This window comes from Zingiber officinale, chromosome 6A (assembly GCF_018446385.1).
Source record: "Zingiber officinale cultivar Zhangliang chromosome 6A, Zo_v1.1, whole genome shotgun sequence".
NCBI lineage: Eukaryota > Viridiplantae > Streptophyta > Magnoliopsida > Zingiberales > Zingiberaceae > Zingiber > Zingiber officinale.
This window is the reverse complement of record NC_055997.1, coordinates 14,598,316-14,886,673: the sequence shown is the minus strand read 5'-3', so window position 1 is coordinate 14,886,673 and position 288,358 is coordinate 14,598,316. Positions and strand designations below refer to the sequence as shown.

Below are 288,358 nucleotides of genomic sequence, written 5' to 3'. Positions count from 1 at the left end.
ATATTTGTTTATTATTTTGTAGGCATCAAAAGGGGCATGGAGACGATCAAATCAGACCACATTTGGGCTCAAATCAAGGGCTTAACGAGGCGATCAAACCTTGGAGCATTATGGACCGTCCATTGAAGATCAGAGAGATCTGAGCCATCCGTCAAGGATCTGGTCCATCCAAGCTACGAGGAAGCACATCACAGACGTAGATGAAGATCCAAGGGTTTTAATCCAGATCCAAGATTATTCAACCGTTGATCCAACCCAAATCAATCTGGACAGTCCGATCAGATTGGGAGAGGTTTAAAACCTTTGAGAAGCTACAGTGTCTTGTGAGCTCGGCTTCCTCACCATTGTGCTACAGTGTTCGTCTTCTCCGCCGCGATGCTGCGACACCGCAGTTCCCATTCCCACTTCCAGATCCGCGAGCTAGAGTTCTTCATCACCGACGATCACTATGCTACCGGGGTTCATCGTCCGAGATCAGATCGCGAACGAGGGTGTTTTCCAGTCCGTGAGCTCAATTCTGCCTTCCTTCCGTGATCCAGGCAGAGGGTGTTTCCCATGCTCTGCGATTTCATCAGCCACCGGAGCTCAAAGGGCGATCCCAAAAGCATCCGGATTTTATCCCGACTTCACTTCATCTGCTGCATTCGAACCAATTTGATCAGTTGCTCGGATGAAGCAAATTTCCAAAGTTGAGTTACTGATTTCGTGCGTTGTGAGTGTTACCCGATCTGTGAGCTTGAAGGGTGTTTTCCAGAAGTTGTGATGGAGAGGATGCATTAGCCGAAAGCTTGGTTCTTCGCTGTTGGTTGCCGAAGGATGTTTTCCAGAGGCAACTCTATTTTACAGCAGATTGGAGGAGTTTTTGCTACGGATTTGGTTTGTGGAATGTTAGGGTTTAGAATTCTTTATGTTTTCTCTTGGTTTGTTCTCAAACTAGCTCAAATCCTCAGATCTGATTTATTTCTTTGCTATTTCGATTTGTTTGAATCTCTTTTGCAATGCCAATTCTGCTTTCTTGCATGCAATTCTTACTTTGTTGAATTTATGCAATCCAATCCAATGTTCAGCTTCTTTAGATGTTTGCAATTTTGTTTCGATTACTAAGCTTAGCTAACTTCTGCCATCAGATCCTTGATTTAAATTGTTAGATTAGTTTGTAATTCTGTTTCTGTTTTGAATCAAAAGTTAGGATTGACACAAGTTTGTTTAGTTAGGTTTTGGTTATTTACTAGCTTATCTTTGTTCTCTGAATTGGACTTGAGGTCACTGGGATCTGTTGTTTAAGGTGTTGAATGCTTGACTTAAGTTGTGATTGTTACTTCTATTCAACATTCTTTGGTTTGAGCATTTGAGTTTAATTGCTGATCTTGATTATAAATGTGAATGGAATGCTAATTTGGCTTCTACAAGTTTGATTGATGATTAGATCTATTGTTGCTGAATTGTGAATGTTGGAATCTAAATTTAATGGAAACTAACTTGATGAGAAGAAATTGGATCATGTTTAGAAGAGAATAATCCTTCTCTGATCCTATTAGTGATTTTGTTATATGAAGCCAATTTGTTATGTGAATCAAGTGGAATTGCCATACAGACCTCATTGATGTAATAATTTTATTTGAATCAATTCTAGAGTACTCACACATTCACTAGTTATCCTTGAAAAAAAATATGACTTGAGACTCCTTACTACAATGCTTGTCTTAATTTTAATGAGTTTCAATCTTTATTAATTTGGAGCGCCTCGTGACATGCAAAAAGATCCTATCTCTTCATTCCATAAGCTTTATAATCTCTTCACCGTATAATTATATTTTATATTGATCGAAAATCATGAAATTTCAGATGTGGGACTAAACATTAATATTCATAACTTTGGTTAAGTTTTGGTCATTAATTAAAAAATTAATTACTAATTTTATAATTAATATATCTTTAATTGAGTAATATATTTTGAAAAATATTTTATTACTAAACATTAATAACCATAACTTTGGTTTAGTTTTGATCATTAATTAAAAAATTAATTATTAATTTTAAAATTAATATATCTATAATTGAGTAATATTTTTTGAAAAATATTTTATTTGATATTTTTTGAAACATTAACTACCTATAGTTAGGAATGTAAACCCATCCAATTAACCCACTTGTAGGGCCAGATCCTACCACTTCATCCGATAGGCTTTATTATCTCTTGACCGTATAGTTATATTTTACATTAATCAAAAAATCATGAAATTTTAAATGTGGGACTAAATATTAATATCCATAACTTTGGATTAGTTTTGATCATTAATTAAAAAAATTAATGATTGATTTTAAAATTAATTTATCTATAATTGAGTAATATATTTTGAAAAATGTTTTATTTTATATTTTTAAAAAATAACTACCTATGGGAATGTAAACCCTGTCCGGTTAACCCACTTGTAGGTCAAGTGAATTATTGTGAGGATATCAGTCATGAATCTAGAATCTGATCGAAAGGCTCCACACGTGTCTCAGCCCTCCCATGGATGGGATACGATCATATTTAATGGACCGCAATTACAAAGCCGCATCACTGCGGTGGGTGACCCGGGGTTTTTCCTGGATCTAAAGATCCTATCACTTCATTCCATAAGCTTTATGATCTCTTCATCGTATAGTTATATTTTATATTGATCGAAAATCATGAAATTTTAGATATGGGACTAAACATTAATATCCATAACTTTTGTTAAGTTTTAGTCGTTAATTAAAAAATTAATTACTAATTTTAAAATTAATATATCTTTAATTGAGTAATATATTTTGAAAAATATTTTATTTGATATTTTTGAAAATTTAACTACTTATGGGAATGTAAATCCCGTACGGTTGTAACGACTCGACCCTTTGGCCTCTTGAGCGGCCTTTGCGGCGGCCCACTGGCGGCCCCTTATGTCGTCGGCCCATTTGGCGACCTCTAATGTCGTCGACCGACGACCCTTGACCGTGTCGTTACTCAGTAGGACTTTCCACCCCTGGCAGTCGAGTTTTGCCTTCCCCAGGATTCGAACTCTAGACCTCCAGGCTAAGTAGTAGAGTTTATGAATCCTGGTAGCCAAGTGAGACATAAGGGGCCGCCAGTGGGCCGCCGCAAGGGTCGTTCAAGAGGCCAAAGGGTCGGGTCGTTACAATAAAAAGATGTCATTTTATTGTAACGACCAGGCCCTTTGGCCTCTTGGCCAGTCCTTGCGGCAGCCTACTAGCGGCCCTCATGTCGTCGGCCCATTTGGCGACCTCTAATGTCGTCGACCGACGACCCTTTGGCCGTGCCGTTACTCACTAGGACTTTCCACCCTTGGCCAGTGGATTTTTGCCTTCTCCAGGATTCGAACTCTAGACCTCCAGGCTTAAGTACTAGAGTTTATGAATCCTGGTAGCCAAGTAAGCGCCACTCACTTGTCTACCAGGATTCATAAATTCTAGTACTTAAGCCTGGAGGTCTAGAGTTCGAGGAAAGTCCTAGTGAGTAACGGCACGGCCAAAGGGTCATCGGTCGACGATATTAGAGGTCGTCAAATGGGCCAACGATATTAGGAGCCGCCGCAAGGGCCGCCCAAGAGGCCAAAGGGTCAGGTCGTTACAATAAAAAGGCACTGGCGACCTCTAATGTCGTTGACCGATGACCCTTTGGTCGTGTCGTTACTCACTAAAACTTTCTATTGGGACCGAAAAGTAGCTAGAGGGAGGGGGGGCGAATAGCTCTTCACGTGCTAGGTGCTCGTCGTTGCTTGTTTCTTCAGAGATATGCAGCAGAAATACAAGAAACAAAAACACACAACGCTAACAAGGATGGTTTACTTGGTATCCACCTCACAAGAGGTGACTAGTCCAAGGATCCACACCTACTCACACACCCTCCACTAATAAAACACTCCTTTATGGTTACTACCAAAGGCGGAGAAGCCCTACAAGACTCTCAATACAAGAAGAAAGGGAAAGGTAATGAAATACAAGCACAAGCTTACAATGAGTACAAAAGCCCTAACCCTAGCTTCTTCTTCTTGTAGTAGTCACGCCTCTTGACTTAGAAGAACCTCCAAGATCCTTCAAGAACTGGCGTTGAGAGTGGAAGATCGCTGTGGAGAAGCTGCTGTAGATCGGTGATGAAACGTGTGAAGCTCTGCAGAAGGAAACGAACACCTGCGGCTTAAATCGACGCCAACGGTCGGATCCCGATCGATTGGATTGCTCCCAATCGATCGGGGAGGCTTTGGATCGATCCATGGATCGATCCAGAGCGCCTCTGTGCTCTAGGAATTTGCCTGGATCGATCGGCTGATTGATCCAGGGCTTATCGCGCGAAGTCGCAGCTCCCAATCGATCCACTGATCGATTGGGACCTTTGGATCGATCCACTGATCGATCTAGCAGGCTTCTGTGCACTCACGGCTGCCTCCCAATCGATCCACTGATCGATTGGGATGAAGGATTCTCGCGGGGACACCCCAATTGATCGACCGATCGATTGGGCTCCAGCTAATCGATCGGCTGATCGATCCAGCTGCTGGTTTTTGTCCAAAACCAAGTCTCAAAGCCCCCAAACCAACATCCGGTCAATCCATGACCTGTTGATTCATCATGCCTAGCATCCGGTCATCCTTGACCTACTAGAACTCCCTCACCAAGTGTCCGGTCAATCCCTTTGACCCACTTAGACTTTTCTTCATCATGCCAAGTATCCGGTCAATTCCTTTGACCTACTTGGACTTTTCCTCATCATGTCAAGTATCCGGTCAATTCCTTTGACCTACTAGGACTTTCACCAGATATCTGGTCAACCTTGACCCATCTGGATTTCTCCCGTGCCTGGCTTCACTCACCAGGACTTTCACCTGCCTAGATTCACTCACTAGGACTTTCACCTAGCTTCACTCACCAGGACTTTCACCTGCCTAGATTCACTCACTAGGACTTTCACCTAGCTTCACTCACTAGGATTTTCCTCTGCCTGACTTCACTCACCAGGACTTTCACCTAGCTTCACTCACTAGGACTTTCACCTGGCTTCACTCACCAGGACTTTCCTACTGCTTGGCTTCACTCACCAGGACTTTCATTCTTCCTAGCTTCACTTACTAGGATTTCCTCTGCCTAGCTTCCCATTTAGGACTTCCCAGTCAAGTATCCGGTCAACCTTGACCTACTTGACTCTTCTTCAGCCAACCTGATCAGATCCTGATCAGAGGGGAATTGCACCAAGCAATCTTCCCAAATACACAACTGCATTGTCAAACATCGAAACCCAAACCAAGACTCAAGCTTGGTCAACCTTGACCTGAGGGATATTGCACCAACACTTTCCACCCCTGGGAGTGAATTTTTGCCTCCCCCAGGATTCGAACTCTAGACTTCCAGGCTTAAGTACTAGAGTTTATGAATCCTGGTAGCCAAGTGAGTGGCTTTCTTATCAGATCCTATCAGTTCATCCGATAGGCTTTCTTATCTCTTGACCGTATAGTTATATATTACATTAATCAAAGAATCGTGAAATTTTAAATGTGGGACTAAATATTAATATCCATAACTTTGGTTTAGTTTTGATGAAAAATATTTTATTTGATATTTTTAAAAAATAACTACCTATGGGAATGTAAACCCTGTCCAGTTTGAGGATATAAGTCATGAATCTAGAATCTAATCGAAAGGCTCCATACGTGTCTCATCCTCCCTCCCAAGGATGGGATACGATCAGATTTAATGAACCGCAATTACACAACCGCATCGCAACAGTGGGTGACCCGGGGATTTTCCTGGATCAAAAGATCCTATCACTTCATTCCATATGCTCTATGATCTCTTCACCATATAGTTATATTTTATATTGATCGAAAATCATGAAATTTTAGATATGGAACTAAACATTAATATCCATAACTTTGGTTAAGTTTTGGTCGTTAATTAAAAAATTAATTACTAATTTTAAAATTAATATATCTTTAATTGAGTAATATATTTTATATAATATTTTTGAAAAATTAACTGCCCATAGTTAGGAATGTAAATCCCATCCAATTAACCCACTTATAGGGCCAGATCTTATCATTTCATCCGATAGGCTTTCTTATCTATTGACTTTTATATTACAATAATCAAAGAATCTGAAATTTTAAATGTGGGACTAAATATTAATATCCATAACTTTAGTTTAGTTTTCATCGTTAATTAAAAAATTAATGATTAATTTTAAAATTAATTTATCTATAATTGGGTAATATAATTCGAAAAATATTTTATTTGATATTTTTTAAAAATAACTACCTATGGGAATGTAAACCCCGTCCGGTTAACCCACTTGTAGGTCAAGTGAATTACTGTGAAGATATCGACCATGAATCCAAAATCTGGTCAAAAGTGGGAAACGATCAGATTTAATGGATCACAATTACACAGCAGCATCGTTGCATGGGTGACTCGGGGATTTTCCTGGATCCAAAGATCCTATCACTTCATTCCATAAGATTTATGATCTCTTCACCGTATAGTTATATATTATATTGATCAAAAATCATGAAATTTTAGATATAGGACAAAACATTAATATCCATAAATTTGGTTAACTTTTGGTCGTTTATTAAAAAATTAATTACAAATTTTAAAATTAATTACTAATTTTAAAATTAATATATCTTTAATTGAGTAATATATTTTGAAAAATATTTTATTTGAAATTTATATATCTATAATTGAGTAATATATTTTGAAAACAATTTTATTTGAAATTGTCACGCCCCGGAGGAATCCTTGTCCGAAGAAATTTCGGCAGCACCTCCCCTGTACGGCGGACAATCTGAAACTTTCTACATACACAATATACATCAGCCACAGGCGGCTGGAATATACACACAACCACGCAGTTATATATATATCGTCAGCCCACTCGGTTGGAACAAAATATAAAACACAGTAGAAAAACGGTAGAAATCCAAAATACATGACTGCTAGCCGGCTAGGCTTACACAACCAACAACATAACACCCTGGGAAACAAAACCGGAACACAAAGTCAAAATACACACATACCATATACCACGAAAACATAAACAAAACGCGAAGACTGGTCTTCTAATGTGATGAGGGGACCGGCAGTCAGGATACTCCAAGCGACTCCATAAACAACCTGCTACCTGAAAAAGATAGTGTCAACGGGGGTGAGTTCAACAACTCAGCGAATACCAATGGACATGAGTAGTAAGATATATCTAACAGCAACAAACATGGAATACAGCTTCCTAATCATATATATAGGAAATATGCAAAACTGAAAGGTAACTGAGGAAGCTGTACTCACCAGGAACTCCTATCCAGACAAAAGGGTCGTCAAACCGAAAGTGTCAATAATCCTGTATACAGGTCAAAAGTATGCATCCAACCAAAATGCAGCAACCAAATGCAATCATAAGAATATAAATACATCAATGCATATGATGCGTCCTGGTCACCCCTGACGCCAGTCAGTCCTCTCACACACAAAAAGGCGAGACCGAGTGGGTAGGGCTGTGACAACCGTGCACTCTGTCGTCACTGCTCCTGACGAGTGACCGAGTGGACGGGATGCTGTCGGAGTACTCCTGTCCTGTGACCCCAAATCATAAATGGGGGAGCTCAATGCTCTCATCTCCCTGCGACACGAGGAGGTATCTCTTGCCCGAGCCGAACCAGCGGCCAAAAATACCCCACCTGACGACCGTTGACGGCTACACTAAATGCCAGAGCCAAACAGGCGGCTACCAGCACCCGAGTCACCTGACCAACGGAGCCAAACAGCAGAACCGCCACACACCTGTCTGATATACCACTAATCCATGAGTGGTGGTGTGTGCAGTACATGTAACTGGCGATGTGCTCAACTATAGTGGAGCCGACAATCGCGCAGCATGCAATCATGATGCATGACACTAAGCATAGTCATAAACTGATCAGCATAACCATATCCATATATGTATAATATGGGTACCACAGTATTAGTGAGTCAAAATCCACGAATCTAGGGTATACAGATCCTCTATGGTATAACAACCTAGATCCTAAACATATCCTCCTTTCATAACATATGTACCAACAATATACACAGATCAAAGAATCAGAGTCTAGGTACAGGAATCATATATGATATACAAATAGAGGTACACAAGTCAGGTATGGTATAAAAACCTAGGTATCAGATAATCTAGATACACCTGCCAGAAATAAAATCCAGAACCTAGTCCTAACCTCAGTAGAGCATGGTATGTCACTTACTCTAGGAACTAAGCTACTCATGGTAATAAAGTACTCATGGCAATAAGATACTCATGGTAACAAATCACAAGATATAAGTACGGATACATAACAAGCGACAAACCTAACATGCTATGGATATCAAACAGTGACATACCAAAGACAAACATGTTCATTGCTTGCAGCTATAAAGTACTATGCATATCCAAATGACGATATCATAAAAGATAAGTCAAGAGGTACCCGCCTCCAATGTAGATCGAGCTAATCAACCTCTATGTCGAAGTGCTCGTCCCGAATCAACATCTTGCAAATCGCATGATTATAATTTAGCTAATTACATATGCATCAGTTAGCTAAATCTCAACTCAACCTAATTAGGGAAAACCCAAATCAAACCATCCATGAATCCTTTAATCTTTCCAAGACACTCCACATTTTATAATCAATCCAATGATTAAACCAAAGTAAACCTGCTGCACCTTTCCATTCAAACATTCCAAATCAATATCCATAGAACCACAACCAAGAATTCAACTCTAATTCTTGATTAATAACATTTAACTAACAACTTACCTCCTTTAAATCCTCATCTGATGATACGCTGCTGTAGAAGGTTGCTGCCGGAAAAGATGACTTGTACGAACTCTAACAGAAATCCTCGACCCCATAAGAATTGCCACAACTAACAATCTGCAACCCAACACCCCTAGATCAAAATCAACGCTTCCATAACTGAGCATAAAATCAAACCCTCAACCCTTACCTTTCGGTCACATTGCCGGATAAATCTACTTGATCAGAAACTTCCTGTCGGACCAAGGATCAAGTCTAGCACCAATCTTGAAATTAGGTTGGCGATTGAAGGTAGGGATCTGATGGTCAGCGGTGCCAAACCGGGGCTAGGGCACGAAGTATGGGAGATCGGAAGAGGGCTCGGCTGTGCCAGGAGGTGTCGGGCGGTGCTAAGCGGCTACGACACAGGCGCTAGGGCACGACTGTTGTGCTCCCAAATCGCACCAGAAGAAGGCAATCAGTGCCAGCGCTAGAGCACAGGGGAGGCCGGCAGTGAGGATGGGGCGTCGCTGTGAGGATATGGCGTCGCTGGCGATCCGGTGGAGACAAATCTGAACTAGGTCTCCTCTCCTAGATTCGGTGGACAGCCGTGGAAGAAAACAAGATCTGCGTCGGCGGCGCATTGCTCAGCGAAGAAGAAAGGCTGAAGAGAAGATGGTCGGTGGCTCGGTGCAGAGAGGAGAGGAAGAGGAGTGGCGTCGGGAAGATCACAGCGTCGGCAGGGAAGAAGAGGGGCGCGCGGCGTCGAAGAGGAAAGGGTTAGGGCACAGTAACGAGGAAAAGAAATTAAATAAATAAATAAAATTTTTCCTCGTTTAAATGGGGTAACCCAAACAGGCTTTCCCGGGCCCCGTTTTTATCCCCATTAACTCGTCCATACGAGTTCCGAAAAATTCCAGAAAAATTTCCAAAAATTCCGGAAAATTCCCTCATCATTATTCGTCATTTTTCTTCGGTATTTTACATTCTCCCTCACTTATAAAAATTTGGTCCCCAAATTTCGTTATTTACCATCAGCAAATACCAACAACAGGTAACGAGTATAAATGCTGAACGGTAAATAAAATCACATATCTCAAATGAAAAATGGGGTATCGAGCTCGGATAGTATCCTCGAGCTCCCAAATAACCTCCTCGTCCAAATGATACTGTCATCCGACTTTAACCAGTCGGATAGTCTTGTTCCGCAACTAATACTCTTTCCGGTCAAAAATCCGTACCGGAACCTCCTCGTAGGTCACGTCAAGCTGTACGGGAACTGAGATATCTGTCAGCACATGTGTCGGGTCAGGTACGTATCTCCTCATCATAGATACGTGGAACACATCGTACACGCCTACCATACAAGGCTTCAACGGTGGCATTTGGATATCCGAATGCAAACCGTTGTTGTAGGCGAATTCTACCAATGGCAAATGGTCCTCCCAACTGCCTTCAAAATCCAATACACACTACTTCAGCAAGTCCTCTAGAGTCTGAATGGTCCGCTGTGACTATCCATCTGTCTGAGGATGGAAAACCGTACTGAAACAGAGTTGCGTGCCCAAAGCCTGCTACAGACTCTGTCAAAAAAAACGAGACGTGATCCGGGGTCTCTATCCGAATAATAGTCAACGGAACATCACGTGATCTGATGATCTCCCGGCAAAACAGATCTACCAATCGATTCAGGAAATCAGTCTTCCGGATCGCTAACGAGTGCGCGGATTTGGTTAATCGATCAACGATTACCCAAATCGCGTCATGGCCTCGTCGTGTCCTCGACAAACCTACCACAAAGTCCATAGTAATGTGTTCTCATTTCCACTCAGGAAATAGGAATCCGCTAAAATAATCCGACAGGTATCTGGTACTCATATTTCACCTACTAACAAACTAGACATCTCGCTACAAATTTCGCGATGTCTTTCTTCATACCGTTCCACCAATAAGAACGTCTCAAATCTCGGTACATACGATTACCGCCTGGGTGGATCGTAAATCGAGAGCGATGAGCCTCCGGAAGTAACTTCTATAAGACCGGATGAGACTGAAATACGCAAAATCTATCTCGAAAGTGTATAACACCCTCCTCGTCTCGTGTGAACTTGGTCTGCTGCCCGGAAGCTATCTAGCTGCAAATAAAGTGCAAATACTGATCAGCAGCCTAGGGCTCTCGGATCCTCGTCCTGATCGACGACTAAACAGCCATGGTAACAAGAATACCTTGCTCTGTCCATTCTTACTCCTCAAGGCCTAACCCGGAGAAACCTTGAATCAAGTCTGTGACCACAACTCGGTGGCAAGCTAGAGTCCCTCTGGACTTCCTGCTAAGTGCCTCGGCAACCACATTAGCTCTCCCCGGCAATAGCTAATGGTACAATCATAATCCTTCAGGAACTCCATCCATCTCGTCTGTCAGAAACAAAGTTCCTTCTAAATAAACAGATATTTGAGCTAAATAAACAGATATTTGAGACTCTTATGGTCATTAAGAAATCTCAAATGTAACGTCATATAAATAATGTCGCCAAATCTTCATGGCAAAAATAATGGCGACTTGCTCCAGATCATGTACAGGGTAGTTCTTCTCATGTTCCTTCAACCGATGAGAAGCATAGGAGTCTACTCTATCGTGCTGCAATAGAACAGCGCTCAAACCCTGAATAGATGCGTCGGTGTAGAGGACAAATCCGTCCTCTCCAGAAGATAAAATCCAAAAATCGAAGCCGACACTAGTCTCCGCTTCAGCTCCTAGAAGCTGGTCTTGCAATCCTCAGTCCAAGTAAACTTCACGCCTTTCATGGTCACGCGTGAAAGTAGCATAGCTATGCGGAAGAAACCCTCGACGAAAGGTCTATAATATCCTGCGAGTCACAAAAGACTGCGGATCTCCTACACTGATTTCGGCTGTTCCCAACGGTAACAACCTCTATCTCCTGTGGAACCACGGTACACTCCTACTGGTGACCGTGTGTCCCAAACATCATCACAAAAGACAATCCAAATCAGCACTACTGATAATCACATATAGATATTCTCGTCGAATCATCTCTGGATCTATGCAAAGGTGGTGCACGTGACTCACCTCTGATCCGAAATAGATTACCACATCGTCAACAAAGACAATGGAAACCAATCTAAACATTCTAGGAATACCCATATCATCGAGTCCATGATAACATCTAGGCTCTGTAAACCCTAATGATAAAACCAAAATACATAATGTCCGTATCACAGACATTCTTAACCATAAGATCTCTGATAATAAGTCGGAAATCTAATCACCAACAACCTAAATCACCAAGGAATAGATCCCCTAGTGTGAGAGCAACGCTCCATCACACGAAATACCACATATATGGGAGCAACGCTCTACCACAAGAAATCCTCCATATGTGGAAACAACGCTCCACCACAAATAATCAGAAATATGTATCCAAAATAAATATGCGAGCAATGCTCCGCTACTAGCAATCCGTAATATGTGGGAGGAACGCTCCACCACAAACAATCCGTAACATGTGTGGGAGCAACGCTCCATCATAAATAATTCATAAGTGTCCAAGGCACCTAACTATCCAGCTAGAGACTGAACGAGATCTCTCTACCACCAATCACTGTGGGTAGCCTAGGGTATAACAACCCAGTAAGCAAATCAAATCTATAGTCAACTCTATCAATATCGTAGTGGGTCACCCGCTGATAAGAAAATGGGTTGACAAGGTAGTCCAACAAATGACATAATGCAGACACTCCACATCCTGCATTCAATATAAGTAGAATCCTCATGATACTACCAACAATACACCTGGCACACGTGCACACACAACATAGGTATAATCGACATAATCCTCCAATTATTGTACACCAAATATATGCACAACTTAGGTATATTCAGTATAATACCTCCAACATCACATACCGTACACGTGTGCTTAAATCAACGTAGGTATAATCGACAATATACCTCCAATAATACTCACCCCATATATACACATACACCTTGAGTATGATCAACATAATACTTCCAATAAAGTCTAATTGACACAAGTGTATCCACAAATCAAATATAATCAACAAGATACCTCGAATATTACATCGAACACATCTGCATCTAACATAACACCGATTTAATCAACATGATACCTTCCATAATACAATCAGCATAAGCTCAATGATGCAATCGGCCAATCTACCACAGGACTCCTACAACACATAATAATCATATCTACACACCACATAAATATGCATAATCAACATATTTTAAATCCAATCTACCACACAAACCCTACGCCACCTTCTAAGTTATCCTACAAGGTACTTACAATCTAAATTTAAAGTACCCACGGAATAGGATAAATCAATCCTCTAAAGTCTGACCAAACCAACAACGATATACGGCTAATTCAGTCTTTTCCCACGTCAGTAACAGTCATGTACTCCAATGTGCTCATAATATCCAACTAAGCACGAGAAATCAAAAGATTCGAACCTTTAAAAATAGAGTATGATTGTCCTCTACTGATCAAACCAACAAAACTAAATCAATCATCTTCTAACTAATCAAGAATACCTTAATCCTCCACAAGCAACTAAGGTATATCAATATACGACTACCCAAACCAATAAGTGTAAATCAGACTCCTACTGACTGATCTAACAAGAGTAAATCAATATTTACTGATGAAATTAACCAAGATAACATTATATACTACTGGCTAGGTCAACATAAATAGGTAAATACTATCCACTACATAGCTAATAAAGAGGCTGGTATGTGCCTCAATCTGCTAACCAAATAGTAGTAACAGAAACTAAAGCTACTAGGGGTATGATATGTAAAATCACGAAAGCCTATAATCCTTAATCTCTATTAAGGTCAATCAAGATCAGTGGCTAACTCATCACATATAATATATGCTACAACAACCAGACAAGTACTAGTAAAGAGTGCTAATACATGTCATAGACTGTAATAATGAACAGGGCATAAACTAATCAAAAAGGTAGGATAACATATACCAACATACCTCCTATAGCTTGGAGATGTCCTGCTTCTGCCAAGTCCCAAAATCCAAAAAGTCACATCGAGAAGACTAAAACATGAAATCCGAAACACGAGAAATAAAACTCGTAAGCCGATCTCTAATACCAAGTAAATTGGTATCAGATAAATCTCAAAAATCCAGAACACATAGCAAGTATCGTATACCTGCTCTGATACCACTAAATTGTCATGCCCCGGAGGAGTCCTTGTCCGAAGAAATTTCGGCAGCACCTCCCCTGTACGGCGGACAATCTGAAACTTTCTACATACACAATATACATCAGCCACAGGCGGTTGGAATATACACACAACCACGCAGTTATATATATATCGTCAGCCCACTCGGCTGGAACAAAATATAAAACACAGCAGAAAAATGATAGAAATCCAAAATACATGACTGCTAGCCGGCTAGGCTTACACAACCAACAACATAACACCCTGGGAAACAAAACCGGAACATAAAGTCAAAATACACACATACCATATACCACGATAACATAAACAAAACGCGAAGACTGGTCTTCTAATGTGATGTGGGGACCGGCAGTCAGGATACTCCAAGCGACTCCATAAACAACCTGCTACCTGAAAAAGATAGTGTCAACGGGGGTGAGTTCAACAACTCAGCGAATACTAATGGACATGAGTAGTAAGATATATCTAACAGCAACAAACATGGAATACAGCTTCCTAATCATATATATAGGAAATATGCAAAACTGAAAGGTAACTGAGGAAGCTGTACTTACCAGGAACTCCTATCCAGACAAAAGGGTCGTCAAACCGAAAGTGTCAATAATCCTGTATGCAGGTCAAAAGTATGCATCCAACCAAAATGCAGCAACCAAATGCAGTAAACACAATCATAAGAATATAAATACATCAATGCATATGATGCGTCCTGGTCACCCCTGACGCCAGTCAGTCCTCTCACACACAAAAAGGCGAGACCGAGTGGGTAGGGCTGTGACAACCGTGCACTCTGTCGTCACTGCTCCTGACGAGTGACCGAGTGGATGGGATGCTATCAGAGTACTCCTGTCCTGTGACCCCAAATCATAAATGGGGGAGCTCAATGCTCTCATCTCCCGGTACACGATGACGGGGAGGTATCTCTGTCGGCTACCACGCTGAGTCACCTGACCAACGGAGCCAAACAGAGTCCACCGTCTGCCGGCTACTACGCTGCTACACTAAATGCCAACGGAGCCAAACAGAGCGGAACTGACTGCCGGCTACCACGCTGAGTCACCTGACCAACGGAGCCAAACAGCAGAACCGCTACACACCTGCCTGATATACCACTAATCCATGAGTGGTGGTGTGTGCAGTACATGTAACTGACGATGTGCTCAACTATAGTGGAGCCGACAATCGCGCAGCATGCAATCATGATGCATGACACTAAGCATAGTCATAAACTGATCAGCATAACCATATCCATATATGTATAATATGGGTACCACAGTATCAGTGAGTCAAATCCACAAATCTAGGGTATACAGATCCTCTATGGTATAACAACCTAGATCCTAAACATATCCTCCTTCCATAACATATGTACCAACAATATACACAGATCAAAGAATCAGAGTCTAGGTACACGAATCATATATGATATACAAATAGAGGTACACAAGTCAGGTATGGTATAAAAACCTAGGTATCAGATAATCTAGATACACCTGCCAGAAATAAAATCCAGAACCGAGTCCTAACCTCAGTAGAGCATGGTATGTCACTTACTCTAGGAACTAAGGTACTCATGGTAATAAAGTACTCATGGCAATAAGATACTCATGGTAACAAATCACGAGATATAAGCACGGATACATAACAAGCGACAAACCTAACATGCTATGGATATCAAACAGTGACATACCAAAGACAAACATGTTCATTGCTTGCAGCTATAAAGTACTATGCATATCCAAATGACGATATCATAAAAGATAAGTCAAGAGGTACCCGCCTCCAATGTAGATCAAGCTAATCAACCTCTATGTCGAAGTGCTCGTCCCGAATCAACATCCTGCAAATCGCATGATTATAATTTAGCTAATTACATATGCATCAGTTAGCTAAATCTCAACTCAACCTAATTAGGGAAAACCCAAATCAAACCATCCATGAATCCTTTAATCTTTCCAAGACACTCCACATTTTATAATTAATCCAATGATTAAACCAAAGTAAACCTGCTGCACCTTTCCATTCAAACATTCCAAATCAATATCCATAGAACCACAACCAAGAATTCAACTCTAATTCTTAATTAATAACATTTAACTAACAACTTACCTCCTTTAAATCCTCAGCTGATGATACGCTGCTGTAGAAGGTTGCTGCCGGAAAAGATGACTTGTACGAACTCTAACAGAAATCCTCGACCCCATAAGAATTGCCACAACTAACAATCTGCAACCCAACACCCCTAGATCAAAATCAACGCTTCCATAACTGAGCATAAAATCAAACCCTCAACCCTTACCTTTCGGTCACATTGCCGGATAAATCTACTTGATCAGAAACTTCCTGTCGGACCAAGGATCAAGTCTAGCACCAATCTTGAAATTAGGTTGGCGATTGAAGGTAGGGATCTGATGGTCAGCGGTGCCAAACCGGGGCTAGGGCACGAAGTATGGGAGATCGGAAGAGGGCTCGGCTATGCCAGGAGGTGTCGGGCGGTGCTAAGCGGCTACGGCACAGGCGCTAGGGCATGGCTGTTGTGCTCCCAAATCGCACCAAAAGAAGGCAATCAGTGCCGGCGCTAGAGCACAGGGGAGGCCGGCAGTGAGGATGGGGCGTCGCTGTGAGGATATGGCGTCGCTGGCGTTCCGGTGGAGACAAATCTGAACTAGGTCTCCTCTCCTAGATTCGGTGGACAGCCGTGGAAGAAAACAAGATCTGCGTCGGCGGCGCAGTGCTCAGCGAAGAAGAAAGGCTGAAGAGAAGATGGTCGGTGGCTCGGTGCAGAGAGGAGAGGAAGAGGAGTGGCGTCGGGAAGATCACAGCGTCGGCAGGGAAGAAGAGGGGCGCGCGGCGTCGAAGAGGAAAGGGTTAGGGCACAGTAACGAGGAAAAGAAATTAAATAAATAAATAAAATTTTTCCTCGTTTAAATGGGGTAACCCAAACAGGCTTTCCCGGGCCCCGTTTTTATCCCCATTAACTCGTCCATACGAGCTCCGAAAAATTCCAGAAAAATTTCCAAAAATTCCGGAAAATTCCCTCATCATTATTCGTCATTTTTCTTCGGTATTTTACAGAAATTAATATATCTTTACTTGAGTAATATATTTCGAAAAATATTTTATTTGATATTTTGGAAAATTTAACTACCTATAGGAATGTAAAGCCCGTACGATTAACACACTTGTAGGGCTAGATCCTTTCACTTCATTCCATAGGCTTTATGATCTCTTGACCGGATAGTTATATTTTATATTGATCGAAAATCATGAAATTTTTGACGTGGACTAAACATTAATATCCATAACTTTTGTTTAGTTTTAATCATTAATTAAAAAATTAATTATTAATTTTAAAATTAATATATCTATAATTGAGTAATATTTTTTGAAAAATATTTTATTTGATATTTTTTAAAAATTAACTACCTATAGTTAGGAATGTAAACCCCATACAATTAACCCACTTGTAGGGCAAGATCCTATCACTTCATCCGATAGGCTTAATTATCTCTTGACCGTATAGTTATATTTTACATTAATCAAAGAATCGTGAAATTTTAAATGTGGGACTAAATATTAATATCCATAACTTTAGTTTAGTTTTGTTCGTTAATTAAAAAATTAAAGATTAATTTTAAAAATAATTTATCTATAATTGAGTAATATATTTTGAAAAATATTTTATTTGATATTTTTAAAAAATAACTACCTCTGGTAATGTAACCCCCGTCCGATTAACCCACTTATAGGTCAAGTGAATTACTTTGAGGATATCAGTCATGAATCCAGAATCTGATCGAAAGGCTCCACACGTGTCTCAACCCTCCCAAGGATGGGATACGATTAGATTTAATGGACCGCAATTACACAACCGCATCGCTGCGGTGCGTGACCCGATATCGTTGCAGTGGGTGACCCGAGGATTTTCCTGGATCCAAAGATCCTATCACTTCATTCAATAAGCTTTATAATCTCTTCAGCGTATAGTTATATTTTATATTGATTTAAAATCATGAAATTTTAGATATGGGATTAAACATTAATATCCATAACTTTGGTTAAGTTTTGGTCATAAATTAAAAAATTAATTACTAATTTTAAAATTAATATATCTTTAATTGAGTAATATATTTTGAAAAATCTTTTAATTGATATTTTTGAAATATTAACTGCCTAGAGTTAGGAATGTAAACTCATCCAATTAACCCACTTGTAGGGCCAGATCCTATCAGTTCATCCGAGAGGTTTTCTTATCTCTTGATCGTATAGTTATATATTACATTAATCAAAGAATCGTGAAATTTTAAACGTGGGACTAAATATTAATATCCATAACTTTGGATTAGTTTTGTTCGTTAATTAAAAAATTAATGATGCGATGGGTGACCCGGGGATTTTTCTGGATCCAAAGATCCTATCACTTCATTCCATAAACTTTATGATCTCTTCACCATATAGTTATATTTTATATTGATCGAAAATCGTGAAATTTTAGATATGGGACTAAATATTAATATCCATTTTGGTCGTTAATTAAAAAATTAAATTAATTACTAATTTTAAAATTAATATATCTTTAATTGAGTAATATATTTTGTAAAATATTGTATATGATATTTTTGAAAAATTAAATGCCTATAGTTAGGAATGTAAACCCATCCAATTAACCACTTGTAGGGTCAGATCTTATCACTTCATCCGATAGCCTTTCTTATCTCTTAACCGTATAGTTATATATTACATTAATCAAAGAATCGTGAAATTTTAAATGTGGGACTAAATATTAATATCCATAATTTTGGTTAAGTTTTGATCTTTAATTCAAAAATTAATGATTAATTTTAAAATTAATTTATCGATAATTGAGTAATATAATTTGAAAAATATTTTATTTGATATTTTTAAAACATAACTACCTATGGGAATGTAAACCCCGTCCGGTTGACCCACTTGTAGGTCAAGTGAATTAATATAAGGATATCAGTCATGAATCCAGAATCTGATCGAAAGACTCCACACGTGTCTCAACCCTCCCAAGGATGGGATACGATCAGATTTAATGTACAGCAATTACACCGTCGCATTGTTGCAATGGGTGACCCGGGGATTTTCCTGGATCCAAAGATCCTATCACTTCATTCCATAAGCTTTATAATCTCTTCACCGTATAGTTATATTTTATATTGATCGAAAAACATGAAATTTTAGATATGGAACTAAACACTAATATCCATAACTTTGGTTAAGTTTTGGTCGTTAATTAAAAAATTGATTACTAATTTTAAAATTAATATATATTTAATTGAATAATATATTTTGAAAAATATTTTATTTGAAATTAATACATCTTTAATTGAGTAATATATTTTGTAAAATATTTTATTTGAAATTAATATATCTTTAATTGAGTAATATATTTCGAAAAATATTTTATTTGATATTTTTGAAAATTTAATTACCTATGGGAATGTAAAGCCCGTACGGTTAACACACTTGTAAGGCTAGATCCTTTCACTTCATTCCATAGGCATTATGATCTCTTGACCGTATAGTTATATTTTATATTGATCGAAAATCATGAAATTTTAGACGTGGACTAAACATTAATATCCATAACTTTTGTTTAGTTTTTATCGTTAATTAAAAAATTAATTATTAATTTTAAAATTAATATATCTATAATTGAGTAATATTTTTTAAAAATTAACTCCCTATAGTTAGGAATGTAAACCCCATCCAATTAACCCACTTGTAGGGCAAGATCCTATCACTTCAACCGATAGGCTTTATTATCTTCTGACCGTATAGCTATATTTTACATTAATCAAAGAATCGTGAAATTTTAAATGTGGGACTAAATATTAATATCCATAACTTTGGTTAGTTTTGATCGTTAATTAAAAAATTAATGATTTATTTTTAAAATAATTTATCTATAATTGAGTAATCTATTTTGAAAAATATTTTATTTGATATTTTTAAAAAATAACTACCTATGGGAATGTGAACCACGTCCGGTTTACCCACTTATAGGTCAAGTGAATTACTGTGAGGATATTACTGCGGTGGGTGACTCAAGGATATTCATGGATCTAAAGATCCTTTCACTTCATTCCATAAGCTTTATGCTTGTTGAGATCCCATGAATCAATTGAAACTCCAGATTCATACTAGAACCACGATGATTTAATAAAGCCAAGCCTCAAGCCAAGCTAAACTCAAGGGTTCTCTGAGTAAGAACACTTTCATAATCACTTATTCAATGAATGTATGTTATGACTCAACAAAATCTAGATCTAAAGATGAATTTGGATCAGCTTATTTACTCGTTCTCACCTTTCAGTGAGCAAAGAGTTTACTGGGTCTAGGTCCCCTACAATACCTAATTGTCGATATGACAAGAAGTTTTTTGTAAGTTGTAAGTAAGAAAGAAAAATCTTATTACATACAATACAAAGAAATTTGTAAAAATGACTTTCTTTTCCAAAATTGAATTTTTTTGTAGGGGATAGTGTAAAATTAAACAAACAAATTAATATGGGATTAAACATTAATATCCATAACTTTGGTTAAGTTTTGGTCATTAATTAAAAAATTAATTACTAATTTTAAAATTAATATATCTTTAATTGGGTAATATATTTTGAAAAATCTTTTATTTTAAATTAATATATCTTTAATTGAGTAATATATTTTAAAAAATATTTTATTTGATATATTTGAAATATTAACTGCCAAGAGTTAGGAATGTAAACCCCATCCAATTAACCCACTTGTAGGGCCAGATCCTATCAGTTCATCCGAAAGGCTTTCCTCTCTTGACCATATAGTTATATATTACAATAATCAAAGAATCGAGAAATTTTAAATGTGGGACTAAATATTAATATCCATAACTTTGGTTTATTTTGTTCGTTAATTAAAAATTATTAATTAATTTTAAATTTAATTTTTCTATAATTGAGTAATATAATTTGAAAAATATTTTATTTGATTTTTTTAAAAAATAACTACCTATGGGAATGTAAACCACGTCCGGTTAACCCACTTATAGGTCAAGTGAATTACTGTGAGGCTCCACACGTGTCTCAGCCCTCCCAAGGATGGTATACAATCAGATTTAATGGACCGCAATTACACAACCGCATCGCTGCGATAGGAGACCTGGGGATTTTCCTGGATCCAAAGATCCTATCACTTCATTCCACAAGCTTTATGATCTCTTCACCATATAGTTATATTTTATATTGATTGAAAATCATGAAATTTTAGATATGGGACTAAACATTAATATCCATAACTTTGGTGAAGTTTTGGTCGTTAATTAAAAAATTAATTACTAATTTTAAAATTAATATATCTTTAATTGAGTAATATATTTTGAAAAATATTTTATTTGAAATTAATACATCTTTAATTGAGTAATATATTTTGTAAAATATTTTATATGATATTTTTGAAAAATTAACTCCCTATAGTTAGGAATGTAAACCCCATCCAATTAACCCACATGTAGGGCCAGATCTTATCACTACATCCGATAGGCTTTCTTATCTCTTGACCGCATAGTTATATATTACATTAATCAAAGACTCGTGAAATTTTAAATGTGGGACTAAATATTAATATCCATAATTTTGGTTTAGTTTTGATCGTTAATTAAAAAATTAATGATTAATTTTAAAATTAATTTATCTAAAATTGAGTAATATAATTTGAAAAATATTTTATTTGATATTTTTAAAACATAAATACCTATGGGAATGTAAACCCCGTTCGGTTGACCTACTTGTAGGTCAAGTGAATTACTGTAAGGATATCAGTCATGAATTCAGAATCTGATCGAAAGACTCCACACGTGTCTCAGCCCTCCCAAGGATGGGATACGATCAGATTTAATGGACCGCAATTACACAGTCGCATCGTTGCGGTGGGTGACCGGGGGATTTCCTGGATCCAAAGATCCTATCACTTCATTCCATAAGTTTTATGATCTCTTCACCGTATAGTTATATTTTATATTGATTGAAAATCATGAAATTTTAGATATGGAACCAAACACTAATATCCATAACTTTGGTAAAGTTTTGGTCGTTAATTAAAAAATTGATTATTAATTTTAAAATTAATATATATTTAATTGAATAATATATTTTGAAAAATATTTTATTTGAAATTAATACATCTTTAATTGAGTAATATATTTTGTAAAATATTTTATTTGAAATTAATATATCTTTAATCGAGTAATATATTTTGAAAACTATTTTATTTGAAATTAATATATCTTTAATTGAGTAATATATTTCGAAAAATATTTTATTTGATATTTTTGAAAATTTAACTACCTATGGGAATGTAAAGCCCGGTTAACACACTTGTAGGGCTAGATCCTTTCACTTCATTCCATAGGCATTATGATCTCTTGACCGTATAGTTATATTTTATATTGATCGAAAATCATGAAATTTTAGACGTGGACTAAACATTAATATCCATAACTTTTGTTTAGTTTTTATCGTTAATTAAAAAATTAATTATTAAATTTAAAATTAACATATCTATAATTGAGTAATATTTTTTAAAAAATATTTTATTTGATATTTTTTAAAAATTAACTGCCTATAGTTAGGAATGTAAACCCCATCCAATTAACCCACTTGTAGGGCAAGATCCTATCACTTCATCCGATAGGCTTTATTATCTCTTGACCGTATAGCTATGTTTTACATTAATCAAAGGATCGTGAAATTTTAAATATGGGACTAAATATTAATATCCATAACTTTGGTTAGTTTTGATCGTTAATTAAAAAATTAATGATTTATTTTAAAAATAATTTATCTATAATTGAGTAATCTATTTTGAAAAATCTTTTATTTGATATTTTAAAAAAAATAACTACCTATGGGAATGTAAACCCCGTCCGGTTAACCCACTTATAGGTCAAGTGAATTACTATGATGATATTAGTGCGGTGGGTGACCCAGGGATTTTCTTCATTCCATAAGCTTTATGATCTCTTCACCGTATAGTTATATTTTATATTAATCGAAAATCATGTAATTTTAGATATGGGATTAAACATTAATATCCATAACTTTGGTTAAGTTTTGGTCATTAATTAAAAAATTAATTACTAATTTTAAAATTAATATATCTTTAATTGGGTAATATATTTTGAAAAATCTTTTATTTTAAATTAATATATCTTTAATTGAGTAATATATTTTGAAAAATATTTTATTTGATATTTTTGAAATATTAACTGCCTAGAGTTAGGAATGTAAACCCCATCCAATTAACCCACTTGTAGAGCCAGATCCTATCAGTTCATCCGAAAGGCTTTCTTATCTCTTGACCATATAGTTATATATTACATTAATCAAAGATTCGTGAAATTTTAAATGTGGGACTAAATATTAAGATCCATAACTTTGGTTTATTTTTGTTCGTTAATTAAAAAATTAATAATTAATTTTAAATTTATTTCATTTTTTTAAAAAATAACTACCTATGGGAATGTAAATGCCCCGGCCCGGGCGGGCCCCACCCGGACCGAACCAGGAACGGCACCAGAATTACCTATCGGTTTGATGACTAGCTCCACAAACTATCGGAAGTCCTTTCAGCGTGCTTTGTCCTCACTCGCACGCACCCTGGAAAACTTCCCAGGAGGTCACCTATCCTCAGATTTCTCCAAGTCATGCACGCTTAACTTTGAAGTTCTTAAGTTTGGACTTCCGAAAAGGAAGGTGCACCTTGGTGATATGGATAGTACCATCTAACCTTTTAAGTCATATTTAACCAGAATCTCAGAACCGGGGTATTACAATCACCCCCACTTAAAGACACAACGCCCTCGTTGTGTAACCACAAATCACACCACAAACAAATCCCAGAATCTCCCTCGCTAGGTGGTGCCCTGGGTGCTCCTACCACAGGCGCACTCACGGTCGCAAGGTCGCTCTGATACCATCTGTAAATGCCCCGGCCCGGGCGGGCCCCACCCGGACCGAACCAGGAACGGCACCAGAATTACCTATCGGTTTGATGACTAGCTCCACAGACCACCGGAAGTCCTTTCAGCGTGCTTTGTCCTCACTCGCACGCACCCTGGAAACTCACGGTCGCAAGGTCGCTCTGATACCATCTGTAAATGCCCCGGCCCGGGCGGGCCCCACCCGGACCGAACCAGGAACGGCACCAGAATTACCTATCGGTTTGATGACTAGCTCCACAGACCACCGGAAGTCCTTTCAGCGTGCTTTGTCCTCACTCGCACGCACCCTAGAAAACTTCCCAGGAGGTCACCCATCCTCAGATTTCTCCAAGTCAAGCACGCTTAACTTTGGAGTTCTTAAGTTTGGGCTTCCGAAAAGGAGGCTCCACACGTGTCTCAGCCCTCCCAAGGATGGGATACAATCAGATTTAATGGACCGCAATTACATAGCCGCATTGCTACGATGGGAGACCCAGGGATTTTCCTGGATCCAAAGATCCTATCACTTCATTCCATAAGCTTTATGATCTCTTCACCATATAGTTATATTTTATATTGATTGAAAATCATGAAATTTTAGATATGGGACTAAACATTAATATCCATAACTTTGGTTTAGTTTTGATTGTTAATTAAAAAATTAATGATTAATTTTAAAAATAATTTATCTATAATTGAGTAATATATTTTGAAAAATATTTTATTTGATATTTTTAAAAAATAATTACCTATGGGAATGTAAACCCCGTCCGGTTAACCCACTTATAGGTCAAGTGAATTACTGTGAGGATATCAGTCATGAATCCAGATTCTGATCGAAAGGCTCCACACGTGTCTCAGCCCTCCCAAAGATGAGATACGATCAGATTTAATGGACCGTAATTACACGGCCGCATCGCTGCGGTGGGTGACCCGGGGATTTTCCTGGATCCAAAGATCCTATCACTTCATTCCATAAGCTTTATGATCTCTTCACCGTGTAGTTATATTTTATATTGATCAAAAATCATGAAATTTTAGATATGGGATTAAATAATAATATCTATAACTTTGGTTAAGTCTTTGTCGTTAATTAAAAAATTAATTTCTAATTTTAAAATTAATTTATCTTTAATTGAGTAATATAATTTGTAAAATATTTTATATGATATTTTTGAAAAATTAGCTGCCTATAGTTAGGAATGCAAATCCTAAATAATAAATTGGTATCAGATAAACCTCGAAAATCCAAAACGAAGAGCAAGTATCATAACCTTGCTCTGATACCAAAAATATTGTCACGCCCCAAGTAGTCCCTGTCCGAAGAAATTTCTGCAGCATCTCCCCTGTACGGCGGACAATATGAATCTCAGTATACATATATCTATACCTCGGCCACACTCGGCCGGAACAATACACACAAACAGTAAACAATCCACGCAGTTATATTCAACATTTCTACACAGATATAATATGAACAATCCACGCAGTTATATAAAGAAAAGATGATATAGAAATCAACGAAGATATACGTACACATCCTACTCCACTACAACGAAGAAAAATAAAATCCACGAAGTAATGAAAGTATATCCGCAGCGGAAAAACCAAACGTAGTAAACCCAAATGGTCGATATAGAGTCCACAATACAAACCCACAATACAAGTATATAAGATGCAAAAGAAAAATATAATACGACAAAGAAAATCCTCGCGAGAATGGGGCTAGCGACTGGAATACCTCCCGACGGCCTCAACCTGAAAAATAGTAACAACGAGGTGAGTTCAAAGAACTCAGCAGGTAATCCAATAGACATGTATAGCAATATATAACTACCAGCAATATCCTAATGTACAGTACACTAACAGTACAACCTACGGTACAGCCTCCTAACAGTATAACAGATATGCATAGCTGAAATAAACTGTAATAACCAGCAATAGGCATAAAGTACAGTCTATAGCAAAAATAATAAGAAAATGCATAACTGAAATAAACTGTACCTCCTATCAGGATAATAAGGTTGTCAGACCATAAATAACATATCTTTGTATGCATGTCAATCATATGCATCCACCAAAATGCATCAAATAAAATGCAGCATACACATATGACATGGTCACCCCGACGCCAGTCAGAATCTCACACACAATGGTGAGACCGCGTGGGTAGGGCTGTGACACCGTGCACTCTGCCGTCACTACCCCTGAAGAGTGACCCAGTGGACGGGATGCACCGGAGTACACCTATCCTCCAACCTCACTATAGGAGGGAGCGTCATGCTCTCATCTCCCGGTACACAATGACGGGGAGGGACCCCGGTGTGCTACCACGCTGCCTATCACACTACCCATGAGTGGAGCCTCCAGCGGAGCACCACCGGGCAACCTACACACCCTGTGTGTTGTGTGGTGCGGCGGTCAATGTGAGCCGTGGCGAGCTCAACAATAATGGAGTCGTCAATCGCCCAGCATGCAATCATGCGATATGGTGCATGCGGCTATAATATGTCATACCTGAACATATCCTCTATATGTGTAGATGCCAAACTGACAAACACATAAATAACAATGAAAATAAACAGCATAAATCCAAAGACATCACATATAACAATGATGTAAGTATCATGAATCCAAGAGCATGTATCACACATGTAACGCAACTAATACAGTAGAGTAGAGCACTATAGATATGCATCTCTATGAACATATATACACATGGCAAGAGATAAAATATCCAATCCTAAAGTAAAGCAACTAGCAGATGAAGCATGTGATAGGTATCAACTAGCTAAGACCATGGAAGAAATAAATCTACCATCTATCACTAATAATTATATATAAACTATACATATCATAAGACAATATCAAAAGATAAGTCAAAGGGTACCCGCCTCAAATAGAAGGTACAAGTCAATCCAAATCCAAAGTCGAGACACCCGTCTCAAATCAGCGTCCTGCGTCAAACACATATAAATATTTTATTTAGCTAAATCCAAATGAATAGCTAAATAAAATCCCTAATACTAAATTAGGGCAAACCCCTAATCAACACAACCTCAATCTACCTAATTAATCTAATGGTTAATTAGGATTAGTTACCTAATCCTTAATCGCCTATTAGATTAGAAATCCAACGGTTGACTAGGGTTAATTACCCTAACACTAACAATTCCATTAGATTAATTCTACACAAATAAATCTAAACATAATCATTAACCATCTAGTAATCATGTAATCCAAATCATACCTAAATCTACACATCAAGTATCAACTAATGAATATACTAACCGATCATACTAATCACCATCTAAATTAAAAATCTAAACTTAGATTAAATCCAATAGTTGACTAGGATTAATTGCCTTAACCCTAATCATTCCATTAGTTTAATCTAAGCAACCAAATCTAATCACAATCAACCACTACTTATAACCTCTAATTCAAATCTCCATATGATCATCAATTCAATACCTGTCCTGTTGATCCACAACACTAAGTAATGTTGCTGCTAGACAATGTTGATGCTGTTGGAGTGTTGCCGGGACTAGAAAATTCATAGAGCAACCACCTACTAGATTCTCCACTGATCGGATCAAGAAGAAATCAAGCAAGCAGATGCCTGATCAAGAACACCACAGAATAGCACCTCATCATCTACTGGAAACAACCGGATCACACAATAAACCTTCAAGCCTCTGCTCGACAACTCAATTGATCTCATCACCTTCAACCGAAACCTAAACCAACCACAAGAAGATGACCAATCTGATCAGGGCAAGAATCCAGCACAAGAAGAGTCAATTCCAAAAGGAGAACCCTAATCTAGCTAAACCCTTGAATCAACAAGGATCCAGTGATGAATCAAGAGGCAATTCGAGAAGAGGGGCCTTTCGGTTAAGGCTAGCTTACCCACGCCGGCGATCGAGTGATACAAATCCGGACTAGGGCACCTCTCCAAGCTTCGGTAGGCGATTGGTTGGGAGGGCTGAGACACATGTGTAGCGTTTTGATCAGATTTATATTCTCATATTAATTCACTTGACCTACAAGTGGGTGACTCGTGGATTTTTCTGGATCCAAATATCCTATCACTTCATTCCATAAGATTTATGATCTCTTCACCGTATAGTTATATTTTATATTGATCGAAAATCATGAAATTTAAGATATGGGACTAAACATTAATATCCATAACTTTGGTTAAGTTTTGGTCGTTTATTAAAAAATTAATTACTAATTTTAAAATTAATATATCTTTAATTGAGTAATATATTTTGAAAAATATTTTATTTGAAATTAATATATCTTTAATTGAGTAATATATTTTGAAAACTATTTTATTTAAAATTAATATATCTTTAATTGAGTAATATATTTCAAAAAATATTTTATTTGATATTTTTGAAAATTTAACTACCTATGGGAATGTAAAGCCTATACGGTTAACACACTTGTAGGGCTAGATCCTTTCACTTCATTCCATAGCCTTTATGATCTCTTGACCGTATAGTTATATTTTATATTGATCGAAAATCATGAAATTTTAGACGTGGACTAAACATTAATATCCATAACTTTTGTTTAGTTTTGATCGTTAATTAAAAAATTAATTATTAATTTTAAAATTAATATATCTATAATTGAGTAATATTTTTTGAAAAATATTTTATTTGATATTTTTTAAAAATTAACTGCTATAGTTAGGAAAGTAAACCCCATCCAAATAACCCACTTGTAGGGCAAGATCCTATCACTTCATCTGATAGGCTTTCTTATCTCTTGACCGTATAGTTATATTTTACATTAATCAAAGAATCGTGAAATTTTAAATGTGGGACTAAATATTAATATCCATAACTTTGGTTTAGTTTTGATGCTTTCATTTTTCTCTATCATTGTTTAGGAGACTATCTAGTATGATTGATTGATATTGAGGATGATCTTGTTTTATGGATATTGGGAGATCAGGTGTGGTGATATGTTATTTGTTGATGATCTATTGGTGAATATTTGATTTGATGATATACTATTTGGTGCTTAAGGTTGATGACATGGAGTGTGGTATGTCTGTGATATATATGAATTTGTTGATTTGTAGTGTGTGATGAGATCACAGATTTGTCGGAGATCTTATGGTTGAGTGGTGTTTGTTGTATGAATAATATGAGTCCTTGGTGTTACCATTTAGGCATACAGTGCTTTAGATGTTTATATGGACTCGATCTACTTGGTATCATTAGAGTGTTTGGATCAGTTTACATTGTCTCCATTGACGATGTTGTGATCTATTTTCGATCCGAGGTGGATCACATATACTAACTTCGCATGGTTCTAGAGGTGTTTTGACGTGAACATCTATATGTGAAGTTAGTAGTACGTATTGTGATTGTCTTTTACGATTTTTTGGGACACGTTGCGTTTAGTAGAGGATATCGGTGGATCCACAGGAGATAGAGGCTGTTATCAGTTGGGAGTAGTCGTAGTCTATATAGGAGACTCACAGCTTCCTTGATCTGGTTAGATATTATCGGAGATTGGTCGAGGGTTTATCCTTGTTATGTCGTTGATTGGACGGTCTAGGATGGGTATGGAATTTTCCTAGATAGATGTGTACGAGATCAGTTGCAGGAGTTGAAACGAAAAGTTGTTGACCGCACTATCCTAGTTGTGCTTTCTAGTGTAGATGGATTTGTACTCTACACAGGTGTGACATACCTGGGGTTTGGTGCAGTTTCGATGTAGTATGAGTGGAGCAGTCGCATGCCAGTATACTGAATTATCGTGTGGTGGGAATGAGATTATTTAATTTCCATGGGAGATTATATGTGTTTCCGAGTCACTTCTTATCCGAGAGAAGTTACTACAAGAAACACCTCGATTTGGATTTGAGATATATGATGTATAGAGATTGGAGCATTTTTATTGGTGGAACGACATGAAGAAAGACATCGTGGATTTTGTAGCTTAATGTCTAATATGCTAGCAGGTGGAGGCTGAATATCAGAGATTTATAGGATTATCTCCGTTGATTTGGATACTGGAGTGGAGTTGGGAGCATGTTATGACGGATTTTGTGGTGGGATTATCCAGGACATGGAAAGGATATGATGGTTTGGGTAATCATGGTTGTGTGACAACTTTGCTCAATAGCTATCGATTTGTAAGACAGATTCTTTTGGATCGAGTAGTAGGATTATACTGTAGAGAGATTACCAGATCTTATGGTATATCTTTGAGTGTGGTATGGGATGGAGATCAGTGCTTTCACATCATGATTTTGACTGTGGTTACAGCAGACCTTGGATTAGGAGCTGCACTTTAGTATAGATGTTTACTCTCAGACTGATGGATAGTTTGAGCGCCTTATACAGATGTTGGAGGATATGATGATAGTGGATTTTGGATTTCAGAAGTAGTTCATTTATTCTGCGGTTGACTAGATTGCAGGGTAGGAGTAGTGGGAGTAGAGTGAGCTCATAACTCACAGAGTCATCATTATTCACTTGGACGTGGAGCATCACCGTTGGTCATTTGCTCATTATACTTGGAGTGAGTGGTATATGAGTGATGTTACCCTTAGATGAGGATCCCTGAGATGACCAATAAATTTGGGGACCAAATTTTTATTAGTGGGGGAGAATGTAAGATACCGTAAAAATTAAATAATAAATATTATTAGACGAAAAATCTTATTGGATTTTTCCATAATTTTTAGAAATTTTCTGGGAATTTTTCGGAGCTCGTACGGAGGGTTTTGAGGGGATCGATCAGCGGGCGCGGATAAAGCCTGTTTGGGATACCCGTTTAAGTGAGAAAATATTTTCAATTATAAATTCATTTTCTTTTATTTTTTTCCCCAAATCGTCGTTTCCCCCTCTCCTCACCCAAACCTATTTCTTTCTTCCCTCTCTCGATCTCCCCGACTCCTCTCACTATCTCTCTCTCGCGCGCGGATGACTCAACGCCGAGGCCGGAGGAGGCTCGCCACCAGAGCTCAACAGATACCAGCGGGCTCCAGGTCGTCTCCGGTTGAGGGGTTTCTACTTCGACGGATTTTGTGACCAATCGCCGACGATCGGGGCTAGGGCACAGTGAGGAGCCGAATCTAGCATTATTTCCAACTGGTAGACTCTCCCTCTCCTCCCCTCGCGCTGCTCACGAAGCGATCCGCCTCCTTTCTTGTTGGAATTAAACGACGATGCCATCGGGAGGTGATCCAGAGAGGTAAGGCTTCGTTGGATCTGTGTTGATTCAAGGATTTCAGCTAGATTAGGGTTTTTTCTTTCGAGATTGACTCTTCTTGTGCTGGACTTTTCTCCTAATCAGATTGGTTCTCCTCTTCTTGTGGCTAATTGGGGGATTTGGTTGATGATGATGAGGTGTTCTTGAGTTTTCGAGCAGAAGCTAGCAAGATTGTTGCTGGATTAGTGAGCTTCTTGCTTGATTCCTCTACTTGATCCGATTGATTCCAGTGAGGTGATGGAACTGTGATCGTGAGGTGAATCCATCAATGAGGATCTGTTGAAGGTGATCTTGGTTCCTGTGATGTTTCCTTGCCGGCAGCACTCCAACCAGCAGCCTGATCGGTTGTTAATCGAGGTAAAGTGTAGGGTAACGGTTCAATTCCTCAGCCGCGCACTTTTATTTCCAATTTATTTTACTGTTCCTAACTACTACTTAAATATATATCGCTCCATATATGATTAACAAATCGAGCGCAGCTCGGTTGGTTGGGCCGGTTTTGCTTGGGTCCGGGGTGCTGGGTTCGAAACCCAGCTTCTACAACCCCTTTTTTTTTTTTATTTTAGTTTATTTTTAAAACTTATTCTCCTTGGTAAAAATACCAAACGAACTCCAAAAATTGCATAAAAATACTCTAAAAATTTCTAAAAATCTCTAGAATTTTTCTATAGCATTTCTAAATATTTTTGAATTATTTTTGGGGCTCAAAATGAGGAAATTTGGGTCGTTACAATTCCCCATACCTTATAAAAAGTTCGTCCTCGAACTTAGAATAATTCTAGATATCTCTATCTCATACTGTCCTCACGCTTCTAAGTAACTTCCCTCGTGCTTCTGGTTCCAAATAACTTTCACTAATGGTACTCTTTGTTCCTTAGTCTCTTAACTTCTCGGTCCTCTATCATTCATATCGAATCGTACTCATTAGTGGTCCTTGGAAGGCTTATTATAAGGTCTCTGAAGACCAAAGGTGCATTAGTCACACCAAATAGCATGACTACAAATTCATAGTGTCCATTTCTGGTCCTGGAAACTGTTCTGGGTGCATCACTTCCTTTCACTTTCAACTGATGGTTCCCCAAAACGCAGGTCTGTTTTAGAGAACATTATTGCCCTCTTTAGCTGATCCAATAGATCATCCATTCTGGTAAGAGGGTATTTGTCCTTAACTGCTACTTTGCTCAGCGCTCTAAAATCTATGCACATTAGCATGAATCCGTCTTTCTTCTTAACGGACAACTCTGGAGCTCTCCGGGGTGAATGACTAGGCGGATGAAACCCTTGTCAAGTAGCTCCTAAAATTGTTCTTGTAACTCTCTTAGCTCTGCTGGAGACATTCGGTATGGAGCTTTTGAAATTGAACTGATATCAGGAAACAACTCAATTTCAAACTCTACTTCTCTGCTGGAAGATAGTCCAGGTAGCTCTTCTAGAAATACCTCTGGGTATTCACAGACTACCCGAACGTCTTCCTGCTTGGGTGTTTCTTGTTATCATTGTCCTTCTAGTTCTAATTACTTAACTAGGGTTTCTGACTCCCCACTATCTTGTCTTCTATCTTGACTGGCTTGTGTCACGTTTGTTGTGCCTTGATGTTGTTCAGATAGTGCTCACTAATGCCCTGCTGACCAGCTCTTCACCAATTTATGGTCGGTGAGTTTCACTACTCACATTAGGTGTTATTTCTGGTATCAGCATTAGGAGCATCAGTTTGACTCGTTCTTTCACTGTACTTACTAACTCTAGGCAAAGGTGAGCTAGCTTGTTAAATCTTTTAACCGCTTCTTCTACTGGTAGGTCACCTGGTCTAAATTCCATAAACTGCTCATAATGTTTATTGGTGATCCGTTGGCGGAAAAAAACTCTTAGTAAAACTCTATCTCAAAGTCAACCCAGCTCATCTGGTTGACTGCTCTCTTACTCTTAACTCGCTCCCACTACATACAAGCATCTCCAGATAGGCAGAAAGAGGCACACTTAATGGTATCAACCTTCTCGACTTCTGGTCAGTCAAGAAGCTCCATTGTGCTCTCAAATGTCTTGAACCAAGCCTGGGCATCCCAGGGCTCAGTCGTACCTGAGAAGCTTTCTGGTTTCAGCTTCAGCCACTGGATGAGGTATGCTTCTTGTCTTTTAGATGCTGTGACGACTTCCAGGGCAGCTGATGGGACTTCAGTCACCACTGGGGTCTCCACATTAATGGTTGGGGGAGTGGGAGGAGCTGACTTCTGATTGGCCATTAGATTGGCAATCACTTGCTGCTGCTCGCTACTTGTCTCTGAAGTTGAGCAACAACTTCAGAGAGAATAGGCCCAGGGGTTCTGGGCTCTTCGTTCTCCTGAACTTGGTCCTCAGTATAAACGATACGGGGACGTCCTCTTCTTGACATCTAATTATGCAGGGAAAAAAAAACTTGGTATCCTCTCTCTAACCCTTCTAATCATACATATATATGAATAAAGAAAAGGAAAACTAAATCTTCTATCTTACTTAAGCACTTATAAACAAATACTCTATACTGCAATTACTAATAAGGAAAACAGAATAAAGAAAGAATTTAAATACTTTCTTACTTGGAGACGGCAAGGATGATGCTGATGTGTGTGTGATGCTGGAGAATGGAACCTGGCTCTGATACCAACTGTAACGACCACCCTTCTTACTACTACTACTACTCTCTAAGAGTGACCGTTACTTATCTACTACTCTACTTAACCGGTTTATTAAAAAATCTCTAGGAAAACCCTACCGAAAAATTTCGGCAGAGTCTCCCCTGTACCGGTGACCATTTCCCATAATACAAGCATAATATACTCAGCCACAGGCGGCTGGAACATATAATCACTCAACCACGCAGTATAATAACTCAATAAGAAGAATGAAACTACTCTAGCAATAGTAACCAGATAACACTCCAACAATAAAACATAACAAAGTGCGGAATAGACTCAATTACAATCTCAACTTCATCATAGCATTAAGGAGAAAAGAAAAGGAAACTCTAATCAGGTAAGTTTTAACAACTCCATAGCAAACTCTTGATCTCTCCATAGTCCAGCCATCACACACCTTCATCACCACCACCTTGTCGCCTTCCTTTCATACCTTAGCTTTTCCTTTATCTGCAGTAGGAGGAAATGCAGTCTATAAGCATAAAGCTTAGTGAGCGCTATCCACTCACAAAAACTCGATATGCATGTATACAAATAAAAACATGCTAAAACTGAATGCTAACATGTAAAGCTACTCATGCTCATAAATAGTAAAGAAATCAACTAACAAAAAAGCTAACATGTATAGCTACTCATGCTCATAAATAGCAAAGACAGCATACTAACTGATATACTAAACATGTGTAGCTAATCATGCTCATAAACTAATAAAGAAAGCAAACCAACTGAAATGCTACATATAAAGCTAAACATGCTCATCAACTAGCAAATAAATAACATGTAAGAAACTAAACATGTAAAAGCTGCTAGCATAAAAGAAAGCTAAACTTGCTGATCTTTAAAACAAAGTGAAACTTACTTCATTTACTCTAAATTTATTCTTTTATTTCACTTGTTTAAAATTTATACTTTAATACTTGAAAATAATAATCAACTTCTCTTGGGCCCGGCATTGTACCACTTTGCGCGCATTCTTAATAAGAATCGAGGTAGCTAATCCCGAAACTACTAAGATACTTCTAGGCCTTGTGCCTAGGGGCAACTTGGAGCCCATCCCTTGGACCTTGTGTCCGGTACATGCCCTTTAAAAGTAAAATACTTATTATCTTATTTACTACTTCTTTAAATACCTTGGCATTTTAATAGACACCTTGTGTGCCAAAAATCCCTAAAGTCTTGACTTTGGGATCTACTTAAGGCCTCGGCCTTTTCTTTCTTTTCTTTATCTTTCTTATACTTTTCTTTATCTTTCTTATGCATCTATGAATGAAACTAACTATGTAACACATAATCATGCATAGAATACAAAAAAAATTTGCACATACAATACTTATCAAAAATCTGCACTAATGCTTAACAAAAATCTACATACTAGCTTGATAAAAATCTGCATAATAGCTTAACAGAAATCTGCATACTAGCTTAACAAAATCTGCACTTGCTTAATAGAAATTCTGCAAAGCAACTTAACAAAAGAAACATATTCTGGCTAGTACAGATTTTCATCGTCTCTCAAACTTCCTCTCCATAATATGACTAATACACAGCTTATCTGGAATTCACTCAATAAAGATATTATAACTCGTATTCCACTTAAAATTCCAGAATCAGCCAAGCACAGATGTTATCCATATACTTGAATGGAAGTAGCATAACTAAACCTCAAACTCAGATTCAACATAAACAATTTATCTAAACCTCATGCTCAGATTTAATGTAAGCAAATTATCTAAACCTCATGCTCAGATTTAACATAAGCAGATTATCTAAACAGAAACTCCAAAGTGGGGTTGTTTGTGCCCATTTCATAGCTAGAGCTAATACTTATACTTTAACAAAGGGCTGTCCTTGCCCATTAAATAACACTAAAAAGGTCTAAACTTGTTAGAACTTGAAACTCTAGCACTTCCGAAATTCTTTATGGCTAAATCCGAAGGTAAAGTTTCCATCCTTAATTTACATCATCAACATTTGATCATCATCTTTTCAAAATCCAACAATCCCTTAAATCTATGCATTTTCTTCCCATAAATCAATCAATATGATATCTATCTCAATTCATGGTTTCAAGCTTATTATAGAAATCACTATATGCTTAAAAAAAACTTGTTATACTTACAACCTTTTTCTTTTTCAGTTCTAAATCTCTGTTATTTAAACAATGCAAGGAACACAAAGCAGCATATCCTTAAACTGCATCAAATCTGCATGAAAGCTCTAAAACTAGTATAGGATTAATGAGTTGTTCTTGTTCATCATATAGCACAAGAGAAATGGGTTGTTCTAACTAATTAAGGAAGCATAAGAAACTAAATCTGAAACTGAAATCTCATACTTATATAAAGCAATAGAATCCTCAAGAAGTCAACTTGCTGAATTGAAACTTAAAATGCATTACTGGTTGGAATGCCTTTGAAACAGCTGATGATAAACTAGAATTTTATGCTTTCTTAGGGTGTATACTGATCTAGATGCATAAAGCAATCCCAGGTATTAGTTAATTCTAGTTTCTTCATTAACCATCTTATAACCCACACATCAATTCCAATTGTCCAGCAAACTGAAACCAACTCAGAAATCAAACACCCATCACCACTAAAACCTCAAATCCAAATCAAAACTGAAATCTTTTAACCATGCTTCAATAGAGTTGCAAAGGAAACAACAAATCTTGGGGCTATTCTAAAAATCCCTAACAATCAAAGCTTTACAAAACAAAACTGTTCTGAAATAGATTTCATGGCGACACACTTTAATAGAACTACAAAGGAGTAATCAGATCTTCCTTAAGCTTGCTACAATGGGACTACACAGAAACAATCGAATTCCTCCTTAAGTATGCTACAACAGGACACTAATTCTTGCTACTACAGAATTTAAAAGCAAGGAAAACAAAAATGCATGCTTCTAAAACTTCAACAAAATAGAACCCTAACCAAAAAGGGAACAACATGGCAAGGCTACACGGAAAACCCATAATCGTGGCAAGAAACCAAACCAATCGAAAACCAATCGAAGGGAACTTCAAAGCTCGCGGAACTACTCCTACTGCAGGTGAGAAGCAACTCACCTTCGTTTTCTTGGACTTACAACCGAGAAAGAGAGGTTCTAGGGTTTCGGAGAGATGAAGATCCCCGGCGGCTTCTTTGCATCCGCGTGCTCTCCACGGCGAGAAGGTCACGGTTGAGTGAAGACCGGCCGGAAAAAGGCCTAGCTCCGTCGCCTACTCCGCCCGAACAGTGGAGTCGCCGCCGTCGTCGCCGTTCGCGAGAGAGGAGAAAGGGAATTTCGGGAGAAATTTTAGGTTTTAGGAAAAGGATTTAAAACTTATACTCAAGGTTATTTTCGTTTCCAACCATAGCTTAAGAGAAATTTTTCTCCTTCTTTAATAACAAATGATCGCTAGCAGAGTTGGTTGGCTGTGTTCCGCTTAAAACTTTGCTGCGGTCGGAGGTATTCGGGTCGAGCCTCGGCTCGGCCCTTTTTTTCTGCACCCTTTTATTTCTATTATCTATAACTACTACTTAAATTTATTTTGTTCCCTATTTGTTCACAAAACAGCCACGGAATAGCTGGTTAGCCGGTTTTAACCGAAGCCAGAGATCACGGCTTCAATTCCTCAGCCGCGCACTTTTATTTCCAATTTATTTTACTGTTCCTAACTACTACTTAAATATCTATCGCTCCATATATGATTAACAAATCGAGCGCAGCTCGGTTGGTTGGGTCGGTTTTGCTTGGGTCCGGGGTGCTGGGTTCGAAACCCAGCTTCTACAACCTCTTTTTTTTTTTATTTTAGTTTATTTTTAAAATTATTCTCCTTGATAAAAATACCAAACGAACTCCAAAAATTACATAAAAATACTCTAAAAATTTCTAAAAATCTCTAGAATTTTTCTATAGCATTTCTAAATATTTTTGAATTATTTTTGGGGCTCAAAATGAAGAAATTTGGGTCATTACATGTTGATTTTGAGCATCTGTTTGTGTTGGACCAGCTATAAATGGGTGGAGAAGCTCTATTTTTCTCCACGGCAAACTTTGGATTTCTTCATCAAAGGGTGTGAATTTGTTATGGATCAAGGTGAGCTAAGTATGGAGTTTTGGTTGCATTTATGTGATAGATGGATGAATAAAGATTTAAATCATATTATGTTAGGGATAATGAGATGTTTTGGATAATTGGATTTGATTAGTGTATATTGATTTTAGAAGATGATCATAATTAATTTGATTTACTCATGAGTAGGATTGAAGTGGAGGAAATTGTGGATTTAGTTAAACCTAATTGGATTAAGCAATTAGGTTAATTATTTCGATTAGGGTTTTCTCTAATTAGATTGGGGAGTTTATTTAGCTATTTTCTACCTATGTAATTAGCTAAATATATTATGTGATCGCAGGACTTTGATTCGAGGCAAGTGTCTCGACGTGGGATTGGTTTATCTGACACGGTCGACAGAAAAAGACGGGTATTTCTTCCTTGGCCTCTTTATAGTTTCTTTGAAACTTAGTGCATGGTTATTATTGGATGAATTAGGCTGCTTTATCTTATATCATGATCAGTTGCTATTTTTCCTGCATGATACTTATGCTTGACCCTTATGATGATCTATTTAATTCATATACAGTCTCCACTCTTGATATCTACTCTGTTGTGATTACACGTGTAGAGTATGTCTTGTGGAGATTGTTGGGTTGTTAGTATTACCATGCTGATTGGGTATATGATGTAGACTGTACGTAGGTTGGTATGTATGATAGGAGTCATCATGTTGACTATGCATTTGCATGTCATACGTACACACATATTTGTTATGTGCTTTTGGAGGAATTGTGTTGGTTGTAGGTTTGTTGTATATACACGTGTCTGATGTGTTTACTGGAGGATACATGTTGATCGTACCTATGTTCGGTGTACATGTGTCTAGTGGGATTTAGAGATTTTTGGTTGATTATACATGTGTAGTGGGTACATGTGTTTGGTGGGATGTGTGGAGGTATCATGACGATTATACTCATGTTGTGGGGTATTTATGTAGATTTAGAGTTTGCATGGATGATGACGGTGTCTGTATCATGATTATGTATATATATCATGTTCATTATTCATTGCATAATGACGACTATCGTCTCCCTTGTGGTTGAGAGGGTCGTCAGTCTTTTATAGCTGTCCACTCTACCACTGATGGAGAGTGGTAGCTGGGAGTGAAGCTATGTCCTGTCGCGCTTACTCAGCTGCTCAGTGTTGCTACTCTGTCAGCCTCGACCACTCTGGAGTAGTGGATCTTGAGGGTACAGTAATCAGGGGGCTTGAGTTGTGAGTGGTCAGAGACCCTTAGTTATGTAGTTAGATAACTACATAGTATACTGTCGCCTCAGTCGCTTTATAGCGGTTACATGCGTGAGGCTTGTACGGTTTGTCACGGACCCAAGCCTCTCGGCCATACAGGGGTCATGATGTCTGGAGAGGTGGCGGGGTGACCATGGAGCATGCATACACATTTGCATATGATGCGCGGTGTATCGGTGGATATATATTTGCATACATGCCTAGTAGATACTAGTTGCATGTGATTGTGGTTGTTGCACTTGTTTGAGATATGCTTGTTGCATATGGTTGTCATGCTGCATACATGTCATTTATTTTACATGTATATATAGTTGTATTTATATTGCACAGGTGTCATGGGTATGTCTGTTGCAGATCCGGTGAGTTTACTGATCATTGTACCATGTGTCGATTCCAGATTGGGTGTGTATCTGTCATTATATTAGTTGTGGTTTGTACCATTTATGTCAGGTTATTATGTCAGATATGTTTAGGTGCATTGATTATGATAGTATGATCATGTTCTTTATTCCCTACTGAGACTGTATACTTGTGATTTCCATGTTTGTTTATGAACCATGCACTATCTTGTCTATTACCTGCTGAGTTACCTATACTCACCACCGCATGTATACATTTATGTTTTCAGGTAGCAGTTAGATGTTTGGAGTGTTGCTCGGAGTATCCTATCTGCCGGGTCTTACGTCACATCCGATGATCGTTTTGGGTTTTGTATATCTTTTATTTGTATTTGGTGATTGTTATATTTGGTGTGTTGTTGTATTTGTTGTTGTGGTTGTTGTATAAAGCCTAGCCGGCTAGAAGTGTGTTGATTTGTTTTGTATGAGCTTTCGTTATCGTTTTTCCGCTGTGTTAGTTTAATACAGCCGAGTGGGATGTCTATTGTATATATATAACTTAGTGGTGGTGTTTTATTCTTGTTTCAGTAGGGGCACCTTTGGGGGCGTGACAAATTGAGTAATATATTTTGTAAAATATTTTATATGATATTTTTGAAAAATTGACTGCCTATAGTTAGGAATGTAAACGCTATCCAATTAACCCACTTGTAGGGCCAGATCTTATCACTTCATCCGATAGGCTTTCTTATCTCTTGACCGTATAGTTATATATTACAATAATCAATGAATCTGAAATTTTAAATGTGGGACTAAATATTAATATCCATAACTTTTCTTTAGTTTTGATTTGGATTTGTTGGATACTTAGTTTAGTTTAGTATGAATTTATGCATTTGTATTTAGGGAACGAATGCATGATTGGAAATCCAAATTGTCTTAGTGTGTGTGCTGGAATGGTGAATGTAAATTAGAAGTTGGGAATTGTTTTGGGTAGATCCATGTGGCTTCATTTGGTTAATGAATGGAACTAGGATTAAAGGCGTTTGTCTTGTACAGTAATGTAGTTAATTAGTTCCATATGTATTCAATTAAAATTGATACGTTGACACAGGACTTTGATCGGGACGAGCGTCGCGACGAGATTGGCGTTGGATTCAACCTACACTTAGAGGCGGGTACTTCTTGACTTGCTTCTTTAGATATCGATCTTAGTGCATGAGTTAGTTTCATATACGTAGTATTTATCTTGACTCCACTCGTCTTATCTCTTGTGCTTGATACTTTATCCACTCAATCTTTGAGCTACTCGTTTCTGTATCTATACAGTCTCTCGTTGCTATCGATGATATTTAGCATATACTATATTACTAGGTATCAGATACCAGATACCAGATGTCAGACATTAGATATTAGGTATTGGATATATAGACCCCTGATACCATGTTTATATGCTTTGATTATTTACATCATTAGACTTTTTACTCCGTATATCATCATTTACATTTATATATATATATATGAGATGACTGACATTGTTTTGGCATCTTGATTCATATTTCATCATTTTATCTGACTCTTTATTGATCTAAATATCATCATCTCCTGTTAGTTTTTGTCTTGTCCTGTCCTGTCACACTCGGTCACTCATGGGTAGTGGCGGCTGGAGTTGCGGCAGCAGGGACCCCCGTCGCAGACGTAGCTATTCAGCTACTATGCACCTGTCCATCCGGTCACTCGAGAGTAGTGACGGCCTTTGGGTGGTACAGTTTGTCATCGATCCGGTCTCTCGACCATACAGGGGTCGTGGTGCAGAGAGGTGGGCGGGGTGACCATCCGTACATACGCTTTTGTTTATATCTGCTGGTTGTTTTCTTATGCTGGTGTTGTTTATCTATGCTGCCGTTATTAGATTATTCTGCTATCATTTATTTATGCTGTTATGTTTACTTAGGTTGAGATTTATACCTGTGATATGTGTTTAGACACTGACTTACTTACTGTTGACATGTATATACCTCACACGATACCATGTAGTTATGAGCAGTACTGTAGCAGTTTCTGTTATCTCAGACCTTACACTGTTAGCCTAGGATATGGTTTCAGGTATGGTTATGTACTTTGTTTACACAGTAGTATCTGCTATTTATCTTTCCCGAGACTGTATCCTGTTGTACTCTCAGCTATTTATGATACTCATGCACTGTCTACTCTATTACCCGCTGAGTTTTTATACTCACCACCCGCATTGGTAATTTCACCAGGTAGCTGATAGCGATGCTAGTACGCTTGGAGGAGGATCCCGACTGCCGGTCCCACATCACTTCCGAGGACGGTTTTATGATTTTGGTTTTCATGTTATTGTGAGTTGAACCTTTGAATTTAGCGTTGTAATAATTGGGTAGTGGACTTGTTTATTTTGTATTTGGTTGTTTTGTCGAGGAGTCAAGCTGGGCCGGCCCGCGGTGAGTTTTTGTTATTTTATTTTCCAGCCGTGTGGGCTGTATATTATCTGCGTGGTTGTGATATATATTTGTATATGTATTATCTGTGGTGTTGTATACCGGTTCTATTTGTCACTGCTACAGGGGAGGTGCTGTTCGATTTTCGTCGGACAACCTTACTCTCGGGGCGTGACAATTTATTGGTATCAGAGCTACAGGTTTTACGATGTCAGATTCGTACGTTTTGGATTTCTTGTGACTTTATTCCTCGAAGTGATTTTGGGATTTGGGACCAGGCGGCGGCGGAACACCTCCAAGATACAGGCTGTAAGTTTTATATGTACGAACTTATATTGTTTGTAGTACTTATTAGTGGTTTACACCAGGTATGAGACGTGGTCGATCGACAGCCGGTTATCGTCGTGGTCCGGGACGACCACGGAAACAACCCATTGAGGCCGAGGAACCAGAACCAGTGATTCAGGAGGCGGATTCCTCTAGGGATCCAACTGATGTTGAGACAGTTAGTCGGGGACAGACCCATCAGACTCCTAGAGATCAGGGACGTCAGCCTCAAGAGATCCCTTCAGTCATACCTTCTGGTAGAAATCAGGAATTTCAGCCTCAGGGGATTCCCTCCGGGATACCATCAGCATTTCCTACTCCTGCTACTACCAACTGGATGAGGGATAGAGCGCGTATACCATTGTTGGCAAAGTCTGTCAAGGACAGGGTTACTCTATACCAGGGCGGAGCAGATCCTTGGGCTGCTCGAAGCTGGTTGAAGAATTTAGAGAGCACCTTTGGGTACCTGAGTTGCACGGACGAGGAGAAAGTGGAACTGGCAGTGTATCATCTCCGGGATCAGGCAGTCACATGGTGGGACATGCAGAAGACGATCTTTGGAGAGCAGCGCATCACATGGGTGATGTTCCGAGACGCGTTTGAGCGGCAATATTTCCCAGCGACCTTCTGTCTAGCTCGACGTCAGGAATTTCTGAATCTCAAGCAGGGCGACCGGTCAGTGATGGAGTACAATGCTGAATTCTGTAGGTTGGCAGAATTTTGTCCTCACTTAGTGGCACAGGATTATGATCGGATGCAGCAGTTCACCCAGGGTTTAGCAGCATATATTCGGCTCAGGATGTCAGGTTTTCCTGGTAGTTCTTACCGGGAGGTGTTGGATCGAGCATTTTTCATTGAGATGACTCAGCAACAAGTGGCTCAGGAGAAAAGTAATGACAAGCAGCTGTTGCAGAAGAGAGGGAATAAGGGTCAAGACTTGCAAGTTACCTCTGAAGGATCTTCACGGCCACAGAAATCAGGGCGCACCACAGACGGGTCTACTAGTTTCCCTAAGAGAGATTGGAAGAAGGACAGTGGTGGAACTAGGTGTTTCCTGTGCGGTTCGAAAAGTCACCTCAAACCCGATTGTCCGTTGGATCATTCGATATGCTTCTACTGTAAGCTTCCGGGCCATGAGAGTCGGGAATGTTCCTTGAAGGCTCAGTTAGAGACTACTAAAGTTACCTTTCAGAGAGATCTACCCACCCAGCCATGGCAGCAGGGAGGATCTCAAACGAATCAGAGTGCTCCTCGTCAGCAACGACCCCAACCATCTCAGGGACAGATATATCATGTACAGGGTCAGGAACCAGCGACTACACAGGATTCTGCCGCAATATCTTCTCATCAGGCATTTCCTGTACAGCAGGTTTTCCATCCACCTCAGCCCTACTCAGCATTCCAGCAGCAGTTTCAGTCACAGTATCAGCAGCCGATTCCTGCACCTTCAATTCCAGCACAGACCACCCCAGGCATGCCTCAGCTGAGCTCAGAGGAGGGTCGCGTTTATGCTGTTACACGAGAGGAGGCACAGGGAGCTGAGAGATCGGTCTTCCGAGGTATTATTTTACTTTATACGTTTATTATAGGACTATTAATAAATGCTAGTGGAACCCATTTGTTTATCTCTCAAGTATCTTTTCGGGGGGTGTTGCCTACACGCTAGACGTGTTACATAGCAGTATCTTTACCGGTTGGAGAGGAACTTGTTGTACGTCTAGAAGACGGAGGATGTTCTTTGGTTTCGATGGTCCGATATTTGTGTTATAAATTTGGGGACCAAATTTTTATTAGAGGGGGAGAATGTGAGATACGGCAAAATAAAATAACCTATAATGATTACTGAGAATTTTTGGACATTTTTCTGGATTTATTTGGAGGTCGTATGATAATGTTTAAGGGGATAAATTGTTGAGCTTAAGGTGGTAAAGTAAATCATCATTAAAAGAGGGTTAGTTGAGTTGTGAGAACTTAACCTAACCCAAACCCTCCCCTTATTAGCTACAGTACACCCGCCGAGTCCTAAAACGCCGACTCCCCTCTTCTCGGGTCATTTCCTCCCGATCTCGTCGACGGACATAGCTTCGACGCACGGCCGCGTCTGATCGCCGGCTCCTTGTAGCGTGACGAGCCTCCGACTTCCTCGACATCTCCGTAGAGGTCTCACCGACGGTGTCCTTCCTCAAACGCGCCGCTTCGCCAGGGAATCTCCGGTCAGGTGGCGAGATCTGGGTCCTGTGGAGGCGGGAGTCGAGTAGTTTGTTCTAGAGCTCATCGTGGTTGAGGACTTGCGCTCCAAGAGGCTGCGTCGTCCTTCCAAGCCCTAAAGCCGGGTTTGCTGTCGGGTTTTTCTCCGCCGCTTGTGGTGGTTCCGGGCAGTGAGGTAGGTCAAAGTATGGTTTCGATTAGGGTTTTCTCTTAACTATGGTTTCGATTAGGGTTTTCTCTTAACTATGGAGATTAAAATTATATCTATAATTGTGTAATATAATTTGAAAAATATTTTATTTGATATTTTTAAAAAATAACTACCTATGGGAATGTAAACCCCGTCTGGATAACCCACTTGTAGGTCAAGTGAATTACTGTGAGGATATCGGCTATGAATCCAAAATCTCATCGAAAGGCTCCACACGTGTCTCATCCCTGGACTTCCAGGGATGGGATACGATCAGATTTAATGGACCACAATTACACAACCGCATCGCTGCGGTGGGGGACCCGGGGATTTTCCTGGATCCAAAGATCCTATCACTTCATTCCATAAGCTTTATGATCTCTTCACCGTATAGTTATATTTTATATTGATCGAAAATCATGAAATTTTAGATATGGTACTAAACATTAATATCCATAACTTTGGTTAAGTTTTGGTCGTTAATTAAGAAATTAATTACTAATTTTAAAATTAATATATCTTTAATTGAGTAATATACTTTGAAAAATATTTTATTTGATATTTTTGAAATATTAACTGCCTAGAGTTAGGAATGTAAACCCCATCCAATTAACCCACTTGTAGGGCCAAATCCTATTAATTCATCGGATAGGCTTTCTTATCTCTTGACCGTTTAGTTATATATTACATTAATCAAAGAATCGTGAAATTTTAAATGTCCCGCAAAGATGGGTGACCCGGGGATTTTCCTGGATCCAAAGATCCTATCACTTCATTCCATAAGCTTTATGATCTCTTCACCATATAGTTATATTTTATATTGATCGAAAATCATGAAATTTTAGATATGGGACTAAATATTAATATCCATAACTTTGGTGAAGTTTTGGTCATTAATTAAAAAATTAATTACTAATTTTAAAATTAATAAATCTTTAATTGAGTAATATATTTTGAAAAATATTTTATTTGAAATTAATACATCTTTAATTGAGTAATATATTTTGTAAAATATTGTATATGATATTTTTGAAAAATTAACGGCCTATAGTTAAGAATGTAAACCCCATCCAATTAACCCATTTGTAGGGCGAGATCTTATCACTTCATCCGATAGGCTTTCTTATCTCTTGACCGTATAGTTATATATTACATTAATCAAAGAATCGTGAAATTTTAAATGTGGGACTAAATATTAATATCCATAATTTTGGTTTAGTTTTGAATGTTAATTAAAAAATTAATGATTAATTTTAAATTAATTTATCTATAATTGAGTAATATAATTTGAAAAATATTTTATTTGATATTTTTAAAACATAACTACCTATGGGAATGTAAACCCCGTCCGGTTAACCCACTTGTAGGTCAAGTGAATTAATGTGAGGATATCGGCCATGAATCCAAAATCTCATCGAAAGGCTCCACACGTGTCTCAGCCCATCCAGGGATGGGATACGATCAGATTTAATGGACTGCAATTACACAACGGCATCGCTGTGGTGGGTGACCCAGGGATTTTCCTGGATCCAAAGATCCTATCACTTCATTCCATAAGCTTTATGATCTCTACACCATATAGTTATATTTTATATTGATCGAAAATCATGAAATTTTAGATATGGAACTAAACATTAATATCCATAACTTTGGTTAAGTTTTAGTAGTTAATTAAAAAATTAATTACTAATTTTAAAATTAATATATCTTTAATTGAGTATTATAGTTTGAAAAATATTTTATTTGAAATTAATGCATCTTTAATTGAGTAATATATTTTGTAAAATATTTTATATGATATTTTTGAAAAATTAACTGCCTATAATTAGTAATGTAAACCTAGATCTTATCACTTCATCCGATAGGCTTTCTTATCTCTTGACCGTATGGTTATATATTACAATAATCAATGAATCTGAAATTTTAAATGTGAGACTAAATATTAATATCCACAACTTTGGTTTAGTTTTGATAATTAATTAAAAAATTAATGATTAATTTTAAAATTAATTTATCTATAATTGAGTAATATAATTTGAAAAATATTTTATTTGATATTTTTAAAAAATAACTACCTATGGGAATGTAAACCCCGTCCGGATAACCCACTTGTAGGTCAAGTGAATTACTGTGAGGATATCGGCCATGAATCCAAAATCTCATCGAAAGGCTCCACACGTGTCTCACCCATCCAGGGATGGGATACGATCAGATTTAATGGACCGCAATTACACAGTCGCATCGCTGCGGTGGGTGACCCAGGGATTTTCCTAGATCCAAAGATCCTATCACTTCATTCCATAAGCTTTATGATCTCTTCACCGTATAGTTATATTTTATATTGATCGAAAATCATGAATTTTTAGATATGGTACTAAACATTAATATCCATAACTTTGGTAAGTTTTGGTCGTTAATTAAAAAATTAATTACTAATTTTAAAATTAATATATCTTTAATTGAGTAATATGTTTTGAAAAATATTTTATTTGAAATTAATATATCTTTAATTGAGTAATATATTTTAAAATATATTTTATTTGAAATTAATATATCTTTAATTGAGTATATATTTCAAAAAATATTTTATTTGATATTTTTGAAAATTTAACTACCTGTGGGAATATAAACCCCATACGGTTAACACACTTGTAGGGCTAGATCCATTCACTTCATTCCATAGGCTTTATGATCTCTTGACCGTATAGTTATATTTTATATTGATCGAAAATCATGAAATTTTAGACGTTGACTAAACATTAATATCCAAAACTTTTGTTTAGTTTTAATCGTTAATTAAAAAATTAATTATTAATTTTAAAATTAATATATCTATAATTGAGTAATATTTTTTGAAAAATATTTTATTTGATATTTTTGAAAAATTAACTACCTATAGTTAGGAAATGAAAACCCCGTCGCAATTACACAGCGGCATCGCTACGATGGGTGACCCGGGGATTTTCCTGGATCCAAAAATCCTATAACTGTTAGGATCGATGGACACGGCTAGAGAGGGGGGTGTGAATAGCCGCCCCAAATTCTCGCGTTTCTTTCTACAAACTAGGGTTAGCGCAGCGGAAATAACTAAATAGAAACGCAAAAGAAGAAGCAAACCTCAACACGAAGATGTAACGAGGTTCGGAGATGATACTCCTACTCCTCGGCGTGTCCGTAAGGTGGACGAAGCCTATCAATCCGTCGGTGGATGAGTCCCCGGATAACCGGCTAATAAATACTCCTTGTGGGTGGAGAAACCTCGCCACAAACTTTGCAACAGCAATACAGGAGTAGAAAGCAGCAAGAAGCAAAGTACAATACAAATGTATGAAACACCTTCGCTTACTTGCCTTCTCTTCGACTGGATGAAGCAACAACTTCAAGGATCCACCACAACAGCAACAGGAACTGAAGTTGGTCAAGCTTCAAGTAGAATCGAGCTCAGCAAAGCTCAAATCACAGCAGTAGGAACAGAAAGAAACTTGCAGAAGCAAGAGCGAAGAAGAGGAAGAAGAGTCGTCCCTTCACTGTAGAAGCCTCAGCCTCTTATACCTGCATCCACCTGCGAAGAAGAAGCTAGAAACAGAAGACCGTTGGCTCGCAACGGCTAGATTCTGATCGGTCCATGGACCGATCAGGGAACCTCGATCGGTCCATAAACCGATCAGGCTTGATCCCTAAATCGATCGGCGTCCCCGATCGGTCGGTCGTGGACCGATCGAGAACCTCTCGGTCCATAGACCGATCGTGCTTCGTTCCTCACCATCGATCTATGCCGATCGGTCCGCCGACCGATCAGTATGGGTGGATCGGTCCACGCACCGATCCACGGCTTTCTTCTCGCGAGGTTGCGTTGCCTCGATCGGTCTCCGGACCGATCGGTTAATCGATGAGCCATCGATCGATTACGATCGGTCACGGCCGATCAGGGCAACCGCAGTATCACTGGATCGGTCACCAGACCGATCCAAACTTCTCATCCCTAAACCTAAGGCTTCCACACCAACATACAGTCAACCTTGACCTGTTGGTACATCATCCCTAGCATCTGGTCACTCCCTTGACCTGCTAGCACTCCCCGCTAAGTGTCTGGTTAATCCTTTTGACCCACTTAGACTTTTCCCTTGCCCGGCTTCACTCACCAGGACTTGCACCTAGCTTCACTCACTAGGGTTTTCACCTGGCTTCACTCACCAGGATTTCCCGACTGCCTAACATCCCAGTTAGGACTTTCTCACTGCCTGGCTTCACTCACCAGGACTTTCCAACTGCCTAACATCCCAGTTAGGACTTTCCCACTGCCTGGCTTCACTCACCAGGACTTTCTACGTGCCAAGCTACCTGCTTGGACTTTTCCCCGTGCCAAGTCTCCGTACTTGGACTTTTCCAGTGCCAAGTCTCCATACTTGGACTTTTCGCGTGCCAAGCTCCCTGCTTGGACTTTTCCCGAATCAGGTCAACCAGGTTGCACCTACAATCTCCCAAACACCTATTCTTGTCAAACATCAAGAATACAACTCTCTTCTCGTCAAACATCGTCAAACATCAAAACATAGCTCGAGTCAAGTCAACTCGAGTCAGGTCAACCAGGTCAACTTTGACCTAAAGTTGCACCAACAATCTCCCCCTTTTTGATGTTTGACAAAACCCATAATCAAGTTAGGTTAACCTGATAACCTAACTTAGGTTTTCCAACCATCTTCCAATGTCCAATGTTCTTTCCTTGAATATTCTCTGGACATTCTCCCCTTAGGTTAACCCGATAACCTAACTTGGGTTCTCCAATAATTCTCCCCCTTTTTGACACACATCAAAAAGAATTTCAATGTTCTTCCTTGAACATTCCTTGACATTCTTCCCCTAGCTTAGGTTAACCCGATAACCTAACTTGGGTTCTCCAATAATTCTCCAATGAACACTCTCCCCTTTTTGACACACATCAAAAAGAAAAAAGGAGGGTATCAAGGTCAAGAGTTTCTTCCTAATGAAAGTCCCATACCTTTCATTGAAACTCTTAATTTTCCCCTTGATACTAAACTCAACAATCAACTTAGTGATAATCTCATATCACTAATCCTCAAAAGTCTTAAGGAGTAAAAACTCCCCCTAAAAGTCAACTCCCCCTTGACAATTAGGTAAAACTCCCCCTAAAGGTCAACTCCCCCTTTGACCATTGCACCAACAATGTCTTTGAGAGTTCCAAACCTTTAGAAATCCAAAAACACCACTTCCATAACTGAAATTTCAGACAACAGCAAAAAAATCAGAAATTCGGCACGCCCTGATCGGTCCCCAGACCGATCAGCCCTTCACCAGATCGCACTCGTGCTACTGGAACTCACTGGATCGGTCTGCAGACCGATCCTCAATACTCTGGATCGGTCCGCAGACCGATCAGATCTTCCCTGGATCGGTCCCCGGACCGATCCAGCCACTGAAATCAGAACTTCTGATTTCCCCTTCCGGAAGATCAGAAACTCCTAATAAATTCAAGAAAATTCCAAAAATTACAAAACTTTGAGGATACATTCCTCATATCATACACTATCATGGAAAAATAGTTTTCTATGAAAATAACTTCCATTTTTCAATCTTGATACAAAGTTCAAAAACTTTGAAATAGTTTAAGTTTAACTAAACTTTGTATCACAATGTTCAATGACGAATGCTATCACTAGAAAAGCTTCATCAAGGTTTTTCAAATCAATTTTAAAATGATTTTAAACCTTTTAATTTAGGACCACAATCTTAGGGCTATATGTACATGACTTGTACATAAGCTTTCCCTATGATCCCCCAATTTTTGAATTAGGCTCATCTAGGTACAAGAACTATGCACCTTGATCCTAACTCATCATCCTAATATCTCACACACATCTAAGGTGTATCAAACACATCCAAGTCAATTTTGATGTGAGATATGGGTTTAGGTTATCTTAGGCTAAGTTTTCATGCATTTTCTAAAACAACAACTTGATCTCCATATCAAATTGTGTTGTTTATCCTTAGATCAATTTCATTGATTATAAATGCAAGAAATGATGACATGACATAAAATGATATCATAAATGAAAACATGTGCCAATGTCATGATGTCATGGCATAAAGTATGAAACTTGGCATATGGCAAAGCATTATCATGACATTTCAAATGACCATAAAATAAATATGATGTCATGACATGGCATATGGCAAACAATATATGATAAATAGCACATAAAGGTATAGAAAATACCTAATTCTAGCTTTAGTTGCCATTTTTGATAATTTTGATCATTTTGCCATAAATTCTATATTCCTAAGTGTGATAGACCTCAAATCATATACCAAAGATGTTTAGATCACTACGTGCCAACTAGATTGATTCTAGAAAACTCCTCAAATTTGATTGACACATTCTAATCACCTTAGGAATAATTGTTAATTTCATTTTCAAGGCTTGATTACCCCTTGAAAATTCCTCAAATGCCACCTTTTGCTATGAATAGATTAACTATCTATCCAAATAAGGTTGGCACACTCTAATCCATCTAGCGTGATGGAATCACACTCCTACGAACCCAATACCTATTGGAGCTCATTGGGTTCACTAAATATTCACTAGGGATGACTTCCTTAGCAACCCTCCTAATGACCCTCCTAGACTTTAAAGCCTTGGTCATTTGGGACTCATCAAGATCAACTCTAGGGGTGACTCCCCTTGTGACCTTGGTGATGGTCTTCCTAGCCCTAGATTTTGTTCCATAATCGAATGGAACATTGTGATAAGTGGGCTTGACCATTTGGGACTTAGGTTTATGACCCAAACCTTTCTTGTCCTTGGACTTTGGTTTTTGACCCTTAAACCCTAGAGATGACTTCTCCAAGTTCTTAAGAGTCTTTTCCAAAGTATCAAGTCTTGACCTCAAGACTTGATTTTCCTTCTCTAATACCTCAAGTTTTAACTTGTCATTTGTCTTTGAGGTATTCCTAGGCATATGTCTAGATGATTTGGGATTTCTACCTAGGTTATCCTTAACCTTAGATGAGTTGAATCTAGGGTTGGCTTTCCTAGTGTTATCCTTATCTAGGCTCACATGTTTGGCACCTAAGCATGTGTATCGATTTCTATAATTATCATGCTTATCATTATTGTTAACAATTGCAATCAAACTACTAGCATGTGTTCTATTTGAATTGCAAAAATGAGCCTTAGAGATTACCTTAGGGTTTACCTTAGCTCTCCCTATAGACGTGCTCAGTCTCTTGTCCTTGTGAGATTGTCTCCCCCTCGGACATTGACTCCTATAGTGTCCCCTTTGATTGCATTGAAAGCACACCACGTGCTCTTTGCCTTTGCGTATCGGGACTCCGACTTTCTTGACCTTTGGCGCCGGTGGAGTCTTTCTAATCCTCTTTGGACACTTACTCTTGTAGTGCCCAAATTCCCTACACTCAAAGCACATTATGTGTAATTTGCTAGAAACTAAATGGCTTGAGTTACCTAGAAGTGAGGATGGATGAACGCTCTCTCCTTCATCCCTTCCGGAGGTAGAAGCTTCTTCTTGCTCCGAACTTGAAGAAGAACTCTCCTCCTCTTCTTCTTTAGATGTTGAGTGTCCCTCAACTTCTAAATCCACATCTCCATGAAGTGAGCTACTTGGCTCACTTGACTCCTCTTCATGTCTTGAAGTGGAATTCCCCTCATGGAACTTAGCCAAGTTGTTCCACAACTCCTTGGCATTGTTGTATCCACCTATCCTACACAAAACATCATTAGGTAAAGAAAATTCAAAAATCTTCAATACCTCATCGTTGACTAGGGATTGGTGGACTTGTTCCTTGGTCCACTCCTTCTTCTCTAGGGTTTCTCCTTTCTTGTCCGTCGGAGGCTTGAAACCTAATTGGACACAACTCCAATTCTCAAGATTAATCATAAGAAAATATTTCATTCTTACCTTCCAAAACGCGAAGTCGTCGCGATCGTAGAAGGGTGGAATGGTGATGTCGTCTCCGAGTTGATCCATCTCTAGCTTGTGCTCCCTCGGGTGTTAATCCGGTGAAGAGCGACCTCGCTCTGATACCACTTGTTAGGATCGATGGACACGGCTAGAGAGGGGGGTGTGAATAGCCGCCCCAAATTCTCGCGTTTCTTTCTACAAACTAGGGTTAGCGCAGCGGAAATAACTAAATAGAAACGCAAAAGAAGAAGCAAACCTCAACACGAAGATGTAACGAGGTTCGGAGATGATACTCCTACTCCTCGGCGTGTCCGTAAGGTGGACGAAGCCTATCAATCCGTCGGTGGATGAGTCCCCGGATAACCGGCTAATAAATACTCCTTGTGGGTGGAGAAACCTCGCCACAAACTTTGCAACAGCAATACAGGAGTAGAAAGCAGCAAGAAGCAAAGTACAATACAAATGTATGAAACACCTTCGCTTACTTGCCTTCTCTTCGACTGGATGAAGCAGCAGCTTCAAGCGACGCCTACAACAGCAGGAACCCAGCCGAAAGGAAGCTCACGCGAAGCTTCAAGCAGAATCGAGCTCAGCAAACTCAAATCACAGCAGTAGAACTTGCAGCAGCAAGAAGAAGAGCAAGAAGAAGTTTCTTCACAGTAGAAGCCCTCAGCCTCTTATACCTGCATCCACCTGCGAAGAAGAGAAGACAGAAGAACTAGCCGTTGCGTCGCAACGGCTAGATTCCTGATCGGTCCATGGACCGATCAGGGAACCTCTAAGGTCTCAAAAACCGATCAAAGGCTGTCCATTTCCTCGATTGATCATATCCTGATCGGTCCATGACCGATCAGGAATGTCCTGATCGGTCCACAGATCGATCAGGCCTCCCAGACCGATCAGGATATGTCCTGATCGGTCCAGCGGATCGGTTGCTCTTTTGGTTGCCTCCTGATCGGTCTCCAATCAGACATCGATGATTCAGAGCTCGATCGGTCACCGGGCCGATCCAGGGAACCGCATGACTGGATCGGCACCGATCCAAACTTCTCATCCCTAAACCTAAGGCTTCCACACCAACATACAGTCAACCTTGACCTGTTGGTACATCATCCCTAGCATCCGGTCACTCCCTTGACCTGCTAGCACTCCCTGCTAAGTGTCCGGTTAATCCTTTTGACCCACTTAGACTTTTCCCTTGCTTCACTCACCAGGACTTGCACCTAGCTTCACTCACTAGGGTTTTCACCTGGCTTCACTCACCAGGATTTCCCGACTGCCTAACATCCCAGTTAGGACTTTCTCACTGCCTGGCTTCACTCACCAGGACTTTCCAACTGCCTAACATCCCAGTTAGGACTTTCCCACTGCCTGGCTTCACTCACCAGGACTTTCCACGTGCCAAGCTATCTGCTTGGACTTTTCCCCGTGCCAAGTCTCCGTACTTGGACTTTTCCAGTGCCAAGTCTCCATACTTGGACTTTTCGCGTGCCAAGCTCCCTGCTTGGACTTTTCCCGAATCAGGTCAACCAGGTTGCACCTACAATCTCCCAAACACCTATTCTTGTCAAACATCAAGAATACAACTCTCTTCTCGTCAAACATCGTCAAACATCAAAACATAGCTCGAGTCAAGTCAACTCGAGTCAGGTCAACCAGGTCAACCTTGACCTAAAGTTGCACCAACAATAACTTCATTCCATAAGTTTATGATCTCTTCACCGTATAGTTATATTTTATATTGATCGAAAATCATAAAATTTTAGATATGGGATTTAACATTAATATCCATAAATTTGGTTAAGTTTTAGTCGTTAATTAAAAATTTAATTACTAATTTTAAAATTAATATATCTTTAATTGAGTAATATATTTTGAAATATCTTTTATTTGAAATTAATATATCTTTAATTGAGTAATATGTTTTGAAAAATATTTTATATGATATTTTTGAAAAAATTAACTGCCTATAGTTAGAAATGTAAACCCCATCCAATTAACCCACTGGTATCAGTTCATCCGATAGGCTTTATTATCTCTTGATCGTATAGTTATATATTACATTAATCAAAGAATTGTGAAATTTTAAATGTGGGACTAAATATTAATATCCATAACTTTGGTCTAGTTTTGATCGTTAATTAAAAAATTAATTATTAATTAATCTATATTTGAGTAATATAATTTGAAAAATATTGTATTTGATATTTTTTAAAAAATAACTACCTATGGGAATGTAAACCCTGTTCAGTTAACCCACTTGTAGGTTAAGTGAATTATTGTGAGGATATCGGTCATGAATCGCTACGATGGGTGACCCGGGGATTTTCCTAGATCCAAAGATCCTATCACTTCATTCCATAAGTTTATGATCTCTTCACAGTATAAATATATTTTATATTGATCGAAAATCATGAAATTTTAGATATGGGATTTAACATTAATATCCATAACTTTGGTTAAGTTTTGATCGTTAATTAAAAAATTAATTACTAATTTTAAAATTAATATATCTTTAATTGAGTAATATGTTTTGGAAAATATTTTATATGATATTTTTGAAAAATTAACTGCCTATAATTAGAAATGTAAACCCCATCCAATAAACCCACTGGTATTAGTTCATCCGATAGGCTTTATTATCTCTTGATTGTATAGTTATATATTACATTAATCAAAGAATCGTGAAATTTTAAATGTGGGACTAAATATTAATATTCATAACTTTGGTTTAGTTTTGATCGTTAATTAAAAAATTAATTATTAATTTTAAAATTAATTTATCTATAATTGAGTAATATAATTTGAAAAATATTGTATTTGATATTTTTGAAAAATAACTATGGTACGATCAGATTTAATGGACCGTATAAAGATCCTATCACTTTATTCCATAAACTCTATTATCTCTTCACCGTATAGTTATATTTTATATTGATCGAAAATCAAGAAATTTTAGATATGGGACTAAACATTAATATCAATAACTTTGGTTAAGTTTTGGTCGTTAATTAAAAAATTAATTACTAATTTTAAAATTAATATATCTTTAATTGAGTAATATATTTTGAAAAAATATTTTATTTGAAATTAATATATCCTTAATTGAGTAATATATTTTGAAAAATATTTTATTTGCTATTTTAGAAAAATTAACCAACTTGTAGGGCCAGATCATATCAGATAGGCTTTATTATCTCTTGACCATATAGTTATATATTACATTAATCAAAGAATCGTGAAATTTTAAATGTGGGACTAAATGTTAATATCCATAACTTTGGTTTAGTTTTGATCGTTAATTATAAAATTAATGATTAATTTTAAAATTTTCTCAGCCCTCCCAAGGATGGGATACGATCGATGTAATGGACCGCAATTACACAGTCGCGTCTATGGTGGGTGACCCAAGGATTTTCCTGGATCAAAAGATCCTATCACTTCACTCCATAAGCTTTATGATCTCTTCACCTATAGTTATATTTTATAATGATCGAAAATCATGAAATTTCAGATATGGGACTAAACATTAATATCCATAACTTAGGTTAAGTTGTGGTCGTTAATTAAAAAATTAATTACTAATTTTAAAATTAATATATCTTTAATTGAGTAATATATTTTGAAAAATCTTTTATTTGAAATTAATATATCGTTAATTTAGTAATATATTTTGAACAATATTTTATTTGATATTTTTGAAAAATTAACTACCTAGAGTTAGGAATGTAAACCCCATCCAATTAACCCACTTGTAGGGTCAGATCCTATCAGTTCATCCGCTTTATTATCTCTTGACCGTATAGTTATATATTACATTAATCAAAGAATCGTGAAATTTTAAATGTGAGACTAAATATTAATATCCATAACTTTGTTTTAGTTTTGATCGTTAGTTAAAAAATTAATTATTAATTTTAAATTTAATTTATCTATAATTGAGTAATATAATTTGAAAAATATTTTATTTGAAATGTAAACCTCGTCCGGTTAACACACTCGTTGGTCAAGTGAATTACTGTGAGGATATCGGTCATGAATCCAGAATCTGATCGAAAGGCTCCACACGTATCTCAGCCCTCCCAAGGATGGCATACGATTAGATTTAATGGATCGTAATACGACATCGCATAGCTGCAGTGGGTGACCCGAGGATTTTCTTGGATCTAAAGATCCTATCACTTCATTACATAAGCTTTATGATCTCTTCACCGTATAGTTATATTTTATATTGATAGAAAAACATGAAATTTTAGATATGGGACTAAACATTAATATCCATAACTTTGGTTAAGTTTTGGTCGTTAATTAAAAAATTAATTACTAATTTTAAAATTAATATATCTTTAATTGAGTAATATATTTTGTATGATATTTTTGAAAAATTAACTGCTTAGGAATGTAAACCCCGTCCAATTAACCCACTTGTAGGGCCAGATCCTATCACTTCATCCGATAGGCTTTCTTATCTCTTGATCGTATAGTTATATATTACATTAATCAAAGAATATGAAATTTTAAATGTGGGACTAAATATTAATATCCATAACTTTGGTTTAGTTTTGATCATTAATTAAAAAATGAATTATTAATTTTAAATTTAATTTATCTATAATTGAGTAATATAATTTGAAAAATATTTTATTTGATAGTTTTAAAAAATAACTACCTATGGGAATGTAAACCTCGTCCGGTTAACACACTCGTTGGTCAAGTGAATTACTGTGAGGATATCGGTCATGAATCCAGAATCTGATCGAAAGGCTCCACATGTGTCTCAGCCCTCCCAAGGATGGCATACGATTAGATTTAATGGACCGTAATACGACATCGCATAGCTGCAGTGGGTGACCTGAGGATTTTCCTGGATCCAAAAGATCCTATCACTTCATTCCATAAGCTTTATGATCTCTTCACCGTATAGTTATATTTTATATTGATCAAAAATCATGAAATTTTAGATATGAGACTAAACATTAATATCCATAACTTTGGTTTAAGTTTTGGTCGTTAATTAAAAAATTAATTACTAATTTTAAAATTAATATATCTTTAATCAAGTAATATATTTTGAAAAATATTTTATTTGAAATTAATATATCTTTAATCGAGTAATATATTTTGAAAAATATTTTATTTGATATTTTTTAAAATTTAACTACCTATGGCAATGTAAACCCCGTACAATTAACACACTTATAGGGCTAGATCCTTTCACTTCATTCCAAAGGCTTTATGATCTCTTGACCATAACTTATATTTTTTATTGATCGAAAATCATGAAATTTTAGACGTGGGACTAAACTTTAATATCCATAACTTTGGTTTAGTTTTGATCGTTAATTAAAAAATTAATTATTAAGTTTAAAATTAATATATCTATAATTGAGTAATATATTTTTAAAAATATTTTATTTGATATTTTTGAAGAAAAAAATACTACCTATGGGAATGTATACCCCATTCGTTAACCCACTTGTAGGCCAAGTGAATTAATATGAGGAAATCGATCATGAATCCAGAATCTGATCGAAAGGCTAACCTCGCCTTTTCTCCACAATTTTTTAGCTCAAGCATCGCTTATCCCGCCCCAAGGGCGCCTTGCTGCAGAAAAAAGGTGGCTTTTTGCTCTCGGATTCGGAGATTTTTTGAATTTTGTTGGACTCATTGAAGGATGCTGTCACTGACGTGCCCGAGCGTGGATCTTAGTCAGAGTGGCTGCTTGGGACGGCGGCGCGTGCGACCTCTGTGGAGGTCGAGCGCGGCATGCAGCGTAGGTGCTCGGTGCATGGTCTCAACGACCCAAGATGGTATTTTTATGCGTTTGCTTGGTTGATTTCGATGTGGCGACTAAAGTTTTTCTTCACGTTGTAATCATGTTGAGCTTGTAGTAGATGTCCGGAGCGGCGGAGTGCCAACGAGCGTGAAGCCTGCAGTGTCTAGCAGTGGCTCTATCCAAGTTTATTCTTTGCTTGAAGTGGTTTCTGCTGACATAAAGAGGCTAAATGAGAACCTAAAGGTGAGTCTAGCAAATTTAAATTGTCTCAGCCCAACCAGGTATGGGATACGATAAAATTTAATAACTTTGGTTTAGTTTTGATTTTTAATTATAAAATTAATTATTAATTTTAAAATGAATATATCTATAATTGAGTAATATATTTTTAAAAATATTTTATTTGATATTTAAAAAAAATAACTACCTATGGCAATGTAAACCATGGTTATTGCAGTGTGTGACCGAGGAATATTCATGGACCCAAAGATCCTATCACTTCATTCCATAAGCTTTATGATCTCTTAACCGTATAGTTATATTTTATATTGATCGAAAATCATGAAATTTTAGATGTGGGACTAAAAATTAATATCCATAACTTTGGTTTAGTTTTGATCGTTTATTAAAAAATTAATTATTAATTTTAAAATTAATATATCTTTAATTGTGTAATATATTTTGAAAAATATTGTAAACCCCGTTCAATTAATCCACTTTTAGGTCAAGTGAATTACTGTGACGAAATCGGTCATGAATCCAGAATCTGATCGAATGACTCTGATACCAAATAAATTGTCACGCTCCAGGTAGTCCCTGTCCGAAGAAATTTCGGCAGCATCTCCCCTGTACGGCGGACAATATGAATCTCAGTATACATATATCTATACCTCGGCCACACTCGGCCAGAACAACACAGTACAAATAAGAAACAAACCACGCAGTTTATATCAATATTCCACACAGCTCAACATATACTCAATCCACGCAGTTTAATAAGGTAGAACGATATAAAACCAACAAAGATATACGTGCACATCATACTCCACTACAACGAAGAAAACAAATCCACGAAGTAGTGTGAAAATCTGCAGCGGAAAACAAAAGCAGCAAACCCAAAGGTTCGACATAAAGTCCACAATACAAACCCACAATACCAGTATATAAGACGCAAAAGCAGAATAAATCCGACAAAGAAAATCCTCGCGCTAATGGGGCTAGCGACTGGAATATCTCCCGACGGCCTCAACCTGGAAAAAAATGGTAACAACGGGGTGAGTTCAAAGAACTCAGCTGGTAAACCAATAGACATGTACAGCAATATATAACTACCAGTAATGTCCTAAGGTACAGTCTCCTAAACCATAGGATCTATAGTACAGTTTCCTGACAGTACCAATCTATATAGTACAGTCTCCTAAGTATAACAGGTATGCAAGACTAAATAAACTGCAGTAACCAACAATAAGCATGAAATACAATCTACTGCAAGAATATAAGAAGTGCATAACTGAAATAAACTATACTCACCTGCGAGGCTCGGGCGAATGACTGTGAGCATACACAGATAAAAATAGTCAGAGCAAAATCATATAACCTATATGCATGTCAATCATATGCAATCACCAAAATGCATCAATCATAAATAATGTAATCTGTGCATATGATGCAAATGACATGTCCTGGTCACCCCTACTGCCATGCTCAGCCGTCTCACACACAATGGTGAGACCGAGTGGGTAGGGCTGTGACAACCGTGCACTCTGCCGTCACTACCCCTGATGAGTGACCGAGTGGACGGGATGCTGTCGGAGTACACCTATCCTCCTGCCTCAAACATAGTGAGGGAGCGTAACGCTCTCATCTCCCGGTACGCAATGACGGGGAGGGACCCCGGTGTGCTACCACGCTCCTGTCACGCTACCCATGAGCGTCCTAGCGGAGCACTACCGGGCAATCTACCCTACACACCCTGAGTGCTGTGCCACTACCCATGCAGTGAACACGTTGTGTGCGGGTCCATGTAGCCGGCCGACGAGCTCAACAATAATGGAGTCGTCAATCGCCCAGCGTGCAATCATGCAATATGGTGCATGCGGCTACAGTATGTCATACCTGAACATAGCCTCCTCCGTATATGTGTGTGCCCAAAAGGTAAACGCATATATATAACCATGATATAAAACAGCATAAATCCAAAGACCTCACATATAACAAGGATATAAGTATCATGAATCCAAGAGCATGTATCACACATGTACAACAACTATTCAGTAGAGTAGAGCACTATAGATATACATCTCTATGAACATATACACATGGCAAGCGGTAACAGTATCCAATCCTAAAGTAAAGCAACTAGCAGGTGAAGCATGTGATAGGTATCAACTAGCTAAGACCAAGGGAAGAAAATAATCTACTATCTGCCACTAGCAAATATATATAAGCTACACATATCATAAGACATTATCAAAAGATAAGTCAGAGGGTACCCGCCTCAAATAGAAGGTACAAATCACGTAATCCAAGGTCGACGTCGAGACGCCGTCTCGAATCAGAGTCCTGTGTCAATAAATACATTTCCATTTATTTAGCTAGAATACAAACAAATAGCTAAATAAATCCTAAACAGAAATTTAGGGACAAACCCTAACCTATAACCCTCCACCTTTCTAACGGTTAATTAGGAATAATTTCCTAATCCTTAATTACCAATTAGATTAGTTATCTAATACCTAAATTAAATCCAATAGTCGATTAGGGTTACTTGTCTTAACCCTAATCATTCCATTTAGGTTAATCTAAGCGATTAGATCTAATCACAAACAATCACTACTAGAATCCAAACCTAAATAATCAAATCCAACAATGGTCTACATCTAAGATCAAATCTACATCCAACTACTCAACCAATACATAAACCCTAATTCATCCACAACAGGCATAACCATCTAAAATAACCAAACTACATGATGATCTACTACCCAATCAATACATAAACCCTAATTCATCCACAACAGGCATAACCATCTAAAATAACCAAACTACATGATGATCTACTACCCAATCAAAAATCCTACACCATACCTTAACCTCACAGCCCCCTATTGATGCTGGAACAAAGTGTTCTGCTCTATGGAGTAGCTGCCGGAACCAAAGAAACTCCACAACAAGCACAGACCTCACCTTCTGATTGGATCAAGAAGGGTTCAATCAATGGAGATCATGGATCATCCCTCCCAAGGATGGCGGTGGGTGACCCAGGGATTTTCTTGGACCCAAATATTCTATCACTTCATTCCATAAGCTTTATAATCTCTTGACCATATTTATATTTTATATTGATCAAAAATCATGAAATTTTATATGTGGGACTAAACATTAATATCCATCCATAACTTTGGTTTCATTTTGATCGTTAATTAAAAAATTAATTTGTATATAATTGAGTAATATATTTTGAAAAATATTTTATTTTATATTTTTGGAAAAAATAACTGCCTATAGTTAGGAATGTAAACCCATCCGATTAACCCACTTGTAGGCAAAGTGAATTACTGTGAGGAAATCAATCATGAATCCAGAATCTGATCGAAAGGCTCCACACGTGTCTCAGCTCTCCCAAGAATGAGATACGATCAAATTTAATGGATCGCGCAATTACACGGCCGCATCGCTACGGAGGGTGACCGATAGGGTAAGTGCATTATTAAAATAATTCCTAATGTCACATTAATAACAATTTTCCAACAATAATATTTTATCATAATCCGTCTCGCAAAGGCGAGCTCACAACTATGAAAAAAAATATCAACAACAATACAAAATTGGTCTTAAATTTAAAAGACTTCTTTTAAATTATTCTGTGGACTATTGCAGTTAAAACTGAAGAAGATGGTTCTTCCATCAAGCGCCGTGCTAAATGCGCACGATATAATTTATTTATTTATTTATTTATTTTTGAAGATTTATAATTATGTTATAATTATAAATACGATGTTGACGAAAGCCATGATATTAAATATTTATTCGATCGTGAATTACTGTTTAATAAACATTTAAATATTTAATCTGCTGTCAGGAAAATATCAAAAAGGAATCATATTATTTATATGAATAGATACAAGTGATGTGAAGGCAATCATGTTCTTCATGAAGGTCACGGAGGAACTCACCCAATGGCCGGGGATGCATCAAATCGCAACGCGATGATTTTCTCCAAATCACAAAATCAATTTAGGGAAAAGAATTGATTGAAGAAGGAAAAACTCATTGTCATATTAGAATTAGTTAACTTGGCTCTGATACCAAATGATAATCTACAAAATTTAATTCAAGATATAACAAATGAGGAAAAACACGATAGATATAATTAGATGTTAAAAAAAAAATACCTAGAGCAGAAGATGTCGATGAGTTCATCTTTGTTTCTGTGAGAGAAACCTAAACAATAGAGAGGAAAAATAGAGAGGAACTGCTCCTATCACCCGAGTCGACAAAAGTACATGTTCATCTCAATGGGGCGACAATCCACATTTAAAATAAGGGTTAGGAGTAGGGGTCTCTGCAGAAATTAGGAAATAATGGGCCAAGCCTACCCATTATAGCTAAGCCCAATAGCATCCAATTGATTATGCTAGTCCACATAAATTATCTAACATTAATTCCTACGCATATATATATCTATGATTATTGAATTACTAGTGAAACTAAAGCGTCATATAAGGGGCTACCATGTTTCTTGAATTTTTTTTTTATAGGCAAACTATGGGATAGACGGTCTATTTCAAAAATATTCGAATAGTAGGATATGGATACTTGATATTTATATCTTACTATTTTATTAAAAATCTCCCCTCTTTACTAACTAACTTTGGTGAAACCTAAAATTAATTTACGTTACTGTCCTTTTTTCTATTCACACTAAAAATAATTTCAATATTTATTAGTAATTCCACAAGCGAAACAATCAGTGATCTAGAGTTCGAGACTCAGTTACGGCGTATTATTATGAATTTTTCTCATCATTAATTTTCTTTGGTTGTTTTATATAAAAAAATAAAGTTCTCTTTAGTCCCACATCTTAGAATTGATAACACTATGGTAAAAGAAACTTCTATAAATATTTTAAGCCGACGATGTTAAAAAATATACTTTTCTTAGTTTTTTTTACTAAGATAAGTATAATATTAAATTAAAATAATTTTTTTCATAGGGATGCCCATTACAATAGTTTATTGCTGGGGCCCAAATAATTTATATATTATTATATTACACACGCAACGCGTGTGCACGATCACACTAGTATATATAAAAAATCAATATACTTTAATTCAACCATTCCTATAATAGCTAGAGCTGCCAATTTGAGTTAAGCTTGTAAGTTAGCCCGTTCTATCAAATAATTTAGCGGATTGAGTTGAAATTTAATCAACCCAAGTTCGTCGTGGGCTGACCAATCATGCAATTTTACCTGTGACAAGCTTGGATTGACCCATGGATTGAGAAACACATGTAAGTAAAGTTTTATATCAATTTATTATTTTCTTTATTATAATTTTAAAATAAAATAATATTTCTCATCAAATAGGAGTTTTCATTTGTGATCATTTATATTTAAAATATTTGTTTTAGATACATGTAATTGATGAAACTTTTTTGAAATAAAAAGATATGAAGTTTCATTATTATTTTTGTAAATTTTTTTATAAACCCCTGGGTTAGCCAACCACCTGTAACTTGCTTTGAATTGGGTTGGAGATTTTTAAATCTGCCAAAATGATAGATAGGCCCGTCCCATCTCGTCAAATTATTGATCCCTCATGGATTAATCTATCGCACCACGGATTGACTGTCTAACAACTCTAGTCCTAGCCTCAATTATACTTTTTCATGGTCAACACTTTCTCTCTCGAGATGTCTTTATCTAAATCTCATCTACCCTTAGCCTTCTCCTATTTGTAACCACAGGAAAGTTCGTGGTCAACCAGGAGCTAAGTGAAGGAGAATGAGAATCAATCTGTTAGGATTAGCCTTCATGGTGTTGTTAATACTATTTTTAGTATTTGTTTTTAATTGGCATATCCAATTTACTTTGATTAATCTCAAGGATGACTAATTTCTGTCCGAGGAAATTTCCTATCTTTTATTAGAGTAAATAAGAAAATATTCATAGCGAATAGTCTATCAATCTAATATTTTAAAGTTAACTTCTTATTAAAAAAAATTCTAACTGTTAATTCATCAAAACTAAAACTCAATTTTAATCAAAAAAAAAATTGAAAAAACGTCTGTGGTGCAATTTTCCTGATGCGTGTGAAGAAGATAAATATGCTCCCTTTATTTACGCTTTCTCTTTCATTTTTCTTTGCCATCAACTGATATGGAGGAATTGTTAATCTGACATATAATATGTTTTATTCCATCGAATGATACAGAGCAAACAAGGTTAATCTCGTTAACCTCATATATACTATATTTTATTCTTCTCATACATCTTTAGAATGCTTTACATTCATGACAAAAATATTGTGCAAATTTCAAATTTTTTTTAATAAAAATTGAGCAACCAATTGGATTAACATAAAATAGGTATATTATGGAAATTTTCGTAAAAATAAAACGTGATATTGAATTAAAAAAACTATTCAATATTATGTTATATTTAGATATTCACATTTTTTTAATGAAGTTTGGAGATTGAAACTTAGGAGACGTCATTTTGAAGAAAAGGCAAATTATCAAAATTAATTCTAATGGGTTTGAACCGTACCCGAACCCGTTGGATAAAAAAGATCTGATAATGTCGCGACGATGAAAGTATCTGGAAGCTTCCTCCACCCTAGACATCGAGGAACGCGTGTCATTCACAAATCTATTTCGTCTTCATCTCCTTCCTCAATTTGCGACTGTTTGAAGTCTCTCTTCGCCTCGTCCCGATCGTTTTCGGTTCCAGGTACTCCTTGTTCTATACTCTTGCTATCAATTAGGTTTTTGTTTGTGATTTCGTGAGATTTTCTTTTGTGGGTGAAACTCACATATTTGTCTCTTTCGCGTCTGAGATCTATCTGTGTTGTCGAGTTCAATCCTAGAACGATAGAAATTACGCGTATTATGGGAATTATGATCTCGCAAAGGCATCTCGTTGGATACATTCGATTTTGATTCCGCATTCGCGAGTATATGCTAGGGTTTGGTTGTTCGACGATTCATTGAATCCCCGTCGAATAATTCGTTGAATCAGTGTTTTCAATTCCGATCAGGTTTTGTTGTATCCTCCTCCTCGTTGGTTGTTTCTTTTCTTCTCGTTTTGCAAGTTTCGATTTTGCGGCATCATAGATGGCAAGTGAAATTGGGGAGTCGTCGTCTTCATCTAGTGGGGATTCGCAGAACTCTTCCTTCAGCGGAAACAGTGGCAGCAATGATGCAGGCAGCTTTGAATGCAACATCTACTTTGAGCTGGCCCAGGACCCATGTGGTGACCCTCTGCTGTCACCTCTACTGGGCCTGCCTCTACGAATGGCTCCATGTTCACGCTCAATCTTCTGAATGCCCTGTCTGCAAGGCCATCATCAAGGAAGAAAAGCTGGCACCTCTCTATGGCCGAGGGAAGAGTTCCACTGACCCACAGTCGAAAACGTCACCTAGTATGAACATTCCTCACCGCCCAGCTGGGCAGAGGCCCGCAACAGCACTGCCGCCGCCTGACCCAAACAACTTCCACCATGGGAATCCATGGTTCATGGGCGGAGCTCCGATGGCCAGCACTAGGTTTGGTAACTACACATTCTCTGCTGCCATCGGTGGCTTGTTCCCGCATTTTAGCTTTCAAGTTAATGGATTCCCCGCTGCAACTGCAGCTTATGGCCTCGACGCCGGTTTTCATTACGGGTATGGCCATGCATTCCACGGGGGGCATCATGTTCATGGATTTCTCCGGGAAGTTCACAATGGGCAACAAGCTGATGTCTATCTCAAGGCATTGCTATTTCTTGTTAGTGCTCTGGTAATTGCTAGCCTTGTTTGGTTCTAGGCAGTTTGCAATCTGAAGTACTGTCATTGTTTCCGCGTTATCATGATTGCTGCTGTTGTTCTTTATAGGTTGATTGTGAATAGAATCCCATTGAATTGACAAATCACAAGTGCCGTGGGCCTTTGTTAGTTCTTGATTGTTCCTTCTTAGTACGCTTGCTAGTGCTGTGCAACTTTATCTAAGATGTTATTACTTGTGCTCTGGTAAGCTGTAATTGTTATCATACATCGTAGTTTTTCCAAAGCATGAAAGAAAAAGAGAAGCAATACTGACAAGTGTTCAGTTGCAACGGCCTGCAGAGGGGGATGTGAATGTTATTGCAAGTTTCTCATGGCTGTTCTTGCAGTTTGCGGAGGACGCACGAGGAGATGCCGATGCCTGCTGTTCTCACTCGATGGAGAAGAGAGCAGTGAGGCTACGTATGAGCGAGGCCAAGAGAGGAGCAACAGTGGTGAATGCCTTGCGAGGAGAGGAGAGCAACAAGTACACACTAAATTGATTTAAGGAAAAATTTACATTCAGTCCTCATTGACAAAAATAATTTTACATGCACTCCTTTAAAAAAATCTTTATTTTCACTCCTAATCTAATATACTTATTTAATTATCCCTGATATTTTAAATATAAAAAATTTAAAATATATTAAATTAAAATTTATTATATTTTTTATTAAATTGAGTACAATTTCTTTTAATATATTTTTTATTAAATTGAATACAATTTTTTTTTTTACCTCAATTGGATGAGAAATATATTAAATTTTCTTTAAATGATATTTTATCAATGATATTTAATTTGATAAAAAATATAATAATTTTTTTAAAATAATATTAAATTTTAAAAAAATTATATTAAGTAAGAAAAAAAATCATGCTCAATTTAATAAAAAATATACTCAATTCTAATTTAAAATAATAAATTTAATAAAAATTATATTTATTTTTAAACTATTTATAAATAATACTAATTAGATAGAAAATATACAAATTTTCTTTAAATGGTAATACATTTTAAAAAAAATTATATTAAAATAAAATAAAATTATACTCAATTTAATAAAAAATATATTCAATTCTAATCTAAAGTACTATTTTTAAAAAGAATTATATTCATTTTTAAACCTTTTGCACCTAAAAAATATAAGAAATAATTAGATAACAATATTTATATAAGGAAGTTGAAATAAATAAAACTTTACATATAATTTTTTAGAATTGAAGATTTCATACAAAATTAAAATTATGATTTGAAAATTTTCTCTTTAACATTGATTTATAAATTATATTCGATTTCAATTAATAAAATTTCCCTTCCAGATGCCCACGCCTGTGACCGGGTCAGCAGAACAGTACTATATATATATATATATATATATATATTTAATTTTAAAAATTATAAATAAATTTTATTTATTTATTATGTACATTTTCAATCTATTATTTATTAATATCAATATTGATAATTTTTTTTTAAATTCTAATAAATAATAAATTAATTTAATTTTTATTTATTGATAAATATTAAATTAAATTTTAAAAGTTTTTAATAGGATTGACAATTCAATCCTAATTATGGTTGCAATACTCCTTGTGACTTGACATTGATCATTAGGACATGAGGCATAAGCAAATATTAAGCATTCTGAATTCATTTTACAATATTTTGGATGAGGTTATTTATGACAGAGATATATACAAGACCCTCTTAACTGAGGCAGAAAACAGAAATAACTAGAAATGTAAATGAATCAAACGGTTCATGAGTTATTCAAAACTCGTTCAATAAAAAACTCGTTCGAGTTCGTTCATCTTATCAAACCAAACTCGAACTCGATTTCAAGCTCAACAATTTTATCGAGCCGAACTCAAGTTTAAGGATTTCAGCTCGTGAGCTCGCGAACATATTCGTTTATAGACTTGCGAATCAAAAAAACAAACCTTAAACCAAACTAAAAAACAAACTCTAAAACGAATCTTAAAATGAGCTTTAAAATGAGTCAAAAAACGAACTCTAAAACGAATCAAAAACGAACTCTAAACGAGCCTGAGCTCGCTTAACGAGTTAGTTGATAATTGAGCTAATAACGAACCAAGCTCGAACTGTTCGCGAACTTAATAATTCTAAAACGTGCCGAGCTCGAGCCTAATACTATTCGGTTCTGTTCGACTCATTTACATCCCTAGAAATAACATGCTTGATTCACCTGATTTGTTGGCCTTTAGCATTGCACAATCTGTTCTGACTACAATCATCTTCGAGCACATCTGATTCGCTCAATTGTAGGTTTGTCAGGTTCATTTGGTTCGCTTGCTTTCCGTTTGGATCATATAAAAGAACTATTTTCACAATTAACAAAACAACAATGTAAAACCTTATCGAAACTCCATCAATCGAGAAGCACTCACAAACCAAATTATTCCTTTATCACCATCGATTAATGATGAAAGAATTAAAGATAGATTAATACAAATACAAACACATTGATTAATGGATTCTTGACAAAACTCTATCCGCAATCAGATTTTGTAGATAACGTTCTAAAAAGAAAATTCAATAGAAAAAAGATTGAAGTTCCATAACATGACGAGCATGATCGGACAACAAATATAATGGAGAATGGAGAACAACAATCTACATTGCTGAAGAGAACTCGGATTAGCATTCAGAATGAGTAGGAGGTTTAAATTCTGTCAGATAAAAAAATTCTCAGAATTGATATGAGATATTCATCATAATGCCAATCAAAATGAGTATGAAATGCAATTAGAACGAAAAAGAAGAAAGAGACAGGATTTCTTTCAGACAAATGCCTCGATTCGTCCTCATGCATGTTGAATGGAATGGATTAAATCGGACTCGTCATCTATCATTTATCTCATCACCAAGAAATCCAAAGATTGAGAATGAACCGAAAATAGAATGTGAGGTGAAATTAAAACGAAAAAGAAGAAAAGAGACAAGATTTCTTTCAGACAAATGCCTCGATTCGTCCTCATGTTGAATGGAATGGATTAAATCGGACTCGTCATCTATCATTTATCTCATCACCAAGAAATCCAAAAGATCAATCGAAGACAACGAGGGGTGGTGGAGAAGGGAAGGAACATACCGTACTGCAGCGGCGCTAAAATGACTTTTCACCCGCAGCGATGGACATAAGCACATGGGGTTTCGTTATTATTTATAGAGAGAGATAGGGTTAGTGTAACTCTCTGGTTTTACGAAAATGCCCTTTGTTTTTTGTCTATCAATTGGGCCTTGATTTGTACTGCCCAGCCCATTTAGGGCTTTGGCGGAGGTTGCAATGCCGCCAATTTGGCCGGTGAGCTCCAAGCCTCCAACCGGCCGCCATCTGATTAGTCGACTGTGGAACGATTGTTCTCATAGAGATGCTGTGGATCGGCCACCTTTCTTTCGGAGCTATCGATGTTCGCCCGTCGCGTGGGATTGGACTTTTGAGCTCGATTTTAAAGGTATGGTACTTGCATCCGAATCTGTAGGTTTTTTCCCATGCGAAAAATGACATCTTTGGGGGCTGGATCTAGGTTTCGATTCATTTTCTAGGATCATGGTGATCGATACCCCTTTGTTTGTTGATTTATAGCCGGAAGTGAAGCGGAAGGTGATAAGTGTAGATTAGGCATTTGATCCATTTCCTTGCTCTTCATATTTCGTGATAATCGTTAGATTTTGCTCAAGTTGAACAATTTTTCACCTTTTAAGTAATCATGTCGCTGCAATTGTAAACTCATTCGTTTACAATCGATTCGAATTGTTACTGAAATGTAACAGCATAAATCCTCTGTGTCTAGGTGATACAATATGTCGATAACGAATCATTGGTCCATTGCTTCTCCTCCACCACTTCACGCCAAAGTAAAAAATCAATCATCTGTCCGTTTGAGATTCTCGAATGGGCCTGATACGGAAGTTACAACATTTAAGCAGGATTCAAACAGAAGGTTAGCTGATTACTGCAATTATTTACTACATACTGGTGTAATTTCTCTTAAAAATGTTAGATAATGGCATTATTTCATGCTCTGTGATGCAGAACTTGCCTTTTGAGATTCCATTTTTTACTGAGACTTTATGCAGTTTCAACCCCATATGGTTATTGATTTCCTTGGTTTCAGATTTCTTTTCTTTGGTGTTTTTATTAGGATCTGTTTCCACTTGCCTATTCATTTGTTTATAGTCCTGAGAATTTGACATGATATGATGTACATTTTTCATTCCTAATAAAATCAAAGTCTAGAATTATTGATCAATGGAAAACTTTTAAGTAACTGTCGTGCACAATTTGTGGTTTGCCTCAATATTGATGTACATTGCCACTGCTCTGATATTTTCATATCCAAATTTGTCTTCCCTTTTGTTTGATATTCAGTTTGATGTTAAATTCCTATGTCTTTCACAACAGAGTTAAAACCATCTTTGTTGACATTTTTTCTTCAATTTTAATTGAAACTGATCTGCAAAGTGATATTTGTTTGGCATTTGTCTTCTCATTTTGGAAGATCTGGGGACTTGTAAAATGACAACTATATTGTTATTGCTTTATCTGAATACTTACAGCAATAATCTAGTACACATTATATCTTCAACTTCAATATATATTGTTAAAATTTTCTCATGTAGTCATTTCTAGCTTTGTCTTCTATTTTATATGCATGCGAGTTTCATAGATCACCAAAAAATTTCAGTTGAAGTCTTAACTGGTTTATTTTGCAATCTATGTTTTTTTTTTCTCTCATAAAATAACAAGCAGTACTATCTGCGCAGCAAAGAAGCTGCTGCATCTGGTGTTTCATATCTTATATTTCCTCTCCACCAACTTCTAGTTGATTTTCTATGACACTTTGAAAATAAACTACAATCCCTTGTTAAATTTTCTTTAACTGAGGTCCTTTCTTTTGTACCAAGCAGGTGTAAATATTTTGATATGCACAAACAGGTTGTTCCTTACACGGAAGCATGGTCTTGGCAAAAATCAATTGTAGCTAGGAGACAAACTTTAGCAAGGAAAGATGAAGATAATTCTGACATGTTATTAGTCCTTCAGCACCCTCCAGTTTATACACTAGGGACAGGTAGTTCAGAGGAGCACTTGAATTTTGATATACAAGATAGTCCCTATGATGTTTATCGGACTGAGCGTGGTGGGGAGGTCACATATCATGGCCCTGGCCAGGTTTCTCCATGTACTCAGATAATCAGTTTCACATTTTCTGTGTAGCTGTATTGTATACGTATTCCACATTTCTATAAACCTTTGGTTGAAGTAGTAGATTTTTTTGGTTTTCTATAACGCAAACTATTCATAGTGAATTTTTTTCAGTGTGTGTTGTGTTCATTGCGCTCAATTATTTTTGTGCAGTGTCCCTGCCCTAACTTCTTGTTTATGCGAGTCTTAACAACTAATATGCTGTTTTATGTCATAATTCTGATCATATATATGTTTTTATATCTGAGCACTGATTTAACTTCTGCCGTTGAATTGATTATATGAGAAACATTTGGTGGTGTTATTGCTTGCATATATTTTTCTTTATTTGGTAATGATTAGTTTATTTTCTTCCTCCATAGCTGGTTATGTATCCTATCCTCAATTTAAGGCATCACAAAATGGATCTGCACTGGTACCTCCGGTCACTTGAAGAAGTAGTCATCCGGGTCCTATCGTCCACTTTCTCTATAAAGGCCGCAAGACATGAGAGTCTAACTGGAGTTTGGATCGGTATGTCCCTTAGTTTTGTTCTTCTATCATCTCACACTTCCTTGTTTCCATCTATGTCAATGCCTTGCCCATGCTTAGGACAAAGCCATCCCATTCGAAAGCAACATCTATATGCTGTTTCTGGTTCTTATTTAATGCACTTCTACATTTGAATCAATTGTCTGTGCTAAGTTGGACTGAAAACGACAACAGGAAACCAAAAGATTGCTGCGATTGGGATTCGAGCTTCTCAGTGGATAACCTATCATGGCCTTGCGCTGAATGTTACCACAGATTTGACTCCTTTTCAGTTCATTGTCCCCTGCGGCCTACGCGACAGAGGAGTTTGTAGTCTGAAAAATGCGTTGCAGACTTCACCAAACTGGAATGTCGGTGATATGCCATTGATGGACTTGACACATGAATCCCTAATGAAAGAATTCTCTGAAGTTTTCCAACTGTCTCTCGACATCCAGTGTGTTTCTGACAGTGACTATAGTTTATTCAGCAGTGACAGCGAGGATTGTGCTTCAGTTTAACAAGTTATTTCAACTAAAAAGATTGCATCAGAACTGTAAGTTCAGATGATTTGAGGTTCTTTATATTTTATAAGATTTGTGATTTAGATTTAAGATCTATTCAGATAGCATTATATCTGGGTTGTGTCATTGCCACTCTGTTAATTGGCACAAAAAAATAGGAAAAAAAAAACAAAGCAAACTACTAATTGCCTGTCACTCTCAATAAAATGCATCTGATGCAGTCTCCATGGTTTCTGTGCTAGCAAACTTAAACAATGCTTCCACCTTTATATTATTTATTATACATCACAAGCTGTGGATAATTAGGTTTCCTTCCTATAGTGATAATCTCATTCATCTCTCAACAAACACCATATCTTATCTACGTGTAGATTTCTTCGGCTCACTGTTCCCCACTGAATGCATATTTTAATGATACAAGATTTTTGAAACCAGGAATTTGATACTGAAATAGGAAGAACTTACTCCGTTTCATTCATGAAGTTGATCCATTGCTATGTTACTGATTAAGTATTTAATTCTCCAGTTTTATTAAGTGTATGTAGTAATACAGATGGATCAAGGGGAGGAGAAGGCATCTGTCTCCAGCCATATGTCGTCGGCCAGAGCATCATTGCCGCAGTCAGCGTCCTTGCAGAGGAGGGGCAGTGGTGGCGGTTGAGTAAGACTAGTGTGGAACATGTGCCTCCGGTGGCGTATCCTTTGCAGCACGGCATCCTTGTCGAGGGGGCGGCCGCCATGTGGAAGGAGGCAGAGGCTGGTTGTTACATCGCTTCCTAATACCGGCAGCTGTTGTTTCTCCGGTGAGACAGAGGAAGAGGAGGGAGGCTTTGGGGGAAGATTGAAAGCCATGGCTGAAGGCAGAGTGCCCTCTCATAGTCTCAACCAGTAGGATTATATAGACTGAGAAAGAGTCTAATTTGTCTAAAATATTCATAAATACACGCACACAAATAGAACATTGTTTTTTCGGCGTTTTTATTTATAAAAAAAATACCTTATTTCTAAAATCATCAAAAAGGTATTAAAAATAGTATTATTCTCTTTCTATCTCTTCCGCCAATCTCTTAAATTCCCTCCTCATTCTCTATTTTTCAATGTATCCTTTTTTTTTCAAGATTAAAAAAGGCTTGATGTGTTTATATTAGATCCATCGGTGGGTCTGATAAAGTTTATGTATTAAAAAATAGAATGAGATTTAAGAGTTTAACGGGAAGGATAAAAAGGGAATAATATTGATTTTGATAAAATAGTAATTATTTTTTCAGACCTAAATTTATTATTATTGACAAATAGATATTTGATTGTGTGAAGCATAAGATTTATAAAATAAAATAAAATAAAACAATTAAATGGGCTAAAAACTATAAAATATTTTTCATCCCTTGCCTGTAAATAACTTATAAATTTTTATTTACCTCTGTTTGAAGTAAAGTTTGAATTGGTGAATTAACGAATAAAATTTTTAAGTATTTTTTAATTTAATCTGGTGGATAAAAAATTTTCGTACAGTCAAATTAGTTCTCCTCGGATCATTCCAACTAAAAAAACAGTTAACTTTGTATTCTGATTTTATTTTATTTTTATTATTGAAATGTTTAATTTGTCGATCAACATGAACTTATTGCGTCAAACTCACTGTTGGTAGAAAAAAAGTTCAACGACAAGAAAGAAATAAATGGGTAGGCACAAGGAAATAGACTGGCAGTGACTTTATTATATTAATATTCTTTATTTATTATTTGTTATGATAAAGAAAAGAACTAATATTGATGTTGTTGGTTACTTGGTTGACGGCGTAAGTTTTCAATAATTTCTCTGCTCCAATTTTTTAAAATATAAATTATTGATATTAAAAATTTACTTTAACTAGCTTAGATACTTTTTTAAAAAATAATTTTATTATTATCGTTTTGCCTTCACATAATATTTTAATAACTTTTTTGATAGTTTTTCAACATTGATAGTAACGAAAATAGTTTTTTGAAATTGTTTCATACGCCACATCACTGATGATGACGTGGATCCTTTGCCCGGCCCCACCCAGTCAACTCAATCCCGTTTGAATATTCAGCCATCGCGACGCCTTCCCCCCCTCCCCCTCTGTGTTCGCTTGCTCCGCATAAAGTCGCCGGTCGGACTCTTTTCCTCTCATTCTTTCTCGTCTCCGCCGCGCTCGCTAGTCGCCATGCCGCCTCTTCTTGTGCCCTCTTCGGCGGAGACGGAGCCGGAGGCAGAGGCCTCCAGCTATTCCTTCGCCGCGGTCTACGATGGCCCTCCTCTGCCCTACGCCCTGCCCCGCGCCCTCCCCGTCGATGTCGAGCGCATCCCCTTCGCCGCCCTCGCCCCCGTCACCGCTGGCCCCGTTTCGCTCCCCGTAGTCCTCCCGCTCCCCTCCCCGAAGAACCCCACGCCGCTCCTCTCCTCCGCCTCCCCCACCTCCGTCATCGAGAACTATGCCGCCGTCGCGGCCGCCCCGGATTCCGATGCCCTAGGCTCCGACGGATCCCCCGAAATTCTCTCCTCCGAGACCGCCGACGTTTCCGGCACCGTCAGGTTCTCGGAGGAGCTCGGAGGAGCCCACGATCGGCTCTCCACCGAGTCGCCCCTCAGCTCCCCCGCCTCCGCCTTCCGGTCGTGCGCCTCCGAGATCGAGGAAGCCGACGAGTCCTCCGACACGCCGGCTTGGAGGGCGCCGATTGTGACTTTCCAAGAGTCCGGCCAGTCCAATTATTCTACTACGCCAGCAGTTGGGACCACTCCGGTCGCGAACTCGGAGGGTTTGAGGATCAAGAAGGGGGCTTGCTTCAGTTGCTCGAGGGGAAACCGTTTTACGGAGAAAGAGAGTTGCTTGGCTTGCGGTGCCAAGTATTGTGGCAGGTGCGTGTTGACAACCATGGGCATGGGTTCCATGCCTGAGGGAAGGAAGTGCATCTCTTGCATTGGTTATCCGATACTGGAGTCGAACAGAGAGAGACTGGGGAAGAGCTCGCGTTTGCTGAAGAGGCTGCTGAGCGACCTGGAGATTGAACTGCTGATGGAGGCCGAGAAAAACTGCAAGTCAAATCAGTTGAGACCGGAAGATATCCGTGTCAATGGGAAGAGACTCAATCTGGAGGAAATGTTTCTGTTACAGAGCTGTCCGCGCCCTCCTCCTAAGCTTAACCCTGGATACTACTGGTACGACAAGCTTTCTGGCTACTGGGGAAAGGTGAGCTAGAAAACTTACATTAAAGTTGTTCTACGCTTTGTTCTTTGTGTTATATTTGAAAACTCTTCTACAATACGATGGCATCAAATAACCAAAACCATTGGCTTCAGAAAACATGAAGCTTTGCTCCAATCGAACTTACTTGCCTAGGGAGAGATCCAAACACTTTTTTGTTTTTTGTTTTATTTATTCATTTATTTAGAATTTTCAATTCATATGATTTTCAACTAAGTTGATTGCTAGTGCAGATACAATTACATGATAGTATCTATTGTTATAACCAAACTTAGATTGGATGGTTAAGCATTTCTTTTGTGTTGCCTCTTTTTGCTTTGTTTCTGTTGTACTTGTGCCAATAAATTAATTGTTTATGCTAATCAATAGGAAGGACACAAGCCTAATAGCATCATCACAGCACATCTAAATGTTGGGGGGCATCTAGAGAAAAATGCAAGTAAAGGAAACACTGGAATCCAAATAAATGGCCGGGAGATTACAAACGCTGAGATGAAGATGCTTAAGGTACATTATAAATGCTAGTAGTTTTAGTGAAAATTCAGTATAAAGAGATCTGCCTCATCTGTTTTCCAGTGGTCTGGTGTCCCCTGTGCTGGGAATCCTAATTATTGGCTCTCTGCTGATGGAACATACATGGAGGAAGGACAAAAAAAGGTCAAAGGGAAGATTTGGGGAAAGGTAAATGTTGAATTTACCCGTAGCAAAGTGAACTATGTGGAAATTAATTTTCTCATGGTTTCTTATATTGCAGCGCCGTATGAAGCTACTTTGCCCTCTTCTTTCATTGCCATTTCCTAGTCAGAATTCAAAATGTTGTGAAGAGGCAAACAACTTCGTGAAAAGACCTCTTCCTGACAACCTTGATAAGAAAGCAATTCAAAAGCTTTTGTTGATTGGGAGCGATGGATCAGGGGCGACTACTGTTTTCAAGCAGGTATTTACTTGAAACGCTGCAAATTAGAAGAAGAAATCACTTAGGAAAGCCGATAGTTGCTTGTTGTGTTCAATCACATATTATATGATACATATGGCAAATTTGAAGCTGTTTTCCAAAATCTTATTGGTGTGAACACATTATTTATTTGAGAGCATGCCACTGACTTTTTAACATTTTCTGTACCTCCTGCTTCTGAACTTCATTTCAGAGTCTCTTGCTTGAAGGGAACGTTTCTAAAGTAACCCTTTCTTTGAGGTTTCAAGTATGAATTTAGGCTTTTCAAACCTCAAACAATGTCTTGAGTTTCCTCTAATGTAGTAAGATTTTAGCCTTTCTAGCTCAAGTTAAAAACATACATCAACAAAAGTATTAAAAGATGATTTTAGGCAGTAGGCGACCTAATACATAGAGCCTAGACCGTACATGGGCACCTAGGTGAGGGCATATGCTGTTGGTATTAAAATACTATTAAAAATAGGAAAGAGAAGTAAATTAAGTAGAAATAACTAATATTGATGTATATGTAAATTATAACAAGACACTAAATTCAATAGTTTACGACCATAAATCCAAATTGAAAGAAAACATATAACTAGCTTATAATTAGTATCGTGCTACAATATTAAATATAGATAAAAAAAACTAATGTCAAATGGATTAAAAAAACATAGAAAAATTATTATTTTTCTTTAGACCACCATGGAAACTCTAGGTTGCCTAGGTTGTTTAGGCGGATTGGTTGGGCCGCCTAGGCTAATTAAGCACACTGCCTTTGCCGCCTACGCTACTTGGGAAGGTTGTGTGAGCCTGCTAAGTTGCTTAGGAGGATTGTCCAGGCTGCCCAGGTGGTCTGCCTAGGCTGCATTTTAAAAGGATCACCTAATATGGGCCACCTATCTACTAGGCAAAGCGAACTCTTGGCTAAACAACCTAGGCACTCTCGTTACAAAACAATAACATCAACCTCTCTCTTCACATGATATTTATTCTTTAGCTGGTAGATGTTAAGTACAATTTATGAACTTACTACTTTAAAATGGATTTTTATACTAATAGATGATGAGGTTGCTGATATTGGGACTAATTTTGTTTCTTTTAGTAATCATGTTCTAGGACGAAATATTTTCTCTGATGTTTATTTTTAATACTGGCCTCTTGGCATAGTGATGAGTTAGTGCCAATCATTGCCATTGAGACACCCCAAAACTAACCGAAACAACTTTCATTACTTCTGAATGTGATGCTGAGAACTTTAGAACTGTACATATTTAACTCCTTAAAAAATGGTTTCTTGTGTGAGCATCTAATGTTTTGCATAGCTTGAAATGGAAGTTCCATTATTTAAAATCCCACATTAATCAGGCATAACTGTTTTATTGGTTGTTTCAGGCCAAATTGTTTTATGGGCTATCATTCTCGGAGAATGAGTGTCAAGATATTAAAATTATGATACAGACCACCATATACCGAGACCTTGCCTTGTTGCTTGAGTGCCGTGAATGGTTTGAAGAAGATATTTTGACTGGGAGGAGAGGAAACCTGCAATTTGATTCTTCAGGTACAAGACCAATTTTCAATTATTCTGACTTACATTTGCAACCATGCAAAATTGTGTTCATTAACTACTAAATTTTCCACACATGAGTTGTGCAAGTAGCGTATGTTGGTGTCAATTTGATGATGTATAAGTTTATAATGAAGTTACTTGTAATATTGAACGTCCAGGTTATCATACCATCGAAATAATGGCCTTATGATTTTAGGTTCAATAACAAAGGGGTTTCTTTTATCTTTGTATATTTTGTTTCAATTGAAGCATGAGTGCTTACTTTGTATTAGCTGTATATGTAGGCTCGAAGAAAGTGCTAGAAGGGGTGAATAACCCTCATGGCTTTTTCATGTTTTCGTAAAACTTAGAGTTAAAGCAGTGATGCTGATCTAGGCGCCTGGAAGGATCTAGGCGCCTCAAGCTAATTCAGGCGCCTGAAAGGTATTTAGGTGTCTCTGTCACCTCGACGCATGGTTGGTTTGCGCGTGCCTAATCCAGGTGCCTCAAAGGAATTGAGGCGCCTAGGATGGGATAGAGTCGACCAGGAGAGCTTCGCTCAGTGCTAGCCACGTCAACGACCAAGGGGCCTCAAAGGGATTGAGGTGCCTAGACGAGGATAAGGCGCGATGAGCTTGAATCCGATCAGATTCGATTGAGGCACCTTAAAGGCATAGAGGCGCCTGGATGATCCTTTATAAAGGGGTTAGACCAACAGCTTGAATCATCACTTCTACTCACCGCTAACAACTTCAAACGATCAAACGATCTTTGTGCTTCTCCAAACTTCGACTACAACACTAGGACGCTACTCCGACAATGTTTTTAAAGTAAACATTATTTTGATTAACATTTTTAAAGTAAGCAACAATTTCAATGAGTAGAAAGCATTCTCAAAGTAAGAACTTCATTTATTTGGAAAATATTTTTAAGTTCATAAAAATGCTCATCCTTAGCTAAGGTTGTTTAATTTTAAAAAATTCCAAGTTTTTAGAAAAAAATGCTCCCCCTTAGTTAAGGTTTAACCCCTTGAATCATCACTTCTTCTCACTGCTAACAACTTCAAACGATCAAATGATCTCCGCGCTGCTCTGAACTTTGACTACTACACTGGGACACTGCTCTAACAACTACGCTCTACTACAAATCTCGTAAAGTTGTCGGTATAATTTATTTAAGCAAAAGTTATATTTTCATATCCTAGATTTTGTACTTAATCGAATTAATAGTGAATTGCCCAATGAAAGTGATTAACAATTGCGGGTCTTAGAGTAGGAGTCTCAAAGGCTCCGAACCATGTAAAACTAATCATGTTAGCATTATTTTAATTATTGTCTTATTTCTGCTGCTTTAACTCTAAGTTTTACGAAAAACGTGAAAAAGCCACGAACGTTATTCACCCCTCTAACACTTTCTTCGATCATATAATTGGTATCATAGCTAATATCTGTATATATTAGCTAATATAGATGTCAATTAGCAAGCTGTCAATTAACTTAATTACAGTTTTCTAAGATAGATTCTTTCCTAAGATACATTTCTAGTTTTGTATATAAATATGCCTCACTCTTCAATAAAGTGTACTAATTTTTTTATCTCAAGTAATATGGTATTAGAGCATTAGAAATTCGAAATTAGGGTTCCATCTCCGCCTCTTCTACCCCTCACATACAGGCGCTCGCGGCGATACTTCTCGCTGCAACAGTCGCCGCCCTTATCTAACCCTAGTGTCAGCAGAATCACCACCGTAACCTCCAACTCTGTCTTCCTCATCTTCGTCTTCCCACTTCGGCGGTCGCCCAACCTCCCACTGTGGAAGTGTTGCAGCAGATTCCTTTAACGTCACCGGCCATTCTTGGATCGATCTCTGTCACTGATTTGTTTGATCCGTTCTTGGTGAAGATTCTCTATTTGAACGTGAGTAGCACTGACATGCGATTGTAAGTTGCGTCATCCCATGCGCCGAGTAGCCACCATCGCTGCCCTCCTTCAATGCGGTTTCCTTGTTGCCCTGCCCCACTCATGACCATAGTTGTGAAAAATGTGCGCCTAGCTGCGCCTAGGCGTGCCATTTTCGCCTGGGTAGTGACCCAGGCGAAATACTTGAAAGAAGCGCACTTAAGCGTAAGCCTTTTGAGAGGTTAAGGCACGCTTAAAGTGCAATTCCCTCACCTTATTGAAGTGAAAAAAAAAATTTAATGTCAACCCATACCTTTAATTACCCTTTAAATTAATTAGGTTGCATGCATGCCGCATATTTTTCTAGCATGACTCTTCTTCTCCTCTAGAAAATAAATATCAACCTTTAATTAGGTTGCATGCATACTATATATTTTTCATGAGTGACTCTTCCTCTCTCTTAGAAAATGAACATCAACCTTAAATTAGGTTGTATGCATGCAACACATTTTTCATGAGTGACTCTTCCTCTCTCTTAGAAAATGAACATCAACCTTTAATTAGGTTGTATGCATGCAACACGTTTTTCTTGCATGACTCTTCTTCTCCCGTAGTAAATGAACATCAACCTCACTTGCAAACTTATTTCTCTCTACATGGCCCCTAGGGTATAGCCGAGTTGGTTATCACATGGTAGGTTTGCAAAATTGAGCAAGGGTCGAATCTAGGCAAAGATCGAGGAATTACCCTCCCATGTGATGGTTAATTTTGGTTTGCTGATTTACTCTCTCCCAATGGTGTGGGGCAGTCGTGGGAGAGCCGTCAGGGTGACGGATTTCACTTTTTGTAGAATTATTTCTCTCTTCGTGACTCTTTAATATTTGAAGTTTGTTTTTTCTTTAATTTGAAGTTTGATTTTGATTATGAAGATAAACTATTTCAATATTTGAATGTTAGTAAATTTAATATTTACATTATTGTTTAATAGTTTATAGATTATAATTTCGTTAGTGAAATTTGTTGGTAGAAATTTCCTATATATATTGAATTGTATAAATTTATACCCAAAGCGCCTTCAGTAAGACGTGCACCTTACCTTACGCTTAGTGCCTCATACCCCATAGCACCTATGCGTTAAATAACTATGCTTGTGATGGTTTTCCTATTGTCGGAGCCTTCGCTTGCCAACCGTCGATGCCAATATTGGTTCGACCTTCCTTGTCGCTCGCTCTTATAGCTGAGAATAAGCCTTTGATTGTGATAGATGTGGTGCCTATGGTGTCTAAAATCATGTACCATAAGTTAAATGGTTTAAACTATTTGGATTGGAGTTAAGATTGTTCATCTTTATCTATGAAGTATCATAAAGATGGTCATTTGACTGATGATCCTCCTAAAGATGATTCGAAGTAGACATGGCTTCGAGAGGATGCTTGCTTGTTCCTCTAGATTTGGAATTGTATTGATAGTGATGTAAGTATTTTGATCAATCACTGTGAATTTGTTAAAGAATTGATAGATTACGAATTTTTATACTCTGGAAAAGGGAAGGAAATGGGAATCTCTCCTACATGTATGAAGTTTGCAAAGCCTTTTACCATGTGGAAAAACAAGATCAACCTCTAGTCAATTATGTTATGACGTTCAAGAAGATATATGAGGAGCTTAATATGTTTCTGCCCTTTAACCCTGATGTGATGGTTCAACAATGCCAATGAGAGCAGATGGCTTTCATGAGCTTCCTCGTTAGCCTATCTCTCAACTTTGAGTCTGCTAAGTCACAAGTTCTCTATGCTTCTGAGGTCTCCTCTTTACAAGATATATTTAGTCGTGTTCTTCATATAAAAAATATTGCATCTGTTCTGCTTAGTGGTGTTTTGGTAAGTCGCAATATTAATTATGTGCTTGGAAATCAACCAATCACAGTGGAAACAAAGGAGGTACCTTCAGTACTATTCATTTGAGGCACTTCCGAGGCACCTCTAGTTCATTAGAGGCACCTTCAGTAATATTCATCTGAGGCACCTCCGGTCCAATCCGAGGCACCTCTAGCACTGTTCATCCGAAAATGGTTAACTTCCATTGTCCCCACATACTCAGACACAAGACATCAAACACACAGAGTCTAACTTAACTCGGTTGATCACATCAAAATTAACCTGGGGCACTTACAATCTCTCCCTTTTTGATGTGCATCAATCCAAGTTAAGGTAGGGTAAACAAATAATAAATTTAAATTTATCAATTAAGTACAAGACAGAAAATATAGAAAATTGCAATTAAAAACATTAAATATTTTAAACTCCCCCTTCTCCTCTAATTTCTCCCCCTTTGATTATATAAAAAAATAAGGAAAAGATATAGAAAAATAGTAGAAAATTTTGCTAGGGATTGTAATCATATTTGTTAGGAATGTATCTTTTTATCGAAATTATTTTGCAAAGAAAATAATTTTTAACAATTAATCCTCATTTTACCAAAAATAATTTAAGAATTACTTTAATTTTCAAAAAATCTTGAAAATTTTTGTCAAGTCCATACCGAAGCAGATCAGGATAAAAAATTTCACGAAATTCATATTTTTCTTTTAACTAAAATAAATATTTTTTTAATTTTCAAATTTAAATGCTTAAAAATATATTTGGACTTGTAAAAATCTTGCTATTTTTTCTAAACAAAGAAAATATAATGGTTATCTACATAAAAATTAAGTTTTTCAAAAATCAATCTTCGAAAATTTTTATATTAAAAATTCGTTTTCAGTAAATAATTTACAAAGAATTATATATCGAACTAAAATTTTCAAAATTATTTATGCTAACAGATAACATTTTTATCTATCACAAAAAAATATTTAACAAAAAAATCAAACAGATAATATTTATTCAACTTAATTTTCCCAATCCATTAAAAAAAATCAAACATGCATATAAAATTTATTTCTAGCAATTTAAAAAAATCTAATGAGTCAAAATAGATTTAGGTATCTAAAATAAATTCTTACATACGGGATTTATTAAGTATTTTCGTGGAATATCATTTTTGACATGTTTACAATTTGACCCTTGTAATTTTTCAAATACCAATTAAGTCCTCCAAAATGTTTAAAATTCAGAATTTGCATAAACTTTGAATTTGAGCATGTAGAATTCTTTTTTAGCAATTCTATTTGATCTTTTAATTTTTCATTTTCAATTTGAAGTTTATCAAATTATTCTAAAGGACATGCTGTTGTTAACTTAATTTTGAGATCATTGCACATTCTTTTTAAACTTACATACTTGTTCCTTAATTTATATAAACACCTATGCATCATTTTAATGCCATTATATAACTGATCAGGGGGTAGACAACATACCTCACTTATCGTGTCACACTCGTAATTTGATATTTTCCCTTCATTGCTGTTTTACCCTAAAGTAGTTTCTCTTTCATCAATGCTCTCCTCTTGGTAGTCTGCCATTAGTGCGAGTCCAACATACTTTTCATTCTCGGACTTTCAGATGATGATTCACTCCATGTTGCTTTTAGGTTCTTTTGTTTGAACTTTCTTAACCCTTTGTCTTTCTCTTTTTCTTTGTTTTTCAATATGGGGCAGTTGCCTTTGATGTGTCCCCCTTCATTGTAGTTGTAGCATCGTACTTTTCTTTTTCTCAGAAGAAACTTCTTGGTTTGCATCTTATTAAATTTATTAGTTTTAAATTTTTTAAAACTTTCTTACCATGTAAGCTCTTTCATCTTCGTCAGCCAATGATTCTGAATTCGACTCGATCTTCTTAGCTTTGAATGCTAGGTTCTAGGTCGATTTCTCCTCTTTGCTTAGACATGTACATCTCGATTCATGTAATTTAAAAGTAGAAAATAAACTTTCTAACTACTTACCTCGAGATCCTTGGAGATGTAGTTGGAGTCTACTATAGACATCCATTCCGATGTTCTCGGGAATGCATTCAAAACATACCTTAATGAATCCCAATTCTTGTTTCTCCCTTTTCCATTCGGAGGTTCGTCAGTTGATTTAGGAGTAGGTCTCGTCTTGTTAGCTTAGTCTCCGAGGTTCCTTCATGGAGTTCCAGGAACTTCTCCTGGAGTTCTTTGGCGAATTTGTAGGTGCCAATTCGGTTGATTTCTTGAGGCGGCAGTACACTGTGTAGGTGGAATTCCGCTTTCCCGTTGGCTACGAAGTCATTCTGCTCCTTGTTCCAAAGATGCTCTTTCGTTTCTTCTCCATGTTGATCTTTGGGTACTACAAAATCATATTTAATTATTAAAAGTATATTGAAGTCGGTTTTAAAAAATACCTCTATACGGTGCGAATTCACCCTCGAACTTTGATGGATAAATACTTGGTCCGACCATCTTCTTGTTGCTTGAGTCGGCGGTTAGTTCTTTTGAAGCGGTTGGGATCTGATACCAATTGTTGGACCGTCGTGGACTGGCTAGAGGGAGGTGAATGCAATTTAAGTTAGATAATTCTCTTGCTTTCTATTTAGCAAGGACCCTGAAATATTAATTAATCAAAATAATAAATAACATTAAATGAAATAAGAGACCAGAAATTACTTGGTTACAACCTAGATAGTTGTTAATCTAAGGCAAGTGAAAGTGCACTAAATATCTCTTTCGTTGAAGGTGGAGTAGCCTTTTACAAACTTTGGAAGCTCAAAACAGAATGTAGAAATGAAATACAAGTTGAGTTCTTAAACTCCTAGCTCTAAGGTGCTATGTATAGCATTATGGAAAAAGTTATTGTTGGTTGATATGGCTTGGAGGCTCTTCTAAAGGCATTCAGGGTGTCTCCAAGTGGATAAAGTTTTATCCACGTTGCGAAGTCTACGCAACAGCTCTGCTTCATTGGAGGAATCTCCAAGTAGCTGAAGGCGCCTTGGCTACTATTCATCCTAGGCGCCTTCAACACTATTCATTGGAGGCGCCTCCCGTCCGATTCGAGATGCCTTTAGCATTGTTCATCCGAAAATGGTTAACTTTCATTGTTAACCATTTTTCGCTCCGATCGTCCGGAGTTGAGCTCACCCAAACTCAACTCTAACCTTCTCCTTGAATAGGCTTACTCCTCGATTTCTCGTCCCTCGGATGCGCTGTGCGTGTCCTCTTCGCTCCACTGGTGTACTCTTTCGCAGCTCCTCATCCATCGAATGCACTAAGCCCGTTGACTCACTTCACATGTCATCCTTCTCACTTACCACGTTTTCCATTTGACTTCTTGTGTTCCTAAGTCCTTGCACACTCAGACACAGGGCATCAAACACACATGATCTAACTTAACTCGGTTGATCACATCAAAATTAACTCGAGGTACTTACAAATACTCTATCCTAAAATGGTGTGGTAGAATTAGGGCTGCAAACGAATCGAGCCGGCTCGTGAGCTTTTCGAACCGGCTTGAAAAATATTCGATTCGTATTCGAATTTATCGAATTCGAACCGAACTCGAACATGTTCGAACTTTTTTTCGAACCGAACTTGAGCCCAAATTATATTGTTCGAGCCGCTCGCGAGCCCTAATATTTATTAATATAAGTTAAATATATATTAAATAAATAAATTTCGAGCCTTTTGAACTTATTTTCGAGCAATAATTCGAATAGTTCGCAAACATGTTCGAATATTTCGAGCCGAACTCGAACCCGAGCCCTAACTCGAACCGAACTCGAACCAAACATTTTGAATTTTTCGAGTTTCGAATCAAACTCGAACTCGAATATATCTATTTCGAGCCGAATTCGAGCCTTAAATTTTTCTGCATATTCGGCTCGATTCGATTCGTTTACACCCCTAGGTAGAATGTAAAAACAGACATCTTCTTGAAACTGCATGGGCCTTTTTATTTCAAATGGATGTTCCGAAACCTTTTTGGGCTCATATTTTCTCATTAATCGTATGTCATCCTCTATTTTCACAGTGAGATCCCTTACAAAATCATTTTTCCCAATAAGTCTTTTCCTGTTAATCCTAGGATATTTGGTAGCATTTGTTTTATTTGGGATGTTCATCTGCATGTCATTGAATTAGATCCCAAGTCTTTGATGTGTATCTTTCTTGGTTATTCTTATCTTCAGAAAAGTTATAAGTGTTATTATCCTAGTATTAACAAATATCTTATCTTAATTGATGTTACTTTCATGAAAGACGCATCTTATTTCCCGTCCTCACCTACTCATACTCATCAAAGGAAGACACTTTTTCTATTGTAAAATTGATATCTGTTCAATTATTTATTCCAATGATCGCTACTCATCATTGACTTTTACATTAACTTTATATCAAGAATACTTTTCTTTATGGTGATTTTTAGGAGGAGGTGTATATGGAGCAACCTCCAGGAGGAGTCAAGGTGAGTTTATTGTCTTTGAAAATCTTTGTATGGTTTGAAACAGAGTCCTCGTACTTGGTTTGGAAAATTTAGTTAGGTTATTGGAAAATTTGGTATGATGAAAAGCAAGTCTGACCATTTTGTATTCTACAAGCAATCAGGAGCTGGTATTATTCTATTAGTTGTGTATGTGGATAATACAAGCATCTCATCTCTTAAGTCTTTCATTCATAGTCAACTTCACACGAAGGACTTGTGGATGCTAAAATATTTCTTAGGTGTTGAAGTTACGAGGAGTAAAAAATGTATATTTTTATCTCAGAGAAAATATGTCCTCGACCTATTAATTGTGACAGAAAAATTGGGGGCAAAGTCTTATAGTGCTCCAATGACTCAGAACATTTACCTCATAGGAAATGGAGAATTATTTAAACATCCTGACAGATATCGAAGGTTGATTGGGAAGTTAAATTACCTTATCGTTACTCGTTCAAAAATTGCATATTTAGTAAGTATTGTCAGTCGATTTATGCCATCTCTAACAGTTCATCATTGGGCAGCGCTAGAGCAAATTTTGTGTTACTGGAAAGGAACACCCAGACGGGGTATCGTATATGCAAATCATGGACACACTCATATTGAATGTTTTTAAGATGCAGATTGGACAGATTCCAAAATGGATAAAAGATCTACTTCAGGTTATTGTATCTTTGTTGGAGGAAATTTAGTCTCATAGAAGAGTAAGAAGTAAAACGTTGTGTCATGATCCGATGTAGAGTCAGAATATAGGGCTATGTCACTGTCTCTATCTGAGATAATGTAGATATATCAACTCTCGATTGAAATAGGATTTAAAATTTCAGTACCAGCAAAACTGTGGTGTGATAACCAAGTTGCTCTTCATATTGCATCGAATCCTGTGTTTCATAAGCAAACTAAGCACATTGAAATTAATTGTCATTTTGTTCGTGAGAAAATTCAACAAAGCTTGATTTCTACATGATATGTGAGAACTGGAGAACAACTAGGGGGCATCTTCACAAAAGCTTTAAATGTAGTTCGAGTTGATTATCTTTGTAACAAGTTGGGTATGATTAATATCTATGCTCCAACTTGAGGGGGAGTATTGCTTTGTGACCAAAAGGTCACGGGTTCGAATCCTGGAAACAACCTCTTGCAAAAAGCAGGGTAAGGCTGCGTACAATGGATCCTTCCCCGGGACCTCGCATAGCGGGAGCTTCGTGCACCGGGCTGCCCTTTAACTTGAGGGGGAGTATTAGCTATATATATATCTGTATATATTAGCTAACATAGTTGTCAATTAGCAAGCTGTCAATTAGCTTAATTATAGTTTTCTAAGATAGATTCTTTCTTAAGATAGATTTCTAGTTTTGTATATAAATATGTCTCACTTTTCAATAAAGTGTATTAATTCTTTTTATATCAACACTTTGTTTTCACTTGACTTAAACATTATAAAAAACCCAACTGATTGCCAAAATGTGCAAGATAATTGATCCTAGATGCTAACTTCTCTAGAAAGTTGGACTAGTGTGCATAGCCAATTATTGTACTAAACCCAAATGATGAGATATTACCTTTATGATAAATTGAACAAGTAGTCTAGAGTCGTTAAACCTCTATATCCACAATAAGTCCACCGTTTTATCCTGTTGACACATTCTCTTCAGTATACTACTTTTAATCTATATGATTCGAAGTTTTAGTACTAAGTTTATGGAAGAGATAAAACAATCTGATCATTCAATGTGTTGGGCAGGAGATGAAACAGACTTTTCATTGGTTCCACGGTTGAAGTCATTTGCTGATTGGCTCCTGAAGGTTCTTACCTCTGGTAATTTTGAAGCTATTTTCCCAGCTTCTTCTCTAGAGAATGCTACATTAGTGGAAGAATTGTGGAAAAATTCTGCTATTCAAGCTACATACAAGCGTAGAAGTGAACTTCGACTCCTCCCTTCCATTCGGAGTTATTTCTTAGAAAGGGTAACATGCTCCTTGTTCTTTTCTTCCGTTTGCAACTTTGCATTCTTAAATTTCAAGGAATTACATTAAAGTTTCAGCATGGTTCACTTTTATCGATTTAATTGAAGTTTCATATGTATACCTACTATGATCTTCATACAAGTTGATTTTGTGATGTAGGATGAGAGAAAATCTATATAAAATGGCTTGCGTGGCAGATCAATTATCATGGCATATTGACCACGGACATGGACTTCGTATTGCAATTTGCAAGATTGTTATTTAACATTTTAGTTGTTGGCATGCGACGACGTAAGAACTGATTTTTGGTAAAATTAGAAAATCCAATGCGGTAGAAAAAATGTGCTTAAGTTGGCAATCTCATAAAAAGGCTCGCGTGCTTTCATCGGGGATCTCATGGAAAAGCAGATAGAATAAAATAAAGAAATTGTTTTGTTTCCTGAGTATATTTCTTAGATGCATTAAGATTCATGCAAAATAAACTGTCTTGAAGATAGTAAAAATACGGAAAAAAAGAAATAACTTGTCTTTAGACCCTGAACCAGTTTATTTAAACTAAATTCTATTTGCATCATCAGCTTCATCTTGGGTCTTCCCTTCCAATGAACGAGATAACACTGAAAGTTGTTCTCAAATAAATGGATCATCTTGCATCAGATTAGCATTTCCAATAGATAAGATAACACAAAGGACTTGTAGAGGAAACAGATCATTTATCAGTATAAGCTTTTTGATATTATTTCATGATGATTCCTATCTGGGCTTGGGACTGACATTGATTGTTTTGCCTTTCAAATGACCAGTTCCAACTTTCCAACATAGAAGTGCGAGAGGCTTAATAGTATGTTTCTCAGGAAACATGTCAGTAAGATGAATAGCAACTGAGCATTCCCTTTCATTAGTCTACATACTGGAAACTATGGTGAATTTAATAATATGTAATTCCTTCATCGAAACTTGTTACTAAAACTGTTTTTGTTTATTCTTCAGGTCATTGATATATCCAGAGACAATTATGAACCATCTAATGTGGACATTATAAATGCGGATGGAATAAATTCCTCCAATGGAATAGCGTCGACAGAGTTACAATTACCTTGTACTGGAAGTAGTATAGATGATCATGAGCAGCGGCAAACAATCTCAAGGTTGGTTAATGCTATCTTCAGTGATTGTTTTGATGTTGCAAGATTTTGACAATACATGTTCAACTGCTATAGGTGCGACAAAAGCATTTTTCCATGCATATCGGAAATGGGAAAAAAAAAATAGTATCAGATTATATTTTTTCAGATCTTCCAATGGTTGAAGATTATAAGATTTGATTCTACTAATTCCTAAATGTTGTTGAGCCAGCTTGGCTTTGAGTTGGACACAACTACTTAAAATGTTTGGAATTTTGTTTTTTTTTACTTTCCCGGTAGAATGCCGAGGACAGGATCCTTTCTGTCAAGTATCATCGACTAGAATTCTAATGCATGCTTCCAACTCATTTATGGTAGGTATCAGCTCATCCGAGGACCTTACAAAGGTACCGGAGAGAGGAACTGCAAATGGCTGGACATGTTTGAAGATACAAGGATGGTGATTTTCTGCATTGCTCTGACCGACTACGATGAATATTACATAGATACAAGTGGTGCAGTCATCAATAAGATGATAGAGAGCCAAAGGCTCTTTGAGAGCATTGTTAGTAATCCGACCTTTGAAGAGAAAGATTTTCTGCTGATACTTAGCAAATTTGATTTGTTTGACCAGAAGCTAGAGACCACTCCCTTAAGCTTATGTGAATGGTTCAACAACTTCCATCCACTCGTAAGCAGTCACCCACCTAAGCGAAACAACACCAGTTGCGGGTCCAGAGAAGCCACAAAAGCCGAGCAAGCTTTTCACTACGTCGCAAGGGAATTCAAGACATTGTTTCAGTCAATCACCGGGAGGAAACTCTATGTTACACACGCTAACGGATTGGATTCTGATTCTGTCAATGCAGCACTTCAATATGCAAGAGAGATAATTTGCTGGACTGAGGCATGGTCACTCGGTGGTGGCAATGTTGAATCAATGTATAGCACAGAACCAAGCTCCACTTCTCACTCCCTTCTCACAGAGAAGAAGGTGTAAGTATGCATCCCTCTCCTTTCCTTCTTTCTTCTTAGATAAAAAAATTTGCCTGAATGTGTATATCCATTTTTCGAGTGCAAATTTACGGTATTTTAACCATAATCTGTACCACATTAGTTCTTGCTGCTATGCTTACAAAATAAACAGAACCCCAATCATCAATTACACAAACAACACTAGATTAATCCCATCAAGACTAGTTTACATGTACAACATATGCATGCCAAGGGTCCAACTCATCAAATATGTTTTGACTCTTAGCATCATACAGCCCAACCAAAATGCACACAACACACACACACACAAGTCTCTCCCAACTTTAGAAGGATTAGTGATGAATTGCTCGCCTTACAGTTTTCTAGCGGCCCAAAGTCATGTCTAGGTTTGGCATGCTATTGGAGATCATTTCCAGCTTTGGAATTTCTTGAGACTGTTTCAGTAGATTTTCCACCAAAACCTGTTGTGAATGCATTCAGTCTCTGAAAAATGATGAACTCAACACCAATTACGTACTGCTAAAACTTTGCATATGTACCTGATCTCTTCGATTGCCACACAAACTTTTGGTTTTGAAGTAAGCTGGTGACAAGAGATGTTGCCTGATTAATGATTTGCAGGTATAGCCAATTGTAGATCTTAGCATCTTCCTGCACAAAGTTTTTTTGCTTTTATGGTATAATTATTGATTTTCAAATCAGCTTTTTGAGTCATTTTTACTTGGAATATGACTCCGTTTACATTGAAGATATGTATTTTGAAGTAGGATCCATCAAGGTAATTTGAGATTATGATGGTTGAGTGTAGAAAATGCACAAAATACTTAACTAGCTTATTCTGAAATATGTTGATCGATTCATTTATACTCCAAATAGTACTGGGGAACATACATAAAGGACTGACCTTGGAGAGCTGGGCAGCAGTAGTAACTGTGTTGGTGTGGTGAAACTTGAGGAATGATCACAAGAATTAGGGTTAGTGACCCTATAGTAATTATTCATCATGCTCATGTCATTCCCAGCTACTTTATGTTCATTTGGCCCTTCCTCATGATCTGCACTCTTCTGGTTCCACCCCTTCTGATCTTGTCCTGCAACTTTAACCCTAAAATTTTATTTTATTTTATTTTATTTTTAATATAAATCCAAATGCCCTGCAACTACTTTATGTAACACCAGCCTAATAATTCAAACAAAGGCCCAGTGAGGTGACTGCCTCATGGCATCTGCCCCCCCCCCCCCCTTCCTCATTGCCAACAAACACCAAAAGACATATATCACTACACTAATCATCATTCACATCTATATAAAGATTTATCTCAAGAAAAAAGAGAGTAAACTTTTGCATTCAACCACAAAAGTTTGCTAAACAAAAGGAAGGGTTCATTGTAGTTTACATAACAATTTGCATACAATCGACTGTTATCTTGACCTAATGGTGCTAAATAGAAGAGATACGAAGATGCAGTGTCGCAAACTGAATTTGAATGTTCAAAAACCCCAACTAGGGCAAGGTGAAATTTTCTCTACCTGCAGTGTCTCCTCTGTGATCAGTGCTCTTGACTGTTCTATACATCTGAAAACAATAATGCATAAGCAAATAATTAATTTATAAAATAATAATAGTTGCAGGCAAAAGTCTACCATGCAAAGATTACACTGCCACAGATGCCATTTTGTCCTCTGTACTCGTGATCTTTTTGTTAACCCATGCACAACCCTAACCCTAGCTAAGGCAGTAAATTTGCAGGAACTTTATCAATTATCAGTACCTGCAGATGGCTCTTTACATGAGCCAGTGTAAGATCTTTCACATTCATCAGCTCCAAAACTGACTTTGGTGTAGCTCCTGTATTAGTACTCTCGAATCATGTAACTAATTCTTCGATACATGAGTACCAGTTTATTGCCATATGATACATGATAACAACTCACAAGGCTCAATTATTAGTTAGTGCACTCACTCTCATGGCCACCGAGGAGCTCCACCGCTTGAACAAAATGAGCATGGAGGGTGGTGGTCCACCGCATTCTCGGAGCCCTGACACTCCTCCCGCCGTGCCCGGACCTCAAATTGCGCTTAACTCTGTAGATTTGTGATGGATGATCAAGGTGCCCTAGGCTAAGCATGGGCTCACTCCCAACTTCAACTTGGTTTGTGGTTGCGTCGCTTTCATTGTGACGGGGAAAACTTGTGTCGTGTTGAACGAAAACACCCATCGAGGGGGGATTGATGTGGAGTGAGAGATCCGGAAATGAGATGGCTGCCATGGATGGAAGGAATTGAGCAAGAAGAAAGGGTTTGAAGAACAACAAGAGTGATAGATAGCAAAGTGGCAAGGTGTGGAGTGGATGAATAAATAGGGAGAAGGGAGATGAGTCTTGTGTTCTTGGAGAGTGGAAGCTAAAGCTAAATATTTATTTAAAAAAATAAAATCAAAATAAAGGAAATGCTTTTAAGAAGCTAGAGGTACAATATTAACATAAAAGGAAAGAATAAAAATGGAATAGAGAAATAGATGCCAAGAGATTGTGGCTTTAGATGCATTAGGGTTTTTATTAGGGTTGGACTATTATTAGTGGGTACCACATTAAATTTGAGACATAAGTAAAAGGTTAAACTTATCTCTATAATCTAAATTCAGTTCATTTGTTACTATCAAACAACTATTCATGTTGCCATGAATTTAAGTTTGCTACAATGAACTTAAGTTATTAGACAAATATTGTAGAAGAGTTAATATATGTGGCTTACCATCCTTATTCTTATCATTTTGAGAAATTCATTTAGTTTATAAATAATATAGAAGTTTTAAAATTGTTAGACTAAAAAATAATAAATTTGAAGAAGATGAGAATAATACATTAATTGCAGTAATATTTTAGTGGAAGGAAGAATTTATAAAGTGAAAGTGATGGGTAACATATGATCATGAAATTCTCTATTAATCGTATTAACTAGTGAGATTCTCATATTAATTAATCAATCTTTTGTTTGCCTTGCACTACTAGTAAAGTTTATGTACATGATTAGTTGGATTAATCCTTATTTTCTTATGCATAATTATTTTTTTCAAGAGTCAAGAAAACTAGAGGAAGAAGTTCTCGAGGAGTTGAAAATAGTGGAGTTGACTTTTTTTAAAAATAGTTCTCGAGTTATGACATTGAGCCATGCAACCATACGTACTTTAATATTGGTTTCTAGATTATATATTAGCATATATATTTCATAATTATATATTAACCCATCATATTATTTTTCATCATATTATAGACTAAACCTATACATTAACACTTAAAAAAAACTAATCCAAATCATTTGCCTAGTCAATTTTTTGAATGAATCTATACAAAAACAGATAGGAGAGAAACATGGCACTTTAGCCATAGATTGCAGCTTTTACATGCTTTAATTTGCATGGTCAAATGCCATTCTCATGTACTACACCTCCCTTACCCTTCGCCTTTTACTTTTCCCTTGTCCTCTCAACTTTTCCTCTCTCTCTCTCTTTCTTTCTTTTTCTCTTTATCATAAACTTCCTTCTTTCCATCAAAACTCCACAAAATTGTCAACCCAAATCAATCAAATAAAGATTTTTTTTTACATTTTCTCAAATTTAATCCATTCGGAAATTCATTTTTTTTAAAAAAAATCTTAATTATTTTAATTTATTCGATTTTGTTTCTATTTTAAAATTTAAAAATCAACTCATGTTGTTATATATATATATATATTAAAAAATTATTTCTAACTCCAATTTTATTTGTTCAGTTTTTATAAAAAATTAGACCGATTTAATTTGTTCAAAGAATAATTAATTTATTTAATTTTAATTTAATTATTAATCAATTACTCACTCCTTGATCAACATCTAGGATGTTTACATAGTTAATAAAAGTTAAATTAGAAGAGCACTCAGATATTTACAATTGATAGTGTGAGATAATATGGTTGGGTCAATGAACGAACGAGTAGTGTGCCAATAATTGAGCTCAAAAAGCTTGTCGACTTTTTGCACCGCCTTTTTCCCTTTTTCTCCTTCTCCTAATTTGAAGCCCCACTCCTTTTGTTTTCACCCACCTCAATCACCTTGCTTGCTCTATCAAAAGCTTACCACTTTTGTTGAGAAAAAAAAAAAAAAAGGGAGAAGAGGTACAATCCTCCATCCATGATCCTTGAACGATCCATTTGTTTTTATTGTAGGGACGACATTGGTCCCTTTTAAGGTTTGTGGCTCGGCTTGACACGCTCAAGTCATGAACCCAACTTGACCTAGACACGACATGCTCAAGTCATGAACCCAACTTGACTTAGACGCGAACATGATAAATTGGGCTAGGCCAAACTCTAATTGTGGGCCTTGTCATATGATGGTGTCGTGGCCCATGGGCCTAACCTAGCTCAAGCTTGGATTGGGGCATATAGGCGATAGTCTACTCCTAACCTAATTGTGTGAGTCCAACACTCAATGCTAAATTGTCTCAAATTCTCTCCCAATCTTCTTCGCTTGTTCACGACCGTCAACCTAACTTGAACCCGTCGAGTCAATAAGCTTCTCGAGCTCCATTTGTAACATGCCAAATCCTTGTATACTTGCATACATTAAAAACATAGACAAAATTTAACTTGGAACTATATTATCAATACACCTAAACGACATTATCGTATCAAAAAATTAACTAACATTTTTCAGTCATCCTTCGATCGTCGATGGAGATCGTAGAAGAGATTGAATGTAATAAAGAATGATTACCACATTTAACACAAATCCAGAAAATTAGCGAGATAATCCAACAAGAACTCCAAACGTAATCAAGATCTAAAAGAGACGATATTCAGAACTTTGTGATGATAAATATATTGCTGAATTCAACTCTACATCAAACTTGTACCTCCAAAAGAAGACCAAGAATGAATCAATTCAACTTGATGGAACACACACACAGTTGTTCCTTGAGGCAGGAAGAGTTCAGGATGAATTTTCTGCCGATACAATACCCCGAACAGACTTTAGGGTTTGATGATTTATGTTTCGATCGAGCTACAAAAAGAGGTTGCTGGTTGTGCTTCAGTCTCATGTTTCTGGAATCTCGGAAATGGTTGATAATCTGTCATTCTTGAGGAATGCAGAATCCAGAAACTTGGCCACAAATGCCCACAGCTTGTACACATCCTCAAAGTTTGTGAGGAACCCTAGCGAAGCAGTGACAACCTCCACCCGAATGACATTGTTCTTACTTTTGCTCTTGCTCTCATGGCCACCGTTTGCAGGATAACACAAGGCAGGATCAGTTGGAAGTTCGCCATGTAAATGTTTCTGATTGTCCAAGAGCTTTATATGGCTGAGAAATCCAATGCCAAGAGAGAGACCATTTTCCTCAGCTAGCTTTTGAACAATTCCAGGCTTGATCACTGCCCGATTGTGATCCTTCACGTTGAATGCCACGGCCGCACCCCGTTCATACTTAATCTTCGGACCATATATTTGAACAAGAGAATCACCACTTCCTGCCGCTGAATCCGGTAACCGTAACTGCAGTAATGATGTCACTAGCCAGTTGATCAGATACCTTAGTCGCAGTGTTGTTTTGTTGAGGCCCATCGTATTCACATGATCGATGTTTTTGCAAATGATCTCAGGTTCCAATCTGCATGACTCCTGAACACTGCCATCCTCATCGCCTCGAGTAGCATTGTCGTCGTCATCACTACCACCAAGTACACGTCCAGACACTTCGCAAGATTCAAAATTACCATAGCCTATTCCAGCAATTCGGTTGTCCTCCATGCTGAAGGAAACCTTGTGATCCATGCTTGTGATTCGGTCAGTCTCTTGTATGCCCAGGAATTTACTACTAGCAAATCGGTTAGTATTTCCTTCCCTCCTCCCCAACAATCGAAACTCTCCTTCTGTTTCCCTTCTTATGGCACTCTCATTCACCTCGACATGGTTCAGTTTGCCATCCTTAACTTTAGGTTCTTCCTCAATCTCATTCTCATGTTCAGGGACTGCATACTTTGCCCAAATCTCCGACGATCCCCCAGGACCTTCCTCCGTGTGATCTTGCTCCTGTGATACCGACAATAGAGCGGCATCGAAAGACAGCACATGATCATTGATAAGGGGGCTTCTCAATTCCCTGCACCTGAAATTCGGTGACACCTTCTCGATGTTCTTCTTTCTAGCAAACCATGAAGGCGGCAATGGAGACCCTAACTTTCCCTTGTATGATAGCCCCGTATGATCAGTCGCAACTGGACTCTGACCCAAATCGATCCAGAATGAGTTGACGGATGAATCATCTTCGCTAAACACCGGGCTCTTCATCACCTCCCCAACCGAAATGCTCTCGCTCTCCTCAAAGATTGTGCTTGCCCCATCTCGGTCGGAGCTATTGTCGTGGTCCATCTCCGACTCGATGGCATCCCTCACCTGGGCAGATGTAAATGCACCAGAGAATGCAGGTAATTGGGCTCCTTTCAGGGCATCCGACATGGAAGATTCAGCTAGGCCATTGACTGTGTCATCTTCGATTCCATCCAAAGCATCGAGGCCATCAACGGAATCACTCAAATACTGAGGGAACACCGGAACGATCCTCACCATTCCGGTGCCGGTGCTGCCATTCTGGTTTTGCAAGCTCGCCAGCACAGACTTCTTGATCAGGAGGCAGCCAAAGCCGGTGGGATCAAAACCAAACACCCGGTAGAAGGAGGTGATGATGAAGTCCGGCCGGAAAAGGGAGAGGCCGAGAGAATCCATGTCCTTTGGCCCCAGTGCTCCGGCGTCGAGCAGCACATGCCAGCTGTGCTGCTGCGCGAGGGCCATCCATTGGTACGAGTATTTAGCTCCGGTGACTCTGGACTGGGCCGGGAACACGAAGAGCCCCGCCGCAGAGTCCTTCCTCCTACGCCTCTTGCCGGAGATCTGCTTCCTCAGCTCAGTGGAGCAGAGCTTGAGGGTCGGCCACTTGAACGAGGCGCTACGGACCTTGGCTCCTTTCTCCCTCGCGCGCTGCACCATCCAATTCACCGACTGGCTGTCGTGGTCGAACATTGTCAGCAGTTTCTTGTTGGAGCGGAACGGATAGGTTTCGGCAAGCAATCTGAAGGCGGAGCCCCGGCTGAAGGTGAGCACCAGGCCGTATTCGTTGTCAGGGAAGTTGAGGTAGTCCATGATCTTGGTCTTGACGTCGTGCTCCGCCGTGCCTTTCTCGGCGCCGCCGTACAGGGCATGGTTGCTCAGGTTGGCGGTGACCTCGGAGAGGTTGAATGCGGAGGACTCCCAGGCCTGGAAGCTCTGCAGGTAGGAGAACAAGCCGAAGCCGCAGTAGTCGAGGCAGACCCGGGCGCCGGCGTCGGCGAGGTGGCAGTACTCGTCGCGGCGGAGGCCGTCGATGAGGCTGGAGGACTGGTACTTCGGGTACATGGTGACGAACTTGGCGAAGGCCTCGTCCAGGGCGGGGATGGATTCGGCGGAGAGGAAGACTCGCTCGGCGGCGAGGGCGGTGGCGCGGAGGAACTCCTGCTGGGCGCGAAGGCGGGCGAGCGACCGCGAGCGGCTGATGGAACCCTCGTCGGGGTTACCGAACCCGTCGTCGGCGTCCATGACGCGGGACTTGGACAGCGACCCATCCTCCGAGGCCTCCTCCAGGGCCTCCCGGAGCTTGCTCTCCTGCAGCTTCCGGATCGCCGAAGGCCGCCGCGCCCGCCCGCCGCCCTCCGAAACACCGAGGATGAGGGCGGCGCAGTGGGAAATCGGCTTCCATAGAGAGAGATGCATGTATGCTACTCATCCAAGCCGCCGCCCTTCCCTAGAAGACCATCGCACAAACCCTAATTTCAAAAGAGGGCAAACCGTGAGGACAGAGAAAGAACAAAGCTTTCACATTGCAAGCACCGGAACCCTAACAATCTCAGAGATCTCCATTAAAGACGCTCGAAGATAGCAGATCTAGAGATAACAGCGAAAACCCTCCCGAGAAGAAGAAGAAGAAGAAGAAGCACAGATCGAAAACGCCGTCATCTTCTGGCCATCGAACCATCCAAAAACAGAAAGGAAAAAAAAAACTCACACTTCAAATCAAACCCCCTTCTCTCTCTCTCTCTCTCTCTCTCTTCTTAATTTCTCTCTCCGTGTTTGTTCATCTCCACCAAACCTCTCTGCCACAAATTAAAAGCAAGCCACCACTCCCGTCGCCGCCATTACTCCACTGTCAACTCGCATTGATGGTGCGCTGTTCCCCCCACTCAACCAATTTCAGTAAAAAAAAAAACGAGGAGAAGAAGAAAAGAAGAGGGGAAAAGAAATCGAAGGTCAGTGCTTACTGCTTTACAAAACAAGAAGAGGATTCTGATGATTTCCAAAGCTTCTTCCGCATCACTCTCCTCCACCAAACCCTACAATGCCAAATCACTCCGCCAATATTTATCTTCCTTTTCCATCAAAATCCTGCGAAAACAAAAAATCATCTTTTTCATGGAAATTAAACAAATTGATTTTGTAACAAGGAAGAAAGAACACAATAATACAAAATCGGTCATTTGAAGTCAAACATGATCTCGCATGCCATCGAACTGCCAAAAAGCTCAATAATCTAGAACAATGACTGGGATTATAAAAATCAGAAGTGGTTTTTTTGAGGAATCACGTGGAATTCAGCCTGTTCTTGGAGAGCATTCAATTGGAGAAATCGGAGTAGGTAAAGCGAGCATGCATCAAACCAATCAAAAATTAATAATGAAACACTGTTATCAAAATTCTAAATTTTGTTTGCTCATATATATTATATATTATTATTATTATTATTATTATTTTTTTTTTTTTTTTTGCTTCCTTCCTTCCTTTTTTTCTTTTCCCCCGTTGACTAAATTGTCGCTTCCTGTCGAGTAAGACACAGTTTGAGTTTGAAGTTGAGAAGAGCAAAAAGGCAGCGCTGGAAATGAGCGTCTTGTTTCACACAGCAACAAAATTCTTGATTTTAAGGAATAAAAGTATAATTTAATTATTGTCTTTTGCTCACACAGAACCCAACAAAAATTAAAGTAATTGATTCTTCCAATTACATGAGTAGGACACAAAAGAATCTAATCGAATTGATCTTTAGGATATTTAAATTTATTTTATAAGATTATCGAACGGAGTTAAATTTTTGAATACTTAAATTTATTTGATATATTTGATAGGGTAATCTAGCCTAATCGAGTTTAAAACGAATTAAATTTTTAAAATGATTGTTTTGGTTTATTTTTCATAAACGTGAGCTTGTTTAAAACTTGATTTGAGTTTAATTTGTTTAAATATTATCAAGCTCTCAATTCAAGTTTGGTTCGAGCTTGGTTCGAACTTGGTTCATTTAGATATTATCTAACTCTCATGATCCTGTCCGAACCAAGAGTCAGTGGACGCTGGGCACGTGGCGCTCTCTGCTGGATCCTCGAGTGCTCCGGCGAACCTGCAACAAAACCGAGCCGGGAGGGGTGTCCCGGCGACGGTCCTCCGACGCTCAAGTCAGGCGAGCAGACAGTAGATATGAGGCTCCAACATGCGAGAGAGCGTACCTCCAGCGAAGGGTGAGGACCCTTATATAGGGCTGTGAAGAGGCATGTGCATTCATACCGAGGTGCACACGTGTTATGTGTCATACCTTAGTATGGGCTTGTCAGATGGGCTTGCCTGACCCCTTACTGCTACAGTCTGAGCACGTCATTGATGGGACAGTGAGTCCATGCCTTAAGATCCTGCGTATCACCTGCTGTCAGAGGATGTTTCTGTCCTTGTCTCCATGCCGAGCGTCCGACCGGTCGGCGGTTTCCTCACGTCCGACCGGTCGGAGCTTCCTGATCCGCTTGCTCGGGACTGTTTGCAGTGTTTCATTCTTTCGGCTGAGCGGGCCATCCGCTCGGCTCTACTATACTGTTCATCATAAGCGTCGGAACCCCGACTCCCCGCCGGGGTGTATCGCTTCCGCTCGGAAGATTCAACCGGTTATCACCATCATAATCAGCTCGGCCAAGCTTCTGGTTGGCCTTTTACCTTTCGACCTCCACGTGGTGTTGACTCTGCTAAATGGGGTCCCCCATTCTTACCGCCGGATCACTTGCCTCCCCTTCAAGTCTAGTCGAAGGAGGCAGTGAGTCCGACTGACTGGACTGTGTGTCCGAGCGGGCGGTCGTCGCCTTATCGATGCTGCTGACATCCCGTGAGCCGTTCGACCCTCATGCCAAATTTAGCCGCTCGATATTTATAGCCGGTCGGCGCGACTCTCGATCTTTAACGACGGAGCTCGTCGGCGCGGATATTTATAGCCGGTCGGCGCGGCTCTCGATCTTTAACGACGGAGCACGTCGATTTTCCGCTCGGTATTTATAAACGTCGGCTCGTCTCTCGATATTTAACGTCGGAGCTCGACGGCGCGGATATTTATAGCCGGTCGGCGCGGCTCTCGATGTTTAATGACGGTGCTCGTCTCCGCGGATTTATAGACACCGGCTCGTCTCTCGATGTTTAACGTCGATGCTCGACGGTTATTTATAGCCGGTCGGTAGCGGCTCTCGATGTTTAACGACGGTGCTCGTCGATCTTCCGCTCGGATTTTATAGACACCGCTCGTCTCTCGATGTTTAACGTCGGTGCTGGACGGGGCGCGTGTTGGTAGCGGGTGGGGACCGCTCTCGATGTTTAACGACGGTGCTCGTCGATCTTCCGCTCGGGGATTTATAGACGCCGGCTCGTCTCTCGATGTTTAACGTCGGTGCTCGACGGCGCGGTTATTTATAGCCGGTCGGCGCGGCTCTCGATCTTTAACGACGGTGCTCGTCGATCTTCCGCTCGGGGATTTATAGACACCGGCTCGTCTCTCGATGTTTAACGTCGGTGCTCGACGGCGCGGTTATTTATAGCCGGTCGGCGCGGCTCTCGATGTTTAACGACGGTGCTCGTCGATCTTCCGCTCGGGGATTTATAGACGCCGGCTCGTCTCTCGATGTTTAACGTCGGTGCTCGACGGCGCGGTTATTTATAGCCGGTCGACGCGGCTCTCGATGTTTAACGACGGTGCTCGTCGATCTTCCGCTCGGGGATTTATAGACGCCGGCTCGTCTCTCGATGTTTAACGTCGGTGCTCGACGGCGCGGTTATTTATAGCCGGTCGGCGCGGCTCTCGATGTTTAACGACGGTGCTCGTCGATCTTCCGCTCGGGGATTTATAGACGCCGGCTCGTCTCTCGATGTTTAACGTCGGTGCTCGACGGCGCGGTTATTTATAGCCGGTCGGCGCGGCTCTCGATGTTTAACGACGGTGCTCGTCGATCTTCCGCTCGGGGATTTATAGACGCCGGCTCGTCTCTCGATGTTTAACGTCGGTGCTCGACGGCGCGGTTATTTATAGCCGGTCGGCGCGGCTCTCGATGTTTAACGACGGTGCTCGTCGGTCTTCCGCTCGGGGATTTATAGACGCCGGCTCGTCTCTCGATGTTTAACGTCGGTGCTCGACGGCGCGGTTATTTATAGCCGGTCGGCGCGGCTCTCGATGTTTAACGACGGTGCTCGTCGGCCGTTAAGGCTAATTTTAACGCTTCCGTTCGGCGCAGCTTAAAATATACAGCATTAGCGCCATATTACACCACTTTGCTTCCCGCACGTGGCCTTCGATTTTTGTGTCGATGATTGGGTATCGTACGCCCGGCCGAACGGCACGGGGTCTTCGATCGTCGAGCGCTTGGCTTGGATATTATACCTCCGGCCGAACGGCTCGGGGCCTTCATTCGTCGAGCGCTTGGCTCAGATATTATACCTCCGGCCGAACGGCTCGGGGCCTTCGTTCGTCGAGCGCTTGGCTCAGATATTATACCTCCGGCCGAACGGCTCGGGGCCTTCGTTCGTCGAGCGCTTGGCTCGGATATTATACCTCCGGCCGAACGGCTCGGGGTCTCCGAATTTTCGAGCGTGTGGCTCGTTCAATATACCTCCGGCCGAATGGCTCGGGGCCTTCGATCGTTGAACCTTTGGCTCGGATAATTTACCTCCGGCCGAACGGCACGGGGCCTTCAATCGTCGAGCCTTTGGCTCGGTTTATGCACTCCCGGCCGAGCGGCACGTGGTCTTCCCATCGAGCTCTTGGCTCGGTTTATACACTCCCGGCCGAGCGGCACGTGGTCTTCCCATCGAGCTCTTGGCTCGGTTTATACACTCCCGGCCGAGCGGCACGGGAGTTCTTACTTAAACTACCAATCTGAGCAACAGGTAATTGAAAGAACTGACCTATCGATCGGCACGACTATGACCCAATTTCTCAACTCCCGAATACCCGTGGAGTGAGGAGCATACGTTATACTTGTCGAAACTTATTGGCCAGTTGCCTCGCCTGATGAAGACCCCTTTGTCGGACCGATATCGGGGCAGGAGTTGCTCCCACCTGAGGGCCGATTGGACCCTTATTTTACTCCCATTTCTAATGTTTCTCTGGTCAGTCCTCCTGGGTCGCTCGGATATCCGCTCAGCTTGAGCCTTTTGTCTCTGTTGCTCCACGAGCTTAGCTGCTCTTGCCCCCATTAGAGCGTCGAGTTTCTCTTGGGGGAGCATCACGGTGTGAGGTCATCCAGCCTCGTCCATCTATTCCGCTCGGATACAGGCGCGTTCCCACAGACGGCGCCAATTTGATCCTGTCCGAACCAAGAGTCAGTGGACGCTGGGCACGTGGCGCTCTCTGCTGGATCCTCGAGTGCTCCGGCGAACCTGCAACAAAACCGAGCCGGGAGGGGTGTCCCGGCGACGGTCCTCCGACGCTCAAGTCAGGCGAGCAGACAGTAGATATGAGGCTCCAACATGCAAGAGAGCGTACCTCCAGCGAAGGGTGAGGACCCTTATATAGGGCTGTGAAGAGGCATGTGCACTCATACCGAGGTGCACACGTGTTATGTGCCATACCTTAGTATGGGCTTGTCAGATGGGCTTGCCTGACCCCTTACTGCTACAGTCTGAGCACGTCATTGATGGGACAGTGAGTCCATGCCTTAAGATCCTGCGTATCACCTGCTGTCAGAGGATGTTTCTGTCCTTGTCTCCATGCCGAGCGTCCGATCGGTCGGCGGTTTCCTCACGTCCGACCGGTCGGAGCTTCCTGATCCGCTCGGGAGCTTCCTGGTCGCGTGCTCGGGACTGTTCGCAGTGTTTCATTCTTTCGGCCGAGCGGGCCATCCGCTCGGCTCTACTATACTGTTCATCATAAGCGTCGGAACCCCGACTCCCCGCCGGGGTGTTTCGCTTCCGCTCGGAAGATTCAGCCGGTTATCACCATCATAATCAGCTCGGCCAAGCTTCTGGTTGGCCTTTTACCTTTCGACCTCCACGTGGTGTTGACTCTGCTAAATGGGGTCCCCCATTCTTACCGTCGGATCATCTCAAATTAAGTTTGACTTGTTTAGATGTTATCGAACCCTCAATTCAAACTCATTTGATTGTTTCAAAATTTTTACTTATTTGATTGGTTATTGAGTCTAATAATTCAAACTTACTCGTTTATTTATTTAGCATATTGATAAGAGTTTTATTAATAAACATAGTTTACGAACGTTGTTCACGAAAATTAACGAACTGAATATATATGTATTCTACCTTGTTTATTTAGTTTAACGAGTTATTCAAATTTATTTATTTAATTGATATTGTGTATATTAAACCAACATAAATAAACTCTTATTAAGTCAAATACCATACTTATTTATGAATGTTTGATTCATTTACAGTCCTATACAAGAAAATATATATTTTTTATTTTTCTTGATTAGTACCATGTATCAACTTACGACGATTAATCTTAGAGACCATCGAGTGGAATAGAAATTTTTCCCCAGCTATTAAGTAAATCAGAAAACTCTCACGTTCGGCTTATCATCATCTCAACATTGTTAGATCAACCATTTTTTTTTTTCTATTTTTAGTTTTTTAAAAATTAGTTGGTACCGGTTATTTATCTTACCCTACTAATCTTAAGGATAATCTATCCACTCTATAAAATTTTTTTGAACAATACCAGGAATCTCAGATCAAATGCATCCGTTAATTCATCAAAAGTTATTATTTAATTAGAAAACGCTAGTGAGAATAATTTATTTCATATATTGGATTTGGATTCCTTTGAAAATGGTTTATTATGTAAGAAATGTCAAACTAATTTTCAGGAAATTTGAACTGAATTTTTTTAATGTTTCAATTATTTCATATCAATCTCAACCAACTAATTATGCACTTTAAGATCTCTATCAGGATTTGACAGAAGTTGAAAAGGATCTTAAAAGATGATTTAATATTGGATATGATAATTAAAAAAACGCCTTTATTTTAATTATTTTATAATTTGATTATCATCAAGAAAAGAGATTTTATTTTAGAAATATTAAAATAACACTTATTTTATTCTAAAGATATTTTATTTCAGCTATAATTATGCCATACTAAATAAATTATTCTAACTTAATCAAAATTACTATTAACGAAATACTGTTATTTTAAAATATTCATTATCAATTCAATTAAAATTATTTCAGTTTTATCAAAATTGTTTGTTATAATAGTGATTAATAAAAACAATTTTATGATAAAAAAAAATAAGAAAAATTAACTTTTTAAAGGTAACTGCTGAATTCTTAATTTGTGGAATTGACTACTCCATTAATTGAATTCTGAATTTTATAATTAAGACCGAACCAAATAAATCAAAATATTCATGGTTAAAAAACAAAAAAAAATTAACCCAATAAAAATTTAGAAATAAATACATTCGATCGTTTATTTCAATTCAATTAAGACTTTATCCAACACATTTAGAGATATAAAAAAAATCTAATCTAATTACTACTTTACTACTTTTACTTATTATTTCTGATTAAGAAGTTAATAGAATTTGGGAAAGTCGAAAAGAAAAGGACTTTGAAGATTATTGTAAATTTTGTGGGGCTTTATGGTCCACTCGGTGTTAGGAATGTCAATTTCGGTGCATTGAATTGGATTTAGGTTGGATTGAAATTTTTTTTTATAAAAACTCTCAATCCAACTCAAATTTGAATACTATCTGAACCTTAAATCCGAACTTGATCCAAATAATACGATTATAAATATTTTTTAAAATTAATTTTTATATAATTCTTCATTTTTACCTTTATTATACTAACATTGATCATATTAATATACATAAAATCATCTTAATTTTTAAAATAAAATTTGATTTAATCTTAAAAAAACCCACTAAAACTTTAATTCGAGTTCACCTGAATCAACCTGAATTCGACTTGAAGATCTCCAATCCTAAAACCCTCCAACTTGAATACGACCCAAATCTGAAAACTTCCAACCTAAATCATATTTTTATCGGATCAATTCAGGCGAACGAGAAAGAAGTGTACGACTTTTCCGAGGGACGAGAAACCAGAGCAGAAGGTTGCTTGAGAAGGCCGGAAAATGAGTTCGGGTGAATCCCATTCCGGATGACCGAAATCACCTAAGCAAGTCGAACCGGAGCAAGAGCCCAAACCCAAAAGTCAATTGGGAAGTTGACTTGGTCGGGGCACCTGGACCAAGTCCAGGTGCCCGGATCACTTGGGCGCCCCCAAGGAGCCTCCCCCAGCGGGGGTCGTATCACAACGGTCCAAGATCCCGGAACCCTTCCGGGCTCTTGGAACAGAAAGTTTATCAAAACTCAACGTGTCGCAATCCATTGAGACTTGGATAAAATTTTATCCATGTCCAGACGCTTAGAACCCTTCTAGACGCCTTGATCAAGACTATAAATACAGTCTGATCCTAGTAGTTCAAAATCATTTGTACATGAGTTTCTTTAAGTGTTCTACTACTTTGTGTGCTTCCAACGCTTGTAAGAGGTTTCTCTACCTACAACGAAAGGAGAATTTGATCAGTGCTTCAAAGTCTTAGATTAACAACCTTCCCGGTTGTAACCAAGTAAAATCGGTAGCCTCTTTCTTTTTATTAGTTTATCAAATCTTTTTATACAAGTGTCTTATTATTTCAAAAGATCAAGAAATGTTCTATTTTCGTTTTGAAGGGCAATTCACCACCTCTTGTTGTTCGCACGGGTCCTATCAAGTGGTATCAGAGCTAGGCTCACTTCAGAAGGACTAACCGCCATCCAAAGCAAAAGAAATGGCCGAATCTAGCATCTATCCATCAAAATTTGAGGGAGACTTCGCAATGTGGAAGAAGCACATGGAGGTATTCTTTAAAACTGACTTCGAAATTCTCTTAATTATAAAATATGATTTTGTAGCACCTATGGATCAACACAGAGCCGAGAAAGAAGAGTGCACATGGACGAAGAAGGAGAAAGCTGACTTCGTGACTAATCGAAAAGCAGAGTTTCATCTGCTCAGTGTTCTTCCGCCCCAGGAGGTTAGCTGGATCGGAAGCTACGACTTCGCCAAAGATCTCTCTGGGAGAAATTCCTGGAGCTCCACGAAGCTACTTCGAAAGAAAAACTAGCAAAGTGGGCCATCCTCCGAAGCCAACTGACAAACTTCCGGATGAACAAGAGAGAAAAGGTAGCCCAACTCCATGTAAGGATTAAAGACCTGATCACCCAGCTCAACAACTTCGGAGAAAATGTAACAAATCGTGACTCCTTAAGGTACACCATTAACTCTTTTCCAAGAACTCAAGAGTGGTCAGTCTTAGTAGATGCTTACTACATCTCTTGAAAACTTATTTTCAACTTTTGAACTTCACGAGTCTCGCTGTATAGATTCCAAGGAAATAGAGAAATCAAATAATATTACTCTAAAAGTCAAGAAGGATGAATCAAACGCCGACACCTCCTTCGACGATGATGAAACAACATATATGGTAAGGAAATTCAAGAAAATTTTTAAAACTAATAAGTTTAATCAAGTGCAGGCAAAGAAAAGAAGAGCAAGGAAGGTAAGATGCTATAACTGCAATGAAGATGGTGCATCAAGGATGGCTGCCCAAAACTAAAGAAGAAGGACAACAAGAAAGGACCAACCTCAACAAAGCACAAAATCCTGAAGGCGACGTGGGACGAGCCATCATCAGAATCAGATCTGGAGGAGTACGCAGGACTTGCATTGATAGTAAGTCACTAGGAGGAGAGCATAGATAAAGGGGAGGCTCCTTAGAAGAAAGTTGCAATGAGGAGGAAGAAGCAAACTTTAAAACAAATCTGGTAAGTGAGGTATATTTACTACCCCTAACCAGTTATATTCAGACATTAAATCCATGATCAAATCGCTATGTAAGCTAAAAACAAAAAATAATAATTTGAAAAAAAAGGAAAATTTTGAATTAAAAACAATCTTAGCAAATACATTCCGTCTAGAAATGTATGATAAATTAAAAGATGAAAATGAAAAATTAAAAGACCAAATTAAAAAATCAAGAAACTTTGCATATGTTAATCAAAATACCTAACAAAATTATAGAAGTCTAAATTAGTATCTAAAATATCATAAGAGTCAAATTAGAAAAGTGTCACAAAGATATGTACCCAAAAAATTTCTTGTTAGCTAAAAATTTCTTGTTAGCTAGTAGGTAAAAATTTATTTTGGGTCCCTAGATCTAGCTTAGTCTAAAAATGATTATGCATGTTATATGTTTAGAAATATGAATTTCAATTTCAAAATTAAGGTCATATGTTTACTGTCAATATTTATCTTTGAATTTTTTTTATTTTTAGAATGAAAAATTTCTTAATTTTTTAAAACTTTTTCTTCGATTAAAAAAATTATTATTTTATGAAATTTTTGATTAAAAGTTCATGATTTAAAAACTTAAAATAATTTGGATATGTATTTCAATAATTTTTTTTCAGAGAATTATCATTATATTCTGAAAAATGAAAAAAAAAATCATCATGATTTTTTATATTAATAAAACTATTTTTTAAATATTTGTCATAGCTATTTTAAATATTTTTTGAACAATCCTTCTTTTCAAAATTCAAATCCTAATTTTTTTTATAGTGATGGATCCCTTAAAATTCTATTTAAAAAATATTTTTTTTAAAAATTCTTTGATAAATCATAAATTTTTCATGAATTAATTACCAAAAACCTTATTTTTAAAAAAAAATCTTGAGAACTTATCCTTGAAAATTTTAACTTTTCAATTGTTGTGTATTCTGTTCTCAATACTTAGAAAAATTTTAGAAATTTCTAATTTTAAAATTTAACTTACAAAAACTATGGTTCTACACAAAATAAGTTTCTTTTAACGTTAGAAAATTATTTTGTAAAAGTTTTTTTCTACTCTCTTTACCCTTAGAAAAAGTTAGACATTTTTAATGTTGTTTTTCCCCGAAAGGGGAGAATGATAGAGTATACCTCTATATTTTTTTACCCCTAACTCTAACTCGGGTTGATATACATCAAAAAGGAGAGATTGTTAGTACCCCGAGGTAATTTTGATGTGGTCAATCGGATTAGAGTTAGGTCATATTGTGTTTTGATGTCTTGTGTCTGAGTGTGCAGGAGCTTAAGAGCACAGGAAGTCAAGAAAAAGACGTAGCTAGCGAGAAGGAAGACACGGGAGAGGGTCGACGGACTCAGTGTGTCCGAGGGACGAGAAGCTGCAGAAGAGAAGGAAGTGCGCGACTTTTTTGAGGGACGAGAAACCGGAACAGAAGGTTGCTTAAGAAGGCTGGAAAATGGATTCGGATGAGCTCCATTCTGGATGGCCGAAATCACCCAACCAAGTGGAACCGGAGCAAGAGCCCGGACCAAAAAGTCAACCAGGAAGTTGACTTGGTCTGGGCGTCCAGATCACTTAGGCACCACCTGGGCGTCTCGCCCAGCGAGGCCGTATATGTTAGAATGTATAATAAAAGCCTAGCTTTTTGTATAAATATTTATTTTGAAATGAGAATCACATTGGTCAAATGTCTGTATTTAGTTAAATACAGTTGTCCATTTAATTTATATTGTAGATAACATAGTGTGTGGTGTCACACAGAAGATCATGTTATCAGTTCCTTATAAATTATAAATAGTAGCTCACAACCAAGATGGATTGGGACAAACCATTGGAATGGTTGTAGTATAATTTGGTATTAGTTTATCTTGACTATAAAATTACACTAGTACACTATGTGTGTATTGAGCAGGAACATTTGAGGTTGTTCCTTTTATACTGATTACATAAAAGAATAGAACCTCTGTTATTATGGATGTGTGTACTCTTAATCCCGATATAATAACAAACACATATACTTAGTATTTATTTCTTTAATTTATCAAAGGGTGAGATTTATTCGTTAAATCAATAGGCCCGATAAGTTGAGAAATAATATTATTTATATGATGTGTTGTTAATTATAGAAGAAAACTGTGTCATAGTTATCTAGGTTGATAATGTCCCCAGGAGGAGCTCATAAGGATTGTCATGTAAACCCTGCAGGTGGACTTAGTCCGACATGATAATGAAGTTGAGTGGTACTACTCTTGAAGTTAGATATTAATTAAATGAGCTGTTAGTAACTCATTTAATTAATGAACATTTGATATCTTAAACACAGGGAGATTAATACACTCATGATAAAAAGGAGCTCATAATGTAATATGGAATTGGTGCGGTAGTTCAATAATAACTCTTTAGTGGTATGAGTTATTATTGATGAACTTGAATTGAGTGTTCGGGTCGAACACAGGAAGCTCAAGCTCATCAGGAGGCCAAAACCAATTCCTCCTCTCGGTCCCTATTGTAGCCTCTATAAAACCTCGCATTCACTCATTTTGATTTTCCTTCCTACCCAAGTGAGGGGTCGGCCACATCCTTGCTTGGTGCCCAAGCAAGGGGTCGGTCAAGCCTTGCTTGGTGCCTAAGATATGGGTCGGCCAAGCCATGCTTGGTGCCCAAGCATGGGGCCCGCCATAATAGAAGAGAAAAGGAAGTTTTTATTTAAAATAAAATTTTGTTAAAATCTTTCCTTTTATAGCTTTCTACAAAGGATTAAAAGAGATATTTTAATTTTGTTAAAATCTTTCTTTTTTTGTAGATATCTACCATGGTTTAAAAGAAAGATTTTAATTTTGTTAAAATCTTTTCTTTTTTTTAACCAACCATTATAGGAATAAAAGGAAGATTTTGTTTAAAATAAAGTTTTGTTATAATCTTTCTTTTTATAACTATTTACAATGGTTTAAAAGAGAGATTTTAATCTTTCCTTTTTTGTAGTCATCCACAATAGCAAATAAAAGGAAAATTTTATTTAAAACTTTCATTTTTAGCCGCTAGCAAAGATTATAAAAGAGGAGGAGGTGCTCCCTAAACATATAACCTAAGCTCTCTCTCTTTTATTCTCTTGTGTGGCTGCCCCTCTTCTATTGTTTTCTTTCTCTTGAGGTCGGCGGCACCTTGCTTCAACCTTTGTGGCTGGCGGTGCTTGGAGGAGAAGAAGAAAAGGTTCGGGTGCTTTGTCTTGGTAGATCGTCGCCCACACGACGTCCAAGAGGAAGAGAGGAATACAGCATAAGATCAAGAGGTCTTTGTCTACGAAGAAAGGTACAACTAGTTGTTTATTCCACAACAAAACTAGTTTAGTTTTTCTTTGTATGGATCTTGAAATACCAACACAAGAGGCTATCGATTTTTTGCTTCAATTGAGTTCTCTGTAGTTAAACCTAGGGTTTATGGTAAGGAGTTTAAATATTTAATTTCTTTGAAAGGCTTTGTCTAGGAAGTGGTGGATGATCCCAAAACCAAGAAGGTCGAGTGCCTCACCAACGACCTGGAAGTCAATCCTTGAAATAGATATTTAATCAACTTCTATAATATGGTTTAACTACTGAAGAACACATGAGTTGAACTTGAATTAATAATGTTAAGTTTCGTTTGCAATCCAAGTTCAATTTTTGAAGAACACATGGGTTGCTAGGAATAGTTCTGTACTTGTACAAATTTTTGTACAGGAGAAACCGAATGGAATTCCAAGTAGCACCCAACAGTATTGCAATGGTCCGAGCACCTAGAAGGGTTCCGGGCGCCCGAAACAAAATTTTTATCAAAATTCAATGTCGTGATTTGTTGCGACCTAGATAAAATTGTATCCATGTTCAAGCGCTTGGAACCCTTCCAAGCGCCCCGATCAGGACTATAAATACAACTCTGATCCTAATAGTTTAAAATCACTTGTACACGAGTTTTTTAAGTATTCTATTACTTTTTGTGCTTCCAATGCTTGCAAGAGGCTTATCCGCCTACGGCAAAAGGAGAATTTGATTAATGTTTCAAAGTCTTTGATTAACAACCTTCCCGACTGTAACCAAGTAAAATTGGTAGTCTCTTTCTTTTTATTAGTTTATCAATTCTTTTTATACAAGTGTCTTATTATTTCAAAAGATTGAGAAATGTTCTTTTTTTAAAAAAAAGGTAATTCACCCCCTCTTTCCTGTTATACGGGTTCTATCAGCTATTAATCATTTTGTTAATAATTGAAATTATGATTTGATTATAATAATGGATCAAAAATTGACCTTTACTTTTACTTTATTCTATAACTTCACCATGTGATAACTAACTCAGTCAAGCCCTAAAGGCAGCATGGTTCACACCATTGAAAGAGTTAAATGTCGTTCCTAGGTTCTTATTTTTGGATGAACCCTACACTATGATTTATCAGAGAAGAAAACTTAACCAGGAGAAGATAAATATTTCAGTTAACATGTAAGCATATAATTAATTATTATAAGAGATGAGAAAACAAAGTCTAGCTTAGGATATATATGATGCAAAGCAAGTAAGACAACTCAGTAATATATATCCCCACTGGGGTGGAAATTCTTGCCTACTTCAATAATTTTCTCATGCGAGATTCGAAGGTCTTAACTTTTAGAGTTAGTTCATGGAGATAATGTTATTAGGAAATAATTATTATTAGTAAATACTTATTTGTTTCCTAGTTATTAGAGAATAATTATTATTAAAAAAATACTTATTTGTTTCCTAATTATTAGAGAATAATTATTATTAGAAAATATTTATTTGTTTTATAGTATTTTATATATTTTCCTATTTTATGTGTTTTCCTATTTTTCACTTTGTAATGGTATTTATATTCCACATATTATCATTAATATAGTGTATGAATTCTAACGTCAACATAGTATCAGAGCATGTGAGATATTGCAATAATCTTGGCTAAGACCATTCAGGACACGAATAGAGAGCTCATCAAAATCAACTTTGACATTCATGCATAAGCGCAAGAGCATCAATATTTCTTTAATGTCATGCATATAATCAGTGATAGATCTGTTACCCAGTTGAAGGCTGGCAAGATTTTGATGATGAGTCATGATCCTGCCAAGTGAGGGAGGAGCATAGGTTCTCTCCAGCGTCTGTCATGTGTCTCTAGATGAAGTTGATGAAGAAATAAATTGTACAAGGGTAGGAGGTATCGAACCTATAATAACATTAAGGAGAAGTTAATCCTGACGGAGCCAGAGAATATGATCAGGATTCGCCTGAGGGAGCGCAGTATCTATAGGCATTGTCTGCGCAGGGGGCAGGGACGTGAGCCATCAATAAAACTCAGGAAGTCATATTCGAATAGAAGAGATGTGAATTGTAAGCGTCGGGCAGAGTAATTGGAGGTGGTGAGTTTCAACAGTACTTGAGCATTGACATTGAGAACCACAAGGGCTGAAGGTGAATCAGGAGTATTTGTGAAAGATATATGGCGAGTGATGTCGTCGACGACAACCATAATAGAAGGCGGCTGGTGGATATTGTGGAGAAAAGAAAAAAAGATTGTTGTTAAGCTTAGCACTCTGATATCATGTTGATGATAGAATTCATGCACTTTTTAAAGTGTATGAATTCTATCGTCAACAAATGTATCCTGGTCCTCTCGGTGTCATGTTTCTTCTGAAGGTTCTGGCTTGCATACACTACAACAAAAATATTACAAGACAACGGTTAAAAACCGTTGTCGTAGACCCTTTAAAACTGTTGTAATTGGCAGTGTTGTTAAAAGTGGGGGGCTACGACAACGGTTTTAAACCGTTGTCTTTGAATGAAAAGACAACAGTTTTGCAACGATTTTAAACCGTTGTCTTTGAATGAAAAGACAACGGTTTAAAATAGTTGTTATTTAGAGCATTTTTACTGCAGTTACAATCGGTTTGGGGGCTACGACAATGGTTTTTAACCGTTGTCTTTGAGTGTGATAGACAACAATAACAATTTTAAACTGTTGTCTTTTGAATTATTAACTTTTAATACCAATATATCAAATTTCAATTTAAATATATAATAAAGAATCATAATCAAGAAAGAATATTTCCCACATCAATATCATTCAAAATGTTACTTATACAAGAATTAGAATCGCAAAAGAAAAAACATGTCTCATATTCTAATAAAATTTATCTCAATACAAATAAACAAATAAACTCCATTTGCAACTAATGAACAATAGCCAAAAGACTAGAAACTTGTGATGGTGGTTCATGTCATGTAGGATTGCACTTAATTATTGTCAACCCAAATCCCATCACAATCTTCAACTTGTAGGATTTCATTGGAATCCTCTTTCCAGCTTGCTGATTCTTTCATACCAACTTTTTCCAATATTGTTGATCATTAGTTCCATAATAAATCTAGTCTTCCCCGTACCAGCTCCATCAAAAAGTCCAATCTTTCTACCCCTTTGATAAGGCACTAGGAGATCAACAACCTATTGATATTAAAAGAAATACACTATTATATGTATGAAAAAACTTGTTCTGAAAAAATAATAAACACACATATGTTTTTACAACAGTTACCTGAATAAGTACATCATACAAAAGGTATTAGTTGTGAGATGAGTTATTTGAATGTTTGCATGGCTACACAAGTAGAAGTCAAATTCAGTAGGATGGCCTATCTTAGAATCGACAACAGTCCCTGGAATTTCAAGGATGGAAAGCTCCATTGAGAAAACAAGGTTTAAAAAAATATACAAAATAGAATTATCTTGAAAATGATGCATCCATGCTATCAACTAAACTAACTAGGCAATATGTTTCCACTCTTATCAACAAATTAGTGGTCACCGTGATTGTTAGCAAACAGTATAGTGTGATGACGTTTTTGGACCACCACAAAAGTCATTGGAGGTTGATAGTTTGGTTCTAGAGAGGCACAAGCATGAAATACAAATGGAATGTTGAGTAAAAAACACTGAAACAAGAATCGTAGTATAAATTCTTGGAAAATTTACTTTTCTGATCGCATCTAGTTCATATAGTGGAACTTGATAGAATTGACCCTCACTCACTCCATCCTTGAATGTACAACTTGCTATATTAATCTAAACAATCAAGTATTTTTTAAGTTTTCCAAAGATTCATACCTGTAGAATATAATCCGTTGAGGCTTTTATCTAGTAGCCTTTTTGAAGGAAATAAGTAGCTCCCTGGATATTGCATGGCAGATGTTCTACTTAGGCAGGTAATTTGGAAAAGAAAACCTCACAAAGAAGTGCAATCTATAAGCAAAATTTGCTTAGTAAGCGCTATCTAACTCACAAAATCTCCATATGCATGTACATATACTGAAAACTAAAATTGAATGCTCAAAAGGGAAACTACTCATGCTCATCTATTAGTAAAAGAAAGTAAGCTAATCTAAATAACATGCTAACATAAAAGAAAACTCGACTTGCTACTTTTAAAACAAAATGAAACTTATTTCATTTGTTCTAAACTTATTCTTTTATTTCACTTGTTTAAAAACTTCTTCTTTAATACTTTTATACTGATGTAAAACTTACTTTACTTGTTCAAAAACTTATACTTATAATACTTCAAAATAATAATCAACTTCTCTTGGGCCCGGCAACTGTGCTTTTACTTTTGTAACGACCCGACCCATTCGGCTGCCCATTTGGCGACCCATTTGGCGACCCTATGGTCGTCGCCCGTCAACCATCGGCCGAGCCGTTACTACTAGGTTATCTAAACCTAGGGACGACTATGGGAGCCCAACCCAAGGACAACTGAGAGTCCAGCACAGTGCCACTGATAAAAGTAAAATACTTGTTATCTTTTAATACTTCTATATAATGCCTCGGCATTTTCTTTAGCACCTTGTGTGCCAACATCCCTAAAGTCTTGACTTTGGGATCTACTTAAGGCCTTGGCCTTTTTCTTTCTTTTCTTTATCTTTCTTATATTTTTCTTAAACTCTTAAAAAGAATATAGGCATGCTACAACAGAATTAAATCAAAGGAAAGAAAATCTGACTTCTATAAGCATGCTATATCAAAAACAAATCAAAAGAAAGCAAATCTAACTTCTTCAAACATGCTACAACAGATTTAAAACAAAGGAAAACAATTCTGAAATCTTTAGGCATACTAGAACAAAAGTTGTTCAACCTGGTTAGAATGCAAAGGAAAATCGAAACTGCAATGTGGACTTATATAGTTGTTCCTACTCATCGAAGCTACATAAATTTGAAATCTGCCTTCATTAAAAACTAATAAGGAAGGATCTATATCGAAAACTAAACAACTGAAATGCTAACAGCATAAAACAGCTCTACTACATGCTTATTTAGAAGCCTATTCCTACACATGGCAGCAAAGAAGAGAACAACCAAAACTGAGATACTACATGTATATAAGCATTTCTATTCATTGCAATGACCACAACATGAAACTACATGCTCAAAGAAAGATCTAAACCGTTCCATGTTCATTGCCATAAATTCTTCAACAGAAACTAATAAAGCCAATACTGCATTCATCCTATAACCCTCTAAATCTATTTAGAGAATTAGCCATCATGAGGAAACTGATACAACATTGGAATCAAGTGAAAGCACACAAATCTGTCCAAAACCTAATTCCTTAAACATGCTACTGCCGAATTAAAAAGGAGAAAAGCAAATCTCTTAAACCTCTAGCAACATTTCTTTAAACATACTACCAGACAAATCTGATATACTGATCAGTATACAACCTCTACACTTTACCCCCCAAATCTTCACAGCATGCTTCAAAAATACAAGGAAGTACCAAATCAATCCGTGAATCAAAACCACACAGGAAAGCAAAACAATCACCAATTCTACACAACCTCTCTCGAATCTGAAACAAAGCAAAGAGAAAACTTGCAACATCCAAATTCTTATAGAAATCTATTAAGAATCCCCAACTGAATCAATAACATCGAGGAAGGCATAAATCAAAATGAGAACTTCACAGGAAAGAACTCAAATCATTTCTCGTTCCATCATGCGGCAACAACACAGCCCTAGGTTTCATCCAAAGCTTCGGGAACAAGAAAAGGAACAAGAATTGAACTTCGAAGCTATCCTACCGCAGGTGAGTAAGCGACTTACCTCGGTTTCTTGAACTCACAGCCGGAAGGAAAGGACTCTAGGGTTTCGGAGGCTTGCATGATTGTGGCCTCTCCCTCGTGCTCACGGTTTCCTTCTCGACGAGAGGAGCTCGACGGTGCGAAGACTTCACGGAGAGGGATGCTTGCCGGCCGCCGGAGACGCAGGCTGCTTGCTGCATTTTCGCCCGAGAGGAGTTGCCGACGCCGTCGCGAGAGAAGAGGAAAAGAGAGAAAAGAAAAATAACTTAACCCCTCTCTTACTTATCCTTTTATAACCTAGGGTTATGGCTTAAGACCAATTCGTGATTGATTTGGTCACGAAACATCAGCGAGCGCGCTTGGTCCGCTGGAAAAGCGGATTCCCGAAGGTCTCGGGTTCGAGCCGCCCTCGGCTCCTTTTTAAACGAAAATTTTATTTCGTTTCTTAAGACTGCTTAACTATATTTAATTCCCTTAAATTATAACAAAACAGCTGTGGATCAGCTGGTTGTCTGAGTTCGGTTAAGACTCGGATTCGGGTCCGAGATCTTGGGTTCAAAACCCAACTTCAACATATTCTTTTTCTCTTTTTTTTTTAAAAACTTCTTCCTCTTGGTAAAAATACCAAACTAACTCCAAAAATTACATAAAAATACTCTAAAAATTTCTAAAAATCCCTAGAATATTTCTATGGCATTTCTGAATATTTTTAAGGATATTTAGAACTCGAAATAGGGAAATTTGGGGTGTTACAGCATGGCAGATGTTCTACTTAGGCAGGTAAATTGGAAAAGAAAACCAACATTCTATTTAAAACTGATTTTAGATTGTATTTCATACTTTATCATGCCACCAGTAAGAGTTCCTTGCTGAGAATCTTGCCAGACCTTAAACATATCTTGAATTAATTCTTGAAGGGCCTAAGCACAGACCAATCCAGCATATTTTGTCACCTCGAGCCAGTCTTAAGACGCAACAACCTGACAAACCAAATATAATCAAGATAGTCAGGATACATCAAGGCAACTATACATCGATAAGTTGTTGTACCACCCCAAACAAGCAGTATAATTGTTAAACTGTTGTTATATGGATATCAAAGATATTTAAAAAGTCATCAATTTGCTAAATCTCATCAGAGTCAGCCATACACAAGCATAAATTTAAAGTGAATTGAATCTAATGACATTTTTAATTTATTGGCTAAATACCAATTGACATCAAGCTTCATTATACCAGGATCCTTATCTTTTGGCAAGATTGTTATAGAAAATATACAATATATCTCTGAGGTCCAAAAAATGGTTGGCAAAGAAAAATATAACCTAACCCAACATGAACAGGAAAATTATATCAACCACAATACAAAAAAAAATTAATTCACACTTCTACATGAGTTGTATGTGACAGCAATGAAGACAGACCTGACTTTGGAGCAAAGAAACTTCTTCTTCGTCCATGATGGTTTTCCATTTTTCAACAAGCAGATTTCAACCTTGCATTGCAAAATTGTGGCAAAAAGATTCCAAAATAACCAAGAAGCATAGTAGAAAGAAGATATTACAAAGTTTTCAAAAAAGTCTAGATTACAAACCTCTTGATCACCCAAAAGATCATATATTGTTGGTTCAACAGACTTCCCAAGGTATATGATCTAAACAAAGGCAGTAAAAGTAATGCATCAAAATCTTTAATCAAACAACACTATATTATCTTCTGGAAGCTTACTGAATCATGATCACATTCAAGAAAAAATGTCATGGACATTTATGAAGTCCGTAGAGCTTGGTCCATTGTAGAAGTTGCCTTCCGAGACACACTGGTAACTGCGACTACTTCTTTGTCCACAAACCCGACATCAGGATGGCATGTGAGGCCTGCTATATGAATACATCGGGTAGGGATTATGTCGCAGAGGATGGAACTGCTTCAGCCCTGGAACGTTGGTTCGTTTGGCGGCAACCTTAAACAAAGCATTCATCTTGTTGTTAGAAAAACCAACGTTGCTGTTAATAAGAATTTAAAAGTGTGCTGGTAAGAAAAATACTTGAGATTAAATAGACAAACCTTGATTGGACGACCATGAAGCGCAGACTCATGCAACCAAAAGGCTTCTTGGACTGCCTCAACTTCCAAGAATTCGACATGAGCAAAACCCTTTTGACTGACCGTTTCTGTCAGTGAGAATGGTGACTCTATTAACAGTACCACACGACTAAAAATGTTGTTGAACCTCTTCAGGGGTGTAAGCATAATCAACCTACAGTTTAATAGAAATATCAACATGAGTATCAATCTAGCAGTGGCTTTCCCAACTCAAGATGTTGCTACTAAATCACTTGTTGTTAGAGGTTTCAGAAGAATTCTATATGTATAAAACATAACAATCATTGACAAATAGTTACAATGTGACTGTTGATGCTAAGAATAAGAAACCAAAATTCTCTAATAGAAGACAACAACCCTATCCAATTCGGAACAAGTATCAAACAAAAAAGATAGTCTTAGCATAGACTATATATTACAAAATTCTAATAAGGTGCAAGTCGAGAATCCTCAGTAATATATATATATATATATATATATATTTCAAATAATTCTTTGTTTTAAATAATCTTTTTCCCTTTTTTTTCTTTGGTAATTTTTTCAAGTACAAGCTAACGGTAACTTGAGTTCAATGTTACTCTGTACAATCTTATAGGACATAACTTTTGTATGGATCTACTATAAAGACGAATTGAAGATGTCTGGTACAAGGACAATAATACCAAATTTTAATCATTGAACCACTTAAATTCAGCCAAACCATAACAATGTTACTACAAATTATCAAACTTCTAATGAGCACAAACACAGTTTTGAGAACTTGAACATTATAGTAGGCACTCTTTGCATGTACCACATTCAAGTAATACGACACCAAAAAAGAAAAAGAGGGAAGGTAAATCAAAGCATTAATATGTCAAATAATACCCGAATCTAACATCCGCAGCAACATCATTACAGTTTGAAGTAGTGTATCTAAATAGAGGTCCCTAAGACAACATTTGTAGATATAGGAAAAATATTCAATAACCTTAAAAATAAACATTGTAAATTTAACTAATTTGATTAGTCCATAGAATTATGGATAAATAAGGCTCAAGGGTCCACTAAGAAATAATTCAAGATATAGAAGACAACAATATCAAATTATATGCAAATATCATGTGATGCCCACAGTAAACCAGTAGCAACAATTAGACAACAGAGAACTAGAAAAACTCACATTGCCAACAAATATCGAGCAGGAATTAGGCTCTTCTTTGCCTGATTGATTTGTTGCAGGTCCACTAGGCTCTATATAATGCAGAAGACAATTGGTCCAAGACTTTTCAGAAAAAAAAAGAAACAGAAATAAAATCTTAGACCTAGAAGAAAAACTGGACTACATCATTTAACCAACCAAAAAAACCAAAATGCAATATAAATACTTCCGTACTGCCATGCTATACTAGAAATATACAATGTTTAGATATATCAAGAAGAAAGTGAATCACGAGTACGAGCACTAGCATAAAGAGGTTTAACACATGGAACTTGAGTCCCACATCAGAGGCCCCAGCAGGGCAATGGTGTCCAAGTTGAGCACTTTGACAACCCCATCTTCTGCCAGCAATGCATAGCGCTGGGATCGGACGCCTAGGCCCATGGGCTTGTCTGACAGATCCAACTCCACCCCGAGTGCCAAGGTGAACTCCTTGTTTCTGTCGGAGAGTAGCAAAACCTCGTCCCTAATGTTGAGATCCTTCTTCCAAGCATGCATCACAGAAGTGTCGTTGACCGAGATGTAGGCAATGGTGTCCACACCTTTGGCATGCAGCTCCCCATCCTTTTCCACAAATCCAGGGAGGTGCTTTTGCGAGCACGTCGGCGTAAAGGCCTCGGGACGGTGAAGAAGATGGCTTTCTTGCTCTTGGTGAGATCAGAGATGGTGACGGTTTGGAGCTCCCCATCGGAGCCGAAGTAGGAGAGGTTGGCGTCAGGAAGATTGTCTCCGATGGAGATGGTGGTTGTGACGGCAGGGGCAGAGGCGGAAGAGGTGAAGAGGCGGGGGAAGAGGGAGGGCCTACGAGTGTGCAGTCAGAGGTGTAGAGTGGTAGTGGAAACGAAGCGGTGGAAGCAGACGACAGAAGGGAGGAGGCGGGGCAAAGAAGGGGCGACGAGTTTAGGGCTTGGAGAGGAAAGGAGAAGGGGCTTGGATCGAGAAGGTAAAGGGATGGAATACGACGGCAAAAAATTTTGGGGAGAGGGAAAGAAAAAACGCCGCGGCAAAAAATGGCGAAGAGGGAAAAGCGGCGAAAGAAGCGCACATAGACAATAGTTTTAAAAAACCGTTGTCGTAGCCTTTAAAAACCATTGTCGTAGCCCCAAAAAAACATAAATAGACAACGATTTTTAAAAACCGCTGTCATAGGCCAAAAAAATTACTAAAAAACAACGGTTTTTGTTAAAACCGTTGTTAAAAGGCAAAAAGACAATGATTTGGTATAAAACTGTTGTCGTTTGAGTGTTGTTAAATGAGGTTTTTCTTGTAGTGATATTGGAGAAAAGGTGATAACATAATTTATCATTTCATAACACAATTTATTTCACGATCATGTTATTATCCATTGTTTTCAAAAGATAGAAGATTTGAATAGTAGATTAGTAGTAGATAAAATATAAGGTTAAAAAAACTAGAGCTGAATAATCAACATATTATTAATGAAGTTTTTGTATATGTTAAGAAAATCAGTCCAGTCTAAATAACTAATTAGAAATCCAAAGTTTGGGCACCAAAATAAGAGATCAAAGTGGCAATAAAAGGTTCAGAACCCCAATTGTTATATAAAAAAGGTTAAGTTAACTTAAAACTATATTTTGGATCAAATCAGTTAGAATTTTTAGTCAACCTTAAGAAAATCATAAAATAAATATAGAAGTTATCTGTCCTTAAAATTTTTTTGTAAATTCTAAATTGATTCTATCTAAGCTATAGGTCATACATAGTACATTATTTTAGTTCAAACAAGCAAATATTGCAAATCACGATAATTTCATCGGGTAATACGATACAAAATAACATAAAAATAAGCTAGTTAAAGATGTGAGTTGCAATAGTTAAAATTAGTTATCAATCAATCTTAAGTAATCAAAACTGTGATATCAGATAATAACATGTTGGATATATATGAATGGAGAAGAGGTGGAAGAAGAAAGAAATTTTATTGTGAATGGAGAAGAGGAAAGAAATTTATTTTGTGTCCCAAAATCTTACTTAGTATAAATAATAATTATGCATGTTTTATGTTGGAAATATTAATTTTATTTACAAAATTAAGTTCATATGCTTACCGTTAACATTTATTGTTGATTTTTTCCCGTTAATAATCTCTTAGCATTAAATTTTTTTCAATTAATTTTTTTTTTAAAAAATTGATTGACAAAATACAATTTAAAATTTTTCCGATATGTATTTTGAAAAATATGATTTTTTTAAGAATTAATGTTATATTTTTTATAAATAAAAAAATCAACCTAATTTTTAGATTAATAAAATTTTTCTTTTCGAAAAGAATCATGTCTGTTTAAAACATTATTTGTACAATATTTTTATTTGAAATTCTTATCTAAATTTTTTTTTAGTAATAGAACCATTGAAATTATGTTTGAAATATTTTTTAAAAAAATTCTGATAAATAATAAATTTTCTATAGATTATTTACCGATAAAATTATTTTTAAAACTAAAAAATCTCAAAAACTCATTTTTGAAAAGTTTAATTTTTCATTAGTGATGCATTCTGTTCTCAATACTTAGAAAAATTTGGAAGATTTATTTGAATAAAAATTTATTTTTAAATTTTATCTTGTAAAAACTATGTTTTTGTACAAAATAATTTATTTATGCTAAAATATTTAACATTATTTCATAAAAAAATTTATACATATTCATTTACTACTATTAAACCTTAAGAAAAAATTTTAAAATTTTTTAAGGTATTAAACTTATTTCTAAATTTAATTTGATATGTGTGATTATTAAATCTTGAAAATTCAGATTTTTGGAAAAATATTTTACAATTTGTTTTTTGCATTGCATTCTATTTCCTAAACCTTTAGAACAAGTTTTAAATTTCTTTTATGTAACTGTATTTTTTCCCCTGACTTGATTTTGATGTGATCAAAAGAGGAGAATAAGATATGAGAGTTTAAGTCTAAGGAGAGGTTATATTTGTAATTTTATAGTTTACAAAATTCTAGTTTTAAATTTGTTGGTTGGTTGTAGGAAGATCGTACCGGCTCCACTGTACAAAAAATTTGTACAAGTGTCTAACCTTTCCTAAACAACCTATTGTGTTTTTTAGAAATTAAATTAGGAATCACAAACGGAACTTAACATTATTGATTCCAAATTTAACTTATCTGTTCTTAATGGTTTAGATTTGGATCGCAAACGATGCTTAACATTATTGATCCAAATCCACCTATGTTATAAATTTAATTAAATATTAATTTCCAAAATTGACTTCTAGGACTGCATGGCGAGGCACTAGTCCTTCTTGGGTATGAGATCATCCACCACCGCCTAGACAAAACCTTTTAAGGAAAGCTAATATTTAATTTCCTTATATAACTCTAGGTTTAACCAAAAAGAATAATCGAATCACAAATTCGAAAAACAAAAAAACACAAACTCGAATCACAAATTCGAAACTCTAGAATCATATGTCTCTTGTGTTTGGAATTCATACAAAGAAAAACTAGCATGATGCGGAAAATAATTACTAGTTATATCTTTTCTTTATATGCTAATAACCTCGAGATCTTCTGTCATATTCCTCACCTCCTCTTGGACGTCGTGTGGGCGACGATCCTCCAAGATGAACGGCACCCAAAAGCTCTTCCTTCTTCTCTAATATTCGGCCACCACCACCACCAAGGAAAACGAGAGCAAGGGGAAAGGAAAAGGGAGAGGGTTGGCCACAAGAGAGAACACAAGCAATAGAATAAGAATTGATACCTAATGAGGCCTCTCTTCCCCTTCTTTTATAATACTTGCCCAAGGCAAATAAAGAAAGATTTTTTACAAAAATTAAAATCTTCCTCTTGTTTTCCTTTTCTCCTTTTAATTTCCTTTTCTCCTTTTAATTGATTGAATGGTCGGCCCCCTTGCTTGGACACCAAGCAAGGGTGGCCGACCCTTAAAAGAAGAAAGAAATATTTTGTAAAAATTTTATAAGCAAAAAAAGAAAGTTCTTATAAAATTTTACAAACTCTTTTCTAATTTCCTAACGTGGATGTTTAAAAAGGGAAAGTTCTAAAAATTAAAACTAAGTTTTAAAATTTAAAACATTTCTTCTAAAATTTCCTTTTTTAACATGGTTACAAAAAAAGGAAAGTTTCAAAATTTAAAACTTTCTTTTAAAAACCATGAGGATGGTTAAAAAAGGAAAGTTTTAAAACTTTTAAAACTTTCTTTTAAACCATGTGGCATAATTCAAATAAGGAAAGTTTTATAATTTTAAAATTTCTCTTTTAAAAACTTGTAGATGTCTACAAAGAGAAGATTTTAAAAATTCAAAACACCCCTCTTAATTTGAATTATGTGGTCGGCCCCTTCATGAAGCATATGGTCGGCCACCTTAAGGAGAACATGGTCGGCCCCTTTGGCTTGGTCACCAAGCCATGGGTCGACCCCTTCTTGGACACCAAGATGAGCTTTACATGGGTGGATATGAGGCATTCATGAGGCTACGACAGGGACCTAGAGGAGAAATTGGTTTTGGCCTTCCAACGAACTCGAGTATCCCGTGTTCGCCCCGAACACACAACTCAAGTTCATCAATAATAACTCATTCCACTAGAGAGTTATTATTGCACTACCGCACCAATCCCAAATTACATTATGGGCTCCTTCTTATCATGAGTGTGTTATTCTCCCCGTGTTTAAGATGTCGAATGCCCACTAATTAAATGAGTTACTGACAACTCTCTTTAATTAATATCTTAGTCCAAGAGTAGTACTACTCAACCTTATCGTCATGTCGGACTAAGTTCACCCGCAGGGTTTAACATGACAATCCTTATGAGCTCCTCTTGGGGACATTATCAACCTAGATTACTAGAACACAATTTTCTTCTATAATCAACAACACACACTATAAGTAATATCATTTCCCAACTTATCAGGCCTTTTGATTTATCGAACTAAATCTCACCCTTTGATAAGTCAAAGAAATAAATACTAAATATATGTGCTTGTTATTATATTAGAATTAAGAGCACACACTTCCATAATAACTAAGATCTTATTTTTTTTATTAAGTCAGTACAAAAAGAACTTATCTTAAATGGTTCTGCTCAATACACTCCGAGTGTACTAGTGTAATTTATTAGTTAAGATAAACTAATACCTAATTACACTACGACTATTCCAATGGTTTGTTCATCTCCATCTTAGTCGTGAGCTACTGTTTATAATTTATAAAGAACCGTTAACATAATCTTCTATGTGTGACACCACATACCATGTTATCTACAATATAAATTAATTGAACAACTATACTTCCCATATAAATGTAGACATTTTTAACCAATGTGATTCTTTATTTCAAAATAAATATTTACAAAAGCTAGGCTTTTAGTATACACTCTAACAAAATTGTCATCTTATGAATTCATGTTTTTTTCCTAACTCTACCGCGGGTTGATGCTCATCAAAAAGGGAGATATTGTGAGTACCCCGAGATAGTTTTGATGTGGTCAACCGAGTTAGATTAGGTCTTGTGTGTGTTTGATGTCTTGTGTCTAAATGTGTAGGAACTTAAGAGCACAGAAAGTCTAGCGAAAGACGTAGCTAGTGAGAAAGATGACACGGGAGAGAGTTGACGGGCTCAGTGCGTCCGAGGGACAAGATGTTGGTACAAACGACCTCCAAGGTTTTAATGTCCGAAAATTATGTTTAAGTGTGTTTAATGGAGCTTAGTCTTGGAAAGTCCTAGTTGTAGGCTAGGCAAGGGAAATCTCGGTAGATCTTGGAAGCCGAGTGGATTCGATAGGTCCGGAGGACCTGATCCCTGGGTAGCCAAATACTGAGTCCTAGTTGTAGGCTAGGGAAGGGAAATCTCGGTAGATCGTGAAAGCTAGATGGATAGGTCTGAAGGACATGATCCCTGGATAGCCGAATACTGAGTCTTGGTGAGTGAAGTCAGGTGAAGAAAACCCTAGGAGGTGGTAACCTTAGGTTCTGGTGAGTGAAGCCAGATGGAGAAAATCCTAGGGGGAGATAACCTTAAGTAACGAGAAGTCTTCGAGGAGTGAACTCCAAGCAAGGTTGATCGGATGGACCAGCGGATCTTGGTAATTCTAAGTTTAGTTTTACCATAGCATTCTGTATTACTATTATTGTTGTTGGCTAATGTAGTATTACAGGAAAGACATTAATAGATTAGGTGATTAGACACTGAGCAGAGAAAGTCCAAACAAGTCTGGAGGACCAATGTTTGGCAGGTAAGTTGAGGTAAGTAACTGGAGGAGTGACAGTGAGGTCATGTTCTTGAAAGGAACAACCTAAGGTCGCTGATCCAACTGAAGAAACCAAGAAGGTTTTCAAGTTAAGATCAAGACAGTTGAATTGTCTATTATTTTTACTCATGTATTTTATATATTACTGTGCTAATCTCTATTTTGTAAGAATCTACTATTTAACACTGTTTTGCAGGTTCGACTTAATCGGTCGATCGAACAGGAAGATTGGTTGACCGAACCAGACTAACTCAGAACAGACACAAGTTCAGACCAAATCAGAGTGAAATCCTATTAGAGCTTGATCGGTCGACCAAACCCTGACTATGTGGCACATATTAGTTTGGTTAGAAGCAGAGAAGGAAGCTAAGCAGATCGATCTACCGAACCAACAGATCGGTCGACCGAACAATACCTCATCAATGCAGCATTAAGTGAGAATCTCGACGAACAAGGAAACTCTCTGTTCGGTCGATCGAAAAAGGTGATCGGTCGACTAAACACTTTAGTGACAGTAAATGCCAAAGATCGAATCAGCGTCAAATCTCAGCGAAGATGGAAGGGAGCGGGTTCGGTCGACCGAATGTCGACGACTCTTATAAAAGAGAGCTCGAGGTCCGAGGCTGAGATATGAATTTTGGTTGATTCGAAGATCATCTCTATGAAAGTTGCTCGTGTTACTGCTACTACAACTCGCAAGCAACTACATCATCCAAGTGTCAACCGAGCTTCAACTTTAACATACTATCGGTATATTTTTATTTTATTGCTTACATTGTACTTAACTAAAGTAAGATAGTAGGTTGTTACTATCTTACTCATTTTCTTGTATGCACTGCTTCTTTTCGAGGCTTTCGGAAAGAAGAATTTTAGTGATTTGTCCATCGATGCGATCAAGGATCGTGGGCCTTAGAGTAGGAGTCGACCTAGGCTCCGAACCAAGTAACCAGACCTGTTCTCTACTTTTCCACTGCACGACTTTGTTTTAAACGAGTAAAAGAAAAGTTTTTTAGAGTGCGATATTCACCCCCCCCCCCTCTATTGCACTCTTTCGATCCTACACAAGGTACTGCGGAAGAGTACGTTAGTGGACGAGAAGGAAGTGTGCAACGTTTCCGATGGATGAGAAGTTGGAGCGGAAACTTGCTCGAGGAGAAGGCCTGAAAATGGGTTTGGATTAGCCCTATTCCGGATGGTCAAAATCACCCAAGAGAATGGAGGAGAAATCGGATATTCAACAAGAAGTTGACCGTTCGAGTGCCTGGATTGGTCCGAGCGCCCGGACCGTCCACGGCAGCCTAGGGCGCCTCCTCGATACGCCCTTGTCGAAGGTGGTTCGGGCACCCAGAGCTGTTCTAGGCGCTCGGACGAGATAATTTTTATCCAATACAAGCCATTGCAAGTCATTACAACGTGGATAAAGTTTTATCCATGCCCAAGCACCTGGAAGCTTTCCAGGCGCTCGGAGCTGCGACATTAGTAAACGGTCAGTTTCAACCAACAAACTATAAATAGGGCCCTGGTCTCAGTAGTTCAGCACAACACTTTCGATATTTCGAATTACATTTTTGTTTTCAAATTCTGTGCTTCCAACGATTGTAAGAGGCTTCTCCGCCTACGACAAAAGGAGAGTTTGATTAGTACTTTCAACATCTTAGATTAACAACTTCTCCGGTTGTAACTAAGTAAAAATTGGTAGTATCTTTTAATTTATGCATTTTAGTTTATTTTAATAAAGTAGTTATCTTAATCAAGTTGTAAGTTTCGAGAGAGGTATTTGTTATTTTATTATGTAGGCCAATTCACCCCCTCTTGTCGGTCGCACGAGACCTACATGTTGAGATATGTCTGATACGATGTGTGCTAAAATATGTTTCGTAAGCATGCCCAGCGGAAAATAAAATAATAATAATTCCTAAATTATTACATCACACACACCACACGCATACAAAGATACAATAGGCCAAACATGATCACATAATTAAATTTTTACGAAAAGTAAATTTACACTATGTGTACCTTACAGATGACCTATAACGAGAAGGATATCAACCGTAGTGACGTTGTCAAACCTCGTCTCTATTAGTATCTACGTCGAACTCCTCAAGACAACTCCTTGAGTGCAAGCTTCTCCTTCGGAAGTTATTAGCCATGAGCGAAGAAGAGGAATCAAGAGGAAGAGGAAGAGAAACACACAAGGAAGAGATTTCTTCCTTATGGTGGTCACGACAACAAGGAGAAGGGCTTCCCCTTGTTGGCGGTGACAAAGAGAGAGGGGAGAGGGAGAAGAGAAGAGAAATTGGATGAAGGTTTTTTAAAAACCTTACAAGCCAATTAATGATCTCATATATACAATTTTCTCTCAACCATATCAATATATAGCCTTCATTAATGAGTTGGATTAGAAAGCTCAAATCCAACTCATTATTCCTTAACTAAAAATTAGCTCATTAACTCCTTGGTTTGGTTCACAACTAAACCAAGTTGATTCATGACTAATTCATGATTAAACTAAATATGGTTCAACTCTTCTATAAGAGATATGACCCATCCATGCTTCCATTATGACAAATATTTTCATATTTGTCTTATGTATGGTTCAACCAAATATTTATCTCTTGATCTAAGAATCATATTCTTTAACTTGTTTTACGTCTTTTAGAGACTCGTTAGTACGTGCGACTCAATAGGTTTCCGATTTATCTTGGTCGTCCACAATTAACTACTTAATTATAGAACGATCATGAGTGATACCTAGTAGTACATCATGATCCCCAATTAGTCAAAAAATCATAGTTGATCTTAGAATTAATTCTAAATCCTTAGTAGCTATAGTGACTCGTGCCTCGTTCCTTTCACTCATCTTATACCCATTTGGTTCAGGACATGGTTTATGTGTCTTGTCTCCACTAGGCTGATTATGCCACACCTAGTCCAAGTAATACTTCCTCGTTATGCGGATTCAAATTACTTATACATGTGTACAAGAGTCTCACACTCTTAACATGTGATGCTTTGGCCAAAGGTTTTGAGTAATAATCCTAACGAGTGGTCATAAGGTATACATCTCCTTACAAAAAGTGGTGAATCCTCTATGGACTATCCAAATACCTTCAGACACTTCAACTTCTACCCAATCATCCCAGGTTCACACCTCAATGGGATGCTTGCTTAAGATTCAAAGTATAAGTTGTTGGGGTTGCAAGGTTGCAAACATAGTCCCACATTGAAAACACATGGGAAAGATCATGGGTTTATAAGAGAAAGATATCTTCATTAACATGAGGCATTTTGGGTAGAACCCAAGAGCAAAATCATGAGGGCTTAGGCCCAAAGTGGACAATATCATATTATTGTGGAGATATCTAAATTCTTTTCGATCCTACAATTGGTATCAGAGTCCAAACTGCCAGAAGGTTTACTCGCCGACTATGCACAAGAGCGATGGTCTGATTGAGCCATATGGGTACAATATTAACCTCAAACAAAGAAAGTGGGGGTTCCTATGTTCGGATCAAGAGGACCGGACACTAGGCAGGAAGTCCTAGTTGTGGCTAGGCAAGGAAGTCCTAGTAGGTCGGGTGGACCGAGGGGCAGGAAGACCTGGTGGGTCGAATATTGGACGTGGGAAGCTTGTGGTCCTTTGTTTGAGGGGGGGATTGTTGGAATTGTAAGGTTGCAAACATAGTCCCACATTGAAAACACATGAGAAAAATCATGGGTTTATAAGAGAAAGATATCTCCATTAGCATGAGGCCTTTTGGGTAGAGCCCAACAACAAAATCATAAGAGCTTAGGCCCAAAGTGGACAATATCATATCATTGTAGAGATATCTAAATTTTTTTCGATCCTACATAAGTCTCTGTTACCAATATGACTTGTATACCTCAAGTCAAAGGAAACTTACACTCGTGTTGTAGTAAGAACTTCACAGACATATCTATCTATATGTAGAGAACCATATGAAGTCTTACAGTGAGTCACTCCAATGAACTAGTTACCATAACCAACATCCACGTTTAACTATCGATATCCCAATGTCTCCATCCAGTGAGAAAACAGTTGCTTGGTCGAACCAAGGAGTATAACTCGTGCTAGTCTTACAGAGTTGATGATGTTCGAATGCATCAATTTAACGACTAGGAAAATTTTAATATATTCATAATTACACATGTAGAGATAATTATAGTTGCAATTCAATCATAAATTCTCTAATGTTATGAATTATATTACAGATATTCAGTAAATGAGTTTAAGATAATCAAATATATAATATACACTCAAATAGTGAATCTATACTTATCAAATAAATAGAAAACCCCATAAGATGATTTCCTTAGGACATCCCTCAAATTCTAATACCACAAGTATCCCCATCAAGGCGTGCTAGAACAATTTTCCTTAGAGATAACGAAGGGGGGAGTGTGACGACGGGTACTGGGTTAGACGCGACATCTATAGTTGTCTCCATCCTGGTCAGATCAATAATTTCTACACCCCAAGTCTCTAATTCAACATCAATCATTCTGAGAACATTCTCGAAGGCAGCTTTCAACATAGTGGCAGTGTAGGATCGAAAGCGCTATAGGGGGATGAATAGTATTCGTGGCTTTTTCATGTTTTTGGAAAACATAGAATAAACAAAGCAGAAATAAAAGAACAATACTAACATTGTTGGTTTTACTTAGTTCAGAGCCTGTGACGACTCCTACTCTAAGGTTCACACTTGTTGAGTGTTTGTTTTGGGCAATTCACTATCAATTTGTAGAATTACCAAGACAAGTACAAGTACAAATGGAATTATAAATTAAGTGCTTTAAATGAAACCTATACCAACAACTTAGAGAGTTGGAGATGCGATCTTTCGATCGTCGGAATAGCGTTACGACTTCGTGGACTTGTCTTTAGAGCTGCGCGCAAGAGCGAAAGTTTGTTCTGAATGATTTTAATGACTATTTTTGAAGCTGTTGGTCAAACTTTTATAGCTAAGTTGAACCTGATCAAGATCCACTGATCTAGAGATCACTATTTGACTAGACGTTGATCGATCAATCGATCTAGTCGTTTGGTCAACCGAATCTTCTGAATCTGCCCAACTTTCCATCCAGATGTTACCGCTTGGATAAGAGGCTTCGTTCGATCAACCGATCCCATCGTTTGGTTGACCGATCCGTCGATGATCCTCGGCTTATATAGTTCGATCAACTTGGCCTGATCAAGTCGCTACTTATCCACCATTCGGTCGACTGAACCCAAGGTTCGACCGACCGGTCCCTTGGTCAATCCTAATCAAGTCGCTGAAAAATTGATCTTTTTGCTTAGGGGTTTGGTCGACCGATCCGAACATTCGGTCAACTAAACAAAGTAAAATCCTAACCTGTAAATGTTTGTCTTCCTGCAAAATAAAGTTAGAATAATAGGAAAATAGTATATAAAAAATAACTTTGACAGTCTCCGAACTGTCTGGTCCTGACTTTGAGTTTTACCAAAACTCTAGGTCGAATCGACGCCTACTGTTCCCTGTTAGGGGAACGCATCATCACCTTCTCCTCTCAGGAGAAATTACCTTTTATCAGACCATCTAGACTTACTCGGGTCTGAGACTTCAGGACTTCATACTGAACGTCCAATCCACGACAAGTCCAGTCTTTCACTTGATGTTCGCGATGCCCCAGGATTTTCACCTAGAGTCCTCGACTCTAGGATTTCACCCAAAGTCCTCGACTTGCCAAGACTTCGCCTAGTCCCCCAGACCAGGACTTTGTTGCCTAACCGCAACTAGGACTTTCCACTTGCCTAACTGTAAAATACCGGAAAATAGAGAAAATAACAAGGGGAATTTTCCGGAATTTTTGGAAATTTTTCGGAAATTTTTCGGAGCTCGTACGGACGAGTTAACGGAGATAAAAAAAAATGGGGCCCAGAAAAGCCTGTTTAGGCTACCCCGTTTTAAAGAGGAAATGTTTGATTTTCTTCCTTTTTCTTTTATTCTTTTTCTTATTTTCCTTCACCATTTTCCTTCATTTTCCTTCCCGTGTGCCGCGCGCCCGACGCGATTTCTCCGAGCCCTAACCGCCGGCCGCGGCGTTTTTCCTCCCTCCCTCGTGCTTAAGCCGTGACCAAGGGGAGAAGCCGACGCCGACTCCGTGCCCTAATCACTGCCGCCGACGCCTTCCTCCTCTCCTCTGCCGCCACTCCGACACGGAGCCGAGTCCTAGCCGCGTCACCGCTGTTGGAGTGTATACTTAAAAGTTTAGCTTTTGTACACATTTATTTTGAAATAAAGAATCACATTGGTCAAATGTTTACATTTATTTGTTAAATGTAATTGTTCAATTAATTTATATAGTAGATAACATGGAGTGTGGAGTCACACTTAGAAGATCATGTTGTCGGTTCTCTATAAATTATAAACAGTTGCTCACGACTAAGATGGAAAGGAACAAACCATCAGAATAGACGTAGTGTAATTAAGTATTAGTTTATCTTGACTAATAAATTACACTGATACACTTTAAGTGTATTGAGTAGGATCATTTAGGTAAGTTCTTTTTGTACTGACTTAGTAAAAGAACTAGACCTTAGTTATTATGGAAGTGTGTGCTCTTAATCCTAATATAATAACAAGCATGTATATTTAATATTTATTTCTTTGACTTATCAAAGGGTGAGGTTTAGCTCGATAAATCAATATGCCCGATAAGTTGGGAAATGATATTACTTATAGTATGTGTTGTTGATTATAGAAGGAATATGTGTCCTAGTTATCTAGGTTGAGAATGTTCCCAAGAGGAGCTCATAAGGATTGTCATGTTAAACCCTACAGGTGGACCTAGTCCAACATGACAATAAAGTTGGGTGGTACTACTCTTGGAGCTAGATATTAATTAAATGAGTTGTCAGTAACTCACTTAATTAGTGGACATTCGTAATCTTAAACACAGGGAGACTAACACACTCATGATAAGAAGAAGCCCATAATGTAATTTGGGATTAGTGCGGTAGTGCGGTAATAACTCTCTAGTGGAATGAGTTATTATTGATGAACTTGAATTGTGTGTTCGGGGCGAGCACGGGATACTCAAGCTCATTGGAAGACCAAAACCAATTTCTCCTCTAGGTCCCTGTTGTAGCCTCAATAAAGCCTCAAGTCCATCCAAAGAAAAGCCTATCTTGGTGTCTAAGAAGGGGCCGGTTCATTGCTTGGTGACCAAGAAATGGTCGACCACATATTCTCTAGAAGTGGCCGGCCCTTGCCTTGGGCAAGGGGGTCGGCCGCAATATTTAAATTAGGAAGGTTATTTTTGAATTTTTAAATTTCCTCAGATATTTACAATTTGTAAAAAGAGAGATTTTAAATATTTATAAAATTTTCCTAATTTAAATTAGGCCACAAGATTTTAAAAGAGAGTTGTAAAATTTATAAAACTTTCTTTTAAAAAGAAATATTATTAGAGATGTTTTAAATTTTAAAACTTTCCTTTTAATATCCATATTAGAAAAAAAAAAAGAGTTTGTAAAATTTTATTAGAAGTTTTCTTCTTTTAAATTTTATAAAAAATTTTGCTTTCTTTCCCTTTTAATAAGTGACCGGCCACTTTGCTTGGTGCCCAAGCAAGGGGTCGGTCAAATAATTAAACATCAACAAATAGTTGTTTAATTAATAAATCAATTTAGGATTGATTAATTAAAAGGAAAGAAAAAGAAAAAAATTAAAAGGAAATAGGAATGAGTCTAATTTTTTATAAAACTCTTTCCATAATTTTCCGTTGGGAAACTAATATAAAAAGGGGGGAAGGGGAGGCCTTGAAAAACATAACAATTGATATTGTGTTGTAGGAGATCATCAAGTGGCCGGCCCCTCTCCCTCTCTTCCCTTTGCTCTCTTTTGCTCCTTTGTGATAGTGGTGGCCGAATTCTAGAGAAGGAGGAGAAGCTTTCCGGGTGGTGTTCGTCTTGGAGGATCGTCGCCCACACGACGTCTAAGAGGAGGTGAGGGATACGACAGAAGATCTCGAGGTTTTTAGCATACAAGGAAGAGGTATAACTAGTATTTAATTTCCGCATAATACTAGTTAATTTTTCTTTGTATAAATACCAAATACAAGAGACATTCGATTCTTGTTTTTCGAATTTAATTTCGATGTTGTGTTCTTTTTCTTTTTTTCCTTGTGATTTGATTGTTCCTTTTGGATAACCTAGAGTTATATAAGGAAATTAAATATTAACTTTCCTTAAAAGGCTTTGTCTAGTCGGTGGTGGTTGCTCCCATATCCAAGAAGGCCAAGTGCCTCGCCATGCAGTACTGGAAGCCAATTTTGGAAACTAATATTTAATTGAATTTATAATCTAGGTGATTTGGATCAAACGTGTTAAGTTCCGCGAGAGATCCAAATCTAAACCTAAAAGAACATATAAGTTAAACTTGGAATCAAACGTGTTAAGTTCCACAGGAGATACAAGTTTGACTTAAAAGAACACATGGTAGCTAGGAAAGGTTCAGATCATGTACAAAATTTTTGTACAGTGGAGTCATTGGGTTTTCCGAGTAGCAACCAACAATTGGTATCAGAGCTAGGGTTTTGCCTCTGTGTATTTGGTATTAGTTTAATTATGCACATGTCATACATAATTTAGGCAGGTTAATAGTAGGATGCGCTAACTTTGTGGATGCATGATCCAACTATTATGGCTTATAGTTATTATGTGTGTGATTGGACCTTTGGACATGTCAAGGGCAATTATTATGTGTGCATGATTGTATTATAAAATACAGCAGGAGTTGTATTTAGTTTTATTAGGATTTTATTTTTTGATCTAGTTTACATGTACATTCCTTCGAGAAATATAGGATCAAAAAATGTAAAATTCTATTTATGTCGTGGATCGAATCTTGCAAGGCGTGGAACCTTTTGAGGATCAGAGTGGCGCATCGGAACAAGGAGCAAGATGGATGCGACAACTAGACCCGATGGCGGTGGCCAAAGATGGCAGCAGCTAGGATGATGACACACGGAGGACAACAATAGATAAAAGCCATAATAGTTGAAAATTAGTTTTTCTATTTATTGCTTTTGTATTGTGCTGTGTGTGAATGTTAGTGTACATGTTTAGTAGGCTAGCATCATCAAAATTCCTCACTTTAAATAACTAAGTGAGAGAGGAATTTATTTTAGTGAATTCCACGGTCTCCATTACTGGTTTGTAAGTAATGCAAACAAACTTGCGCGTTGACTCTGAGTGCCTTTCTCCATATCGGATGAGTTTGTTTGCGGATCACTAGACCAAACTTCCATTTCGGATGACTATAGGAAATTAATTAAGAGCGTGTGATCTTCCCCATCGGAAGGGACACAATCTTATTAATGGACTTAGTGTCAAGTAATGGTATACACTTAGGCACGTCTAATAGTATCCTCCCCATCGGAGTCACTGCTATTATTTGTGTAACCGAAGGAAACCAACTATTAATTTTATTTGTCAAAAAGTTAGGTTGACAAGATAATAAAATTAATGGGATATACCCTCCTTTTATAAATGTTGAATTTGTATACGTCCACACTATCGTGGCATATAAAATTCACAGTGTTTTAAGGTGTTGGTTAATTTAAATAGTATTGTTTGAGGAATCAATATTATTCTAAATTTAGAGTTCTGACCAAAATTTATTTTGTGATTCTTAGGATGACTTTCAACCCACTGACCATTATTCTAAAAGAAAACAGACTTATTGGTCCCAACTATATAGATTGGAAAAGAAACCTGGACATTGTTTTAACTGCTGAGGGCTATAAGTTTGTACTGTCAGAGGAATGCCCAGAAACACCTAGCAATGATTCTACCCCAGAGGAGATTCAGCATCATAGTAAATGGGTAAAAGCTGATGAGATGGCGCGGTGTTACATCTTGGCTTCGATGTCAAATGTATTGCAACATCAGCATCAGGACTTACCAACAGCCTATGATATAATGAACAATCTCAAGGAACTCTTCGGACATCAAAATCGGGCTGCTAGGCAAGAGGCAATGAGAAAACCGGTGACAACCACCATGACTGAGGGGACTCCCGTGAGGGATCATATTCTCAAGATGATGGCTTACTTAAACGAAATACAAGTGCTTGGAGGGGAAATTGATGGCGAAACCCAGGTCGATATCATCCTCCAAACGTTGCCCAGAAGTTTTGAGCATTTTCGCCTGAACTATAATATGAATAAAATGATGTATTCATTGGCGGAACTTCTGACAGAACTTCAGGCAACCGAAGGGTTATTTCGTCAACATTCTCAAATTCACTATGCTGAAAATGGTTCTACTTCTAAGCCGAAAGGCAAGAAGAAGAAGAAACAAAATGGCTCAGCAAAGAAGGTGAATAAACCTCAAGGTGAGGGACAAAAAGCTGGAATAAAGAAGCCAAAGGGCAAGTGCTTTATTTGCAAGCAGACTGGACATTGGAAGGCGGACTGTCCTCGTAGGAAACAGAACAATAAAGGTATATCTCATACTCTAGTAGTTGAAACATGTTTAGCGGTGTTATCTACCAGCACCTGGTGTGTAGATACGGGAGCCACTGATCATGTCTGCAATTCTTTGCAGGGGTTCTAGGAAACCCGGCGACTATTTGATAGAGAGATAAATGCTACTAAGGTGGCGGCTGTTTCAGTGGGAGATGTCTACTTATCATTTGATAGGAATAGGAAATTGGTTTTAAGGAATTGTCTTTATGTACCCAGTTTTAGAAAGAATTTAATTTCAGTTTCTAAACTGTATTTGGATGGATATTCAGTTTCCTTTGGTAACAATGTGGTTATAAAGAGAAATAAAGTGATTATCTGTTCTGGTGCATTGGTTGGTAATTTATATACTTTAAATCCAATTTCTCCCACAAAGCAAAATATGAAAATTAATAACACATCTTCTAACTCTAATAAGAGAAAAGAACCTTCGGAAATGAACCAAACACATCTTTGACATCTAAGGCTTGGTTATATTAACTTAAGTAGGATTCAAAGGCTTGTAGCCGATGGACTCTTGGGTCCATTAGAGTTGGAAAACTTTCCAACGTGTGAATCCTGCTTGGAAGGTAAGATGACCAAGAGACTTTTTAAGGCCAAGGGGTATAGAGCCAAAGAAGCGTTAGAATTGGTTCATTCTGATTTGTGTGGTCCTATGTCTATCTAGGCTAGAGGTGGCTTTGAATATTTTGTCTCTTTTATAGACGATTATTCAAGATATGGATACATTTACCTAATGCGCCGCAAGTCTGAGTGCTTTGATAAGTTCAAAGAGTACAAGGCTGATGTGGAGAAACGTCTAGGTACAAGTATCAAGACACTACGGTCTGATCGTGGTGGCGAATACCTCTTAGGAGAGTTTAGGAATTACTTATCAGAGGCCGGGATTCAATCCCAATTATCCGCACCTGGTACACCCCAACAGAATGGTGTGGCAGAACGAAGGAATAGGACTCTTATGGAGATGGTTAGATCGATGATGAGTTATTCAGAATTACCAAATTCGTTTTGGGGATATGCTCTGGAAACAGCAGCGCACATTCTGAACTTAGTACCTTCTAAATCAGTATCTTCTACTCCCACAGAATTATGGAATGGGTGGAAGCCCAGTCTAAGACATATTCGGATTTGGGGTAGTCCAGCACATGTGCTGAAACAAGATGTTGATAAGTTAGAATCTCGTACAGAAGTTCGTATGTTTGTGGGGTATCCCAGAGGAACGAAAGGCGGTTTATTTTATAGTCCTAAAGACCAGAAGGTCATTGTTAGCACCAATGCCCAGTTTTTAGAAGAAGACTATATAATGGATCACAAGCCCAGTAGTAAAATTGTTCTAGAAGAACTTAGAGAGGACACGTCTACTTCAGTACCAACAGTACAAGATGAAGTACCACAAGAGACTGCAACACGTGTCACACATGATACACAACCACAGACGGTGCCTCGTCGTAGTGAGAGGGTTGCAAGGCAGCCCGAGAGATTCATGTTTTTGGGTGAGTCTTCGGACTTGATCCCAGGTAAACATGAACCAGATCCCCGGACATATGATGAAGCACTCCAAGATATAGATGCAGTATCTTGGCAAAAGGTAATGAATTCCGAAATAGAATCTATGTATTCTAATAAGGTTTGGGAGCTTGTAGAACCACCTGATGGTGTAAAAGTCATTGGATGCAAGTGGATCTATAAAAGGAAAAGAGGGACAGATAGGAAGGTAGAAACCTTCAAAGCAAGGCTTGTTGCGAAGGGGTACACTCAGAAAGAGAGAATCGATTATGAGGAGACCTTTTCGCCGGTAGCTATGCTTAAGTCTATCCGGATACTCTTATCCATTGCCGCTCATATGGATTATGAGATTTGGCAAATGGATGTCAAGACAGCTTTCCTTAATGGAAGTCTTGAAGAAAACATCCATATGAAGCAACCAGAAGGGTTCATTGAAAAGGGCAAAGAGCATCTAGTGTGCAAGCTTAATCGGTCCATTTATGGACTGAAGCAAGCTTCAAGATATTGGAACATCCGGTTTAATGAAGTAATCCAGTCATATGGATTTATTCAGTGTCCGGATAAGTCTTGTGTATACAAGAAGTGTAACAAAAACATGGTGGTATTTCTTGTACTATACGTAGATGATATTTTGTTATTTGGCAATAATGTCAAGGTATTATCAGACGTAAGGGTATGATTGTCCAACCAATTTGATATGAATGACTTAGGAGAATGTGCACACATCCTTGGGATCAAAGTTATAAGGGATCGCAAGAAAAGAATGTTGTGCATATCCCAAGCTTTATATATAGATACAATCCTTGCTCGTTTTAGCATGCAAAACTCCAAGAAAGGTTTCTTACCTTTTAGGCATGGAGTAGCCTTATCTAAAGAGATGTCTCCAAAAACATCAAAAGAGATTGAGGACATGAAGGCAGTTCCTTATGCTTCGGCTGTAGGAAGCCTTATGTATGCAATGTTGTGTACGAGACCTGATATCTGTTTTGCCATGGGCATGGTTAGTAGATATCAAAGTAACCCTGGACAAGGACATTGGATTGCAGTAAAGCATATATTAAAGTACCTGAGAAGGACTAGAGATTATATGCTAGTTTACTAAGCAGACGATTTACTCCCTGTGGGTTACACGGATTCAGACTTCCAATCAGATAGGGACAACAGTAAGTCTACATCAGGCTATGTGTTTACTTTAGGAGGTGGAGCCATTGCATGGAGGAGTGTTAAGCAGAAATGTGTCTCAGACTCAACCATGGAAGCTGAGTATGTGGCAGCCTCTGAGGCAGCCAAAGAAGCTGTATGGCTCAGGAACTTTCTAATGGGCTTAGATGTTATTCCTGGTTTGCCCAAGATCGTCACAATTTATTGTGATAATAGTGGAGCAGTTGCAAACTCGAAGGAACCACGAGCCCATAAGGCAAGTAAACGTATAGAGCACAAGTACCACCTAATACAAGACATCGTCAAGCGAGGAGAAGTTGTCGTCGCCAAGACAGCATCAGCAGATAACCTGGCAAATCCTTTCACTAAGGCCCTTCTGGCGAAAGCTTTTGATCAACATGTGGAGGGGATGGGAATCAGATGTATGGCAACAGATATGGCAGCTTAGACTTTTAGTATAAGTGGGAGATTGTTGGAGTGTATACTTAAAAGTTTAGCTTTTGTACACATTTATTTTGAAATAAAGAATCACATTGGTCAATTATTTACATTTATTTGTTAAATGTAATTGTTCAATTAATTTATATAGTAGATAACATGGAGTGTGGAGTCACACTTAGAAGATCATATTGTCGGTTCTCTATAAATTATAAACAGTTGCTCACGACTAAGATGGAAAGGAACAAACCATCAGAATAGACGTAGTGTAATTAAGTATTAATTTATCTTGACTAATAAATTACACTAATACACTTTAAGTGTATTGAATAGGATCATTTAGGTAAGTTCTTTTTGTACTGACTTAGTAAAAGAACTAGACCTTAGTTATTATGGAAGTGTGTGCTCTTAATCCTAATATAATAACAAGCATGTATATTTAATATTTATTTCTTTGACTTATCAAAGGGTGAGGTTTAGCTCGATAAATCAATATGCCCGATAAGTTGGGAAATGATATTACTTATAGTATGTGTTGTTGATTATAGAAGGAATCTGTGTCCTAATTATCTAGGTTGAGAATGCCCCCGAGAGGAGCTCATAAGGATTGTCATGTTAAACCCTACAGGTGGACCTAGTCCAACATGACAATAAAGTTGGGTTGTATTACTCTTGGAGCTAGATATTAATTAAATGAGTTGTCAGTAACTCACTTAATTAGTGGGCATTCGTAATCTTAAACACAGGGAGACTAACACACTCATGATAAGAAGGAGCCCATAATGTAATTTGGGATTAGTGCGGTAGTGCGGTAATAACTCTCTAGTGGAATGAGTTATTATCGATGAACTTGAGTTGTGTGTTCGGGGCGAGCACGGGATACTCAAGCTCATCGGAAGGCCAAAATCAATTTCTCCTCTAGGTCCCTGTTGTAGCCTCAATAAAGCCTCAAGTCCATCCAAAGAAAAGTCTATCTTAGTGTCCAAGAAGGGGTCGATTCATTGCTTGGTGACCAAGCAATGGCCGGCCACATATTCTCTAGAAGTGGCCAGCCCTTGCCTTGGGCAAGGGGTGCTGGTTGCTACTCGAAAAACCCAATGGCTCAACTGTACAAAAATTTTGTACGTGATCTGAACCTTTTCTAGCTACCATGTGTTCTTTTAAGTTAAACTTGTATCTCCTGCGGAACTTAACACGTTTGATTCCAAATTTAACTTATATGTTCTTTTAGGTTTAGATTTGGATCTCCTGCGGAACTTAACATGTTTGATCCAAATCACCTAGGTTATAAATTCAATTAAATATTAGTTTCCAAAATTGGCTTCCAGTACTGCATGGCGAGGCACTTGGCCTTCTTGGATATGGGAGCAACCACCACCGACTAGACAAAGCCTTTTAAGGAAAGTTAATATTTAATTTCCTTATATAACTCTAGGTTAACCAAAAGGAACAATCAAATCACAAGGAAAAAAGTAAAAGAACACAACATCGAAATTAAATTCAAAAAACAAGAATCGAATGCCTCTTGTATTTGGTATTTATATAAAGAAAAATTAACTAGTATGATGCGGAAATTAAATACTAGTTATACCTCTTCCTTGTATGCTAAAAACCTTGAGATCTTCTGCTGTATCCCTCGCCTCCTCTTAGACGTCGTGTGGGCGACGATCCTCCAAGACGAACACCACCCGGAAAGCTTCTCCTCCTTCTCTAGAATTCGGCCACCACCACCACAAAGGAGCAAAAGAGAGCAAAGGGAAGAGAGGGAGAGGGGTCGGCCACTTGATGATCTCCAACAACACAATATCAATTGTTATGTTCTTCAAGGCCTCCCCTTCCCCCCTTTTTATATTAGTTTCCCAACGAAAAATTATGAAAAGAGTTTTATAAAAAATTAGACTCATTCCTATTTCCTTTTAATTTTTTCTTTTTCTTTCCTTTTAATTAATCAATCCTAGATTGATTTATTAATTAAACAACTATTTGTTGATGTTTAATTATTTGACCGGCCCCTTGCTTGGGCACCAAGCAAGGTGGTCGACCACTTATTGAAAGGGAAAGAAGAAAATTTTTTATAAAATTTAAAAGAAGAAAACTTCTAATAAAATTTTACAAACTCTCTTTTTTTTTCTAATGTGGATATTAAAAGGAAAGTTTTAAAATTTAAAACCAGGTTTTAAAATTTAAAACATCTCTAATAATATTTCTTTTTAAAAGAAAGCTTTATAAATTTTACAACTCTCTTTTAAAACCTTGTGGCCTAATTTAAATTAGAAAAATTTTATAAATTTTTAAAATCTCTCTTTTTACAAATTGTAAATATCTGAGGAAATTTAAAAATTCAAAAACAACCTTCCTAATTTAAATATTGCGGTCGGCCCCCTTGCCCAAGGCAAGGGCCGACCACTTCTAGAGAATATGTGGTCGGCCATTGCTTGGTCACCAAGCAATGAACAGACCCTTCTTGGACACCAAGATAGGCTTTTCTTTGGATGGACTTGAGGCTTTATTGAGGCTACAACAAGGACCTAGAGGAGAAATTAGTTTTGGCCTTCCGATGAGCTTGAGTATCTCGTGCTCGCCCCGAACACACAACTCAAGTTCATCGATAATAACTCATTCCACTAGAGAGTTATTACCGCACTACCGCACCAATCCCAAATTACATTATGAACTCCTTCTTATCATGAGTGTGTTAGTCTCCCTGTGTTTAAGATTACGAATGTCCACTAATTAAGTGAGTTACTGACAACTCATTTAATTAATATCTAGCTCCAAGAGTAGTACCACTCAACTTTTTTGTCATGTTGGATTAGGTCCACCTGCAGGGTTTAACATGACAATACTGTTAGTTAGAGCCCTAGAGCCAATCATTTGATGATTGTACGGACTCATGTATATCATATTCTTGTATATTAATAAAGGCATTTGTTTGGTTATTATACTTATTTATATTAGTGCCAAATAGACTAAGTATAATAGCGTCCTTGAGTAGAAGGTTCATACCTATATCAATCGATTAGTTGAATCGATAGTGAGATGATATAGGGAACACTACTCTAAATCATTCCTAGTCGAGTATTAGCATTCAGGGATAATGTTAATACAATAAGACTAGCATGTAGGTCAGCTCGATGACTTGATCTCACAAGTCATGGATATAGAGATATCAAGCTGACACATGGGTATGCATTAGAGAATATATACTGAATGACCCGCCATGAGAAAGTATCATGGATCGTTATATGAGTGTCATATACTTTCTCATGTGGCTATTAGTATGACTATTAGTCCTTAGACCTGAAGTCACCATGGATTCCTACATAAGGAGTTATGTACTTTAGTTTCGTCAAACGTCACCCGTAACTGGGTGGACTATAAAGGCGATTACTGGGTATATAATGAATTATGTAGAGGGATGTGAGTGATGTAGATGGAATCTATCCCTCCCATATGACGGGAGCGACATCTGTATTCTTGATAGAGTGAGACCACTAAGTGCATGGCCATGCCCAAATGAGTCAACATTAGATGTTGAGCTCATTTGATCGAGTGAGTCTAACTTGGAGTTCAAGATTTAGATTGATTAGAGGATGACACGGTCTATGCCTCATATTGATCAATCTAGATGTCTAGGATAGAAGGACACTTGTCATTATTTTGTGAGTAGTCACAATTGGTAGTCACAAGGTGATGTCGGATCTCGACATTCTTGTAACTTGGGTAGTAATGATGTGTTGCTAGATACCGCTCATTACTTATGCTCCTAAATGGGTTTAGGGCATTGCCAACGTTACAAGAACCTATAGGGTCACACACTTAGGACAATTAGGTGGAGATTAGGTTCATATGATGAACCAAGAGGATTAGATTCATTTGATGAATCAAATTAGATTAAGAGTAATCCTAATTGGGCTAACTTGAGTTCGACTCAAGTTGATTCATGTGTTAAATGAGTCTAATTTAGATTTTGACTCATTGAATCAATTTAATTTAATGAATTAGATTCATTATATTAAGTTGGCTCGAATCAAATGGTTGGATTAGATCCACCATGGTAGAGATTAAGTCAAGTTTGACTTGACTTGAGAAGGAAGACCAAAGGTCAATTTTGACTTGACCTTTTTGCCACCTCATTGGTGAGTTGGCATTAGGTGGACCAATAATGATGTTCCACATCATCATGGGTGCCACCTCATGGAAGTAACAAAGTCACTCTCTTAATGGTTTCATATTAATTGCAATTAATGCAATTAATGTGAATTTTGAAATGTGGCCGGCCACTTGGTTTTTGGGTGAAAAAAATTCATTTTTCATTCATGTGTGTGCATCTTCCTCCTTCTCCCTCTCAAGCTCTCCCTCTCCCTCTCCTCCCTTGGCCGAACCACATAGGTGCTAGCACACCTTGGTTTTTGGTCATCTCCATCTAGTGTGTCCGTGTGGATACTTCTAGAGGACCGGCGCTTGACGGTCTTGAGATCCGGCATCATTTGGACGAGCGGGAACGCGAAGGGCATCGCATCAAGGGTAAACACTTTTTCCTCATAGATCTAAGTAGTAGATCAGTTTTTGAACTCGTACAAGAAATAGTTTTTTGAATTTTTTTTATACGAATCTTTGCACGGATCTACGGCTTTGGGTCCTTCGGGGTTTCCGCGACGCGAAAAAACGGTTTTCGCGGCTCGAAGAACCCAACAAATACTTATGAGCTCCTCTTGGGGACATTCTCAACCTAGATAACTAGGACACATATTCCTTCTATAATCAACAACACATACTATAAGTAATATCATTTCCCAACTTATCGGGCATATTGATTTATCGAGCTAAACCTCACCCTTTGATAAGTCAAAGAAATAAATACTAAATATACATGCTTGTTATTATATTAGGATTAAGAGCACACACTTCCATAATAACTAAGGTCTAGTTCTTTTACTAAGTCAGTACAAAAAGAATTTACCTAAATGATCCTACTCAATACATTTAAAGTGTATCAGTGTAATTTATTAGTCAAGATAAACTAATACTTAATTACACTACGTCTATTCTGATGGTTTGTTCCTTTCCATCTTAGTCGTGAGCAACTGTTTATAATTTATAGAGAACCGACAACATGATCTTCTAAGTGTGACTCCACACTCCATGTTATCTACTATATAAATTAATTGAACAATTACATTTAACAAATAAATGTAAACATTTGACCAATGTGATTCTTTATTTCAAAATAAATGTGTACAAAAGCTAAACTTTTAAGTATACACTCCAACAAGGGGACCGGCCGCAATATTTAAATTAGGAAGGTTGTTTTTGAATTTTTAAATTTCCTTAGATATTTACAATTTGTAAAAAGAGAGATTTTAAAAATTTATAAAATTTTCCTAATTTAAATTAGGCCACAAGGTTTTAAAAGAGAGTTGTAAAATTTATAAAACTTTCTTTTAAAAAGAAATATTATTAGAGATGTTTTAAATTTTAAAACTTGGTTTTAAATTTTAAATCTTTCCTTTTAATATCCACATTAGAAAAAAAAGGGTTTGTAAAATTTTATTAGAAGTTTTCTTCTTTTAAATTTTATAAAAAAAATTTCTTTCTTTCCCTTTTAATAAGTGGTCGGCCACCTTACTTGGGCATAAGTAGTCGGCCACCTTGCTTGGTGCCCAAGCAAGGGGCCGGTCAAATAATTAAACATCAACAAATAGTTGTTTAATTAATAAATCAATCTAGGATTGATTAATTAAAAGGAAAGAAAAAGAAAAAATTAAAAGGAAATAGGAATGAGTCTAATTTTTTATAAAACTCTTTTCATAATTTTCCGTTGAGAAACTAATATAAAAAGGGGGGAAGGGGAGGCCTTGAAGAACATAACAATTGATATTGTGTTGTTGGAGATCATCAAGTGGTCGGCCCCTCTCCCTCTCTTCCCTTTGCTCTCTTTTGCTCCTTTGTGGTGGTGGTGGCCGAATTCTAGAGAAGGAGGAGAAGCTTTCCGGGTGGTGTTCGTCTTGGAGGATCGTCGCCCACACGACGTCTAAGAGGAGGCGAGGGATACGGCAGAAGATCTCGAGGTTTTTAGCATACAAGGAAGAGGTATAACTAGTATTTAATTTCCGCATCATACTAGTTAATTTTTCTTTGTATAAATACCAAATACAAGAGACATTCGATTCTTGTTTTTCGAATTTAATTTCGATGTTGTGTTCTTTTTCTTTTTTTTCTTGTGATTTGATTGTTCCTTTTGGTTAACCTAGAGTTATATAAGGAAATTAAATATTAACTTTCCTTAAAAGGCTTTGTCTAGTCGGTGATGGTTGCTCCCATATCCAAGAAAGTCAAGTGCCTCGCCATGCAGTACTGGAAGCCAATTTTAGAAACTAATATTTAATTGAATTTATAACCTAGGTGATTTGGATCAAACGTGTTAAGTTCCGCAGGAGATCCAAATCTAAACCTAAAAGAACATATAAGTTAAACTTGGAATCAAACGTGTTAAGTTCCGCAGGAGATACAAGTTTGACTTGAAAGAACACATGGTAGCTAGGAAAGGTTCAGATCACGTACAAAATTTTTGTACAGTGGAGCCATTGGGTTTTCCGAGTAGCAACCAACTGCCACCACTCCGACCCGACGCCGAGCCCTAGGTGCCGACGCCCTCTCTGATCTCCTCTCATCAGAGCCGAGTTCTCCTCACAACGAACCGTGCCCTAGCCAAGCTTCCTCCTGCCGAGGTTGCGCCCTAGCTTCTCCGCCATCCGCCGCCGTCGAACGGAGAGCGTCGGCCACCCTTCCTCTGCCCTAGACTCACTCAGTTCCGCCTTCCCTCGTGCCCTAGTTTGGATGTACAGCCGCCGCTGCACCTCTGCACGGTGCCGACGCCGCTGCCCTAGTGCCCTCTGCCTTGATCAAATCCACGGTGAGGTTTAGTTTGGTTGGAAATTCTGTAGGTTCAAGGATTTTGATTATTTGCTGTTTTGGTTTGTTCGTTTTTGTTCCAGCAGCAATCAATTTGTGCTGGTAGCCACAGTTCTGGTGTGGATCAACAAGCACAGCTACTAGTTGGGTAAGGAAAATTAGGTATTGTTGATTTTATGATGTCCTCATCTTAATTGGACAGTGGGAAAGAATTTCTAATGGGATTTGTTGTGGTTTCCTTGATCCAGCAATTTATTTTGTTGCTAGCGGCGACAAGTCGATCTCCAGTTGTGCTGTTGATAGAAGCTTTAGAGTTGTGCAGATTTAAATTGGGTAAGATACTTAATTGAGTTTGTTTGGATAGGTTTGATTCATTATATAGTTGGTGGTTCATGTATAGTTAGGTCGACTTGTGGTTAAGTTAGGAATGAAACCCTAAGCTTTGGATTAGGGATAGTTAACTGTGATTAACTATTTAATTAGGGTTCCTGGAGAAAAATAATTTGGTTTAGCTATTTTGCTTATAATTAAATTTAGCTAAACTATACGGTTTATTACAGGACTTTGATTCGAGACGAGTATCTCGATTGTCGGATTGGACCATTTCGATTGGAGGCGGGTACTTTGACTTATGTCTTTTGATATGCATAATAATGTGTTTAACATATAGCAATGATTGTGTTTCTTCCCTTTGTTTCGGTTGGTCACTACATGATCTATTACATGTTTGTTTGTTTACTTATTATGCACTGCATGTTATTATTTACCTGATCATTCATGCTTTTAGGTAGTGACACAACCATATGAGACATTATGTTTAGGACCTAGGGTTTATTTGATACCCTATCTGTTTGTGTACCTTCCATTTGATTCATTGTCTTGTGGTACACATTTTATATTTATATATGGAGCATGCTATGCTATTCGTGATATTGCCATGTTTAGTGTCATGCATCATCTTGCATGATTGCATGTTGTGCGATTGTCTGCTCCATTATTGTTGAGCACATCGCCAGTTACATGTATCTGTACACACCACCACTCATGGGTTAGTGGTATATCAGACAGGTGTGTGGCAATTCTGTTGTTTGGCTCCGTTGGTTTGGTGACTCAGCGTGGTAGCCGGCAGACAGTTCCGCTCTGTTTGGCTCCGTTGGTTTAGTGTAGCAGCGTTGTAGTCGGCAGGCAGTTGGACTTTGTTTAGCTCCGTTGGTCCGCTCATGGGTAGTGTGACTCAGCGTGGTAGCCGGCAGAGATTCCTCCCCGTCATCGTGTACCGGGAGATGAGAGCATTGCGCTCCCCCATTTATTATTTCGGGGTAGGAGTATGTGTGTACTCCGACAGCATCCCGTCCACTCGGTCACTCATCAGGGGCAGTGATGTAAGAGTGCACGGTTGTCACAGCTCTACCCACTCGGACTCACCATTGTGTGTGAGATGGCTGACTGGCGTTAGGGGTGACCATGTCATTGGCATCATATGCATGATGCATTTATTGTTTGTGTTTGCTGCATTTACTTGTTGCATTTATATGGATGCATATGATTGACATGCATACAGGATTATGACACCCTCGGTTTGACGACCCTATTACCTTTATACCTTGGTCCTGGTTAGTACAGTTTTCTCCTGTTTTTATTTCAGTTGCATTTATTCTTCTCGTATTCAGGAGACTGTACGCATGATTAGTGTTGTCTGTTATTTACTTTATTATGCATATCAGTTGTACCTGCTGAGTGTTGGACTCACACCCTCCTCCGTTGATATTTTCAGGTTGAGGCTGTCCGGAGCAATTCCAGTTGCTAGTCCCCATTGCACGTAGTGCTAGTCCTCTGCTGATCTCGAGTTGTTATTTTTTTTTTATCTTTATCAGACTATGTCTTAGTCTTGTATTGGTTTTACTTATGGATCTTGTATGGATTCTTATCGTAAATGGATTTTGGTATGATTTGGTTTTGTTCTACTACATGCCTGCCTGGACGGCAGAAGAGGTGAGTTTGTCGGATTTGTGTTTTATGAGTGTAGTGGAGTAGGAAAAATCGAATTTGAGTTTTATGAGTGTAGTGGAGTAGGGTTGTTTTCGAGTCATGATATTACTGATTTATTTATTTCTTATTAAACTGCGTGGAATGCCTGTGTGTTGTATTTTATTATCGTTGTTATTCTAGCCGCATGTGGCTGAGGTATATGGATATGTAGAAAGTTTCAGATTGTCCGCCGTACAGGGGAGATGCTGCCGAATTTTCTTCGGACAGGGACTCCTCCGGGGCGTGACACTAACCGCAACTAGGACTTTCCTTTACCTAAGATCACTTAAGACTTTCCTGCACATTCAGTTCAACTTGTTAGATAACATAACAACTTAACTTTGAACCCCTTTGTTATTATCAAAATACATATTCGATTGTCTAGTGCTCCCTACACTAACAGGCAGTTGCAAAATAAATAAGTATTTTTAGTTAAAAAATAAGAGCCAAGGAAAAGGGTAGGATGGTACCAAAAGATAGTCGAAGAGGAGTTGGAAGAGGGCTCAGCCCAAACATGTGAAGTAACCCCTCCTCGAATAGAAAAGTAACTTCATATCTTGAAGCTTCTCAGAAGCATGAAAGTAGCCTCGTACCAGGTGATTATTTCTTACTAAAAGAGGGGGGGGGGGGGGGGGGGGGGGTAGGAAAATTACGTTGCCAACGGTTTGGCCAAAACATAAGAATAGGAGGTCAGATGAAGAAAATTTGAGGTTTCCAACCATTTTGGGAAGTGGGAAGGTTCTTAAGCAGACCATGCCCCACCCAAGACGAGAAGAAAAATACTCCATCTTCATCTTCTTGAGATAAAAGAAACAATGGAAGAGATGATCACTCAAAGGTATACGGTGTAAACGAAATAAAATAATTATTCCCGTCAAGATGAGAAAGGAGTTAGGCCCTAACTAGGATAAGGGAATGCGGAAATAGTTGATATTTAAGAGAAAATGGATTAATGGGGAAACGTAGCCCATTTATCAGATGACTACGGAAGAAAGTAACACATCCCGGTGGTGGAGGATCAGGACGATCATTAACATTAGGAAGTATTAAAGTATGATTATTGCCCCTAGGGCGTAGCGCAGACGGTCGGCGCATGACATCTCTGGCGTATTCTCAAGAATTGACGACCTTGGGTTTACCCTCACCATGCGCATATGGCATGTGTACCTATATGTACCTCCCTCCATATTCGTGGGATCAGCACTAGGGGACCGCTAAGGTAGCGGTTCTACCTTTTTATTAAAGTATAATTATTTAGAATCTCATATGTGGTTCTCAGGCGATATAAGGAGGCACTACTAAAACTAGACTCTATGGATCGATACCAGGAAATGGATGAAGAAAAAGACTTTGAAGTCATCACAAAGATCGACGCTAAAACAAGGAACCAAAAACAAATTGACGAACTTTCAAACAGCAGAAAAAGACGAGAACTTACTCCGATGTGGAACACAAGGAACTTGAAGTGGAAGCAAAAACGAAGGTCGACGGATGCAAGAGCCGGGTATAATTTGCATAAAATGGATCAAGAAAGGTGTAAGGGAACCGGAGCAGATCCTCTGGTCCCCAATTTGTAGACCAGAGGATGATCCATTACATGAGGACCTTTGATTTGGATGGACCCCATCTATTTAAAGATGGGGTCCATCCAAATTAAAGGTCCTCATCAGTGGACCATCCCCTGGTTCACAATTTGCGGACCAGAGGATCCCTACTGGTAAGGGAACACCATTAACCTTTTGATTGCGGTCATTCTTCATTGCTAGAAGTCCCATCCCATTAATTTGATATGACATCGGAGATAAAAGATTTATCTAGGATTGGAAGTCACAGCTAATAAGGCATGTCTAGCATTTAAGAGGCATGTTAATAATTAATGCGAGGATTTTATTAAAAACCAGCCAAAGATTTCCTTGTCCATGTGTACAACGAATCAAGTGAAAACCTGGTCACTGTGTTACAGTCCATTCAATCCTACTCGCACCTCCTTTGCCTAGACTTAAAGAAGAGATTAATGATGTTGGGGTATTTTTTAGGTGCAACATGGCCAAGAGGATCAATAATCAGGCCAGAGTGGCATGCGAGGTTAATAAGGGATGAATCCTAACTCTTGAATCCACTCAACCCCCTTAAACTAAATTGAAATTGTCGCAACCATGAAAAGTTAAAATAAGTAAGCGTTACTTTATTTTGGGAGAATAATAGATAATGTGGTCATTATCACGGGAAAGACGGAAAGCACAGCCATTAATTTCAACATAAATGGATCGTGAACATGACCATGATAGCGAGAAATGTGCATACATATTCTCAAAACCCTAATTTCCAACAATTACTTTCTTCTTAACCAAAAGCTGACTTAAGCGTCAGAATGACTTCGTCGGGACTTCCCTTACCGTTATTTTAACTTATTTTCTATGACTCTTTTCCATATAATAAAAACTATATCACTAGAGTCGTCAATTTGGATTGGACCCGTCGAGTTGGCCCACCCCGCCAAATAATTTAAGCAGGTTAGATTGGAATTTTATCAACCCAAGCTTGTCGCGCCGCCTAGGCCCGTGACCCGCGCGGGTCGGCCCGCAATGGGCTTGGGTGACCCGCGAGTTGAGAGACATATGTAAACTAAGTTTTATGTCAATTTATGATATTTCTTTATTATAATTTTGAAATAAAAATAGTACTTTTCATCCCACATAAGTACTCGTTTATGCCCATTTATATTAAAAATATATGCTTATGGATATATTTGATTGATAAAAATTTTCCGAAGTAAAACGTTGAAGATATAAAATATTTTTAATTTTTTTTAAAAAAAAATGATGGGTCCGCGGGTGGGCCCACCAAACCCGCAACCCACTTTGGATTGAGTTGGGTTATAAATTTCTCAAATCGTCAAGTTGACGGGTTGACCCGTCCTACCCCGTCAAATGGTTAATCCATCATGGGCTAATCCACCCATCATGAATTGATCCATCTGACAGCTCTATATATCACCCTCCTAGTTAGCAATTAGCACAGTATATTATCAGCAGATTAATTTATCATTAACTTTTTAAAAAAAGGTACCAATTTATATCTTAGGGTAAGGACATCTAATATTTTTTAAAATGTAATTATTATGCACGCGATCTTTTAGGTAAGAGTAGCAGTGAAATTTAAAAATTATTTTTTAAAAAAAAATTGAGAGTGGGTAAAAAAAAGGAGGAACATCTCTTGGACCACTGTCACTCGTATTTACGATCAGATCGTGATCGTGATCCAGTCGATCGTGGTCGTGATCCAGTCGCAAATGGTTGTAATCTCTTCTTGGGTGCATCGTCCCCATCAGGTTATAGTTTTTGTTCGAAGCGGGCGGTCGGAGGCCGTCCGAAGGACACCCTTGCTCGGCACTTAGCAACCTGACCACTTATCCATCACCGAAGACAGTGGCGGACCGACGGGGGGGCTGAGGGGGGCTTCAGCCCCCCCCCCCCCCAGCTTGCTGCCGTCCACTATACATCACCGGAATGAGGAGGCTTCAACCTTCCCCACCTCCACCTGGACCGCTGGACGCCAGCGCGCCGCCCACTGGCCACTGCCATTGCTGAACGCCGATGTAGCCGTGTAGGCCCTGTGGCAGTGCGTCATGCGCCGGTGCCGGCATGCCGCGACGGTTATGCGGCTGTGCCTGTGCGTAGTGCACCGACCTGTGAAGTGTGAAGTGTGTGTGCGTTTGTGCGGCTGTGTCGAAGAAGACGAAGAGTTTTGTTCTGTTTTTTTTTATTTTTTTATTACCAATTTTAATTAAACAATAATAGAGTGGGGCCCATTGTTAAATAAATTAAATAATAAAAAAAATAAAAAACATTAAACAGGGTTTGTAAAATGTAAAGGCCCCAAATTGCTTTGCTGCTGCCTGCTGCTTCGCATTTCGCAGACGGCGGCTCAAACCCTAACTACACTTCTTCCTCCTCAGTCTTCAGCTCCTCTCCCACTCCCACTCAAGTTACTCAACTCTCCTCCAACTCTAACTCTCCAACTCTCCAAGCCTCCAAGGTTCTAGAGACTAGAGTCCAAGGCTCCAGCCTCCAAGCCTCCAACTCGCAGTCTCTCTCGACTCTAACTCTAAGGCTCCAACTCCAAGCTTCAACACCATTTCTTCATAAGGTTAGAACTTAGATTTGCTATGTTTTAAATTTTTTTTATTATTTGATTTTTTTTGAAAATGTACAGTCTACACTCTACAGAATACCATATTACAATTTAGTGAATTTACCATTGTAGTTTAGTTTTCTATTAGATTGGTAGTTTTCCATTATTATTTATTTTATTTTTTTGTAAAATATGTAGAATTACATTTATAGTTTAGACTATTTAGTTTTCCATGAGTATTCTATATTTCTATTAGATTGGCAATGGTATTGTGGTCTATGGTAGTTTATTAAAGTTTTAGTTCAACATATATTTTTCCATTATATTTGTAGTTGTTCATTACATAATTTATTTTTAGTTATTTATTTGTGTAGGATATGGAGAGATTTTTTAAACGAACTCGTAGTTCCGGCTCTAGCTCCTCTAATGAGCCGAATGTTATTGAACAAGTAGAAAATCAATCCCGTGTAGAATTGAATTTGGATGATATTGTTAGTGATCCGGGATTACGAAAACCAATTGAAGAATTTGATATTACTATTCGAGATCAAGCTCGAAGAGAGTATGCGCTCCGAGGGCCTTGTCAACCAAATGGTCATGTGTATCCGAAAATAACTTTTGGTAATCAAGAAAGAAGTTTTCAAGAAACTTGGTATAAAAAATATACATGGCTAGAGTATAGCATATCAAAAGATGCTGCATTTTGTTTTTGGTGTTATCTCTTCAAACCTTTAAATAAAGAAAATGTAGATAATGCCTTTATAAAAGATGGATACAACAATTGGAAAAGGGCATTAGAAAGATTCAATCGTCATATGGAGACTGTGAATAGTTGTCACAATGAAGCTAGAATACAATTTGAGGCTTTTCAAGATCAAAGGCATAGTGTGGGGAATATTTACGAGTACATAGTCGCGATATGGAAATTGATTATCGGACTCGTTTAACAGCAATGTTGGATGTGACACGCTTTCTATTGAAGCAAGGGTTGTCCTTTCGTGGACACGATGAGTCAACTATTTCTTCAAATAGAGGTAATTTTCTTGAGTTGTTTGAATGGTATAGTCAACGAAATGAAGTGGTTTCTAAAGTTATAAAACAAAATGCTCCTGCAAACAATCAATTGACTTCCCCAAAAATTCAAAAGGATTTAACACGTGCTTGTGCTTCAGAGATTACACTTGCTATAATCAATGATATTGGAGATAAATTCTTTTCTTTGATGGTTGATGAGGCTAGGGACAGTTCAGTGAATGAGCATATGGGAGTTGTTTTGAGGTATGTGAATAAAAAAGGATGTGTGATTGAACAATTTCTTGCAGTTGTGCATGTGCCTGACACCAGTTCTCATTCTTTGAAAATGGCTATTGATGCTTTATTTGTGCAACATGGTTTATCATTATCTAGATTGAGAGGCCAAGGATATGATGGAACTTCAAATATGCTTGGTGAGTTCAATGGATTGAAATCTCTGATACTACAAGAAAATCCATTTGCAATGTATGTTCACTGTTTCTCTCATCAGCTCCAATTAGTTCTTGTTGTTGTTGCCCGTGACAATTTTACTGTGAGTGAATTTTTTGGGTATATCACTATGATTGTGAATATATCTGGAGCATCTTGTAAGAGGAGAGATCAACTTAGAAAGATTCAACATGATAAAATAATTGCTGAATTGGAAAGTGGAGAAATTACTAGTGGAAAAGGAAAAAAATCAAGAAACTAGTTTAGCAAGACCTGGAGATACTCGTTGGGGATCACACTACTTAACATTACTTCGTTTATGCTCTATGTGGTCTTCGGTGATAGAAGTGTTAGGAAATGTACATGATGACGCCTCTTATTCTGCAAATAAAGGTGTTGCCGCAGGTTTAATTGAGAAGATGGAGAGTTATCAATTTGTTTTTGTGTTACATTTGATGAAGTATATATTGGGAATTACAAATGAGTTATCACTTTCCTTACAACAAGGGGATCAAAATATTGTTCAAGCCATGTCCTTGGTTAGAAGTGTGAAATGTCGACTACAAGACTTCAGGGAAGATGGATGGCAGATAATTTTGGAACAAGTTAACACATTTTGTGAATTGAATATAATTCCAATACTTGATATGGAGGACAACATGCTAACTCGTGGTCATGGTAGGCGTAGAGGGCAACTCATCACCAATTTTCATCATTATCGTGTGGAGATTTTTTGTCAGGTATTATTTCTAAAAATCTATTTTTTTTTGTTAAAGATATTTCATTGATTATTAATGTTATCATGGTTGCAAATTTGAATGATAGGTTGTTGATTTAATTATACAAGAGATGAATAATCGTTTTTCAGAAGTTAGTACAGAATTGCTTGGTTGCATATCATGTCTTCATCCAAGAAATTCTTTCTCTCAATTTGATGTTCACAAACTCATCCATCTTGCTGATTTTTATCCCGAGGACTTCTGTGGTACTGATTATTTATTTTTGGAACAACAACTTATGAGTTACTTTTATAATCTGCGGGATGATCCTTACTTTTCTTCAATTGATGACTTGGGAATTCTTGCTCAGAAATTGGTTGAGACTGAAAAACATTTGGTGTTCCCATTGGTTTATCGTATGATAGAGTTGGCATTAGTTTTACCAGTTGCAACTGCTTCGGTTGAACGAGTGTTTTCTGCAATGAAGACTGTGAAGACTGATTTACGCAATAGAATGGGAGATGAATGGATGAATGACAGTCTAGTTGTATACATTGAAAAGGATATTTTTTTTCTACAATTGAAAATGAGCAAATATTACAACATTTTCAACAAATGCAGTCTCGTAGAATCCAATTGCCTCCTCTTGTACCGACTCGTCAGCCGTCGCAGACTTATGTGCCAACTCGGAAATGAAGCTCACCTATGGAAGAAAGGTAGACTAATCTTTCCTAAACTTCTAGTTTTTTTCTCTTGCAAGTTAGATTAAATGTTCTCAATGTTAATTTATCAAGTTATGGAGAATCGGTCTAGTATTAAGTGGGACAAGGGAAAGGCTCTCGAGTTCTAGTCTCTTAGACTCTTGGTAAACCCTAACAATATCATTTCAATCAGATATTGCAAGTATTAGTATTGCAACCTGTTATATGGTTTAAATGAGAATCCTAAGTGTTCAATAAGATCAATTGGTTATTTGGTTGTGATTAACTTAATAGGCTAAATGGCTAATAGCTTTTGCATGGAGAGTGTTTCCTGTTGTTAGTCATCAAGTGGGTTGCAAAATGAGATGTAGACCTATTTCTTATTGCTTCTGTATTGACAGAAACATTTGCTATTAAAGTGTTCTTTGTTCATCATTGATTCCTCAAAATTCTGAACCTCTTTTTTTTGCTCTGTTCTACACTATATCTCATAAGAATTCCATGCATATTATGATTTATATGAGTGACGTTCATGTTTATTTGGCTGCAGTTTCTGCAGCAACGTATATTATACAAGAGTTGGAGCCTTGGAGGGATCAACACAGTGGAAATGAATAGACTAGAGTCTAGAGCTTAACTCCTTTGTTCGTTAGATTTCAGACTTTATGTGTATAGTTTCTGTAGACTGTAGTATCGTATATTATGCAAGAGTTGATGTAAAACCCTAATTATTAAATATTTTAATTTAGTCGTAAAAAAACTATCTGTACAATTCAGCCCCCTTGGAATTTTTTTCCTGGTTCCGCCCCTGACCGAAGGCCTCCGGGCGACAGTTATAGTTTTTGCTCGAAGCGGACGGTCGGAGGTCGTCCGGAGGACACCCTCGCTCGGCGCTCAGCAACCTGACCACTTATCCATCACCAAAGGCCTCCGGGCGGCCTCCGGGCGGCCTCCGGCCGCCCGTCCGCTCCGAACAAAAAATTATAACTTGGTGAGGATGATGAACCCAGGAAGGGATCGTAACTATTTGCGATCGGATTGTGGCTATGATCCGACTGTAAATATGAGTGACACATCTCTGGATAAAAAAAATGATCCAGGAGATCTGTGCTAGTAAAAAAGAGGAAATATTAAATGAAAAATTATACTTAGTAATATTAAGTAAAAACATAGTGTGATTTAAAAATATTAATAACAAAGAGCGTAATATATTTTTATATGTTTGATGTGATACATTATCAACTAAAATAAAATGTATTTAGAACTTTAAAAATGCTTTGTCACGTTGGATCCCAGAGCCATTGTCTTCCTCATCCTCAAACTCCGTGCCATCCCATTAATTTGGCCATGTCTTCGTCTCATATTCAAAATCTAAATATCATGTTCTAATAATTATAATAACTTTTAAAAAAAAAAAAACAGGAGAGAAATTATTATAACCAATTCAATAGATCCCCACAAAAAGTTCAACTGTTTCACTCCTTTGCCATGAGACACTGATTCCCTTAGCCCCACTTGGCTGCCACAATTACCTTTATTTATGCATCACTACTTAAAAAGGATCAACAATCTTTAACAATTCTTAAATTTGAAAATAAATGGAGCTACTTCTTAGAATTTATTAACATGAATTGATGTTGGTATTTCTGCCGGAGTTATTAAAATTGAGTGATTATGTCCGAAAGTTAAAAGACGAAAAGTTGAAGATGTGGTGTTCATGTTAATCTCCTGTAGACTTTGTGCGGATCTGTAATATGGCCTACGTCAGTGTCAAGCTAAGGAAGAGTTCCTCGGCGTTGACCCTTCGACGCTCAAATCAATCACCGATGATGAAGTGGAAAGCGGAGCAATAAGAAGACTACTGTAGCATAAACAGTGAATAGCATACATCTGTCGATGATTAGACCCCTTCCCCTTTATGTAGAGCTTTGGTAGCGCATGTGCACGCTTCCCAAGTCGAGCATGTTTCTCAAAGCTTTCTCTGAAAAGACGTGTCAGTAAAGTGATCCTGACACAGTATCTTAACGGGTCGAGCATATCTCTGAAGTGGCAATGGAAACTTCCATCGTACGATCTTCTGACAGTCTATGCTCGGTGTCGGTAGCACCAACTCCTAAAAGGATATTACTGGATATCAGGAGGGTACTGTTAGGCCGAGCGGGTTGGCCGCTCGGCCGAAATTCCGCTGCCTTAGTGCCTCGTTTGATCGGCCAAAACTTCGTTGCTCCTCCGTGTGTGTCTGCTCGGCCGAAGGCCCACTGTGTTATTGCCGAAGCTGATACTGGGCTAAGCGGGGTAGCCGCTTTGCTCGGCTTCTGCACATTGTCTCTAAGCGTCGATTGTTTCTTATTGCCAGGACGAGCGAGGTAGCTGCTCGGCTTGACTTCTACACATTGCCTCCCTTAAGCGTCGGTTGTTTGATTGCTCCCCGTGTCGAAGGCGACATCGGGTCGGAGCCTTCTCCCCGGTCGAGACATACTTCGCCCGACCGATGTCATCTATGCGTTGACCGTCTTGACTTTAACTTCCACCGTGATAACGAGGTGGGGAGTATTCAATTAAAACTGAATAAAATTAATCAAAATTAAATTAAATAATTTGAATTGGTTGAATTTTATTATTAAATCAAGTAATTGATACGATCAAACTGACTGAATTAATTAATTTTTTTATCATCAATTAATTGATAAAACATCATTATTATTCGACTGTATCAATTGATTCTAAATTTATGCTATTTAATTTAATTTGTGGCTTAGTAGTCGACTGATATATTATGATGAATCAACTATTGACAATTTGATTTATCGAATTTTAAATTTTATAATAGAAACCAAATCAACTAATGGTTTGTTTGAGAGGAGGTGAGGGAAGGAGAAGGAAGGGGAAATAAGGGGAAAGGAAACTTTGAACTTTGTTTGGGAAGGAGTGAGAAAAAGGAAAGAAAGGTAAGGAATGGTAAGTTTTAACCTTCGTTACCCATGGAAAGAGAGATTTTCTTACACCCCGAATTGGGGTGTAAGGAAGGGGAAAGGAAAATAAAAAAAAAATTTATTCCAATTTTATCCTTGTTCTTAATAGTTTAAGAAATGTTCCAATTTCTAATTTTGTTATGTCACCGGAGTCCAATTTCCTCGCCTTCTTCATACCTCGTTTGCTACTAGATTATTAGAGGAGAGGCTTTGACACGTCTTCTAACTAAATTGAAGGAAGAAATCATTTTTGTCATCAAAATTTAAAAGGATATATACTATTTTTTAATTTTTCTATCAAAATTTAATAAGTTTATAAAGAATAGGAATTCTCGTTATTAGCGTTATCTTTTCAATTTTTTTATTTAAGATTTCTAAAATCATTATTTTCGTTATTTCTCATTTAATTACTTAATTATTGGTAATTCATTGTTTTGTTATGAATAATATAAAAAGATTATTTTTTATTAAAAAATAACTAATTTAAATGATAATATAAAAAATTAATTTTATTATTAAAAATATCTAATTTATACTTATAAAATAAATATTAATATTATGAAAAATGACTAATTTAAAAAGTAAGGATATTGATCCTGTTCGAATGCTGAATCAACGGACGCTGGGCACGTGGCGCTCTCCGCGTTGCTGACGTAGATCTTCGACCGGTCGTACGGACCTCCGGCGAACCTGCAAAGAAGTCGGGCCGGGAAGGGATTCCCGGCGATGACCCTCCGACGCTCAAGTCAGGCAAGTGGACAACAAAGAAGTGGCTCTCAATCTTGGAGAATGCGTACCTCCGGCGAAGGGTGAGGACCCTTTATATAGAGCTGTGAAGAGGCTCGGGCACACATACCGAGGTGCATATGTGTCCTCTGTCCATACCTTGGTATGGGCTTGTCAGAAGGGCTTACCTGACACTATACTGCTACAGTCCGAGCACATCTATGATGGGACAGCGGAATCCTCTGTTGTAAGATCTTGCGTATGACCTGGTCGTTGAACATACTCGCTGTCAGGAGATGTTCCCCCGATGTTTCCTTTGTCCTTTTGTCTCTTCTGTTCCCTATCCGAGCGACCAGCCGCTCGGCAGGCATAGGTCCGACCGGGCGTAGGTATCGATCCGACCGGGTGCTCGACTGAGAGTGTTCCACAGCAACGATGCTTTATGCTTTGGCCGAGCGGACTATCCACTCGGCCAGGTGACCCTTTTCACTATGAGCGTCGGAAACCCACCCATGGTCGGGTTGTCTTCTGTCCGGCCCGGGAAGCTCCTGGCCGAATTTCAGGTCGGCCCGACATCCTTCCGTCCGGCCCGGCATGCTTCCGTTCGGCCCTGCATCCTTCCGTTCGGCCCTGCATCCTTCCGTTCAGCCCGACATCCTTCCGTTCAGCCCGGCATGCTTCCGTTCGGCGCGGCATGCTTCCGTTCGACCCGACATGCTTCCGTTCGGCCCGGCATCCTTCCGTTCAGCCTGGCATGCTTCCGTTCGGCGCGGCATGCTTCCGTTCGGCCCGACATGCTTCCGTTCGGTCCAGCATCCTTCCGTTCAGCCCGACATGCTTCCGTTCGGCGCGGCATGCTTCCGTTTGGCCTGGCATGCTTCCGTTCGGCGCGGCATGCTTCCGTTCGGCCCAGCATGCTTCCGTTCGGTCCTGCATCCTTCCGTTCGGCGCGAACTTGGGGTTGACCACCACGTGTCTTTGACCCTCCGCCCATGAGGGTCCCCCGTCTTTACCACTGGATCACATGCCTCCCCTTCAAGTCTAGTCGAAGGAGGCGCATAGTCCGACTGACTGGACGCCCGTAGTGCCGAGTGGCGCATCCAAGAAACCATCCTCCGCTTCTCCTCGTTAATCGCCTCTCATCCCACCTCTCTTGCATTTTACAAGGGATTTCTCACGAAGTATTTTGTATAGCTAGTCCGCTCGGCTGAATATATCTCGTTTCGCAAATGGGATTTTCGTCAGATGTTTACGGGGTACTCTTGGTGACCCGCCCGCTTGCACACTTGGTCCGCCGGACTCGCTTAGTTGAATACATACATGACTTTAACTGGAATTACCGCTAAACAGCATTACTTCCGGCCGGAGGGTTTATAGTCGCCGGTCCGACTCTCGATATTTAACGTCGGAGCTCGACGGTCTTTCGGCCGGAGGGTTTCTAGTCGCCGGCGCGACTCGATTTTTAACGTCGGAGCTCGACGGTCTTCCGGCCGGAGGGTTTATAGTCGCCGGCTCGACTCTCGATTTTTAACGTCGGAACTCGACGGTCTTCCGGCCGGAGGATTTATAGTCGCCGGTCCGACTCTCGATATTTAACGTCGGAGCTCGACGGTCTTCCGCTCGGATGATTTATAGTTGCCGGCTCGACTCTCGATTTTTAACGTCGGAGCTCGACGGTCTTCCGGCCGGAGGGTTTATAGACGCCGGTTCGTCTCTCGATTTTTAACGTCGGAGCTCGACGGTCTTCCGCTCGGATGATTTATAGTCGCCGGCTCGACTCTCGATTTTTAACGTCGGAGCTCGACGGTCTTCCGCTCGGATGATTTATAGTCGCCGGCTCGACTCTCGATTTTTAACGTCGGAGCTCGACGGTCTTCCGCTCGGATGATTTATAGTCGCCGGCTCGACTCTCGATTTTTAACGTCGGAGCTCGACGGTCTTCCGCTCGGATGATTTATAGTCGCCGGCTCGACTCTCGATTTTTAACGTCGGAGCTCGACGGTCTTCCGAACGGAGGGTTTATAGACGCCGGTTCGTCTCTCGATTTTTAACGTCGGAGCTCGATGGTCTTCCGCTCGGAGGGTTTATAGTCGCCGGCTCGACTCTTGATTTTTAACGTCGGAGCTCGACGGTCTTCCGCTCGGAGGGTTTATAGTCGCCGGCTCGACTCTCGATTTTTAACGTCGGAGCTCGACGGTCTTCCGGCCGGAGGGTTTATAGTCGCCGGTCCGACTCTCGATATTTAACGTCGGAGCTCGACGGTCTTTCGGCCGGAGGGTTTATAGTCGCCGGTCCGACTCTCTTCGCAATCGAGCATTTGGCTCGGATAATTTATATTCCCGGCCGAGCGGCGCGGGGTCTTCATAATGCAAGATTGTAGCTACCCACTCGGTCCGCCAAAATCATGCCTTTGCTTTGTTCTAATAGCTTTTATTCCTGCATTTCAAGTATACAGCCGAACGGAAAGAATATAACATATATTACATTTGGCACACCTTTCGCCTCGCCCGGTGCGCTTCCCCTTGAATGCCGATCGGATCATTATCTCGGCCCCTTGGTGAGATGTTCTCCGGTCGAAACTCGGCTTCCGCTCGGCCTCCTGACTCTGACGTCGCTTGTTGCTCCATCCGCTCGGCTTGCGCCTTCTGTTTCTATTGCTCCACAAGTTTAGCTGCTCTTGTCTCGATCAGAGCGTCGAGCTCCTCTGTGGAGAGCATCACCGAGTGCTGTCGTCCAGCTTCGTCCATTGCTTCCGGTCGGATGCAGGAGCGTTCCCACAGACGGCGTCAATTTGATCCTGTCCGAACGCTGAATCAACGGACGCTGGGCACGTGGCGCTCTCCGCGTTGCTGACGTAGATCTTCGACCGGTCGTACGGACCTCCGACGAACCTGCAAAGAAGTCGGTCCGGGAAGGGGTTCCCGGCGATGACCCTCCGACGCTCAAGTCAGGCAAGTGGACAACAAAGAAGTGGCTCTCAATCTTGGAGAATGCGTACCTCCGGCGAAGGGTGAGGACCCTTTATATAGAGCTGTGAAGAGGCTCGGGCACACATACCGAGGTGCATACGTGTCCTCTGTCCATACCTCGGTATGGGCTTGTCAGAAGGGCTTACCTGACACCATACTGCTATAATCCGAGCACATCTATGATGGGACAGCGGGATCCTCTGTTGTAAGATCTTGCGTATGGCCTGGTCGTTGAACATACCCGCTGTCAGGAGATATTCCCCCGATGTTTCCTTTGTCCTTTTGTCTCTTCTGTTCCCGCGCCGAGCGGCCAGCGGCTCGGCAGGCATAGGTCCGACCGGGCGTAGGTATCGGTCCGACCGGGTGCTCGGCTGAGAGTGTTCCACAGCAACGATGCTTTATGCTTCGGCCGAGCGGGCTATCCGCTCGGCCAGGTGACCCTTTTCACTATGAGCGTCGGAAACCCGCCCATGGTAGGGTTGTCTTCTGTCCGGCCCAGGAAGCTCCTGGCCGAATGTTAGGTCGGCCCGGCATCCTTCCGTTCGGCCCTGCATCCTTCTGTTCGGCCCGACATGCTTCCGTTCAGCCCGGCATGCTTCCGTTTGGAGCGGCATGCTTCCGTTCGGCCTGGCATGCTTCCGTTCGGTCCGGCATGCTTCCATTCGGCGCGGCATGCTTCCGTTCGGCCCGGCATGCTTCCGTTCGGTCCGGCATGCTTCTGTTCGGCGCGACATGCTTCCGTTCGGCCCAGCATCCTTCCGTTCAGCCCGGCATGCTTCCGTTCGGCGCGGCATGCTTCCGTTCGGCGCGGCATGCTTCCGTTCGATCCGGCATCCTTCCGTTCGGCGCGAACTTGGGGTTGACCTCCACGTGTGTTTGACCCTCCGCCCATGAGGGTCCCCCGTCCTTACCACCGGATCAGATATTTTTATAACTTTATCTATTTAACCTTCATCCCCCTTCCTTTCCTACCAAACAAAGTAACACATGTTACGCTAACGAACTTTTCCTTCCTCCCAAACATGGAGAAGTTAAATACTTTACTTCCCCTCACTTCCCTCTCATTCCCCTCCCTTCCCTTCCCTTCCCTTCCCTTCTCATTAATGAATCTTCCCTCACTCCATCCAAACATAGGGTAAATTGAAATTGAAATTGAAATGATAGAGATTTTTTAAAATAATAATAATAATAATAATAAATTTTTAATTAACCCAATCAAATTTCTGACAAAAAAATATATTCAATTTTATTATTTTTACTGTAATTTATGATTAGTATATAGATGTAGTCTATGGTGCGAACACATGAATGTTAACTTGAATATACATGAATGTTTTCGTCCGAGAACAAAAATCAAGGGATTTGTAAGATTCATGAAATGGAGTGGAGGTAAAATAGGTCAATTTAGAATGTTATACGAGTAAATAATTTCAATCGATCACTTGAATGTTTACTTGGGACGATGAAAGTGAAGAATAGGACGTCATTGTTAGAATTAGATCATTTTCGATCTTTAGAGTAAGAGATTCTTGCAATTTTATAAAACTAGGAAGTGCAAAGATAGTTGAGTTTGCAATCGCTTGTTCAATAATACTAATAAAAACAAATAAATTAAAAATTACTCACATCATCAACTAATTACCTTTTAGTTTATTAGTAATCACTTGCAAGATTCATAAAGATCTAGTCGTTCCTAAACTAGCACCAACAATAGACACCCCTTGCTAAGGACTTGAAACCCTCCTCTTCATGCGTGATCGCGTGAACATATGTTTCTCTTTCGAATTTGAGATTTGTGCATAAATCCACTTTAAAATTTATGCGAGAACAAAAAAACACCCATAGCTTTCGTGCCATATATCCCTGCACGGTAAAAATTTCTTGATTTATCGACGGAATATTTTTTCATCGGTATTTATTCGATATTACCGACGGAAATTAACTTTCATCGGGAAACGCAAAAACTTTTCGAGTTTTCCGACGGAATCCTAATTTCGTCGGTAATTACCGATGGAATTCTAATTCCGTCGGAAAACTCAAAATTATTAGGGCACCCGTGCCCTTCCTTTCTCTCTTGCGCGCGTATCTTCTCTCCGACAGCGACATTCCTTTCCAGCGGCTTTTTCTCTAGCACCGGCTTGCGACATTTCCGGCCGCCAGCCACTTGCTAGCGGCTGTGCAAGCCGCCATACGTGTGCTAGCGGTTGTGTAGGTCGCTAGCTGAGTGTTGGCAGTTGTACAGGCCACCAGAACACGACTGGCGACGTGTCCGATGGCTGTGCCGGCCACCAACATGCGGATGGCGGTTGTGCCGACCGCTAGCTATTGGCTGCCGATTGTTGGCTACCGACCGTCAGTTCCCGATCACCACCTATTGGCATCATGATCTGGCACCACCTATTGGATGCGACAGCTCGCGTGGTCGTGGACCACCTGCTGGATGCGGCTACTCACGTGGCCGGGGACCACCTGTTAGATGTGATTGGCCACATGCTAGGCCACGTGATCGCAGCTGAGTGCTTGTACGATCATCAACCTTTTGCTAAATTTCATAATTAATTTTAGTTGTGATTATTTCAATTTAATTTTAGCTATATTTTTTTTATTTTGTAGTGTACTGCATCTGCTGCTCTTTTCCCGTTAGCCTACGCTTTTCGGGTATTTTTCCTTAAACAATACATTTACATATATGCTATATTAAAAAATTGATATATTGATGGTGAGTTGTAGGTTAATAGTGCATATATGTTTTACGGTGACTGTTATGCTTTATGGTAATTGTTATATTTGTGTAAATTTATACTTTGATAGTAGACATCTTGATTTTAATAATGCGAGTATTAAATATGTTAAGTAATTGAGTTACATAGTACTCGACATAATAACCAATTTGGAGATGCACATGTTTGTGTAAGGGATACTTGTTTAATAGTGTTTTAAATTATATTCTCATTAGGTGACAATGTCTATAAAACTTTGGATATACAATCGATTAGAAAATGAATTTATTAAAGATGATTTTATTGTTGAAGTTGAAGAGTTTATGAACTTTACTAAAAGTCATACAGAATGTATGAATGGTGTAAAGTTACGATGTCTTTGTAATCATTCGAAATGTAGAAATAGAGTCTTCCGTGATAAAGATATCGTGAAAGTACATATATGTAGAAATAGTTTTGTACCAAATTACTACAATTGGTGGTGCTATCACGAAAAACCTTATTTGTATGAACCAATTGGGTCTTTTGGTGGTTCATCACACAACTTTTACTGCACCTAAATCATCAACTAATGATATTCCAATACAATCAATGTTGATTTGGATTATTCCAATATATATATAATACCAACACTTAATATCAACACCTTTATAAAATGTTGATTTCCGTCAGAAACCCCTATTCCGACAAATAATATTTCAACAAATGATTTTCCATCGGTAAGTGAATATATCAATGGATTCCCGACGGAAAATTTCATCGGTAAATTAGAAAATTTTTGTAGTGCTATTCCTGGGTAACCTAAGAGAGTTTACTAGGAAGGGTGTTCTAAAGTGTTATTTTTCTATAAGCAATCATTTTACAATGGACCACTCCGTGAATTTATCTCGCGTTTGATGGATTCGAATTGAATGCTCATGGTCACTTTTGCACCCTACATGTTGTTCAGTCATCGAATTCGGCCCGGTTTAACCGGTTTAGGTTCAAAAACAGTCATGGTGACGTAGAGCTTTCTTCTACCATCTAACAAATTGTCTGTGTCATTAATGATGGCTTGGAGACTTCACACTTGTTATGTGATTTAGAGGGCCCCCTCATGGCTCTCAAAAGAGACTTGGAACCAACTTTGAAAGTGTAGGAAGTAGGGTTTCATGGGCCATGTAGGGTTTACCTGTCTAACTACTTCAATCATATAAGATTGAAAAAACACATTAATTTTCATAAGAGAGAAATGAAAAATCCAAGTGGGTGTGTGTTTGATGACTTTTTGATTCGTGGTACGACATCTACACTATCGATCGGTTTGAATCGGTCGGTCCAACCGAGCAACGTGACACTAAAGGTGTTGGTTGGACCATGTGTTTTGTTAGGAGGATCAATTATAGATAGAAGAAACAAAAAAGTGAAAGGTTGTGGGTTGTTGCAATTGCCTATGAAAGGGGGAAGCACAAGCACACATTGCGGTCGATGATGGAAGCCGACCGATCGCAACCCTAAGGTCATTTTCAAGTGCCTCATGATTCACATAAATGATAGCTAGACAAACTATGTACGATACTTCGTTATCTTAAGTTTGAATTTCGCGATCGATGTTTATAAGTGACTTTTCGATGCTTTAATGCTTTCTTTTCATGGTCTTCGAGATCTTGAGTTTGAAGTAGGGTTTAGAGTCCGAGTTAAGTTAGGGTAATTGAATTTTGATTTAAATCAAAATTATATATATATATATAATTAACCGACCAAATTGATTCGAAGAATTCGGATCTGTTAGCATCCCTAATTTAGAAACTTAGAACCCTATCTTTGTCACACACTCAATGACAACACACCATCTCATTTCCCTCTTTTTAATCTTCGTTTTTTTTCTTTTCCTTCGATAAATCTACAAATTTGTTCTGTTTCCTTCTCCTCCCCTCTCATGGCGGTTGAATCGCACCACCATCTCCTTCCCTTCCCCTCCCAGCTCCAGTTCCTCGATGGGTACGCTGACGAGCATGTTGAATTCTTCAATTCTTCCACGAGTTTGATTATTTAGTGTTCGATGCGTGCATGGATCGGTTTTGCAGGGACGTTGTCGGCATGGAAACAGGGTTTTCTGACGCCGTTTCGGCTGCGCCTCCGGCGCAGGGAGGCTCGGCGTCGTCGAGGAAGCGGCCTCGATCTGTTCTCGGCGGCGAGGTCGACGTCCTGGTCCTGCGGCACGTGCGTCCTGTTCTGTTCGATTTTGGTTGATTTGGTTTTGTTTGTGTGATTGATGGGGGAATTGGTGCAGGCGGAGAGAGTGAGGGCGGAGCTGGCGGAGAGGAGGCGGCGGATGGTGGCGGAGGCGGAGGCGTGCGCGAGGCGGCGGATGGTGGCGAAGGAGGAGGAGATCGCGCAGGTGGAGAGGCTGAACTGCGCGCTGGAGGAGCGGATAAGAGCCCTGTGCGTGGAGAACCAGGTGTGGCGCGGCCTGGCGGAGAGCAACGAGGCTGCCGCCAGGGAGCTGCGCGACAACCTCGAGCAGGCCCTGGCGGCCGGCGCCAACGCCGGCGCGGCCGAGGGCGAAGACGAGACGGAGTCGTGCCGCTGCGGCGCGGGAAATGATGTGGAGCGGGAGAGCGGCGGCCGCGGCGACGGGGCCAGCTGCCGGAGGTGCGGCGAGGAGGAGGCGACGGTGATTCTGCTGCCGTGCCGGCACCTCTGCCTCTGCCCGTCGTGCGGCGCGGCGGCGAGCGCCTGCCCGGTCTGCGATTGCGGAAAGATCAGCAGTGTCCACGTAAACGGGTTTTGAATTTCAAGACCAAAAATTTTATTTTTCTTTTAAAATAAATATGTTTTTTTTTCTCTAATTGTACTGTTTATGTTTATATCGTGGAGGTAGACTTCTAAAAATATATATATAGAATGGTAAATAAGAGTAAAACCGTAAAGTATTCAAATTTATTTGATAAAATAACTGAGTAAAATCAAGTTAAAATGAATTAAATCATTAATTCAAATAATTGAGTACAATCTGTAAATTTTTAATTGAATATCAAATTTATTGATGAATGGTTGATTTATTTATAAATATTTATATGTATACTTCAAATTTATTAATCTAATAAATCATAGAGTCCATTCTCAAATAAATGAATAGGAGAAAAGTCCTCTATCTTTTCTAATTAATTGGAGTTATATATAAAATAGAGCCTCAACAATCTACTCGCGAGTCGAAATATAATCTGATGACCGGAATCCAATGGTGATCAAGCTTAAAGAAACGTCTTGTCTACAAGTCCATCTAGTTGTGTTCCGGTCAGACCCGAGTCCCACTCGAGCCCAGGGAAGATTCTGATTGTGTGTACTCTTTATACGGATGTTTAGATTCCAAGCAAATACCATAAATCACTTTTAGAAATAATGGGCACCATATCAAACATCTTCTAGGCCTTGCTTGTTCAGTCGTGGGGGAGGAGCCGAAGGCGATGATCCACTTTCGGCACCTGGAGGAGGCAGGGGAACGCCGTAGACCTGGGAGCCGATACCATTGCGGACATCCTTGCGGCCTTTGGCTCGACCGAGGAAGTAGCAAGCGAAGGCAAGGAGGATCGTGAAGAGGATGAAGGGGAGGGAGATGACGACGACGAAGGCCATTGTGGTTGTAGTAGCTGCCAAGAGGAAGAGGCACTTGGAATCGATGCTTGGTTTTTCTGGAGCTGGAGCTAACAATTTAAATAGAGAGAAGAAATCAAGGGTTTTTAGATCACAAGAACCGTTGCTCAACGGTCGAGTCCTCAACGGTCAACTCTTTTAATTGGGCCGTAATTGGACTTCTTTGGCCCATGACACAAGCCTACAACCTCTTCTCAAGTCTCTGCGTCGTTGCGGCGCCGACGGCGACGGCGGCCTTTGGTGGATCCGCCTCCCGCCTCTCCGACCGTGTTTTGGGTTTAGCTCTCGTGGCGTTCTCAGTTTCTCGTCCGCCGATCGGTGATAAGGAACGATGAATTCCCAGCTCAACGTCCTTGGCTGTAGAGCAGGTTTGGTTTTCGCTCAGAATCTAAAGCTCACACAGCTCGCGAGATCTGGAAGGATCGAGGAAGCCATCGCGTTATTCCATGGCATGATTACTCGCAATACGGTGACCTACAATTCAATGATCTCGGCATACGCCAAGAACGGCTATGTCGTCGACGCAAGAATCCTGTTCGATCAAATGCCTCGCAGAAATTTGGTTTCTTGGAACACTATGGTTGCCGGCTACTTGCACAATGATTGTTTCTCTGAAGCGGCTGAGTTGTTTGAAAGAATGCCCACGAAAGATTCCTACTCGTGGACATTGATAATTACTTGCTGCACTCGTAATGGCGAACTGGACAAGGCAAGATTTTTATTTGATCGAATGCCTGTCGAGAAGAGTTCGGCGTGCTACAATGCAATGATATCTGGATATGCTAAGGGAAGACGATACAAAGATGCCATTGAGCTGCTATATTCGATGCCGAATAAGGATTTTGTTTCCTGGAACTCTGTTCTCTCTGGCTACATACGCAATGGGGATATGGTGATGGGCTTGAAGTTTTTCCATCAGATGCCGGAACGAGATGTGGTGTCTTGGAATTTGGTTGTTGAAGGTCTTGTTAAGGCTGGTGATTTGGTTACAGCATCCGAGTTCTTTAAGAGAATAACAAGTCCAAATGTAGTATCTTGGGTGACATTGCTCAATGGATATTGCAAGAAAGGCTGCATTGTTGAGGCCCGTGAGATCTTTGACCAAATGCCCAAGAAGAATGTGGTTTCTTGGAATGCTATGATTGCGGGATATGTTCAGCATTTACAAGTCGAAGAGGCTCATCGTTTGTTCACTGAGATGCCCGAGAGGAATGCAGTATCCTGGACGACAATGATTAGTGGTTATGTTCGAATTGGGAGGCTTAATGAAGCAAGAAACTTGCTCGATATGATGCCAATTAAAAATGTCGCAGCTCAAACTGCAATGATTAATGGGTATGTGCAGAGCATGAGGATGAATGAGGCACATCAAGTTTTCAGGGAAATCAGTGTGAGAGATTCTGTTTGTTGGAATACGATGATCTCTGGTTATGTTCAATGTTCAAGAATGGATGAAGCTTTGAAGATGTTTATGAACATGCCAAAGAAGGATATCGTCTCTTGGAATACAATGATAGCTGGTTATGCTCAGGATGGTCAAATGGATAAAGCAATTGACTTGTTCCATCAAATGCCAAAGAAAAACACAGTTTCTTGGAATTCTGTGATCTCCGGGTTCAACCAAAATGGTCTTTTTATAGAGGCAATCCGGCACTTCTGGCTGATGAGAAAATTAGGATGCGATCCTGATTGGTCTACATTTGCTTCTGCCCTTAGTGGCTGCGCTAACCTAGCAGCTTTGCTGGTCGGTATGCAACTACACTCTCTTCTTCTCAAGAGTGGACATGATAATGACTTTTTTGCCGGTAATGCATTGATAACCATGTACGCGAGGTGTGGAAGGATCTCAGCAGCTCAACAAGTCTTTGATGAAATGATATCTGTGGATCTTGTTTCATGGAATTCCTTGATTGCAGGTTATGCCTCAAATGGTTCTGGAGGAACCGTAATTTCAATCTTTCAAGAAATGACCAACAAAGGAGTTGCTCCTGATGAGGTCACATTTGTCGGTGTCTTATCGGCATGTAGTCATGCAGGAATGGTCGATGAAGGATTGAAATTCTTTTACTCCATGAGTAAAGATTACTCGATTACACCGGTGGCTGAGCATTATGCTTGCATGGTTGATCTTCTTGGAAGAGCTGGGAGGTTAGCAGAAGCAGTGAAGCTGGTTATGACAATGCCAATACGGTCCAGTGCTGGTATATGGGGTGCCTTGCTTAGTGCGTGCCGTTTGCACAAGAATCCAAAACTCGCGAATTTAGCCGCAAATAAATTGTTTGAATTCGAACCTCATACAACTTCAAATTACGTTCTTTTGTCGAACATACATGCTGAGGCTGGTAGATGGAATGAAGTTGAGAGGGTGAGGGTTTTGATGAAGCAAAAAGGAGTCCACAAGCAGACTGCACACAGCTGGATTGAAATTAAGAATGAAGTCTGTGTTTTCTCTTCGGATGATTCGGGACAGCCAGTGTCGGCGGAAGTTCTTACGGTTCTAGCCGCGCTTAGTTCTCAAATGAGAAACATAGGGCACAAATTTAATTATCCTTTAGTAGGTTGTGGATAGAAATTGGACTGCATAACTTTAATACACATCTCTTCAGAAGCCTTGAAAAAGTTCTATCTGATATTCATCTTTAGGTATCATTTGGACCTTCAAGTTGGTATGTTTAACATTCTTGGCAAATTTGCAATGCGCGGAAGAGTTCTTGCTATGTCGATAAGTCCAGTGATGTCAAGCATTTGTTTGATGCCGAATCGGCTACCAATGATCCATCAGCATTAACAGAAAAGTGTGCCGGCAAGCCGGTAGGAATTATATGATAGTGCTGACATTGGCTATTTGAAATGCAGAATGGAATGACGAAGGGAGATGAGCGTTGTGGCTGAGGGGTAGTTGTAGTTGGTTGGTTGTTAGGGTCTGTTTATTTGGACGGATAAAAGCTTATATATAAACATTCATTTTAAGAGTGAGAAAATGTAGCAGTGAATTTAAATCGTTTTATATTATTTCTACATTATTCTATGTATTAAATATAAAACAGAAAATAATTACTTATTTGTATTTTTAAGATGTATTTGTAGAATGAATTAGTTTCATTTCTGTTTAATAAGATTGAAAAAATAAAGCTCATTGTTCTTCTTTATTTTCTTCCAAGTAAACAAGAAAGACCTGTCATTTTAGGGTGTTATTTCCGTCTAAATAAACTCGAATTCCTTCAGTTTATGGACGGAGCTACTTCTTTCTCTGTGATCTGCCGCTCGGATCCAAAGCGCTAGGGTTTTGCTTGGACGGAGCCGACGAGCTGCTCGCCGTGGCCGACGACTACGAGGGCGGCTAGTGGATTGGCGGAGAGTTTACATTTACGGCGCCTTCGCTACGGAGTCCAGCGATTCTGACACCGATGAAGGAGGGCGTCGCTAGCGGAAACGCCGGAAGGGCGACCTGATCTCCAAGCCTGTCCAGTTCGTCTCCACCGGCACCGTCATGCCTAGCCAGGAGATCAAACGGGATCCCCGAGAAGAAGGTGATCGATCCGCTGGCGTTCCCAACTCCGGCCAGGGATTGGGATATGGACTAGGCTTTCAGTCTAGCAGAAAGGAGACCGAAGGCGTTGTGGATGAGGACGAGGATCTCTTCCTCCCTATGGCCTTTGGGAGGAAAATTAAAAAAAGGGGCACAACGCCGCGAGAAGGAGAAAGAGTTGGAGAGGGGGGAATCGAAGTCTGGCAAGAGGCCTTCTGGGAGAAGAGATGCATCTGGCGCCGGCGGCATAGGGAGGTTTGAGGCACACACCAAGGGAATAGGCTTGAGGTTGATGAAGATGATGGGATACAAGGAAGTTTGATGGCTCCATTATTAGGGCAGAGATGGGATAGTTTTAAGCTGGGTAGTATTCTCCGAGCTTGGCATAATGCTTTCACCATGGAAGGATGTTTTGGATGAAGCTAGGTGGGAACATCTGATGGTACGTTATATTGTTCCTAAGTTGAGTATTGCTCTTGGCAATAAGTTTTGTACCATTAGTTGTGATCACGTTCTAATTTTAATGAGGTTATGCAGTGGTATATTGGCTGGAAGTGCCTCCTCCATGCAAAATTACTTTCCAATGAGAGGATTCGTTTCCTTCTAAGTTTGGGTTTGGATACGATGAACCAGGCTGTAGAAGGCGTGGAAGTGGTTCAACCTGGTGCTAGAGAGAATGTCAGCTTTCTGAGAGCTACAGAAGAGAGGCAATTTGAAGCGCAGTAGCAGGCTCCAGCTTATGACTCAGTCATGTGAATGGTGTTGGTGGAGTTCATAAAATGAGCTTCAAGGAATCCATTGAAGCTTATGCAATGGAGCAAGGCTTGCTGTTCATGCCAAAAGTTGATAGATACTACAATGGTCTTCCAGTGTATGGATTTGGCAACATAAGTATTTGCATAGATTCAGTGAAGAAACTGCTTTATGCCCAAGTCAATGAGGGCACTGAACACTGGAGTGCTGTGTCGCTCAGACGGTTAGTGGAGATGCCCAGAATGCACACGACATTGAACATTGACCTCCCGATGCTTTAGTGGCTCTTGATGAGGTAAATTCTTTCATTTATTCTTCTTGTAGCCTTTCTTTTGTAATAATTATTGGTTGTTCATCATTTCTGAAGTGGAATTTTGTTACTTGTTTATACACCTTCTGATTATTGTTTTACATGATATATATTTTTGTGGGTGACCTGTAGAATTCAGTTAGCTATAATTTTCCGTGTGCTGATGCATTTTCAACCACATGAACATACAAATTAGCAGCGGATGGGGAATTTGCGGTCTTTAAATTTCCACCATATCTGTATAATGGATGCTGAATCCATTAACAACTCCTTTTGTTGTAAAGTTTTTTGTTTGAATCTTTTCATTTCAAGGAAAATCACATACAGAATGTGCTGCCTTTCATCTCCGATTGCAGTTGTTTTTCGACAGATGGTTATCTCTCAATGAATCTAGGAAAATCACATAATCTCTTCAACCAATTTTGTCTTTCCTCTACTGACATCTCCTAGAGTTTAATCCCAAACATCTCATAGATCTTCACCCCCTTTTAATCCAGATTTTCGCCCTCATGCCCAGAATAGTCAGTTCACACCTTGACAGTTGTACAAAGATGCAAACCTGCAATGGAATCTCTATTGATGCTTAAGACATGTACAAATATTGAGTTTACTTAAGTTGGGAAGCTTTAAACCGTTTGTATTCTAAATGCCATGCATCTTCATTTATCTATACTTCTGCATATATGAGTGGTCTTGTATGATTTGGTATGCTTAATTTGCCCCTTTTGGGGCATATGGCCTCATTATCTTGAGAATCTTCATGTAAATTTTCAACCTCAGCATTGTGATAGCATGCTAATTTTCAGAATGGGAAAAGAATTTTTTGCCTTCTTGAGCATGCAGCGAAATAGATGGCAGTGATGAAAGACTCATGAACATATTTACGTGATACTCTTCAAAAGATATTTGTATTTTGGTGTTCTTAGTGCGAGGTTCATCCTTAGGTGTTCTTTAGTGTCATGTTTTTTTGCCGTCCTCCGACCTCAGTGCTCCTTTTGCCAGCAGCAACATGGATTTAGAGACTTGCGGTACTGGGTGCCGTCCACCTTAAGGTCCAACAAAAAAAAAACAAAATCTAGCTGGTTTTGATATATGCACAAATAATTCAACAGATTGAGTATTTTTTACTCAACTATAATTACTTTTCAGAAAACAAAGACAAAGCCCTAAAAGGCTGCTTCTTGATCTTGTAAAAAAAAACTCGATAATTGTTCTGTGTCTTATAAATTCTCAAATGTAAAATGTAAGGTTATTTGTTCATTCCAAAAACCCAAGTGCCCTTAAATTGCATTAATATTACAGTCAGACTCACACTGAGAGAGAGAGAGAGAGAGAGTGAGAGTTGAGTGGCCCACCTCATAATTGAAACTTGTCCAGAGTTGCAGGAAAGAATCATCAAAAGAAAAGTTGTCCCCAAATTCTCACTCATAAATCTTATGCTTCAATTCAAACTTAATAGTGGGAAAGCACTAGAATAGCATGCTTAATGACCTTTATTTTTCATGTGTAAAGTGGGAAAGCATGGAAGAAGCTTCAGAGTAGTGGTGGTGGGAAAATTTAATAACCTCAGAAAAAAATAGAATTTGTTCATAAAATACCTGATAATTATGCCATCACCAATGCACTGAATGAAGCTGAAGAATAATAATCTCCATCTTCAAGCCATAATTTGGTCCTTGTGCCTGCACAGAGATAATAGCAGCTGCAAATCTTCATCATAAGCAAGAGAAAGATGCAGAAGAGATGATTAAGTGATAAGTTTGAGAAGAATTCTCATTCCAGACATTTTTTAGGACCACTGAAATTTTGTGCTTTTTTTTTCAAAGTGTAAAAGGTAGTGTCTTCTAGTTCCTGCAGCTAAAAAACTTCAACACCAGAATTCAAACAAGGATGCCCTTTTTAGCTGCAAAAATCAGAGGCCCAATAAGCTTTAGCTGAAAGAAAAGGTTTTGCAGTCGCTTGCTGGCTTAAATATTTAAGACACTCGCAGCTTTCATTTGCATAAAGTTATCAAAGTTCAAGTATATGTTTTCTGTTTCTGTGCTACTTTATTCTCTCTCCAAGTGATGTTTGTTTTAAATGAAGTTAAAGTTTATGCACGCAACAGAGAGAAATTAAATCATTGCAAAGTTCACTGCAGGCAGAAGTTAACAGAATAGATTGTGTAAAACTAGTTCTCAAATGGAAGAAGAAACCTTGTCATAGGACAGCAAGTGTATATCCTTATTTAAGATTTTCTTCCATAATTGTAATCTAATTTAGCTTTGACTATTGGTTTCACATGCCAAGTCTATTAGATAGTCGTGCACAAGTTCAATATAATATCAACCACCCTTGTTTGACTCACTGATCAATAGTCATAACATGCACAAGCATCAAAATTCTTTTCTTTTTTTTCATGTTGAACTTGAATAGCTCTTGTTCATTAAATTAGGGCCTAGATCTAGAGACATCCGCTTGAGCTATGAGAATGATACTTGCTTAAGCAACTCAATCACTGTCTTAGACTCATCCTCAGGATAAGGGAAGCAGACGGAGAAGCCTTACCTGCTCATATGCTTCCAAATAATGTGTCAGCTGCAGTCACAGTAAGTTGCCCTTATTTCAAGATGCTATCCTGGTAAAATCATTCAGCAACGAAGCTGACCCATGGAACAAAACAAAGGTACATGCAATCCCTCCAATTGCATTGGATCACACAAATATACATAAATATATCAGTCGTTTATAGGTGCAGTTATTAGCTGTGGAATCTTAAAGAATAATATTTTAGTTGTGTGATATACTGTGTTGAGATGCTATCAGGCCTATTTCAATGTAAAACTTTTAGAGTGGTCATCCATTCCTAAGCTTGTCTATTGTTACCTACTAGCTGTCTCACCAAACAAGCTAGAACCCTAGTAAGTTATTATTTGATGGACAGCCAATGTAGTTGACTGAAATCCATGGCCAGTGGATCAAAAATAGTCAGCTAGGATATTCTTTCTTTGAGAGATCAAAACTCCACTCTATTTAAAGCAGAGATGTAAGGATATTTTTATTCATTTATCAACTGTGTACCACATACTTCAATTCTCTGCCCCCACACCATTAATTACTAGGGAACAAGTTTGATGATGCCACAGCCTATGAATTTGCTTGCCCATGAAACGTTAAATAAAAAGAGTGGCTTTCCTTTGCTAGTTACTAGGTAGAGGACCCATTCATCATGTGGGAGCCAACCACACCAAGTTGTCTTCTTCAATAATCTTTCAGTACGGTCCTTGTACCATGCATTTTTCACTCTCAATTACAGATCTAGTATCACTCTTCATTACTTGTACCCTAACGAAGAAACAAGCTCAAGGGCAACAACAAGAATAGTATGGCCTTTATGGACATTTGCCACATGTTTTTGCTTTTAGGTCATCAATGAAGAAAAAACTAGGACAGATTTCCTCCAATATTAGTTCATTGACAATGAAAATATATATATATATATAGAGAGAGAGAGAGAGAGAGAGATAAATCTACCAAAAGTGAGTAAGAGTAGTAAATCAATCGAAATCTACCAATGGGTGCAGTTTACTGGATGTCTGTTGTTTGCTGCACGAGCTGGTTATCTACTTTTGGATTATATTTATGGGAATGCCAATGTTTGTTCATCAACCACGAGAAGGCAACATGACTAACTGAAGACACAGGAAGTGTGACAAAAACTAAATTACTACCACGTCCTTCTCTCTAGTTGGTAGTGACGAGTGAACAGTGCTTGCTGAATCGAATGATGACGGCCATTTGCATAGCATTAGTTTTGTGTTTATTTTGCCATCATGAGGTGATGGAAGCTCATTTTCTCACAATTAAACTTGTGTGTGTCTTGACTAGTAATGCAACCTGTAGTATGTTAAAGAAAGACTGAGAGCCAGAGGTTGATTACTACCATCAAGTCCGAAATGAAACAAGATGTCAAATATGGTGGTGACGTTCAAGTGTAATTCAACCGGAAAGCTTGAGCTGACCTACCTTAGAAAACCCCAAATGTGCCAGAGAAATTGCACACGAGCAGCAGTGCTTGCTCCCTTATTCCCCTAAACCGTCTAAGTTCTAAGGTGCTTTCAACGGCGGTGATCAGGAAGCTGACGACCTTGACGTGGCCGTGACGACGGAGGAAGTGCTCGGCGTTATGACCTGCTGCTTCAGCATAACTACAGGAACCAAGCTCTTCTTCCTCTTCTCGTCCTCCTTGATCAGCTCGCCGGCGAACCACTCCAGCTTCTCACAGTTTGTTTGCTCCGACACCTTCTTCCCTCGGAACAACAACGATTCGACGTTCCTCTGCGACAACTTCTCCTCTAAACGATGCATCAAACATTTAAGATCGCTTGTTTTTGGAACAGAATTGCTCGACCCAAACCCGATGTCCTGACATAATTATCAAAAGAAATATATATATCATAAAAGAATGGTAAACGAATAGTTTTATTCAGAGAGAATTATTACCTGAATCCGTACGTAATTATTCATTCGGTTCTGTTCAAATGCCATTGCAATTGCTTGGTCCACCTGAAACAATTTGCAGGTATCGTGAGTAAGTATGGACAGACGGACGGATTTCAGCCACGTAGGAAAAGGAACAAACCGACATTATTATCAGTTTTTGCAGTCGCGAAATAGGGAATAAATGAAATGAGTTTTAAAAATTTGCTGAAAATGCCAGCTGGATATAGGGCAGGAGGTTTAGGTTTCTGACCATGTCGGCGGTGCCGTCGACGGCGATCCTCACGAGCTCGGCCGTCGGTTTCGCCGGCCGCTTAGGTGGCTTCTGAGGGGCGGAGAAGTTGGTTCCTAAGGAAAGAACTATGAGATCGTCCACCCCGACGGCGAAGGGGAACTCCTGTTTGTTGTTGAGCACGTGCGTGATGGCCGACGCGGCCGGGTTCCCCATCGCGACGCCGCCTCCGACGGCCGCGATCCGCGTGCGCCCATCGGTGGAGCGAATGTACACCGCGGAGGACGCCGGGTCCGCGCACGTGGCGGCGCAGACCTCCCGGATGCGGAAGTCGTAGCCGTCCGCCTCCATCGCGTCGGCCCTGGAGAAGAGGAAGGCGGCACCGGTGGCGAGGTCGTAGCACGGGATGAGCACCGGCTTTACGGTGTCCCTCAGCGTCGCGTCGCCGAACACCCGCCGGAGCCTCCGCCAAGGTCTCCGCTGGAGCAGCCGCTCAAGCACGCTCCCCCCTTGGCCGGATCCGAACGACGAGCGGCGACTCCAGGTCGCGAGGAGCCGTAGCGCCTCGTCGGCGGCGAAGAGAGGCCGGCCATCGGGGCCCCTGGAGAAAAGCATTGCGGCGAGGACGCCTCCTGCGCCCGATCCGGCGGCGACGTCGAAGAAATCGGCGACACGAGCGGAAGGATTGCCGGAACGGCGTTGAAGGTAGGACTCCAGGCGGGCGAGGGAGGCGGCGGAAAGTAGCGCGTCGGAGGGGCGTCCACCGCCGTCGATGGATAGAATGCAGACCCTACCTCCGGGCCCAGCTGCGAGGGGAAGGGATCCAGCTGGGGAAGCAGAGGAGAGGAGGGAAGGTTGGGAAGAGTCGTCGTAGCCGAAGAGGAACTTGCTCTCGAGGATAGAGAATATCTCGTAGCTCAGCCTGTCTACGTCCACGGCCATTGCAGACGGAGGAGCGGTGGCTGACCGCTGGCCGCCGGGGCAGTGGAGGAAGACGGCGAACACCCGCGGCTTCGAGCTCTAAATAAAGCCGTCGAGGCCGCACAAGTGAGCACACTCTCGTGCCGCGAGGCAGCGAGCGAGGCGACGGGAGCCGAAGGATGCGAATCGTGATGGACGGTCGGACGGATGATTTACGGTCAGGATCGATCTCACGACTCTTCTTTCTTCATTTTGACCCTCTACTTTATTTACTTGTATTTTACTCATCGTAGCTCGGAATTTACTTTTTACCCTAACAATTCATAAAAAATAACAATAAAATCATCCTCTTAACGTGCAATTCATCATAACGCTGTATTGATGGATCATCGATTATGAATACTTTTTCGATCTTAACGATCGATAAAAAAATTTCATAAAATTAAACTGATCAACATAAGCTGAATAGTGATACCAACTAAATAAAAAAAATAAAGTAAATCATAATTCTAATTAAAAAGTATTAAATACCTTTATAGTTTAAAACTTTTTTTCAAATGCCTTAATAATTTATTAATATGAAATGCTCCACAATTTTTTATTGATTATTTAAATACTCTACGAAGAATATAGAATTTTAGTTACTTCTATTTGAAATTATTTCCTCTCGGAAATCGCCTTTTGTGAAAATCATTATTATTTATTAACTTGTTTGGTTAATTTTGAAAATTTCAACTTTGCACTATTCATAATTTTTTCATATATATATAAGGATTATCATTGGTTTCCTTTCTTGTATTTGTATATTTTACTATTCTTTAAATGATATTTATATTTTTTTTTCACATTGAGGAAGTAGTTAGTTAATTTTTTATCACGATATTTTACCTTTCACATTAATTTTGACCTTTACAATGGTACCGTTTGCATTTATTTACATTAAAAAAGTACGTAACTAACCTTTACCTAAACTTGATGCTTTTCACGTCCTTTTTTCCTCTTGCCAAATTTGATGATGATCCAAACTTGTTCGTCTTTAAAAAGTAAAATTAAATTTTTACCTAAAATTATTAATATCACATCAGCACTGACAAGATTATGATTTAGTTTCTGCGAATTACCAAATTCTGGAAGCTTTGCAACTTGAATCCACATGATTTCCAGGCTCTAGGCTGAAGAGGATAGCACATGCTCTCTGTTTACAAATTTCCACAGCTGTGCTAATCAAAGAACCGAAAAACATAGGAAGTTATGGTCATCTCATAACCGAAAACAGCAAAAAGAGCAAGAGCAGTTTGAAACAAGTATTTCTATGATCTGAAGACAAGAAGCTCCATGACATTTCTGTCTGTAACCCAAAGGCACCAAGTTTGTGTTTTTTTCCTGGAAGAATGATGCAGCAAGGGCAATGCAACTGCGATCATGACACGAAACAACAAGTTTTTCCACGATGAAAATGAGGATTTTCATTGTTTGATCTATACATAACCATAACATGTATCTACAAGAATGGCAACTAGGAAGAGATGTATATCACCAAGTTGGTCGCATAAAATAGCTCAAGCTAGTCGCTTCTCAAACGCGAACCATCTGCACATATGTGAGAGATATGAGAATACCTCAAACAGTTGATGTCAAGAAAATAGCCAATAGTGAAAAAGAACTAGCGTTAACAAAGCAGATATCACTTTCAAATAATTTTTTGAAAAAAGACAGATGATCAGGTAGATCATGCTGTTGACTACAATAAGCAATGGAAAATACTTGTATCCAGACGATACGATAACATCCATTGGTAACTGGTTAGGATACGAGAGAAAGTCTTCAAAAAATCATCATCTGACAATAAAAGCCAGTCTTGAATATTTATTCATGGGAAATAAAATACTTGTATGTTTATATTCAGTGTTCAACCACGGCTAGTGTTGCAACCATAATCATCAAAGGTGACGCATCCATGGACGCTTACTCAAGCTTTATATCTGTCTTTTGCAGGAAGCGTCACTTGCATATTCTACAAGATATGAAGGGGGATACATTGTACGGAACTTTTTCTTGAGAAATAATATTTAAAATAAGAAAAAGAAATTATTGAGATAATATACATATTGATTAAAGATGACTAATCGATTGCACTAAGAATAGTTGACTTTGTTAGGAAGGTGTGAGAAGTAGATAAATGCTAAAGAGAACACTTGCCATTACAATAAAAATGATTAAATTAATTTGAATATTAATATTGTTTAGCATAGAGCTAGCTGTGACCGGCATGATTTTAAGCTGATGACGGGGGGCTGGAAATTTTGACCATTTGGATTCTGTTGTAAATCACACATAAGAAGGAATTTTCCCTCCCTCCCTCCCAGGTAAGGGTATAAGGAAATCCACATTTATCAATTGCAGGAAAAGAAGGTTTTCCTTTTGCTGGGCGGGGGCAGGGGCAGAGGCAGAGGCCTAAGAATAGTAGAAGTAGGATGACAGATTCATAAACACTAAACACTTACTTGCTTATGAACATTGCGGTTCTTCAGAGTCAACATTGCTGCCTCTGCGAAGGCTTGAGCTGCTTCTGCATCGGCTTCAGCAGCTTCTGCTTCCCTTGCTGCTGCTTCAGCTTCTGCCATCGCTGCTTCTGCCTCTGCAACTGCTCGAGCTGCAACAGCAGCAGCTTCCTGAGCTGACATATTTCGCATTTGTGCTAATTCAGCATCTATTTGAGATTTCGTGAGGGGCTTGATTTTGGCTCTAGGTTCCTCTTGTTGTCCTTCAGCGAGAAATTTGGAGCTTTTCTCCTTTGAATAAGCAGAAGTTGGTGTTATTCTATATTTGTGCTTCACCTAAAGGTAGGGAACAAACTGTTAATACAATGTTGTCAGGTTAGACATTGCCTATAAGACAAATTACAAAAAAACTAATGGGGTATCTTGAATAAAAGTTATGCTGACAACATTTGTCATACATTTTCATATGATAAAATTGAAAATTGTGAAGTGCATTTATCTTGTTAGAATCCATGGCCATCAGACATTGTAGTGCGTAGACTGACATAGGTGGCAGCTTGAAAGATTAACGAGGCAATTACCTTACATTAGCAAAAAGAATTCAATTAACATCATTGCAGTTTATATGTTATCTCTGTAACAAACATAGTAAATATTATCATATGTAGGTTCGCCTGCTGAAGCACTAATAGTGCAAGGGTTTCTAAGATCTGAACGATGTGCCATCAACATCACCATCAAATCGTGTTTGTGGGTTGGCCATGCGGTTTATTTATCCCTCCATGGAGTTCTATGTAAGGCTATACTACTATAGTAATATTTAAATCAATTAAATTATTTTGTATTATATCTAACATTACTCATCTTGTTAAAGTATACATACTAATTGTTGCTCAACTTATTACAGAATATATATAGCAGATGAATCCACATTTTAAAAAAAAACACTAATAAAGATGCTAAACAAGATATCAACAACACTGGTGTAGCAGTTTAAAGCTTCCCAGAAGCTTTGATAGTGCGGTGTTAAAGACAACAACTTGATTTGTCCTTTGATATACTCTTCTTCCTTAGTTTTCCCTCGAATTGAAAATAATACAGAATTATGAAGTTTGCAAACATGGATAAATATATGAAAATTGCATAGAAAAATAGAAGATATTGTTCTAAAATCTATCCTTGAAATTTAATAGTGACAAAATATATATATATATATATAAAAGAGAAAGAAAGAGAGAGTAAAAGTCTGATATTATTCCACAGAACCAGAAGAAAAAAAATGCAAGAGTAAATCTCCAACATCAAGATACTAGAAAAGAGAAAGTGACTAGCCCATATTCTAAGGTGTTTATGAAAGGTGCAATCGATCAAGAGAATAGATAAAAGTATTGCAAAAAAGTGAGATTAAAATTCCAACATCATCCTAGGAGAAAAGAAAGTTAAGGCAAAAGAATAAATTTCAAGTCATTTTATTTGGTACATAAAGGATCATAGTTTTTATAACCAACATAGATCATTGGCTAGATAAGAGAGCTTGTTTATATTCAATATAAAGCAATATATTAAAGTGTAATACTAGTGAATGCAACTTGTTGATGTTTGTTAAAATGATTCGTGAAATGTCTATGAACAAAATTATTTACAAACTTGTCTAATGCTCGATTATGATATTACTTCTTTAGTTTTTAATATCCAAACATATAAAGAATACAATATGTGTGTGTATTTATAAATCTCTTAATATATATTTCTTTCTATCTTACAAAATTTAGAGTTTCAAATGATCTATATCATTTTAAAAATGAGTGATAATAGAGATTTTATTTATTGGATAAAATTAGAAGCATGACAATATCCATACTTGAGCTAGACCTTGGCTCAATATTTATAAGGTTTTCAATAAATAAGCTTTAGCAAGCTTCATAAAATAAACAAACAAGCTTGACATCATCAATGTTGGCTCAACTCGCCTTACTTACAACCCTCATTTTACTTCAAAAAAGAGTAATTTTAGATGGATAAAGAGATGACATGGAAGTCGGAGAGTCATTTTGGGTGACTATTGTTTGAGATGGTGTATGATTCTCTTCTTACCCATTATACAAGCCAAAAAAATCGAGAGAAAGTAAGACCCCGCAGCTGGTCTGATTTGAAGAAAATATTGAAGACAGGCTAAAGTGAAAATCAATTGGTCATTTGCAATTTATATAGATTCAGCAGTAGAGAATCACAACTTAAAACTGATATCTATAAGTTTGGCAATCCTCAAATAGCCTACAATCAAGTATTGATAGAAAATATTGTTGCATGACATAAATTAGCCGATACTACCTTGATCAATCTCCTAGATGCAGTCAAAGCCTTCAACTTTTCTGATAGCAACTCTTTAAAATCAGCTGGAGGACAGTACTGATCCTAGATGAGCCAGATCGAAAATAAAAATATATCAGCCATTGAAGGATGACAATATAAGATGCAAGAAGAAAACAATAACAAGTTGCCCAAAAGGTCACTAATTTGAAATTTGTAGAAAAATTTATGGCTTCTACTAAAATTTTAGTTTTAAAATTTTAACAAGATTGTTTAGTTTTTAAGTTATTTTAAATCTTCAAAGTTTGTTATGATTTTTAGAGATAAGTTGGGTATTTTTATATGACTTGGTCATATTATGAGTCTATAATGTAATAAGTATTCTACGATTCCTGATATTTTCCCTCTTTGTTCTCTGCGCATCAGTTAGCCTCACTAGGAGACGATTTCCTAATTGGTTCGAATCCCAAGAAGTTGTTGCAGCCAATCTAATTCCTCTAGCATTAACAATGTAAAATTCATGCTTTTGATGAGCAGGAACAGTTTTGAATAAGATGAACTAGTGGATCTTAATTTTAATGCCAGCTCATAGTAGGAATTACAGTAAATGATGAAGCAAACTCTAACCATCTAAACAAATAGAAATTACTCAGAGAACATTTTTAAAAGCTTTAAGAAAGTCTTCAATCATCTAAGAGCGTAAACTAAGCATATGTAGAGATAGGACAAAGTTCACAATCAGAAATTAAAGAAAAACATACAAAACTTTAAAGGAAATGATCAAACTAACTCCAACACTTGAGAACTGATGATAAAAATCATTATAAAGGTCACCAGAAAAGGCTAAAACTTGTAAAAGAAAGATTAACATTGTTGAGTATGGTCAAAAATAATTTTTAGCCACATATTATCACAGAAGAGTCTTCATTATTCAAAATTAAAACAGAAGAGAACAAACTAAAAAGCTTATGTAGGTTAGAAGACAAGAAGAAACTACACAAGCATGCTTAACTCAAGAAAATAAGTAAATATCAAATAACCACAAAGAAATAGATCCTGACTTGGATTGTGACACGTTTAGGAAAAGTTAATATTTATTAAATATAGTTGAATGATAACTGTGACACGAATAGGGAAAAGATACATAAACCATTGAAGAAAATATAAGTATGGCATGTGAATGGACAAAAAAAAACTTTAGAAGCAACAGTCTTTATCATATGGACTAGATGTATCTCCTTTTAAACGAAGGGATGAGAAAAACCTCAATATACGAAGAAATAGCTGTCTTGTTTGATCCAGTGGGCTCCTTTAAGTTGATTATAGCTTCCAGTATGAGGTTGTCTAGCCTGCATATTAGGAGAAAGATCCAATTAAGTAGCTAAGAATTTTTATAAAAAAAAACAAATGGAGGCAGATATTCACTTATACAAGTAATATAGATTGCATATCACACCTTTTTTTAAAAAATACACCTTATAGTTAAAATATGCACAAAATAAGTATTATTAGTTGAAAGTGTTAGATAAGGTAAACCAAATTTCAAACTGACATAAACTTTCCAAAGACAACACTCAATAATCCCAAGCAATGCTAAAGAATGTTAAATCAACACACTTTTCATGGATTTTTTTACATTCTAAGACCACCGTATTCCTTCCCACTGACTTATTCTGCTGGAGGACAAAATTGTTTATCAGAAATTATGCATTTTCTTTATTGTATGGTATTTGTGGATAATTATGCTTGATCCCCATTTATCTAAACTGAGTGAAAATTTACTGCTTGACTCATGTATCCATTGCAAGATAGATCCAACTTTTATCTACTTATATCTTTTGTTAGAAATGAGAACGCAAACAAATTATATATCTTGCTAGAATTTATTAGTACTGAACAAAAATTTGTAAAGCAATAACCAAAGCAACCTGGAGATGGACTTTTTCTGAGAGGAAATTTGAGGAGGCTCACTATACGCTGCAAGAGGCTCCACATCAAGAACTTCATTTTCAATATCCTTAACTACAACCATTGATGTACCATCATGCTTGGTGGTTTGTCGACTATTTTTCAAGGCAATCCTGGCTTTTTCACGAGATCCCAATCCATGTGCAGTCACACTCATGTTTCTCCATTTGTCCTGCTCATTGTGAAATGATGGATATTATTGGGAAACAATTGGATTTATTTACTGTTACTGAGAAATTTCAAAATATTATAATACCAGTACAAATTAAACATGTATCCATATAAAAATAAACCTTGAGGTCAACATTAGATCGATTGCGTAACATATTGCTAAATTCTGGATCTTTCAAAATTGTTCGCCATTTGCCGGCCCCATGCTTATTAACTCCAGCCTTGAGAGCTGCTTCTTCATCTTGAGTCCATTTTTGCTTTGGAGCGCCCATTGGAAGGTTATTAACGCTTCTACTATTTACAGATATACAGACGTTAACCTGATTTCAACACACCAAGCAACAAATCTATCTGGGGTCAAATAATATATACTAACTAACCATAATGAAGTAGAAAATATATCATGCACCAGAATAAAATTTCATCAACAGTATAAAAAGAAAACATTAGTAGAGAGGAGCAGGAATGAGCACCTAAACCACAGCATTTTCTAAGGGTTTTGCTTATTCTAATTGAACCAAATAATTGAACTAATCCAACTTTGGAAATTGACTTGGATTGCTTCTTCTCAAGGTGATTGATTGAAATATAAATTTAATTTCAATTTGACCAATAAATATCGTTTTAAATAAAAATGAGCAAAAAAACAAAGCAGCATCTCTATTTTAAAAACTCACCAACACCCAAAGGGTGATGATGATTGCTCAAGAGTGGTTCCATTTTGACTTTCCTAAATAAAATTGATAGAAATTTTAGTTTCTTATAGAAACAACAATGAAATAAAAAGGGGAATGTATTATGTATCATTCAAATTGAGATTAGACCATCCAAGTAAAACAAACCCTTTAACTAAGACTATCTCAGTTTTGTTGGTAAATTTATAAAATCAGGAAATGAAGGTATAATTTAAATAGCTCATTTTTTTACAGCTGGGACTTTGTTTGAACAAAGATAAAGTTTGCAACCCTTCCATACTACAAAGGAAACCAACAAACCACTTGCAAGAAATTGTAAATTAAAATAACGCATCCAGACTACGTGACTGATCAGCCAGTAATAGCGATCTGACTGGCTCCACCCCGTTAAGATATCTCATTAATCAAAACAACTACATGAACAAATTCATTCAATCAAAGATAGTTTTGATCGGGAAATATAATGGTGCAGAAGTAGTCCCATTACTCCGTCATTAGGAGAATCGCCTGATGAGACCAAAACACAAAGAAAACCAAACTACTGTCAAGCAATCAAAACCCTAAACCACAGAAAAGCTCCAATCCAATCAAATAAGCAATGCAAACAATCCCATCAATCAGGCATAGATCTCCGACAAGAAGAACAAGAAACAACTATCAACCAACAACAGAAAACCTCAAACTAGCACCGGATTGTCCAAAATCAGATACATAAATACTAAAATAGCAGAGATGCCTACAAAGCATCAATCGGATTGAAAAGGAAAGTCGAGAAGACGAGAAGGGTGTGGATCATACCTCAGGCGATCGGAATGCGCAAGAACGAAATCGGTGACACGATGATCGGGCGTGAGGCTGATGAACTCTCAAGTCGAGGTTGAGGGCTTTCCATTTAAAGCGCAAGGAAATTGAAAAGAGGAAATAATGGAGTGCCACGTGTTAATCACTTTGAGATGGGCGGTCAAGGGTAGAACGCTTTGGGGTATACGTAGGATTATAGAATAAGAATATTCCAGATTGTTTTTAAAAATATATATATATTTGGCAAGATTTTGATTTGTCCCCTGAACTTTTGGTATTTTTATAAATGGTTTCTCGAGTTTTGAATTGAAAAATGATATGGTAAAGTAGAGAAAAATGATAATGTAAAGTACAAAAATCTAAAAATAAGTATAATTTCGCTTAAATTTAATACTTTACATTAGAATCGAGTATATTTTCTATTAAATTGAGTATATTTTTTTTCCTGTTTTAATATAATTCCTCTTAAATTCAAAAAGAAAATCTAGTATATTTTCTATCTAATTAAGTATCATTTAAAAAAAATTTAGTATATTTTCTATCCAATTGAGTATCATTTAAATAAAATCTAGTATATTCGAGTATATTTTCTATTAAAATTGTCCTTCATACTTTTTAGGTATAAATAGTCTAAAAATAAATATAATTTTTATTAAATTCATCATTTTAAAATAGAATCGAGTATATTTTCTATTTAATTGAGTACGATTTTTTCCCTATTTAATATAATTCCTCCTAAATTCAGTACCATTTGAAAAAAAATCTAGTATATTTTCAATTGAGTATCATTTAAAGAAAATCTAGTATATTTTTCATTCAATTGAGTATCATTTAAAGAAAATCTAGTATATTTTCCATCCAATTGAGGTGGAAAAAGAATCGTACTCAATTTGATAGAAAATATACTAAATTCTAGTTTAATGTACTGAATTTAAGAAGATTTATACTCATTTTTAGACTTTTTATACTTAAAATATCATGGACAATTAGGTAAGTATATTAGACTAGGGAGTGAAAATAAAGAATTTTTCCAATAGGGAGTGCATGCAAAGTTGTGTTTACCAATGGGGATTACATGCAAATTTTGAAAGAAAGAACCTCAAAGAAAATTCAGGAATACATATAAAATGATGGGCTAAAAAAATAAAAATTATGGGCTATGAATTATGTGTCTATGGAATAATTTTTTTTTGAAATTTTTTCCCTCTACATATCATTACTCTTTTGAATTTATATAAGATCTCTTAGATTATAGTAAAATTTTAGATATGTTTCGTGTTTGTATTAGCATCGCAAGTTCATTTAGCTTTGTCAAATTGATGGCAACTATAGGTGATCGAATCATTGAATCGACGGAATTTAGAAATTCAATTTAGTTAATTTAAATTTTTTTCTTGGGTTTGATTTTCGATTAATTTGGTAAATTTTAATTTTAAAATTTATAATTCAGTTAAACCAAATAATTTAATTATATTTTATTTAAAATGTAATTAATTAAATAAAAATTAAGTTTGATTAATTTGATTTTAAAATTTGGATTGATTGATTTAATTCGATTAAAAATTGAATTAACCAATATTTATTTAAGTTCAGTTTGTTTCTTGTTATAGAAAAAATCAAACTGTTTGATTGGTTTAAAAAAATTTCAATTTGTTAAATTCAATTTTAATCGAATGCTAAACTCTAATGACAACAGTAGTGATTTTTTAAGGGAATAGAAAGATTAACTCATTAAAGAAAATATTAAATCCTATAATATTAAATTTAGGATAACTGGTTCGGTCCTATAAAAATTTTTTTACTAATCACCAAGATTAACCTCTTTGTGATGGGGCGGTCGATATCATGGATCCCACAACATGGCTCTCTACCAAATCGTCAAGAGGAAGGCGAGGGTAAGAGGCTTTGGGTATACATATGATTATAAAATCAGGATGTTCTAGATTATTTTAAAAAAAAAAAAAATTTGCAAAATTTCTTTTATCCCTGTACTTTTATTTTTAGAAATGGTCCCTCGAGCTTTGAAGTTGTCTTAACATTTCTTACTTTTTTAAATTTGAAGTAAGATCTCTTTGTTATGACAAAATCTTAGAATTGTTTCGGTTTGGCGTTTGCATCTCAAGTTCATTTAGCTTTGTCAAATTAATGGCAATTATGAGTAAATAAAAATTTGATACAATCAGTTTGGCTTTTGCATCTCAAGTTCATTTAGCTTTGTCAAATTAATGACAATTAGGAGTGAGTAAAAATTTGATACAATCAATTAATTGAACTGGAATGAATCGATCGAATTTAGAAATTTGGTCCAATTAATTTATTTTTTTTAAAAAAAAATTGATTCCATTTTCAGTTAATTCGGTTGAATTTTAGTTTTAAAATCATAATTCAATTAAATCGAATAAAGATATTAATTTGATTATATTGTATTTTAAAATATAATTAATTAAATAAAATTTAAATTTGGTTAATTTGATTTTAAAATTTCCGTTGATTCAGCTAATTCAATCAAAAATTGAATTAATCAATATTAATTAATCGAATGCTCAACCTTAAGGGTGCGTTTGGTTCGGGGTTATTCTTGATAACTTTGGTTATCCATCCAAGGTTATCAGCAAAAGTCTTGTTTGGTTTAGGTATTCGATGATTCCCAAGTAATGTTCCATGCCCGACACATCAGCCAAAGGGTCATGCAGCCCGAAATCGGAAAACCTCATAAAACTAAGGTTTTTCTTGATTCCGGGGTTAACGAATTTTTTTACTAAAAATACCCTCCGATAAGGAAAAACATGGAAAAAAGAGAAAAAATGTAAAAAAAAATATTAAAAATATAAAAAAATAAAAAAAAATTTTAAAAAAAAATAAAATTTAAAAATTTATGTTTTTTTTAAATAAATAATTTTAAAAAATAAAAAATTTTAAAAATATAAATTTTAAAAATAAAAAAATTTTAAAAATTTAAAAAATTTAAAAAATTTAAAAATTTTAAAAAATTTTAAAGTTTTAAAAATAACAAAATTTAAAAATAAAATAAATAAATAAAAATTAAAATTTTAAAATGTAAAAAAATAAAAAAATATAAATATAAATAATATAAAAAATATAAAAACATTAAAAAATAAAAAAAAAAAACATAAAAAAGTTAAAAAAATATACAGGAAAAAGAAAAATAAAAAAATATTAAAAAATAAATAATAATAATAATAATAATAATAATAATAATAATATTATTATTATTATTATTATTATTATTATTATGTATAGTTGGTTTTGTAACTGAGGGTAATACGGTAAAATATTAAACTAGAGTATTCATTAAAACCTTCAAACAAATAAGTTTTTGTTACATTACCTATGTTGAACCAAACAACATTGGTTATGTTTTATTCCCCATAACCTTGGTTATGTGATTACCTGGTAATCACATAACCAAGGTTATACATGATAACTTGAACCAAACGCACCCTAATGGTTTTGAATGACTTGTGATAGATAATAAAAAGGTGAACTTGGAACCATATAGTACTAAACTTGGGGTAATCGATTTGGCTTCATAAAAAAAATTTTATTAGTTATCAAGATAAATTAAGAATCACATCTGCTCAGAAGCATCACATGGCTATGCATCCTATTTGGTAAAAAATGTCTATAAAAATACATCTAGAAATGGAACAGTAGATTAGATGATAACTTCACGCATGATAGTCCTCACTATCTAACAGAGTGTTATCATCAAATAGAAGGTTACATGTAAAAGGCACCTATGCAGTCAAATATTGTTCATTAAATCTTAACCACTTAGTCCAAATGATCGAGATTAGATGGAGTTACATCTGTTGATTAGATCAGGAGCCTTCATACGAATTTGTGTGAAGACTCGAGGATGGTTTTATTCGCTTGGAAGGAAAACTATTTCAAAGCTCAAAGTCTCTAGGAGCAACACAAACTGTCAACTTAAACTTCAGTTAGGGATGACAATAGGATTGGGTGGGACCGGGTTTACTATCCCATCTCCGTCTATGAATTTTATCCTTGCCCATATATCTATTTTTTCGGATTCGGAGAATCTCCAAATCTGAACTAACGGGGATCAAATCCTCATCTCTGCTCTCATCTCCAAAATTAATTTTATATTATTGTTATTATACTATTAATTAATATTAATATTAATATTAATTTTATTATTATTATTTTAAAATATTTTAATATTAATAATATTTTCAATATTATTTAATGACATTATTATTAATATTTTTTAAAATATTAATATTATTATTATAATTTTTGGGACGGATCCAGGGATGGAAATAATATCCCCATATTTATCTAGAACCCGTCTCATCCTTATAAGAAATCTTTGAACCCGCCCTCATCCCTAAATAAATCGGAGATTTCCGTTCCAGTTTCAAGTTTTTCCCGCGGGTCTGAATCCACGGGAAAAATTGTCATCCCTAACTCCAGTTAGAATCACGCACGAGCACTCTGTGAATTGCCTCAGCCTCAGAAGATGCTAAGTTCAGTATTGAGTATTTACTCGATAGCACGAAGAAAATAGTCATTCAAAGGATAAAATATTTATTAAGAAACACTACTCTGCAGTGACAGCATGCGAAACAACATTGAACTGGAGTTCATCGACATGTAGATGAGAGTTTTAGGGAGAGATCAAGCTGCCTTCCCTGATCGACGAACCAGCAGTGGCGGTAAGAAGAGCAGGAGCCCATTGAGAATTCAGGAAATCAACAGTCTCTCCGCTTGCCAAGAACCGGCTGCCAGGACAGCCGGCATCGAAACGAGGTAAGGCAGGGCAGAGAGTAGATTTGCATGAATGGGAAAGGGAGCAGAGGAAGAGGGATGGAGGTAGAGATAATCAGGGTTCCAGCTGATGCTCCTCTCCTTGTGTTCATTCTGGTGGCCGCCCAGGGCCTGGGACTTGAGCAACTTCTTGAAACTAGGGCTGTAAATGAACCAAGCGTTCGTGAACAAGCTTGGTGTTCGGCTTGGTAAGAGCTTGTTTATGTTCGTTCAATATACATAAGATTAATTAAACAAACAAGCTTGAACAGCTCGTTAAACTAAACAAACAAGCTTGAACACATATGTGTTCAGCTCGTTAACGTTCGTGAACAACGTTCGTGAACAACGTTCGTGAACAATGTTCGTGAACAACGTTCGTGAACAATATTCACGAACCATATTTATTAATAAAACTCTTTCAATATGCTAAATAAATAATAAAATAAAATAAATAAATTTAAATTATCAATTTTAATAACTAATCAAACAATTAAAAATTTCAAACAATCAAACAAGCTTGAATCGAGAGCTTGATAACATCTAAACGAACCAAGCTCAAACCAAGCTCAAGCCAAGCTCGAACCAAGCCCAAGCCAAGCTCAAGCCAAGCTTGAATTGAGAGCTTGATAACATCTAAACGAACCAAGCTCAAGCCAAGCTTCAAACAAACTTAAGCTCATAAAAAATAAACCAAGCCAAGCTTGAACACTCATTTCAAAAGCTTGGTTCATTTTAAGCTCGGCTCGGCTCGGCTCGATTATCTTATCAAACAAGCTTGAACACCCCAAAGCTCGGCTCGGCTCGGCTCGGCTCGTTTACAGCCCTACTTGTAACGAAAGAGGCAGGGTAAGAGCCTGAGGCAATCACTTGGGCAGCCAGAGGCAGCCAAGGGTGAGTATAGTCCCAAGGTGAAGGACAAATTAACACTTTCCTGCAGTATATATAAAGAAAGAGTCAAGGATAGAAATCCCAATTAAGATAAACCTTGAAGGCAGTGAGATCCCATTCTTTGCTGGTTCGTATTTGCTAGTTTGAAACAAGCAAAGGCAAGAAATAGTTGCCATCATATTAAGTAGAAAGGAAACATGAGAAATGTTATATGAACTTACATGAGTATGTCAAGTAATTTAACTCATTAACAACAAAATGAGACTAAAAACATCATATTGCAAATTATCCCATAGTGAGGCCAGTTGGAGAAAATAACTTTTATATCCACAAGTTATCAGGGCCATATTCTCTCACGATAACTGGCACACTGGTAGGAGGGAGCTGCATAAGAAAAAAAAAAGCATTAAGTAAACATTGGACACAAAAGAAGTAAGCATAAAATAAACATCTATTGAAAAATTCATCATAACATAGTCTGATGTTGTCCGTGTAATATCAAAGAGAAAGGACTCTCTCTAATAGGTAGATGATAAAATATATAAATAAGAGAAAATAGAATATGATGTTACAAACAAGTTAAAAGGCGTCTAAAAGATTATATAGTTAAAAAAAAAGTTGAATCAATTAGACTTAAGATGTAGTAGGTAGAGAGAGACAAAAAAATCCTTTAGTCAATGTAATAAAAAATAATTCAATTGATTTGAATATTAATAGTGATATAACGTTGCATAGCTTGATGATTATGATACAGGCCTTCACCTTATAACATGGAATTAATAGATGATATTGCCACTTTAATCTTTGCAAACAACCTATATGTCATCAGCATTATTTTGGATATCATGTGGCAGCAATAGTTAAGACTCAAAGTCAAAATATGATGGTAAAATTGAGCTAACTGCCTAATATAAGAAAATAAACAACTTTTCGTTTAATATGAATGCTAGATCTGATTTAACTCTATAGATCCACCTCAAGATCAAATTATTAGATAGAATAATCTCATTCAACTTAAATGGATACTAAGTGAACTGAGAAGAGTGTTCCCATCCACCAACCTTGAATATGAATGCCCTTGCTTTGTTGGCAATGAGGGAGTCAAAGAATATCTTCTAGATAAAAGTGTTTGGTAACTCCATTAAGCAACTTTAAGTACTAAAATTTGCTTTAGCATTTAGATATGACCACTATTTGCAATTTATGATAGCATATGCCAGACACCCTTGTGGGTAGCTACTTAAGTGTGTTGCATACTCTAGCAATATGGAAAAACTTAACCATAAAATAACATTAAAGTGAAACTCACCATTCCATAATCAGTGATAATCATTGACACATAATCAGAAGGTGTGGCATCGTAGCTGTCAATAAAAAAAATTGAGGTTTTCTTTTGCACCTATAAGGAACCTGATACTTAAATTATTGGCAAGGCAAAATATTTCCTACTTGAGATTTAGAAGCTGCAGATTGTCATTGTCAACACAACCTTCCAGGTAATTTGATGCAACATGACCAGGAACTTTCAAAAATACATCTGGATCACCTGCAAAGAAACGCAAAAAGCAGTTGCGCAGAACAATTTTGCAAGATAAGTAAATTAAAAAATCTAAGTAGCAAATCCAACTTGCAAGTATACCTAGCTCATTGAAACATATAGAATCTAGCTGCACTCTTTCATGAAATTTATATGCCTCACAACATACTAAAACAGGAACATTGAATGCCTTTGCAACCATAGCTACGCATGCTGTCCCCACTCTTGAGTAAACTGTTCCATTAGAGAGTACTGATGCAGCTCCTAGAAAAACCCGCTTGACTTCATGCATGATGTATGAAATTGCATTTATATGCGTATATGTGCAGTTAAGTCCCTTGGCTATCAGTCTTCGGAGCAATACCTGCCCTTCAAGTTTGGGACGTGAATCAACTATCACAACACGGAAATCTTTACCAAGCTCATGGGCATATACTAATATCATTTCAACAACAGAGGATAGTCCATATGTTAGAAGAACATCCCCATCTCTGATCTTGGCAACAGCATGCCTAACTATAACCTTATCAGCAATTTCTATTTTCTCATTTATGAAACGATCAATATCAGATTGGAGACTCGATTTAGCGTCTGATTCTGACATAGCAAGTGGTAATTTAGCAATCCTATGCTTTAGAAACTTGATAGCATTTCCCATGCTAATTGAAAGAGGTCTACATTCAATCAGAAATGAGATATAACTACTAATTTTTGTGGTCAGATCTCGGCCAAAAGCTTTTTCAGGAGGTGTAGAGTAGTCATTAATTGCCTCTTTAAATGCTAGAAGCATCGCAATACAACGAGCATTGCCACCAGATATCTTTCCAGACAAGTAATGGAGTCCAACCTGAGGACAAGTGCAAAGCCAGATCAATGAGGGAATTCTGTACATCATTGCTCAAAAGAAAATTCAGTGTTTGAGCAATTTTACAGGATAGATTTAAAAAAATGTTAGGGTAATTCATTAAATGGGCATAAAAATAAATCATACTGAGAAGAAAATTTACATATAAAATATCCATGGAGAATTGCTTACAATATTTTAAAGAGACAAAATATGGTTGGGTTTGATTTAATATAAATTGCAATGTTCATTATGTCTTTCAAAACTGTATTGCATAGCATTTGAGTTATTTATTGCTTTTATAAAAAGTACAAAGAAGTCTTTTTTGTTATATTCATTGTAAAATTGTATTTGTAAAAGATTCCCTGTTATTATAGATGTAAAAATGTTTCACTAACTATAGGATCACTTGAGATAACATAGTAATGAACTCGAAAAAGATTTTACAAAAGTAGGAATAGGAAGCAAACAGAATAATGGATACTTCGATGACAATAACAACCACCAAATCTTCCCACTAGGTGGGGTCGGGTATATGGATCCTTCTATGTCATTGAGCTCTATCCCTTAGGGCTTACACTTTGGTGGAATTTGTTGGATGTTATAACACTCAATTGGTGTTAAAACCAATATGAGCAGGTATAAGTGTTATACGACTCACAGAACACCATGTCCCTGAACACATTCAAAAAAAATTTTATATAAAAAATAAAAACTCTCACTCTGGTGCGTGCATGCAAGCGCTAGAGAAAGAAACCCAGTGTTATAAATGGCGGCAAGCGGTGGCATGGCGGTCAATGACCGGCTATTGCCTAGACGGTTGAATATTTTTTTTACTTTTTTATGCATAATATTATAAATAATCATTATTTTTTAAAATATTTACTTTTAATCAAATATATTAATTAAAAATTAAATATTTAATCTAAATATTTAATATATATATATATATATATATATATATATATATATATTAAATTAATAGGATAATTTATTAGATTTTAATTAAGTCTATTTAAATTATCTCGGAGTTGATTAAAATTATTAACATAAAGTAATTTAATTAAACTCTAACTTACAACTTACTCGTGTGTTCTGTTTCAGTCAGGCGACAAGTTTGACACATCGTCGAGACCGCGCGACGGGTTCGAACACCTCACTGGCCTGAGCAACGTGTCGAGGCCTATCGTTGGGCTTGAGCGACGCTTCCAGGCCTGTCGCCAAGCTCGGGCGACGCGTCCGGGATTGCACGACACCTTTAGACGCGTCATAGGGCCAGATGCCATGTCCGGCCTTGCGCAACGCATCCGAACTCATCGTCGGGCCTAAGCCATGCATCCAGACGTGTCGCGGTAGCAAAACGGTAGCAACGGTGACTCCAAGCATGGTGGTGGCGGAAGAAGATGAGTTATTGTCTAAAGCATCGCCTCAATCTGAGGCGGTGCGATTGATGCTCGCCTCCTGCCTAGGCGGCCGCCTTGACACAGGGCTAGCCCAACTCACATGGGTTCAAAGTACACAATGGGAGGGCCACATGGGTGCCCTCCCATATTTTTTTATTAAAAAAATTAAAAATTTTAAATTAAAAACCAACCGAACAAAATTAAATTGATGGTATTTTATTGCCAAACTATTTTTGATGAGGTTAAAATAAAAAAATTAAATGGCTAGTTAATGGCTATTTTAATAATAAAAAATAAATTTTCATCTAGAAATACTCATCACCTTACACAACTTATTTCAATCATTCAAACACCTAAATCCCTCTAAAAATCTTCTCTACTATTTTCATCATCTCAATTTTATTTTGAATATTTATTTCTATAATCCTATTTCCCTCCAAAATGGATGAAAATAACCAAGGATTTTTTTAGAAATTTAGTGAATTACCAAAAATTGCCAAAAGAAAATGCTTCTTTCCAAAATTCACAAATTCTACCAAATTATCCATATTTTCCATATCCACCAAATAATCCATATGGCCTATATCCACTAAATTATCCATCTAATCCATATCCACAAAATTATTCATCTAATACACATGCATCTTTGACGGAAAATGAACCGTTTACTTCAACTTTTGTTCCAGAGGCTCAACTGTCTGACCGTGAATCCCCAATTGAACTCGCAAATTTGGAGAAGGCAGATTCTGGTGTTGCGGATGAAGTAAGATTGAAGACGAGATTTTAGCAAGATCATCTATCACTATCAGCGATGATCCAATCATCGACAATGATCTGGATGCTTTCTGGGGACGTGTTGCAAGCTACTACAATGAAAATCGTCCTCCAGGTACACCCAGTAGAATTGCAAGTGTCATACGATCGCACTGGCAAATACCATATAAAAAAAGTATATTGCTTCAATGCAAATTACAATAGTATTTATAATGTGTATCGTATGACCACAGTGATGAGGATATATTGCGGCTTGCGTATGAAAAAAAATCGTGAGTAAAATAACAACATTGCATTTAATCTCGAACATGTATGGAGAATCATAAAAAACCGTCCAATGTTTACTCCACAGTTTGTTGATCACCTTGTTAGCACGAAGAAGGCAAGGACTTCGAAGTCGGGGCCAAGTAAAACCTCATCTAACCAATATATGAGTCTACATTAGACCTAAACGAAGAAACTTGTCCAATCGGTCAGAATGCATCAAAAAAAAAGGAAAAGGCAAAATGAAATCAGACATTGAAGGTATGACAACAAATTTGGACAATATATTTGCAAAGTTTACTAAGTATACAAGCATAAAAATAGCTAAAGTTGAAATGAAACAAAAACAACTCGAAGTTGAGGAGATGAAAGCAAAAGCTGCAGATTAAAGTAAAAGCTGCCTTAGCTAAAGTTCAACTAAAGGAATATGCAATCCTTTCGAAGGACACTTCGCAAATGACAAAGGGGCAACTGATTATCCACGAACATATATGTCAAGAGATTAGGAGGAGATGGAATATGTAATTTTCATTTATTGTAATTTTCATTTATTGTAAGTTTCAATTTTTGTACTTTTCAATTAATGTACTTTTCAATTAATGTCATTTTCAATTATTGGATTTTTCAATTAATGTAATTTTCTATTATTATACCTTTTCAATTAATGTGCAATTCCTGGTCAATTAATAAAGTTGTTGCAAAGTAGTCATTGTAATATAGTTGTTGTAATGTAGCCGTTGGAATATAGCGATTGACAAGAAAAAAATAAATAGACACCTTGTGCTATACAATTCTTTATTCTAAGAACATACCATTTGGCAAACACATAGACTTGAATTTATTTCCTCCAAAATGTCTCAATATTCAAGTAGCGCTAGCTCTGACTCGGCAAGTGAAAACAAAGTTCAAATTGAAGTTGTTGACGAAGGTTTGATATGGGGAATAAGCTAATGTCATTGATACTTCAACAAAGCCGACAAATAATAGAAGCATATCAAAGTAATAACGAGGTGCGGCAAAGAAAAAGGTTCATCAAAAGAAATCATGAAGTCGGGCGTGTGAGGCTCTTCAATGATTATTTCCCCACAACCCCAATGTATCAAGATCAAATATTTCGAAGACGATTTCGCATGCGAAAAGATTTATTTTGTTGCATACTGAATGCACTCGAGAGTCGTTCATCATATTTTCAACAAAGGGACGATGCTGCAAGAAGAAAAGGCTTGTCATCACTACAAAAATGCACAACTGCGATTCGCCAATTGACTTATGGAGTCCTAGCCAACCATCTTAACGAGTACCTACGCATGGGTGAATCAACTGCCATCAAGTGTCTTTTCAGTTCTACGGTCGTGTGGTTGAACTATTTGGTGATCGATACTTGAGAAGGCTGAATGCTGATAATATTCAATATCTTCTTTAAATGCATGATGAGAGGCATGACTTCCCTATATGTTGGGCAACTTTGATTGCATGCATTGGGAATGGAAAAATTGTCCATTTGCTTGGAAAGGCCAGTTTACAAGAGGTTATGGATAACCAACAATCGTGCTTAAAGAGGTCACGTCTCAAGACTTGTGGATATACATGCATTCTTTGGTGTCGCAAGTTCACGTAATGATATTAATGTGTTGTATGAATCTCCCATATTCAATAACGTCTTGCAAGGAAATGCCCCGGAGATTAATTTTACGGTCAACGAGACAATATATGAAGGGGTATTATCTAACAGATGGAATATATCTGGAATGAACTACTTTCGTGAAAGCTTTTCCTTGCCCAGAAGATTCCAAAAGGAGGTTGTTTAAGGAAAAACAAGAGGCTGCAAGAAAAGATGTTGAACGAGCATTTAGGGTGCTCCAAGCTTGATGGGAAATTGTTAGAGGTCCAGCTCGTTATTGGTACAGAAAAAAAGTTAAAACATATTATGTTAGCATGCATTATTTTGCATAACAAGATTGTTGAAGATAAGGGGGTCACATGACAAATTAGTACAATGATGAAGGTGACTAACCTGCACAACCCATCCAAGGCTCAAACCGAGGATTTCATGATTATCTCCGACAAATTCCAAACTACATGATAGTTATGTGTATCACCAACATGCTGACTTAGTTGAACATATTTAGTCACAATACAATAACAATCCTTGAATTAGTATTTTATAGTTTCTCTTTATGTTTAATTTATATGTTGTTTTTTAATTTTTATGCAAGTGTGATTTTTTTTATATGTTGTATTCCTTTGTTTCAAATTTATAATAATATTTTAATTTTAAATAAATGGCACTCATAAAATAAGAAAAAAATATTTTATGTAATAAATATATTTAAAAATATTATTATTATTTATTTTAAATAATAATCACTTAAATTGTGTAAATAAAATTGAAATTGTATTTATTTAATGTAAAATAAAAATAAGATGAATGAGTGGACAGCGGGACCCACAAATAATGAGTGTTAATGTTAAAATAAATGTGAGAGAATGAAGGTGTTAATATAATGGACAGCGGAACCCACCAATGCGGATGCTCTTACTATATCATTATCTATATTTAAATAAATTTTATCTTATTTTATTGTTGCTAACCAAGCTTTTTTTGTCTTTCTCTTCCTCGTTTGATGTACATATTTGTCATAGTTTCACATCACCTAACTGAAGCATTTATTTATCGTACATGTTCATACCATTTTTAATACGTCTCTTGGAGTTTTCCCTCAATAGATGTAACCCGACATTCTTTCTAATGCTCTTATTTCTTATCATATCCATCCTCACATCCTCATCTCTACAACTCTCATCTTCTACTTATGTGTTCAAGTCGTACCCCAACATTCAATTCCATATAATATAACAGGTCTAACTGTAGAACTTCATTTTAAGTTCTAAGGGTCACATAGAACATTCGACGCTCTCCTCCATTTCAACAATATACTTGTATTCTATGTAAAACATCTCTCTCTAAACCCTCCATCCTTTTGCAAAAATGAACCTAAATACTTAAAGCTCTTAGTTCGAGACAACTCGTCATCTCCTATCTTAACAATTTGTCTAATTATGTCTAATATTGCTAAACTTAAATTCCATACATTTTATTTTGATTCTACTAAGCGCAAAACCTTTCGCTTCTAGTGTTTCCCACCAAGATTTGAGTTTGGCATTTACTCTATCACATGTCTCATCTAATAAAACAATATCATCTGCAAACTATATGCACTATGGTACCGTGTCTTGGATTCATCCATGATCAGTGAAAAAAGATAGGGATGATCCTTGATGTAATCCTATCTTCATGAGAAATGCTTCGGTTAATCAAGTCCTCACTCGTGTCATTATATCATCATACATATCTTTAATTAGTGCACATATGTTACGCTAATATCTTTCTTTTCTAGAATTCCCCATATAATTTTTCTTGAGATTCAATCATAAAATTTTGCTAGGTCAACGAATACCATATATAGATCATTTTTATGTTCCCGATTTTTTCGATTAGTTGCTTGAAAGATGTATAGCTTCTATTGTCAAGCATCAATCCTGGCTTGATCGACTAACAATAGATTCTTGTGGGTGATTTTCATTTTTGATTTTTTGCCTAATCAAAAAATTAAGTGATGGTTGCTAATCAAGAATTCCTAAGAAATTCGAAGAAATAAAGGCACTTCAATTAACAAACACATAAAGCTTCAATCATACTACTAACCCTTCTCATATAAGAAAATGTCTGATAACAATGAAATAAGGTTTATAAGCAATCCCCCCCCCCTTGGATGCTCAAACAACTACAAAAACTAATTTGAAAGTAGTTTGGATCTTACATGTTACACCAAGCCTAATGAAACAACAGAATAGTTAACTTGATTGCCATGAATCATGCAGCTCAAATTTTCTAAGCTTAGTTAATGGTACTGACATCTGGGAATTAAGAACCAATACAAATAATCAGCAATATCAACAGATACATTGAGGTGTTAAAGTCTCCTTGAGGCTTGAATCTCGCATCAAATCTAACTCAACCCTATATTAATTTGACATGTATGTGTGTGCTTCCTCGCAGGGAAGGAAATCAAAAGGAAAATAAAGTGACAGAAATACTTTCCCAACAGCACTTTCCCTCTGCTTCCTTAGGAAGAAAAAACTAAGTGATTAAATATCCTGATTATTACTAGAGGTGTATCCATATATATAACTCGCTCATGAAATAAATATATATAATCAAATTAATGCAGCAACGGAACCTCAAGTGTAGCCTAATCTCAAACCCTCAAAAAAATCATAAATCAAAGAACAAATATCAGTTGGGATCCTAAACTCTTTTCATAATCTCATAATGCAATCAAATCATCTAAAAAAATTCCCTAACTTATCTCTAAAAATGATAAGAACTTTTGAAATTTAAAACAACCTTTTAAAATTTTAATATATTAACAAAGATTTTAAACTCTAAAACTTTATAACAAACCTAAATTTTAGATTTTTTGAATCACATCATTCTCCCCAACCAAGGAGATCTTGACTCCAGGTGAGTTGTTAACATTTTATTAATTCTTTTCGAGCATAAGCAACATTGCGTCAGAATGTTTGTTGAGCATCCTTTCTCAAGTGGCCCTTCTAATGAGTGAGGAATCAATATAGTTTCTTTAATGTTATTCACAAAATTAAGCATTGACTTGGTTCTCCCTTCTTTTTGATCGCCTGTTCAAATGAGTCTAAAATCACTAGCTTTGACCTAGGGATAGAAGTACTTTCCTGTGGTTCTTCTGTGACAAAGTCAACATATAAGTTAAATAAACATTTTTTCTCATAGGAAGAATAAATGTAGATGTCCTTATAGGAGTCATTATGGAATTTCTAGGACTAATAAATGCATATGTATACCTTATATTGCTATCTTTGCATCTACAGGGTGCATCAACATAAAGGCAAGATACAAGTGGAGTGGTGTGGGAAGGAGGTGATGATGGAAGAAGTTCCTTCCAAGGTTCAAACTCTCGAGTGATGGTTCAAATCTCGAGTGGTACCGATATTTCAGTTTTTGATTGTAACAATAGTGTTTCGATATCGTGCAAGGGTTCTAATATTTGGTGTCGATAGCAAATTAAAGGTGAAAGAAGGGATGGGATGAAAAAGAAAAAGAAAATAAGACAACTATAACAAAATATTTTTACCATCTAGAATGGTACAATTTTGATATTATTTTGTATGGAGAAATGTACAAAAAAAATAACAATATTATCTCAATTGACTTTTGTTTTAGCATGCCAAGGGTTGTCGAGAGCTAATATCGAACAATATTCATCAACGTGATTGGCATAATAACATAGGAGACATTATCAATGTCAAGTAGTATTGAGTTTCAATAATTTATTGGAACAATATGTTCCAAATGTTTGCATGGTATGAGATTTCAAATCATGGTTTTTCTAAGCGGCAGTAGAAGACAACTTGGACGAGGGGTTTCTCCATACAAGCGACGAGTTGAGATAAATGTTATGACTTTATCGTGGAAGGTTAATGTAAGAAGATAGAGAAGGAAATTGTCATGGGTTTTTGGTAAAAGAAGGGTATGATAGCCTAACAACAACTGACATAGGCTTCATTGCGAATAATAAACAAAGGAGAGATCTTTCTTGGCTAGATTTATTAGATTTATTTTCATGGTTTGACCAATGCATCGGTGGAGAAAAGCACAAGGACAACACTCCGAGATGGATAACTAAATCACTCAAGCTTGGGATCAAGAAGAGAAATTGTGTTCAAGGAAGCAATTGGTTGTTGTGCACGAGAGGAGGGTAAAAGAACAAACTTAGAAATTTTAGCTTTGATGCCAATTCATGCAACACGAGAACATTAAAAATATAAAATTGAAACTAATTCCAAACTCAATGTCACAAAGGAAACCTATTACATTGGATCATAATCCCCTTTTTAAAAAATTCATAATTCAACCAAGTCATCAAAAAAAATGCCTATCTTTCATAACAAACTGGAAATTTAAAAAAAAAACTAAAAGTTAAATAAACTTATTAAAAAATATATCACTTTAAGATTTAAAATAAATCCTACACTTATCAATAATTTTTAGACTGCATCACAAACCTAGATAAATGGAACACCCATCATATTGCAGATTTCTCACTAATAGATTAATATCCATGGTTTCAAATTTAGTAGCATGTTTAATACTATGTAAAATTTGAGGGTAAGATCATTACCATTATATATATAAATATATAAGACCCACTACATAATACTGTATTACCCTAATGCTCTTAACAGCGTTGACTACCCTATTAAGCAATACTATACTCCTAATGGCCTTGGCAAAGTTAGAAAGAACCTCAATTTTCTACTGATCACAAAAGTGAAAATGTGTATGGTACCTTGTAAACAGAAGGATGGACTGCATCAAGTTGAAAAAACTTTGCTTCAAGATCTGGAAGCTGAGTTCCATGTATGTATTGAGGCAGATGTCGGAACAATTCAACTCTATTTTTTGTTTCAAATTGGTTAACCATTGCTCGCCGCTTCACTTTCTCAACCTTATTTTTATCATCAAATTGCATACGTGGAGGAGGAACATCTTTCTTGCGATCTTTTTCAATGGGGCGATCGACAATCTTCTTTTCGGAAGATACAGATGGAGCTGTAACTTGAGGGGCATCCTTCTTTTGTGAAGGTTTAACTGATTTAGCTTGCTGTGTGTTAGCAGGAACTCCACCTCCTATAGAAGTTGAAAGCTAGGCATAGTTTAAGTTTAAATATGCAAATAGAAAACCAAACAAAAAGGTAATGACAAGAAGATAAATTCTATATTTGGTTACACATGGTAACCAATATCTATAGAATTTCATGGTTGAATAAGGAAAAAAGAGGGGGGAAATTAACATAGTCCCTAATAAGAGAAACTACTCAAATCCACTTAGTTAGGCAAACAGACAAACCTTAAGTATCAATGATTTCTCTTTTAACACAGATGATGAGGGTACAAAATATCTCGAACTGTACATTTTTTATGAGAATAAATGTTTCAATAAAAAGGTAATGTTGACTTTCTTTTTTATCAAAAGAAATATAATGGAATAATCTATATCAGCAGGTCCAGATATAGCTGTGCATAATTTACAACTAAGAGTTCAGACTGAAATCATAGTAGATAAATACAATAAAAGTGGTGGACTTCATGTCCCAAGCACAGACCAAAGTGAAACCATAATTGAATCAGTTTTTACACCTAGATCAAAACTGAAAAGTACATGAAAACATCATGAAAGTCAAAGCAATGAACTCATTGATATTTACAAAGAGTATAAAGGAAGCTAAGGATTATTTAAACAAAATAACATCATGAATCCATGATATGAAGTAGCAATGTAAGGAACAAAGTGTAAAAATCAGCTCCAGCTTTGATAACTATAAAACTCAAGAAAATGGATCAGCGCCTCACCAGCCTCCTTTGCAGCAGCTTTTGCAGCACGTTGGGCCTCCTGGAGAGCACGCCGCTCGGCTTTTGTTGTTTTCTCCTTTAGTGGCATTGGTGCCTCTGCCAAATCATTTTGTATCCCCAATGCTCCTCCTTGTTTCTCTGAAAGATGCACTAATTGTAAATAGAGATAGCAGTGAAATTCAGTTTATACCACCAATTACAAAGAACTATGCTAATCCAGGATTTGGGAGCAACCAATAAGGATACACAATGCGAATGTGTCAAATAATATAAGGATGAGACATGTAATTCTGAACATAACAACATGGAAACAAGATTATAATACAATGAGGTCAAACCAAGTAAAGTATAAACTGAACCCTCAATAGTGAAACATTAGAGATGAAATTTGATATCATATCTTTAGCACCATTATTCTTGCCTCTAGAATTACTACTTATACCATTCTACAAAAAAACGGAAGTTGACTTTCAAATGTGGACTGTGATTTTGGTAGTTATTTACAAGATATGAAAACCCAAAATGGATAGATTGATAGCAGTTCTTGAAGTCAACTTTCAAATATGGGCCGTGATTTTGGTAGTTGATCACAAGATATGATCTCAAAAAAAACATAGGGAAATGGCAGCAGCTCATGGAGTCCTAGTTGTTACTAACGCTTAGAACATCTAATCCATCCTGCACCTTCACTAGGTCAGCAACCTCAATAAGAGCTAGGCAAATTGTGCCTTGAGTGAGCAAGCTGGGCATTATCATCTTAGCTTTCTTCAGCTCCAAGATGATTTATATCTATCTACATACATGACTTGCACTAGATTGCTTCCCTCAGTGCATGACCAAAATGCGTTATTCAAATTGTGCTTATGCAAGAAGGCTGGATCCGAAGATGTTGTATACCTACTAACATGCAATTCCACTAGATTGCGTCACTCAGTACTTGACCAAAATGCATTAGTCAAACTAAAGTTTAATAATGAGCAGGGGCATTCCAACAATATATAATCGGTTGGTAAAAATAATGAGCAGATGAAGTTAACAGTTGTTTGAAATAAAAATACTGGTACCTGAAATGCCAGGGAGTGTCTTCACAACCGATGCAGTCGTCAGAGGGCTCTTAGGAGTATGACCACCGCCACTCCCACCACCAGCACCGACAGACTTCGACATCATTAATTCACTGTTTCTCCCTGCTAAGGACGAAGCAAGCTTGTCCGGATCGCTCCTACCATACCACGGAGACATAGAAGCATTGTCAGAGAACTCCGAGACTCCGTCGTGGATCCTGCTGGAAGGCGACGTCATTGGGGGCGTCCCAAGAACAACTTCCGTCTCGTTGTGGTCGTGGGCACCTACCAGAATCTGAAGGTTATCTCGGCGGAGCAACGAGCCGGAATTGGGGACGGCAAGAGGGACGGTGCCGCGAGCGGGGAGGCCGTCCGAGGCGCCATGGCGGGGCGGAGGGATCATGACGGGGGAGAGAGACGTCCCGGTGGGAGGAGAGGACGCAGCGGCCGCGGAGGAGGAGGAGACAAGGGCGTCGGAGACGGAGCGTGGTGGCGGCGTTGTTGCAGCGGGGGTGACGAAGCCGACCTGGCGGACTTTGGGATCGCTGACGGTGCGGCTGGGCCTCCTTGGATCCATGGGATCGCCAGCTACAAGAAGCGGCGGCGAAGCGACGCTGAACTTGCTAGGGTTTTCAAGGAGCTCCGGCGATGCGGTGACGGATTAAATGGCGTTGCAACTTGCAAGTGCTCAGTCCATTTTGTTATTTATCCACTTCGCCCCACCCAAAGTCTTCACCTCGTCAAAAGCCACTCTCGTAAATACTTTCAAACTTTTACACTTTGCGCCCCAACTAATTTAACCATGTTTAAGTAAACTCATGTAAGTAATTCAAATTAAAATTACCATATTACATACTAAAATATGGTATTTTATTCTATTATAAATTTTTATGAAATGTAAACTAGTATATAATTCTATCCTAAAAATTACCAAACTTGGATAATATTCCGGAATATCTAAATCAACTATTCAAGTTTTAAAATTATCCAATCAACTTTTTTTATATCCATTTTATCCCTTCATATTTATTCTAATAGGCTATTACATAGTAGAAATCAATTCGGAATATTGTTCATCAACACAGTAAATCCTGAATTGATTGTTATACTGTAACAATCGATTAAAAATTTTAATTTATATTCAAAAAATCATCGTTCTCAATATAATATATTAAATTGATATTTGAGTGCATGAATATAATGGAGAATAAGACAAACATATAGGACATGATTTCATATCATTCCAAACTCTCTAAGTCCATAGTTGATTTCGGTCAAAATTTACTAATGGACTTAGAAAGCTAAGAATGATATGAAACTAAGTCATGTGTCATGCTCTCAAACATTAATTTGATACACTATATTGAGAGCGGTGATTTTTTTTAAATGAATATGTTCAAAAATCTAATTCGTATTTAAAAAATCATTGTTTTCAATATAATAAGTCAATTGGTATTCGATAGCATCAATATAATGAGAACTAAACGAACACATAAAATCTGGTTCTATGTTATTCCGGACTCTTTAAATCCATCAATCAATTTTGACTGAAACTGGTCAAAACTGACTTATAGATCTAAAGAGTTCAAAATGACATGAAATAATATCCTATATGTTCATCTAATTCTTTTGATTATATTCATGCCCTCAAATATCAGTTTTATATATTTGAAAACAGTAATTTTTTAACATAAATATGTTTAAAAAATATAATTTTTATTAAAAAAATCACTACTCTCAATATAGTATATAAAATTAATGTTTAAGAGCATTGATAAGGATATAATTAAACTAAGTAGGAGGCTCGAGCTCAAGCTCAATTTGTTTTACCTAAGTTTAAACTCAGCTCGAGTTCAATTTGAACTTTAATTCTTAAGCTCGAGCTCGGCTCATAATGGAATTAAATAATTTGCAAACGGCTTGAGCTCGGTTCAAAAATAGCTTGTTTAAGTTAAACAAGCTTTCTTCAAACTCGATTCGAAAATGGCCTGTTTAAAAATTAAACGAACTTAGTTTGAACTCGGTTCATTAATGCACACCTCTTAATGAGCACGTTCGCAAGCCTCTAAATGAATATATTCGCAACCTCATGAACTGAATATTATTAAGCTCAAGCTCGGCTCGATAATGTTTTCGAGCTCGAAATCAAGCTCAAGCTCGACTCGTTAAATTAATCGAACAATCTCAAACGAACTTTTTTCAAATCGAGACCCGAATAACTCATGAGTGAGGCTATAAATTGGGTAAGGGTGTGCCAAACTCATGTAATAGTGCAATGCTCTCAAGAATCCTAGCAGCAAGCCACTAAACTCCCCCTATAAAAAAATTATTTTAATATCATACTTGATCTTAACTACAAAATTAAGAAAAGTATGCTTTCTAACATCACCAGTCCAAGGTATTTATAGAAACTTCTCTGCTCGCAGTGTTGTCAATTCTAAGACATGGGACTAAAGAAAACTTTAGATTTTTAATTGATTAATGGGAAAAATCTTAATAATACGCCGTCAACTTTGATTAATTAAAAAAATTCAATAATACACCACAGCCGAGTCTTAAACTTTAGATACATGATTGATACGTTTGTGAAAATTACTAATAAAGCTTAAAAAAATTTTGATGTAAAAAAAAAAAAAAAAGGATACTAACGTAATTTATTTTAGGGTTTTCCAAAATTAATTAGTAAAGGGGTAAATTCTTAATAAAATACTAAAATTATATTCACCGTCAATTAAACCTGATTTAGAAATAAATAGAGCAAGAATTAAAAGAACCTTTTCGTAAAAAGGATATCCAATTCCCGACTCATTTTGAAAGTGGAAGGCCTTCCCCGTAGTTTTTTTTTAGTAAATTTGGAGCACCATTTATGCATATTCTATCTATACTCGGATGTAATGTTATCAATGTTGGTATTAGCCCTAAGAGCCCATTATAAGATGAATAGACTTTTTGGGTTACTCATTGAGTTAGACTCAAATGAATTCACTCATTGAATTAAGCACTCGTTGGTTCGAATTAAACACATTGGATTAATGGAATAAACTCGTTGGATTATTAATTAATAGGTTAGACTCATTGGGCTATTGGATTAATAGTTAATGTAGTATAATAATCCAACCTATTAAGAGGAATACAAAGAGACAAAAAATCTCAGTATTCATTTGATGAATATAAATAGGTTTTTGATTGAATTTTTCATGATGATGAAAAGAGAGACTCTTTATCTTCTCCTCCTTCTCCTCTTCTTCCTCTCGGGCGAATTTTTTCTCTTGGTCGAACCTTCTAAGTGGTTAGCACCACAAAGTTGGTTCTTCTCCAAATCGTGAGTTCGTGTGACGGACAGAATGTGTTCATGTGGATACCATAGAGGTGGGCCGCTTGATCACGCTGAAATCTGAATCCAAAGAAAAGTTGTTGTCGGAATTGCAAAGGGCACTCAACAAAGGTATAAATCTCATGTAAAACTTAGTATATGAAAGTTTTTACCTTTGCATGAATCTTCGGGAGAGGATATAGTAAATTTTTTGCTGCGCTTTTCGGGTATTTAGCGCACTAGATCCCTACAATCAAATAGGTTAATTCATGGTGGGACGGACCGATCCACTAAAAATCCATCATATGACTAGGAGGGTAGGAAAATTCTGAATCCAATCCAAATAAATTGCGAATTAGGCGAGCGAGCCCACAAACTAGCTAAAAAAATTAAAAATATATTATAAAAATATTAAGTTTAGATTGTGAATTAGACGAGTCAAAATCCATGAACTCATTGAGTTTTTCACTTTAGTTTTAAATTTTAAAAAAATATTTTTTTTTACCCATGAACCAACCCAAGCTCACAACGAGCTAATCCATATGAGTTGCAGGCCGATGAGTCAATCTACTTAGACCATCTTAAATAGGTTGATAACAATCAATTTAAATTGTTTGATGAAACACACTAATCCAATTGACCATCCGAATTGATGACTCTATTCAAATTCAAACTTCATTATTTTTATGGGTTCTCTCAAGTATTTTATCATTATCTGAGAGGGTTTTTATAATATTATTTTTTAAAAATGTATCTACACATGTATAATATTATTTAAAAAATAGTATTTTTTTTTATAATATTATTTAAGTAATTATGTTGAGTTGCTACACATGTATAATGTATCTGATGTATTAGTAAAATACTCAGATGAATAACTAAGAAACTAGAGATTAGATTCTAATAATAATGATGAATATTTTGTAGATCTACTAAATTATGCTTCAGATTTACATGAATAACTATATTGAGTTGCTATATATATATATATATATATATATATATATATATATATAAAGATGGGCCCACCAAAGAAGAGTTATATATATATATATATAAAGATGGGCCCACCAAAGAAGAGCAAGAGGGAAAATGCCTACTGACATGGAGGTCAATATCAAAAGGAGGTCAAAGGCTCTGGACGATCGATCGAACCAGACTAGTGGGAGCCTTGGTTGACTGGGCGAGGGTGTCAAATGACCACTCTTTGGTAGTGACGACTGGAGTTAAGAGGTAAACGGTAAGCAATGAGCTTCCAGTCCTAGCCGATTGAGATTTACGGTCGGTCAGACGAAGACAACCACTAATAGTCAGGAAGTGGGGAAGGGAACAAGCCAATAGCTCCAAGTGGCATAGACAAACGAGAACAATCAGTCTGAGTGGGAGTCAGTCAGCCAATGGCGGGGCCCACCTATATATTTCATCGTACCTTTTTGGAGGCTTGTGCCACTGATAACAGAGCATGTTTCACAGATAAATCTTACTTTAGAAGCTTCTAGTTTGTCACATCAGGGATTTGCATGCTCGCTTAAGGAAATGTGCGAGGGACACTTTTGATTTATCTTTTCCTAAAACATTTGGGGGGGAATGTGCACACACTTTGAGATGCGTGTATAGACACTACATTGACACTATAAAAGGGGTTCTCATCTACAGGCGGAGCTATGCACAACTTCGTTATTTCACATGCTCTAGCTATAGTTTTCTACTACTTCATTTGCGAGGATCACTGACTTGAGTATCAGAGGATCAATGCCGGGAACCTCTTCCCAGCCCGGTACTAACATCGTTTACATTGCATGATCACGTGCAGTCTTATCTCGTCAACCTTCTAGCCATATCCCTAGTTTATCATTATCTTCGTGTTTTCAGACAAAATCAATATATACATATATTCTTAGGGGGCATTTGGTTTAGAGGAATAAGAGTAAGAAATGGGAATAACAATCATTGATTGTCATTGTTGATTTTTGAATTTTAGGAATGGAAATACAAATAAGGGAATGAATCCTTATAATTGGGTAATGACTCATTCTCATGTCTCCACCCTTCAATGAGTCATTACTCTATTTTCAATAATCAAAATTTTTCCCTTAATATTTATTTTATATAACTTTCTCTCTCCTTGTTTTCTTTCATCATATTTTATCTCTTCTCATTTTATCATCTACTTTCCCTCTCCTTAATCTCTCTCATCACATTTTTTTTTCTCATTACACTTTCTCTCTCCTTAATATCTTCCATCACATTCTCTTTCCTTTTTTTTTTCATCATACTTTCTCTCTAATCATACTTCCTTTCTCATCATACTTTCGCTCTCCTCAATCTCTCACATCACACTCTTTTTTCTCTTTCTTTTCATCACACTTTCTCTCTCATCATGCATTTTATCTCATCACACTTTCTCTCTTCTCAATCTCTCCCATCACACTCTCTCATTTTTTTCTCAACACACTTTCTTTCTCATCATACTTTCTCTCTCCTCAATCTCTCCCATCACATTCGCTTTCCTATTTTTTCTCATCATACTTTCTCTCTCATCACACTTTCTCTTTTATCATACTTTCTCTCTCATTATACTTTCTCTCTCCTCTTTATTATTACACTTTCTCTCTCTTCACCATCTCTCATCATATTTTTTTCTCATCTTCTATCATCATGCTCTCCCTCATCACACTTTATTTCCTCATTTTCTCTCATTGCACTTTATCTCTTTTCATTATCTCTTATCACACTTTCTCTCTCATCATACTTTCTCTCTCATCATATTTTTCTCTCACATCTAACTTTTTCTTTTATTTTTCTTTAAAGGTAAAAAAAATAAAATTTTAATTTATTTATTTAACTTTCTCTCACATCTAATTTTTTCTCTTATTTTCTTTAAAGGTAAAAAAGGAAATTTAAATTTATTCCGATAGAAAATATTCAACTAATCAAACATTGTTTTTAAGAGTGATATCCATGCTCATACTCATACTCATTTTATAATATTATGATTCTATTTCGATTCCTATTCCTAAGAAAGAATCAAACGCCCCATAATTTTGATAAATAAAAAGTAATTTAAATCTATAATAATGTTAAAATAAAGATTTTTTTTTTATATGAGAAATGTACTTTGGCTGGCGGTGCTTTGACGTTTTTTAAAAGAAAGTTTGCACCTAAATAATTGCTCGACTAATTATGATTAATCGGGTAAATGGCCGTGGACAACCCGATTTCAACTCTCACGCACTCATTTAAAATCCTTAACGAACCATTCAATTTCCTCGCTTCTTCTCTTCCTCCGTCGCCGGCGGCCAGCGATCCCTAGGGAATCGATTTGCTTCTCTTCGATTTTCCCCGGCTGCAAAGTCGATTTGTTCTCCTACGGCAAAGGAATAGGTTGCTTTTTCTTTTCCTCTGCTGTCGGTTTTGATTTCTGCTCCGTGTCCTTTTCGGTCGTGTTCTGATCCCAAGCAGGGATGAAATTTTGCGAGCATTAGAGTTTGACGGAAATGTAGCATTTCCGTTGATGAAGATGCATTCCATGATTGTTCTCCTGTGAGCATTCTTGGATGGTGATAGATTTTGCTGTAAAGAAGAGGAAAGATGAAATTTTGAAGAGCGGCGATGAGGTCAGAATAGTGGCGTCGATGATTGCAGTCCGGGCACGGATCGGGCTCAAGCTTAATATTAAAAAGTTCTTAGAAAAACCACTTGTTACTTTCCAAGAACACAACTATATTGCCATTTCATCTCCGTGCATATAACCCAAAGCTTCAGGTTTCTCGTCCGAGTCTCTGGATGAGGCGAGAGAGAAGTTTATATCTTGTTGGATTTGTTAATTGTCGCTATGCTAAAATGATTGAGAGTATAACCTAGAGTTTGAATTCCTTAGCCTGAGATTTGAAGGAACCTTGCTTCAAAAGCAAATGATGACCTCAGACTCAGGTTGGATTTACTTGGTTGGAAAGATAGGAGGGGGAGGGGGAGGGGGAGGGGGAGGGGGAGGAAAAGCAACTCAAAAAGCAAAATGAACACCAGTGATACATGTTTCATGTGCCTGCAGGTGTTGATTTAGTGTATCTAAATTTGTTTAGACTTGATTTGTATGATTTTGTCTCCATATTTGGATGTCAGTTTGTTTCTCTTTGAGAGTTGAATATAAATTGTATACTGTTATCATAATGCTGGGCTTGCAAGTGTTGGAATACTAGCGAGGTAAATTTGGGAAATCAAAAAGCGAGATTGCAAGTAATACTCACTTTGTAGTTTGTAGTACTTATTTGATTGCTGCTTTATTTCCTTGTGTCTCACCTTTGGCTATCAACTTCCTATCTATTGCAATTTTCAGGGGATGATATCAAAACAAAAATGTTCGACTGTGGTTACAAATCACAATACATTGAAGGCCAGAAGGAGAAATTTGTAAGGTGTGATTATTTAACTTTCATTCGAGTTCTTTTTTGGATCAGAAAATACTATAGATATTTTTGGCGCATGCTACATGTGTTAATTGTGTTGTAGGTTGGAGGAGTCAAGTCCAAGGGTATCATTTGCCTCTGAAGCAGACAGAATGAACAAATGTGGGTTTCACATTCAGGGACTTGGTCAAAAGTCTCATAATCCTTCTAAATCTTTTAAGAAAGGAGTGATGAGGGGATCAGAAGGGCTAATATCAATCGGCCGTTCCCTCCGATCTGGTGTTTCTAGAGCAGTTTTCTCTGAAGATCTCAAGACATCAGAGAAAAAAATATTTAATCCTCAAGATCCATTTCTCCTTAAAATGAACAATATATTTGTGGCATCATGCTTTCTAGCTGTAGCAGTAGATCCATTGTTCTTCTATCTCCCTATAACTGACCCAGAATCCAGCTGCCTTGGTATAGACCACCATTTAGCAACTAGATCTACAGCATTGCGGACACTTGTCGATGCCTTCTATCTCATTCGTATGGCTATTCAGTTTCGCACTGCTTACATTGCTCCTTCATCCCGTGTTTTTGGTAGAGGCGAGCTTGTGATCGACCCTACGCAGATAGCGTTTCAATACTTACAATGCTACTTCATCATTGATTTTCTTGCGGTGTTACCACTTCCTCAGGTTTGAAGAACTGATGCTTTTATAGTTTGTCTCTTGTTTCTCAAAGACAATAGTATGTTATACAAGTCCAAAATCTGAATCTTCTAATTACATCTTAAGTATTACCTTCCCAGTTTTATTCTAAAAATTGAGATACAAGGCAAGAGCAGCCTCAGATGTTACTTATTAATCAGGGGAGTATATTTTTTGAAAACTATAGTGTAGGTCCCCCTCGTCCACACTCACTAACTATGTTTCACTATGAAGCGTTTGAATTTGGTAAATATTAGTTTATCATTTACTCCTAGTCTCATAAATATGTTCCATCTCCCTTTATCCTAGTTCACTTTGATAGATGGGGTCACGGTCCTATGTCAGTAATAGTGGATTTCATTATTTGCAAGACCACGCTATTTCCTTATGTAATGAATTTCCTTTACAAGAACCTCCTAAAAGAGAATCAACATGCTCGGATCTAAATATGCAAAAATTCCAATAGTACAACAATATAATATGTGACCAAAAGATAATGACTTTGAAGATTCCTCTTGTTACTGAACAATTATAGAAAAATTCATCTTACAGCTTCTAGTTATATCATTTGCATTTGGTGTTGTCACAGTTACTAAATTTATCATTTGCAGTTGAGTTGTAAATCAATTCATGCAAAAATCCAAAAGTGTACAATATATTAGGGAATCTCCAGGGAAAGAATTTTTGTAAATATGGATATCTAGATATTGATGTTTCTTGTAATGTTGATTATGAAAGGCCTATGATTGATAGAATGTGCACTACATGTTTTTATACATATGTTGAAGCAGCTTGATAACATAACAAAACTTGAAGCAAAATGTTGTAACAAGATCCGGTGTTGCAGCTGAGTACTGAGAAATGATACACACCCTTTGTGAAATTATGTGGATTAAGACCGTTCTTGATGATCATGATTTTAATAACACTAAATTAATTAATACACATTATGACAGTTGGACAACTATCTGCATTGCAAATAATCTGGTGTTTCATGAACATGCTTACTAAACACATTGAAGTTGACTCCCACTTCTGTGATGTCATTATGTCCCAATATGCCACACTTAAAGAACAAATTGTTAATATCAAATCTGTTGTTATAACTTATAACTTGTTTTAGTGTTCTATGTAATAACTCAGACATGATAGCTACACTCCAATTTACCCGGTCATCTTATTATTGTGTTTAATTACCCAATTATCATTTTAACCAGTTTAATTGTCGTGTTTTTACATTTAAATTCTGATTGTGCCAAGGATTTACAGTGCTAATCTATTGACAATTTTTCAGATTGTGGTTTGGAGTTACCTTAATGGTTCAAAGAATTCGAGTTCATTAGATATAAAGAATTCATTATTATTCATCATCACATTTCAGTATATACCAAGGATGGTTAGAACTTTTCCTTTGACAACAGAATTGAAAAGAACTGCTGGCATCTTTGCTGAAACTGCTTGGGCTGGTGCAGTGTATTATCTACTATGGTATATGCTTGCTGGTCATGTAAGTAACTAATTCCATTTCATCGAACTTCTTTGTGGTTATATTTGGCAAGTCTATCATTTGCTCTTCTATCTGTGTAACTTCTCAGGATCATTCTCTGAATTATTGTTTGTCATCTAAACATGATTGTAATATTTCCTTATTGAACAGCAGCCTCACTTGGTACTAATCAACTATGCATGAATTCTGCTTATATTCCACTTTTAATGTTTTTGTCAATTTGCAGGTAGTTGGTGCTTTCTGGTACTTATTATCAGTAAACCGTGAAAATGACTGCTGGCAAACAGCTTGCAAGATGTTTGAAGGATGTGACGTGAACTATTTGTATTGTGGCAATGAATATCTTGATGGCTATGATCTATGGCTCAATGCCAGCAAGACAGCCCTTGATCAGCACTGCTCAGTATCAGATGACAATGCAGAATTCAACTTTGGAATTTACACACAGTGTTTAACATCCGGAATTGTTTCGTCCACTTACTCCATCTCCAAACTTTGCTATTGCTTATGTTGGGGCTTGCAAAACCTTAGGTGGGCATCTTTTCTTTTCTCATGACTGGTAGGTAATGAACTGACAATGCCATGCTGAATTATATTCACAAGTTGATCGATGCCATCACCTCAATATCGCTAATAATTCAGTTTAAAGCTTTCATAACTTGCATAGTTTAATAAACAAACATTGAGATATGAGTGGTTAAATTTTTTGTGATTCCAACTCCCCTTTTCATGCCTTAAGACACTCTAAGTTGAATCTAGAAACTAAAACTGATGAATCAGTTTCCTTTCTTCATTCTCTCTTTTACTTTCAATTCACCCAGCTGCCATGCACCCTATCTAGAAGCTCCAGTTATCTAGTGTGGATTGCCTCCATTCCTGCACTTTGTGTATTATGATGTCTCAAAACTATAAAAACAAGCTGAATTGATTTTGCTAATTCCATTTACTAACATCATATGCCTGCAACAGTACCCTTGGCCAAGGTCTTATAACAAGCACTTATCCAGGAGAGGTCATATTCTCCATATCCCTTGCTATATTTGGACTTATTCTCTTTTCACTACTAATTGGAAATATGCAGGTAACTTAAATGGTCAATCTTCTTCTTAATTATTGATCACCTTTAACATCTTTCTCTTAAAAATTAGCTTTGATGTACTTTGATGTTTACCTTCTTCATTGCTGCAGACTTTTCTTCAGTCACTGACACTAAGACTCGAAGAGATGAGATTGAAAAGGCGCGATTCAGAGCAGTGGATGCACCATCGCTTGTTGCCACAAGAACTCCGAGAGCGTGTTCGGAGGTACGACCAATACAAATGGTTAGAGACAAGAGGAGTAGATGAAGAGAGCTTAGTTCAAAATCTACCCAAGGACCTTAGACGAGACATCAAGCGCCATCTTTGTTTAGGTTTGGTCAGAAGGGTACGTAGCCTGTTTGTCTGTTCCAATGGCTTCCCGTAAACTTGCTAGATCACCTCGCTCTTGCTCATCCTCAGGTGACTCTGTTTGCCAACATGGACGAGAGGCTGCTCGAGGCGATATGTGAAAGGCTCAAACCAAGTCTATACACAGAGTGGACCTACGTCGCAAGAGAAGGCGATCCAGTTGACGAAATGCTCTTCATAATCCGTGGCCGATTGGAGAGTGTGACCACAGATGGTGGCAGAAGTGGGTTCTTCAACAGGAGCATACTGAAGGAAGGTGACTTCTGCGGCGAAGAGCTGTTGACGTGGGCTTTGGATCCCAAGTCCGGATCCAGCCTTCCATCCTCCACCAGGACTGTGAGAGCCTTGTCAGAGGTAGAAGCCTTTGCATTGATTGCAGATGAACTGAAGTTTGTGGCAGGCCAGTTCAGGAGGCTCCACAGCAGGCAGCTGCAGCACACCTTCAGATTCTACTCGCAGCAGTGGAGGACATGGGCAGCCTGCTTCATCCAAGCTGCATGGAGGCGCTACTCGAAGAGGAAGGCGGCCGAGCTCCGGCGGAGGGAGGAAATGGCTGAGATGGTCGGCTTTGGTGCTCCCAGTCTTGGTGCAGCCATCTACGCCTCTCGGTTCGCAGCCAACATGCTTAAAGGAGTTTATAGGAAGCGGAGTATCAGTGCCATGAACATAGTGCCATTGCCCAAGCCTCATGAGCCAGATTTTGGTGCAGAAGATGGCTAGTGATTTGTCATTGTAGACAGAATCTCTTTGGAAGAAATTCTATATGAGCATCAAAACACATAAGAGGGAAGAAATAAAAATATATTATTTCTGGGTTAAACTTCCATTTCTTATTCAAAAACTTGAACAACATCAGAGTTCACGGCTATCTAGTTTTGGGACTCAAAGTTTTTCACATTGTTTAATTGTGTTTTATACTCTTTATTTGCAAGAGTTGCAATTCTATATTTATAGCTCTCTAATGAATAATAAAAATGGCCATGTGTACTCTTCCTTGGGAACAAAGATCTTCTGATCCAGAAAATTCTGAACTAAAAGAGGCTTTTTTCATTCATTGAGTGGATGAATTGAACTCCACCTATTAAACAGGTGGGATCCAGTTCATCCAATCAATGAATGAACAAGGGACCAGGGGTGGTCCAGGGATCTTAGACCAGAGGATCCTTGCCCCTTCCTTGATGGAGTTAAAATTTAATATACTCTTACTTTCCCTTAGTATGCCTTCTCAATTTCTTAAATATTTAAGGATTGAGTTTTAAATATATAAATTTTTTTAAGTAGACGATTGACTCAAAATGTTTGACTGATAGGCCATCAGTACTTTCTACTTTATCTCTGAATAGTTAGTAGAAAATTTTTATAAAATTAAATTGAGGATTAATTAGAAGGTATCTGTTGCCAACTTAAAAAATTATCAGTCTCAAATTAGGTAGTTGTATGTCCTACTTATAAATCAAAATTTTGAATTTTATGAAATTAAATTTATATAGTAACAATTTGTAAAGCCCACTTTTAATAATAAAGTTCTATATATAGAAACTATAATACTTTTTTAATAAAAATGATTTTTAGTTCTATAAAATTCAGATTTTCATAAAAATTTATTAAAATTTTAAAAGTCTAAATTCTTACAATGAAGTTTATATAAACAAAAAAAAAAAAAATCCAAACTCAATTCTATAAATCATAGTTTATAAAAACTTGATCTATATATTTTTAATAAAAAAATTATTGTAAATTTTTATAGTTAAGCGTTAAAATAAAAATAAATAAATGTAAACTTTAAAAGGGAGTCATAAATAACGTAACCATTATTCTTTTTTAACGTATTGTTATGACCATCTTATCTTAAAAATTTATATATTATTATTTTTATTTTGACAACTAGGTGATAATAATCAGGTCAACAGCCGGCCACAACACATCTAAGTAACTGTCCATCAGAGCTCATTTGCTTTAGGGAGCGGCTTTTCGTTCGTTTTCCTTTTTTTTTTTAAATTAAAATTATTTTTAATTGTAATTTTTGTTAAAAAATGGTAAAGGAGTTATAAAATTATTTTTAATTGTAATTTTTGTTTTAAAAAATGGTAAAGGAATTAACGAGAGGTTGTAATTTTTGTACGAAAATGTGAAATCATAAAGGGTTGAGACGTATTTTGGATAGTAGAGTGTGAGGGTGGAGCCAATGGTTGATCTACTGGGGTTGTAGTTTAGATCGTTGTAAAAAGGTGGAACCGTCACCTTAACGGTCCCCTAGGTTCGGTCACATAGATATCCAGAGAGAGTAAATCACGGTTAAACTGGACAGGAGGGATGACTGGGTGTTGTAGTTTAGATCGTGATCTTATAGAGGAGAAATAGAGAATGCCAGCCCGAGGCCACTAGCCTGGGTAGATTAGTCCAAGTAGGTCTGCCCTTCAGGCTCCGCCATTGGTGAGAGATGAGTAAAGTTTTTTAATTTGATGTGGCATTGATGAAATATTATGGGAGAGAACTTCCAATGCCATTGGTAGACCAGATCATGGATCGAAATTGATGGTTAGATGGTTTAGAAATACCGGTTCAATGGTTCAACAACAGGATTGTCTCAAGATTTCATGAGGTTCTAAGCAAAAAAAAAAAATATATATATATATATATTTAGACTTTAATAATTTTTTAAAAAAATAAATTTTCTCTTACTCTTTTTCATTCGGACTTTGACCGATGGTTGGTTTATTTTTTTTTAAAAAAATAAAATATTAATTTAAAATAAATTTTTATGTAAAATTTAATTTTTAATTTTTTGAGATGCAAAATTATTAATTAAATTTTTATATTCAAATTTTGATAATATTTTTTTTCCAATTGATAAAAGGGAGACTTAGTGAAAAATCCCTAGCCGTATACATGTTTTTATGTCTGCTCTCCATATGAGTCATTCTTATTTTATACTCCCTATAATTTCTTTTTCACTCCCCGATATATCAATTTACAAATTTATCCCTATTAATTACTTTACCTCTCCCCTGTTTCTTCTTCAAACACAATCTCCATCCGAAAAATCCTATCCAAACAAATCCATAGACAATCCCTACTGACGACCATGTAAAATCCTAAACGTTGAGATTCACCGACCGGCCAAACACTCCGACGGGGAGATTGAAGCAGGCGGCGAAACAGATAGTCGAAGTTTCTTTACCTTACATTAAGCCTCTTATTAGTCCGATCTCGTTGCTTCCAACCAGTCACCTCGAAAAATAATAAGTTTCTTCACTTTTTCAATTTTTTGATCGTTTAGTCGCATTTTGTTTGATTTTCACAATTCATTATTTGTTTGATGTTAGTTATTGTTCGAATTTGTTGGCTTCTCGATTTTCAACAAGTCATTGTGCGATTTGTGCAACATTTTGTGCTATTGGTAATAGTTCATTATATTTTGGTGCCCACTAAATTGATGATGACATGTTTTGGATTAATAATCTTTGCAAACCACTTTGATTTATTATATTTATTTTAATAATTGTTCAGTACTTTCTTGCTGGAAGGAATTTGCATGAGGATAACCACTTTGGGAAGTTGGGCAAAGGGATACTTAGCAAGAATGTGATACTACAATGGGTATAGTTTTATTTTAGTCAAGAGATTGAGATGTGGAGATGAATTAGATGATTGATTATGTTTTGATAATACTAAGAGTTAATGATGAATTAGACAATGTAAGGTGTTTCATGGTAATTAGATGGAATTGGGCGCAAATCAAACTAATGCATTAAAGGAATCAACTGTGATTTAAACCATGCAAATAATTGAGAATATCTTCAATATAATTTAGTGAAAGACACGAAGAAAAAAATAAAAATATGAGTATTTTAGAAGTTTAAAATTATGAAAGGTTATTTCATTAAATATCTAATAAATAAAACTTTTTTAAAAAATAGTCCCTTAACATAAGCTATATTAATTAAATTGTCATAAAATATATTATTTCAGATTTATTTTTCATAAATAGTCCATAGGTTTCATAAAATATGAGGGTGTTTGGTTGAGCTTATAAGCTCTCTAAAACAGCTTATAAGCTGTTTTGGAGCTTATAAGCTCTTCAAATTTATTTGGTAAATTTTTTTCAAACAGCTTATAAGCTATCAAAATAAGTTGTTTTGGAGCTTATAAGCTGTTTTTAAAAAAGTATGGAAGACATTACTTTTTTAAAAAAGATCTTATTTTAATAATTTGTTTATCTAAAATATCCTTATATAATTTCATAAATCTCTATCTTATCCTTCATAAATTTTTATAAGCCTAATATCTTTTTATCTCCGCCGACTTTTCTTCCAACATTGTGTATCTTCTCCGCCAACGCCTCTTTCTAATTTTCTCTCCCCCGGTGCAGAAATTCACTCAAAATCATCTATTAATAAAAATCTCAAAACCCTCTATTATACCATTTTTGGTAATTTTATTAATAAAAAGATCTTATAATACCAAACACATCAATAGCTTTAAGTTGATTGTAATAAGTTCACCCAAACATTTTAACAACTTATTTTTAAAATAAGGCCTAATAATTTATAAGCTTTTAAAATAACTTATAAGTTGTACGAACTTTTAAGCTATTTTTAATAAGTTTAGCCAAAGCAAGAAAATTGAATTATTTATTTTGTGTTTTGAAACCTATGGACTATTTTCCTTCTTTTGTAAGGTTTTAATTTAAGAATTCCTTGATTATAACTAAATGGTGAGTATAAGAAGTCATTTTAAATTTTACATGGATATTATAGTAGTTCATTTATTTATTTTTATCATATTATCATAGTCCATTGTAATAGATCACACTTACTTATTCAACAAATGATTTTTTTTTTAAATCTCACTTATATCACTGATATTTAATATATTAAATGGATTCTTTGTCCAAAATATGGAACACTGTGTTTGATATTTTTATTTTAGAGAGAGCAAGCATATAGAACCAACTAATATAGGGTTATAGAATTTGAGAAATTACATTGTGTATTCCACTTCCTAAAGACAATTTTCTAATGTTATATAAAAATAAAGGTCAATAATATTTGAATGAGTATATTGTTCCTCATTTATGATGTGTTATGAAATTGTATATCATTTTTCAATTTATTTTGTAATTGATATTATGTTATGATTTGATTATGAAATTGTATAATGTTTTCTAATGCAATTTCTCAACCACTTAGGTGACGTAGGTTTTTGTTCAATTTCTTGGAGAAATAGAATCTGGATCAGGATCTTCGAATTTTTCATTTCTGGGTAGTTGCAAGTATAAAAAAGACCTCTATATGATTTCAATTTTTAATGGCTTCAGTCTAATAGAGTTGTTTTTTAATCTTGGAAGAAAATGTAAGAAGATTGCTCCACAAAATGTGATCTTGCAATATCTAGCTCCACATCAGAATATGTATGTGACATTGAATGAAGATGATGATGTCCATATTATGACACATCTTTACACGTCTATGAGATTGACAATAATTAATATGAGAACAGTGAAAAAAGATGAAATGAGTTCCCACAATCTTGAAAGGTAAAAAATTTCTGCCTTGATTTTTTTCCCATAAGAATTAGGTTGATATTGATGATGATGAAATTTATTTATTTGTTTTGCTTTGCTTGATATTTCATTTGTAGATTGCAATTGCTGATGATATCTTTTTAGTTATTTATCATTTTTTATCATATGTTTCATGGAAATATGTTATGGGTGTGCTTCTTGTGAATCTTGATCATGCGTAAGTTTTAGTTTTGAAGACATTGGATCATTTGAACTATTAAATAGAACATGACTATATTCCATTTATGTTGCATTAATAATTTATTAAAAGGTAAAAAATGGGAGATCAACAAAATATTGCACTACTTAAAATAGTTAAAAATAATATCCTATTGTTTATATTTCATACGCATCCATATTTTATATTGTACACATTTCAGTTTCGTTAATAAATCTTTGATAATTATTTAAGAATTGAATGGTGTGTGTTTTGATGTATAAATAGTAGGTTAACTAAAATTGTTTATGCGTACAATGATATTATACTCTCTGTTCAATTGATAAGGTTTGAAACTGAAGAAGAGACACAGACTAGTAATGATGACCATCTTGAAGTGGGGTTGGTAAGAAATTCCATAGACGTTTAGAGTCATTACATCTGTGGAGAGGGCCAAATATTCAAGGATGTTGCAGAATTTCAAAAATGTGTTAAAAATTATGCAGTTGCTACGAAACAGTCATTTTTTTATAAAAATAATGATAATAAGAAGGTTTTTCTTGTCTGTAGCACAAACAACAATTCTTGGAGAATATATGCTTCAAGACATAAAGCTGACAAATTTTTTGGCATTAGAAAATGCAATATCATTCATTCTTATGGAGATGACAATCTTCGTAGTAGAGGATATCCTAAAGTTGATGCTACCTGAGTTTCTAATATTGTGATGGACATATTGAGGGGAGAGCCCTCGTATCGACCATGCATGATATTGAAAGATATTCACAGAGATTATGGGGTCGAGCTTAATTACAACAAGGTTTGGAAAGGGAAGGAATTGGCAATGCATGACATTCATGGTGTAGAGGAGGGGGTGTATGATAGATTAAGATGGTATTGTAGTGCTATCAAAGAAACTAATCCTGGAAGTTTTGTCGAGTGTGAAATTGATCATTGTAGTAATAACTTTAAACGATTATTCATATGTTTCAACGTATGTGCAACTAGTTTTATCAATGGATGTAGGCCCTTGATTTTCTTGGATGACACTCACGTAAAGAATAAATACAAGGGATGTATTTTGGTTGCTGTGGTAAAGGATTCTAATGATGATCTTTTCACATTAGCATACTCAGTTGTAGATGTTGAAAATGATGATAATTGGGGATGGTTTTGTTTCCAACTTAAAAGTGCTTTGCTTTCACATCGCTTTATTGGGTTCCATGAGTTTATCTTTTTCTCTGACAGACATCCTGGGATAATCAACGCTATTCAGTTAGTATTCCCAGACAGTCATCATGCCTACTGTTTAAGGCATTTGGTAGATAATTTCGTGAAACAAGTTTGTCTAATGGTATACTTTTCTTAGGAAACATTACTTTTTAGATATTACTTTGTGTATACTAGTTTATATTTTTTTTTTTTGTTATTTGAATGTAGGTCATGTGAGGCTACCCACTTCATAACAAAAAATATTGGTCATCTGTTTTCAAGAAAGCTGCATATGCCCTACCGAGACAAAAGTTTCAAGAACATATTAACAATATAATGTTGGGACCTTTGTGTCCGCTAGAGGGGGGGGTGAATAGCGGTTCATCGCGCACTTGCGTCGTTTGCTTCGTCTTGATGGTTTACAGTCTCGAAGACAAACTATACAATGCTAACAAGTAGGATTTACTTGGTATCCACCTCAAGAAGAGGTGACTAATCCAAGGATCCATACACTGACTCACTCTTTCACTATGAAATACTCCTTCCCGGTCGCAGCCGGAGGCGGAGAAGCCTCGTACAAATTCAAACACACAAATACAACTCACACAAGAAGAGAAATACAAAAATACAAGTGAAAACGCACTCTTCTTGCTTACTTATTGTGTGTTGTTGTTGCCTCTTGAATCTTGGAGATGCACTCCAAGAACCCTAAAAAACTGGCAAGAAACTTGGAGGAAATCGCTGGTGAAGATTGCAGAAAGCCGTAGGAAGAAATCGCAAAGATCTACGGAGAAAACTCTCCGCGAAGGCTTTAAACAGTGCTCTCAATCGATCCAATTCATCCCCAATCGATTGCCACGTCAGCACCGCTCCATCGCAGCCGTCCATCACCTGCATCCTGCCCAACGGTCGAATTCCAATCGATCGACCGATCGATTGGGAACATCTGAATCGATCGGTGGATCGATTCAGAAAGTTTATGTGTTCTCGCGATCGCGCGAGAACTCCCCTGCCCAATCAATCGACTGATCGATCGGCAGATCGACAGATCGGCAGATCGACAGATCGACTGATCGATCGACAGCTCCCAATCGATCGCCTGATCAATTGGGAAGGCCTCTGTGCTCGCGAATTATGGTCCCAATCGATCGACCAATCGATTGGGCCATTCCTTCCTTCGCAGCACACTCCAATCGATCCACTGATCGATTGGACCCTGGTTCAATCGATCGCCCGATCGATATACCAGCCTGAACTTGACTCAAACTCAAGTCTAAAATCTCCAACCCAACTCCTGGTCAACCGTGACCTGTTGGGTCTCCATGCCTAACATTTGGCTACACCCGACCAACCTCGAACTAACCTTCTAGCCTCCTCCATCAGCCTTGCGTCCCTCGGATATCTCCCCATCATTCACATCTTGCCTTCAAGAGCTTCCTTCGGCCTCATCCTAGTTGTTGAGTTCTCCTTGCCAAGTCACACTAGGACTTACCTTGCCAAGACTACATGTTTGGACTTACAACCTTTGCCAAGATCACACTTGGACTTTCCAATTGCCTGGTGTTAGGACCAAAAGTAGCTAGAGGGGGGGTGAATAGCTCGTCGCGTTCGCTCGGTGCTTGGCGTTGCTCGGCGTTGCTTGGCGTTGCTTGTTTCTTCAAGAATATGCAGCGAAAATACAAAGAAACAATCACACAACGCTAACACGGTTGGTTTACTTGGTATCCATCTCACAAGAGGTGACTAATCCAAGGATCCACACCAACACACACACCCTCCACTAAATAAAACTCTCCTTTATGGTAACTACCAAGGGCGGAGAAGCCCTACAAGACTCAATACAAGAAGAGAGGGAAAGGATACAAGAAATACAAGCTTACAAGCTTACAATGAGTATAAACCCTAACCCTAGCTTCTCTTCTTGGCTTTGATCCGCCTCTTGACTTGGAAAACTTCCAAGATCCTTCAAGAACTGGCGATCTGAGCTTTGTGAGTGCTGTGGAGGAGATGGCGAGAAATCTGGAGTGAATCGGAGAAGAGATGCCGAAGGAAATGAACGCCTGCGGCCTTTATCGACGCCAACGGTCGGATCCCGATCGATTCGAATGTTCCCAATCGATCGGGGAGGCTTTGGATCGACTCACGGATCGATCCAGAGTGCCTCTGTGCTCTGGAAAAACGCCTGGATCGATCCACGGATCGATCCAGCGCTTATCGCACGAAGCAGCCGCGTCCCAATCGATCCACTGATCGATTGGAACATCTGGATCGATCCACGGATCGATCCAGAGGCTCTCTGTTCGCTTAGGAGAAGCTTGGATCGATCCACTGATCGATTCAGCTCCTGGATCGATCCACTGATCGATCCAACACTTGGTTTTTGCCCAAAACCAAGTTCCAAGCCTCTCAAACCAACATCCGGTTAACCTTGACCTATTGGTACATCATGCCTAGCATCTGGTCACTCCTTTGACCTGCTAGGACTTCCCACCAAGTGTCTGGTCAATCCCTTTGACCCACTTAGACTTTTCTATTCATGCCAAGTATCTGGTCACTCCCTTGACCTACTTGGACTTCCATCAGATGTCTGGTCAATCCCTTTGATCTATCTGTATTTCCTCGTACCAAGTATCCAGTCAATCCTTTGACCTACTTGGACTTCCCAACACCAGATGTCCGATCATCCTTGATCCATCTGGATTTTCCCTTGCCTGGCTTCACTCACCAGGACTTTTACCTAGCTTCACTCACTAGGTTTTTCCATCTGCCTAGCTTCACTCACTAGGTTTTTCCATCTGCCTAGCTTCACTCACTAGGGCTTTCACCTGACTTCACTCACCAGGACTTTCACCTAGCTTCACTCACTAGGGTTTTCCTTCTGCCTGGCTTCACTCACCAGGACTTTCACCTAGCTTCACTCACTAGGGTTTTCACCTGGTTTCACTCACCAGGACTTTCACCTAGCTTCACTCACTAGGACTTTCACCTAGCTTCACTCACTAGGGTTTTCCTTCTGCCTGGCTTCACTCACCAGGACTTCCCTGTCAAGTATCCGGTCAACCTTGACCTACTTGACTCTTCTTCAATCAATTTCTTATTGTCAAACATCTAAACTCAAACCAAGACTCAGCTTGGTCACCCAGGTCAACCTTGACCTGAGGGATGTTGCACCAATAATCTCCCCCTTTTTGATGTTTGACAATACCACAATAACACTTACAATACCACATGTAAGTTAGGCTAATCCTATAGCCTCAATCTTCATGCCACTAGGTAATGAACATATAAATTAAGCTCTTCATTCTCCCCCTACGAGGGCACACTCCCTCTAGGTAATGAAAGCCTAACTTACACCCATTCATAGGTCCTTTCATTCTCCCCCTATTGGCACACATCAACCCATCTTTGGGCACACATCAACCCATGCCCCAATTTTGGGTACACATCAACAAATCCATTTGTTGACGACTCTCCCCCTGAAGAGTTACTCATCATTGTTCACAACATCACTCGTTGTGATCAACACGATAATGAAGGTCCCATACCCTTCATTTATCCTTAACTTCTCTCTCAATGTAGACAAATACCCAACCTTGAGCATTATCTAACCACTTGAGTTCCCACTTTAAATAATGAGGATATCCACTCCCCATTTCAAGTTCAAAAGCTCATACATGAGCATTTTCTTTAAAGAAGGTTAACCACCTTCCAAGGTTCATGAAAAGTAATTTTTCATGTCTTTAAGGAGTCCCTCCCCCTAAAGACATGGTGGTGAACTTCTGTCATTGCACCAACAATGACTTGGAATCCCTAAACCTTTAGGAAACCCAAATTTAGAAGTTTTGAGGTTCAAATACTCAAAATTTGAAACAAACCTCAACCTAAACTTCAATGAAGCCTTCCTTAACCAATCCATCCTTGTTTTCACATGAAAACACCCTTTGTATGTATACAAATATATTTTAGGGGTTTGGAGTGGTTACCTAGACTCAAAGAGGTTCAAAGATGCTGAAATCAAGCCTTCCAAGCAAAAATCAGTAACTTGGATCGATTGGAGTTGGGTTCCAATCGATTGAACCTTTCTGAATCGATCCACTGATCGATTCAGACTACCTGGATCGATCGGCTGATCGATCCAGCGAGCTTCTGCTCGCGGGAGACTTGCCTTCTGAATCGATCCACGGATCGATTCGGACACTCCAATCGATCCATGGATCGATCGGAGCTCTGATAGTTGCTGAAATTCCATTTCAGTCAACTTCAGAAACCCCTAGAAAATTCTACAAAAATCCAAAAATCATGAAATTTCGTGTAGACATTATTTAGGGCATACTTAATCATGGAAAAATAGCTTTCTATGAAAATACATCATATTTTCAAAGATTGACACAAACTTGAAAACTTGCAAAAACTTTAGTGTTTTTCTTCAATTTTGTGTCTAACTATTCAATGGTGATTACTATCAAAAGATAGCCTTCACCAAGGTTTTCCAAAAACATTTTAAAAACATTTTCAAAACCAATACCCCATCATGTTCCTTGGGCATAATGCACATGACTTGTACATTAGCTTTCCCAATGATGGGAAAACACATAACTATGTGTTTTGATGAACCTAAAACTCAAAAGAATGCACTAAATCAACATCTTGAGTTTTGTTCATCTTCCTAACATCTCACTTGTATCTAATGTACACTAAAACACGGACAAGTCACCTTATAGTCCTTGTGAGATGTGGGATTTTGATTTTTCCCTAATCTAGGGATCATGCATATCTATCTAGGCATTCTAGAGATATTAGACATCCACCTAGGATGTCACTTGTCAATAATTGTTGTTAAATGTCATTCGTCCTTAATTACAAGGAATTAAACTTAATGCATGATTATGTTATGGCATACATCAAAAGAAAATAATTTTCAAAAGAAAATATCCTATTACTATATGATGTATGAATGTCATGACATGATATTTTTGGAGTTTTCATAATAAAACAATGAATTAAAAAATAGACATGATGTCATGGCATATGATGGGCAAGCAATCATGGCAATGTTTAGCATAAATAAAATATACCTAGATTACCTATCTAAATATCCTTAATTACTTAGCTAAACTCAAAATATACCACTTGTTTTAACTTAAAACGATACCACTTGTTTTAATTTAAAACATTAAACCTAGATTGCCCTAACTACTTCAAAGAAATGTCAAAACCTAAATTGACATTTCTTATTTCTCTTGATTTGTTTATGCCACTTAATAATTAAACATATCCTCAAATGTTGGCATATTTCATTTTTCCACAAGAGTAACACTAAGAAAATACCAAAGTCCCAACTTGGTATTTCTCATATTTTTCTAATTTGTGCCTTTTTAAGATAAAATCAATTTTTCCACCAATAGACACATGTTACTCTTTCAAGAAGTAATCAATAGGTCCATTTCATTTTCAAAGGTTAACTAAAACCTTGAAAATGCTCCTTGAGTGTCAATTTCCTCAAAGTTAGGTTAACTACCCTTCTAATCGGAGTTGACACTCTCTAACCCATCTATGGGGTAGAGAAGATGCTCCTAGGAACCCAACACCTATTGGTGCTCCTTGGATGCTCTAGGTACTCACTAGGGATAACTTCCCTAGATACCTTCCTAGTGACCTTGTTGGGCTTCTTAGAAGCCTTGGTCACACTTTCTAGGTCAACTCTAGGGATAGCCTCCCTTGTGACCTTGTTAGTGACTTTCTTAGACTTCTTAGAAGTCTTAGTCACTTTGGTTGCAAAGATACTTCTAGGGATATCTTCCCTTGTATCTTTGACTTGACCTCTAGACTTAGGGTTTGTTCCATAGCTATATGGAACCCTATGATAACTAGGCACATCCTTTTTAGCTTTGGGTTTGTAACCCAAACCTCTATAGCCATTGGATGACCTTTGTGCTCCTAGCCCTAGGTATTGCTCATTTTGCCCTTTAAGGATATTCTCCATCCTTTTTAGGGTCTTTTCTAGTTTGTCAAGTCTTGACCTCAAGACTTGATTTTCTATCATTAAATCCTTAGGTTTTGGTCCATGAGCATTTTTGATCTTGGGCATGTGTCTATTTTCCTTAGTGTTCCCGCCCAAGTGTCTATCTACCTCCCTAACCTTAGGTTGGGTAGTTTTGGCATGTAGGGCACATGTTTTTCCTTAAAGCCCTCATGCTTTCTATTCTTATGGTAAATTGCATTAAAATGATAAAAGTTAGAACTATCATGCTTTTCACCATAATGTAAGGGGGTAGGCTCAATAAAAGATATCTTCTTCTTTACCTTGGAGGCTCCCCCTTGACTAGTGCCTCCTTGAGCCTTGACCACCTTCTTCCCCTTGGGGCATTGACTTCGGTAATGCCTCTTTTGATTGCAAGAGAAACATATAATATACTCCTTGCTCTTCTTTGTGTTGGGGATGATCTCCTTGGGCTTCGCCTTGCCCTTTTGTGCCACTTTGCCCTTCTTCTTGGCCAATTTAGGACACTTGCTCTTGTAGTGTCCATTTTCCCTACACTCAAAACATATTATATGATTTTTATTTTTAATTGAAACATTTATACCTTTGTGTGTAGGGGTGACATCTTTTCCTTTGGATCCGGAGGTAGAAGCTTCCTCTTGATCGGACCTTGATTCCCCTCCATTTGATTTTTCTTGACTTGTGGAGGTAGAAGCTTCTTCCTCCCCTTCTTCTCTTGACCCGGATGTAGAAGCTTCTCCTTCTTCTTGATCCGGTGTCACCAAGAATTGCTCCCCCTCAATCCTAGAGGTGGAGGCTTCATCATCTTGAATATGAAACAAGGAGTATGCTCCCTCCTTGTTCCCTTCGTTGCATTCCCTTGAGGATGAAGCTTCTTGGATTTCTTCTTCTTCGGAGGTTGAGCATCTCTCAACCTCGGAGCCCTCCTCTTGGTCTTGCTCCAAAGAGTCACCCTCTCTGGATACTTCTTGCTCTTGTACAGTGGAGGGGATCTCTTCATGAAGCTTGACCAATTTGCTCCATAATTCCATTGCATCTTCAAATTCTCCAATTTTGCAAAGGATGGTGCTTGGCAATAAATTTACCAAAAGCTTGGTCACTTTATCATTTGCCTCGCACCTTTGGACTTGCTCTTGGCTCCACTTGCTCCTCTTGAGAACTTTTCCCTTTGAATTTCTTGGAGCCTCGAAGCCTTCCATTAGAGCAAACCATTGCTCTATCTCCATCATAAGAAAATTTTTAATTCTTGATTTCCAAGAATCAAAACTCGTGAAAGTGTATGGTGGAGCCACCCTTGTGTCAAATCCAAGTCCATCTTGGAATTGCATCTTGAAGTTGAGCTTTTTGATATCTTTGACTTTGACAATTTTTGCTTCAACTTCTTCACCCTCTAGCTTTTCTTGTTATGCTTGACCCTTCCGGCGATGATTCCGGTGAAGAGCGGCCTCGCTCTGATACCACTTGTTAGGACCAAAAGTAGCTAGAGGGGGGGGGATGAATAGCTCGTCGCGTTCGCTCGGTGCTTGGCGTTGCTCGGCGTTGCTTGGCGTTGCTTGGCGTTGCTTGTTTCTTCAAGAATATGCAGCGGAAATACAAAGAAACAATCACACAACGCTAACACGGTTGGTTTACTTGGTATCCACCTCACAAGAGGTGACTAATCCAAGGATCCACACCAACACACACACCATCCACTAAATAAAACTCTCCTTTATGGTAACTACCAAGGGCGGAGAAGCCCTACAAGACTTAATACAAGAAGAGAGGGAAAGGATACAAGAAATACAAGTTTACAAGCTTACAATGAGTATAAACCCTAACCCTAGCTTCTCTTCTTGGCTTTGATCCGCCTCTTGACTTGGAAAACTTCCAAGATCCTTCAAGAACTGGCGATTTGAGCTTTGTGAGTGCTGTGGAGGAGCTGGCGAGAAATCTGGAGTGAATCGGAGAAGAGATGCCGAAGGAAATGAACGCATGCGGCCTTTATCGACGCCAACGGTCGGATCCCGATCGATTCGAATGTTCCCAATCGATCGGGGAGGCTTTGGATCGACTCACGGATCGATCCAGAGTGCCTCTGTGCTCTGGAAAAGCGCCTGGATCGATCCACGGATCGATCCAGCGCTTATCGCGCGAAGCAGCCGCGTCCCAATCGATCCACTGATCGATTGGAACATCTGGATCGATCCACGGATCGATCCAGAGGCTCTCTGTTCGCTTAGGAGAAGCCTGGATCGATCCACTGATCGATCCAACACTTGGTTTTTGCCCAAAACCAAGTTCCAAGCCTCTCAAACCAACATCTGGTCAACCTTGACCTGTTGGTACATCATGCCTAGCATCTGGTCACTCCTTTGACCTGCTAGGACTTCCCACCAAGTGTCTGGTCAATCCCTTTGACCCACTTAGACTTTTCTATTCATGCCAAGTATCTGGTCACTCCCTTGACCTACTTGGACTTCCATCAGATGTCTGGTCAATCCCTTTGACCTATCTGTATTTCCTCGTGCCAAGTATCCAGTCAATCCTTTGACCTACTTGGACTTCCCAACACCAGATGTCCGATCATCCTTGATCCATCCGGATTTTCCTGGCTTCACTCACCAGGACTTTCACCTAGCTTCACTCACTAGGGTTTTCCATCTGCCTAGCTTCACTCACTAGGGCTTTCACCTGGCTTCACTCACCAGGACTTTCACCTAGCTTCACTCACTAGGGTTTTCCATCTGCCTAGCTTCACTCACTAGGGCTTTCACCTGACTTCACTCACCAGGACTTTCACCTAGCTTCACTCACTAGGATTTTCCTTCTGCCTGGCTTCACTCACCAGGACTTTCACCTAGCTTCACTCACTAGGGTTTTCACCTGGTTTCACTCACCAGGACTTTCACCTAGCTTCACTCACTAGGACTTTCACCTAGCTTCACTCACTAGGGTTTTCCTTCTGCCTGGCTTCACTCACCAGGACTTCCCTGTCAAGTATCCGGTCAACCTTGACCTACTTGACTCTTCTTCAATCAATTTCTTATTGTCAAACATCTAAACTCAAACCAAGACTCAGCTTGGTCACCCAGGTCAACCTTGACCTGAGGGATGTTGCACCAACACCTGGCTCCTCACCAGGACTTTCTCTTTTGCCAAGATCACACTTGGACTTTCCAATTGCCTGGCTCCTCACCAGGACTTTCTCCATTGCTAAGATCACACTTCGACTTTCCAATTGCCTGGCTCCTCACCAGGATTTTCCCCTGCCTAGCTCCTCACTAGGACTTCACCACTACCTAACTTCCAGTTAGGACTTTCAGACGCCTAACCTCCAGTTAGGACTTACTCAGTCAAGTCTCCTGCCATCCCTGACCTACTTGACTTGTCTTCTTATCAACTTGGTCAACCCTTTGACCATCTCCATAACCAGACGATTGCTCCAGCAATCTCCTTATATTGTTAATCTCCTTATATTGTCAAACATCAAAACTCAAATCCCGACTCAAGCTTGACTCAACTTAAGCTTAGTCAAATTGGTCAAACTTGACCAAAGGAAATTGCCCCAACATATAATACGATCAATGCCACATGCTAAAGACTTCATAGTATCTTCGTGTCCAGAAAGTTGGGCAAATGCATGTTTTCTAGGAAATTGGTGGGGTGTCATGAATAATAACATAGCCGAATCTTGGAATAATTGGGTTTAAACAACACGGTTTCTTCCTATTGTGCCCATGGTGGACCATATAAGCATTCAAATTATGGACATGATGCACAGACGACGTGAAGCAACAATGGGGATGGTTAAAAGATTGAGTCTATCAAAGGAGAATGCTCTTGCAAAAACATATGCTGAATCTCACAGCTTGAAACTACATAAGGCATGCGACTGGAGTTTTGAGGTTGTGGATGGGGATAAATCATTTGATGTTAATTTGTCTGCTATGACTTGCTCATGCAGACCATGGCAGGTTAATAGGTTTCCATGCAAACATACATGTGCAGCAATAGAGACAAAGTCATATTTGTCATTATATAGTTTCTGTGACAAATACTTTAAGATAGAGTTGTATCGTGAAAGCTACAGAGGAATCTTAAATCCAATCCCTACATGTCACATGTATGAGTCCAATCTAGAGCACTCATTTGTAATCAGTGCTCCTGATGTTCGAAGCCAACCAGGCAGAAGAAGAACTCAAAGGATACCTTCACAAGTCGAAAAACGTGTGACAAAGTGTGGTCGATGTCATGGGCGAGACCATAACCGACGCAGTTGCAAAGAAGCCATTAACTAACTCTGCTTTTGTTTTGTGAAATAGTGTGAAACTATTTGATTTACAAGTAAATCATTGAAATTTCTTTAACGAGCATGTACTCATATATTTGAACTAAAGATTATGATTATTCTAAAAACAACTAATATGTTTTCCAATATACAGGAAAAGGGGATGATAGAACAAAGAAGAAGTGAGGATGTATCGACAAGAAGGTGTACTCGATCAAGCGGCAGTATTCGTGGCATGTTGTTGCGTTGATGGTCCTTTTTTGTTATTGTATTCTGTTAAGTCAATGACTCCTATGTACTATTTATGAAATGTGAGCTTATTAGTAGTTGATGTTTGAGAATGGTGTGATATCTATATTTCATACTTTTAGTAAGTGACTTGTATTTGTTGTTATTGTGTCGGTGTATTTTCTAATTCAATCATGAAATTGAATGTTTAGTATACTCTTTATTTCCATGTCATTTGTGGATATAGTAACATGTGTAATAGGATCTCGTCAAAATTTCATCAAAAAATAATGATAGTGAAATAATAATGGTAGTAACTTATTTTGCTACTTAGTTACTAATTATATGTGAGGTTGCAACTGTTAGAATGTATACTAAAAGCCTAGCTTTTGTATAAACACTTATTTTGAAATGAGAATCACATTGGTCAAATGACTACATTTAGTTAAATGCAGTTGTCCATTTAATTTATATTGTAGATAGCATGGTGTGTGGTGTCATACAGAAGATCATGTTATCAGTTTCTTATAAATTATAAATAGAAGCTCACACCCAAGAAGGATTGAGACAAACCATTGAAATGGTTGTAGTGTAATTTGGTACTAATTTATCCTGACTATAAAATTACACTAGTACACTATGTGTATAGAGCAGGACCATTTGAGATTGTTCCTTTTATGGATGTGCGACTCTTAATCCTGATATAATAACAAGCACATGTACTTAGTATTTATTTCTTTAATTTATCAAAGGGTGAGATTTATGTTTTCCTTTATGTTTTCCTAGTTAGTTATTTGGGATTTACCTTGTTTGTTTCGAAAGCATCACATCTGTTTCCACTATGTTGATGCTCGCCCTTTGAGTCTCATGGCAATTAACTTTACCTTCATCCGATCTAGAACTCGCTTGTAGTCGAAGATCTGCTCTACTTCGTTGATCAGTCATTGAAGTCCTCTACTCGCAACGAATCATAAAATTTAAGCAAATCTCAAATCTAAAGTCACCAGTAGGCTCCTCTCATTCGCGACGTTCCTGAGGAAGAGTCCCGCCAATGATATGAGTTCTTGAAGGAAGACTCCGATCCACAATCTAAAATCTCATGATCTTCGAGATCTCGCACCGCTATACACTAGGTTAAATTGGCAATTTACCATCGTAAATCTTGAATCATCATTATGTCTTGGATGTTATGACCATAAGGCTCAGTTTCCTCTGTTGAAGCTTGCCTGTTGTGGCAACCGCAACTATGACCACGACGACTTGCCATTGGATCTGACGATGACCTTCTCGTGCTCTGATACCAATTGGTGCCAGATAGGATAACAATTATCCTCCAGACAAATGAGAAAAGGGAAATTGAGGAGAAGACAAGAAAAAGAACCTTACAAAATGAAATTTTTATTAAAATTAGAGGGTTGATTCCTCTACATCTAAACAGGATTCTTATATAGACTACCACCTAAAACCTAAATAAGGAAAGAAATTACAATTGACATATCTTAATTTCAATCTTGTAAAGAAAGGAAATAGACTTTTATCTGAAAAGGAAAGTAATTAACTTAATGATCTTAACTCAAATCAAGACACGGATCAAGATAAATCTTCTCTAAAAAATACCAAGAATACTAAAATTATCCTAAATACCAAAAAAAAAAAATTAAAAAATACCAAAAATAACAAAAAGACCTTGAAGAGGGTATAAAAGGTGGAATTTGGGATTGAAAATTTGATGATTATGGTTTCATTTGTAAAAAATGTAGGGTTTTTTAAATTATGCACTTATGGCGATAGATAGAGTTTGGTTCTGATTTTTAAATCAAAAGTTATGACCGTTTGAAGACTCAAATTGAGCTTCATCATGAGTTGAACCTACATCAACAGTTCAGAACCACCGATTTAACAACTCCTAAGGGGTCGATCCTTAATCGTCTAAGATAGTTACGGTTCACGATTCGTATATAGTTCACAGTTCGTATACCGTTCACCATGGTTCAAAATTATTATATTATTTTTTTTTAAAAAAATATTGATTTATAAAATTATTTGTCGGACTTGATGGACTTATTAGGAATAATTATATAGTAAAATAATTATTGATTAGTTATTAATTAATTAATTAATTAATATATAAAATTATTTAGAGATAAACTATTATAAATTAATTAATAAATAAATAAACATCTCTTTATCTAATTATCAAATGGAACTACTAATTAGTTATTAAACAATTAACTAACATATAAAAACAGTGTGTATATATATATATAAAATCGATTTCATTGTTTAATAGAAATTAAAATAAAAAACAAAAAATAAAAACACGTCGAAGGCAGTTAATTTGGGTTAGAATCGTAATCTACTTGGCATCCTACTTGAAAACCAGGTCAACAAATACCTGACATCCAACCCGAGAACTAGGTCGAGTTAACCCAATTTCAGGCCCGAGCTGAGTCCGATTCAGATCCTGCCCAGGGTTGGATCTAGCCATAGGAGATACCTTTAATAGTATTTTAGAAAAAAAATTCTTTTATAAGATTATTGTCTTATACTATATTTAGCTAAAAACTAATTTTAAAAGTAAAACCTTTGTGTTAGTTGGCGGCCTAATCCAAAAAAAAATAAATCTAACTTTTTTGTGGTCGAAATTGTCCTCCATCCCTCCATAAAATCCTGACACATTTCCAACCACAAAAAGATACTTTAAATATTATTTTTTTTTCAGTTTAATTATAAATTCAATCGGACGGCCAAAAATCGATCAAGCTGTTGAAAATTAGAATAATTTAATTCTGTCCTTTTCATAAAGTCGTGAAATTCCAAGTTAAATATCCTGATGAGCGAGGGTAAAATTGTAATTCTGTAAATTTTAATCATATATAAAGACCTGGACAGGGGCTTCTTTTTCTCCAATCCCCTTCGCCCTATCGAATTCGACCGATGGCGTCCGTGGCTTCCCACCGACTCTTCTCCGCCTCCTTCTCCTTGTTCTTCCTACTCCTCATCCCTCGGCACGGTGCCTCCACGGACTTCCAGTACTGCAGTGAGTACCTGTTTCCCTTTCGCTGCTCCTTTTTTTCTTGCGCATAGTTCATTCGATTCCCTTGGTTTGTTTTCTTTCACGACGACTCTTCCGTGTTGTTTGGTTGCTGATTATATCTGGAGGAGGGGATCGATTTGTTCAATTTGTTTCCACTTGGGTGCATTTTCTGCTTTCTCATTCTAGAGATGGCATTGTATATTTGTATATCGTTTTTAGTCCTGCATTGTAGTTGTTGTTTAGACCATTTGGTCGAAGATGTTGCAGAAAAATTGCTCCTTTTGGGTCATAGTTTTGGTTTGTCCGGGTGAGGTATTGGGATTGCCCTCTATACCATCACAGAAACTAGTCTTAGAAGGAATTTTATGAATCGATTTTCAGTTACAATATTACAGTCAAGTAAAAAATGGAACCCTACAATGATGCTTTGTGGAGGGGAAATCGTGCATTAACAGCTAGTTATTCTGTTTCAACTTTGATCATTTTTGAAGAAATCCTTGTAATATAACAGTCCAGTACAAATGAAACTCCACGAGGCTTTGTTTATTGGTCTCATTGCATGGATTTTCTCTGTTTCTTGGATGTGGTTTCTATTTACGTTGACTCACCTTTTCCAAGGTCAATTTAAGTCTCTTGGTCATCGTTTTTTACTTCAGCCTTGGAACGGTCTCATTTTATTTTTTATGTTTACCATAACAATTACATTGATTATTTACACAATCATTATCCTCCAGCTATTAACTATCATCTTTCTTTTTTTTTTCTGAAACATTTGTATACTATGCACAAATCGTTTGCCAATAGATTTTTGTCATCTGCAGACAAAGAAGCAGACTATCCGGTGAAGGTCAGCAGTGTTCAAATATCACCTGATCCTATTGCACGGGGCAAGCCAGCTAAATTTAAGATTACAGCAAATGCTGGTAAGTTAGACACTTTGCACCTTGTAGAATTGCTAATTTTTAGTGCATACACAAATGTGTTTCTTGACTTTACATCGGGTATAAGGATTATGAGACAATGATTGAGCTAGTTTTAACAAGTAAAAAAAAAAGACAGCCCGGTGCACGAAGCTCCTGCTATGCAGGGTCCCGGGGAAGGATCCATTGTACGCAGCCTTACCCTGCTTTTTTACCAGAGGTTGTTTCCAGGATTCGAACCAGTGACCTTTTGGTCACATGACAACAACTTTACCGTTGCGCCAAGGCTCCCCTTCAGTTTTAACAAATAAAAAAAAAAATTGATATACCCTTCGAAGACAGTATAACACCTCAATGCTGATAATAAATGATAGGTAGGTTCATCTAGAGGTGAATTGTAGAAAGGTATGTGATCCTATTTAAAAGCAGTGGAGATGGTGCGCTGGGCAGATGACTCTGTTGTTGACTGGGAGAAGACTCTAGGATGGAGAAGAAAATAACACCTAGCACGCCTCCGGGACACTCCTTGCGCACACCGCAAAGAGAGCAAAGGAAACATTAGAGCGAGAACCACAGAGAGAGTCCCTGGCATAGACCCTTCGACGCTCAAGTCAGTACAATGGGCAAGCGAAAAGTGGATACGAAAATGAACAGTAGATGTGTGGTGCAATGTAAGGCGTGTGGACCTTTTTGCATACCTGACCAACGGAGAAAATCCCTTTTATGCTACCTCTTATAACCTTCACAATAATGAGACGACGTGATGGAAGATATATAGCCATCCTTCGAGGTCGTTACCGATATATGAATCACTGTTTATAATTTCTGCCATCAATGAAGCAGTTGAGAGAATATGCCGTCAAAATGATGGATGATGGAAGATGTATAGCTACCCTTCGAGGAAGGTTCCATCGTATGTATATATTATAGCAACAGAATTTTCTCTGATAAGTAGTTATTATTCTCTGACGGGTTGTTGCGATTTGCTGACAATGCTGCCCCTGGAGGCAGTCCGACCTATCTAATAGCTGACCGACTGTATGATGAGAGATTGACAATAGAAATGAGGAACTAAATCCCTTAAGTGTGACAGACTCTTAGACTGACCAGGTTTAGAATTGTTAAGTGGGGGCACTGAGCCTCATAAACTTGACAGACGTTGTGACCGACCGGTCATAGTCTTGGAAGTCCGATAAACTCTGGAGCTGACTGACCATATGCTCAGAGTTGCGTTAGTGCTGCAAGATAGGGAACTATGCCCTGTAAACCCGACCAACCCTTGAGCCAATCAGACATATGCTGAGAGATAGAGAGCTATGCCCTATAAACCCGACTGACACTTGGGCCGACTGACCATATGCTGAGAGTTGCCTTAGTGCTAAGATAGGGAACTATGCCCTGTAAGCCTGACCGGCCATTGGGGCCGATCGAATTTATTTTGTATATCTTTGCATTGAGGTGTAGAGCGCCGAGGCCCTTAAGTTCGACTGACTTTGAAGCAGACCGACTCCTTACTGAATGCCTTAGCATTGAGGAGTGAGGAGCTGAGTCTCGGTGAGAGCAACTTGGCCGTCTGCTTACACTCTGACCCTGATTGCCACCTCATTCTGACTTTGACTGCCACCTCACTTTGACTTTGACTTCCACCTCCCTATTGGGTCTACTCATAACATACCGTATCGGTATGTAACCCCATGAGAATGTACACTGCCACATGTTGTTAGAATAGGAGGAGGTGGATTCAGAAATATAGCAAAGGTAACAGGCAAGGTATTTCTGGAAAGCTTTCTTAAGGATAAATATTTCTTGCTGTTGATGCAAAACGATTTCCTTGAAACTTTTTGCCCAAGATATATTGTCTAACTCTACCACTGCTCAAGCTTGAGTTGCTGGAAATTTTTGGAACTTCCAGTAAAAAACAGCAACAAAGGGAAAAGAAACAAGTTTAATGAGATGTATAACACATGGGACTAGAGGCTTCAATACACATTTGAATTTATCAAATTTCATGATTAATTCAAGTATGCTTTTATCATTAGGAAAGGTATAGTATATACAATAATCCTCCAATTATCTTCTAATTGTTCTGAAAGACAGGCATTAGTATCTACAATGCTTATACAAAGTAGGTGATCAAGGCTGGAACCATAGGATCACCGTATACTGGTTTTCATTTCTTAAGGGAGCACACTAATGATCCTTCGTTTATTGTGTTTGGCAAATATTCCCTGATTTTACCAAATAACACTTGAGAAGAGGCCTATCACTTCCCTAAGGCAGTCTCATCAGGAATAACCACAATTACCCTTGTTACTTTTTCATTGTGTGTATGCATATATGTATTACGTACGTACTCATCAAGAATACCCACAATTATTTTATCACTTCTCTCATTCTTTTTCCTGCCTTTTCATTGTGTGTGTCTATACAACACACACACATATATGTATGTAGATGTGTGAAAAAAAAATTAAGCAATAAAAGGAGCATATAGGTTAAATTGGAGGCTCTTAAACACACCAACAGTAGAATTAAATTGACTTTTAAAACTCAAAGACAAAGTGAAACTCAGGAGGTGCTATGTCCATTTGGATTAGGTGCTCTAAGACTGGGACAACCATTCAAGCATGTGAGTTGTCTATAAAAAAACAGTGAGACTCTCGAACCATAGAATCAAATAAAAAACATTTTAATTTTTCAAATCTTATTCCTCTTCTTCTGTGTTTTGTGTTTGGGTTTTGTTATCATTTAATTGTCAGTATACAGCACATGTTTCATTATGCAGATTAAATTAAGAATACTTTGCCATGGTAGCTGTCAGATGGTAATATGATAACTGATGGTTTTATAGCAGAAAGGTTATTTGTTGCATAAGCACAAGATCTGCAGGTGCAATTTGCCATGTAGCTCCCTGTAGAATCCTGTTGAATGGGCTTGTTTTTTTAATTAAAATGTTGACTACTCGTCTATCATTTATATCTAAAGAAGCAAGAAGCAGATAGTAGTATGCTCAACTTGTGCAACTGTTTTGCAATTAATTGTAGTGATAGCCAATAGAAATTGGTCTATCTTTTTGAAGCACAAGTTCATCACTTCAATATTCTGAACAGGAGCTCCAATCTCTGGAGGGATGTTGGTAATTGATGTCAAGTATTTTGGCTTTCTTGTTCACGAAGAAACTCATGATCTTTGTGAAGAGACATCCTGCCCAATCTTAAACAGTGATTTCATATTATCTCATCAGCAGACTTTGCCATCATATGCACCTCCAGTAAGTAGCCATGTTTAAAGTTTTTGTGTGAGCAACTTAATTTTTTCCGATTACCGGTTAATAATATTTACTTTAATTCGAGAGTATGGCTTCAGAGAGGTTTATAGAATTTCATGATGATTTAACTTATTTCTGCATTTGACTTCTACTTTTAACATGTTGATTCCGAAACCAATTTGTTGTATTATCTTCACATGAAATTCTGAAACCTCATATGTGCATTTCGAGCCACTCCTAACTTGAATTCCTGAATTAGCTTGGTGGGTGCTGAATTGCACAAAATGCCCAACAAAATGAATTTTGACTTGTTGGCTGCAGCATTGAAATCATCTTGTAACCATTTTAACTTGAAACCTTGTGTGGGAGCTCATCTATACCTATAGGCATTATTTGAGATCACTCTCATTCTAAAGTGTCCTAAACAAGACAACCTATCAACCATTGAGGTGCTGCTATTATGCTTTGTCTGTTTGAATAACACATCATGATTTATCTGAGTTTTATTGTTAAATTCACGTTGTAGTCGGCCTGTTTCTAATTTTTGCTCCAGATTTATTCTTGCTCATGTGTTTTTGTTATAGGGTACATATGCACTCACGATGAAACTGATAGCAAACGCGATAGAGTTGACTTGCATCAACTTTGATTTCAGTATTAGATTTGCATCCGTTGCTGACATCTGAAAACTAAGCTTCAACTTTGTCAATGTGATATCAGAGCTGGAGTCTTTTCATGGCTCAATTGTAAAAAACACATGGAAATAAAAATGGCATGTATCTAAAACCTGTGAAGACTGATATGAATATTAGAAAAGATATTGATTTGATCTCTCTGTTGATTGCTTCGAGTCATAGTTGATAGGAGAGAATGAAATGAATTGTAATGGAATAGAATGAACTGATAGACACTAATTTGCTGAATTCCTCTAAGTCTGTCTTCTTGTAGTCGATGATGCCTGGCATAAACCCAAGCGAATAACTAGCGCTCAGAATTGAAATTCAACAGCTATTTTTCTTTAACACTGTATTATTAGGCATCAACTGCAAACACAATTGGGAGCATAAGATTAAATTAGAAGATAGATGCTAAAGATACATCTAACTAATTTGTCAAGGATTAGGTCCTACATTAATAGTGAATAATACAAGAACTTGTTCAAATGTTACTTTGCATGGCAACATGTCTCAGCTATTCAATACAATACAAGTTATTGGGAGCAGCTAGACTACTCAACTCTAGCTGTCAATAAGTTCATCAGTCCAGAAGAAGAAAAAAAAGTTTCACAAAGGATGCGGCGTGACGGGTCACAGTATGGCTGAATATCTAAGTTTTAGCAGTTAACAGGAGAAGCTTTTGGCAGATGCTGAGCTTCCCCACAACTAGTCGAAGGGGGCTCCGACATGACTGCAGCTTCTGCATCTTCCTTGTGCTTGCTATTACCTGTTGAAAACTCTCCATCATGTTTCTCTGCTACAGGTGCAGTAGGTACAACTTCAGGTGTCACTTCTTTGTGATTCTCTGAAACAGCCTCGGTTTTATTGTCGGCACTTCCATTGCTTTCCAGGACAGAATCATTCTTTTCATTCGGTGATTCCCCAGCTGCAACAGCCTCAGCTATGGCTTCTTTTGCATCACCATCTACTTTGGTTTCAACATCAGCAGGCACTTCATCTTTGATTTTGTTTGCATCACCATCTACTTTGGTTTCAACATCAGCAGGCACTTCATCTTTGACTTTGTTTGCCTCACCATCTACTTTGGTCTCGACATCAGCAGGCACTTCATTTATGACTTTGTTTGCATCACCATCTACTTTGGTCTCGACATCAGCAGGCACTTCATTTATGACTTTGTTTGCACCATCATCTACTTTAGTTTCGACATCAACAGGTATTTCATCTATGACTTCGTTTGCCTCATCACCTACTTGAGTTTGGAAATCAGCAGGTACTTCAACTTCTCGCATGGTAACATCCTCTTTAGCTTCTGTGACAGCACCCTCCTCTTTCACAGGGGAAGCTTCATCTCCTTCAGCATCCTTCTCCCTGGCTTCTTTCATTGAGCTTGATTTTCTTTCTCGCTTTTTAGGCTTTTCATCTTCTGGGGTCTCGACAGCCTTGGTTTTCTCTCTGATTCTGGCTGAACGCCTTGGAGTGTCACCTGACGTCAACGCAATTCAGTAAAAGAAGCAGACACCGATTCGAATCACGTAAGCTAGCAGGTATGATACGTGTGAGAAAATGTACCAGTTCTCCAGTCAAATTCAGATCCAGGCGGGCCGCCAGCATGTGCCTTCAGGTATTGCTGTAACTGCCTCTTGTTTTTAATCTCCTCACCAGTTGGTGATATGAATACAATCTCATTCCTTCTTGGTGTTCCACCCTCACTCGGCATGAACTATTGGCATACATCACAAACATATAACTAGCGTGGCAAAAAAAAAAAAAAATGAAATGGAAATTGTTTGATGATCAAGATAAGTTTATCACATAGTACACTGTAGCAAATTAAGAGATGATTCCAAAGAAAAAGATTACTCAAATTGGATAGGATAACGATAGTCAATAGAAACACAGATTATATTGTGGTGCATTCGGTTTGTGAGCAGAAAAAAGAACAAAAAGATTACACTATTGTAAATTTTCTATATAAATTCTAGAGGAATAGATAGTAGGGTTGATCAGGGATCAGGTTGGTTCGATTATTAGGATAAAAAATTATCCGGCCTTACTAGATCAGATAATATAATATCAGGACCTACATCCGGTCCTATCCGGCAGTTATTATGTATCAGATATCCAACGGGTTGTCAGTTATTTGGATATCCGACCCCATATCCAATGAAATATAAAATATAAATATAAAAAAATAAAAAATTTTAAAATGATAATAGATATTATTCATTACACGTTGTAACAGCTAATCGCCAGTAGCTGCTACAACGTGTAGTAGCATATCGACAATAACTACTACAACGTGTAACAACTTATCGATAGTAGTTACTACAAGTAGGGGTGATCGCAGATCGGGTTGGTTCGGTTATTGGAATAAAAAATTATCCCGCCCTACTAGATCAGATAATGCAATATCAGGACCCTACATCCGGCCCTATATCCGGCGGATTTTTTTTTCGGTTCGATTCGGGTCGGTATAAGCGGGTTGGTCGGTTTGGCGGGTTGACTGCTCACCCCTAATAGATAGACAAAACCTGATACTACTTTTGTCAATAAGAGGGAAAACAAGAACATTCCTTCCAAAGGGCAGCTAAACATGGTAAATAGAAATGGCTCCCAATGCTATTCGAGTCACAAAGAACTAGCAGTCCTCTTCTCAGAGGAGTTGGTACAAAAAACATCTATTATTCATTTTTTAAAGGAGAAAAAAAACAAACCATTACTTTTAATAGTGAAAATGTTCTCCTTACTAGAAAAAATAGATAAAATCAAGTGCAGATTTCTTTGAAGGCAATTAATAGAGAAATATCATGCAATTCTGTGGCATGGTTTCTATGACTTAAGAACTTTGTAATAAGTTGGATACATGAAATGTAGTTTCAACAAGAGTAAGGAAGTGAGAGGATATTTAAATTGAATGAACAAGAATTCTGGCAAGTATCTTAAATTTATTGTAGTGGTTAAAATAGAAAAGAACTTCCAGAATCTTGCAATTGTCGTGTACTTCTTAGACTAAAAAAGAGTTCATAAGACAATAGTGCATCTAATTGTCCTTTATGGTAAAGAGTGTTAGGGAATTATGAAACACCAAAAATAATGTAGCAGAAAATAAATGCTAAGATGAATGAACAAGAATTCTGACAAGTATCTTAAATTTATTGTAGAGGTTAAAATAGAAAAGAACTTCCAGAATCTTGCAATTGTCGTGTGCTTCTTAGACTAAAAAAGAGTTCAAAGACAATAGTGCAACTAATCATCCTTTATGGTAAAGAGTGCTAGGGAATTATGAAACACCAAAAATAATGTAGCAGAAAATAAATGCTAAGATGAATATGTGAGTTGCAAGAATAACTTTTACAAAAAAAAGTTAGGTGAAACTTCAATTGATTAGAAAAAGAGAATTTGATTAAGATCATATGGATTTATTCAAAAACAGTCAATTGAGCTAATAATTAGATTGTTGAATCATTTAAAGTTGAAGGAACTAGGGGCAGAGAAAGACTGAAGAAAACTAAACACAATTAAAAATAGCTTAAAAGATCTGGATACTAAAGTAGTAAGATGAGTTTGCAGGAAATTCAATAGGATGTTCATCGGCATATTATATTCGTCTTATCAACAACAAATAATTCAGATTATCAATTTGTTTGTTTGCTGTTATTGTCTACTACTCTTTATTCTACTAACAAACTCAACCTGCACTTGTGTTATTGCCCGAGCACAAAAAGGTCCAGGGGAAAAAAGGGCAAACATATGGGTACCAACAACTTAAACTACAGATTTCATTTTGTACAACATTGTGAAATATCTATTCAACCGTCAACTGTTTGGAGAAAACAAACAGAACACAGCTTTCGGCCTAATGAATGAAAGCAAAAGGAGAACAAACTAACAGGCATAGACTGGCTTACATATCATTGCTTAAAAATGGTTAGTGGAACAAACATCCATCTTCAATGTATTCCAAAATAGATCTTTAAACTTCATGTTCATGGTGCTTCAACAAAAGAGTACAAGAAGGCAATTATTCAGTCTGCTGCAACTAAAGAGTCAATAGGCATTTACAGTTTAGTAAGTTTGAAGCGAAAAGCCACAATTGAATGCCATGCTTTCTAGGAAATCGAAAACATGAGAAAACACAAATCTACTGCTAATAGTGACATAAAGTTATTCTGCAACCTGTCTTTCCATAGTATGAACATGACGAGTGCAATCAAATAAAAAGGATGGCATAGCCCCAATAAATCAGAGTGATATACAGTAGGAGCCGTTGACAAAATTCTGTTGAGTTGATTTATAAAAAATAGATATTATATGATAAAAGAAAATATTGAACATAAAAAAGAAAATAGCATTTATCAATTAAAAACAATACCATAAAAAAGGTCACTTAGAAGTACCAAAACATGACTAGAAAACTCATACTCATAATAAACGATTGAATCTATAGAATAAGTTGACTCAAATCATAAATCTCTTTGGTCAAAATGATTCAACAAAGTTGTTAATTTGTTCACAGACTTATCTATTCAAAAACCAATGAAAAAAATATATAAAAAAAATAAAAACAAGTCATGATCTATTCATCTATTGGTGATCAAGTTATATAGCAAGTTATATCCAGATCTTTTAAATTGATTTTGGCTATTTAAATAGAATTTTATTTGATCTCCATCTGTCCCTTTCAAATCCTCAAATCCAATTTATTCAACTTGTCTAGCACTCTAGCTACATAGAATATATCTTTGAACATATTCATATCATATTCTCTTTTCTATTATTTTATTGCTCAATTGTTCAAGTAGTATTAATTGTATGGCAATCTCATTGTTTGTATAAAGGTTGGCAAATCTTTTCTTTATAACACTATATATAGAATACCATTGCAAAATGAACATAACATCTGGCATGCATCTAATAGATTATATGTGAATAATATGTCAATTATATCTAATGCTTTGTCAAACTGAATCATGCACAAGAGGACGTTTCACGTTGAACCAATGCTACAGTAAAATCCAGAGTAGGTTAGCAAGAGATCAAACTTAGCAAAAAACTGAAGTATCTAACTGTGTTTGGAAGTACAAGGATCTCCTTTTTACCAATACAACTAAAGCCATCCTTTTTTTTACAAGCTAATTCCAATATATCATATGAACCTTTTTTCTTCTTTTTTTTTCAAAAAAAAAAAAAAAAGGATAAGCGATGATGGCAAGCAAATCAAATATGCCCAAAACCCTAGGCTATGTTATACCAATCTACTAGTCCTGGAAGAACAAGCAGAACACCATGCTCAATCACTAAATTCACCTGCTCAAAAACCCTAAAACACCCTACTGTTAGTACAAATAAGCAAGCCGCCATGAAGCGAGCAAACCCTAGAATGCGCACCACAGAATCGACCAATTACCTGAGCACACAATTGCAGCTAAAGGCAACAAGCAGAACAAATTAAGGGCACGAGAAAGCGAAAGGAACAGAATTGCAAACAAGAAGAGCTACGCCGAGAAGAGATCGGGAGTTCCTCAGAGAGAGAGACAGAGAAAAAAAAGAAAACCTTCTTAGTCCAACCAGCGGGCGCCGTGAGCTCGACGGCGACGGCCTCCGCCTCGCCTGCCGCCTTCTCCTGCCTAACCTCTCCGCCTTTCATCTCCTCCTGCTCCGCCATCTCAATTCTTCTTCCAGCTCTGGGATCCGCCGACGAAATCGCGACTAAAAAGCGAAAAAGAGAAGAAATAGGAAAGGGGGAAGATTCAACGGAGCGCGTAGCTGCACCGCCTCTAAAATCCTAACGACGTCAAAGTAAACGCCGGAACTCGCGTTGAATTCAAACTTGCGCCCTAGCATCCAATGTCCAATCCCCTGTTCTCCCTAGCCCCACTCTAATAAAATGTCACACATCATTGGTAACTCACAAAGGGACCCATCTGTACAACCAATAGGAATTAAACTTTTAATCGATCCTACACAGCCTCGCTCAGGGGATTGAAGTAACGACTTGTCCGTGCACGTGGCTGGAAATAATTGGACGGAGAGGTGAGGACTCGATGCCGGAAGTCGTCACGTGCGGAGTGGGCAAACGTGACGGCGTTAGCGGTAGTTGACGGGCGACACGTGACTGTTTATCTTTCGGAGGGATATCGATTTCTAGCATTATCCGTTCCATAAAAATAAAAATAAAATAGAAAGTAACATGAATTAACATACGAAATGAGTCACACCTTCCCATCTTTGTGGAACGGAAATATTCCACGTGGAGAAAATTATGCAAATCTATATTAAATTAATATAACATAAGCTTCGTACTTCATTTTCAATTTAATATAATTGATGTGATGAAGGATACAACTGTCAGTCAAGATACAATACGGAGGGTCAAATTACCTACGACACTCATTCTATAAATGCAAAGCTAACCGAGGATAAGTTAATTACGTGTCTCTAACTAACTAGCCAGATTTTCTGGTAAAAAAAAACAAAATTAGATAAGAGAATAGATCATTTATAATTGTAATTATAATCTCTCATAATTAATTGTGAGTTTTTTTACTAAATTTATTTTCTCTTTATATTATAATTTAGATCGGAACGTATAGTTGAAAGTCGTCAGCGATGGATAAATAATCAGGCTATCGGGCATCAAGCGAGGCACGGCCTCCGAGCGATCTCTAGCCATCGGTCTCTACCCAAATTATAACATATGGGAGACACTGAACTCATAAAGAGATCGTAATCAATTACGATCAAATTACGATCACAATCTAATTGTAATTACAAGTACTCCATCCTCTGATCCACTATTTTATTAACTAGAGAATCTGATCTACCCCTATCTCAATATAAATTCTGACATCCCTTCTAGAGAATCTGATCTACCCCTATCTCGATATAAATTCTGAAATCCCTTCTAGCTTAGTCTTAAGTTCCTACACTATCTTTCAATCTTAACTCCTAATCCCAACACCTCATTTTTCTCGTAGTCTGATCTTCTAGGTGCCCCCACTGACATGTAACACTGTATCAATAGGAAAACAGTTACAACAATCAGATCTGATATAAGATCATAACAAACGATTCCCCTGAATTCTCAAAACCTTTTACCAGATTCTACGATTGATCTCCATCTTCCTTCTTTAACATACCATCTCAAAATAAATCTAATCCTAACTTGAACGTTGAAATGACCTTGAGATCCGTTCTGTGACCAATCCAACTCACTTTCTGTATACATTTCAGACCCTTTTCATCTCAATTATCAACGATCTTTAGAGAACGCCCACGTAAACAAGTTCATTGACAGATAATTTGACTATCCACGATATTTAACCAAAATAATAATATAAATTACAGTAGTTCATTTGGTGCTCGTACTCCAATTGGACTCAGTACACATACCAGGCAGTGAACACTTCAACTCACAGCAAAAACGAAGTGCCGATAGTTAGTCGATATCGAAAGAGACATTGGCAGAGATGTTTATCGGTTCCGCGATGCCTTAGCGTATCGAAAGTCCACAATGCTTTTCCAAACAGACCTAATGGATGCTATGAGACAACAAGTGGTGCAGGTGTAAATGCCGCGTCTGATTGAACTGGCCAAGGGAGCTGAAGGAGACTCTCTGTGGTTGTCGATAGAGTGGCTGATTCAGTGAAATGGAACTCGATCTGGAGGCATTGATGCAATGGAGTTGACGATGCGCGACCTTTCTTAATATCGGCTTGCAGTTCCCGGATTGGAATTGCGGCCAGGAAGCTCTTAAGGTACTCCTTGCACGACTCCTTTCCCCGGCATACAAGTTCCCCTTCCACTGCAGTGTTTCTCTTTGCTCGGTCCTTATTCTCGGACTCGGTGGAATCCTCGGTCGCATTAGAAACCAGGTTGATGCATGTTCTCTCGTCGAACTTGAGGATGTAAGCCTGTTGACATCCCTCGTATAGACGCTCACCGAGAGTGTCAATTATATAATAAGCATCATGTTCAACCTTCAGGATAAAAAAGTGATCGTTCCAACTTACAATATATAGCTGAGGTTCTGCATTGCTTGAGCAGTTCGATCCTGTTCGACTGATTTCATCCCAGATGCTGTCAAAAGACATAGCTTCACTAAAAAAGTCAAAGTCACTGTCGTTATCGGTGCCTTCGGGATGAAAGAATCCAATGAACGATTTTGTTGGCACGACAGCAAGTGGCCGAATCTTAGCTTGAAGAACTGTCTCTAGGTCAAAATGTTTGTCAGGGAAACACTCCTGATAGACGCGGTTTTCACAAAGGTTTCTCCATTTGAGAGAGCCTTCTCGGATTAGGCTATCAAACTGAGACCTGATCAGCATCATGTTCTGGTTCTTATGAAACCAGTCGGCAATAACAGCTACAAGAGCTGTGCATGCACTCTCACCTGATGCTTGCTCACTTCTCTGATCAATGGATGCGAAGAAAACATGCGTGGTAAGCTTCATGTGCCCGTCTCGACTAACTAGATCCCTTGATTCCCAGCTTCCTATGATGAAGCAGTCATCACCAAAATCTGATACTGATTCTCGGTTCATAGCTCGTCCATCATCCCCATTGTGCCTCTACAAGAAAAGCATCACAACATTTTCAATTATTTTTTCTAAACGGACTAAATTATCTACAAGATAAAGCAAATACAACATTCTAGTCACAGAACCAAAATTCAATGTAAATAATTTGTCCTACGTTTCATGCCAAGAGAATTTCTATGTCCAATTATTTAGGACACATGGCATTTATGGATCCCATTGAATTTGATAAACTTTGATAGAGAAGTTGATGATCCGGCATGATTTACTATCAAATGATCCCTCAATCAGAACAGATAAAGGCAACACATAAGAATCAAAAGAAACATACCAATGATTTATAAACAGATTAATGTGGTATGTGATGCTTACACTGGCAGAGAGTGATTCATCCGAGGAACTCAGTAACCGTCGATCATAGTCAATGTCATCCCCTCCCTCTTCATATGCTTTCTTGAGCAATGGTTCCCCTTTGGATTTAGGAGACCTGAAACTCAATTTCCTCTTTTTCCATGGAAGAAAACTCCTCTTTGACATGGAAAGTTCAGAAATGGATAACAGTTTATCTTCTGCATGAGAACAACCTACATCTGATCTCCGGTGATTGTAGTAGACACAATCTTCATTTTCTCCATATATCTTCATCTCGTATCCAGCATTATTAACAGAAGCTAATGTGCCATAACTGAACGAATTCCTGGCGTTAGTATCATCTTTGATGTCTTCCACTTCGTCAAGATCATCAAGAGAATCTGTGTCAAATGGATAACCATATTCTACATTGTCACTCCTAGCAGAGCACTTCCCCTCGCTACCATTGTCGTCTGGGAATGCCTTTTTAGACTTCCGAGCAGACACAATTTCTGTTAAAATTTTCACCTTTCGCAATCCGGCTTTTAGTGCAGAAAGCTCTTCTTTCTCAGGAGGAATAACATTAACATCTCCTGACCGAGGTGAGGATGCACCACTCGGTGAATTCTGGACCGTATCAGAAGAATCTTGTGGAGATCTCAATTCCGATATACTGAGTGCCAACTGCAAAATGAACATCTTTGTGAGTCCCATTCTTGAATTAAGTAAAGATTCATAGTGTGACTTAGGGTTATGTCAAATGTGTGATTAAGTCGGCACAAAAAAGGATTTGTAGACGACAAAAAATGAGGTGTGGTTGCGGCGATGGCAAGGAAGGCATTATGTTCAGAAAATGGAGTCTTGCACAGGATGCTCTCTAAAGGGAGAGAAAAAAAATCAAACAAATAGCATACGAGTCAACATACATGAAGCGACAAAGTAGACTCAGGGGGACCAGGAAGTAACAATGGAATGTGGAGCTCAATCTCCTGCTCTGCAGATGTGAGTTCCGATATGTTGAGTGAAGCCACTCCAAGCACAGATTGTTTGGTCTTTGTGCCTTGGTTCGAACCCTACATCGGAATGGAATCAATTTACTTCCTCCTTACAAAATGCCATTGAACAAATACAAATAACAGAAAACACTTTTCCTAAAATTGATATACTGCAACTATAAAACAAAGGAAAGATAACAAAATAAGTTTGGGTTAAACTGATCAATAGCCAGATAAAATAGCTACATATGGTATAATCATATTGAAAAAGAGTAGTTCATAGCAACTAATTTATCTAGTGAAGTATGTGTTATCTCTGCTATATTGATTGTTAAGAATTTAAGTTCGTCACAACTTTATCGCGACACATTTTCTTGCTAATAGGGCAAGTTACAAATCAGGTGAATCATTTTACATATCAGGACAGAATATGCAAAGTGGCAGATAGACTTCTTATTAAGGAATCGACAAACTAAAGCTGCAATTGGAGATAGAATTAATGAAACAAATTGAGTTGACTTTTGAAATAAAATGATTGTGCATTTGTGCATCTCTGAGATAAAAACAGAAATTACAGACACATTTATTTCTGCTAAAGAGATCAATAATCAAATAATTCATGAGGAAATGAGAGAAAGGTCACCATTAGCAACTGGCCTATGTCATAAGTCAAATTCAAGAAAAAAATAACTATTTTTTTCTCAAGAGATCTACAAACAACAGAACAGCAAGAAAGTCATCGAACATTCCTAGAAGAAAAGTAGTTACAACAACTACATCCGGGAAAAGCGCTTTATCCCACTAAATGGAGTCGGTTTTACGAGGCAATAGGCTCCATCCACGTGAAAATAGTAGTTAAAATTGAACATGAAAAGATACAAAAAGTACTTAAAAATTTTCTCGAAAGCAGATAAGAACGTACTTTCAGAAAAGGTCACTGACCAGCCTAAACCAACAGAAATCAGCAGCTATTTGATGAAATAAAACAAACAAGAAGATAATCAACAAAAGAACGCCAAACAGAAGCATCTCAGACAAAAAAAAAAAAAACTCCATAATAGTCACTGGCAAACAAACAAAAAATGCCGATCGCTAAGATTCATAGCACGCATACCGAGGTACTACTGCAGCAAAGCATAAAACTACAGAAAAATAGGGTTTCAGTGTCCTATTATGACTCACATTGAACGTGGTGAATACGACCTCCCACGGATAGAAATCGTTCTCCCTGTGCGCCGTCAAGGTACAAAGGGTCTGAAATTCCTCATTCCACACCACCACGCCGCCATCGCTAACCTCCTCCTCCTTCGTCCGGTTTTTCTTCACCGTCCTCCGCAGAGATCTCAGCGCCAGCTTCGGCCCCTTCCACGTCACCTCCACGGCCATCTTCCTCCCCGCATCCGCCTCATCCCCACCGCCGACTCCTTCGATCCTCCTCACCACCAGCTTCACCCGAAACTTCCTCGACAGCAGCGGCGCCCATGGCCGCCACCGCATCATCCTCGACGCCATCTCGATCCAACCCCCTCAGCAAGCGCACAGGAAACACCTCGACCGCCCGCAGGAACGTCGAATCGGCGCCAAAATGAGCCCTCGGAGGAGAAGCAAGACGCCGCCTTGGCGTGGAAATCGCCGTGGGCACGGACAGATGGAGAGGATAGGGAGAAAAAGGAAGGACTTTGGATAAAGCTTTGGGGAGAAATCGAGGAAACCGGGGAGAGAAAGAGGAAACCAGAGCAGTGAATATGCGAAAGCTTGGTGTGGGTTCTGGGCAGGAGAGGAAATATATAAATAAATGAAGTGGGCGGTTGTTTACTTCATGGCCACCCAGGCAGATCATCTAACGGACATTCGAGTTAACGGCGACGGAATCGTGAGCTCATATTTGACAGAATCACCCCTGAAATTGGATCATTTCTTAATCCGGTGCTAGTGGGGATTAAATCGCAATAACAAAATGGAAACGTTTACCAAAATGCGCTCTCTATTTTTGTTAATATAAAAAAGCATCTTAGTTCAACAAAAAATTGCTCTCGACATTTTTTCAATTATGCCCTTTTATTTTAAGATTATCATCTAAAATCCAAAAATCAATTTTAATTTTTTTCCTAAATTTTTTATTTTATGAAAAAAATAAAAGTATCCCGGTAATCTATTTGCAATTTAAAAATGTGTGGTCTCATTAAATTACTCCGTCGAGGTGTGTGCCTTGGTGCCATTTGGTGTTTTCTACTTGTCTTCCCTCCATTCAGAGCATTGGAAGATAGCTAGTAAAGCCCCTCATGAATGTAACATTAATTGGCCATTAAAGAAGAGCATAACAAAAATTCTAACAAAAAAACAAGAATAAGTCAAATGCTAATAATATTTTATTTACAAATGTTTTTCATATGGAAACCTATAATTTTCCAAATTATTGACATCATAATATAAATGGAAGGGAGATCAAATGTAAAATTTTAAGGGCATCTCAATAGGAGATTTTGAAAGAGGTTAGTGAAATTAAAAAATTGAAGAAAAAAATTCTGTGAGGTTTTAGATTTGTAATTTAAGGGCATTAGTAAAATTTTAAATCTACTTTTTAATCTTAAAATTAATGATATTAACGAGATAAATAATTAATGAGTAATAATCGTGTACAAACATTATGTGTAATATAATGCATAGATATATATAAATTATCCATACATTGGACATGATAAAAGTGAATATAATAATATAATATAGTACTTGAGAACCCTAGCAATAAATTATTATAACGAACACTTCATCGTACAAAATTAATTTAATTTTTTATATCAGATATTAAATTAATAAAAATAGATATTGCATTTGATGTTAACCAAAAGGTCGAGAAATGCATGTTTTCTAACATCGTCAACTCAAGATATTAATAGAAATTTTTCAGCTCGTGGTTTTGTTAATCTTAATATGTGAAACTAAAGATAATCATAACATGTATTTTTTATAAAAATAACTAATTAAACTTACTAATAAGTCTTAAAATTATTTTTAGTATAAATAGAAAAAAATATTAACGTAATTTAATTTTAGGTTTTACCAAAATTAATTAGTAAATGGTATAAATTCATACCAAAATTAATTAGTAAAGAGTCCAAATTCTTAATAAAATAGTAAGATGATAAAAAAAAATTAATACTGTAAGCAGGAGTGAGTAAAACTTTAGTTAACCGAACGACCGAATTTAAAATTTTAGTTCAGTTAATTTGATTTTTTATTTTTTTAATTTGGTTCAATTTTTTATTAATTTGATTTGGGTTCAATTTTAAAATTCATAATTGGGCTTAACTAAATAAGGATATTGATACGGTGCATGTTTTGTGAGGTCGATAGGATGTTGTGAGTACGAGTCAAGGTCACAAGAGGGTCAGAAGTCAGACTGACCCTGGAGGACAGGAAGGTCAAAAGTCAAGCCTCCGTGGCCGGTCAGCAATCAAGCTGATGTGGAGGACAGGAAGGTCAAAAGTCAGACCTGGAGGACAGGAAGGTCAAAAGTCAGACCTGGAGGACAGGAAGGTCAAAAGTCAGACCTGGAGGACAGGAAGGTCAAAAGTCAAGCCTCCGTGGTCGGTCAGCAGTCAAGCTGATGTGGAGGACAGGAAGGTCAAAAGTCAGACCTGGAGGACAGGAAGGTTAAAAGTCAAGCCTCCGTGGCCGGTCAGCAGTCAAGCTGATGTGGAGGACAGGAAGGTCAAAAGTCAAGCCTCCGTGACCGGTCAGCAGTCAAGCTGATGAGGAGGTCATGAAGGTCAAACGTCAAGCCACCGTGGTCGGTTAGCAGTCAGGCTGATAAGGACAGCAGGAAAGTCAAAAGTCTAGCTGATGTGTCTAGAGTCAAAGTCTCAGCGGACAGGGTGGTCAAAGGAGGAGATTATAAGACCAGCACGGACAGTGAGTAATAAACGGGCCCGTGGGCTAGGTATAGCTAAGGACGGAGACTACGAGCAAATAGGTCTGAGACAGACCCAACGTGCAGGTCGGGACGTTCATGCCTTGGATAACAGCAGACAGATGTGGGTCGGCGGACAAACCCAGCGTGCAGATCGAGACGCTCATGCCTTGGATAACAGCAGACAAATGTGGGTCGGCGGACAGACCCAGCGTGCAGGTCGGGACGTTCATGCCTTGGATAACAGCAGATAGATGTGGGTCGGCGGACAGACCCAGCATGCAGGTCGGGACGTTCATGCCTTGGATAACAGCAGACAGATGTGGGTCGACGGACAGACCCAGCGTGCAGGTCGGGACGTTCATGCCTTGGATAACAGCAGACAGATGTAGGTCAGCGGACAGACCCAGCGTGCAGGTCGGGACGTGTATGCCTTGGATAACGACAGACAGATGTGGGTCGGCATACAGACCCAACGTGCAGGTCGGGACATCCAAACCAAGGATCATAGGTCTGCTTATAGACCCAACGTGCAGGCCGGGACATCCAAGCCAAGGATCAAAGGTCTTCTTACAGACCCGGTGTGTAGGTCGGGACTTCCAAGCCAAGGGTCAGAAGTCTTCTTACAGACCCAGCGTGCAGGTCGGGACATCGAATCCAAAATCACAGATCTGCTAACAGACCTAGCGTACAGGTCGAGACATCCAAGCCAAGGATCAAAGGTCTTCTTACAGACCCAGCGTGCAGGTCGGGATATCGAAGCCAAGAATCACAGATCTGCTTACAGACCCATCGTACAGGTCGAGACATCCAAGCCAAGGATCAGAGGTCTGGATACAAACGCAGGGTGCAGATTGAGATGTACAGGCTAGAGACGGCAGGTGACAAAGGCAGATCTTGATACAAGCTTAACATAGATCGGGGCATACGAGTCAAGGCTAATAGTATATAAAAGCAGGGTGAGCCCAGATCTCGGAACGCAGGCTTGTCGGTCAGACACTACAGGACAAATAAGCCAAGGAATCGTAACTGCTTGTCAGAGAGAATAATCAAGGTGTCAGGGAATATGCCAACAATCGGGGCTCAATACACCTTCGGTTTTGCCGTCGGCCTATCAAGAAAAGTCACGTGTCAATCACCACCAGACAAAGCCTGATAGTCGGTATTCCCTGACACCCGTCAAACTTAGAAATTCCCGTTGCAGTATAAAAAGGGATGTCTTGTCCCTTATGCAGGTACGCTCACTTGTCATTTCTTACTACTCTCTACTTTTCATCCTCTCTATGTTTTTATGGGGAAAAAGTACCTGACTTGAGCGTCGGAGGGCCTGACCCGGGGACTTTTTCCCTGGTTTCTGATCTCTAACGACCCGTGGGGTCGTCTGAGTGTGTGCAGAGTTGGATCGTCATCTTCCTGATCACCTTTCTTCGTCAGCCGCCAGTATCCACCTTTCGGAGGTGACAGGTAGATCCGGCTCCGCAGCGACTTTTCGTAAACTTCCAGCACACCGAAGCCAGCCTTCATCTGACTCAGCTTCCGGACGGGATCAGATATAATTTGATTTTTTTTTTTTGTTTTAAGATGTAATTAATTAAATAAAATAAAATTTTGATAAATTTAATTTTAAAATTTAAGTTAATTAGATTAAAATTGAATTAATCAATATTTAATTCATTCGATTTGTTTGAGTTTTTAGAAAAATTCAATCAGTTAGTTGATTCAAAAATATTTAGATTTATTCTATTTTTATTATATATATATATATATATATATATATATATATATATATATATATATATATATATATATATTCTATTGGTCATCAGAATAAATTAGAAAGCGCTCATCGTGGGTAGTCTAGAAGTCCAGCATCTTTTAGTTACCCACCCTATTTGAAGAAAAAAGTTCTACAAATACGTCATAACTGGGGATTGAACCACAAATACTTGGGTGATAACTTAGATGTGTTGGGGTTACAAGGTTACAAATATAGTTCCACATTGAAAACACATGGGAAAGATCATGGGTTTATAAGAGAAAAGATATCTCTATTGGTATGAGACTTTTTGGGGAGAGTCCAAAAGTAAAGTCATGAGGGTCTAGGCCCAAAGTGGACAATATCATACCATTATGGAGATATCTAAATTCTTTTCGATCCTATAATTGGTATCAGAACCCGGACTGTCAGAAGGTTTAATTGTCGATTGTGCATAAGAGCTATGGTATGATTGAGCCATGTGAGTACAATACTGACCTCGAACAAAGAAAGTAGGAGCTCCTATGTTCGGATCAAGAGGACCAGACACTAGGCAGGAAGTCCTAGTTGTAGTTAGGTAAGGAAGTCTTAGTAGGTCGGGTGGACCGAGGGGCAGAAAGACCTGGTGGGTCAAGGATCGGACATGGGAAGCTTGATTGAGGGGGGAATTATTGGGGTTGCAAGGTTGCAAATATAGTCCCACATTGAAACACATGGGAAAGATCATGAGTTTATAAGAGAAAATATATTTCCATTGATATGAGGCCTTTTGGGGAGAGCTCAAAAGTAAAGTCATAAGGGTCTAGGCCCAAAGTGGACAATATGATACCATTGTGGAGATATTTACTTACCGTATCTCCCCTAAATCCTAATAATGTGGCAAAAGGTGATTTGCTTGCTCCTAGCGCCCCCATCAACCCGTCCAGAAGGAGGTAATTCACGGGTGACTATTAGCCATTAGTGCAAGTGGCTAAGACATGGGAGAGGGCATGCTCGGGACGTGTTGAGTCAAATCTAGCATCTTTAGTTGCACGCTTCATTTGGAGAAAAAAGGTGGAATCCACCACCCTAACGATCCACATGGTGGACCCCACGACCATATGTGAGGAGGTAAATCAAGAAGATGTAGTTGGCCAGTGCGGAGGAGGATTTTTTTTTCTCGACTTTACTGAGATTCGAACCCTTATTCTATGATAACAACTCTGCTCCATACTAACTCAATCTTGCCGGGCGCCCCTAAACCCTAATAATTGTGATAAAAAGGCGAATACGCTCGCCCCCAACGCCCCCGCCAACCCGTCCCAGGGCCAACACGGAGGAGGTAAATCACGGGCGGCTACTAGCACATAAGGGAGACATTTACCTCGACTTTGTCGAGATTCAAACCCCATACTTCATTATGGTAACACCTCATGTACTAGCCACTAGACCCATCCAAGAGGACCCCTAAACCCTAATAATGAAACATATGAAGGTGGGATAAGACTACATATATTATTACCTCCCAATCCTATATCTCAATACCCTAATTAACTGTAACTAAAGATTGGAGACCTACATTGAACCACTTAGCATCTGATTATAACTAATTAATTTGTTAATTAGTGAATTGATAAGTTAGTTTGACATCATAGCACATTTGTCTGGACGGTGCCATCATTTTGCATTTGGTTACTTTTTTTTTTAATATTCCATGTAAAGATATTCTTTAATTTGTTGATTTTTAATTGGTGGATAATGAATCTAACTCCGACTGCACTTGTGACTTTTATTAATTTTTTCATTTTTAAATCTGGGTTAAATAAATCTAATCTAATCTCAACTTCAAACGTAGAGTATTCTTTTATTTTTTTTAATGGTATTCTATAACGCCATCAAACACACTTGTCACTCAACCCAAATAGATTGTAAATCCAGGATAAAATGAAAGTGAAGATCGTGAAATCGCCTTTAAGAAAATTTTATATTTTCTAAAAGAGGGTAAATCATGGCGTCTTGTAAAAGAAACGTCAGATATCCAGTGACATATTCTACATGCCTTAGAAATTGATCCAGGACATATTGAAGCAATCTAGGATTGTTTACATTCATTAAATAGATCACTCTACCTATTCGCTTGGATCAACTAATCCACCAGGCCAACTAAAATTAACTGATGCACTAATTGGCCGTCCAACAGACGGATCATATCAAATAAAGACCGATTAACCTAATGGATTGATCAATTATTTAGGCCAACTCTTCGAATTGGGTCGCACATGACACTGATAGGTATGAATGTAGGCCTGATTGCCTTACTAGATACGGGCTTAACTTGGGCATGACCTATATATATATATATATTTGGTATTTTCTTAAAATAGTGTTTTAAGAGAATTTAAAACTATAAAAAATAATTACAATAAAAAGGTAATGGACTCTCCAGCCTCGTACTATTTGAAAGGGAGATAAATCAAGGGAGAATTTGTGCATAATAACCCTTTGCATGAGATTAGATGACCGACGTATATTTCATATTCACTGAAAATTAATCTCATGACCTATAGAAATATTGAAATAACACAATATGTAGAAAGTTATAATATAAACCATAAAAATAATAATAATAATATTTTTATACAATTAACAAATTATATTTAAAAACTAAAATTTTAGTAAACATAATAGCCAAGTTCACATTAGATTGTTAATAGCCTAATATGAGTTAGGTTCTTGTCAAGTGACTAAAAAGTATCCATAAATATGATTGTCCTGAGCTCAAGTATATTTTTAAATAAAAAAAATAAAAATCGAATGAAAATCTTTTTTTAAGAAAAGATATCTAGAAAACACCACTACATTTGTGCATAAATTTTGGACAAAATTTAAGCAGAAATTTATCAAAAAAATCAGGCATAAAGAAAATGCTAGTTTTCAAGTAAATCATAGATAAAATTTAGTCAAAGTTTAAACTAAAAAATTTAAATATTGCAATGATTTATTCTATTACGGATTCACTAATTACACAATATTTCTTTATAAAAATATTTATAAAATATTTATTTAAGCAAAATAGAATATCATATAGACAACCAACACAAAGTAAAGATCACATTAAATTTAAAAAAAAAAAAAACAGATAGAAAACTACAAACTTTTTGCATACGTTCTGAATGCCAAACCCACACTCTAACTGATTTAAGGCATTTCCCACAGAATCAATCGATAAACAATGGGAATCCAAAACATGTTTTTTCAAACAATATCCTCTAGTTCATGATCCTAACAATGCCATTCTTAATCATCGACACTAAACGAAGAAGAAAACAAACTGAAATAAAATAGAAAGATTCCAACTTATCGAAAATAACAAGGAGAAGACAAAACAGGTGCGAACCTCAAATTATCAACTTCAAACAGAATTTTGTTGAGTTTGTTTTTCTGTATCGATCTAAAAGTATGATTCAGGTGAAATTGGATGGATAGAAATTAACATTACTACTACGTTTCCCCCCAAAAGAAAAATCGTCACAAGGGGTAATTTCCTTTCCCTAACAAACAACCAAATCGACGGCCATCTCAGCCGGAGTCGGGCCGGCGACGGCTACTCCACCGCCGGCGGTACTCCTTGCTGTCCGACGATGGCTCGACCACGTCGGGCGCAAACGTCACCTTCTTCTTTCCCCTGTTGCTCGCTTGGCCTAACCAAAGACTACGTTTTCATCATTTGAATCGACAAAAAAGGAATCGCGCGCGCACACACAATCAAATCGGTGCGGGCTGGTTGAAATCTCGATCAAGAACGCAAAGTCAAAAACTCGAAATGCGTGTGAAACGAAGCGTACCGATCTCGGATTCGAGCTTCCGGATGAAGAAAGAGGCGAGGCGCTTGTGGACTTCGAGGGCGAAGACGGCGACGGTGGCCGAGACCGCGACGACCGCCATTAGCCCCACACAGCGAGAGCTCTCCATGCTCGATTCGATGGATTTCTTCGATATCTCTTCTCGTCCGAAGGCGATCGAGCGCGGAAGCAGGGGAAGGGAGGTCAAGGGATTCGATCGGGATTGCGAGAAGCGAGTTCGAACAAGGCAACTTTTAGAATTACAAAGGCTTCGCCGGGATCAACTAGTTACTTCTCTTACACAATTACCCAAGAGTGTACCTTAAACTTCCTTCAATTTCATTGGCAAACACTTCGGAGTTTGACTTGGGGCTCGCTGGGAGTTAGGTGCAGAATTCGCTCGCCAGCTCCTAATCGAAACGGTGTTTGCGTACTTTTTTGAGTACCCACTTCAGCACCGCTTTCCTGAATGGAGAGCATTTTTCATGAAACGGGTGTACAATTGTGTAAAGAAAGTTACTTTAAAAGTGAGGGCAAGACGGTAATTTAAATATTATTTTGTAAAACAAATTAATTAAAAAAACAAGGATGCACTAGTCAGTAGGGATGTAAAAATAAATTCGACTCGACGACTCAATTCGAGTCGATCCGAAAAAATTAGGTTTAGATTGGATATTTTCAAGTTCAGGTTGGAGTATTAAAAATTTCCAGATTGGGTTGGGTCAGATTCGGATTGATCCGAGTTGACCTAAATGTAGGGTCTAGTGAATTTTTTTTGGTTTAAATCGAATTTTATTTTAAAAGTTAAAATATTTTATGTATATTAATATTATATTTGTATGATAATATTGGAGTATTAATATAAAAGTAAAGAATTACCAGAAAAATAGTCAAAAAAAAATTATTTTGAATCTAATTTTCGGATTATTTGAGTCGGGTTGGTTGGGTTAGTCGGGTTCGATTCAGATTTAGAGATTTTAAGTTGAACTCGGATTCAAATCGAGTTCAAGTTAAATTTAAAAAAAAAAATCAACCTGACCTAATCCAACTCAACCCACTCGAATTGACACCCTCACTCCGTCAATTTATATATTTAACTGAATTGCTATAAATCAATCAAATGCAATCAAAATGTGGGAAAAAAAGGAAAGGATGATTGATGAACAGACAATGAATGCATTTAATTGTAGATTTCAAGCCAAACTAAGTTTCGACAGAGTCAATCTCAAGAATCAAAGGAACAATTCCACCTATACAAGTTCATGTAATTACATAGGAGGATTGTTTTTAAGTTCCTCTTGCCATCAAGAGGAACTTAAAAACAATCTTCCTATGAGACTGCACAACTGAAAGATCGATCCACGTTGTGTTGCTTACATTATTCTTATTCACTTCGAGCGAAGACAGATTCAATCCGACTAGTTAGTTGTGAGCTTCATCAGGCATGTGTTCTCGCGGCACGCCTCCAATGGCAAATACTTTAGAGTTGGACTTGGGGCTAGAGTTAGGTGGAGAATTCGTTCTCCAGTAGTATTATAAATAAATTAAATGTTCATGAATATTCAACTTGATAAAAGTTTATTTATATTCATTTAATATATATAATATTAATTAAAAAATAAATTTGAATAGCTTGATAAATTAAATAAATAAATTTGAATACATAAATAAATTTGAATACATATGTATTGAGCTTATTAATATTTATGAACAATATTCGTAAACAATATTCACGAACTATATTCATTAATAAAATTCTTATGAACATACTAAATAAATAAAAAAATAAAATAAAATAAACAAATAAGTTTAAATTATCAAATTCAATAACCATTAAAATAAGTAAAAGTTTCAAACTATCAAACAAACTTGAATTAAGAGTTTGATAACATCTAAACTAACCAAGCTTGAACCAAGCTCAAGCTAAGCTTGAATTAAAAGCTTGATAGCATCTAAATGAACCAAACTTAAGTCAAACTTAAACTACCTTAAGCTCATAAAAAATAAACCAAGTTAAGCTTGAACAATCATTTTAAATGCTTAGTTTATTTTAAGCTCAGCTTGGTTCGGCTCGGCTTAGCTATCTTATCAAACAAACTTAAACACCCCTAATATGGTGATAAAGGTGGACCCCCCAAATATGGGTCAAAATATGGAAGACTTGTTGACGTGGCGGTCAAAGTCAAGAAGAGGTCAAAGAACCAACAATAGTAGGATGTGCCTAAACTAGTCACATGGTCGATCAGACGTGAGTATTCGACCGGGCCTCCCGATCGGCCATACTTTGTGACGAACAAACAAGGCTTGAAACTAAGTATTAATTTACCCAACCCACTGCTTTATCCGATCAGACCTAGGGACCAATTGAGCATGTTGTGCCTTCAAGGCAAGTAGAGAGGGTGGGTGAAGAACGAGTTGTTGGCTGCGTTCTATAAGGCGGTGCTGGTGAGCTTCCTGAGTGATGGTCGGTCGACCTAATGCGGCCCCTATAGGCCTGCGATTCCGTACTTTTTTTTTGGAAGTTTGTGCTGAAAAGGACAGAGAATATCTTGCAGACAAATTGTGCTTTAGAAGCTTTCAACCTGTCCAATTATAGAGATTTGCACACTCTTTTAAAGAAAGATGTCAGAAACACTTTATGACTTGTCCTTTCCTAGTATTGCTTTGGGACACATTCATAGACATAATAGTAACACTATAAAAAGGGGGTCCCCATCTACAAGCGGAGGTATGTGATGCTCTATATCGCCACACACTCATTGCTACAGTTTACTTCCACTATTTTCTTCTCTCGAACCGCGTACTGACTTGAGCATTAGAGGACTAACACTGGGGACCCCTTCCTTGGTCTAACACCAATACTTTTTGTATTGTAGAACTGCAAGGAGTCTTCTTTTGGTCAATGATAAGTCATTATTTGATGCATTCTTTTGGTTTGATATTGGGTGCTTTCTAGCTAATTGCATATTTAATTGATACCTTTTATCATGCTTACAAGGTGAGGATTATCTTGAGTTTAATTATATTTCTCTCTTGAATCATGATATTATTCCTTGCGTTGTGAATTTGGTTTGGTAGGACATTGAAGTTGGTCTATTTGACACATGGCTCAAGAGGAAGCAAACCATCACAAGGGGAAGTAAGGTTCATCTAACCAAGTGAAAGAGCCTAATGCCCTACTTGGGTTTAATTTGATTCCAACCCATCTCATGGAGCCAACCTATTGTGCTCAACCCAAGTCCAATCCCTTACCAAATGCCCTAAAATTCCATTAAATTAGACCAAAAAAAAAAATCTGGTCTAAACCTAAGGTATAAAACCTAGTTTTTGGCACGATGAACAATGGCTTGCGTTATTGTTCATCATGCTCATTTCTCATCGGGCATCACAACCCCATTACTTCATCTAGATTTACACCTCAATTCAACTTCATCGAAATTGAGGTCTCCAACAATTAGTGTCCAACTCCTAATCATCTGAGATCGTCAGTGATAGGTTGCTTCAGTGATTATTCTATTTTTGTGATTTTTTTTTGTTTCCGCTACTCTCGGAGGTGTTTCTCTAATCCAGTGGTTCCACCTCACATCAAAAAACATTAGAGGCATTCCTTTGACATTACTAAGCTCATTCTGACAACAATCCATCACCATCATGTTAGATTTTGAGGGATGTCTTAAGGTAATTGTCTTATAATTTTACTATTTATTTAATAAATATAGATTCACTATTTGAGTGTATATTATATGCTTGAATAGTCTTAAACTCATTTATTTAATATCCACAATACAATTCATAGTATGAGAGAATTTATAATTGGATCATAACTTATGATTATCTGTACATGTGTAATTATGAATGTATTGGAATTTTCCTAGTCATCGAATTATAGTGCATTCAGACATCATCAATTTGTAAGACTAGCACGGGTTATATCCTTAATTCAGCCAAGTAGATGTTTCTCACTAGCTGGAAACATTGGGATGTCGAGAGTTAAACGTGGATGCTAGTTATGGTAACTAATTCATTGAATTAATGTAAGATTTATATAGTTCTCTACATATATGAATATGTATGTGAAGTTCTTACTGTAGCTTGAGTGCAAGTTTCCTTTGACTTGAGATATACAAGTCATCTTACTCATTGAGAATTATACTTTGACATCTTAACCAAGCATCTCTTAGAAGTGTGGACCTGAGATGATTAGGTATAAGTCAAAGTACTCGAAGGTGTTTGGATAGCCTATAGAGGATTCACGACTCCTTGCGAGAAGACGTATACCTTATATCCACTTATTAGGATTATTACTCAAAGTCTTTGGCTAAATCATCACATGTTAAGAGTATGTGACTCTTGTACACATGTACGAGTAATTTGAATCCGAAGAATGAGGAAATATTACTTGTGCTAGGTGTGACATATTCAGCCTCTGGGGGCAAACACATAAACCATGTCCTGAACTAAGTGGGTATAAGACGAGTGAAAAGAATGAGGCATGATTCACTACAGCTACTGAAGGGTTCAGAATTAGTTCTGAGAACAACTATGATTTTTCGATTAATTGAGGATCATGATGTACTACTAGGTGTCACTCATGATCGTTCCATAATTAAGTAGCTAATTATGAACGACCAAGATAAATCAGGAATCTATTGTGTTACACACACTACGAGTCTCTAAAAAACGTAAAACAAGTTAGAGAATATGATCCTCAAATCAAGAGATAAATGTTTAGTTGTACCATACATAAGACAAATATGGAAATATTTATCAGAACGGAAGTGTGGATAAGTCACATCTCTTATGAAAGAGTTGGCCCTTATTTGATTCAGTCATGAATTAATTTGGTTTAGCCATGAACCAACTTGATTTAGTTATAAACCAAACTAAGGGATTAATGGGTTAATTTTTGGTTAAGGCATAATGAGTTTGATTTGGGCTTTCTAATCAAACTCATTAAAAAGGACTGACTATATATTGATATGGTTAAGAGAAAATTAATGGACAATTTATTATTAGCTTGATTAGGTTTTGGAAACCTAAACCCAAACCTCTCTCTCCCTCTCTCTCTCTCTTGCCGCCGGCTGCAACAAGAGGGTCTCCTCTTGTTGCCGTGAGCCACCCAAAGGAAGAAGATCTTCCTTTTGCTTCTTCTTCCTCTTCTTGATTCTTCTCTTTCGCTCATGGCTAGTACCTTTCGAAGGCGAAGCTTGTTCTTTTGGAGTTGTCTTGAAGAGCTTGGTGTGGATACAAATAGAGGTGAGGTTCGATAACGTTGCAAAAGGTTGATGCCCTTCTCGTTACAAGTCATCCGTAAGGTATACCTAGAATAATTGTTATTCGATTTTATTTTGTTTTATGATCTTGTTTACGTGATTGTATCTTGTATACATGTGGTGTGAGTGATGTAATAAATTAGTTTATTTATCATTAAGTCTTCCACTGTGCATGTTTACAAAATATGTTTTTAACACACACCGCATCAAACATATCCCAATAGTGGTATTAGAGCTGATTGTGCTTCGACTTGATTGTAAAATTATTCTACGGTTCGTAATTAGTGTTATAATCAAATTTTGAGATTTTTTTGGAATTATTAAGAATTTTCCATTTTTGGTTTCCTAAATTGTTAGGAAATTCCACTTTTGGAAAATTTATGAAATAATTTAAAAAAATTAAATTTAAAAATATTCTATTAATTTAGAAATTATTATTTTAGAATTTTCTGTAATTTTAAGAGATATTCTATTTTTAGAAAATTTCCTAATTTGTTAGGTAATACCAAATTTGGAAAGATTCCGAAATTCTTTAAAAATCTAGATTTAAGATATTCTGAATTAAATTTTAGAAATTATCTTTTCTAGAATTTTTAGATTTATTAAAATATTCTATTTTTATAAAATTTTCTAAATTGTTAGGAAATACCAAATTTAGAATGATTTAAAAAATCAAAGAAAATATAAATTTGAATTATTCTATAATAAATTTAAAAATATTAATTACTTATTTTCTAAATTATTAGAAAATTAATTTGTAAATTTATTTCTAAAATAATTAAATATTCTTGATTGATAAAAAATTTCTATATGAGATATGCTAATTAACTTTAAAAATTGGTTTCCTAATTTAATTAGATAAATCCTGATTTATTAAAATCAAACTTATAACAAATTTTATTTATAAAATATAATTATAACATATTTTTATTTACAAAATAGAATTATAATATATTTAAATTTATGTCATATTGTATGCCATGATTAGATTTTGTCATATGTGCGATGTGATTAGATCTTACCGTATGTATGATGTATCTGTAGGGGATCTTGCGACCGGCTAGAAGGGGGGTTGAATGGACGATGCCCCCAATTAATCGCTTTTCCTATACTTGTTAGCTTGCATAGCGGAATAATACAAAACAAACGAGCTAAACACTCAAGGAAATATAGAGACTAAGGCTAAGAAAGGAAATGCAAACCGATACACCAATTTACGTGGTTCGGAGATAAGGCTCCTACTCCACGGTTGTCCGTAAGGTGGACAATCCCTATCCGTCGGTGGATTACTCCTCGGAAGACCTCCGGCTAGTTCACGTAGCTCCTTGTGGGTGGAGAAATCTCACCACAACTCTCATAAGAACTCTTGAGAAGCTAGGGCACTGGTAGACTACTAATACGGGTTAACCACCTATATTTCGTTAGTCTTAACCAAGCTCCAAAGCCTTGGTTATATAGACCACGATTTACAAAACCCTGCCTACCAGTAGACTGGCCTCTGTGGAGATTTGACCGTTACATCCCAACGGCTCGATACCAGTCGATTGGTAAAAGTACCAGTCAACTGCTACACATTGGTCGAACAAATAGAAGCATTCTGTTTGCTCCCAGTCGGCTACATCGATCGACTGATGTAACTACCAATCGAATGATACCCGAGTATAATCTCTTAGCAATCGGACTCTCACCCTCACGACTCATTTGACTCTTCGTTGTAGTTTTGACCTCTTGCCTTCAAGCCTATTTTCTTTGGCTCTCGTCCCTCGGATGCACCTAAGCCTGCGGCTCGTCCTAATGCTATCCTTCGCATATGCCTCGAAGTCGCTTCCTCGGCCCTTGTCCTTGCTGCCTTGTCCACGGTCCCTCGGATTCTCCATCCTTCACCGGACCCGAAGCCATCAACCTGAGTCATATGTGTATCCTACAAACCTTCACACTCATATACACATATCAAATACAAGAGTGAACCTAACTTAAACTCTTTGCCCAAACATCAAAACACATGGTCTCACAGACCATTGGGATTGCTCCAACAATCTCTCATTTTTGATGTTTGGCAATATGTTTAAGTTAGGGAAAACAAATAGCAAATAAATATGCTAAAAATAATGGACTTACGTTGTCAAGTTGGACTTACACCACCAAATAGACTTACGTTGTCAAGGCTACACACTTGGACTTACATTACCGAATGAACTTATGCTGCCAAGGCTACACACTTGGACTTACACCGCTGAATGGACTTACATTGCCAAGGCTACACACTTGGACTTACACTGCCAATTGGACTTACGTTGCCAAGGCTACACACTTGGACTTACACTGCTGAATGGATAATGCAAACATGCATTGGAACCTATCCCAAGGCTCCCCCTACACCTAAGCACTCCATTGAGATAGGATTTTACCACGGGGATTTTTAAGAACCTATCACAAGGCTCCCCCTACACCTAAGCTTCCCATTGAGCTAGGATTTTACCACAGGGATTTTTAAGAACCTATCATAAGCCTCCCCCTACACAAAACACTCAAGGTTTTCCTAACTAAACCTTACTTCTCCCCCTTTTCCTAACATTAAAAAGTTCCAACAATCTCCCAATTATCGAAACTTATCATTCAAACTGATCCTAAACTTGTGTATTTATCCCCCATAGAGGGCTCAATTGGCATCGCTCCACGCCGCCCGACTCGCATCAAGGAGGGTCCGATTGGCAAGAGTCCGTGGCTCTCCAGCTCGATAGTTCCATGAATCTTGAGCTCCTTATCGGCTAACTTGGTGGAGTCACTCAGGAAAGCCTTCCACATGACTTTAGCTAAAATAATTAAAAGAAATCAGTTAGATCCAAAATAACAGAGGGAAGAATTTCTCACCAAAGGAGTCAGGTAGCCGAGTGCGAATGGGGCTCAACTCGAACATATACAACACTCCCTCAAGCAACAACTTATGGATGTGATATTTCAGCTCGGTCAGCTGCACGGTGGCTTGGAGGTAGATCGACTTCTGCCTATATTCACCCAGCTCGGGAGAATTTAGTAATTCCATCTGCTAGCCGGTCGTGAAAGATACCTGATTAGGAATTTGGAGGTAAAAGTAATGAGACTTCCAACCCTTGTTAGAGGAATGTATTTTATCGAAGTACACGACACCCACTCAGGCTTAAAAAAGAAAGACACCTTGCTCGGATAGTTTTGGGTAATCAAAATAATGAAAAATGCATGGATGTAAATGGATCCTATATAGTCAGAGTAGTACTACAACCCCACACAAAAGCCTAAATGAGTCAGAAACTAGCTACTGAAGGGAATATGAAAATATTTACGGACTTCGGAGAAAAAAGGATATGTCAGAAAACAGAAGCCAACATAAAGTTGGTCCTTAAAAAAAGTAAGAAAGCCAGCCAGAGAGGTGTGGGGATGATCGTAAGAAGAGGGGATGCCGATTGATAATAAGAGAGAATGTGATACCTAAGTTTCATTTGATCCATTTCATCGTCATTAAAGTCGGACGAAGTGGAAGTATACCACAAATCGGGGACAGTAAGAGAGGGAGAAAGGGAAATGACCTTGGAAAAGAAGGATGATTGAAAGCTGAGGGAAGAAAGATGAAACTTACTAGGAATAGATCATTAGCAGTAGCAAACAGAGAGCGGAAAGGAAGAAGATGAAAGCGAAAGCAGAGGTAACATAGTGCAAAGGAAAACGAAAGCCTTAAAAACCCTAGGGTCAATTTTTTGTGGTCGTCCGATCAAGGGTTTAGGGAAAAGAGATTTAATTTAGTTTGTCGAATTCAAAAAGTCATCTATCACATCAAATCCTAACAGTTACCTATCACATCAAATCCGAACAGTCACCTGCCACATCGAACATTCGACGACATGAGAATATGACATGTGGCAGTTAATCACAAGTTGCATTTATGATGAATGGAAGTAATCAGTAGGTTTATGATGAAAAAGCATGCTCAGCATGCTTCGCATTAATGACGGGGGATTTGATTGATTTCCAAGAAATTATGATGACGTCGGTCATAAGCCCAAGGCGCTATGGAGAATTAAGAGATGTTTGAGAAAAAGAAGCATAGGGTGATGACAGCTAAGTATAGTCGACTTGCAAGCCGAATGACCGCGTACTACTGATCCCACGGTCGGGAAGTAAAGTCGAGCGACAAACAAGTAAACAAAGCCCCCTGTTGGAAATGAAAGGTGCAAATAATACTAAAGGTCTAGTCAGTCAGACTTGTAGTCTCTTTCGACTAAACTTAAAGAGGAGGCTTGTGATACGGCGATAAAGGTGGACCCCTCCCCCTAAAATATGAGTCAAAATAGGGAAGACCGATTGATGTGACAATCAAAGCCAAGAAGATATTAAAGGCACCGACAATAGTATAGGGGTGTGTCCAAGTTGGTCACATGGCCGATGGGACATGAGTATCTGATCGGGCCTCTCGATCTGTCGTACTTCGTGATGAACAAATAAGTCTTGAAACTAAGTATTAATTTACCTTGCCCACTGCTTTATCCGATCAGACCTAGGGACCGATTGGGCATGTTATGCCTTAAAAGAAAACAGAGAGGGCGGGTGAAGAACGAGTCGCTGCTGCGTTCTATAAGGTCGTGCTAGCGAGCTTTCTGAGTGATGGTCGGTCGGCCTAACGCAGGCCCCATGAGCCTACGATTCCGTACTCTTTTTTGGAACTTTGTGTTGAAGAGGACAGAGAATATCCTATAGGAAAATCATGCTTTAAAAGCTTCTAACGTGTCCAATTATAGAGATTTGCACACTCTTTTAAGGAAAGGTGTCAAAGGCACTTTATGGTATGTTCTTTCCTTGTATTGCTTTGGGACACATTCATAGACATAACAGTGACATATAAAAAGAGGTTCCTCATCTACAGGAGGAGGTATGCGATGCTCTATATCCCCACACGCTCATTGCTATAGGTTCCACTATTTTCTTCTCCTGAACCACATACTGACTCGAGAGTCGGAGGGCTAACGCCGGGGATCCCTTCACTAACCTGCACAAACGCTTTTTGTGTTGCAGGACTGCGAGGACTCTTCGTGTGGTCAACATCAGAGCCACATCCCCAGCTAACAACCTTCACCACTTTCGAACATGATCAACCCCAAAGCTCGGCTCATCTCGGCTCGGCTTGTTTACAACCTTGTAATGAGAAATAATTTTTATAACGACAAAATATTCCTATACATGAAATTGTTCAGCTTGCACAACCCCTGCTTGGTCTAACTGACCCAAGAACATCGATCTTAAGGAATGAATGAACCATTTGGAACCTTATGCTAATTTGTAAGGGCAAATCTAGATGAGAACGACAGACTGCTTGATTTCATTGAAAAGTTGGAAGCTGCTTGTTAAATCTGGGAAGATGACTAAAGATCTGGTTCTCATTCATGGATCTCGGTATTCTTAGCTTTATCTACTACAATTGCTCAAGCAACAACTATTTTCATGTTTTATGAAACTACTATACTTGAGTCTCTCTAGCATGCTCAATTTTGTGGATAGGCTTTGGTAGTCGTGCATTGGAGAGCGACACATGATCTTCACCACGAACCACCTAGAGCAGCTTGACGACACGTTGCTTCGGGCGGGGCGGATGGATCGGAAGATCCACCTCTCGTATTGTAGGTCGGTTGAGTTCTGAATCTTAGCAAGGAAATACTTGGAAGAAGGGAAGGCGTACCTGAGGATGTTGGAGGCGGGGGCGAATTGGTACAGGTGTAACTAGCGGAGGTGGAGATGATGCCCGCCGACATCGCAGAGGTGTTCACGAGATGCAACGCTGAGAGAGAGGGCACCAATGCTACGATGAATGAGGTGGTGGAGAAGATGCGGCGGCGAAAGATGCAGACTATCGCCTGACGGCGACAGAAGTAGAATACATAGAAAAATTAAAGGTCGAGAATGTTTTTTGTAAACTATATTTAAGAAAGAGGAATATGAATTGGCACTTTCAAGACCTCAAACATGAGATATAAAATTATTATAACACCCTTGTATTTTAAAAATTTTACACATAAATTATAATTAATGAAAATTTTACGCATAATTTTTGTTATTATATTATATTATATATATATATATTTGTGATATTTGGTTATTTACCTCTCTTTGATAAAATTTCTAGATCTGCCTCTGCCGAAGAGTTCATTAATGCGATGACATCTAAGCTGAGATCCAAACTTTCTTAGTAAATCCCTTTGCAGATAGCAAGTTCCTAAAGCTGGGAGTTGGGGAAGGTTCACTACTTAGTTTATTTCAAATAGTTGATTGTAGTAGCCAACGATGACTATGGCGGTAAACAGGCCAAGTTAAACTAAGCCAAGTTGAGCCAAGCTTTCTGATGTTCAAACTTATTTGATAAGGTAACAAATTAAGTCGAGTCGAATCTAAAATGAACCAAACTATTAAAATAATTCTTCAAGCTTGACTTATTTTTTTTTATGAGCAAAATTTTGGTTTGAGCTTGACTTGAACTTCATTTAGATGTTATCAAGCTCTCAATTTAAGGTTGTTTAATTGTTTGAAATTTTTACATTTTAAGCTTGTTTGATTAATTATTGAACTTGATAATATAAATTTATTTGTTCATTTTGGAAGTTTCTTTATTTATTTAGCAAGTTGATAAAAGTTTTATTGATAAACACGATTCATTAACGAACATTAATGAACTGATCATATAAGCATTCAAACTTATTTATTTAGTTAACCGAGCTGTTCAAGCATGTCCATTTAATTAATTTTGTATATATCAAACGAATATAATTAAATAGATTTTTATCAAACTGAATACTAAGTTTATTCATGAATGTTTATTTCATTTAAAGGTCTAACAATGAGAGTCTATGATGATTTAGAAGCTTTTTTTCTCAATAATTGATTGCGGTGGCTATAAACTCATCTAGGTTACCTAAGATATGAAACCTAAACAAGCATTACCTTAAACAAGTGAAAGAGAAAAAATAGAACAACAATTTCTTATATTCAATATCATACTTTCAAAATTAAATGTTTATTTATGAGTTTATATAATCCTACAATAATTAAAATCAATTCCTAATATTAGAAAAAATATATATAAAAAAAATGAAAGCTTTAAGTTTACAATATTGGATCCGCATTCAATGCAATACTGGGTGCAAACCAAACTAGTACTGGCCGCCGCCACCGCCGTCGTCGCTTTCGATATGATAATGCCGGCAAACTCAATGAGGTGAACCTTTCGTCCTCCATGCTGTAAATCCAGTTCTCACTAATGCCAATACTATACAAGTCAATAGAGATATAAATGGAGTTCGACTTCAAATCCGGCAACGAAGACGTATCAATGCAAAGAGAAGAAGCCGCGCTCAAGAACAGAGTATACTCCCCCAAATTATTCATTGTGCTGATAACGCATTTCTCTGTATCGATCTTCCAAACCTCCAATTCGTAAATATTTTTTTTTGATTTTTTCGTCATGATCCGTGTGAGCAGTAGATCATCATCCGAAGACGTGCAGAGGAAATACCAGACGATATCAAAATACGAAATGATGTCCGACAGACCTACCACCGGCGTCGATGTCAGAGTCGAATCCGGCGTGATGAGATCATACGCCACTACCATCACTTCGTCGTGTTCATCATCTCCTACCACCACATAGAGCTTGCTCTTGTGACGACCGTGAAAGGCTATGTCATCATAGTAATAATCACCTCCAGTTATCATCTTCCACTTCTCATCCTCTGCATTAACAAAAAACAAAAACTCTTTCTGCGTAGAAGGGCAGAAGAACACAAAGGCGACGAAGTAATCTCCACCTCTGGAGGGATCCGAGGACAACACCGCCTTGACGGCCTCCAAATTCCGGTCGTCCACGGTGGGGAGATTAGGAAGGTTGATATGCGCGCGGGTGATAGGGTTCAGGAGCTGCACACTAACATCGCTGACGGTTATGAGCCAACCATGGGAAGACCCGACGACATCCTTGAGGATGCGAGAAGGGCTCGGGATATCATACACGCGGCCCTCAGCTAAGCTGAAGAAGTTGTAGTTGTTTCGATTGTTAGATTTTCCATTTATGAGGAATTGCTCTTCCGGCACAAGCCATGGGATTTGAGGAAGTTGATCACCGGGGCTGCGGCGGACCTTATCAACCACGGCAGACCAATGTGAGCATACGGCGGCGGAGCAAAAGAGGTCGTGGATCGAGAGCTTGGATAATATTAAGTATAAGAGATCTGTAGGAATCTCCGACCAAGAAGTAGACATCTAGGAAGAGATGGTGGCGGTGAAGCACGACGGCGGCGGCAACAAGCGAATTGAATTGGATGTTCCCCCTCTTCGTCTCCCTTTTTAATATTCGTGAATAAATCAAAATCGATATCTGTCTTATTAATTCGTTACAAATTATTAGTATAATAATATTTATAATAAGGAAATATTCTATTTTTATAAATTATTTTTAGAATAGCATAAAATAAATTCCTGTTTAAATTTATATTTGATTTGAACTGTTTCTAATTCCGTATGTTTATTTTTTTTTAGAAAATTAAGATGACTTGTTATAGTTGTGTTAAATTTATTTCCTTTTTAGTTAATTGGAAAAATATCTAGCAAGGTCTTTTTCCATTTTAATTATATTTTACCTTAAATATAATCTAAATTTATGCGTAGTAGTTAAGAAATCCATCTTTAGTTTACATATACAATAAAAAGGGGAAAAAAAAAATCAAACGGTATTCCTCGGCAACGCCTGATTATGGCCGAGACTCAGAGAGGCTAATGCCTAATTTTGACCAAGAGACTGATGTAGGATAAGATAATCATTGTCATATAAATTTTTTAAAAAAGAAAATTTTATTAATAGCCGAGAATTAAATTTTCATATAATTAAATAGATATTTATATAAACTCTAGATCTGAAAATATGAAAAAAGGATGTAAATTTTAATATATATTACGATTCCTAACGGATAAAGAAAGAAAATAAATTCTAACAAAAAGAAAAAAGTTTTACGATTCTAAAATTCGTAAAAGACTAAAACTAAAAAAAATAGAAATTACCTTAAATACATCAAATATCAAAAATACTTTAAATACTACAAAATGAAAATTACCAAAAAATAATTAAAAAAATTTAGGATCCTCAGTCATTCAGGATTGAAAAGAACTCGTCCTCGAGTTTATAATAGCTTCATGTAATAGTCCAGGAGGAAGTTCATTTGATACCAAATCGACAAAATTTACTAATAGCTGTTGGATTTTAAGAATACTTGTCGGTTCGCTGACGAGCTCGACATCGTGGACACTATTTTTATCCATTTTAATGTCCCTCAAATACTTCTCGACGATTCCATACATTTTTTCCAGGAATCAATTTCAACGGTGGCTTGTGTAGTGGAGGAAAATGTCCTCTCTTCCCTCTCACATGCTCTGGCTTCTTGTTGTGTCCAAAAAGAATTCACATATATCCGTAATGACATGATATTGTTTATTTTGGATCTAAGTCTTCGTGATTTTATTTTTTAACTTTGCTCAAAAGGTCTCATACCAATGAATATATCTTACATCATTTTAAACTCATAATTTTTTCATATCTTTCCAATGTGATACTTTCATTGTATCCCCAATAATCCTTCACTCAAATAAAGGACAACCATTATTCTCATGACCCTCCTCCCGGAGTATCCGGTGACTCTTGAACTTTTTCGGACCTCCTACGAGTATCCGGTAACCCTACCTTGCTCCGAGCCTTCCCCATAAGCATCTAGTCACTCTTGACCTCCTCCAGATCTCCCCAAGAGCATCGGGTTACCTTGACAAGCTCCGAGCCTCCTCACAAGCATCTGCATCCAGTCACTCTTGATATGCTTTGAGCTTTCCCGCGAGCATTCCATCATAGTGACCTACTTCGGGCCTCCTCGCTAGTATCTGATCACCCTAACCTACTCGGAGCCTCCTTGCAAGCATCTGGTTATCTTGACCTTACCTTAACCTGCTCTAGTCTCCTCTCAAGGATTCGTATCTAGTCACTCTTGACTTGCTCCAGACCTCCCCGTGAGCATCTGATCACTCTAACTTACTCCGGGTTTCCCCGCAAGCATCCGATCACCCTGACCTACTCAGGGCTCCCATAACTTCATTCAAAGTCATCTCACATGGCATATAATCTGGATCATGGTTCTGATACCATTTGTTGTATCTAAAAGAAATACACATCTCCAAAAGAAATACACATCTCCACATTAACATAATATTGTCTACTTTTGACTGAAACCCTCATGACTTTATTTTTGATCTCTATCCAAAAGTCTCTATGCTAATAGAGATATTTTACATACTTTTGGGCACAACAAATGGTATTAGAGCTTTTCTATATTTTTTCAATGTGGGACTTTGATTGTATCCCTAATAATCCTCTGCTCAAATGTGTTGGTGCAACCTTAGGTCAAGGTTGACCTGGTTAATCTGACTCGAGTTGACCTGACTCGAGTTGTGTTTTGATGTTTGACGATGTTTGACAAGAATAGGTGTTTGGGAGATTGTAGGTGCAACCTTAGGTCAAGGTTGACCTGATTCGGGAAAAGTCCAAGCAGGGAGCTTGGCACGCGAAAAGTCCAAGTATGGAGACTTGGCACTGGAAAAGTCCAAGTACAGAAACTTGGCACGGGGAAAAGTCCAAGCAGGTAGCTTGGCACGCGGAAAGTCCAAGTATGGAGACTTGGCACGGGGAAAGTCCAAACAGGGAGTTTGGCAAGGTGGAAAGTCCTGGTGAGTGAAACCAGGCAGTGGGAAAGTCCTAACTGGGATGTTAGGCAGTTGGAAAGTCCTGGTGAGTGAAGCCAGGCAGTGAGAAAGTCCTAACTGGGATGTTAGGCAGTGTGAAAGTCCTGGTGAGTGAAGCCAGGCAGTGAGAAAGTCCTAACTGGGATGTTAGACAGTGTGGAAGTCCTGGTAAGTGAAGCCGGGCAAGGGAAAATCCAGATAGATCAAGGGTGATCGGACATCTGGTGTTGAGAAGTCCAAGTGAGTGAAGCTTGGCATATGGAGTCGGAGAGGGCTCGGTAGCTCATTCTCCGAACTAGGTTAGAAAGGACACTCTAAACTTAGGAGTTGGATCGGTCTGCAGACCGATCCAGTGATACTCAGTGTTTCCTGATCGGTCTGGTGACCGATCAGATTCCACTCAGTAGCCTACTGTGGAGTTCCTGATCGGTCCACAGACCGATCAGGCGACGATCAGAAGTGAAGAAAGAAGCTCCTGATCGGTCCAGGGACCGATCAGGTGTATGCCTGATCGGTCTCCACGACCGATCAGGAGACGAATGCGAGAGAGCTGGGAGAGCTGGGATCGGTCTGGGGACCGATCAGGACAGAGCCTGATCGGTCCACAGACCGATCAGTGACGATCCATCTCTTCCCTGATCGGTCTGCAGACCGATCAGGGTTCTAGCCGTTGCGACGCAACGGCTAGTTTTCTTCGCTGTCTTCTTCGCAGGTATAAAGGGGTCCAGGGCTTCGTTGCTGGACTTCTCTCCTTCCTTCTTCTTCTTCGTAGGCCTGAAGCTTCTGCTTCTTCTTCCTGCTGAGCTTTGTTGAGCTCGTTGGGTGCTAAAGCTTCGCGTGAGCTTCTTCCTACTGCTGGTTTTTCTAGCTAGGCTTGGATCCGAGAAGTTGCTGCTTCACCAGGGTTCCTGCTGACTTCAAGAAAGCAAGCAAGTGTTGTTTACATTTCTGTTCTTGTTTTCTTGTTTCCTATTTGTACTCTTATTGCTGTTGCAAAGATTGTGGTGAGGTTTCTCCACCCACAAGGAGTATCTATTAGCCGGATTTCCGGGGACTCATCCACCGACGGATTGGTAGGTTTCGTCCACCTTACGGACACGCCGAGGAGTAGGAGTATCATCTCCGAACCTCGTTACATCGACGAGTTTGAGGTTTGCTATTCTCCGTTGTCGTTTCTTTTGTTTATTTCCGCTGCGCTAACCTTGATCTGTAGAAAGAAACGCGAAAGATTGGGGTCGGCTATTCACACCCCCCTCTCTAGCCGTACAAAGGATCCTAACAAGTGGTATCAGAGCGAGGCCGCTCTTCGACGGATCAACACCCGGGGGAGCACGGGCTAGAGATGGATCTCTATGGAGAAGATATCACGATTCAACCCTTCTACGAGTCTCACGACAACTTCATGTATTGGAGGGTAAGGATGATGTATTTTCTTAGGACTAATATGTTAAATTGGTTTTGTGTACAAGAAGGGTTTTCCCCTCCGATGGATGAGGAAGGAAAACCTATCAAGAAGAAGGAGTGGACGAAAGAGCAAATCCGACAATCCGAAATCAATGACGAGGTAACAAAAATTATTGAATTTGCGTTACCTAATAACGTTTTGTGCAAGATAGATAGGTACAACAACGCCAAGGAATTGTGGAACAACTTGGCCAAGTTTCATGAGGAGAGCTCCACTTCAAGCCATGAAGAGGAGCCTAGTGAGCCAAGTAGCTCACATCATGGAGGGAGCGAATTGAGAGTTGAGGGCTACTCAACATCCAAGGAAGAAGAGGAGGAGAGTTCCTCTTGTTCAAGTTCGGAGCAAGAAGAAGAAGTTTCCACCTTCGGAAGGGTTGAAGAAGAAAGCTCATCTCCACCCTCAACCCTAGGTAACTCAAGCAATTTAAGTTCAATTAAATTACACATTATGTGCTTTGAGTGTAGGGAACATGGACATTACAAGAGTAAGTGTCCAAAGAGGGTAAGAAAGACTCCACCGGCGCCAAAGGTCAAGGAAGCCGGAGTCCCGAAACGCAAGGGCAAGGAGCACATCGTGTGCTTCCAATGCAAGCAAAGGGGACACTATAGGAGCCATTGTCCGAGGGGGAGGCAACCTCACAAGGGCAAGAGACCGGGCACAACGATAGGGGGAGCTAAGGCAAACCCTAAGGTAACCTCTAAGGTTCATTATTGCAATTCTAATAAAACTCATGCTAGTAGTTTTGTTGCAATTGTTAATAATGATAAGCATGTTAACTTTAGGAACCAATACATGTGCTTAGGAGCTAAACATGTTAGCCTAGGTAAGGATAACACTAGAAATACCAACCCTAGGATTAACGCTTCTAAAGTTAAGGAAAACCTAGGTAGAAATCCCAAGAAGACTAGACACATGCCTAGGAATATCTCAAGAGAAAATGACAAATTAAAACTTGAGGTATTAGAGAGAGAAAATCAAGTCTTGAGGTCAAGACTTGATAATTTAGAAAAGGCTCTTAAAAACATGGAGAAGTCATCTCTAGGGTTTAAGAGTCAAAAACTCAAGTCCAAGGACAAGAAAGGTTTGGGTCACAAACCTAAGTCCCAAATGGTCGAGCCCACTTACCACAATGTTCCATTCGATTATGGAACAAAACCTAGGGCTAGGAAGACCATTACCAAGGTTACAAGGGGAGTCACCCCTATAGTTGACCTTGACGAGACCCAAATGACCAAGGCTTCAAAGCCTAAGAGGGTCATTAGGAGGGTTGCTAGGGAAGTCATCCCTAGTGAATATTTAGTGAACCCAATGAGCTCAAATAGGTATTGGGTTCCTAGGAGCATCTTCTCTACCCCATAAATGGGTTAGAGAGTGTCAACTCCAATAAGAAGGGTAGTTAACCCAACTTTGAGGAAATTGACACTCAAGGAGCATTTTCAAGGTTTTGAGAACTTTTGAAAATGAAATGGAATTATCATTTACTCCTTTGAAGAGTTAAATGTGCCTAAAGATTGGAAATTTCATTTTTAATCTTATTTGGCACAATTTAAGAAAACCTAGAGAAATACCATAATTGGGATTTTGGTTTTCTCTTAGGGATATATGGGCAATCTAGGGTTAGATTTTAAGTTAGCAAAGGCTAAGGATACTTAGATAGGGAATTTAGGTATTTTATTTGTGCTAACTTGCCATGATTGGTTGCCATATGCCATGCCATGACATCATATTTATTTTATTATCATTTGAAATGTCATGATAATGCTTAGGTTATCTATATGTCATGTTTATTTAAGTTTTCAAATTTTATGCCATGTCATCATCTCTTGCATTAATAATCAATGAAATTGATTTAAGGATGAAAAACACATTTTGATATTGAGATCAAATTTGTGTTTAGAAAATGCATGAGACCTTAGTCTAAGATACCTAAACCCATATCTCACATCAACATTGACTTGGATGTGTTTGATACACTTTAGATGTATGTGAGATATTAGGATCATGAGTTAGGATCAAGGTGCATAGTTTTTGTACCTAGATGAGCCTAATTCAAGAAATGGAGGATCATAGGGAAAGCTAGTGTACAAGTCATGTACATTTAGCCCTAAGATTATGGTCCTAAATTAAAAGGTTTAAAATCATTTTGAAATTGATTTGGAAAACCTTGATGAAGCTTTCCTAGTGATAGCATTCATCATTGACCAAAGTGATACAAAGTTGAGCTAAACTTGAACTATTTCAAAGTTTTTGAACTTTGTATCAAGATTGAAAAATGGAAGTTATTTTCATAGAAAACTATTTTTCCATGATAGTATATGTTATGAGGAATGTATCCTTAAAATTTCACAATTTTTCGAATTTTCTGGAATTTTCTAGGAGTTTCTGAATTTCGGAAAGGAAATTTCAGAAATCTGCCTATCAGAGTCTGGATCGGTCTGGGGACCGATCCAGGTAAGTCCTGATCGGTCTGTGGACCGATCCAGTGAAGCATGGATCGGTCTGCAGACCGATCCAGTGAGATCCAGAAAGCGTGGATCGGTCTGGGGACCGATCAGTGCGTGCCAGTTTCTGATTTTCAGCTGTTGGTCTGAAATTTCAGCTGGAAGTTGGGTTTTGTGGATTTCTAAAGTTTTGAAACTCTCCAAGACATTGTTGGTGCAATGGTCAATAGGGAGTTTTACCTAATTGTCAAGGGGGAGTTGACTTTTAGGGGGAGTTTTTACTCCAAAATACTTTTGAGGATTAGTGATATGGGATTATCACTAAGTTGATTGTTGAGTTTAGTATCAAGGGGGAAATTAAGAGTTTCAATGAAAGGTATGAGACTTTCATTAGGAAGAAACTCTTGACCTTGATGCCCTCCTTTTCTTTTTGATGTGTGTCAAAAAGGGGAGAGCGTTCATTGGAGAATTATTGGAGAACCCAAGTTAGGTTATCGGGTTAACCTAAGCTAGGGGAAGAATGTCAAGGAATGTTCAAGGAAGAACATTGGAATTCTTTTTGATGTGTGTCAAAAAGGGGGAGAATTATTGGAGAACCCAAGTTAGGTTATCGGGTTAACCTAAGGGGAGAATGTCCAGAGAATGTTCAAGGAAAGAACATTGGACATTGGAAGATGGTTGGAAAACTTACGTTAGGTTATCGGGTTAACCTAACTTGATTTTGGATTTTGTCAAACATCAAAAAGGGGGAGATTGTTGGTGCAACCTTAGGTCAAGGTTGACCTGGTTAATCTGACTCGAGTTGACCTGACTCGAATTGTGTTTTGATGTTTGACGATGTTTGACAAGAATAGGTGTTTGGGAGATTGTAGGTGCAACCTTAGGTCAAGGTTGACCTGATTCGGGAAAAGTCCAAGCAGGGAGCTTGGCACGCGAAAAGTCCAAGTATGGAGACTTGGCACTGGAAAAGTCCAAGTACGGAAACTTGGCACGGGGAAAAGTCCAAGCAGGTAGCTTGGCACGCGGAAAGTCCAAGTATGGAGACTTGGCACGGGGAAAGTCCAAACAGGGAGTTTGGCAAGGTGGAAAGTCCTGGTGAGTGAAACCAGGCAGTGGGAAAGTCCTAACTGGGATGTTAGGCAGTTGGAAAGTCCTGGTGAGTGAAGCTAGGCAGTGAGAAAGTCCTAACTGGGATGTTAGGCAGTGTGAAAGTCCTGGTGAGTGAAGCCAGGCAGTGAGAAAGTCCTAACTGGGATGTTAGGCAGTGTGGAAGTCCTGGTGAGTGAAGCCGGGCAAGGGAAAATCCAGATAGATCAAGGGTGATCGGACATCTGGTGTTGAGAAGTCCAAGTGAGTGAAGCTTGGCATATGGAGTCGGAGAGGGCTCGGTAGCTCGTTCTCCGAACTAGGTTAGAAAGGACACTCTAAACCTAGGAGTTGGATCGGTCTGCAGACCGATCCAGTGATACTCAGTGTTTCCTGATCGGTCTGGTGACCGATCAGATTCCACTCAGTAGCCTACTGTGGAGTTCCTGATCGGTCCACAGACCGATCAGGCGACGATCAGAAGTGAAGAAAGAAGCTCCTGATCGGTCCAGGGACCGATCAGGTGTATGCCTGATCGGTCTCCACGACCGATCAGGAGACGAATGCGAGAGAGCTGGGAGAGTTGGGATCAGTCGGTAGCCTGATCGGTCCACAGACCGATCAGTGACGATCCATCTCTTCCCTGATCGGTCTGCAGACCGATCAGGGTTCTAGCCGTTGCGACGCAACGGCTAGTTTTCTTCGCTGTCTTCTTCGCAGGTATAAAGGGGTCCAGGGCTTCGTTGCTGGACTTCTCTCCTTCCTTCTTCTTCTTCGTAGGCCTGAAGCTTCTGCTTCTTCTTCCTGCTGAGCTTTGTTGAGCTCGTTGGGTGCTAAAGCTTCGCGTGAGCTTCTTCCTGCTGCTGGTTTTTCTAGCTAGGCTTGGATCCGAGAAGTTGCTGCTTCACCAGGGTTCCTGCTGACTTCAAGAAAGCAAGCAAGTGTTGTTTACATTTCTGTTCTTGTTTTCTTGTTTCCTATTTGTACTCTTATTGCTGTTGCAAAGATTGTGGTGAGGTTTCTCCACCCACAAGGAGTATCTATTAGCCGGATTTCCGGGGACTCATCCACCGACGGATTGGTAGGTTTCGTCCACCTTACGGACACGCCGAGGAGTAGGAGTATCATCTCCGAACCTCGTTACATCGACGAGTTTGAGGTTTGCTATTCTCCGTTGTCGTTTCTTTTGTTTATTTCCGCTGCGCTAACCTTGATCTGTAGAAAGAAACGCGAAAGATTGGGGTCGGCTATTCACACCCCCCTCTCTAGCCGTACAAAGGATCCTAACAAAATGAAGGACTATCATTACTCTCATGGTTCAAGCCTCCCTGCGGGCATCTAGTTATTCTTGACCTACTTCGGATCTCTCCACGAGCATCTGATTATCCTAACCTGTTTTGGGTCTCCCTACAAGCATTCGATCACTCTTGACCTATTTTTGACCTTTCCTGAAACTAATATGAGACTTTGATTGTATCACTAATATTTTTAAAATAATTCTTTTTCCTATTTAATATTCTTATAGATTCCCTCATTAGTTTTTGGTAGAGCCACCACTTTTTTTATAGCAAGCTTTGAAGGTGCCTCTGAATCTGCTTGAAGTCTCAAAGGCGAGGTTACCACCCGTTCATAAGTTTCCTTAACTATAGATTTTGTTGTGGATTCTTGATTCTCTTCTTTGCCTTGAACAGAATCCAAGGATAAAGGTTGTTTCTCTTCAACTTTTCTATCAATGGCGTCTTTGTCGAGAGAGTTATCAATGCTTGAAATCTACAACATGCCATCACCAATTTCATCGACAATTTGATCCACCTCATTGTCATCAGAGATTGGGTCACAAAGTATTTTGATTATGTCGTCATCTCCGCCGCTTCCTACGATCGGACGATTGGGAGAGTATGACTAGTCATAATCTGGGTCGTCCGAAATCGCATCACTAATAGATTTATCTAATTCTACCAGTGAATCCTTAGAAATCAACAAACTCTCACTACAGTTAAAGTGTCAAGGTCATCACCATAAAGTACCTTGTCAACTTCTTCCAAATTATCTTCCAATCTGTCAAGGTCATTTTGAGTGTTGAAGCTATCATTTTCCATGGCAAAACTTAATTGTCCTTGGAATGAAATTTGAGTGTACCCAAAATGAAGAAAGTGATCTTTCAACTTTTTCTTCATCTTCTATCAATCCTTGATCTTGGTTTTGTCTTGTTTGTCTCGTAAGTGCCGCAAATGCTTCCACCACACCTATGCTCGACTATTGATTCTAATGACAATCAACTTCACCTTCAGCCAATTCAAAACTGGCTTATAGTTGAAGAACCGCTTGATCGTGCATCTGTTATATGCACAAATCAAATTTAACAATTTATAATCAACTAAAACCCCTTATCTACACTGAGGCAGTATAGTAGAGGATTCAGGTCGTCTCTGTCGCTGAACCAATGGTAGGATGGTCATCTTCAGATGAAGTCAAATAAGGGCCATTTGGGTGGGGGGTGAGGTAATAAACAAAATCCTAGCTAACCATTAACGATGAACCCATAACACATTATCACCCTATGTTACGGACATCACCATCGACAGAATCAACAGACAGGATACAGAAATAAGTGAAATTGCAAAGACAGTAATTAAACAAATATAACAGAAATAAACCAACATAAAAAGTGATTAAATCCTAATCAATCAATCCCAATCTCCTAAGCAAACACGAGAAGTGTCCCGTCTATCGCAAACCGAACCACCGATGAGAACTCCATTGTCATTCAGAAACCTCCTGACTTCGGTGGACGACAACATTGCCAGTCAGAGACGCAATCGTCAATGGTGGAAATGCAACTCCCACGATTAAACCACTCCTTGGAAACTGGCTAGATATGAAGGAACTCCAGCCAAGATCCATCAACCCTACTCTGCCCTCTTCACTACTCAGGAAGAGTGAGGTTGTGTGATGCCGGAACTCGAAAGAACTCCGACTGGAATCCTTTGGCGAAGGGGAAATGGCCACCAACGATGCTCTGAGTTCCTGCCTTCTTCACCATGTTCGGTAGGGAAGCCCGAGTTCTGATAGTGGTGCAAGGAGGTGGAAGGACATCGGAGAAGAACCAAACTCATTGTCTGCCGAGACACTGTCACTCCCTTCTTCACAACATCCAGTAGGGAGTATCGACTAGGATGTGTGAGGGATGAAGAACTCACCGGAGAAACCACTCCAATTTTGCTTGATGGTTGCTACTGCTGTAGCTCCACTAGAGCGCCGCCATCGTCTTTATGTGAATCGCTCGGGAGAAGAAGGAAAGGGGGCTGCGGGAATCGCTCGGGAGAAGGAAACGAAGCCGAACCCAAGCCACCTTGCCCTTGAACCAAATTTTCCCTTTTAAAGGTAGATCCGCTACCTTAACGTCCCCCCTAAAGCCGACCCCACGGATATAGAGGGAGGTTCATACAGGTACACAAGCGTTGAGTGCATGGTGGGATCGACCATATCGACCATCACCCTGGAGGATCGACCCCTGACCATTACGCCAGAGTTGCCATGCGGCCACAGTCTGTGCTACGCCCTAGGGGAATTCCCTTTTAAGCTTCAACTGAAGCAGATTTCCCTTGAATCGGTCTGAACCAAACTGAACCGGCTAATTAGGTTCTTCTTCGTGGACTTTTGCAATTGAGCTTCTAAATTGGGCTTGAAATTAGTTCTTCTTGTCTTAATCTTCTTTAAACATCCAACAATTGAACTAGACCACAAATTAGACTGAACCGGTATTCTTCTCCTCCATTCATTATCATCTCCCTCACTTCCTGTAAAAAAACAAAGCATGCTGAAATAATACCCATAATATCCATCAAATGTATGGGAATTGAAATGAAGACTACATAAGATCCAAACTCATGAAACACACTAAAAACATAGTTTTGGATACACGAGAGGATAAAAACATTGAGAAATAACACTAAAATATAACATGTCCAAATGTTAATTATCAAATGCCCCACACTTATTCTTGCACGTTTGGTGCAAGTAAACAAAAATAAGAAAACAATTAAAGATGTATTTCCCAGACAATTCTTAATCATGTTTAGAAGTTTGAAAAAGAAAGTTATCACCCCCAGGGCATAGCACAGACGGTGGGCATATGACATCTCTGGCAT

General features: G+C 37.9%; 15 protein-coding genes, 2 long non-coding RNA genes, 3 other non-coding genes and 4 pseudogenes across 32 annotated transcripts; 9 read left to right on the top strand and 15 right to left on the bottom strand.

Moving 5' to 3' along the window:
• Window positions 1-65,417: 65,417 nt before the first annotated feature.
• Window positions 65,418-66,677, top strand: LOC121993744 (annotated as a pseudogene).
• Window positions 66,678-68,189: 1,512 nt separating this feature from the next.
• LOC121993742 lies at window positions 68,190-69,725 on the bottom strand. The gene is made up of 2 exons (XR_006115390.1): window positions 69,684-69,725; window positions 68,190-69,261 (listed from the first exon to the last, which is right to left on the bottom strand). It is a non-coding gene; the product is annotated as an uncharacterized LOC121993742 (long non-coding RNA).
• LOC121998975 lies at window positions 69,237-69,315 on the bottom strand. The gene has a single exon (XR_006116751.1). It is a non-coding gene; the product is annotated as a small nucleolar RNA Z105 (small nucleolar RNA).
• LOC121999016 lies at window positions 69,368-69,461 on the bottom strand. Its single transcript, XR_006116784.1, has one exon. It is a non-coding gene; the product is annotated as a small nucleolar RNA SNOR75 (small nucleolar RNA).
• Window positions 69,538-69,627, bottom strand: LOC121999013. The gene has a single exon (XR_006116781.1). It is a non-coding gene; the product is annotated as a small nucleolar RNA SNOR75 (small nucleolar RNA).
• Window positions 69,726-69,863: 138 nt separating the features above from the next.
• LOC121995922 (octanoyltransferase LIP2p, chloroplastic-like) lies at window positions 69,864-73,827 on the top strand. 3 transcript variants are annotated; one of them, XM_042549705.1, is made up of 6 exons: window positions 69,864-70,047; window positions 70,387-70,536; window positions 71,504-71,768; window positions 72,164-72,314; window positions 72,507-72,867; window positions 73,381-73,827. In XM_042549705.1, the coding sequence occupies exons 2-5, from the start codon at window positions 70,397-70,399 to the stop codon at window positions 72,830-72,832; spliced, it is 882 nt and encodes a 293-aa protein (XP_042405639.1). In that variant the 5' UTR covers window positions 69,864-70,047; window positions 70,387-70,396; the 3' UTR covers window positions 72,833-72,867; window positions 73,381-73,827. The 3 variants fall into 3 exon arrangements, with proteins under 3 accessions (XP_042405639.1, XP_042405640.1, XP_042405638.1); XM_042549706.1 differs by having other exon boundaries at window positions 73,362-73,827; XM_042549704.1 differs by having other exon boundaries at window positions 73,389-73,826.
• A 1,119-nt stretch (window positions 73,828-74,946) lies between these two features.
• On the top strand, window positions 74,947-91,019 carry LOC121995919 (extra-large guanine nucleotide-binding protein 1-like). Of its 2 annotated transcripts, XM_042549700.1 has the most exons (9): window positions 74,947-76,046; window positions 76,431-76,568; window positions 76,638-76,742; window positions 76,816-76,998; window positions 78,391-78,559; window positions 86,763-86,801; window positions 88,561-88,784; window positions 89,775-89,932; window positions 90,287-91,019. In XM_042549700.1, the coding sequence occupies exons 1-9, from the start codon at window positions 75,024-75,026 to the stop codon at window positions 90,906-90,908; spliced, it is 2,661 nt and encodes an 886-aa protein (XP_042405634.1). In that variant the 5' UTR covers window positions 74,947-75,023; the 3' UTR covers window positions 90,909-91,019. The 2 variants fall into 2 exon arrangements, with proteins under 2 accessions (XP_042405634.1, XP_042405635.1); XM_042549701.1 differs by lacking the exon at window positions 86,763-86,801.
• A 51-nt stretch (window positions 91,020-91,070) lies between these two features.
• Window positions 91,071-93,430, bottom strand: LOC121995920 (probable transcription factor KAN4). 2 transcript variants are annotated; one of them, XM_042549702.1, is made up of 6 exons: window positions 92,869-93,430; window positions 92,677-92,753; window positions 92,435-92,480; window positions 91,809-92,001; window positions 91,444-91,555; window positions 91,071-91,365 (listed from the first exon to the last, which is right to left on the bottom strand). In XM_042549702.1, the coding sequence occupies exons 1-6, from the start codon at window positions 93,173-93,175 to the stop codon at window positions 91,267-91,269; spliced, it is 834 nt and encodes a 277-aa protein (XP_042405636.1). In that variant the 5' UTR covers window positions 93,176-93,430; the 3' UTR covers window positions 91,071-91,266. The 2 variants fall into 2 exon arrangements, with proteins under 2 accessions (XP_042405636.1, XP_042405637.1); XM_042549703.1 differs by having other exon boundaries at window positions 91,809-91,995.
• A 2,309-nt stretch (window positions 93,431-95,739) lies between these two features.
• Window positions 95,740-99,655, bottom strand: LOC121995917. 5 transcript variants are annotated; one of them, XM_042549697.1, is made up of 3 exons: window positions 99,557-99,655; window positions 99,234-99,357; window positions 95,740-99,142 (listed from the first exon to the last, which is right to left on the bottom strand). In XM_042549697.1, the coding sequence occupies exon 3, from the start codon at window positions 98,686-98,688 to the stop codon at window positions 95,980-95,982; it is 2,709 nt and encodes a 902-aa protein (XP_042405631.1). In that variant the 5' UTR covers window positions 98,689-99,142; window positions 99,234-99,357; window positions 99,557-99,655; the 3' UTR covers window positions 95,740-95,979. The 5 variants fall into 5 exon arrangements, with proteins under 5 accessions (XP_042405631.1, XP_042405630.1, XP_042405633.1 ...); XM_042549696.1 differs by having other exon boundaries at window positions 99,438-99,642; XM_042549699.1 differs by having other exon boundaries at window positions 95,740-98,719; window positions 99,438-99,631.
• A 14,838-nt stretch (window positions 99,656-114,493) lies between these two features.
• On the bottom strand, window positions 114,494-118,153 carry LOC121993741. The gene is made up of 4 exons (XR_006115389.1): window positions 118,077-118,153; window positions 115,265-115,327; window positions 114,696-114,758; window positions 114,494-114,604 (listed from the first exon to the last, which is right to left on the bottom strand). It is a non-coding gene; the product is annotated as an uncharacterized LOC121993741 (long non-coding RNA).
• A 911-nt stretch (window positions 118,154-119,064) lies between these two features.
• LOC121994637 lies at window positions 119,065-120,723 on the bottom strand (annotated as a pseudogene).
• Window positions 120,724-120,793: 70 nt separating this feature from the next.
• LOC121994636 lies at window positions 120,794-152,977 on the bottom strand (annotated as a pseudogene).
• A 1,423-nt stretch (window positions 152,978-154,400) lies between these two features.
• Window positions 154,401-156,360, top strand: LOC121994634. The gene is made up of 6 exons (XM_042548600.1): window positions 154,401-154,515; window positions 154,654-154,759; window positions 154,826-154,929; window positions 155,291-155,685; window positions 155,771-156,211; window positions 156,286-156,360. The coding sequence occupies exons 1-6, from the start codon at window positions 154,401-154,403 to the stop codon at window positions 156,358-156,360; spliced, it is 1,236 nt and encodes a 411-aa protein (XP_042404534.1).
• Window positions 156,361-167,427: 11,067 nt separating this feature from the next.
• Window positions 167,428-168,601, top strand: LOC121993740 (probable BOI-related E3 ubiquitin-protein ligase 3). The gene is made up of 3 exons (XM_042548077.1): window positions 167,428-167,732; window positions 167,819-167,954; window positions 168,025-168,601. Exons 1-3 carry the CDS (start codon window positions 167,671-167,673, stop codon window positions 168,523-168,525), a joined length of 699 nt encoding a protein of 232 aa, XP_042404011.1. The 5' UTR covers window positions 167,428-167,670; the 3' UTR covers window positions 168,526-168,601.
• Window positions 168,602-169,564: 963 nt separating this feature from the next.
• On the top strand, window positions 169,565-172,416 carry LOC121995915 (pentatricopeptide repeat-containing protein At4g02750-like). Its single transcript, XM_042549694.1, has one exon. The coding sequence runs from the start codon at window positions 169,720-169,722 to the stop codon at window positions 171,955-171,957; it is 2,238 nt and encodes a 745-aa protein (XP_042405628.1). The 5' UTR covers window positions 169,565-169,719; the 3' UTR covers window positions 171,958-172,416.
• Window positions 172,417-172,644: 228 nt separating this feature from the next.
• On the top strand, window positions 172,645-173,700 carry LOC121995916 (annotated as a pseudogene).
• A 4,164-nt stretch (window positions 173,701-177,864) lies between these two features.
• Window positions 177,865-179,829, bottom strand: LOC121995914 (patatin-like protein 3). The gene is made up of 3 exons (XM_042549693.1): window positions 178,713-179,829; window positions 178,463-178,525; window positions 177,865-178,384 (listed from the first exon to the last, which is right to left on the bottom strand). Exons 1-3 carry the CDS (start codon window positions 179,631-179,633, stop codon window positions 178,091-178,093), a joined length of 1,278 nt encoding a protein of 425 aa, XP_042405627.1. The 5' UTR covers window positions 179,634-179,829; the 3' UTR covers window positions 177,865-178,090.
• Window positions 179,830-180,906: 1,077 nt separating this feature from the next.
• Window positions 180,907-188,142, bottom strand: LOC121995913 (single myb histone 6-like). Of its 3 annotated transcripts, XM_042549692.1 has the most exons (8): window positions 188,056-188,142; window positions 186,685-186,882; window positions 186,464-186,563; window positions 186,352-186,400; window positions 185,688-185,772; window positions 184,445-184,528; window positions 182,117-182,449; window positions 181,235-181,626 (listed from the first exon to the last, which is right to left on the bottom strand). In XM_042549692.1, exons 2-8 carry the CDS (start codon window positions 186,832-186,834, stop codon window positions 181,582-181,584), a joined length of 846 nt encoding a protein of 281 aa, XP_042405626.1. In that variant the 5' UTR covers window positions 186,835-186,882; window positions 188,056-188,142; the 3' UTR covers window positions 181,235-181,581. The 3 variants fall into 3 exon arrangements, with proteins under 3 accessions (XP_042405625.1, XP_042405626.1, XP_042405624.1); XM_042549691.1 differs by lacking the exon at window positions 181,235-181,626 and adding an exon at window positions 180,907-181,202 and having other exon boundaries at window positions 186,352-186,563; XM_042549690.1 differs by having other exon boundaries at window positions 181,238-181,626; window positions 186,352-186,563.
• A 5,740-nt stretch (window positions 188,143-193,882) lies between these two features.
• On the bottom strand, window positions 193,883-207,764 carry LOC121995912 (translation initiation factor eIF-2B subunit delta-like). Its single transcript, XM_042549689.1, has 7 exons — window positions 207,077-207,764; window positions 206,013-206,150; window positions 204,949-205,289; window positions 195,380-196,124; window positions 195,190-195,286; window positions 195,050-195,104; window positions 193,883-194,124 (listed from the first exon to the last, which is right to left on the bottom strand). The coding sequence occupies exons 1-7, from the start codon at window positions 207,651-207,653 to the stop codon at window positions 194,062-194,064; spliced, it is 2,016 nt and encodes a 671-aa protein (XP_042405623.1). The 5' UTR covers window positions 207,654-207,764; the 3' UTR covers window positions 193,883-194,061.
• A 5,884-nt stretch (window positions 207,765-213,648) lies between these two features.
• On the top strand, window positions 213,649-219,233 carry LOC121995910 (probable cyclic nucleotide-gated ion channel 5). The gene is made up of 8 exons (XM_042549688.1): window positions 213,649-213,773; window positions 214,726-214,804; window positions 214,899-215,475; window positions 216,782-216,994; window positions 217,221-217,525; window positions 217,964-218,075; window positions 218,183-218,419; window positions 218,494-219,233. The coding sequence occupies exons 2-8, from the start codon at window positions 214,746-214,748 to the stop codon at window positions 219,160-219,162; spliced, it is 2,172 nt and encodes a 723-aa protein (XP_042405622.1). The 5' UTR covers window positions 213,649-213,773; window positions 214,726-214,745; the 3' UTR covers window positions 219,163-219,233.
• Window positions 219,234-238,790: 19,557 nt separating this feature from the next.
• Window positions 238,791-244,372, top strand: LOC121995909 (MD-2-related lipid-recognition protein ROSY1-like). Its single transcript, XM_042549687.1, has 4 exons — window positions 238,791-238,916; window positions 239,735-239,836; window positions 242,944-243,104; window positions 243,686-244,372. The coding sequence occupies exons 1-4, from the start codon at window positions 238,814-238,816 to the stop codon at window positions 243,785-243,787; spliced, it is 468 nt and encodes a 155-aa protein (XP_042405621.1). The 5' UTR covers window positions 238,791-238,813; the 3' UTR covers window positions 243,788-244,372.
• Window positions 244,207-249,596, bottom strand: LOC121995908 (methyl-CpG-binding domain-containing protein 11-like). 2 transcript variants are annotated; one of them, XM_042549686.1, is made up of 4 exons: window positions 249,336-249,474; window positions 247,690-247,775; window positions 245,351-245,501; window positions 244,207-245,264 (listed from the first exon to the last, which is right to left on the bottom strand). In XM_042549686.1, the coding sequence occupies exons 3-4, from the start codon at window positions 245,496-245,498 to the stop codon at window positions 244,435-244,437; spliced, it is 978 nt and encodes a 325-aa protein (XP_042405620.1). In that variant the 5' UTR covers window positions 245,499-245,501; window positions 247,690-247,775; window positions 249,336-249,474; the 3' UTR covers window positions 244,207-244,434. The 2 variants fall into 2 exon arrangements, with proteins under 2 accessions (XP_042405620.1, XP_042405619.1); XM_042549685.1 differs by lacking the exon at window positions 247,690-247,775 and having other exon boundaries at window positions 249,336-249,596.
• A 1,475-nt stretch (window positions 249,597-251,071) lies between these two features.
• Window positions 251,072-255,428, bottom strand: LOC121995907. 2 transcript variants are annotated; one of them, XM_042549684.1, is made up of 5 exons: window positions 254,847-255,428; window positions 253,596-253,742; window positions 252,691-253,353; window positions 251,794-252,351; window positions 251,072-251,694 (listed from the first exon to the last, which is right to left on the bottom strand). In XM_042549684.1, exons 1-5 carry the CDS (start codon window positions 255,174-255,176, stop codon window positions 251,323-251,325), a joined length of 2,070 nt encoding a protein of 689 aa, XP_042405618.1. In that variant the 5' UTR covers window positions 255,177-255,428; the 3' UTR covers window positions 251,072-251,322. The 2 variants fall into 2 exon arrangements, with proteins under 2 accessions (XP_042405618.1, XP_042405617.1); XM_042549683.1 differs by having other exon boundaries at window positions 251,072-252,351.
• A 20,118-nt stretch (window positions 255,429-275,546) lies between these two features.
• LOC121994633 (F-box protein At2g05970-like) lies at window positions 275,547-276,698 on the bottom strand. The gene has a single exon (XM_042548599.1). The coding sequence runs from the start codon at window positions 276,696-276,698 to the stop codon at window positions 275,547-275,549; it is 1,152 nt and encodes a 383-aa protein (XP_042404533.1).
• Between the last annotated feature and the right edge of the window lie 11,660 nt (window positions 276,699-288,358).

Bases quoted from the DNA above. Each gene is read 5' to 3' on its own strand.
- LOC121995922 (XM_042549705.1), top strand. From the start codon at position 70,397: ATGTCGATAACGAATCATTGGTCCATTGCTTCTCCTCCACCACTTCAC. The intron at 70,537-71,503 runs GTTAGCTGATTA...TGTACCAAGCAG, and splicing joins AAGCAGGATTCAAACAGAAG to GTGTAAATATTTTGATATGC. The intron at 71,769-72,163 runs GTTTCTCCATGT...CTTCCTCCATAG, and splicing joins CATATCATGGCCCTGGCCAG to CTGGTTATGTATCCTATCCT.
- LOC121995919 (XM_042549700.1), top strand. From the start codon at position 75,024: ATGCCGCCTCTTCTTGTGCCCTCTTCGGCGGAGACGGAGCCGGAGGCA. The intron at 76,569-76,637 runs GTACATTATAAA...TCTGTTTTCCAG, and splicing joins CTGAGATGAAGATGCTTAAG to TGGTCTGGTGTCCCCTGTGC. The intron at 88,785-89,774 runs GTAACATGCTCC...TTTATTCTTCAG, and splicing joins GGAGTTATTTCTTAGAAAGG to GTCATTGATATATCCAGAGA.
- LOC121995920 (XM_042549702.1), bottom strand. From the start codon at position 93,175: ATGGCAGCCATCTCATTTCCGGATCTCTCACTCCACATCAATCCCCCC. The intron at 92,754-92,868 runs GTGAGTGCACTA...GTACTAATACAG, and splicing joins GCTCCTCGGTGGCCATGAGA to GAGCTACACCAAAGTCAGTT. The intron at 91,366-91,443 runs GTACATATGCAA...CATTCACAACAG, and splicing joins GTGGCAATCGAAGAGATCAG to GTTTTGGTGGAAAATCTACT.
- LOC121995917 (XM_042549697.1), bottom strand. From the start codon at position 98,688: ATGCATCTCTCTCTATGGAAGCCGATTTCCCACTGCGCCGCCCTCATC.
- LOC121994634 (XM_042548600.1), top strand. From the start codon at position 154,401: ATGGAAATTGATTATCGGACTCGTTTAACAGCAATGTTGGATGTGACA. The intron at 154,760-154,825 runs GTATGTGAATAA...GCCTGACACCAG, and splicing joins CATATGGGAGTTGTTTTGAG to TTCTCATTCTTTGAAAATGG. The intron at 154,930-155,290 runs GTGAGTTCAATG...CTTCGGTGATAG, and splicing joins TGGAACTTCAAATATGCTTG to AAGTGTTAGGAAATGTACAT.
- LOC121993740 (XM_042548077.1), top strand. From the start codon at position 167,671: ATGGCGGTTGAATCGCACCACCATCTCCTTCCCTTCCCCTCCCAGCTC. The intron at 167,733-167,818 runs GTACGCTGACGA...TCGGTTTTGCAG, and splicing joins CAGCTCCAGTTCCTCGATGG to GGACGTTGTCGGCATGGAAA. The intron at 167,955-168,024 runs GTGCGTCCTGTT...GAATTGGTGCAG, and splicing joins ACGTCCTGGTCCTGCGGCAC to GCGGAGAGAGTGAGGGCGGA.
- LOC121995915 (XM_042549694.1), top strand. From the start codon at position 169,720: ATGAATTCCCAGCTCAACGTCCTTGGCTGTAGAGCAGGTTTGGTTTTC.
- LOC121995914 (XM_042549693.1), bottom strand. From the start codon at position 179,633: ATGGCCGTGGACGTAGACAGGCTGAGCTACGAGATATTCTCTATCCTC. The intron at 178,526-178,712 runs GTCAGAAACCTA...AAATTGTTTCAG, and splicing joins TCGACGGCACCGCCGACATG to GTGGACCAAGCAATTGCAAT. The intron at 178,385-178,462 runs GTAATAATTCTC...TAATTATGTCAG, and splicing joins ATAATTACGTACGGATTCAG to GACATCGGGTTTGGGTCGAG.
- LOC121995913 (XM_042549690.1), bottom strand. From the start codon at position 186,834: ATGGGCGCTCCAAAGCAAAAATGGACTCAAGATGAAGAAGCAGCTCTC. The intron at 182,450-184,444 runs GTAGTATCGGCT...CCCTACCTTTAG, and splicing joins CATCTAGGAGATTGATCAAG to GTGAAGCACAAATATAGAAT. The intron at 181,627-182,116 runs GTAAGTGTTTAG...CATATCTTGTAG, and splicing joins ACCGCAATGTTCATAAGCAA to AATATGCAAGTGACGCTTCC.
- LOC121995912 (XM_042549689.1), bottom strand. From the start codon at position 207,653: ATGGATCCAAGGAGGCCCAGCCGCACCGTCAGCGATCCCAAAGTCCGC. The intron at 196,125-204,948 runs GTACCATACACA...ACTTGTCCTCAG, and splicing joins TCCATCCTTCTGTTTACAAG to GTTGGACTCCATTACTTGTC. The intron at 194,125-195,049 runs GTGAGTTTCACT...TTTCTTATGCAG, and splicing joins TTATCACTGATTATGGAATG to CTCCCTCCTACCAGTGTGCC.
- LOC121995910 (XM_042549688.1), top strand. From the start codon at position 214,746: ATGTTCGACTGTGGTTACAAATCACAATACATTGAAGGCCAGAAGGAG. The intron at 214,805-214,898 runs GTGTGATTATTT...ATTGTGTTGTAG, and splicing joins CAGAAGGAGAAATTTGTAAG to GTTGGAGGAGTCAAGTCCAA. The intron at 216,995-217,220 runs GTAAGTAACTAA...GTCAATTTGCAG, and splicing joins GGTATATGCTTGCTGGTCAT to GTAGTTGGTGCTTTCTGGTA.
- LOC121995909 (XM_042549687.1), top strand. From the start codon at position 238,814: ATGGCGTCCGTGGCTTCCCACCGACTCTTCTCCGCCTCCTTCTCCTTG. The intron at 239,837-242,943 runs GTAAGTTAGACA...TATTCTGAACAG, and splicing joins TAAGATTACAGCAAATGCTG to GAGCTCCAATCTCTGGAGGG. The intron at 243,105-243,685 runs GTAAGTAGCCAT...TTTTTGTTATAG, and splicing joins TGCCATCATATGCACCTCCA to GGTACATATGCACTCACGAT.
- LOC121995908 (XM_042549685.1), bottom strand. From the start codon at position 249,446: ATGGCGGAGCAGGAGGAGATGAAAGGCGGAGAGGTTAGGCAGGAGAAG. The intron at 245,502-249,335 runs GTTTTCTTTTTT...GTATGCCAATAG, and splicing joins CCGCTGGTTGGACTAAGAAG to TTCATGCCGAGTGAGGGTGG. The intron at 245,265-245,350 runs GTACATTTTCTC...CGTTGACGTCAG, and splicing joins TGAATTTGACTGGAGAACTG to GTGACACTCCAAGGCGTTCA.
- LOC121995907 (XM_042549683.1), bottom strand. From the start codon at position 255,176: ATGGCGTCGAGGATGATGCGGTGGCGGCCATGGGCGCCGCTGCTGTCG. The intron at 253,743-254,846 runs GTGAGTCATAAT...ATTCCGATGTAG, and splicing joins TCGTATTCACCACGTTCAAT to GGTTCGAACCAAGGCACAAA. The intron at 253,354-253,595 runs GTATGTTGACTC...TTCATTTTGCAG, and splicing joins AGTCTACTTTGTCGCTTCAT to TTGGCACTCAGTATATCGGA.
- LOC121994633 (XM_042548599.1), bottom strand. From the start codon at position 276,698: ATGTCTACTTCTTGGTCGGAGATTCCTACAGATCTCTTATACTTAATA.